General features: G+C 43.4%; 8 protein-coding genes and 1 long non-coding RNA gene across 26 annotated transcripts; 3 read left to right on the forward strand and 6 right to left on the reverse strand.

Annotated features, from left to right (window-relative positions):
• The first annotated feature begins 16,582 nt into the window (after positions 1-16,582).
• On the forward strand, positions 16,583-35,187 carry LOC148684875 (uncharacterized). Of its 2 annotated transcripts, none has more exons than XR_015951542.1 (4): positions 16,583-16,691; positions 17,367-17,498; positions 31,196-31,429; positions 33,042-35,187. It is a non-coding gene; the product is annotated as an uncharacterized LOC148684875 (long non-coding RNA). The 2 variants fall into 2 exon arrangements; XR_015951543.1 differs by having other exon boundaries at positions 17,371-17,498.
• A 9,049-nt stretch (positions 35,188-44,236) lies between these two features.
• On the reverse strand, positions 44,237-74,723 carry CDH17 (cadherin 17). Of its 3 annotated transcripts, XM_035125733.3 has the most exons (20): positions 74,626-74,723; positions 72,999-73,156; positions 71,663-71,748; positions 65,112-65,213; positions 64,876-65,013; positions 63,560-63,698; positions 62,263-62,421; positions 59,593-59,792; positions 59,148-59,282; positions 58,033-58,186; positions 56,734-56,949; positions 54,870-54,946; positions 54,065-54,256; positions 52,752-52,996; positions 51,629-51,759; positions 49,772-50,002; positions 48,269-48,385; positions 48,054-48,167; positions 46,385-46,490; positions 44,237-46,226 (listed from the first exon to the last, which is right to left on the reverse strand). In XM_035125733.3, the coding sequence occupies exons 3-20, from the start codon at positions 71,729-71,731 to the stop codon at positions 46,208-46,210; spliced, it is 2,544 nt and encodes an 847-aa protein (XP_034981624.3). In that variant the 5' UTR covers positions 71,732-71,748; positions 72,999-73,156; positions 74,626-74,723; the 3' UTR covers positions 44,237-46,207. The 3 variants fall into 3 exon arrangements, with proteins under 3 accessions (XP_034981624.3, XP_034981626.3, XP_088531823.1); XM_035125735.3 differs by lacking the exons at positions 72,999-73,156; positions 74,626-74,723 and adding an exon at positions 72,107-72,162; XM_088675697.1 differs by having other exon boundaries at positions 46,203-46,490.
• A 10,767-nt stretch (positions 74,724-85,490) lies between these two features.
• On the reverse strand, positions 85,491-101,196 carry GEM (GTP binding protein overexpressed in skeletal muscle). 2 transcript variants are annotated; one of them, XM_088675702.1, is made up of 5 exons: positions 101,010-101,196; positions 98,974-99,318; positions 92,632-92,705; positions 88,269-88,473; positions 85,491-87,024 (listed from the first exon to the last, which is right to left on the reverse strand). In XM_088675702.1, the coding sequence occupies exons 2-5, from the start codon at positions 99,302-99,304 to the stop codon at positions 86,747-86,749; spliced, it is 888 nt and encodes a 295-aa protein (XP_088531828.1). In that variant the 5' UTR covers positions 99,305-99,318; positions 101,010-101,196; the 3' UTR covers positions 85,491-86,746. The 2 variants fall into 2 exon arrangements, with proteins under 2 accessions (XP_088531828.1, XP_034982058.3); XM_035126167.3 differs by having other exon boundaries at positions 92,632-92,708.
• Positions 101,197-115,771: 14,575 nt separating this feature from the next.
• RAD54B (RAD54 homolog B) lies at positions 115,772-153,905 on the reverse strand. 3 transcript variants are annotated; one of them, XM_035126045.3, is made up of 14 exons: positions 153,773-153,905; positions 152,174-152,345; positions 132,393-132,584; positions 131,083-131,367; positions 129,569-129,731; positions 128,235-128,460; positions 125,629-125,836; positions 125,196-125,335; positions 123,483-123,773; positions 121,210-121,385; positions 120,013-120,274; positions 118,169-118,235; positions 117,807-118,007; positions 115,772-116,612 (listed from the first exon to the last, which is right to left on the reverse strand). In XM_035126045.3, the coding sequence occupies exons 1-14, from the start codon at positions 153,893-153,895 to the stop codon at positions 116,416-116,418; spliced, it is 2,703 nt and encodes a 900-aa protein (XP_034981936.3). In that variant the 5' UTR covers positions 153,896-153,905; the 3' UTR covers positions 115,772-116,415. The 3 variants fall into 3 exon arrangements, 2 of the variants coding, with proteins under 2 accessions (XP_034981936.3, XP_088531831.1); XM_088675705.1 differs by lacking the exon at positions 153,773-153,905 and adding an exon at positions 135,598-135,740 and having other exon boundaries at positions 152,174-152,302; XR_015951544.1 differs by lacking the exon at positions 118,169-118,235.
• On the reverse strand, positions 139,859-153,911 carry FSBP (fibrinogen silencer binding protein). Its single transcript, XM_088675706.1, has 4 exons — positions 153,773-153,911; positions 152,174-152,345; positions 147,734-148,168; positions 139,859-140,769 (listed from the first exon to the last, which is right to left on the reverse strand). The coding sequence occupies exons 3-4, from the start codon at positions 148,102-148,104 to the stop codon at positions 140,241-140,243; spliced, it is 900 nt and encodes a 299-aa protein (XP_088531832.1). The 5' UTR covers positions 148,105-148,168; positions 152,174-152,345; positions 153,773-153,911; the 3' UTR covers positions 139,859-140,240.
• Positions 153,912-155,410: 1,499 nt separating this feature from the next.
• Positions 155,411-166,651, forward strand: LOC118090563 (RING finger protein 151). Of its 6 annotated transcripts, XM_088675708.1 has the most exons (8): positions 155,518-155,644; positions 156,227-156,563; positions 158,261-158,316; positions 159,637-159,864; positions 161,916-162,055; positions 162,653-162,815; positions 164,092-164,212; positions 165,554-166,651. In XM_088675708.1, exons 4-8 carry the CDS (start codon positions 159,659-159,661, stop codon positions 165,758-165,760), a joined length of 837 nt encoding a protein of 278 aa, XP_088531834.1. In that variant the 5' UTR covers positions 155,518-155,644; positions 156,227-156,563; positions 158,261-158,316; positions 159,637-159,658; the 3' UTR covers positions 165,761-166,651. The 6 variants fall into 6 exon arrangements, with proteins under 6 accessions (XP_088531836.1, XP_060133690.1, XP_088531834.1 ...); XM_035126442.3 differs by lacking the exon at positions 155,518-155,644 and having other exon boundaries at positions 156,434-156,559; XM_088675710.1 differs by lacking the exons at positions 156,227-156,563; positions 158,261-158,316 and having other exon boundaries at positions 155,411-155,644; positions 159,640-159,864.
• Positions 166,652-167,159: 508 nt separating this feature from the next.
• Positions 167,160-195,446, reverse strand: VIRMA (vir like m6A methyltransferase associated). Of its 4 annotated transcripts, none has more exons than XM_035126438.3 (24): positions 195,356-195,446; positions 192,190-192,305; positions 191,719-191,805; positions 191,378-191,426; positions 190,032-190,200; positions 189,610-189,732; positions 188,882-189,178; positions 186,324-187,473; positions 185,276-185,767; positions 183,885-184,039; positions 181,883-181,965; positions 180,756-180,849; positions 179,232-179,776; positions 178,522-178,757; positions 177,176-177,428; positions 175,617-175,834; positions 174,804-174,936; positions 174,070-174,222; positions 172,967-173,127; positions 171,952-172,048; positions 171,537-171,703; positions 169,350-169,681; positions 168,564-168,707; positions 167,160-167,512 (listed from the first exon to the last, which is right to left on the reverse strand). In XM_035126438.3, exons 1-24 carry the CDS (start codon positions 195,416-195,418, stop codon positions 167,355-167,357), a joined length of 5,475 nt encoding a protein of 1,824 aa, XP_034982329.3. In that variant the 5' UTR covers positions 195,419-195,446; the 3' UTR covers positions 167,160-167,354. The 4 variants fall into 4 exon arrangements, with proteins under 4 accessions (XP_034982329.3, XP_034982328.3, XP_088531830.1 ...); XM_035126437.3 differs by having other exon boundaries at positions 183,885-184,054; XM_088675704.1 differs by lacking the exon at positions 195,356-195,446 and adding an exon at positions 194,506-194,693.
• Positions 195,447-201,649: 6,203 nt separating this feature from the next.
• Positions 201,650-243,023, forward strand: ESRP1 (epithelial splicing regulatory protein 1). Of its 4 annotated transcripts, none has more exons than XM_088675711.1 (15): positions 201,870-202,117; positions 203,046-203,174; positions 206,635-206,748; positions 210,274-210,388; positions 215,935-216,030; positions 217,096-217,150; positions 218,000-218,110; positions 219,836-219,968; positions 220,058-220,100; positions 226,387-226,688; positions 230,526-230,744; positions 232,668-232,854; positions 239,030-239,198; positions 241,178-241,283; positions 241,769-243,023. In XM_088675711.1, exons 1-14 carry the CDS (start codon positions 201,986-201,988, stop codon positions 241,266-241,268), a joined length of 1,896 nt encoding a protein of 631 aa, XP_088531837.1. In that variant the 5' UTR covers positions 201,870-201,985; the 3' UTR covers positions 241,269-241,283; positions 241,769-243,023. The 4 variants fall into 4 exon arrangements, with proteins under 4 accessions (XP_034982338.2, XP_034982336.2, XP_088531837.1 ...); XM_035126446.3 differs by having other exon boundaries at positions 232,668-232,866; positions 241,769-242,888; XM_035126447.3 differs by having other exon boundaries at positions 201,650-202,117; positions 241,178-243,023.
• Positions 243,024-256,416: 13,393 nt separating this feature from the next.
• On the reverse strand, positions 256,417-259,057 carry LOC118090471 (GSK-3-binding protein-like). Its single transcript, XM_035126236.3, has one exon. It carries the CDS (start codon positions 258,733-258,735, stop codon positions 258,031-258,033), a length of 705 nt encoding a protein of 234 aa, XP_034982127.1. The 5' UTR covers positions 258,736-259,057; the 3' UTR covers positions 256,417-258,030.
• Between the last annotated feature and the right edge of the window lie 10,055 nt (positions 259,058-269,112).

Below are 269,112 nucleotides of genomic sequence, written 5' to 3' on the forward strand. Positions count from 1 at the left end.
CTAGTTCCTTCTAAGCAATGCTAAAAAAATAAAGTTATGGAGAAAATGGTTTAACACCTTTGGGTGTATTTCTGTCTGAATGTACCATATTGATGGGAAGAACATTATGTTCAGAACAAAATAACTGTTGGCCAGAAAACTTTCCTGTGCCTTCTATTTATGCATTAAGAAAAGCTAGCTTACATAAAATTATTTTACTCTTTTACACATTAAAACATGGAGGGGTTGCTTTTTATTTACCCACAGTAGATCCCTAGAGATACTCACCATCCTTTGATCTAGTATAATTTCAGAAATGTGGGGGAAATTCTGAATTAAATTTCTAACCACTTGTGATCATATTTATAGAACAGAATTCTAATATCTGTATGGGAGGAAGGCTGTGTTGCAAGATTGTTCTAGCCCCTCAGAAATGTTTCAGCTGCTTACCACAGTCTTAATTTCCATGTTCCACTCAAAACAGACATGGCTCACACAGCAATTGGAATGTTGGATCAGACCAAGGGCCTGTTTAGTCCAGCATACTGTTTCTGAAGGTCTTTACTAGATATCTAAAAGTAGGAGAGCAATAGCCCTCTCCCACTGTTGTTCTCCAGCAAATGGCATTCAGGACATGATGATTCTCAAGAAGGCATATTTATCCACCATGACTAGTAGGCATTGAAAGCCTTACCCTCCATCACAAATTTCTTTAATCCTCTTTTTAGAGCAATCTAAGTTGGTGACTATCACCACACCTGGAGATAAATTGCTCAGCTATGTGCTGGGTGAAAAAGTACTTATGTCTACCCTGAATATCCCATGCAGATTTACTGGATGACCTCATAAAGCTAGATGAAGAACAACTATCAACTTTCTCCACACTATGTGATCATTTTATATTTCTGTTATCATGATCCCCTTACTTGCTGCTTTTCTAAACTTACAAGAACCCCAAATCTTCCCCTTAGGAGAATTGCTTCAGCCCCCAAACAGCAGCTTAACTAGAGGGTGTGAAGAATTAATCATAGAATTGTAGAGTTGGAAGGGGCCCCCAATGATCATCTAGTCCAACCCCCTGCAATGCAGGGTTACATTAAGAAGGCATTCTGCCCATGTGTGTGTCTATATAAAAAAATACTTAACACCCACATTGTTATGCTTTTCCTTCCATGCCAAAGTTAAAGTAGCTCTGAGTGGCCAGCTCCCTGGCAAATTCCCTATCTGGCAGAAGCAAAACTGTTGATTCCAGAATCTCAGAGATACTCTCTTCCATCTTCCTACTTTCTCAAAAAACAGCCTTTGCTTCTCAAAGGCTATTCAGGCAGTCTACACAAAAATGGATTTGCCAACACTTTTCAGCTTTAGATGGTTGGAGTTCTTGTCCTTTCCACTGCATTTTTCAGTTGCAGTTAAAAGAAGCAGAGCTACACTTCCTAGTGCTGACAATGTATTTGGTATTTTGCAATTTAAGTAACACTTAATTCGGTTTTGCTCTGCTTATTGTCATGTGACATGCTGGCTCACTGAATGCCAATAACGAGAGGATGATGGGCACACTGGTAACTAGCCAACGGAGTGCTTCTAAGTTTGGTGTCGGTGCCAAACTCTCTCAATAGCTCTATTTATGCCTTGGATGGGGATCTGGTATTGGCATCCCTGTGTTACTTCTGTATGTTTTGAGATCCACTCAAGTGACGGATTAATTGCTGCCAGTTCTTTTGTCTGCATTCAGCTGAACTTTATGCAGAAGAAGGCACTTGCTTATCTGGTGCCGGTTCATACTGTCCTCTGATTCGTGATGGGTACAAACCCATAATACGATAGTTGGTGACAGGTTGTAAAGCTCACCTTTCTGCATTTCTTGACTGCGTTCTCCAGTGTTTCTTTCAAAGTGCCCCCTCCCCCAATTTGACAGAATGGAGCCCTGCAGATCGAAGTAGGTTTTCCACATGGTGGACCTGCAAATCTTCAGCCTAAGCTAGGTGGGCTTCACACAGTTGTAAGGGATGGTGGGTTCTGACAGTTGGTGGATGGTATGTGCTAACCACTTTTCCAGATGCTGGGACTGGGCCCTCCATTCTCCCATGCAGCAGGGGTGAGGAACCTGCCGCCTTCCAGATGTTGCTGGATCACAACTCTCATCTTCCCTGGCCATTGGCCATGCTGGCCGGGATTGATAGGAGTTGGCCTGCTATTGTCTGCATAGCATCCATAGCTACCAAGTTCTTCCTTTTTTTAAGGGAAATTCCCTTATGCTGAATAGGCTTCCTCGTGAGAAAAGGGAAAACTTGGCAGCTATGATAGCATCATCTCTCTAATAATTGAGATCTGGACCCACATCCTACTGGCAAACACCCCCTGTATCTGCCCCTTCGCCTTACCATTGCAACCTGGTTGTCTGGAAAGCAACTACAAGCAATGATATGACAAAGTTGGAGCAACGGGTGATGTTGGTAGTAAAGGAGCTAGGCTTGCTGAGGGATGCCTTGTCCAAGGGCCCTGGAGTGACACACAGTTGACAGATGTTTTGAGGTTCTTCTCCCATCCCATCAGGTGCTCTTTTTCATGGATCCTGGCAGGAAGCTGACTGACACTTTCCTTTTTTTGTAGTTCCTCACTCCTAACACAACATCTCTGAATTGCCAGAGGCTCATCCCAGTCAATTCATAAAATTGCTCTGGCGGTTGTTTGTATTTGGTCTTTTGTGATCTGTGCCTTCGTATTTTTTTTTCTGCACATCTACAGCATTCATTATTTAATTCAAACCCTGAATTAAATTTGCATCAGTCTTAAAATCATGTCCATGCACAATCTTGCCAGTTCAGATGTAGGTAGTTACTGCCAATTATTCAATTTCTTTTCTTTTCTTTTAAAAAAGTGCTGTTTTTGGAAACAAGGATTTGGGACAAGAATAAACTAACCACCAGCAGCTTGGTAACTGTTGCCTTAGAAAGTAAAAGGTTCCTTTGATCTACAATGATATGATGATCCTGGTGGAACAGATCACCAGTAACAAGCAATCTGCCCACAGTTTTCCAGTTAAGAATGGAGTTATTAATGAGCAGATGAAACCCAGAGATTAAAGCTAACACTTTGTATTTCCAGAAGAATAGCTTTTATAGCAAATACAGCAGAGTCTTGTGACACCGTAAAAACCAGCAGATTTATGGTGGCATAAACGTTTATGGGTTGCAGTCCACTTCAACCGATGCCCTAAGTGTTATCTTCAGTTGCACATAGGCATACAGCTTGGGAGATTGTAAAAAGTGAGTGAAATGAAATGCTGAAGGGTTTAGTGAGTTTCCATTGTTAAGTATGTAATTATCACTCTGTTTTTCTGTATTTTGTTTCCCTATGACGACCTTTTTTTTTCAATTCCTCCCCATCCAACCATGTATATATCTTTCTGCAACTCAGGATAATGTTTTGTGTGCCTGATGTACTAGGATATAGTCCATGAAATAATAATAATAATAATAATAATAATAATAATAATAATAATAATAATTTATTATTTATACCCCGCCCATCTGGCTGGGTCTCCCCAGCCACTCTGGGCGGCTTCCAACAGAAAAATGAAATAAAATCTATTAAACATTAAAAGCCTCCCTAAACAGGGCTGCCTTCAGGTGTCTTCTAAAAATCTGGTAGCTGTTTTTCTCTTTGACATCTGATGGGAGGGCGTTCCACAGGGCGGGTGCCACTACCAAGAAGGCCCTCTGCCTGGTTCCCTGCAACTTGGCTTCTCGCAACGAGGGAACCGCCAGAAGGCCCTCGGCACTGGACCTCAGTGTCTTAAGGTAAAGGTAAAGGGACCCCTGACCGTTAGTGCAAGGTAGATCCATAGCTGCCAAGTTCTCCCTTTTTTTAAGGGAAATTCCCTTATGCTGAATAGGCTTCCTCGCGAGAAAAGGGAAAACTTGGCAGCTTATGGGTAGGTCCCAGAAGAAAGACGCCTGTCTGAAATCCTGGAGGAGCACTGGGCCGGCTTTCCCCAACCTGGTGCCCTCCAGATGTGTTGGACAGCAGCTTTCATCAGCCTCAGCCAACATGGCCAATGGTCAAGGATGATAGTCCAAAACATGTGAAGGGCACCAGGTTGGGAAAGGTTGGTATGCTCCATCTCAGTGCAAGGTAGGTCCCAGCATTCCTGTATAGCCCCAAAGGTCAGGTACAGAAAAGGTGATAGATGTTTTACAGATTGATTTCACACACATACAAAGTCTATGGGTGTTAATTGTGGGATGGATGCTCCTCATGCTTGTAGGTCCCCCCCCCCCACAGTATCCACACAATATTGTGGGCACCAACACCATTTGATCTTGTGGGGAAAATCTGAGAACTTTTCTCTGTTTTACCAAAGCCCCATCTGACAGTGTTAAGCCACCATCTGGAGGTTCCATATTTCAGCCTTAGAAGCATAACCTTTTCACCTGGTGGAGGCTTGATATTCAAGGTGGCTATCTTTCATCAAGCAACAAAATCAGAATAGCAAACAAGCACCACGTCCTAGTAATTTCCTGGGCAGTAAGTTTCCAGAATCTGGCAGAATGGACAACAGGTGTCGAATTCAGGGTATCTCAGCTTTACTAAAAGTAATTTTTTTAAAAAATGCAGGTAACTTCTATAGAGTGTTTCAGCATTTGAGGGGGGGGGAGTGTGTTTATTTTCTGTGTCTATAGCCCAGCTGCCATCAATAATGCCTTTCAGTCATTTCCCGCTTACACATAAAAGCTTTTTTTTTTGCTTGAAAGTTGTTCTTCCTATTCCTCCTGCAGTAACTTCAATTTAAGACATCTGAGATTTATGCATAAGACCAGGACAAAAGGGTTAGAGCTAGTGTTCTTCAGTCAGTAGCAATTTGGTGTAATTAAGGTTTCCCCTCTAGATCAGTTTTGATTTAAGTTTTAGTCATCAGATTAAAAGGTGACCTCTCTTTCCCGGCACAGAGGCACAAATATTTAATCCTGGCACTTATCTGACACAGGCAAGTTTTCATTATGTGGGAGAGTTTCCTTTTGGATCTGTTTGGCATATTAATATATATGTTTGTTCATCAGAGACACAGAGCACGGAGCCTCTGCTTGCGCTGATGATGTCATTGGAGGCCAAGGTTTGTGATGAACATGGCGTAGATTAACAGTGCAAGTAAACCAGATGGCCCTGGCTAACAAGTCTTGTTGCTGCCACAGTTAGGCAAGGCTATAATAAAGTGCTATGGTGTATCATGCGTTCTTATCTCTTCCCATGCGTTCTTATCTCATCCGACGGGTGGCCAGCTTCTTTCCCGTTTCACAGGAATGGTTTCCTCAAGGTGCACTTTATTGTCTGACTTTATTGCACTTTATACTGGACTTTTAAGACTTCGAGTATGAGACTTTGCACACATTTTTTAATCTCCTTGTATATGTGAAGGTTGTTTATACATTTAAATATTTGCACCTCACGGTGGTTTACCTTTTCATTGTGATCCAATGGTGGCACCAGAATACAGTAAATAAAAGACTTGTTTCTTTTGCCCTGGAGCAGCATGCATGTAAACAGGCTTGTTGCTTCTCTTTTCCTGTTGCCTTTGGCGGTTGTGTGACATTGTCAGTTGCCTGGAAGGGAGCCCATCTGCTTCCTTCCAGCTCCAGAGTTATCTCCTCGCCCCCAGCTCTGTTACCAACAAACAGAAGTGAGCCCCTGGGGAGCTCATGTACTTTGACTGATGATAATAAAAAAAGGCACTCCAAGGATGTGAAAACTGCCTGGCCGTCAACTCGCCACAGGGGTCTCGCAATGGCGGAACTGCTGCCGGGGTTCTTGTCTGGAAGAGGAGCTTGCCCCCGCACCCCCTGGCATTGCATAGGCTGTGCTCAGTCCAAAAATATTTGATGTACTAATTATAAAGAAGGGCTCCCCTGAGCATGTGCAATGCGCTCTTCCATCAATCAACTCAACCAGCTCACAATCTAGGATTAGATGTGGTGTATTCATTAAGGCTGGAACCAGAGAAATTCAAATTTAAAGCCCAACTAAGCCATGATGCTCACTGAGCAATTGGGCTAAATCAGGTCCTCCCTCACAAGAGGGCATGTGTTGCGGTGGGACCCGGGAATCAGGCCTAGGTGTTGGGGTGGGACCATTGGAGCAGCCACAACACCCTATTGGGTAGTCCCTCTAACGGGGAGGAATTGGGCTATGGGGCATGCCAATCAAAGAGTTAGAGGGACCACTATTTAACTGCTGCATGTGACTCTGAGCTTCTCTTTCAGGTCTCAGTGCACCGGAACACCTGCCCACCTCTCCCTATCTTTAGGGCTTGCGCTTGACCTTGCTATGCCGTTGTGTGTCACCTGTCTTTGGGACAGGGGCACGACTGGAATTTTCCCCATTTGGCTGATTGGCTGGTGCCACTTGGGTTTCGCCTGCCGCGTAGCGAATCGTCACAACTTGTAAGGTTGGTGGATAGGCTCTGGTTCTTGATAGGGGTGGCAGGACGCCTAGCCATCCCTATGTGTTGGGTATTCCTTTAAAAGGAATCCAAGGACTCATGGTTGGTCTTCCTCAAGCGGGGTTGTGCCCTGAGCCTGAGTTCAGGGCTCATCTGGGGGAGGCGCAGCTGGCACCCCGTCTGCCTCTGTCCCGGGTGTTCACCTAAGGCTGACTTATAGTTGCTGCCCAGAGTCAACACTGCCTTGCAACGCTGCAGGAAGCTAGTCGAACCAGAGCCCATGCAACCACTCACTTGATTTGTAATCAATAAAGTTCTAGCCTAAATTCTGCCAAAAACCCAACCAAAATTTGAGGCCCGTTTGAATTTATTTCTAGGCCGGGTTAAAGGGTCTCCACACGCAATTACTATCTCTCAAGCCTACCTTTTCTCACAGGGTGTTGTTGTAAGGGTAAAATGGAGACCCATGCACACTGCCCAGAGCTCCTTGGAGGAATTGAGGGTATAAAAAGAATACATGCATAAATCAGTTGGGGTTGGCTTCCATGGCACAGGAAGTGAAGGTGCTGAGCTGTTGTAGCCTTGACTGGCTCTTCACAGCCCTGATCAAGATGCATAAAAGAAAAAGGGGGAGGCCAACCAATGGTGTCAGCGCCAATGGGTCCTCTTGGCCTTGCCATTTACACAGCCCTGTTGGCAGGGCACTGATACTGGGCCTGCTGGCAAGCTCAAAGGACAGAACCTCTCCTTGACATTTGTTATTCGGATACAGACAGGAGTGCCTGGCGTGCTATGGTCCATGGGGTCACGAAGAGTCGGACACGACTAAGCGACTAAACAACAACACCATTCGGATACAGCACTTTACTGGGTGTGGTGTTGAGATGCCAAGGACTGCAGGGCTCCTTCACCTTTCATAGAGAACCAGTGCGGTGTAGTAGTTAGAGCAATGGTTCTGAAACGTGTTTTCTCTGGGTCACACTTTCAGAATAAAATTTGCTCACGCCACATCGAATGTTTTATTGATAAGAAATGCATTGGAAAGAAAAAATAAACAGCTCCGAGCAGTGCTTGATTTAGAACACAGAACACAACTGCTTTATAATATAATCATGGGACACCTAGAAAGTATTAAAAAAATGCAGCTACATACGAACATGAATCATAATATTATGATAAACAAGCCTCTTCCATATACAGTCATACCTCGGAAGTCAAACGCCTCGCGAGTCAAACATTTTGGCTCTCGAACGCCGCCAACCCAGAAGTGAGTGTTCCGGTTTGCAAATATTCTTTGGAACCTGGATGTCCGACGCAGCTTCCGAATCGCTGCAGGAGCTTCCTGCAGCGAATTGGAAGCCGTGCCTTGGTTTTCAAACATTTTCAGAAGTCGAACGGACTTTTGGAACGGATTCCGTTCGACTTCCAATGTACAACTGTATAGCTTAAAGCAGGCATAGGCAACCATGGCTCTCCAGATGTTTTGGAACTACAACTCACATGATACCTAGCTAACAGGGCTAGTGGTCAGGGATCATGGGAGTTGTAGTTCCAAAACATCTGGAGAGCCAAGGTTGCCTATGCCTGGCTTAAAGTATGTATACAAACTCAATGAGAGGGCCTCACTTGCTTTTGCCAAGTAATCTCATTTATTTTAAATCTGAGTCAAACTCTGGTCTCCTCATCAACACAAAGAAGCCTTTCTCTTTTCTGACCTTTCATATTTGTCAGAGGTGAAAATCCCTGTTCACAACAATATGTCATGGAGAACTGTAGAAGAATAGCCAATGCTCTTGAAGAAATGTGTGGGTACTGTTTCTGGTTGTATATCCAAAATAAATCATTTTCATATTATAGTATGCTACGCTGAAGGGTTTAAATGTTTCTTTGATTGTCCTTGAACATTCTCACCATATTTGTGATCCTCTCCTCCCACACCAATGTGACATGCCACACCCTTTGAGAACCACTGGGTTAGAGTGGTGGGCTAAGACTTGGGAGGCCATTGGTTCAAATCCCCTCTCAGCCATGAAGCTCACGGGGTGACCTTGGGCCAGTCACTGTCTCTCAGCCTAACCTATCTCACAGGAATGTTGGGTGGGGGGGTTGAATGCTCTTCATAGAAAAACAATAGCTCAAACTTAACAAGCTCTGAAAATGGCAGGGATTGGGAGAAAGTGCTTCTCTGACTTGCCAAACTGATAAGGATCAGCTAACTTTGGGGGAGATTACGATAATTGTACATTGCTGTACATACCAGAGAGGGCAAGTGGGTTCAGAAAACAAACCCCTCAGAGGAAGCAAAACCCGTTTTGTGACCAAATGTGAGCCCTCAAGGTGACAACAGTACTGTATAGGGAGCAAAACAAAAAGAGGCAAAACTTCTCTTAGCTGGCTGGCATGTTTGCAGGGCTCATTACAAAATGTCCACTGTTGAAATGTACTCGGAGTCGAGAGTGAATTTCATGCTCTTTATTCAGCTCATAGTCATCAAGGAGAAGAGGAGAAGAAGAATGGCTCTTTTCCCAAAACCATCTGCTTATATACATTATTTACACAATGGGCCTTGCGTGATTGGCTACTTCAGGGCTACACCTGTGGGCCAATTATATTGTGGATTGACTTCTGCCTGCAGCCTGATTGGCTGCTCCTACAGGCCAATCAGGTAGCAGATTCGCTTCTGCCAGCCGCCTGATTGGCTGCTCCAGCAGGCCAATCAGGTTGCGGATTCACTTCCACCTGGAGTTGGATTGGGTAGCTCCCGCTGATTCTGAATCCTATTGTTCTAGGATTCAGCTCAGTACATAACACCTGTGTTGGTGGGAAAAACAATCTTTGCTACACAGTGTTGTTGGGAAAACACCAGTGGTAATTACTTCCTGGGGAAATATTTCCTTCACTTTTACAAGGCAAATCAATCTAGACTGGCGAACGTAGTCATCTGCTGCTGACATATCTATCCAGGTTACCCTGAAGCAAATCCCTCTGGCAGAGAGGATGGTTGTGGCTGCCGACTTGCCGAAGTTTTGCTCTGAGGAAGTAACATAGCTTGATAAATGTCCTGTTCCATATGGAACTATCAGCACTTTCACACAGGTTTGGCCTAGCAAACTCTTCCAAATAAATAATGTCAACAGTTTATTCTGCATTCATCCTGCTTTCCTTCTACAAAGCCTACAAAACTATGGGTCCCCCTCCTGACGATACTGCTTGCAATACGTTTTGCACCTGCAAATGTTTTAGGGAGGATGTACTGCTTTGTTTTCAATCTGTGCATGTCCTGTAGACTCTGCTATGATGATGATGATGATGATGATGATGATGATGAGCATTCATCCCAATTTGCTTGCAGGGCATTTGTTAAGGGTTCTGAGAGTTGGTAAAGAGACTCCTTTTCCCCTCACAGAGCTACAGTACCCAGAGTTCCCCGAGAAGAGGGGCTGATGGTTAAACTGCTCTGAAAATTGTAGCTCTGTGAGGGGAGAAGGTGTCTCATAACAACTCTCAGTGCCCTGAAGGAACTACATTTCCCAGGATTCTCTGGGGGAAGCCACAACTATTTTAAGTGGTTTCATGCTGCTTTAAATGCATAGTGCAGGTGGGGCCTTATGCACATTTACTCAGAAGTAAATCCTGCTAAGTTCAATGGGGTTTACTCCTGAGTGAGCATGCCTAAGAGTGCAGTTGTGCAGTGCAGTGCAATGCTATGCTATGTATGTTTATTGGGAAGTAAACCCCACTTTGCTTAACAGAACTTAGTTCCAGGTAAGTGCGTGTGAAGGGCTGCAAAGCAAGTCTTGAAATTTAGAGGGAGAGGTATTGTGATGTATTTATACTAGGGCCGACTGCACGGAGGAAAGGGTGGTTAGTCTTTAAGGTTTTCTAACTGATCTCTGCTGGTTTCCTTCAGTGTTTATGCTGCAGCAACAAGAAGAGCCAAACACAGCTAATTTCATCTTGATTTCTGGCCAATGTCAGCAAATGTGATAGGCAAAACAGTTAATTGAGTTGAAGAGAAAGGCCAGGCAGGCAATATTATAATAATTGCCTTGCTTAATTTACTGGTTTCTTCATTTCATTTTGATTCTTGATCAAAGCTGGGTTGTCTTTGATGTCCCATTCTCCAATGTGCTTATTTCTACTCATACAACATCTGTTCTCTACGTAATTAGAAAATTGAGGTAAGGTAAGGAAGAAACACATCTTTTGAAAACAAAGGATTTAGCTGGTTTTAAAACAGCAACAACTCAGGCAGCACAATGGCAATTTATTCGTGTCCATTCTGATAAATACAAGTTGGATCTGCAACAGACTGTCACACTGTTCATAGTTTGAGCCAGCCAGCCAAACCCTTTTCCAGGATACTCCATTACATTACATTCCACTCCCCCTGCCTACTTTTCCATGCTTCCCTGCCTCAAAAAAAGTCAACATTCTGGGACCACTGAGCATGCTCAGTTCTCACTGAGTTGTTGGAGGTTTGGGGGGGAGGGGGGCCCACCCCTACTTTGAATGGATAGCACCACGCTTTGAGAATGTGTGTTCCAGACTGTTACTATTTTCAGGTGGAATTGAGGCAAGTATGGGCAAATTCAGGCTGCATGATTACGTGTGATTGGGAGGTCTTGCACAACAAACCTGCTTCCCCGAAAGACTGGACTTTTTGTGCTAAGTAAGGAAAGTGATGGGGAGATGCAGTGGGAAAGGTGGGGTGATGCTTGCTTTGATGCAACATCATCAAATGTATGCCCCGCGGAGGACCTTAAGGTCCACAAACAATAATATTCTGGAGATCCCGAGTCATAAGATGGCTAGATTGGCCTCTACTAGAGCCAGGGCCTTTTCAGTACTGGCCCCAACCTGGTGGAACGCTCTTTCCCAGGAGACCAGGGCCCTGCGGGATTTGTCATCTTTCCGCAGGGCCTGCAAGACAGAGCTGTTCCGCCTGGCCTTTGGGTTAGACTCAGCCTGACCCCTGTGTTTTTCTCCCTCATGGCTTGGATTTATGGCCTACTTGAAATGAGGCTGCACTTTAAATTTTAATACTGTATTTTAATCTGTATTTTAACTAATTGTTTTTATGTTTTATTGTGGTTCTGTTGGTGTCAGCCACTTATGGCCTACTTGAAATGAGGCTGCACTTTAAATTTTAATACTGTATTTTAATCTGTATTTTAATTAATTGTTTTTATGTTTTATTGTGGTTCTGTTGGTGTCAGCCGCCCTGAGCCCGGTTTTTGACTGGGGAGGGCGGGGTATAAATAAAAATTTATTATTATTATTATTATCTAACCTCCCCGAAAACAAATCAGACTGGATGCTCATTAAATAGACCACCTCATCTAATCTCCTTGCAAACAAATCAGGATGCATGCTCAGTGCACAGATCACCTGGAAGCATCCTAAATAGGACGGTACCATTGAAAACAATACAGTGGTACATTGGTTTACAAACACAATTGGTTCCGGAAGTCTGTACTTTACCTGAAGTGTACTTAACCTGAAGCGAACTTTCCCATTGAAAGTAATGGAAAGTGGATTAATCCGTTCCAGACAGGTCCGTGGAGTACTTAAACTGAAAATACTCAAACCGAGGCGTACTTAAACTGAGGTATGGCTGTACTGATTTCTTTATGCATTTTGCATATAAGGCTCCCTTTGGTGGAAAAAACATTGTTAGAGAAAGAGTATCAAGGGGGAAATGAGAGTGTAATGTTTAGGGCTAGTTTAAACTTGGATACTAGCTACCCCACTTTATGGTCTTTCATCTCCACTATTCCTCCCAGGCATGGAATTGTGTGGAGGAAGCACTGAGAGAGCCAGTTTGTTCACCATGTTTGTTGCAACCATGCGAGTGGCTTAAGCCTGTATTTCCTGCCAGAGGTTTCCACTCCAGCATAACATTTCTGCTGCTTCCCTGTTCATGAGGCACACAGAGCTCATCCCCCAGTCTGTAGCAGTGCCGCCATTTATCCCCTTTCCGCCACGGTGTTTCATATTTCTTTTGGGATGACTTCTTAAACTTCTTGCCTTTCGCTTTCATGACTCGGTGCTAAAGCATCTGCTTTGCAGGCAAAAGGTCCCAGGTTCTGTCCTGCAGCATCTCCGGGTACGACTGGGAGAGATGATTGTCTGAAATCCTGGGTGGCAGAGTTGGCAATACTGTTATGAAGGTTGCACGCCGCCCCCAATCTCTACCAAGCAATGCACAAACTTCCAGCGGGTTTCCAGGGTTGTATTTCCATTGGGAAGATCGAGTCTCTTTAAGAAATATGGTTTATTACAGCATATTTACACCTGGAAGTCTGTAATGGAGGGGGTGCAGAACATTATATCCCAAGAGTGTCTCTCGTTGCCCCTCCCATAGCTTCAGCAAACTTGGGGCCAAAGCAGCAGTCAGCTATGGCTCCCAGTCTCTCAGGGCAGCCTCCTCCAGCCAGTGCCAAAATGATGTTCTGCCCACCCTTTCCAAACCGTGTTTTTAAAATGCCACAATTTTTTCCTTCAGACCATGTCACCACCCATTGCCCACCAGGAACTCCCCCTCTCAGCTGACATCACTGAAGACTGAAATCCTAAACCTGGAGTTATACAAATCATCACAACTGAGTGCACACTAATGTTGGAAGAGACCAGTGCCGGATTTACGTATAAGCTAAACAAGCTATAGCTTAGGGCCCCACTCTCTTGGGGGCCCCTAAAAAATTGAAAGGAAAAAAACCCCCCTGCTTTACAAAATAAAATAAAACCTACATACAGCAACAGTGTTTTGTGTTGTGTAGGCTCCTATGATGTAAGTCAGGGGTGTCAAACTCAAATTCATCGGGGGCCGCATCAGCAGTTTGGTCACCCTCAAAGGGCCGGTTGTGTCTGTAGGACTATGTGTCCACTCTTTATTATCATAAATTATTGTCACTGCATTCAATTATTACTGTTTTTTGTAATAATGTAAGCTCATTCCCGCCCCTACGCGGATCACATTCCTGCGTCGTGGCGCGTGTGTGGGAGGGGATGTAAACGAGGGAAATTTGAACAAAAGGTGGGGATCGACGGCTTGGGCTCAACTAAACCTTCGGCAGGAAGGAGAAAGCCACTGCTGGGATTAAAAACCTTCAGATGGAAAGAGGGCTTCCCTCTCCCGCCCTGCGCACACCCAAACCCCGCTAGGCAGGATGCCACACGCTGCAACCCACCCCATGCTTTGGAGAGGGGCAGGAACATGCGGTGCAGCGCCAACTCCCTGCCTTGCTTTTGCATCCTTCCTCCTCAGCGCCAGAGTCCCTTCCCCTCGCGCTGAGGGAGGGCAGCGGATTTCCCGAGTAGGAAGGCGGCGGCAGCCCCAGCAGACGTGCATCTTCGCCTCAGAGCTGCTCTTCCCCCCAACCGCACTGTTGTAGTCTTCGCCGCCGCCTCTCCCTACCGGGACTGCAGGCAGAGGAGGCTTGAAAACCTCCCCCCCCCCCAAAAAATCCCCTCCCACCTACTCAAACCGCAAGGCGACTCCATCTGGAGCCCTACATCACGAGGGGCTGAGAGGAGGCGGCGGCAGAGCGGGAAGAGCAGGAACCCGTGCCGTCGTCATCGCCTCCCTCCCAGCCGCCCCCCGGGGAGCAGCCCCGCCGGAACTAAGAAGCCAAAGGGCGGCTCGGGGGTGGGGGGCAGAGCAAAAGCCAGGCACCCTCCCGAGTGTCTATTAGGAGAAAACGGGGGAAGAGGGAAGAGAAACCCGGCTCCATCAAGAGAGCGGCTGTTGCGCTTCGCCTACTTCCCCCTCAGGCTCACTCCGCGTCCCTTTCGCCCGCTCGCTCGCCCACCTCCCGGATGCAGCCAAGGAGAGGAAGGGAAGCGGCGGGCGGCGGCTCCCCAGTGCTGCCTCACTCGCTCTCGGAGACAACAGCAAAGCCCGCCAAAAAAAAAAATCCAGCGCTGCTCCATCCCGGCACCAACTTTGCCGGCGGCGCCTGTAGGGCTTTCCTACCTCCTCGGCGGGCTTCCTCCTCCTCCTCCTGCATCTCACTTCCCCGTCTGGCCGCTGTGCCACCGCCTCCCTCAGCCTCATTCGAAATTGAAATTCCCTGGCCAAGGCCGTCAGCGCGGCTCCAGCGCCCCGGCCTCCGCCTGCAGCCCCGCCCCCGGTTTTGACCCTCGGCCAATTGCAGGCTCCAGAACTACTGTTAGCGGTTATTGTCGTCGGCGGCTACGCGGGCCACATGACGAGGTCTGGCGGGCCGGATTAGGCCCCCGGGCCTTGTGTTTGACACCCGTGTAATGGGGCCCACCTGCTAGCCTGCTCCCTAAAATATCACTGGTTTGCTCATTTCTACATATAGGGTGCCTACATTCTGCATGGACTGGCTTCATGGCAATATTTGCAAATGGCTTTAGATACCTATTAGGTCCATAAATTACCATATAGCATATATTCAACACAAAAAAACAGTGACAATTTGTTGTTGACGAAGGACAGCTAAGGGCCCCATTACCTTCAGTACCTTAGGGCAGGCATCCCCAAACTTCGGCCCTCCAGATGTTTTGGCCTACAGCTCCCATGATCCCTAGCTAACAGGACCAGTGGTCGGGGAAGATGGGAATTGTAGTCCAAAACATCTGGAGGGCCGAAGTTTGGGGATGCCTGCCTTAGGGGCTCATCAAACCTAAACCTGGCCCTGGAAGAGACCCCATGCTAGAAGAAGCTGCACTTGCAGAAGCAGAGGGATTTCTGCAGCAGACGCTCAATGTAAAAAAAAAAAAAAGGATTCCGGTGATAAGACTGCAACATTTTATATTCTTCCAGATAAATTGGTCCCACCGGTGCAGGGGGCACCTACCATTTGACAGCAGTTGAAAAGAGAAGACGAGGGCAGCAAATTTCAAAGAGAGGCACTCTGGGGACATGCTCACACCTGTGTGTTTGATCTGTTGCTTTGTTTTGTTGATGATGTGCTTTTGCCTATACTGAAGGTTTGAAATGAAGCACACCTTGCTCTTGCGAACGGGTGTCTGGATACCACGTCACTGAAAAGCGCACTTGTGGGTTCTTACTGAAGCAAAGAGTGAAAATAAGCCCCTTAAGCGCGCATGTATGAACCACCTTCTTCCCCAGCAAGCCAGGAGTATGAGTGAGGTGTCTCAATGCTGCCTAGCAACATCACCATAGAAACAGACATGAGCTAAGAAACCTGTCGGTTTGGGGGATTATTGCTCTCCTTGCATTGGCATGAATGATATAAGACATGAATGATACAAGTGCCTAAAATAGTCATTCCAAATATTGTCAGTCTGTGGAGGAATGTGTTAATACATCAAACAAACACCCTTTGTGTCAGATTATGTATTGACAATGTTTAAAGAGCGGAGGAAAAAGAGGTGCTCTTGGTGGTTCCTCACACAGCTCTAGAATCCGCTTGAGCATTTGGAGATTCTGTGGAAACAACCCAGCCCTTAAATTGATTGTATTTAGGAGATAACAGAAATCACTGGGTTAAAGCTGACCAAAAGTCCAGAGGTGGAATTATTATCAATTAGCGGCGGGGTGGAAGGTTCACAGGCTATGAAGGACTTGTTCACAAATTTATTGACAGCTGCACAAATTATTATAGCTAGGAAGTGGAAGGGGCAAGCAGAATATAAAATGAAAAAATGGCATAAAGAGGTGTGGGATATAGCAATTAATGCTAAATGAACACGTGCCATTAAGGTAAGACGGAATATGCAGGAGAAATGATTTTGAGGAGATATGGAGGGTGTTTGTAGAATTTGTACTGTTAAAACGGAAAGGGGTCAAACCATTGCAAGAAGTGTTGAAATTTTGGGAGGTTGGATAGTTGCAATGGAATGGTATCGGTAGTGGGGTGCACATTTTTATTCTTATTTATGATAATTTGTGAGCTTTTTTTAAAAAAGAATGTATAAACTGTAAATAAATGTATAAGAATGAATAAAGGGGGGATATTGTATTTATTTATAACATTATTTTATGTTAGGATGGTGAACTTGTGGGCTTCCAGGTCCTGCTGAATTGTAACTCCCATCACTCCTGATTAACTGTAGGAGGCAGAAAACCTCTGGATGTCCGTTGCTGGAATCACAAATGCAACAGTACCAGCTTAACCACATCTTGTTTGTTAGTGAGCTGTTTCTAACATTTCAATTCATCCACTGGTCCCAGGGTGGTCATCCAAAAGAAGCTGACTGAAAACTATATCTAATAGATCACAAAGCGTTCTTAAAATACGCAAGGTCAACCAGCAACAGGGGACAGATTTGAACTGAGGTAATTATTACAGTTCTCAAACATACAAATCCCCCCCACCCCCCCAATGGCCTTGGGCAAAGAGATGCAAGTGACAAGAAGTCAACAAGGTTGGTATTAGATGCCCCTCCATCTACTTGGGTAGGTATAGCCTGGAAAAGAGGAGAGTGAGAGGAGATATGATAGCCATCTGCAAATATCTGAAGGACTGCCACATGGAAGATGCAGAAAGCTTGTTTTCTCCTGCTCCGGAGGCTAGGACCCGAACCAATGGCTTCAAGTTACACAAAAGGAGATTCCAATCAAACTTGAGGAAGAACTTTCTGGAAGTAAGAGCTCTTCAACAGTGGAACAGGACTCCCTCTGAATGTGGTGGACTCACCTTTCTTGGATGCATCACAGGGGGTTGGACTAGATTACCCTTGGGGGTACCTTCCATCTCTTCAGTTCTATGATTCTATTTATTATTCCCTTGTTAGGTATATAAATGTAAAGATAGATTATTTGCAACTCCAAAATGTTTGTAGACCTTAAATTTCATTTTCTGTCCAATTCCTCTTGTCTCTCATTCATCCAGTTTTCCATTTCCACCGTTCTGGATGTTCATAGTTTGTGACTTTCTGGATTGATTGATTTCTAGGACTGTATCATTGGAATAGCAGATTATAAACAACCGCTTGTCATTTATTCAATAAGCCAGCAGGTGGAGCTGAACTGCCAGGAAGCTCAACAAACCAAGCCATCACTTGCTTTGAAATGAGCTCTTGAACAAACTGAAGAAATGCGCAGAGATGCCAACGTCATCGGCAAAGAACAGTGAACGCTGATGTAAGGCCATTGGGTGACAGCACAAAGGGTAACCGTGGGATAGAGTGACTTTTTAATGTATCAGGGTTTTACGTGCTGGGGTGGGAGTCATAACTGTTCATTTTTTAAAAAAATTGTGGGAGGACAAAACCTATTTTAAAAAACAACTAAACAGCCACAAATTAGCAAGTGTTTGACAAAACTCTTCTGAACATTTAGCCTGAAGAAGAGTTTGGGTGAACACAAAAGCTTGCTCACTACTTGTGACTTTGCACTGATCATAAGAAAGCTTACTTGCTGCTTTTTTCTATTAAAAACAGATCAGCTAACTGCATTCTTCTGTGTAATTCAGGTATAGGCAAACTCTCCCCTCCAGATGTTTTGGGACTACAACTGTTAGCTAGGGATGCTGGGTGTTGTAGTGCCAAAACATCTGGAGGGCTGAGTTTGCCTATGCGCCTGGTGTAATTAGTTGCATATTGCAGCAAAATGCCTTTCCAAGGAACTTAATGGTGTTAAACCAACAGACATTGTAGGTTGCTGGTTCATTTCCAGAATTCTGTCTTTGGGAGAAATGGCTGAATTATTCACAGACCGGTGGAAGAGGCAACATTTTCATCCAATTGCTGGCTTTTTGCTTTTTGATCTAAAATAAGGGTCACACTTTACCTGTTCCATTTTAGCAGGAGGCATGAAATAATCATACGTGTGTATGTGTGTGTGTTTAAATGCATGTATTATGCATTTACACAGGCTGGGAGACCATGAAGAGCAGAGGTTTCCCCTATGTGTACACGACATCTGTTGTGAAATAATTCTACCAAACAGCAACAACAAAAGCACTGTGAATGAGGAGGGAAAAGACAGATAGAGGGCAGCATGTAACCAGCCAGAGAGAAGAAACTCAGCAGCTTTGTTATTGAGAAGATCCAGGCGAGAGGCATAATCTGATCAGCAAACAATTTCATTTGAAGTGCAGAACAATTAATAATGAGTTTGTCTGTGGCAGGACGTTTATTTATAACAGATAGGACGGCCCATTGAGCTCTGTAAACATGATTAGTTCCTTTCAGCTTGCTATGTCGAGCAATTAATAACCTAGCTAGCTGCTTGCAGCCCACCAAGCATGTCTAGTGGCCTCCTAGAAGACCAGTCAACCACTTTTTGCTTCCTGGAACTGTAAAGATAAGGGGGGGCCATCAAGCTACTGGCAGGCCACCCTCCCTGGCTGCTGGGCTACGTTTATCTTGGGGGTCACAAGCAGAGTAGGCCTGTCACAAAGGAAAATAAAATATCACGTAAGCCGGCAGAGGGCAAAAGCCAAACAAATGCATAAGCAGTATGACTAGTTCCACAGCGTTGGTTTCAACTTCAGATGCTCCGTAATCAATCATGTTATAAGGCCCGGAGACAGTTGTTTCGGAGAGCAGATGTTGGTATAAAACAGGCTTCCTCCACAGTGTATACACACTCATCCCACGGTCATCGGGGTTTCACGGACGAAAACAAGGCCCTCTGTTTTCATGCCACAGCTCACTGCCAGTCTACTGCACACACAACTGTCCCACTATTATGCATTAATTAACACTTTTCTCTGCCCGCTGTTCACTCTATTTAGTCCACACTTGTGTTACCTACCCTAATTTAAATGCAAAGAAGGTGCCTGGGTTAGAGACACACTAGAAAAACAGCATCGTCCTATCAACTGTTAACCAGCTCAAAATAGGAACATTGGAAGCTGCCTTAAACTACGTTGGACCAGACACTGACTGGCAGCAGCTCTCCCCTGTGAAGAGACGGGTCTTTCCCAGCCCTTACTGGAGATGATGGGGATTGAACCTGAGACCTTCTTTGTGCATAGCATGAAATTTGCTGCTCAGCTATAGCTCCTCCATATTAAAACTCACCGCAGTACAGTATATGAAAGGACTGCCTGGCTACTAAATGGCATGTACAGTAATGTTTATACGCATGCACTGACGTATATGTGTACTAGAGGCAAGATGTACCCACTTCTCCTCCATCCAGATTTTACTTCATGAGTCCCTTGTTTCAAAAAAAAAACCTAGACGCCCCTAGAAACACCTAGAAGCCACAGTTAAAGAATGACAACCCCAGCAACACACATCAGCAGTATTTTAAAAGGCATCTCCTTCTCCATCTAGAGATTTTAGGCCCAGGGCGGTTCATCTTACCAAATAATTTGAGTGCTGATCTGGTGTGATTGCTTTCAAACATAAAAAGGTAAAGGGAACGCTGACCATTCGGTCCAGTCGTGACCGACTCTGGAGTTGCGGCGCTCATCTCACGTTATTGGCCGAGGTAGCCGGCGTACAGCTTCTGGGTCATGTGGCCAGCGTGACAAAGCCGCTTCTGGCGAACCAGAGCAGCACACGGAAACACCGTTTACCTTCCCTACTTGCACTTTGACGTTCTTTCAAACTGCTAGGTTGGCAGGAGCTGGGACCAAGCAACGGGAGCTCACCCTGTCGCGGGGATTCGAACCGCCGACCTTCTGATCAGCAAGCCCTAGGCTCTCTGGTTTACCCCACAGCGCCACCCGCGTCCCGCTTTCAAACATAGCATGCCGTATTTCCTGCTTTGTCTCAATCACAATTTTTCTTTCTTTCTGGTTTTACTCTCCCTGCCTCTAGAAATTTGCTACCCTTCTTTTATATGGACCCTAACCCTTAATCTAATCAGAATTAAGGCCCTGAGTCTAACTTAAGTGAGACTCCCAGTAGAATGGTTGTTTGCCTGCAGGAGATACACATACTCATATCAACTCTTTCTGGATGGCTTGTTCAAAGTGTTGCTCAGTTGCTGGCCTGGAATGTAGCCAATCTAAGCATTTTTCTGCGGTGTAAGAAAAATCAAGGAACTGCCTCTGCCCCAGAGATTAATTTGTTCCATTTTATCCTGGCCTGCCATCTGTCTGGAGCTGTTACCCTGCTTACATTTGCCAAGCCTTCTTCCTGAATCTTTCCAAATTGAAAAATAATGATGGGGGGTGTTAGGGGGTCTTCTCTCTTTGTTCATTGATTAAGTCCATAGCAAAAAGTTATGAACAGAGAGTTGGATATATGGACTGGGGAAATGCCTGGTTCAAATCCAAACTTGGGCATGAAGCTCATTAGATAGCTTTGGAAAGTCACCAGGGGTGCTTCCATAGCAGCCCTTTTTTCTGGAATGGATATATTTTGCTCACTTTTCAAGGCATGTGCAGAAGATATTGTTCCATCATTGCAATTCGTCACTTTTTGGTTGGCCTGCACTGAGATGGAGACTATGAAGATATTATACACAAGACCCCCGTTGAAGGAATGGCAAAAATGGACAGTCAACGAGCACAATGAATGATTGTACAATAGAATATGAACAAGAATATCTACTTGGCTTCTGCTGAGTGGACAAGGGAAGGGGTGTTTACATTTCCTCTTTGTATGTTTTCATTTTGTGTTCACTTAATGTATATTATTGCAAAATCAATAAAAAGTATTACAGTGGTACCTTGGGTTACAAACACCTTGAGTTACAAATACTTCAGGAAGACTGCACTAACCCAGAAGTAGTACCTCAGGTTAAGAACTTTACCTCAGGATGAGAACAGAAATCGCGTGGCAGCGGCGGCGGGAGGCCCCATTAGCTAAAGTGGTTAAGAACGGTTTCAGGTTAAGAACGGACCTCCAAAATGAATTAAGTTCGTAACCAGAAGTACCACTGTATATTTTTTTTTAAAAAAGAAAGAAAGATCAGATTCCTCTGGCCATGTGAACCCTGCAATCTAGGCTGAATAAGAACAAAACAAAAACCAGCTGTGTGCTGAGCGGTGATGAGATTCAGCCCTAAGACAGGGGAACGGACTGCTTTCAAAGTAAACCCTCTTCTTCAAAGAATTTGTTGGCATCCACCATCGCACCCAGAGTGTTTGTGTGAAGTCCTGTCACAACATGTGTTTGGAGTCCCCCCCCCCCCCACTGCTTTTCTGCTTGGGGTCTAGCTTTGATTGGTGTATGCTCTATGTTTATAGCAGGGAAACTACCCTGGGTTAAAATAATAATAAATAATGACAACATTTTAAAAATCAGGAGAAAAGCGATTGCTAACTGGGGAACATGTCATCTCTTAGCAATGCAGCTTGGCTGAATGTATACATGAAGGCTTTGGGGGTCCTTGCTGGTCTGTAATATATAGGTTTCGGGGTTTTTTTTTATTGCAATGAGATCACCGCCTCCTAATACTTGACACGTAAACTTCAGAATAATGGATAATGGCACATATGGGGGCACACAAACTATCCCTGCCCCCCTCCCTCATTAATGACATAGGCCAAATAAACAGAAATGTTTATAAAGTTACCAAGGGTTATCAAAGAAAGTTACATTTCTTTCTTATATATTATTCTTATTCTTAATCTAATTACTCATCCCCTTCGCTATAAGATACCAGGACAGGTTACAACATGAAAACTGTTTTAAACTGTTTTAAACAACTTACAAATGGACTTTCTTTGCAGACACAGAAACAATTAATTGATATAAATAAATAAATGTTTCAGCTCTGGTAAGAAGCATGCAGCCTCTGATGTCAGAGCCCCTAAGGCTGCAATTCCAAGCCCATGTACCTAGGGATAAACTCCACAGGACTCAATGGGGCTTACTTCTGTTCCAAGTAAACGTGCTTAAGAGTGTAGCATTAAGGAAGTAAAAGTACCCATATCTAATAGAAGCAGGAGATTTTTTTGGCAAGGGAGGCATTGTTTAGACTCCACAGGATGTTGCGGATTGGTTTTTTAACTAGCTCATAACAGTTTTTAAGGTGGACAAGCTGTTAAATCAAAAGCGACTTACTTGCCAATGCCCTTTTAAGTAAGTGCCTTGGAGCTTGTTGCATGATGGACCTTCTGCCATTGGGTGTTATTATGAGAAACGATCAAATGCATAAACTCTGCGGAGCTGGGTTATTTGTTGCCTTATAGTAAAATCTACTCTGAAAAGCCAGCCTTTCTTTTTCCAAACCTGAAAGTTGCATTTATGAGCTGGTAGAGGCAGTGTGGCTCAGTGTTTAGAGCAGGGATGGGGAAAGCCTACTATAGTAACAGGTATAGACTCCCAATCTCGGGGGGGGGGGAGAGATACAGTATGTTTGTTTGGTTACAGGTAGGTAGCCGTGTTGGTCTGGGTCGAAGTAAAATAAAAAAATTCCTTCAGTAGCACCTTAAAGACCAACTAAGTTTTTATTTTGGTATGAGCTTTCGTGTGCATGCACACTTCTTCAGATACAGTGAAATAGAAGTATGTTTGTTTGTTTCTGTAATATGTTTGAAAGATAGATAAATAGATGATAGATAGATAATGATGATGATGATGAAGAAGATGATAATAATTTTATTATTTATACCCTGCCTATCTGCCTGGGTTTTCCCAGCCACTCTGGGTGGCTCACAGCATATGTCAGAACATATGAAAACGCCAAACATTTAAAAATAGAGATAGAGGATAGATAGACAAACATATAGACAGACAGACAGACAGACAAATAGCTTATCTCGCATGGTTGCCGTGAAGATGAAAATGGAGAAGAAGTATGTATGCCACCTTCAGCTCCCTGGAAGAAAGGTGGGGTGAAAATGTAAGAATTAATCAAATAAATTGTCTCTCTTCTGTATGTAGTCCCACCTGGAAACAGCACAAGATGCTTCTAAGAGTCATGTGTGAAAACTTCATTAATTTTCATTACACCCTTATATAAAAACCAATAAAATAAAACCCATCACCATCAACAAACATTTTTCTTTCTAATGCAGCTTGCACAACTTGTGATCTACTGAGCCAATTGCCTCCCAGCAACCACAGTTTATAGCCTGTGAGGCATTTGACAGCCCTCCTGTTTTTTCAGCCATCACAGGAAATCAGAGCATCCCGAAGATTTCTTTATCGCCTGACGGGCCACCATCTTGGTGGGGGAGCTCCACTTAGCTGGATGGGTTACAAGGCTGGAATTGACATGAGTCATCTTTGAAACATGTCACTTCACCAAAAGGTGATGTGGCTTTTGATCAACCAATTGCAAAACTCTTTGGCACCCTGGTGAGCAAACTCAATTGCTCCTTGCCTGCTTCCCCTCAGCAACTAAAGCAGAATTTTGTGCCTAGGCTGATAAATTTTTATAACAGGTTGCCTATTACTGGCTGGTGTTACCTCTAACCTATCATTTGTTCTCACGGTAGGTTTCGTAAATATTTTCAGTTTGCAGATAATGATACACAGCTTTTTCTACTTCCCCACCAACTAAGAGGCATTTAGGATTCTGCCTGAAGATTCTTCAGGTTTTTTGGAACAACAACAAAAAAAGTTCTTATTTTTTCCCCCAGCTTATTTTTTCCTCACTGTGTCAACAAAACTGTTACCAAGTCGGTGTTGTGCTTCCAGAAAATGCAAGAAATATACTTGGTGAGCCTTTGTGAATAAACAGGAAGACTGTGAGGGCTTTGGCTGTTTTGCTTTGGGTTCAAGCAAGGAGAGAAGCCTATGTGCTTAAAGCTGTACTAGGGTGTTCATGAGAAGAGAAGACTGCCTGGAAAAGACCCTGATGTTGGGAAAGATGGAGGGCACAAGGAGAAGGGGACGATAGAGGACGAGATGTTCTCGAAGCCACCAACATGAGTCTGGCCAAACTGCGGGAGGCAGTGGAAGACAGGAGTGCCTGGAGTGCTCTGGTCCATGGGGTCACGAAGAGTCAGACACGACTAAACGACTAAACAACAAGGGTGTGCAGATGTGTGTGTGCAAATTTAGAAAAGATTTCTATAATTTAAATAGAAATAAAACACATATCACCATATTGGGGGAAACGGGGGCTGTTGTACACACTGCTCTCAGGAGGGAAAGCCTTACATCTCACATGTAACCACAGTCTATGAAAGGCCATCAAAAAACTCTCTGTTACTAGTAAGAAATGCTTTTCTTGTAATCTCTTCAGAAAAATCCTGAATATCAGTGCCTTCCTAACAAGACTTCGGTGTGCCAGACAGATTCTAGGAATTTTACTAACATTGAAAGGAAGAGAATTCCCTCAGATACTGACTTCTCCAAGCAGTAACATATTTCACCTTCAAAAAGATAATGTGATTTAAACACTGAATTTAGCGCATTACCCATAAAGTTGATATATTACTGTCGCAAAAGTTAATAATATTCCGACAAGTTTTCCTGTTTTAATAGAATGGGGAAGTGGTAGGGGTAGAGTGGGGAGCAGTTATCTTCCTCAGTCTAAAATTGACCATAAATCTATTGTCAAAAATATCATGGGGGGAAATGTATTTTTTTACCATTACAGGTAAAAGCCTAGCAACTTGTGATTTTAACTATTCTAATCTTCTTCGAGTAATCCCCAAAGTGTTCTGTTCATTGCATCCTTATCTGAAACATATTGCTCTGAGGTCAATGCCCGAATTACAACTGCATTCCAGTGGTTCATATTTTCCATGGCAACTTATTGCCTTCTGAGGCTAAATTGAAAGCCAGTGCAAGATTACAGAAATCATTCATACCGTCTTGCTTTATATATATCAAGAGGTAGCTGGGTTTGGGTTTTGCATTTTTATTTTTATTTTAGCTATCTTATTTTGTTTGTACAGCATTGATTAAATTTCCCTATATAATTCCATTTTTGAGAGCGGCAAATGCTAACCATTTTGGCACAAAGGGAACATTAATTTATATGCATGAGTTGGAGTCAAATAACTATCTGTGATCAAGGCCCAGGGGCATAGTCATAGCTGCCAAGTTTTCCCTTTTCTCGCGAGGAAGCCTATTCAGCATAAGGGAAAATCCCTTTAAAAAAGGGATAACTTGGCAGCTATGCCGCATAGTAAAAGGGTATTTTGATCTTCTCCCCGTACCTTTTGTCTTAACACAAACTGCTTTTATTTATGTGTTTTATTTTTGCATTTATTTATTTATTACATTGCATATCGGAGCTGGTTTTTGTGTCCACAAACTGTTAGCTTATTACATATGATTGAGATGAAGAGATGCTACCTAATTAAATATGTCAGTGGAACATTGCAGTGGGCCAGGCCCACACATTTGGCGAGCCCATGTGCTAACCCCCCGGCCCGGGAGCCAGCCCATAAATAAGGAGACATGACAACGATGTATGGGATTAAAATAGGCCACAACTTTATTGATTTCGGATGTAGGAAACCTTGGCTTAGCCATTGGACGGCATCCCTCTCAGCCCCATTTTGGTCTGAGGATACGCAGGGCAGACAGGTGTTGTGGGGGAGATTGCAAAATGTGAATTTACACAGCAAGGCCCCCACTTCACCAATGTTGGGAGTTTGACCTTACGCCACCGCTCAGGGCCAGTGACTCCCACAATCAACCCTTTAACGGGCCCTGCAAATGCTGCCGCATAATAATGCTAACTCCCCCCCATTCCGAAGAGAGACTATAGGCCTAAAACCACCAAAGTTGTGACAATTGCTATGGGGAAGGCAAAACCTGCAGAGCAGGGGAAATTCCTTCCCGGCTCTGGGAAAAATCAACCATCGTGTGACCGTAGCAATGCCCGCAGACCTAGGAAGGAAAGGTTAGCCTTCAGGAAAACCACATTAAAGTTACAGGGAAGGATGGCTGGTGACACTCCAAAGACCGACTGGAGAGAGGTCAGCTGGAGCCTGCCCTACCTGGCCCTCGCTCTGCCCCCCCCCCCAGCCAGCAGCCAATTGGCTAGTTGGGGAGATGGTGGGGAGATGGCCAGCAAGCCAAAGGGGGTGTCACCCAGGCTTGGGAAGCCCGCACCTTCACTGGATGAGTGGTAATTGGTAGCTGTCATGTCTCCTGTGCACTAGCTGCCTGCAGGGGCAACATGGAAACTGAGAATAAATGTTAATTTAGTGCCAAGCCAAAACAAACCAACAAATCCTCAATAGATTATTTCTGCTGTTGGAAGGACCTGGGTGGTTAGAGAACTAAAGAAACCTAGCAGATGGAAGATAAAAATATATTAAAAAGTAGTAGTATAAGCTGAAAGGTCTAATGCTAAAAAGAAAAAGGAGCAGGGGAGAATGAGGGGACCAAGATGTCTCCAGTAATGAATCGTTGTCAGTTCTAGCAGAAAAGTAAGCCAACATATATTCACTGTTTTTGCTCATGTGAATATGAAACATACAGTGTTTGCAGAGTGAAGCGAAAAGCTGCAAAATAACACATGCTGAAAATATGATTGCAGTTGGATTTATAAATATAATTAGTCTTCAAACATGGATTGTGGACAATGGTTTTAGCATCTGAGGAATTTAATGGGTAGCATGACAGCATGCTTGCAGCTCCTACAGAAGTCATTGCCTAGAATCTCAGGATTTTTTTATTTATTTGCTCAACACACAACAAAAAAGAACAAAATAACCATAGTAAAAATACCATCAGATGTGCCATACATAGAGAATTAATATAAATTTCATAATGCTTAAACTGTAATGGTCTATTCTTTTCTAACCCAACTTCCCATCTACTCCATAATTCAAAACCATTCTTAACTGCCAATACATGTTATTACTGTCATCTCAAGTTACATTGAAATATGTTAAATCGTATAACTAATGAATTACTGGAATTATTGAAAAGCTGCTATGGATTTTAAGTCAGTATTATTAATTTTCAAATATGTTTTAAATACTTCCCATTTTGAAATGAATTCTTTCCTTGGTTTGTTCTTTCGTTTTTCGGATAGGCTATCTAATTCAGCATAATCAATCATTTTTTGGACCCACTCCTGTTTTGAGGGGACTTTTTCACTTTTCCACATTGTAGCTATAAGGACCCTCGCTGCCACCGTTGTGTAGGGAAAAATATCATTGAATTTTTAAGGAAAATCCATATTGATAACACCCAATAAATATGCCTCTGGCTTAATGTTAATGGAGATTCTTTTTTTTAAAAAAAAAGATTTTTATTGATTTTCAAACAAGACAGACACAAACAAAACCTATAATATAACACTGTCCCTTCTTTTTCCCTCCACACACCGGTCCACTTCTGCCACCAGTGGGACCCGTGCGCTTTAAGAATCAAAGGGGTCCAATTATGAATTGAGTTCTGCTTCCCCCCTCCCTCCTCCCCCCATATCCCCCCCTGCCACTGAGAGAACAGGGAGGAAGGAGTTATGGGGATTTGCATCCCCCAACTCTTTCATAATCATACTTGCAAACCTACAACACATAGAAAAAAAAGAGAGACAAAAAAAAACAAAAGAAAAATTGGGAAAAGTTCAAACTTCCCAGTTCTTATTATTTTAACATCTTAATTGCGACTCCCTCGGTAGTCTTCCTCATGGTTTTCCCAACATGTTCTAATTACTTGTGGCGAATTTTCCAACTCAGTTTCAAATCTTAATCTTATAATATTAACTCAATCCTCCTCCTTTTTCATGCTGCCCTCCCACAGGTCCCCTCCTGCCACAAGAGGAACCTGCAGGGCACAGCACTTCCAAGGTTCCATTTCCTCCTCACCCATCTGGGCACCCCCTGCCACTGAGTGCCTCAGAGTAGGGAGAGGGGGGTAGGCAGCTTTCTGCCTAAAACATCTCACCTAACTTACAAACATTTACAGTAACTTAAAAGTTCTTTCCCAAACCGTTCTTAAACTCCCTTAAGGAAACATAACTTTTTTTCCCCTTTCTTTTTTACATTCCATCTCCTCTCCCTAAGTCTTTTTCCCCCAATTGGTTCAGCATTTCCATTGTCAAGCCAAGATTTCGAAAACCGTCTTTCAGAAACCAAAACAATACCTTTTAACTAGAATTTTTACCCCACACCCATTCTTTCCCAAATCCATCTCCAGACCTTTGCCCCCCCCCTGCCCCTGTCCTTCCCATCCTTCAAAAACACCACTCCACATTTTAACCCCTCCAGGATCTTCAATTCCTGTAATCTTTAAGTCCCTTTGTCTCTCATCTTCTTGTTCTGCTTGTATTTCTTCCTTTTGGAAACCATATTTTGCTTCATCCCAAACAAATTTGTCATAGTCCAAGTCCTCTTCAGTACTTTCATCCAATTGTTTCTCCTCACACACAGTCTCAAAATCTGCAGTCTCCAAATTTAAGTTATCCTCTAAGTCCTGGACTTGGACTTCAATCTCGACTGGTGGTAAGTTGGGATGTTGCCGTTCCTTGTAAAAGTCTTCCCATGACAGCAAGTAGTTCAGCACAGTCTCCTGGAAGGCTCGAGAAAGCTTTGTTTTCATACTTCTCGTAACCGCAGATAAACAGGGGGTAGGGAACAATGGGTACTGGAAAATTCCTTTCTCAGACGATCGACTCCATTTTGACTATTCTTTTCCTTAGTTCTTAACTCAGTCCCAAATCCATTCTTACTTCCAATTTAAATAGTTCTATCACGTTTTCAAACAATTTTTACTGTTCACAGCAATGCAATTAATCCACCCGGTCTTTTGACAGTTTGACAGCTTTTGACAGCTAATGTTTTGAAGTCCTAATGTTAATGGAGATTCTTAACATCTTTTCGAGTTCTGAATGGATATCCTCCCAGAACATCTTGATTTTATTGCATTGCCTCCATACATGATAGAAGGATCCTGGTTGTACTCCACATCTCCAAGTGTTACTTTTTACACCTTTATACGTTTTGGCTAGTTTCTGATGTGTTAGATACCACCGGTGGTGCGTTTTTAGGAAGTTCTCCCTAATGGCATAACATGTAGTAAATTTCCAATTGTTCTTCCAGAGATTTTCCCATTGGGACATTGATATAGTGTATCCAAAGTCTTGTGACCACTTTATCATTGATGCAATGTCCTCCTCCTCCTTGACTTCCCAGTCAAGGAGGAGTTGGTATGCTTTGGAGAGGGTTTTAGATTTTGAATTTAATACCTCGGATTCAAATCTGGAGATTTCGCTGGAGAAGCCCTTTCGTTTATCTAATTTAAATTTCTCAAACACTTGATAATACTGGAACCAATCTGTAATCATCTATCTAATATTGTCAAAACTCTTGAGTTTTAATTGATTCTCTTCTTCTTTTAGGAGCATTTTGTATGTTGGCCAAAATTCCAACATATTTTTCTTCTTCACCTCAGAGACCTCTGATAGGGACGTCCACCATGGGATTTTGGGCTCCAAGAGGTTTTTGTATTTCTCCCATATTTTGAATAGTGATCTCCTGATAATATGGTTTGTAAAGTCTCTGTGAATTTTTGCCTTATCATAAATTAGATAAGCATGCTGTTCCCAGCGGTTGTCGAATCCTTCCAAATCTAAGAGGTCCATATCCTGTAAATTGCACCGCTCCTTCAGCCAAGTGAAACAGGCTGCCTCATAATATAATTTCAAATCAGGTAGTGTGAAGCCCCCTCTTTCCTTTATATCAATTAGAATTAGGTGCTTAATCCTAGAATCTCAGGATTTAATGGGCTCTCATTCTGCACTTGGGTTCCAAATCATATGAGTCTTATGCTGAAATTCACATTCTAAGTATTGTGAGTTGTGGGGGCGGGGGACAGGTTGAATGCCTGGGCCCCATTCTAATTCTTTAAATAGCCCAGCTAGCTTCTTTGTGAGGTGATGGGGCATTAAGGGGAACAAAGGAAGTGGGTCTGTGCGAGATGGCAAATGGGTGTCTCTCTCTCAGCTCTCAGGTAGTTAGAAAGATAAAAGGCCAGAATAAATAGTTATGTGAGCTAGATGCTGGAAGCAAAAGCTGCAGGCTGGAAAGACAGGGGGGGGAGAGAGAGAGAGAGAGAGGCCTAATTTCTGCTGGCATCAAGGGTTGTGGCTATGGGAGAAGTAAGACTGTCTTGTTAATGCTGTGACCCCCTCCATCGCTGGCTCAGGTTGTCTATGTTTGTGTAAATAAGCCATATATCACAAAGACACCACAGTTGCCACTGTGTCTCATTCCAAAAGGAAACACGAACCCTTGGTGAGCGCCTGGAACCCCTGGAATCTTGCACCGGTCAGAGATTGGGGTGGCCTGTGACATAATTTTGGCAGAAGCTGCCGATTTAGTAGATCAGTAGTAATGCGGAAATGAGCACACACATTTCACAGCCCATTCAAAGTCCATTTCAATCTCAGAATTTACTTCTGTTGTAGGTTTTTGTTTCGGATTAAACTGGAAAAAATACTTTATAGCCTGATCACCAGCTGCTCTGCTTTGCACGTAACAGAATCTCCTTCCACAACCAGCACACCCAATTATGCTTTATAGGATGGGAATAGGTCTATCCGAGAGGGCAAGTTATCCACACCATCATACTGTTCTTTGCCTTTGTCATGTCCCTAGATCCCTCCAGCTGTGAGGAGATCTCTTGGGTCTGACTGCACACGGCGACTTGCAAATGTATTTGTACATATAAAGCATCAACACTTGCTTTTAATGATGCTTGGGTCTTTGCCAGTGTGCAATAAAAAAGTGGTTAGGGAGGACAAGATGCCAAAGTGTTTGTGCCTTCAGCCTCAATTTAATGCCGCTGTCTACCAATGCTATGGTTTCCATCTAGGAATCCTGTCTCAACACTGGCGTGCATCTGGGGTTTTTAAGGTTTAATGTCAAATTAACTGGCCTGGTTGAAGCCAGACCCTTGCGGTTTCCAGGCAACAGTTCCAAAACAATGGTTAACAAGAGATTTCAGTGTGTGAAATTGTGTGCAGCAGAAGGCTACGATGCAACCAAAGACATGCTTTTATCTTCCCAGACCTGCCTCAGCAAGGTCATGCGTTCCTGTGCACCTTGAGAAACTTGTCTGCTCATCTTTTGAACTGCGGCTCATCGTACCACTCTGTGCTTTCTGTCTGCTGATTTATGCACAACCAGACAGCTATTGAGAGACCTAACATACATCAAGGCCAGAATCAGAAGCCAAGACGTTGTTGTCTTCTACCCAGCAGATGTTGTTTCCAAAGGGCCCAACAGCTTTCATCCAAAATAGGTGAGCACCTAGGTGCCAACTCTATGGGTCCCTTCAGCTCCCAATAAAATATTTAGGGGGGCAGGTCCCCCAATATTTTCTGTAAATTGGTGCCTGCCTCCCTCCCTCCTTCTCTTGGGCAGCCACCTCCCTGCCAACCGTCCACAGCCCTCTTTCAGTGCCATTTCTGAGCACCTCTGAGCCAGGGCAGCTGGGGAGAGGCAGAATTATTACTGCCATACAAATATGGAGGCAAAGCCTAGCTGTAATGGGTAGCAGTGACTGATACCTCTAACCTCCATGAATTTGTCCAGTTCTTAAAACCATCCAAGTTGCCGCTTCCTGTGGGAGCAAGTTCTATAGTTTAACTATGCGCTGCCCCCCAGGATCTCAGGCAGAGGGCTGCATCCAGTGCTAGCCCTACTCAGAGTAGACCCATTGAAATGACCAGACCTGCCCACCTTGGGCTGTTGTACATATTGCGGCACTTACTCTAGAGCAGCCCTGTCACTGGTGTTTGAGGCCTAGAATACCTGACAGAATTCTTTGAGGGAAAGAATGTGCTTTGAGTGTGCTTTAAAGGTATATAAACACAGCAAGTCTTTCCTTCTGGAGAATGGATACAGATTTTGCCTACACAGCTTGCGAAAACCAGGTACAGAAACACATTACAGAAGAGCGGTAATGATATTTAACGGTGTAATAGAAAACTGGCTCCAAAGGTTTGAGTGCCAGGACTTTTGTTTGCGTTCTGGAGAGAGAGTTGTCTTTGAGCCTGGCTGTGGAACTCAGACAATTGTTCGCTCAGAGGGCACCAGTCCTCCACGACGGTGCCAAAAGTTCTCCAAATCCAGCACTCCTTGCTCTCCTGAACTCTCAATTATGCTTCTTAATTCCCTTTTATAGGGCCCTGCTGTCACGAGCCACTTGGCTCCCTTTTCTTCATCCTACGTCTGTTTCTTCAGCTGACCCTTATTTTGGTAGGCAAGCAAGAGGAAGAGATTGTATGGGAGCATCCCCAGTTCACTGACAAAACCATTGCCCAGACTCTTCTAGCTGCAGACAACAGAGAGCAAATGGGAAATTTGATATGAACGTCCTTTAGAAATGCTGGCATTTATTCTAGTTTACGGCCTGGTTATCGTTCCCTGCTGTGACTTCTACGCCAGAAGTCGGGTTTCCAAAACAAGCAGCTCTGTCATTCGCACTTCATTAACAACCCACAGGACCGAATTTGCCTTCTGATAACTGTTTTCGTTGACGCAGGATACCTCTCTTTCTCCCTCATCCCTGCTTCCTCTCGTAAAAGTTATTGGCTAATAATTGACGGAGGTAGCAAAATGTTGGATCATACAACTTCAGGCTGAAACTGGGATGTCCTATTTTTGAAGATGTTTGCCATGTAAAAAGCTCCCTTTATGGACTACACTAGTTTATCAGGGAGATGGCTTTGCTAAATCTTTTCCCCAAAGTGCTCATTTACTAGCTGCAGGGAACTATCAATAATGTCTATTATTATATTAACATGAGGAGCATTCAGGTGCATAGCACCTCTCCCACAGTCTGAAGTGCAGGAAAGTATTACCGGTATTTTTATTTATGTTCTCTTCTTCTCTTTGTCGATCACTTATAGCTGAGTAAGATTGTCTTCCATGAACACGGTTTTAACAATGAGTCAGTAAGTGACTGGATTCTGGATTCACACGTCCTTCCATAGTGGGGACAAGAAGCAAAGATCACCAGTGTTGAAGCAATGATTCTTCAACATCAGCTTCGTTGGACTGGTCATGTTGTGCGGATGCCTGATGATCATCTTCCAAAGCAACTACTCTATTCCGAACATAAAAATGGAAAGCGTAATGCTGGTGGTCAACAAAAAGAGGTTTAAAGACTGTCTCAAGGCAAATTTTTAAAAATTTGGTATAAACACCAGCAATTGGGAAACACTTGCCTGCGAGTGCTCCAATTGTGAGGAGCATTCAAATACATGACACCTTTTCCGCTTACAGTCTAAAATGCTAGTTTTCTAGATGCAGGAATGGTGGTTGTTGTTTTTAATTAATTAAGAGGAGGAGAATTCAAATATATGACACCTCTCCCACAGTCTGGAGTGGTGCAATTCAACACTCAACTGCCTCAGTGCATGGCATTAATTCATTGGTATAGAGAGTACTCCTAAATTAGAAATTACCAAGCACGAAAAGTGGTAGAAAGTCTTCACTGAAGTCAGATGAGTAGTTTACATTTCTCACCATTTCACAGTGAAATCACAAATCTTACAAGGACTTAGTGGGAAAGTCATCTGATAATGGTGGCAGTATTGAAGCACTTCCCTGTGTCCCCACCCGAATACCATTCTGACATGGTTTGTAGCTGGGGATTGAATGAGCAGAGCCAATGATGCTTATCACCTTAGGGTTACCCAGTCAGGGTAAAGGACAACATTTAAGGGGCAAAGTGCTGCATTATTCTCCCCCTTGCAATGTTTCTAATTCTGGATCCCCAACATCTCCAAGTGGGACTGGAAAAGACCCACGTCTGAAAACCTCCAGCCAATGGCCATGAGATGGACCCATGGTTTGACTTGGTACACACCCATTTTCTTTGTTGCTATCCTGGATAGAAACATGAGCAGAGTGCAGCGTCAGCTCATGCGATGTGATTTGCTCCTACCAGCTAGTGAGCGCTCCTGAGCACCATTACATCTGGACAGAGATGGGTGCTTTTCCTGAAGGGTGTTGTGTGAGGCAATGGAGGTGGCATGGAGGCTGTCCATTCAGCACAGTGCAGGTGTGCCACTACTAGGAAGCTAGTAGCATCCAGCTTGGCCACGGACCATGATATCAATAACTTGTGCTGGACCATGCTAGCCCATTAATAGCCATGGTGCTGAGCCTTCATGTCTCCTCTGCCATCTAATCAGTGGCAGAGCAAGCCGTTTGGGTGCCTGGGGCTACACGCGTGCCCTGCACCCGGGGCAGGGCCAGCTGCCCACAGGGCAGGGCAAGCCAAGACAGGACGCTTCACAGGGCCTCCGAAGAGTCTGCCTGCTTCCTCCCACTCAGCCACCCTACAGCTGAGGGGGAGGTGGCGGGTGAACCATTGGGGGCAGTGTGGAGCCTGCGGGCGCCCAAGCCACCACGTCACTCCCAGGAGAGACACGTGGCTCGGGCGTGCTGCAGGCACCCCCTTCCATTGGGAAATCGGCACACAACCCATATGTATAATGGTGCTCAACAACAGATGCTAGCGGCCTCCACAAGATTGTCCCACGAGCCACTGCTGCCAGAGTGGCAGGGGAAGAAGTCACTATTAGTGAAAGATGAACGGCTCCTTTCATGTGATTCACATTACACCCGTACTTAGGGTGCATTGAGGCAAGCAGCTCAAAGCATTCCCCAGCCACTTTGTTGAGATAGTCCTTAAAGGTGACAGCATGATATCAAGAACGCATGTGACAGATGGAGACAGGATGTTGCTGCATCCACTCTGGGATCCCCTTTTATGTATCCCACAAAACATTATTAATTGCATGGGAGGAGGACAGATGATGTCCTGCGTTTTCATTGCCCGCTGCTGGATTCGGTCTGGAAACTTTACTGCTGACTCTTAATTATTTTGGTCTGGTTTGTTTTGCTTTTTTTCATTGGTTGGTTTTGAATGAATGCTTTATTATGTTGGTCATTAAGCTGTTTTTTATTATGGCTTTGTGAGCAGCACGTGAACCCTCCTGCGAGCTAAAAGATAGATCTAAAAACGGAATAAATGAATAGAATTCATTCAGATGAGGTCAGTGCAGTAATTCACACACCTCTGTGTAAGATCCAGAAATCTCTGGGGATGAGCTGTGACAGACACTCAGAGCCAGCCCAAGACATTATGTGGCCTGTGTTGAAGGGCAAAATGACTCCTCTCTCCATCCCATCTTTAAAAGCCAGCCAGACTGGAAGCTGAACCTTACTTATACACTGGGGGGAGCAGTGTATGTGTCCTCCACCCCACCTGAAGGCAACAGGCTAGCTTAGGGACCAGAGGACTAGTCATATGGCGCACACACCAGCCCCTCACCACCTGTGGCAGTTATCGTGTTGCCACCCTCCAGATCTCTCGTGGAGGAGGCACATGAAGAAGGGCCTCAGTGGATGTTCTCAGGGTCCAGGTAGGTTCATACGGAGAGAGGCGGTCTCTGAGGTATTGCGGTCCGGAGGTATTTAAAACTTTATAGGTCAAAGCCAGTACTTCTAATTGGAAACTAATTGGCAGCCAATGCAGTCTGACCAGGATAGGTGTAATATGCTCAAACTGCCTTGCCCCGGTAGAAGAAGAGGAGGAGGAGGAGGAGCAGCTTGGATTTGATATCCCGCTTTATCACTACCCGAAGGAGTCTCAAAGCGGCTAACATTCTCCTTTCCCTTCCTCCCCCACAACAAACACTCTGTGAGGTGAGTGAGGCTGAGAGACTTCAAAGAAGTGTGACTAGGCCAAGGTCACCCAGCAGCTGCATGTGGAGGAGCGGGGACGCGAACCCGGTTCACCAGATTATGAGACTACCACTCTTAACCACTACACCACACTGCCAAATTTTGCACCAGCTGAAGAACTGTCTTCAGAAGCAGCCCTAAAGTATAAGGTGTATGCCTTACACTTGCAGATCTCTCAATCCTCCATGAAGACAACCAAAAGGCATGTTCACAGTTCAAGGACATATGCCAGCCAGGCAAAAGTGCTTGAGTAGGGTGTGGAGCATGGCCAGTGAGGGTTGTGGTCTGGAGAAAAGGGAGGACAGCCATGGTGGTCCCAAGGTCTGGAAAAAGTGGTCTGAAGGACCCTGTTTGGTCTCCCGACCTGAGGCTCCCCACTTCTGCTTTAAGGCAATATTGACATGTTAACATTAATGCACCCCACCCCCATGGTACTTGGAAATCTTTCTCAAGGACTTTGCCTGACAGCATCCTGGCAAGACTCTTCCCTTGTCTGAAATATAAATCTTTGGTGAGCAGAACTTGTGCTCAGCATGCCCACATTCTAGGATATTAAATGGAGCTGGTAAATTTTGTCAGCAAGCTAAAACTTGGGATCATTCCCAGAATTATCTGAGATCAGAACAATGCTAATGAGAATGATCTTGTATGACCCAAGGGGGGGAGAGAATATGAATAAACCCACGAGGTAAGCAAACTTCCTCTTACTGGAATATAAAGTCTGAGGATATCATCTGTTCAAACAGTACAATATAACATTTTGAAAGGGCAGAACACCAGGGGGACAATATTATGCAAATGCCTCCGTATCTGCACTGGCTTCCTGCTGCCTTCTAGGTACAGTTTGAGGTGTTGTTTGTCGGCCTACATGAGTGGTCCCAGAGTATGTGGGGAAACTTGAGGGAGGACGAATGAGGTGGTACCTCAAACATCAGTTCCTCTCTACATCCCACCCCAATCTCCGAGGGCTTCTTCTGACAGAATGCCCAGAAGACGTTCGATGGTCTGGGTTTATTCTTAATAATAAGGCTAGCATTTATATCCTGCCCTTTCTCTCAAAAGAGCACAGGGTGGCAAACAACAAATGAAACAATAAAAAATCTTAAATACATTTCAAGTGTTGATGTAGACTTGGAAAGACCTCAGCTTGGGCTTGTCTTCAGGAGGCACCAAAAAGACAATAGAGATGGCACCTGACTAACGCTGACATTTTAACACACGTAAAAATACCTCTTCTTCCACAGATACCAGCAACTGTCTTCAAGCTAATCTGAAATGTCAGTGTTTGGTCAAACACAACTTGTATCTGGTAATGACAAAAATATGCAAATGATTTCATATATTGAATATGGCTTGGATCCAGACAGGACGTTAAATGAACCTAGTTCCCATTGAAACCAAAGGGAGATGAGTGTCATGACAAATTTGCCCCATTGATTTCCACGGGACCTCAGTTCAACAGGAGACTATATTTTGGACAAACTAGGGTTGTTGTTACTTTCCAAGTCAACATTTTGTTTTATTTTTTTGCCAGTAAGATCTCTTTCAGAACAGAAATGGTCCAGTCTTATTTCTTCCTGCTGTGCATAAAAGCAGACAATAGCTATCATTTTAATATGTTTTCAAGTATTCCAGAGATTATGTAAGAGACGAGAAACAGCACATTTCTGCAGAGTATGAACAACAATTCTAGATCAATGACCTTTTCAGCCACAATTGAAAGCTTTTTATTTGGCGGGGGAAATAGACCTGTTCTGGATTATACTATCTCTTTGTGATATATAATCCATTCAGACTGTAAATTATAATTTGGAAAGAAAAACATTCTGTGTAGGGTTTTGGAAATTATTTTTGCCTCTTATATAACTAGCACTTTGTCATATTTTTGTTAACATTTTGCTAGTGATGTTTCTTCCCCTCCCCCATCATGATAAATGGAAGGGGATTAATAAAATAAATGTGCTGTGACGTGAATGTACATTGTGCAGACATTTGTCTGACTGATAATATAAGGATCCCTTTATTACATTTTTAGTGAGCTCTATGCAAAAATATGGGTAGTTGCAAAACCACAATTTTCTATAAAGCAAAAAAGATTGACATGTTTCTAACCTCTTAGACCAGGCACCCCAAACTTCGGCCCTGCAGATGTTTTGGACTACAATTCTCATCTTCCCCAACCACTGGTCCTGCTAGCTAGGGATCATGGGAGTTGTGGGCCAAAACATCTGGAGGGCCGCAGTTTGGGGGTGCCTGTCTTAGACGATATGTAGAAAAATGTCCTCCAACTTCCAAGTCTGCTTTTTCAGTAGCTATTTCCGAACTAGCTAAACTTCCAACAAAAATGATCTCTTAGTTTTATTCCTGATGACACTCCTTCAAACCAGTTACTGGGAATTGTACCAGTAGGAAAACTCCAAAATATGGGGGGTTTGTTTAAGGACAGAAGCCATGAGGAGTACAGGTAGAACATTTGCTGGTTATGGAATTCCTGTGGAGAAATTCTTAAATTAAGGAGTCAAGTAGCTTAAAGACGTTTCCTTGATTCACTGTTCTTCTGTAGGGCAGAGAAAGGCAGTACTGTATATTATTTAGGGAGAGTTAAAGGTGGTATGAGAGATCAGTAGTTTTCAAGCTGTGCTCTGAGTTGACTAGGCATTCCTCAGGAACTCCGAAAGGGAGGAGTCATTTTGTCTGTTAGTCATGTTGCCAACCATCACTGCAGGTACAACTGCAGAAGTCCACTCATCCTCTTTGGTGGGTGCCGTTGCAAGCCACTTTTTTGCCACAATGCTTTCCCCACAAAAAACCAGGGGCATAATAATAATAATAATAATAATAATAATAATAATAATAATAATAATAATTTATTACTCTGGCCGGCTTCCAACAGAAAAATGAAATAAAATAATCTATTAAACATTAAAAGCCTCCCTAAACAGGGCTGCCTTCAGATGTCTTCTAAAAATCTGGAGCTGTTAGGGGCGCAATATTTCAACCCCTGATGCTGCCTCAATACACCTGTGTGCTTCCATTGCTGGGCTCCGTTGAAAACGGCTTCTCCATGCGAACCAGGAAGTGACCTCTCTGGACGATGGAATGACTCTTCTTTTCTTATCTCTGCAGCTGCAATCTCCTGGGTGACTCGGACACCTTTAGGCAGTTGAATGTGTCTGCATACTCCATCCATTTCCTGAGATGGTCTTGCTTCTCCCATAGCCACAGCCTTGGATTCAGACAGAAATCAAATATTGCTCTCTGACCGACCTGCTGCAAAGCTAGCATAGCTGCTGCATCCCACCTGGTGAGCCATTTCTGGTGGCTACTGGCTATGATAGTTATGTCCCATCTCCAGGGTCAGGGGGAGTATACTTCTGAATACCACTTGCTGTGATTCACAATTGGGGAGAGTGCTGTTAAGCTTCAAAGCTTCCCACAGGCCTCTGGCTGGCCACTGTGAGAGCAGAATGGACCAAATGGGTCACTTGGCTTGATCCAGCAGGAATCTTATTTTGTTCTTAAGTCTGGTCTTGTTTCACTGTCACACATCATGTGGTATGTATCCTTTTGACTGGACTGGCACAGCACATTTTGCTCTGTGTCCATAGCTGCTGCAGCTCCGGAGAGTGAATTTTCAGTTGCCAGGAAGAAAGAAAGCTGGCAAGGATATGCCCCTTGAAAATATGTCTGCTGTTATAATAAAAGTTTCATTCAGGAAAGGGGGAGAGGGGGGGGTCGGTGAAAATGCCCTTCATCATTTTGCATTGGTATTTACCAGCAATAACGATTATGAAGTCCAGAAGGTTTCTTTTACATTTCAGGGAGCACAAATGAATCACTGCTGTGCATCATCCAATTCAAAACTCTTCCTGTTGTATAAGTCCTGCATTCATTTCCTTAAGTAAATCCAGCCAGAAACAAAATATATTAAATTAGCATTCAAATGATTTCTCATTGGCTCTTGTGAGGCTCCTTTTGATGTTCCAAGAGTGACATCCAAAAGGAAGAGAAAAACAGATGTAAAGATAGAAGCATGAAGCTGTTCAAAATGTTTTTTGATGCCAAAACTTGTAAGCTCATATTGCCCTAGCCAGCTGGGCAGGATTGGTGCTTTGCCCATTATGTCAGCTTGCAGAATAGTGCAACAGACCACATCTGAAACGTAGCTGTTTAATATGTGCAGCAACCCTCTAGTCTGCTACTCTGACTGCTGATGATTGTCTAAGCTCTCAGGCCTGAGATCTTTTCCAGGGATGAGAATGATCACAGAGCCACAATTTTCAGAGTTCCATATGAAGAGGGCTTGATGATTAAGCCACTCTGAGAATTGTGGCCCCTGGGAGGGGAATAAGAACTCTCAGCCTTAACAAACTACAGCTCCCAGAATTCTTTGGGAGAAAGCAACGGCTTCTCCCAACTGTGAGAACAGGATGCCTTTGCCCTGATCTAGCGGGACTTTTCTTATGTGAGAACCCAGCCCTAAATACTTTATGTGTCATGGATTCCTCCCCACCAGCAAATTGCTAAGGATGCTTGCCACGCATTTGACAGTTTGTTTTAAAAAGCAACATTTCATCAGATTTTTGCAAGCAGAAGCGTTTACATTAGAAGAGATTTTGAAAAAGCAACAGTCTCCTGTTTCCTTTGGAGTTTACAGCTTTAGCCAAACTTCAGTTTCAAAAACGGAGCTAGATGTATAAACAAAGCAATCCTTCTTATCTGAGGGTGGAATGACAGAGAAGATGGGGCCGTGAAGGTCCTTAATTCCTCCTTATACAGTGGTACCTCGGTTTATGAACACAATTGGTTCCAGAGGTCTGTTCATAAACTGAAGCGTTCATAAACTGAAGCGAACTTTCCCATTGAAAGTAATGGAAAGTGAATTAATCCGTTCCAGATGGGTCCGCGGCGTTCGCAAACCGAAAATTCGTAAACCGAGGTGTTCATAAACCGAGGTTCCACTGTACCTCTCTCCATGAAGCCTTTATTCACGTTTTGCAGTTTGGCTTGCACACCCCAGTGACACACTGTAAATATTAACCCCAAACACACTGAATAGAATACTAGTCAATTCCCTATTAATAGGAACCAGCCAGCATTTTGAAAAATGCTTCAAGGTGCTTTTATCCATCCAGTTAGAGACCATGGTAACGGTTGTGGGTGGGTGGGCCTCAGGATTCACCTACATTATGAAATTAAAACAGGACTTATTGAACAGGTTAAACAATGTGGCATCTTCAGAGGAAGACTTAGAATTGTAGTTCCGTAATATAGTGGACCGTTCCTTGTTAGGGCTTATGAGCACAGAACAGAAGCCCCTTCTTCTTGAAGTCATGGCTTCCTCACAGATTTCAAGGAAGCTGGGCTTAGACTTCATTACTGTTTCAAAGACTTTCTATAGGCTGCCTGAACAAGACAGAGAGTACATCAGGAGCTGCTAGGGATGAAACCAAGAACTTCAATATTTGTGTGCCTTGAGAGATGATTGATCAGAACCGCAGCTTGGAGCATCTTCGTAAGAGTGAAATTCTCTCGGTTTGTGCACTGGTCCTGCCACCAAGGCTAGCCACTCATCCTCCCCCTGATCCTCACTTGGGCAGAAAGGGCTATATTTAAAGGCTTCCTATTAGGGTTGGGACCATGGCTTAAACAACAAGGTATTTCTGACTCTGCTTTTTTTCCTGTGACTCCAGTTCTGGGTTTTGTTCCCTGTCGTTTCTTGACACCTTGGCTCCTGACTCACTTCTGACAACTGCCTCTACCTCATCCCTGGCAGACTGTTCCTACACAAGAACAGAAAGTGGGTTATTCTAGTCCATCCACATCACTTTCTGCAGGGAAGAATTCCAAGGGAATGTCTGGGGATGCTCCTTGAGCCAGCAATAATGTTGTTGTTTAATTTATATACCCCATCCTTGCCAAGTTGACTTCGAAGCAGTTTACAAGTATAAAGTCAATTATAGAAACACAGCCAATACATAATTAAAATGCACAGTAAAACTATTTCATCAAACATTAAAATAATCCTCCGCAATTAAAACATACAATAAACCATTAAACCAATAAACCATTAAAACGTCCTAAGAATTAAAACAGCAGTTAAAACAGGAAGTTCAAGTCAGAGGAATATGTGTCTATGTTGGTAAATTTTGCTTGCAAGAAAAATAGATATGGTAAAATAAAAGGAGAATTCTTTGGGTGCCTAAATCCAGGTTTAGGGCAAGTACTCTTTGGTGAGAGAGCCCCAAATCACAAAATATGCAGTAAAATAAAGTGTGGTAGCTCTTAAGGTAAAGGTAAAAGGTAAAGGGACCCCTGACCATTTGGTCCAGTCGTGTCCGACTCTGGGGTTGCGGTGCTCATCTCGCTTTACTGGCCGAGGGAGCCAGCGTACAGCTTCCAGGTCATGTAGCCAGCATGACAAAGCTGCATCTGGCGAATCAGAGCAGCACACGGAAACGGCGTTTACCTTTCAGCTATAGTGTTACCTATTTATCTACTTGCACTTCGACGTGCTTTCAAACTGCTAGGTTGGCAGGAGCTGGGACCGAGCAACGGGCGCTCACCCCATCGTGGGGATTCAAACCGCCGACCTTCTGATCGGCAAGCCCTAGGCTCTGTGGTTTAACCCACAGCGCCACCCGCACCCCGCAGTAGCTCTTACCTGTAGACTATTAAAATATTCCCTTCTAAGTTGCTTCCAAAATTCCCCACTTCACTTTTCATAGAAAGGGAATACACATTTGGTAGGTTAAGAATGGTTTGGTTTCATGTGTTTTTCCATACAGCAGCAAGAAAAGACGGCAGTATAACTTAGGTTCCAAAATGGTAAATGTTTTTAAATTATTTTTGTACAAACACAAAAATGGCTTGCTTAAGCCATGTGGTCTAAGCTTAGAGTACCCAGCTTAGACCTCCTTACTGGTAGGGTTCATATGGTGGAACTGAGAGAACAATGAGTTTAGTAACCCTCATAGCTGCCAAGTTCTCCCTTTTTTTAAGGGAAATTCCCTTATGCTGAATAGGCTTCCTCGCGATAAAAGGGAAAACTTGGCAGCTATGGTAACCCTTCTTCCCAAGGTGAGGAGGAGTGACCTAGCTAAGCCTGGCAGCACAGCTTACTCTATGGTCTTAACCCTTTCATGCATTAATTAGACTTAAGCATGTTGGTTATATGAGGCTGATTTATCCCACGGTCTAAACATGCATGTCTTCAAAAGCCAGCAGAATGCCAATACTGATGGGACTTGTCATATTTCAGCAGGGAGAGCATCCCACAACACTGCAAGCCCAACTCCATGTTACCATAAGCTGATAATAATCATTTGAGGATCAGGTAATCTCGGTGACAAGGATTGCTATAACTTGTTCACAAGGTACAACCCATTCTGAATTGGGATAACCTATCAAGTTTACTCAGAAGTAAACCCATCTGTTTATTGGGCAAATCTCAACTCTTAAATAAAAGTGACTAGCCCCAGTCTTATAGCTTTTCAACTAGGCTTTAAATTTCCTAACTTTAATTTTCTCCCTTGTTTTAATTCTCTCTGAGACAACATTCTTTTGTATCTCTTTTGGAGTCTGCAATTCTTTGATAATATTTATATAAGGGACTTTCAGGCACTTGGAAAGAACTATGGGGTTTATTTAGGGGGTGGTTTGAGGATTTTCTGGTGCTGCTCATAATTGCTGATGTGAAACAATAATGACAGCTGTGGGAAATAAAAGATATCAGGCTAGACAACAAGACGGATCTGGCAATGAGTACAGGACAGAAAGCAGATAATTTTGTTAAGCTCCGTCTGTGACCGTGAAAATAACCGACACCTTCTGAATGGTTTAAAAAGCTAGCCAAGAGATGCATTGTCATAGACCGTGAATGGTTGCTAAAAAGAAAGGAGCTTTCAAATGAGTTAGTAGAGAAAATTGTAAGAATGGAAGTACAGTCCTCTAGAGCAGTACTTCTCCAACTATCTGATGTAAGAACATAGGAAAAGCCTGCTGGACCAGGTCAATGGCCTATCTAGCCCAGCATCCTGTTCTCACAGAGGACGATCAGATGGCTGTGGGAATCCAGCAAGCAGGATTCGAGCACAAGAGCACTCTCCCCTCCTGTAATGTGGTGGACAGGCATTTCTTTTCTCCAAGTGCCAGGGACTGGTACCATATTTAGGCCTTGAAACATCCCACCCAACCTGGGCTGTACTGGAGTTGTTGCGGACCAGCAGCCAGTGGCTCACAGATCAGCACCAGTCCGTGGGCCACCACTTTAAGTAGCAGTGCTCTAGAGCAGACTGGGCAACAAGCTGCCACGAATAAAGAAGACTATGTTAACCAATAGCAAACATATTTTTAAAAAAACATATTTTATTGATTTACATGAGAAAACAACAACATAGAAACAGAAGAAAACCTTTTGAGGATATCCAAAGTGGCAGAATCCACTCCAGGGTTCTAGAGCTCCAGGAAGACAGATGAAAGGTGAAGACCTTGTATGTATATGCCCCTTAACATATTACAAAACAATAACAATGATATATTTCCGTCACATGTTCACCAGTGGGGATGGGGGAGAAAGTTGGCTTTATTGTGAACCTACCAAATCTGCATTTACTGAAACATGATGTGAACCGAAGCACAGCTATCCGCCTAAGTTCACACTTCCCTAAATTTTCAGGTCCAGCCTCCAGACAAGCAATGCGTACAAGAATGTATATGTTAGGGGAAAGTGGGCATGAATGTGCACATTTGTGATGATAACATACAAAAAAAAATGCATTGTATTGGGCAGAACTGCATAAACTGTGTCTTAGGAAACAACTGCAACAACAAACTGTTGCAGAAATGTGCAAATTGAATTTGAAAAAAAACAGAACCTTAAGAGAAACCAAAAGTGACAATTTTGTCCATTGTATTTGCCAAATACTCAAAAAATACTTCGTATTGTATAGAAGATACTGTCAAATAATGCATGTATTTCTATTGCCAGGTTCTTCAGCTGGGGGAACAAATGGCAGTTATTTCTGCCCTACTTCAGAGGAATATTGGACATTTACAGTCCATTATTTTGATTAAGAACCTTTTTTAAAAAAACTCTCAGGCCCGTCTTAAGTTGTTTGTTCTTGCCATTAATGTTCTCTCTCTGAGAGAAGCTGCCTTCTCTCAGATGCTGCTTCCCAGGTACTTCATCCAACAGATTTCCAGGTCCAGATTTCTCTCCCAATAAAAGGACTAGAAACTTACTTTTTTAAAAGAGAGAGAGAGAGAGAGATTTCTCCCAAAGATGAATTCTGTGCTGGGCCATAAAGAATGAATGAACAAATCAATCTGTTTCTGGTCCATGTCACTTTTGCATGTGTCACTTCTAAATCTGGTCCATCCCAGTTCTTCCATTTTGGTGCAAAGTTTCTATGTTTGTTTTATTTCAGGGCAAAGTGCATACATCTCTGCTCAACTTGTTCCATCTGCGTAGGGGTGGCATGATTATTAATAGGTCACTTTTATGGTCAACATTCCACATTCTATGAATAGCAGAGATGTACTGTACTTTACGAAACCAAATACACTCATTCCCCCCCCCCCAACTTTAGCTACAGCTATGCGTTCCGCCGTCTTACAAAGTTCGATGCAAAAGCGCCTGTATATATTTACTTTAGATTTACAATGAAGACTAATTAGTAACAGGTTAATTTGTGCATAGTTTTAGTTCTAGAAGTCCTACCTAAAAGCTCAAAAGATAGGAATTGCGGGGGAATTGGAACAAAGATCCTGTGTTGACTTTGTGCTTAATAAAGGAACCTTACAAGGTTTTAAGAGGCAGAGTCATGGGACACATTCTCTGATGATTCCATCAGTGGGTCTGTTATGTTATAATATTGTCCTTGGCAGAAAGCTTGTAACTATGCTAAATACAGAAAATAGCTAAAATTACACTCCTTTTTTGTTTTAAAGACTCAGAAGCATAAATGTGGGCTCCTGGGGCATTAGTTCTTCCTATACTGCGACAAGATTTCTTAGACTTAAACCTTCCTATCACACAGCCTTGTATTTAAGCACTAGCCTGGTAGCCATTTAACATACTCATGGATTTAACCCTTTTCCAAGCCACAGCCACAAGAAAAATACACACACACCCCAAGCTGTAATTATCCTGGGGGGAGCATCCACAAACATTCTCCATTTCCTATGCACCATGCTCCTGGTCCTATTCACAGCTAATAGTCAAATAATGAAAAACATGCACACTAAACATTTAACAGACTTCTTGCATCATAGTTCAGTCTTCTGGCACCAAAATGACTTGGGGGCTCTGATAAGCTCAGTATAGGTCTGTATTTCTGGATGAAAGGGGAAGAGGGGAAGAAAGGTAACAATTGTATTTTTGGATTAGTAGAAAATATGGAATTAATGGGAGCAGATAATAACAACAAAACTAATATAAAAAAACAACAACAACACCCCACAATGGAATTGTTCCTTTTGGTAAAACAATTACGTCAAGTTCCGCAATTCAGATGGGCTCGCAGCATTTGCTGTCTGGGCCTTTAGCTCATACTCCTTTTTGCGTTTCAGTTTGAGAAAGACGATCCCCAAAATGATACCTGCGGGAACAAAATGGGAAAGGAGATACTTATCTCACACTTTAAGCAAAATTAGCTTTTGCAAACACTTTGCAGGCAAAACAGGCCCAGGTTTTTACAGTACAATCCAAAACATTTTTACTCTTAAGGCCCTCTGTGTTCGATGGGGCTTACTTCCTATTATGTGTGTTTAAAATAACAGCCCAACAATGTGATCTGATGAACACTTACAGCATCAGCAGTCAGCCAGGTTTGGCACTGGACAAAGTGCTCCAGAGGCTCAGAAAAGTCCTTCGCCAACTTTCACATGCCATCACTCACTGCCCTCTCGGTCAGATCTGCAGGTGATGTTGGTGGTGGGAAGGCAGCAGCGCCACTTTTTAATGGGAGCCAAGCTCGGTTGCTACCTGTCATCTTAATTTATCCAAAATGCAATGCCCTGACTTATAGATCTAGAAAACCTATAGATCTATAACTCTTATCTATAGATCTCTTAAAGTCTGTAGGCCAAGGCTTTGTATTGTCTATACATTGATAGCTCTATACTGCATAAATCAGTCTAGTTCGCTTTCAAAGCCATTCAAGTTGGTGGGGCTTGCACCCTAGAGATGTTGTGATAGAGCAAGCCCCTGCCTACATCCTTAAAGAAAGATGGTGAGTGGTGATTTCCTTCAATGTGAGAGAGTTGCAACTGTTCCTAGCTGTGCAATGGTGTTGGGTCTACAAATATTCCATGGTGACTGTTTCTTCCTGCCACTAAGTTGTGGACTGCAGCCTTCATTTCCAAGCTAGGTTTGCACGATATGTGATGGGAGGGGGTGTCTCATAGAGTTTGTCCCCCTTGCAGCAAAAGTTTTGCAAATTCAGCCTGCTTTATCCAATTCATGCTTTTGAATAGCCTTTCCCTATGAATCCAAATAACGGTTTATTCAATTTGCTTCCAACAGTTGACGGCTTCCAAAAACCACAAAGACCTGTGGGACCTCGGTTTAAGTACACAATTGGTTCTTAACCTGAAGTGAACTTTCCCACTGAAAGTAATGGAAAGTGGATTAATCCATTCCAGACGGGTCTGCAGAGTACTTAAACTGAAAGTACTCAAACTGAAGCGTACTTAAACTGAGGTATGACTGTATATATTTTGTTTTTGTTTGCATGTTTGAAAGCCAAATTCACCAATCAGTCATCTTGGCTCCTTCAGTGTTGAAATTTATTTTCAAAATTCCCCCAAGGGTTTTGCCTTGTTTTGGAAAGTTAAAAAAACAAAAAACAAAAACAGTCAAGATGTTTAAATTCAGTCAACTGCTGCTGTCCAGTTGAGTGCAATGAGGTCTAGCATCATCAGTATGCTTTGTTCAGAATAAAAAACAATCGAACTATGCAACATTCCATACAAAAATGTATATATTTGGGGAAATGAATATTCATGAGGGCTTTCGTTTAAAAAGAAATCACAAGCTGATGCAGAAATGTGGAGAGCTGAACTTAAAATTGGGGGGGGGGAGAATCTGAAATGGAGATCTTTGCCCATTCTTGCTGCCAGCCCTGCTCTCACCACTAGGCCCATTTAAAACAACCACTTACCAATGACTAGCAATACACCGGTCAGAATTCCAATTGCCATCCCAACTGTCGGAAGTGAACTTCCATCAAGTTCCAGGAAGCATTTCTTTGCCTCTGTACATTTGCACAGTATCACTGTGTGGACAAAACCACAAATTCCCAGGCATTAAGAGAAAATATAACTGTGAGCCAGAAGAAAAAACAAACAAAGAGCATAGACACAATTTTCACTGCACCTTTCAGAGTAACAACTCCTTCCATAGGAGGCCTTCCGTTGTCATTTATTTTCAATGGTACGTAATAGTCTTTCTCTTCAAGCTTCATGTTCCTTGGGGAAATGTAAGCAAGTAAGCCTGTAAATATAAACAGTGGGTGGTGAATTTTTAACAGAAAAGCAAGATGATGGTGATAACAATAATAAGGGCAAGTGTAACCTGTGGCGTGTGGCGTTTCACCCAGCCAGCCAGCCATGCGCTTGTCAATAGTACTCCATTCCTCCTCCCACACAGTTTTACACACAAACACACACACACCAATTGTCAGTCAGCATTCAGTATCCACTGAGGGCCATCAGTCCTCATTGGTCTGTTTCAGGAATCCTCACCCAACAAATCAGAGTTCCCCTCCCCTTAAATATTTTTTAGACTTCCGCAAAACCTAGGGTACCCTTAAGCTCACTTATATGTCTCTTTTGGGTACTGCCATTATGGCTACATAAGGACCAGCACTCAGAGAACTGAGAGTGTTATTTGTCTATCTGGTAATAAATAAGTAAAAAAGGAAGATCTGTAAAATGGAATTCAAGGGGGGGGGGGCAATCCAAGCAAATGATTGGATCCACATTGTCCCCTTGATTTAAATGGCAATTGTAAGCATGTGTTTAACTCAGTGGAAATCCATGGGACTTGGGCTCATAGCTGTCAAGTTTTCCCTTTTCTCACGAGGAAGCCTATTCAGCATAAAGGAATTTCCCTTATAAAAAAGGGAGAACTTGACAGCTATGCTTGGGCTGGGTCAAGCCTGTTACCTGAATCTCAGCTGCAGGTGCAGATTCATGCTCTGTTCCAGAGTTTCCCCGAAGTTTCCTTACCAGATAGCTTCTACATTTTATGTGATCTCTCATATGACATAAAAGCCACCTCCAGAAAACTAGCAGAATCTAGAGGAAGTTTAGTGCTCATTTCCATGTTACTGGCTTCCAGGGGGGGGGGGGGATTCTTACAACCCAGAAAATCATGGCAGTTTTGCATTGTGATATCACATGATGTTTAAAAATCTAGTATGGCATGGCAGTATACTGATCAAAAAACCACAGTTCCATAAAGGAACATTAGATTCCAGGATAGAAGTGGTAGCATTATAATCAGGAAAACTAAGACAAGAATCCTTGTGTCACGAATAAGAAATGTGACTGCATTTATCGTGTCTCTACAATAGGCAGGAATCCAAACCCAAACGCATCAATATTTAACAGTTTAAAAATAACAGATAACCTGTGAAGAAGAGATGCAGACCTGAAGCCCTCCAGATATTGTTGGACTCCAGCTCCCATAAGCCCCAGCTTGCATGGGCTAATGTTAGGGATGATGGGAGTTGGAGTTCAACAACCCCTGGAAGGTCAGAGTTTCCCCATCTCTGAAAATAAATATGTAATTAACTCCGAGTCCCATAAAAAGGCCAAAACGGATAGCTTGGTCGCATTGGGGCTGCATTTGCCATGGAACTGATCAAAAACTTACCATCAGGTTTAGAAATATTCCAGTTCTGTGTTGCATCTGCACCAACAAGGGAATAAGTGAATCTCTGAACATATGAATGTTCATCCGGATCGGAAACTTCGATCTTCTTTTTCTCGTTTCCTTGGAGAGGGTGGCAGAAGAACACAAAGTTCTTGTCTAGCCTCGGAGGGTTGTCGTTCACATCTTTCAGGTTCAGTTTCAGCTGTGCTGTGGAGCTTCGAGATGCTTTAGCTGTGGAGTTGAGCAGAGCGTGAAACAATATCCCACACTGGTGGGCAGGAGCTCTCCAAAGTTTCAGAGGCTCTCTGCCACTGAGTGGGAGGGGGTGTTCAGCATGCCAACACTTGTGAAATGCCAGCAGTGGCACTTGGGAGCATCATTTGTTAGGTTCTCCTGTGGATGCATGCAGGGCCGTCTTTAGCACATGCGCCGCCGGGGTGCAAAGATCCGCCCAGCACCCCCAAATTTACTTTTATTATGCTTATGTCAGGCACCACGCTTATGCCTTATCTCTTGTTTATGAAAGAAGGGAGGAAAAAGAAACCAAGTTTATTATTTGCTCATTTATTTACAATGGTGTGCTCTGTGGCGGCCGCTAAGAGGAGGATGTCGTGAGAAACCTGAAGCTGCTGCTGCTTCCCCCTCCTTCACACTACCCACCATCTCCCGCGCTCTGCCAGCCAGACAGCCGGGCCTTGCGCTCTCTCTGCAGCCACGTTGAGTTGTTGCTATGGCTATGAGCACCATTCTGGCACCAAGTGGGTGCCACGCGATGTGCCCAGCAATGGCTGCTTGGCAGGGAGTGGGGTGGTGATGGGCGGTGGCGGTGGCAGCGGCAACCCCACAGCACCTGTGCATGCTTTCCCACGCTACCACCTCGGGCGCACCACAGGCCGCTTTGTCCTCTTCTCGCTCGCTCGCTCCTCTGCCCTCTCGCACACCGCCTTTGCCAATGCAGCCCAAACTGTAAGTGATGGAAATAAAATGTGCCGTTGTGAATGAAAAGCACTGCCACTGGCGTGGCGCGTCTTTGGTAAATGTGCACAAAAGTCCTTTAGTGAAACAGTACAGTCGGTATACATTTCGGTAATACCTAGGTATATATGTATTTTGTTTTTCTAGCTTGATCAAAATTATTTATTATTTCATAACAGGTAGAAAGTTAAGAGCTTAGGCGGATTCAGCGACGGGTGCCTGGCACCCCCCCCCCCGAATTCAGCGCCCGAGTGCCCTGCACCCCTTGCACCCCCGGGTAAAGACGGCCCTGGATGCATGACTATAGTATGTGCCAGCCTCTCTGCATTTAAAATAATGGTGAACAGATTGCTAGTTCTAGTTACAGGTAGGTAGCCGTGTTGGTCTGAGTCGAAGCAAAATAAAAAAATTCCTTCAGTAGCACCTTAAAGACCAACTAAGTTTATATTTTGGTATGAGCTTTCGTGTGCATGCACACTTCTTCAGATTGCTAGTTGATACTGCAGAAGAAGAAGAAAATAAGTGAGGGAGATTTAGACTCCTCCATCTTCTCCATTCTATCCAACATGTTTTCTTGAGGGCATGAAACTTCTGCATTGGGGAATTATAAACACCTAAAAATCTATCCAGGCTTTGCATGTAGCCAACTGGCACCAACATCTGCCTTCTGTACCAGAGAGCTGTAAGCTATCCTTTTAAAAACCCCATAGTGCTTAACGTAACATCAGTCAAGGGAACTGTATGAAATACTTAATGGTGGTGCCATTGACACCCAATATGCAAGGGGAGGGGCACCAATGTAGGATGGGCCTGCCAGGGGGGCACTTTGTCCTGGGTCACCGCTAATTTGGGAGTCGCTTCCTTTCTCTTCTCTTTTCTTACTTTGCTCAGTTGCGACTATTTGCACCGTGTAGGTACGCTGAGCTTCCCGGTCCAGCGGGGCAGCAGTATATATTGTGCCATTGAGAGGGTCAATCCGCAGCCAGTTCCTGCCATCGCTTTGCAGTGTGTACCTTTGCAAGAAGAAGGTCAAGATATAAGAACCCAGCTTATTCATAAAGCCTGATGTGCTTTCACTGATAGCTGGTTACAGATGCAGGATTGTCCTATCAAAACAGTTGCATAGACACTATAGCGCTATTGACTCACTCCCCCTCCCTGTAATGCAAAGAAAGGAAGAGGAGCCACACCTATTGGTCACAACTCCCTGAGTAATTGACATAAAAACAGTATCACTAAAACGAAAATACAACATAAAATCAGTAGTATAGAAGCACATGAAAATAAAGACTGGGTTAAGCTCAAGGTGTCACTATTTGTATATTAAGCCGTTAACAGCTTGGGGCCAGTTTACTTACAGGATTGCCTTACCCAGTATGTGCCACATATTACTTGTTTCTGCTCTTTTAAGAAATTGATATTTTAGTGCGGCAGAAACTACACTTTAGAACTGCTGGTCTACTGACATCAACTGGGAGCCTTCACAGCACTATTTTCGATATCAACTTAAAACAGTTTTGTTTAGGCAAGCCAATCTGGATGGAATGTTGACATGAGTTTTAATCTCCTTTTTTTTAGCTTACTACTGATTTTAATTATCTTGTTAATGTCTTTAAAAACCTGTTTCTGTCTTTTGTTGATAATTTAAATGTAGCTTTTTTGAAACCCGCTTCAAGGTTGTATTATAATTCTGCGGGATATGAAACAATACAGAAAAAAATACGAATATGTATTAAGGGAATTCGAACAGATCAAAGCAGAGTCCGATCTTATGGGTCAGGGAAAGCCTGGGCAAAAAGATAATGTCTACACAGTTGCAAGCCCTGAGTGTCCATCTTCCAGAGAAATGTTTATCTTCTTTCCCCCTGAAATCCCCTCTTCTACACAACCTTTAAAGCTGCAGGAATCCCGCTCTCTGTTGCAGCTGGCCACCTTAATTCAACAATATGTTTAACGTAAAGTCTACTTTGACCATGATTAAGTTTAGAGAGAAAATCATCTTTACCTTATTGAGTCACCCTCTGGATCAAAGGCTGTCGCCGTTGTCAAAAAAGAACCTATAGTAGCATTTTCAACTATATCCACTGTATGAATGGTTTTGAGAAAAACTGGTGCTTCTTCCACATTAGTAACTATGACTCTCAAGTAAGCAACAGAGCTTAAATTGTACTGTACCCCAGTCACAAGAGGTTCAGGATTTGTGGCGTGGATGGTGAGGTTATACACATTAGTCGTTTCAAAGTCAAGAGCCTAGGGAAGCAGGGAGAGAATAGCCAGTTAGAATCATAGAATCATAGAGTTGGAAGAGACCACAAGGGCCATCCAGTCCAACCCCCTGCCAAGCAGGAAACACAATCAAAGCATTCTTGACATATGCCTGTCAAGCCTCTGCTTAAAGACCTCCAAAGGAGACTCCACCACACTCCTTGGCAGCAAATTCCACTGCCAAACAGCTCTTACTGTCAGGAAGTTCTTCCTAATGTTTAGGTGTATCAGGAAAAACTAGATGAACAAATAATGAATCTTGGTCACATTCACACCCTATGTTTAAAACACATGCCTGCCCCAAAGAACCTTGGGAAGTGTAGTTTGTTAAGGATGCTGGGTATTGTAACTCTGTGACGGGTTGCCTACAGTTCCCAGGAACCTTTGGGGGAAGCCCTGTGCTTTAAATGCACTTCAAATGTATGTTGCGGATGAGACCTGTGGCAAGAGACCACAAACTGTACTGATCTCCATTCCCTGAATATGCAGCAGTCTTTCATCATTGTAGGGCTTATTATTTTTTTTAAAAAAATAGAGTTGGGGGAGCAAACAAGCACTCTTGAAAGTCACACCTCTACCTTGAAAGCTGTTCTCTAATCCCTATGGCTGCTCAGTATGGAGGAAATTTAGCTCAGAACATCCTCAGTGGCATTATTACCAGTGTTGTATCAGTTTTTGGCATGTGGTATAGCAGGAATAGCCCTCCAACTGTTGTAGGACTCCAGCTCCCATTGGCTCCAATCGGCATGGCCAAAGGTCAGGGTGGTGGGAATCGTGGTCTTGCAACATTTGGAGAACAACAGGTTCATTCCCACCAATAGATTTTTTTAAAAAACGATGTCAGGTACACAACTCTGAGAAGAGCATTCCATGGTCTTGCTGCCAATACAGAGAAGGCCCAGCCCTTGGTCACAGCTTGCTTAATTTCCGTAGGTGGGGTAGCTAAGAAGAGTATCCTCCATTTATCTCAATGGATGACCAAGTTCTTAAGCCCACCTCACTTAAGCTTTCTTTACTCATGATCCATCAGGGAAAGAAACAAAATTTATTCACCTTATTAATTTTAACATATCCTCTGTTTGTTTTTGGATCTGTCACTATTATAAAAGTGTTGTTGGGGTCTCCCTTATTGATTGTGTACACAATCTGAGAGCTTCCAGTGAAGGGTTCATCAGCATCTGTGGCTTGGATTGCCTGTATTACTGTTCCTAGTGGTACGTCTTCCGGAAGCGTCAGAGAGCCATACTAAAGAGAAAAGAAGAAATAACAACAACCGGAACAGATTAAGAGAAACTTCCTAATGATAGAAATAGCTTGATAATGGAACCAGTTACAAAGGTGGACAGTGGGCTCTCCCTCATCTACAAGGGCCACATCCAACCAACGCCTGGTTTAGGGCCGTGGGGATGGGTTCCGAGCCAATGCAAAACTATGACGTAGTACACTTGCAACATGTGCATGGAAGGCAAGAGGGGAGAGGGTGCCAAATTATGTCCTCACTCAAGGCTCTGTATTACCACAGTCCGCCCAACACTATGGTTTTATATCTACCATAACTGAAACTACATATGCAAAAACCTGCTTCTACATCAATATCGTATTTTCTTTGTCAGGGGGGCAATTGGATCAAGGTGGAATCTACACACATATTAAAAAACGCTGTGAAAATGCTTTTTGTCAAAAAAAAGTTTTGAAAAATACATTGAATTTTGCATAGCTCACTGTTGCCCTCTAGTGTCACATTTGTACATTGTATTTTACAACACATCTGCCGCTCTGTAGAGTCCCAAGATCCCTGATTGAGTGAGAGGCATTTTCTAGCTACTACAAAAGCAAAACCAGTTAAAAGAATACTCACATCCGATTTTTCAAAGATTGGAATCTGATCGTTGGTATCGATGACATTGATCTGTACGTTGCACAGTGTTCGGAATACTGTTGGCAAAAGAACAGGACAGGATCATGCCCAAGGCTGCTCTATGTAGAACAAGGGTTCTCAAAAATTTCAATTGAATACTTCAAGCAGGCTGCCTCTGCTGTTACAGGCCAGCCAAATCATTCTTTGTGATCATCAGAGGAGACCCGACTAGCAATACAGCAGTCAGATGAATAGCCAGCTAGGAATCTCAGAGATGAGCTTTTCAAGCTGTAGCACTAAGTGGAACACACTCCCCAAAAGCCTCATCAGTTGGTTGTTTTGAGCACATTTAAGAACTCATTTATGGGTACTGGCCATGATGGCTATGGTCTACTTCCATTGCCAGGGGCAGTATACCTTTGAATGCCAGTGGAGCGACTGTTGCTGTGTTCAGGATTCCCATGGGAGAACTGGGAGCTGGGCTGGATGGGCCGTTGGCCTGATCCAATAGGTCTTTTTCTTTTTCTTTTCTTTTTTAATAAACATTTTTATTAAATTTTCCAATTTAAATATCTAATCCATTTTCAGATTATGCAAATATCAATTAAACAATTAATCCAAATCCTCTGCCAAATTATACAAATTTATCGACTTCCCATGCTTCAGACTCAGAAGACCTAGTCCTCTTATAGACACTGCAATTCTTTTCAATATAGTCCAGATCTTATTCCATAATCTATTATTATCTTTCTTCTTTTTTCAAGTCACTGAGTTCCAGTAGGTCTTTTTCTTATATTTTCACCTACTCAGGCCTATTTTGATATTCAAGAAGGTTATTCTATTATTCTATTTTGCTGCTGACTGTGTTGTTTTAATGATGGGAACTTTCTGGTTTGTTGTTGTTGTTGTTTTTAATCTTTGGAATGACAAATTCCATGTGAGGGATTATTAGGAAAGGAACTGAAAATAAAACTGCCAACATGATAATGCCGTTTTATTGGTGGTGTTTAAAAACCAATAAAAATGTGGTGAAGAAGAAGAAGAGGAGGAGGAGGGAGTCAGAGTGGAAATCTATGGGTGATGGACAAAAGTCAGCCACCATATTGTTGGGGCCGGGTAGGAATTTTTTCCACCTGGCAAATTGGCACCAACCATTTGGTTTTCACCTACGTACCTAGAAGCAATCGTCACAACTTTGTGAGGTTAGGCATTGGGTAAGCCTTTGTTTGGATGGAGGGGAAGTTGTAGCCTCCGCCTGCCCCTCCTCAATAAGGGTATCTTGTTAAAGGGATCTGGGTGAGTGGGTGGGTGTGGATTTTGTCCAATGCCCAGACATGGGCTAGGGCCATGCCACAACCCCAATGGGGACCCCTTGGGGTTCCCCTATTTGATGTACGTCACAGGACTCCCCCTAGTGGTGGTTTACCCTTAGATGGAATCCCTGCAGATAGGCAGGAGTCAAGATACAGTGGTACCTCTACTTACGAATTTAATGCGTTCCGAACACACATTTGTAAGTAGAAAAAAATTGTAAGTCGAATCCCATAGGAATGCATTGGGAGAAAAAATTCGTAAGCAGAAAAAATCCTATCTAAACATTCGTAAGTAGAAAAAATCTAAACTGCATCCAAGATGGCAGGCGGAGCTCCATTCGTAAGTAGAAACATTCGTAAGTAGAGTTATTCGTAAGTAGAGGTACCACTGTGTATAGACTGGCTTTACCCTGTGCCTAAGGCAAACTGCTCACATCTGTAACCCATAAAGTTGTGGCCTATTTGAACCCATAAACCTAAATACTCATGTCCGCGAGTTTATTACCCATTAGGGAACTGCGGGTGACAGGGCCTTGGCATGCAATACCAACCTGAATCTGTCACCTCCACCTTCAAAGAGTAGTTAGAGACTTGCTCCTTGTTTAAGGCAGAGGTAAGTAAGTTGATCGTCCCAGTTCCATGTTCGATGCGAAACATATTATCAGAAGGCACTTTGGGGCTCTGATCCACAATGTTGTAGTATAGGCGGGAGTTTAAAGTGTTTTCCTGGTCTCTGTCCGAAGCATGAAAAGTTCCTATGAAATTCCCTGGTGGTGGCAAAGAAAGTCAAAATTAGTCAAGCAGCAAAGGAACACAAGGCAAATGAAAACAAAACACGTTGTGGCGTGAGCCTGTGTCTACTCAGAAGTAAGCCCCATTGAGTTCAGTGGGGTTAACTCCCAAATAAAGGATGTGCAGGATTACAGACTTTGCAGTGCTCGTGAAAATATTTCAGGAACCAATCCCAAGCAATTGAAAGACAATATTTTAAATAATGTAGAACAAAGAGTCTGAAATGATCCCACTATTCGCACAGCTGCTAGTAAGTAGTACAGGCCTGCAGGCAAGGGACTGATGCACTGCAAAATATATCAGAGGCACAACTGTCCAAATTCAAAATGATTGTACCTTTGCTCACATTTAATTGGCACTGCGATTAAAGTTGGCGCTGGTTTCTTTCTTTCTTTTCCCCCCTTTATTGCTCACAATTATATCTTTACATCATAGCTTTATATCTTACAAATATACATATTCTTTGTTTTCAAGATGTATTCGTAATTATTGCCATCATTCTTAAGGCAACAAATATTATTGTACACAAGAAGAAAGAAAGAAAGAAAGAAAGAAAGAAAGAAAGAAAGAAAGAAAGAAAGAAAGAAAGAAAGAAAGAAAGGAAGGAAGGAAGGAAGGAAGGAAGGAAGGAAGGTGTAATTTAAAAATCATAATATTCTTCATAAATGACTTCCCCTCTCTTCCGTTTTATATTAATAAACTTATTGCCTTTATTATCTATTTTTCTTTTATTTACAACATTGTCTTTTCTATTGATTTTCCTTCTATATTCAGTGTCTACAGAAATTACTCAAAGGCTGTTACCGTTTTCAGATTGCAGCAATTACTCTTTAAATATTCCTTAAAACAAAGACAAACTCCTGTTCGGATTTATCTTTAATCTTTTTTGATAGGTAGTCTAGCTGCGCATATACTGTCAGTTTTAATATCCAGTCCGATCTAGTGGGTATATATTCACTTTTCCAATGTGTAGCTATTATAACCCTCGCACCCTCGTGGTGTGATTAAGGTTGACACTGGTTTCAGCTATCTGGTAAATTTCTGTCGTGTTTCCTTACCTACAGGTTCGTTGTCCTGAACTTCAAATATAGTCAAAGTTTTGTCACACGTGGGAGGGTTATCATTGATGTCTTCAACTGTGACGTTAATGGTCAGTGGATAGGACAGTGAGATGTCTTCATCTTTATCTTTTGCAAGCACGTAAAAGGAATACTAAAATGGGAATATTATGATTAGGAATTGCAACAACAGTGAGTGTTGATTTTAGTCCTGCAAAGGCAGATATGTAGTTCTGGATAGAAGGGGGGGGGGATTGGTTCCATTTGCATCTGAATGCAAATCTACCAAATTCGTACTCTCCAAATCAATATGTGAGTCCTTGAAAATTTGTGCTGCAGTTTCTCCATGCAAGAAAAAAAATGAGTACAGAAAAAGCACACGTTAGGGGAAATTGTGCACAAAAAGGCACAGTTTAAATGACAGTGAAAATAATGTGCAGCATATTAGGAAATGTATTATAAAAATGCACTATATTAGGAGAAATTGCTTGCAAAAATCTGTACGTTAGTGGAAATGCATACAAACATGTTTACACAATTTCATGGGGTTTTTTTCTTTTAAAAAGTGGTAAACTGATGCAGAAATGGATGCAATTTAAGGTTAGGGGGAATGAAAGAAACAAAAATTGTCAGATTTATTCATCCTAACCTTTGGCCCTCCAGATGTGACTGGACTACAATTCCTATCATTGCTACGTAACCATCGATTGTGGTGGCCAGTGGCAGATCCACACCTTGGATTCAGAGCACAAGTAAAGCATATGAATCTCCTGAAAGTATCCTGGGAACTGTAGTTTCCTTCACAGTGCTACAATTCCTAGCACCCATAATAAACTACAGTTCCCAGAATTCTTTAGGGGAAGTCATGTGCTGTAAATGTGCATCGGATGTGCTTTAAATGTGTGGCATGGATCTACCCAGAGGCTATTTGGAGTTGGAGTCCAAAAGTAGGTGCATGTCAACCAATTCTCCACCCCTGATTTCAGTGTGCAGCCAATGCAAACAGAAAAAAAGAAACCAGATCAACATTGGGAGTAGCAATAGTGACATGCCTACAATCATTTAGCTTCCTCCATCTTTAAAAGTATATTGACAGCCCTTATCCACATACTTACTGCATCTTTTACTTCTCTGTCTAGTGGTTCAGTTACATAGACAATCCCGTTCTGGTCAACCATAAATGGGAGTTTAGTGGGAGGGTTTTCCTTTTGCCGGATTTCATATTTTGCACCTGGATCATTCCACTGTACCTATCATTTCAAAGAAGAGTAAAACAGCAGGTTTTAATCCTCCATATATTCATGCCTAGCAACTTCAGTCCTCAGATGGGCACTGCTGAGAGTACCACATGCCCCAAAGGGGTGCTTAGCTTGTACTAGAAACTGGGCTTTTAGTGTTGCAACTCCGGCCCTCTGGAATCAAGGCTGGTGCCTAGTATCATGATAGCTAGGTGCCTACTGGAGGCATTTTTGTTTAAAAAGGTTTTCCCTGGGAAATTGAAAACCAGACTTTGGATGGTAGATTTGATTCCTGGGCTTGTTGGCGATTGCCATATCTTACCTGAGTGATTCTCATGGGGTGGGGCTCTGTGGAATTCTCCTTGAGCTTTACTAGTGGAGGAGACTTCCAGAGGTTTTCCAACACGGTGACAATCACGTCAGCATCGCTGGGGAAGGAATTCTCTGACTGTCCTGCCATATCTTTTACTCTTACAGCGATGGTGTAATTGATCCCATCTGCTGGATTCAAATACTTAGCTCCTGGAAATCAAACAGAGAATAAACGAAACAATTATTGAACTGGCACCAACATTCTCTCTTGACAAAAGCCCTCTGCAAATGTAACATTGCAAAGGTTGCAAATAATTACATGCATTTTTTCACCCAGAGAAAATTCCCCCTCCCTTCACTTGGAAGCAGTGCTTTTTTTCTTTAAAAAATGTTTAGGGGTACTCTCATTTTCCTACTCATATTGAAATACTGCCCCTCAATGAAGCCAAACTTCACCAAATGTTTAGGGGTATGCGCACCCCTGCGTCCCCCCAGAAAAAAGCACTGCTTGGCAGCCTTAATCATGGCTATCTTTTTGGCAGCTCACGTAAATGTCATAATCACATCACTACTGTTGACAGGTACTGAACCCATTACTCCTGGGGGAAAACACAAGTATTTTGTAGTGCTGGTTAACTGGGTTACATGCACATCAACAGCAGCTATCATAATGTCTCCTTTAGATTTCTTTCTCTATCTCCCCCTTTGCTTTCTAGCAAAACCATGATACTCATTCCTTGAAAACCATGGTTCACCTGTCACTAAAAATTCACATGCCTCCCCTTCTTTTCTTCTCTCTAGAATGAATTCCTCCCTCGTGCCCTTCATTGGTGTATACCAGGCATAGGCAAACTCGGTCCACCAGATGTTTTGGGACTACAACTCCCATCATCCCTAGCTAACAGGACCAGTGGTCAGGGATGATGGGAATTGTAGTCCCAAAACATCTGGATGGCCAAGTTTCCCTATGCCTGGTGTATAAAGGTAAAGGGACCCCTGACCATTAGGTCCAGTCGTGACCGACACTGGGGTTGCGGCGCTCATCTCACGTTACTGGCCGAGGGAGCCGACGTACAGCTCCCAGGTCATGTGGCCAGCATGACAAAGCCGCTTCTGGCGAACCAGAGCAGAACACGGAAACGCCGTTTACCTTCCCGCTATAGCGGTACGGTACCTATTTATCTACTTGCACTTTGCCGTGCTTTCTAACTGCTAGGTTGGCAGGAGCTGGGACCGAGCAACAGGGGCTCACCCCGTCAGGGGATTCGAACCGCCGACCTTCTGATCGGCAAGCCCTAGGCTCTGTGGTTTAACCCACAGCACCACCCGCATCCCATATATGCCTAGTGTATACGTTCCTCTAATTTAAAACAATTATATCATGCCTCTCCTACAAAATAGTCCAAGATGCTTCCTAGCATAAACGGAAAACAATAAGGTCCAAACTGACAGCACACTTCAGTTTGAAACAGTGAGATTATTATTATTATTTGGAGCAAAGAATATTCCGTAGAAACAGCAATAAAAGAATTGTCATAGGCGGCACAATCCAAACCCTCTGTTATGCCCACTGTGTCCCTCTGCCCTGCAATCCTGGTTCAGCTGGTGTCTTGCCAGCTGCCAAACCTGGCCACATGGCCATACTGCTCTGCAAAACCCCATCAGCAGGAGTACGGAGAAATTAGGATTGCGCCCTAAAACTAGGTTGGACATGTAGCCTTACTAAAACAAGAAAGATCTTAACATATGGCAGAAGATTGTAGGAGTTGAGGCAAGACCATCATTATTCAGGAGAGATGTCCAAAGCCTTGATACGACTTCTGATAAGATTTTCTTTCATTGATCCTGACAAGACAGACCACTGAGATAGCTGGAACATCTAAGAGAGCCTGTGTTTATGTCTTCAACAAGAAGTCAGGTTCATATACGAGGAATGGTAGTCTTGCAAGTAATCTAGTACCCAAACATAAAGGGTCTTAAATGTAATCGCCTACATTGCTGCACATGTAAGACTAAACCATAGCTAAAACTGGCAAAGGAAGGGAGGAGGAACTTAATTCAATAAAGGGAGGGAGGGAATGCATATTCCTAAATTTATGTCCAATTTTGCAAGCCATAGTTTACACACAGACTTAACAGTACAGTGGTACCTCGGTTTAAAAACTGTCCTGTTTACGAACGATTCGGTTTATGAACTCTGCAAAACTGGAAGTAGTGTCCCGGTTTGCGAACTTTACCTCAGTCTAAGAACAGAATTCAAATGGTGGGAGGCCTCATCAGGGAAAACGCACCTCAGTTTAAGAACAGTTTCAGTTTAAGAACCAACTTCCGGAACGGATCAAGTTCGAAATCCAAGGTACCACTGTATATTTATATGGAGCCAATGCCTGGGGGTCTATGTCTTGTTCTGGCTTCTACCCTTCATCTATGCTAACAAAAGTAGCATAGAACCTGATCTCACATTCACTAAGACATATAGGGTGTTTTGCTATTGGTTGTACTAGGCATTCACTCAGAAATTCAAGGCACTTTTGCAAAGCTGCTTCTTCCCCACAAATCTAAGTAGTTCAGAAATGGGGGGGGGGGGTTAGATGTGACCACCTTATATTATTAACAATGGTTGGTCCCATTTTTCAAGCTTAGTTGTTTGGAACTTGGTTCCACAAGTAGTCTTGCCTACCAGCAGCTGTTGTGGAAATTGCTCCAGTGACATTGTTAATCTGGAAAAGCATCGTTTGATAAGGGTCAGGGAAATGTTTGCTAATGCTGTAGCTCAGTTGCGCATGAGGAGTGGTGGGGTCATCGCGATCAGTAGCAGTGACGTATGTGAAAGGCTTTCCTGTATGGGTGTAAAAAGAAAAAGAAAGACATATCAAAAAGACGGACAGAAGGTACCATTCTCCACTGAAGAAGAACCGCTGGCAGTACTGTAATCCACAATTTCTTAGTTTAAAGGAACCAGGCAATGTTTTCAGAACAATAAACAGCAAAGTTCCTGGTTTATAAAATAGAAAGATCAATAGATCTTCTTGGCATTCTAGCACTCCAGGTAAAAATATGATAGTGACCTTTCACATTGGGATTTTTAACTTTCTGGGCTTATTTATTTGGAAATTTATTTTTTTTATTACCTCAGCATGGAATAAGCATATCTAACAATAAATAAACATATACCACGAACAAAGACAAAAGTGGCTGATTTTTATTCTATTAAGAGAATGGCAATAGGCAATCTGGTATCTGCATATCAGGCAGGCACAATAATAACTTGAGTCCTTAATCCGGTAGATCTCTCCATAGGTTTCTGTGAATTTAAAGTAGCTTTCTCATTTGGTCTTCATGGCACATAAAACAAATAAATGGTTGCCATGCTGCATAAAAAGATAAAGGGTTTGATTTACCTCTGGCTGATTTTACTTGACAAAAATTAAAAACCTTTCTAGGCTTCATGACTACTGTGTATTTATTTATTTTATGTCATTTGAAACTCCATTTTGTCAGCTTTCAGGTTCACGTTCCCAGCTGTGATACCCAGAGGGGGAGAAATGTGGAAGTGGGGTGGTTTGGCCAGACTCAACCATATCCACTCGAAAAGAAGTGGGATAATATACTACTCAGCCCACAATGAGCACAGCTTCCCAGCTGAGTTACCAAACACACAACTGAAACACATATGTACACATTGCAGGCGAACTGGAGAGTCATGAGATCAGGGATCCCCTGCAACTGTGTGTTTAGTGATGGTGCAGGTTGTACTTGAGAAGTGATAACCTCTTCAGCAATGAAAAAGTAGCATTGGAAATGTCTATGAAATTATTAGCTCCTCTGCTTTCCCTCCTTTCTTCCTGTGGTGTCCTAGGCCACTTGGCAAAATACACCTCGGACGCAGCTTGACAATTACAGTTTTAAGTTAATCTTAATGTCATATTTGTCTATCATTACAAGCCCCAAATAATGTAAATGTGCGGAAAAAATACCTGCGCGGGAGTTTTGTCTCACTGCTGCAAAGTACTCTCTCTGCGAAAATTGTGGAGGGTTGTCATTGACATCGATAACATTTATTGTGATAGAATATGGGCCTTTCACTTTCTGCCCATTTTCATTCAGACCTTCCACCTAATTTGAGGCAGAAAGAAGCAATATCAAAACAAGGTCATTCAATAAGTATATCTAACAAGATTTAGGTACCACTTTGTTGTAACAAAACCTTTAAGCAGTTTACAGTAAGTCACAAAGTTTTGTTGTTCCATGTTTGAGTTTAATTGGCCAGGATGAAACGGCATGTTAGGAGTGATATGGAAATACCATTGTGGTTTCCCCTCCTCTGCTTCATAGCATCCTTCTCTGGATAATGATAATTCATTAGGTGACCAAAGCTCATTTGGTCCTGGATGCAGGACTGAACCTAAATTGGAAGGGGTCCAAATAATCAGTATACCCAGTGCTATTTTTCTAGAAAAAGAGGAGCCAGAACTCACCATGAATGTCTCCCTTGTTCTCTTATAATGGCAATGGTGCCAACCTTAGAGGTGCCAGAACTGAGTTCCTGTGAGTTCCAGCTGGAAAAAAGCCCTGAGTATACCCTAAGAGTCCAGTAACGCCTGCAGCTGAGTCATAGGAGCCAATTCCTAGGGCCAAGCAGTTTGAAAGCATGCCCATGCAAGTAGATAAATAGGTACCACTGCAGTGGGAAGGTAAATGGTGTTTCCGTGAGCTCTGGTTTCTGTCACGGTGTTCCATTGTGCCAGAAGCAGTTTAGTCATGCTGGCCACATGACCCAGAAAGCTGTCTGTGGACAAATGCCAGCTCCCTCAGCCTGAAAGCGAGATGAGCACTGCAATCCCATAGTCGCCTTTGACTGGACTTAACCGTCCAGGTGTCCTTTACCTTTTAACTTTACCTATACCTATTGGTTCTAAGGGAAATGGCCATAGGTCAGTGGTAGAGTTTCTGTCTTGCATGCAAAGGCTCCCAGGTTCAATCTCTAGCATTTCCAGGTAGGAGTGGCAAAGATTTCTGGTCTGAAACCCTGGAGAGCCACTGCCAGCCAGTGCAGGCAGTACTGGGTAAGATGGATCAGTGATGTAACTTAGTGTCTAAGGCAGCTTCCTACGTCCCCATGGTCATTGTGATGGGTTAGTACTTTTTGAGATGGATGTTGCTTTTATGACTGGTTTTTATTCATTTTTATGGCTGTATTTAGTTATAGGGTACTTGGAAGCCAACTTGAGAGGGCTTCTAATATTTTAATAAAATATTAGAAATAAACAAAAATGTCACATCTTTCTTTTACCTGTAGATTGTAGACGTTTTTGGTTTCCCAGTCCAGAGACTCATTAACATACAGAGACCAATCTTTCGGGTAAATATATATTTTGCCGTCTGTCTCACCAGTCAGTCTCAGCTTGACAGTTGGAGGTTGCAATGTAAACTAGTACATGAGGAAAAGAAACAAATCAGCAGAACTCCAGTTTCCCATTCTCAAATATCAAACACTTTTGAAAGTGAAGACTTTAGACATCAGTTTACCCGGTAGATATAGGTGACTCCTGTCCTCCCCTCTTGAACAGAAAAAGTCTTGTCCTCCAGAGGCCCACTTATATGTGGGTCATCTGTACCTTGGCAAATGACCTGCAGGAAAAAATGAGAAAGGGTTCTAGATTATTAATATTGTCCATATTAATTAATTGCAATAAAACTTTGGTCCTCCTACCAGGGCGATATAATTGAAATTCTCTGTCATTGTTGCAGCAGTGGTGACACTGCATTGGCTGAAAAAGGAAATTTCTCCTTACAACATTTGATAGATACTGTGTGATACAATAATATAGATGAATAGATAGATATTTAGCTGTAACATAGCTTTCTAAGTTTTTATGTGTGAAGTTTGCAAAAGTCTAAGATTCCCACAGGAGAATTTGACTTTCAGATTTTAGAGTTCGAAAATAATCAGATATAGAATGTGAATTGGTTCGTTCCTTTGCAGTTCCCCACTAGAAAATGTGAATGGTGAAAATGGAAGATTTAGCATACTGTGAATATTTGGCAAACTCATTCATGCTGCTTAGAACAATGACGCCTGGGTAAGTAAATATGCAATCCTACACACACTTGAAAGTTGGTCCCACTGAGCTCATGAAATGCAAGTAGCTGCCTTCCGGAGCCAAACATGCATTTCTTAACAGATGCATAGTTCTTATATGCTGTTTCCACAATAGGATCAGGGTATATTGCCTTTTGTCATAAATGCTAGGGTGACTACAGAGCATTCATGGGTGGGTGGAATGACTCAAGTTCAACAGTCCATTAAAGTGTTGCATGTGCACATGTTGTTCGAAGGTTGATTCCCCACCTAGTATCTTGCAAGAGCTCCTGTAGAGATAATACATGCTGTAAAGCAAAGCTTTTTCCAACGCATATGCTCTATTGCCCTTCTAAACTAAAGGCACATGGGCCATTTCTTTCAGACTTTCATTTGACTGATACTGCAAATGCTAAGGTGGTCTTTTTTTGCCAAACACAAACATTTGACGTGGTCAATTTTCTAGAGATCCTACACCTCCTACCCCTTAATATATTTTGCTTGTACATGGAACAGCCCACAACTAACTCTGTGTTCTGAGGAAATTTTTGTTCTAGTTCCATTTAATAATAATAATAATAATAATAATAATAATAATAATAATAATAATTTATTTATACCCTGCCCTCCCCAGTCAAAACCGGGCTCAGGGCGGCTAACACCAATAAAATTACAATAAAGCATAAAAAAGCAATTAATTAAAATACAGATTAAAATACAATATTAAAATTTAAAATGCAGCCTCATTTTAGGTAGTCCATAAATCCAAACCATGAGGGAGGAAAACACAGGGGTCAGACTAAGTCCAGCCCAAAGGCCAGGCGCAACAGCTCTGTCTTGCAAGCCCTGTGGAAAGATGACAAATCCCGCAGGGCCCTGGTCTCCTGTGAAAGAGCATTCCACCAAGTTGGGGCCAATACTGAAAAGGCCCTGGCCCTAGTAGAGGCCAATCTAGCTACCTTATGGCTCGGGATCTCCAGAATATTGTTGTTTATGGACCTTAAGGTCCTCCGCGGGGCATACCAGGAGAGGCGGTCCCGTAGGTACAAGGGTCCAAAGCCGCATTCCCCCCCCCCAAGAATGAATACTTGAAAAGGAGTATCATTCTCTGTCCTTTAATCAACTGTTTTAACTTTTCTTCTTTGCCTTTATCAGGGATTTTCATCTCTTTGCTTTCATTATAAATACATATACAATCACCTGTTTTACAGTTCTTACAGCTGGGGAACCTTTGTTTTAATTTCAGAGCAATCCAAAGTTGGGGTGGGAATGGGTAGAGCAGAGTGGTAGATACATTGCTGCTTCTCAAGGTCTTCCAGTTCACATGTGCCAGAGCAGAAGATGAGGCCTTTTTTTGCTCTCTCACTACACCAGCTCAGGCTTATGTGCTCCTGCCTCATATTCCCCTTCCATCTCACCATCTCAAGCTCTAGCTTCTTCCTTCACTTCCTGGTTTGGCCAAACCATAGTTTACTATGATGCCCAGTTCTGATAAACTAGAGGTTGCTTCTAAACCAGACCTGGAACCAATGATCTGAAGTGATTTTCAGATTCTGTTTAGAGACAACCTGTTGGTTGCTTGATTTGCGGGACTAAGTTACAGAATCAGAACATGTGAGGAGAAACGGGAATAAGCATGCCCTTGATGGCCAAGCCATGGTTTAGCAATTATGCATGAATATCCCTCCATTTTATATTGTGTGTGTGCTCCTATCCTAATTTAGGTGCTCTAGTTTATCTGTTCCACTGGCTTACATTGTGCCAAAGGCCCCAATGATGTTCATAGCATTTCCTTTTTTTCAAAATGGGTGAAAGGAATACATTGAGCTCTGTATAACTAAACAATATCTTTTATTGGGTGAAGTGTTTATAGACGTCTGCTTTTGTCATATTTTATAGGGAAATATGTCTGTTTGGAAAGAGCAAAGTCTAATTCTCTAACCGAAATCCAGGGTTCAAAGTTTAGTTCTTATATCAGTGTATAGATCCTTCCCTGTCAATTAGAAATGTTTTATGTGAACTGTAAAATGTTGGGCTGCCTGGTGAATCATTATTTAATGAAACAGTGAGGAGGGGCACTTCCTTCTATTTCCTCGTTCCATTTACTGCTTGGCAGCTGCTCCAACGCCTGCATGAAATGGCTGCAAGCAAAGGACAGTTTCAACTGTCAGTAAAATCCCTGGCAAGAAATATTTAAAATGCAGCATGATGATTCATAGGATCTCACGTCAGGTCAGAAGCAGCAGCCATAGTACAAAAATCCATGGTTCCATGTCTACAACAAGGTTTCCTGTTCTCTTGCAGCAGAAAAGAAAGCACATACATTTGCTTCCCTTAGAATATACAGGAAGCGTGGCTCATCCTTATCGTCTGTTCGGGAGGGGACTGACCATACTGGCGCTGTGGTCTAAACCAATGAGCCTCTTGGGCTTGCTGATCAGAAGGTCCGTGGTTCAAATCCACACAACGGAGTGAGCTCCTGTTCTCTGACCGTGCTCATGCCAACCTAGCAGTTCAAAAGCATGCCAGTGCAAGTAGAGAAATAGGTACCACTGTGGCAGGAAGGTAAACAGTGTTTCCGTGCGCTCTGGTTTCTGTTCAGTGGTGTCCCGTTGTGCCAGAAGCGGTTTAGTCATTCTGGCCGCATGACCCAGAAAGCTGTCTGCGGACAAACGTCGGCTCCCTTGGCCTGAAAGCGAGATGAGCGCCACAACGCCATAGTCGCCTTTGACTGGACTTAAGCGTCCAGGGGTCCTTCACCCTTTATACTGCCAGGGCCAGCTATACCATTAGAGATAGCTGCCTCAGGCGGCAATGATGGGTGGGCAGGTGTTGGAGGACAGAACTGTGTGCGCCAAATGGCTTGTGTTGTGCGGTCTGAGCTAGCTTGCTGCCCCCTACTGCCAATGAGGATACTGTTACAGGATAGCTATTGAAGTAAGATACAACTGCCAGTCTTGTTGGCTTCTGGACATGGATTTGGGAAGGTGCAAAATGTCTTGGCCCACTCCTGCCTACGGCTTATCAGATTTGCAGTGGGAGCAGACAATCCAGATCTGGGGAAAAGGATACCCCGAATCAGACACACAAAAGTCATGGGGGCTTCAAGGAGATGAGGATGTAGTTTGTGGGCGTAATGTAGTGTGGGTCACTGATACTGGACTGTGCTGCGTATGTCTGATGACAACAAACCAGTTAATTTGGTGCTGAAAAACCGAATTAGGTTAAATCCAATCATGCCATATATCAAGTCAGAGGTGTGAGGAAGTGTTGTTGGGTGCCTGTTTCACAATATAATTATGAAATATATCTGCTTTTTAAAATGCAAGTGGACATTTGGTTCTCAGAGACAAACAGGTATTGTGCCATTGACAAGTGGGATCTGCAACAAATTTTTGCAGAGTGGAGTATTGTTCTTTAACCAGCCACACCCTTCTCAAAAATACTCCATTCCATTCCCACTCGCTTCCCCAGCAATATGTCAGCATTCCATGGCCACTGAGTCTGCTTCAGTCTTCATGGGGCTATTTTGGGGGTTTTCTTCCAAAGGATTTTTGTATTTCTGCCAACCTCAAGGTTCCCATAAGCTTGGTGATATATTCCTCTCTGGCTACATAAGGATCCACATTCCCCTCTGAGCTTTAGAAATAGAGGGAATAATTTAACTTATTTTGATATATATTTTAAATATTGTATTTCTTTCCATAGATATCCCACTCAAGGATGACAGCATACAGCTCAATTGTATGGGAGCTTCCGGGCAGAGGGTTTACTTAAGTGTCAACATGATAAAGTATTGCTTCTAATACCTCTACCCCAAAGACACACTGATTTCTACTAGTCCTAACAGACTGCAACCCTATGCAAAGTTAATTGGAAATCCCATTAAATAGAATGGGGTAAACATGTGTAGGTTTGCTTCCTGTGGTGTGTCAAGAGCTAACTAAGCCAGGACTAACTTGAGGCGGGTGGTGCTGTGGGTTAAACCACAGAACCTAGGGCTTGCCGATCAAAAGATCGGTGGTTCGAATCCCCGCAACAGGGTGAGCTCCCATTGCTCGGTCCCATCTCCTGCCAACCTAGCAGTTCAAAAGCACATCAAAGTGCAAGTAGATAAATAGGGGAGGTAAACGGCGTTTCCGTGTGCTGCTTTGGATCACCAGAAGCGGCTTTGTCATGCTGGCCACATGACCTGGAAGCTGTACGCCGGCTCCCTCGGCCAATAATGCGAGATGAGCGCACAACCCCAGAGTCGGTCACGACTGGACCTAATCGTCATTGGTCCCTTTACCTTTTTTAATTTGAGGCAGTAGTCTGGGGGTGTAATGAATGATCAGGATGACAAAAGATCAAGGGTAAATCTCATTGGCAAATGAGTGGGCTCCCTCCCTCAACTGAAAGTTAGTTTTAAAAGCCAGTGCCAGTGTTTTCAGGGTGGGGGTGTTAGGATTGCAGTTCGGAGTTGCACTGGAGGGCTGCACTCCAGGGTTGCACTGGAGATAGTAAGCAGCAGGATGGAGGGAGAGTCAGGGAGCAATATTTGAGAGCAATGGCTGTGGTCTGCTTAAGTCCAAGGCTGTTGTGACTATGGGAAAAGCAAGAACATCTTGGAGCCTCAGTGCGGTCAGCACCTCCATCGTGGTCTTGGGTTTTATGTATGTGTAAACAGTGCTTTTTTTCTTTTAACAAAATGTTTAGGCAGACTCTCATTTTCCTACTCATATTGAAATACTGCACTCAATGAGGCCAAACTTAGATTCACAAAATGTTTAGGGGTATGCGTCCCCCCAGAAAAAAGCACAGTGTGTAAATAAACCATATATCATAAAGACACCACAGTCTCTGTTGTGCCTCATTGTCCAAAAGGAAACACAGACCATGGCTAAATGTAGTTGAAACTCCTGAAATCTCACACTGCTATGCAGATTTGGGTGGCCGGTAACAATATGCTATTCTCAGGAGTATATGCATTTTTATTCACACTTTCCCCTAAAATACAAATCTTAAAACTTTTCTTCTTTTTCTTGGGAACTGCATTACACATTCTAGAGAATGGCTTTCTTTTGGTTTGTGTACTGTTTCAGGAAGTGAAAATTAGGTTGGTTTGTCTAAAAATGTAAAGTGAAACAAATTTCTCCCCCATCCCTAGGTGGGACTCAAGAAGCACGTCCCAATTTTTTCTCTCCAAAAATTTAAAACAAAAGGTTTACAAATGGGTGATGCATTGCTCTGCTATGTTAGTCTTAATGCTGTTTGCTGCTTTAAAAAGCAGGGCACTCCTGTGCTGGTATTGTATAGTTAAGAAGTAAACAGCTTCCAAACTTTCTTGAACATTAATTTTTAAAATGAAAGTATTTTTTTTTAAAAAAAAAAAGTTTCCCAAAATTGTGCAGGTGTGGGAATGACATCACTTATTGCTAGGAATGGGGAAGATATTTGACTCCTTAATTCTCACTTCCTAAAGCAATGCACAAACCAGACAGCAATTATCTTTCTCACACTTCTCTAAATTTTGCGATTGGGTTCTCCAGTTGTACAAAAATGTGTCTGTTAGGGGAAAGAGTGCATAAAAATACACATATTCATGAAAATTACAAAAAATGAAATAAACACCGCATTACATATGGAGAAATTGCTTGCGAAAATGTATATATTGCCCAAAGAAAGCATACAAAAACTTTACATCAGGAGAAATTCACTCTATAATGCTGATAAATTTTCACAAGCGATTTCTCCGCATTCATTAACTCAAACAAGGGACAATCCCTGTCTCCTATCTATCTGTTACTGCTGTGGGAAAAGGACATTGATTTTCCTGGCATGATCCTGTGGATTAGCGCAAATTAGAAAATGTATAAATAAATAGATTAACAAACAAAGCACACAACAAAAGAATCTTCCCATCGTGATCTCTGGAATTGCCATGGCATATGGCCAGAATAAAGTGTTTCTTCCCAAATAGTTATTTAGAGAGTTCCTATGGCGTTTCTTGACTTACCAGATGAAGTATGAGGAGACACCCAAAGTGATGCAGATATATTTTAAGCATATTGGTGAGAACTTCCATTCCAATTATTCCAATTCCTATAAAACATTCACAGAAAAGATCTTGAGTAGCTGTTATGAGCAGGTTTAAATGTTCAGGCAAGCAAGTAACTCCATTCAACTGTACTATCACTGCCACACCAAACTCAGTCTCCCCTCAGCAGGGAGGAGGACAGGAATAAAACCAGAATTAGCTGGTTCAGCCCCTCTGGCGCCATCTATTGTTGGCCTCCCTGCCTGTCAGAATGGGCAGCAACCACCTCTGCGAACCACCAGGGGCCTCCCCAGACAGAAAAACCCTTTCCCACAAGGATAGGACTCCCCTTTGTTCATGGGGAGGTAGTAGGTATCAGATTTTCTTTTTAAATAAAAGGAAAACTCAGACAAAGCAAATCACCAGTTGAGCAAGGGGAGTGTCTGGCAGGAAGGAAAGACAGGCACAGATTATGGAGTTTAGGCTCTCCTTTGCAACAAGTCCTTTCTTCTACCCCACAGCAAGCAGGTGGATTGGATCCAAAGGTTTCCCTCCACAGTCAGAAGAAGGCTTCCTCCACCTGAGAAAGCTCTTTGCACCTGTGGAAAATAACCTTTGGACCCCAAACCATATCCTTTCCTAACTGCCCTATAATGTAAGGGAGTGTGACGTCTCTTGGTTCTTTATAACCAAAGAAGCATAGGAAATAGATTCCAAGAGGGACGAATTAAGGCACAAACTAAAGAACTCTTTTCCCCCCAGAAACTGTGAGGGCTTTCAAAGTAGCAGGGAACCAAGGGACTTATGGAACACCCAGCACTATTGAGAGTGCAATAATAGGGGCTCACTACTGTTATCATACAGTCCACTTTCTGCACTCTTCCTCTGTGAATGATGCTTAGTCCAAGCTCCCCTTTTCTCCCTCTAGGTCCCTCCAGTTCTACCTGCAGAAATATGAAATATAGATTGCGTCACCTGACACGGACAGGGACATAAGAGCATAAGAAGGCTGGAAGCAGGATCAGGGTGCAACAGTGCTCTCCTCACTTGTGACTCCCAGGTACTAGCATTCAGAGAAACACTGCCACCAGCAGTGCAGGCAGAACATAGCCATTGTGGCTAATAGCCACTGACAGCCTCGTCCTCCACAAAAGAACACACTTGGATTTTGTAACAAACAAAAGAAACTCCTAACAGAGACTTGCTTGTCACAGCAAACAGCCCTCACAAATTCTCACTGACAAGAACGATCCAAAGAATCTCGTACGGTATGAAAACCTCCCAAATAAATCTTGTTTAAAAGATCACCTCTTACCTGGTGCACAAAAACCTCGATCTGTTCTGAAGTGTGTATTTTCACACCTTCCCAAGATGGTGGTGCCTGCCTGTGTCTCTCAGAACCCTTTGCAGTTTCTAAGCGTCTCGGGGAGGGTTTTGATCAAACATTAACTTCCTTCATTGACAAGTCCCGATCTTGAACGGAAAGGTGTGGCTTGAAACGGCAACCATGGTAAATAAAACGCAAAGGGAGCAGTTTGGAGCAGAGGAAATCCCTCTCTCACACACTCAAACACACCACCAGGTCACATATCTTTCACCCCCTCAACTTTCATGTGACTTTCTTAGTTTTTATTTATTGAATCGTAGAAACTGGTTGAAAAACATACCGAGAATGAGGTTGCTTCAATACATGTAATCTTTGAGCAACAATGATCAAGAATGTAAAGAAGGGATAACCCTCCACAGTCCATAGTTACAATCATATCATTATTTTGGTTATAATGTCTATCAGCCAAGCTCAAAAAATCAGGAATTGGTGCACCATCGTAACTTATCTATGATGCTAATCAGTTAATCAGTCACATCCAAACCATACAGTTAAAGAACTATGATATGAAATTACAGGTACACAGCTGTGTTGGTCTGACATAGTCGAAACAAAAAATAAAAAAATTCCTTCCAGTAGCACCTTAGAGACCAACTAAGTTTGTCATAGGTATGAGCTTTCGTGTGCATGCACACTTCTTCAGATGATATGAAATGTTGTTTTGTGGTTTCTCCTGGCTCCTTAGAGGTGATGGGGTGGGGGCACACAGGGGGAGGTGAAAGGGGTAAAAGCCCTGTTGTGCTGACTCCTGCTAGCATGTCTATTTTGTTGAATCCGGTTCAATAAGTCTAAAAAGGTAAAGGTAAAGGGACCCCTGACCATTAGGTCCAGTCGTGACCAACTCTGGGGTTGCGGCGCTCATCTCGCTCTATTGGCCGAGGGAGCCGGCGTACAGCTTCCAGGTCATGTGGCCAGCATGACAAAGCCGCTTCTGGCGAACCAGAGCAGCACACGGAATCGCCGTTTACCTTCCCGCCAGAGTGCTACCTATTTATCTACTTGCACTTTGACGTGCTTTCGAACTGCTAGGTGGGCAGGAGCTGGGACCAAACAACAGGAGCTCACCCCGTCATGGGGATTCGAACCACCAACCTTCTGATCGGCAACCCACAGTGCCACTCGCGTCCCACCTCCAATAGAGTAAAACTTAGCTGAGTACCATTCCATTCATTCAAAGCATTATTATACTCCTTTAATTGTCATGGTTCCCTCCCCAAAGAATCCTGGGAACTTAATTTGTTGAGGGCAATGAAGCTTCAGTTCTCAGAATTCCCTGGGAAGAAGGATTGACTGACAAAACACTCTAGAAATTGTAGCTCTGTGAAGAGAAAAGGGGTCTCCTAACAACTATCAGTGCCCTCAACAAATTGCACTTCACAGGATTTTGAACCACCAGCCAAAGCTGATGGAAGGCACTCTTTACCATGAAGGGCACCTGAGCCTCAAGCAACAGTACTTCCAAGCTACGTTGCCACTCCTTCAGAGGGAGTATAACCCCATCATGAGCAGGCAACCTCTCATCCACCTGGTCTAGAGAACCACCCACTAACAGTACCTCAGTTTTATCTGGATTTAGCTTCAGTTTGTTGGCTGTCATCCAGTCCATTAACGAGGAAAGACAACAGTCCAGCTCCAGCACACCACTGCCTCACCTGCAGATGTAAAGGAGAAGTAGGGCTTGACAGCGTACTCCAAACCTCTGTATAACCCCACTTAGTGGTTTCTTGTAGATGTTAAACAGCATAGAGTATAAAATCAAACTGTGAGGAACCTCAAGGAAGGATCCACAGGACCAAAAAAAGACTCCCCAAGCATCAGCTTCTGGAAACATCCATCCAAGTAGGACTAGAACCACCAAAAGTAGTGCCATCCACCCCCAACCTAGACAGCTGCTCCATAAATATGTATACCATGGTTGGTGGCATCAAATGCTACTGAGAGGTTGAGGAGAATTAACAGGGACACATTTCTTCTGTATCTCTCGTGACAGAGGTCATCATACAGGGTGACCAAAGCAATTTCTGTGCCCAAACCGGGTGTAAACCCCGATTGAAATGGATCTAGAAATTTAGTTTCCTCCAAGAACACCTGGATCTGCTTTGCGACCACCCGCTCAAGAACCTTGCCCAAGAAGGAGAGATTAGCAGCTGGCTGGAAGTTACAAGCAGGAAGGCACCATCCCCTCTCACAAGGAAGCATTAATCACCTCCCTGGCCCAGCCAACTGTCTCCTCCCTGCTAGTTTTTATCAGCCAGGTGGGGGAAGGGTCCAGAGCACTTGCCAAAGCACCTTGTCTGCATCCTTGTCCCTTACTAACTGAAACTCATCCAACACACACAAGACTAAATGGTGCTCTAGACACCCCTTGAGATTTATCTTCTACTGCAATGGAGTCAAGATCCTAGTGTATGTAAGCAGTTTTGTCCTCGAAATGCTTTGCAAACAAGTCATAGCAAGCTACCGTCGGTTCTACCAAATCCTTCAGGCCAGATTGAAAGAAGAGGCCCCGCACTACCCAGAAAAGTTCTCCAATGGTTGCGATGGTGACAACAAAGTATGCCTCCTTTGCTGCCTTCACTGCCACTAGGTAGGCTCAGTCTTGAGCCCTCACCAGTGTTTGATTGCATTCGACCGAATCTTTTCTCCACTCGCATTCCAGCTGTCTCCCAGCTTGTTTCATTGTCCTAGGCTCCTTTCCTCTCTTACCCTCTTAGAAGTGCTCCTTTCTGCTCCACTGTCCAGACGCACGACAATCTGAGCCTTGGAAAGCTTTGTGTGCTCTTTAAGGCTCTGGTCGGCAGCTTGCGTGCTGAACTGAGCTCACACATAGAACTGAAAGAGGATGTGGTAAGGACCAGCTCTTCCTCTGGCCTTTCATAGTACATGCATTTCAGGGCTCAGGTCAGCAGCCCAGGTTCCAATCATTGTATAAGAATGAGTGCAGCCTGAAAAATTTTCTTTGGCTGGAATACACCCCTTTACACACTGTTGAGAAGCCCATAAGAAATATGTCCTCGAACATCATTCCCTTAGCTCAGCAGATACATTCCCTCTGATCCAGACTTTTTGTTATGGAGGTGACAGCTTTGATGTGCAAATGGAGCTCTCCCACTTGAAAAACCTATTCATTCCAGTGGACAAAACAGAGCTGGGTTAAAATTAGGGCTGTACACAGCCCACCCAATCTGATTTGAGGCATGATCTGGTGCTTCAGAACAAACCTGATCCCTCCCAGGATAACCTGGGACCAACCCAACCCCATAGCTGCCAAGTTTTCCCTTTTCTCGCGAGGAAGCCTATTCAGCATAAGGGAAAATCCCTTTAAAAAAGGGATAACTTGGCAGCTATGCCCAACCCAGATCTAGGCCCATAACTGAATTGGGGGGCTTGCACAGTATTTAATTGTGCTTTCAAACCTTAATTAAGCATGCAGTGGAGGGAGGCAGGAATGCACACAGGCCAGCTTCCTCCCTGCATCTCCTCCCCACCCTCAGTTCTCATCAGCTGAGTGACCCCTTCCTTTGCCAGCCCTAGACTGCCACAGATGGACCTGAGCTGAGCCCAGTTGATCTGGGGCTACCTCAGCCCACTCCAGCCAAACCTCGGGTTGGCCTGAATTGGCCCGATTTAGTTTTGGAGCTGGGATTCAGCTGGAGCCAACAAATAGCCCTAGTACGCTATACATGGCTTCATCTTCCCAAATCTGCTCCCTCTGTTAATGGTGCAGCTTATATTTGCAAGGCTTTCATGTGTGCAGCAGAATGGATCCAAACAACTGGGTCCTATCACGGCCAGCCCTACCATCAGACAGCTTGTCTTTGCTACAGCAAAAATTCAAGTTATTATTGTTCTGTGTGTGTTTACTTGAACTGTGAGGGAATGATTTGCTGCTCCACTTCAGGCTGTAAAATGTCTTAGGCTGGCCCTGTATGAAGTGTGTGTGTGTGTCCACCGCCCAGGACATACATGTGACTGAGGCAGGATGGGGGTAAGATCAAAGTGTCTCAAAAATATTTCAACTGAAGTAGCTTTTAATGGAAGTAAATCAGCAGCAAAATGTCTCTCTCTGGCAGTTTCTTTGAGTGCAAATGATGAAAAGGAACCCAAGATGTTTAATACTTGAGTCAGTTTTTCCATATACAGCTTTCCTCCCTGCTTATAATTTCCTCCACCTACCCATTTCTTGAATATTGACGTGCCTTTCCCTTGTATTCTTGCCTCATCTGATATCCCATTATCCGTTAATTTCATTCATTAAGGCTCCTAGGATGACATCACAGCTGTGCCACCCTTTACACAGAGCTTAAAAGATCTCCAAAGCAGCAGCTTCTTTCTCCAAAAAACAAACCCAAAACAAAACAAAAAATTATTCATGTTCTTTCAGAACTATCTTGTAAAACTTCGTCAGGCCCCCACCCTTGTAAAAACAAAAAAACAACAACCTTATGCTTCAATGTTTGTAAAGGGGGGGGTATGTATGTATGTATGTATGTATGTACGTACGTACATTTTTTTAAACTTACAAAGACCGCTTACAAAATTCGTTGATAGGGCAGGATCCTGGTGTTGCAAGAGTAGACCTGCACTACTGCAATGGAGCTTTCACTTTTCTCCTTCCACCCAGAGGTGGGTTTATTGGGAGAAAATCACACTAAAACGCTAGTGAATTTTCATGAAGGCTTTTTCTGTTTAAAATAATAATAATCACAAATTGATTGGTGAACTGAATTTAAGATTGGGGAAATGAGAAATTGACAGAGCCGAAATAGCATAATTTTATCTCTCATGTTGACTCTGACTTGCCTTTTTTTTTCTAAACTAAAAAGCCCCCAACGCTGCAATGTTTCTTCCTAAGGGAGTCACCCACCCTTTGATTATTTTGGTTGCCCTTTTCCAACTGTACAATATCCTTTTTAAGGTAAGGCGACCAGAACTGTACATGTGATCACACACTGGGTTTGTTTCCAATAGTATTTGGATGCTTCGTATTCCGTAACATGTGCTTATAATTCTATACCTAAGGCAAATCCTAATCCTATCCTTTATCCTCTGCTCCTCAGCACCCAAACCAGCCACCCTTCTGCTTCTCCCTCCCAAACTCACCTGCCTCTTTCCTACACACACACACACACACACCTGTCCTAACTCCACATCCAGCCCATCATCACATGACCCCAACATCCCATCCCTCTCTCACTTTCCCCCTTGCACTCACACCTTATAGCTAGCAAACATCTCTCTACAAAACATTTACCGCTTATCGCTTTTACAAGTCAGTTACACCACAGTCTCCAACTCTCTGCCTCACCAGCTCCACAGGGTCGTTGTAAGAATAAGATGAAAGGTTTGAATGCCAGGTATGTCACCTTGAGCTCCCTGGAGGAAATGGGTGGGGTTTCAATGTATTCATGAATTAATTGTTTGGGTGTAAAATGTACTTTGGCTCTCAGTTTGAACTATTTTAACCCGTAAGAGAACAACTCAGCAGGGAGTGGGGGAAACAAGTCGAATCTTGCAGGATCCATGCTAACACCCCCCCCTTTTATACCTTGCTTGTAAGAGTTTGTGTTTTGAAATTCTGGGGTTGGATGCCAGTTGGCCCATCCTAAGGTAAACGTGGGAGGTGGCAAATGAGGCACTGAATTACTGAAATCCCCAGTTCATTCCAAAGTCATGTAGCAGCCAACCCACACGCTGTATATAAAAGTCTATCCCAGTTGTTTAGATAGTGAATGAGTCAGCGAAGGGCTAAGAGCCACCAGTCATAGGGAGTGTTTGGAGTCTCATACTTCACTTTTCACTCAGTGGGTTCCTGCTTCAGCCTGGACATCCTATTGTGAGTATAACTGTCCATTTGGCATTTTCTGCACGTATGCTAAGTGCAGTATGCTTGTGAGCATCACCCTCCCAGTATCTGTGCCGGAAAGACAGATATGGTTTGGGCAGGCCGATAGCTCAGTGGGAGCACCCATTATTTGTAAGCAAGAGGTTCCTGGCTCCTCCAGGTAGGACCAGAAAATATCATTTCCGAGCACAATTCAAAGTGTTGGTGCTGACCTTTAAAGCCCTAAACGGCCTCGGTCCTATATACCTGAAGGAGCGTCTCCACCCCCATTGTTCAGCCCGGACACTGAGATCCAGCGCCGAGGGAACCAGGCAGAGGGCAAAGCTACAGGGAACCAGGCAGAGGGCCTTCTCGGTAGTGGCGCCCACCCTGTCAGGGCCGGCTCTAGGGGTGGTCTGGGTGGTGCGGGGCGCCAGGGTGCCGGCCTGGTAGGGGGGCGGCGCGTGGGAACCGTGCTGTGCGCTGCGCCTGCCCACCAGCCGTGGCAAAAAACGGAGCAGGGCAGGGGCGCCGGAGCGATCTCCGCACCACGGCGCCAGGGCGCCCGACGTGCTTGAGATGGCCCTGCGCCCTGTGGAACGCCCTCCCATCGGAGGTCAAGGAGATAAACCAGTGTAAATTGATGCACATTGGGGCAAAACAAAAAAAGATTTTCACATATATGTTAATGGAGACTGAACTGGTGGCGATTGACCAGGAATGAGACCTTGTGGTCATAGAGAATAGCTCAGTGAAGATGTTGACCCATTGTGTGGCGGCTGTGAAAGTGGCAAGTTCCATGCTAGGGATCATCAGTAAAGGAATCAAAAACAAAACTGCCAATATAATAATCACAGAATCACAGAGTTGGAAGGGACCCTGAGGATCATCTAGTCCAACCCCCTGCAATGCAGGAATATGCAGCTGTCCGATATGGGGATCAAACCTGCAACCTTGGCGTTATCAGCACTCTTACAAGCAAGGTATACTGCCGTTATGCAAATAAAAGAATAAGGCATGGGTTCTGCAAGATTACAAATCTATGGTACGGCGGCATTTGGAATACTGTACAGTGTACAGTTCTGGTTGTCACATCTGAGAAAGGATATTCTCTTCTCTGTTCCTGAAGCAGAGAAACGCATGTGGCCTATCTTCCCTAAGGTATGAAGATAGCATGAGGACAGGGCAAGTTCTTTATGAAAGCCATGATGCTGGCAGGGCAAACAAAGGTGTGTGTGTGTATTTATCCATATCCAGTTCTGTATGTTTGCCTATGACCTGATTTGCACCATGGGGCCAAACTAGACATTATTTTAGTTGGTTTATTAAAGGTATAGCCTGCCCTTCCTCCTAAAGGTGTGCAAGGCATCAAACATGCAAGCGATAAAACAGTTAAAAGATCTTCAAAACAATTCCAATACAGCTGCAGGCCTGTAGGAAGAGGGAGGAATTCAGTAGGCGCCAAAAATGAGTGGCGCCTGTCTAATCTCCAGTCGGAGGGCATTTCAAGGGGTGGGTGCCACAACACTAAAGGCCCAATTCCTTTGCTGAATGGAATGAAACTCCTAATACAATGGTATCTTCAGGAGGTCCTCACTTACAGAGCACAGCAATCAATTTGGTATTTAAGTGGGCGATGAGCACCTAAACCTGTGATTTTATTTTATTACAGGCATAGGTGACAGGGTGCTGTCAGTGGCTCCCGGCTGGGTGCCCAGGAAAGTATAAAGACAAGGAAAAGTTTCTTACAATCCTTTTTTATTTCAAACTTTACAGAGAAAGGCTATAGAACCCAGCCTCTTGGATAATGGCGTTGTCCCGAGTGACTCTCCACCCCCCTTCTCTCCCACTTCCTCATTCATCATTTCTTTGCTCTCCTACTTTTAAGGCTTGCCGGGTTCTGGGAGATGGTGGGTCTGGAATGCTTCTAGTTACAACGTGTCAGCCAGCTGCTGCTCCTGCTCTGCCTGCTCCTTATCTCCCATTATTTCCCGACTTTCCCCCTCATCTGCATCTGAGCTGTGACCTCCTGCAAACCCCTGTTGTAAATCTATACTGTCTTCCTCTTCCTCCTCCCTGGAAGGGTCAGGATGGGGAGGTGGTCTCCACCACTCCTCCTCCTCTGCCCAGCCCCTGACAATAAGGGGCAGAGTTTGAGTGGAACTGCAGTGTATGGAGAAGAGAAGGTTAAGGGGTGATATGATAGCCATGTTCAAATATATGAAAGGATATCATATGGAGGAGGGAGAAAGATTGTTTTCTGCTGCTCCAGAGAAGCGGACATGGAGCAATGGATTCAAACTTCAAGAAAGAAGATTCCACCTAAACATTAGGAAGAACTTCCTGACAGTAAGAGCTGTTCGGCAGTGGAATTTGCTACCAAGGAGTGTGGTGGAGTCTCCTTTTTTGGAGGTCTTTAAGCAGAGGCTTGACAGGCATATGTCAAGAATGCTTTGATGGTGTTTCCTGCTTGGCAGGGGGTTGGACTGGATGGCCCTTGTGGTCTCTTCCAACTCTATGATTCTATGGGACAGGGAGTGTTTACTACATCCCAGTGGTGACTTTGACAACAAATGTTCCCTCTTTCACAGCTATAAGGCTTAGGGGGGAAACCTCCCATTGGCGCTAATAGGAGCTTTCTCCCCCAAACCAAACCTTTCTCCCTCCAACGCCTTGAAGCCAAAATCCAGGACACCATATTGCCAGATGCCCTCTTCGCAAGAGCACAGTGGCCATTTCAGTTGCTGTGATCACAATTTTGCACCATGGGTTCCCCTCCCCCCCATAAAAAGCACTTTGGGGGGGCACACCACACTTTGGGTGGGGAGGGGAATCCCACCGCGAAATTGTGTGAGATCTCGGCAACCAACATGTCTGTCATTCTCTTGCAATAAACAACAGGGTGTCTCAGTTTTTCCGGGACACTTGCAGTGTATGCTAAAGCCACAGACTCTTTCCTGTAGGATGGTTTCCACAGACATTTCAGCCTTGCATTAAAGCATGTGTGCCAATGAAAACGAAACAATGGTTTGTTTTCATTGGATTCAAAGGAATCCGTCTGAGAACGGAAGGAGATTTTTTTGCTCACAGAATGGTAGCTCCTTTTGTTCACAGAGTGACAGTCTCGGGTCACACCTGTTGGACCAAAGTGTGGGTGCACAAATAAGGAGCTGCGTATACTCATCACACATTCCCCCTCAGGCAGGGACTCAAGAAAGCTTACACAAATTAAAACAGCACAGATATCCCAATGACCCAGCTCAATCAGTTCAAGTGTGGCGCTGATAACACTAAGGTTGCAGGTTCAATCCCCATATGGGATAGCTGCATGTTCCTACATTGCAGGGGGTTGGACTAGATTGTCCTCAGGGTCCCTTCCAACATTATGATTCTATGACCCCACCTGGAGCCACCCAGTATTATTTCCAATGGACTTTTAGGAGCATAAGAAGCTGCTTTAAACTGCATCAGACCATCTGTCTATTCAGCTCAGCTTATTTTATACTAACTGTCCAGCGTGACATCCAGGTGAGATCCCCAGCCTTCCCTGCAGGTGCCGGAGGTTGAACCTGGGGACCATCTACATGCAAAGCAGATGCTCTAATACTGAGTTGCAGCCCTTCCCAAGAATTAATATATTCTAACCATTCTTATTTCATGTTATTAGCCTAATGGACCGTAAGTCGCTTTGGGTTGCCTTGGCCAAGATAAAACATCTGACAAGTTTAATAAATAATAATCTCTTATCCAAAGAGAGTTATTACGGCAGCTCTTCTTTTCACATGATCATGGGTTTATATGCTCCAGTTTCCTTCCTTATACAGAGGCTGCATATATTTCAGTATCACTGCCGTCATCCATTCAGGACTATGACTCACAGATTCCACAGTCACTGCCAGATCTCTATAGATGACATTGCAATTATCTTATTAGTTTCTGTCCCAGAAACTTGATGTTTATGTCTCTTGAAGCACGTTAGGCTGAGTCACTGGATCATCTGACCCAAACCAGGTTCTGCTCCTTTCCTTTTCAAATCCATTGGCTGCTTAATAAATCTCCGATCTACTTCTCCAATCTCTTTGTAGAAAACCCTTCAGGAGGGTTAAATCCCACCCCCAATGCTATCAGAATGATTCTTTAAGAAACGAGGCCAAACAGATACATGGCTGGGCTTTTGAACAAAACCTTGATGTTTAAGGAAAATTCTAATATTGAGAGGATTTCCTTTGTAAAAGGTTCTTTGGAAATGGACTGCAGCAACAGGTTTTAGAGAGAGACCAGCTGCAACAGGGATAAAGGTAAAGGGAACCCTGACCATTAGGTCTAGCTACGGATGACTCTGGGGTTGCGGCGCTCATCTCGCTTTATTGGCCGAGGGAGCCGGCGTACAGCTTCCGGGTCATGAGGCCAGCATGACTAAGCCGCTTCTGGTGAACCAGAGCAGCGCACGGAAACACCGTTTGCCTTCCCGCCGGAGCACTACCTATTTATCTACTTGTACTTCATGCTTTCAAACTGCTAGGTTGGCAGGAGCAGGGACCAAACAACGGGAGCTCACCCTGTCGTGGGGATTCGAACTGCCGACCTTCTGATCGGCAAGCCCTAGGCTCTGTGGTTTAACCCACAGCGCCACCTGCGTCCCTACAGCACCACCTGCCTTTTTTCCAGCCTGAGGGGCACATTCTCTTCTGGGAAAGTTTCTGGGGGCCACATGCAAGTGGTTGCTGGGCCAGAGGGCAGAGCAATGAATCTGATTATTTTTTGTACAGTAGGCTAATTTCTACACACCAAACATCCTCCCTCTTCCATCCATGCAAGCCAGAAGCCTATCAGAGTTCAAAGACACATTCCAGCCTGCCAGGGTTTGTGAGGAGTGTGGCCTGGTACGAGTTCCACAGGCCAGACAGAGAGGCCTGGAAACTCTGTTTGACTCCTGGACCTGAAGTTCCCCATCTCTGAACTACAACCTAGATTTCGTACAGCCATTGTTTTGGCATTGAAACAGCTTTAATTGCAATGGGGAGGGCTTTCACCCGAAAGGCAGCATATACATATTAAAATGAATAATAACATTAGATAAATAGAGCCACTCCTGGTGGCAGTTTTTCACCTCGGCAAGGGCATTTCTGGTCTCCAAAGTGTGTTATTAGAAAAGTGGCAGGGGGGGGGGGTTGGTAAGGAAAGTTCTGCAGCTCAGTGGTAGATCAACTGCTTTGCATGCAGGAGCCAGGAGGTTGCAGCTTGAATCACATGCATTTCCAGCCAGGGCTGAGCGAGATTCATATCTGAAATCCTGCTGCCAGTCAGTACTGGCTAGATAGGACAGCTCTGTATATTCCCATACAAGAAGTAGTGGAACGGCCTCTGAACCACTTCTTACCTGCAACCTGATCAACACCGGTCGCATCCTGCTACAGCAGTTTGGTGTGGCCTGTGTTGAAAATACGGGTCTTCCCACAACCAGCACACATCGCCCCTTCCTTTAAGATATCACCTTCCTTAAGATATTCATGGAAGTCCGTTATCATGAGCACTTTCTTAAAATTGCATTCCAAAGCAAAATCTAAATGCTGCCTAGCAAAGTAAATCATGATATCTCACAACCTCAATATTTACTCATTGATTAAGGTGCAAATTCAAGAGGCAGCTGTCATTTTCCTAATGTTGATACGAGCACTGGTTTCTCTCAATGACTTTCCTATTTTGTAATGCTGCAAAACTTTATTGCCTCTGGATCCTGATGTAGCTTTGCTACATGGAGGTGGGGAGGAGAGTAAGTTCCAAAAGCAATGGGGAAAATAAAGATGGCAGTGGCTGCAACCATCCAGTCTAGCATGCCTCCTAGCTGTGGGACGCTAGTGGCGCTGTGGTCTAAACCACCGAGCCTCTTGGGCTTGCCAATCAGGTTAGCGGTTCGAATCCCCGCGACGGGGTGAGCTCTCGTTGCTCTGTCCCAGCTCCTGCCAACCTAGCCGTTCGAAAGCACACCAGTGCAAGTAGATAAATAGGTACCACTGCAGCGGGAAGTTAAACGGTGTTTCTGTGTGGTCTGGTACTCATCACGGTGTTCCATTGTGCCAGAAGTGGTTTAGTCATGCTGTCTGTCTGTGAACAAACTCGGCCTGAAAGCAAGATGATCACCATAACCCCATTGTCGCCTTTGACTGGACTTAACTGTCCAGGATTCGTTTACCTTTACCTTGCCTCATAGCTGTGCTAGTGGGGGGAGTTTAAGGGGAAACGAAAAGTAACACAAAAGCAATGGGAGCCAATTTCAGTCCCAAATAAAATGCAATTTTATAATGCATTTCCTAACATGCTCATGTTATTTTCACTAATATATACATTTTTGCATGCCCCTTTCCCCATTGTGCACTTTTTAAATGCATTTTTTTTCATTGGGAAGCAGCATTGCAAAATCTGAAGTGTGACTTTTACAGGATAACTATTTTTCAATTCATGCATTGATTTGTAAATGAAGCTGTTTCGCATCAAAATGTGAACCTATCAAATTTCTCTCCCATTCTCACAAGTAACACCAAATCAGCAACTTTTCTTGTATGAGCTAAGCTTCAATCAAGTTTGAGATTTCTTGCTAGGTTCAAAGGCAGTGAAACCTTTTTATTGATTTATTACAAGGCATGTAAATAGTCCAAAAGACATCATATAGAAAACAGTAATAAAATTGTTTTTCTTAAGAAATCACTTAATAAATACATTTCAACCCCAAGTCTCCCCCTTCCCTCCCACTCCTAACAGTTCACCCATTAAAAATGCAAATAGTTGAAAGACAATAAATATAAAGTTACAATGGCATAATACAAATGTGAGATTTCAGCACAAAATCTCTGTGTGGTTTATTAGAAAAGGAGATTTTCTTTCCCAAAACTTGGCATTTTGCACTTGATTTTATGTTTTATGTTTCCTACTTATTCTAGCAATATAAACAATTTTGAGTTACAACACAACAGAAAGTTGTATTACAGTTTTCTCCTATACCTATATTTTTTAAGAGAATCAAATGGCTCCACATGCATCAAGGAAACACTTCAACACTTATTATACAGTTACCGTGCAACCCTGCACATGCCTACAAAATAGTAAGCCTTGCTGAGCTCACTGGGACTCCTCACTCCTAGGTAAGTGGTTTTTAGGGCTACAGCCATTAGTAGTTAATATCTCCAATATTCTAACTACAAGTATCCATTTAGTGAAATTCACATTCATCTCCCATAGTGTTCTGTGGCAATGTAACCCACTGTAAATAATGCTCCCATTTAACCAAACACTTGAATATCTGACTGCAGTTGATATCTTTCTATTCATTGGGATAAATGATATCAAACCAACAAAGATTTTCAGCTGCGGGCACTTAAGAAAGTCAACTGGTTGATTAGGGAGAAGGCATATCTCGTGGGAACCCTTTTTCATTGGCTTACAGAATTAGTAAGAAATAATAACAAAAAGATAGCATCCGTTTTATAAACGATGCTTTCCGATTTCTTATACTATTATCTAAAAGGCAACAAGGGAAAGAGTTTTCTTCCCCCCTTGGAAACGTCTCATTGTAAGTTTGGAATGTTATTGTTTATAAGACAAAAGTTCTGTCCCGCCCCAACCCAAACACACTCACACACTTAAACTATAAACTGGAAAGTATAAATGGCATTTCTTCATCCTGGCATGCATTAGGCTGTCCTTATTGCTGGCACATTTCATCAGAATAATCACAACTGTGAGTCCAAGTCAGATTTGCGTTTCTTGTTGACCAATCTAATATAGATTGATTTATTGTTCAGAAGAGAGTTGAAGAAGGTCCAGGAAAGAGAATGCTCGGGATGATCCAATGTTCCTAAAGGACAGAGAGATCGTGGCAAGACTTGGACTTAAGTTTGAAGGCCATGTTCTTGTTCTTCTTGGCTACGATTTTGCCCCAGAATCGCCTGGCTTTCTTGGGGATGCTCTCCCTCCGCTTCTGATATGCCAGCCTCCTTTCGTTCTTCTCTTTGCTGTCTCTCCTGAGCCGCACTTGACGCACAATGCCTTCAAACAGCTCCTTCACATTGTGCTGGACGGCCGCCGAGGTCTCGATGAACTTGCAGTCAAACACAACAGCACAGGCCCTGCCCTCTGCAAAATATTTGAAGGGTATTTGTCATTGTACTAGCTGGAGAACTCAGGTAGCTGCACATTCTTTTAAACAATGGACAAAGAGCCAATGAGCTGGGGTAGATTCATAAAAACAAGAGCTGGTGGTGACAACAAGCCAGAGAATCACCCACTCCAATCCTTTGCCTTAAGATGGCATATCATATAATCAGGGCTACATTGGTTGCTGTGCTAAAAGTTATCAAAGTTCTACCCCAACATACTCATATTCTGTGACAGGAAAAGCTGAATTCAGAGCCAAGCATAAATTATGCAAATATAGGAAATTTAAATAGTTTTTCTTGTCTGCTTCCACCATCCATGGTGGCACTGAATTCCACCATCTAAATCATGGAACTCCTTTTCAGCCACCACACTTTGGGCTTCTGAGATTTCAATTTTTGCTAGAAATTTTGCAAGAGATTTGCCTTTTGCCCTTGAAGAAGAGAGCTGAATGCACAACAGAAAATCCCAGGCACCCAGCCTGTCTCCACCACTTTTGGGAAAGCTTCCAAGCATGGGGATTCTACAACTGCCTTAGACAGCCGATTCCATGGCTAATCTTTGGTAATAGTTATATTCCAAGCCCTGCTTCAGTGTTTACTCATTGTCCAACCCCAAGAGCATTTATGTTGTACCTATGGACAGGGCTTATCTCAATTCAGTTAGCTGCCATGAAATTTCCTCAAGAAACCTTTAGGGCAAGGATTGGGAACCTGTGGCCCTCCCAACGTTCCTGGACTACAACTCCCATTATCCTTGACTATGCTGGCTGGAGCTGATGGGCATTGGAGTCCATCAATATCTGAAGGGCCACAGGTTCCCATCCCTGCCTTATGGCTATAGGTTTTGGGAGACCGTGGACATTTGAGAAGATCCACACCATACATTTAAAGCCCCTCCAACACACATTGAAAGCAGGTGACTTCCCCCAAAGAATCCTGCGAACTATCATGTCTTAAGGGTACTGCAAATTGTAGCTCTGTGGTTCCCAGAATCCATGAGGTTTTAAGTGTGTGTGTGTTGGGTGTGTTATAAACATATGGTGTGGATCTGCCCTCGTCCTATCTCCCATACAGAATGAAAATTTCCAGGGTTTCTCAGGAGACAGAAAGACACAGGTGAAGATGTTGTTATTTGTAGCGTAGACATATCTAAGATTACAAACCCTCCGAGCAGGGTTAGTGTCAAAAGAGTAGAAGCAGTTGACATCTAGTAGCTCTTACCTGAAACAGAGACTTCCCGGCACCTAACGAGATCACTTTTGTTGCCCACTAAAATAATGGGAATGTCTTCTGTCTGGCGTGCCCTGCGGAGCTGTATCCTGAGCTCAGATGCTCTCTCAAAGCTTGCACGGTCCGTGATGGAATAGACAATCAAATATGCATCCCCAACCTGCATGCAGTGATCTTGGAGCCATCCATTTTCACCCTGTTTAAATAATAATAAAAACTTATATTCCAGTGTCTTAATTGGAAGACCTGCGTCTACAGGAAACAAACAAAATATTGCCGCAACATGCTTTCATTACTTTTGGTATGTAGTTCAGGGTTACAGAATGAGTGCTGCATTATGTGGTCATTGGTTAACTTGTGGCTGAAGCCTGCATCTAAATTCTGCGTTTGACCTTCAGTATATCCTTTGAGAGATGGAGGAGGGATCTATTTCAAACCATCAGACTGTCTCTTGCAGCACCAAGTGCCACTTAGGTCTGAGCTGCTTGCGCATTTGTTAATATACAATTCACTAATTAGATGCAAAATTAGATGCAAACCCTCCATATATTTATACACTGAATATGTATAAAAAAGTAAAAACCCCTTTGCTACTATATTGTTGCAGCGTAAGTTTATAAGTATTAATACATAAGTACAGTATTTTATATGTTATATGCATTGTTGATGTGCTGTTCATGTGCTGTTACTTTGGGAAACGTGGGGTGCATATAATATTATATGCATACGTGTAATGTGTGAAAATGCTTTGCATTTATAAAGGAACTGGTAAAAAATACTGATTTGTTTTTCTTTGAGAACAAGGAGAGAGAAGGGAACTAGCAAAAATGGAATCTCAACATCAAGGCTTTTTTTAAAATCAATTTCTTCTCCCTTTTCTCTGCTTCCAAACATACAGTAGCTGGATGTGTTTATGCAGAGATATAGCAAAAAATACTTTGCACCTCATGGGGAGACCAGATGCAAAGGAAAGCCTGACACCTGGGTTGGGTAGAAGGAGAAATTCAGAATGTACATCTTCTCTGCAATCTTCTTGGTTTATTTTATTTAATAATAATAATAATAATAATAATAATAATAATAATAATAATAATAATTTATTATTTATACCCCGCCCATCTGGCTGGGTTTCCCCAGCCACTCTGGGCGGCTTCCAACAGAAAAATAAAACACAGTAATCTATTAAACATTAAAAGCCTCCCTGAACAGGTATTTATACTCCACTCGTCTCCCAAAGCAGTTTACAACGGTAATCCTTCAGAAGATGCAACAGGAGCAAATGGGTGTCCATGGGGTACGTTTGCAAAAGGCCATTGCTCGGTGGTTGAGCGCTTCTGCCTTACATGCAGAAAATCTCATGTGCAATCCCTGGCATCTCCAGGCAAGACTGGTTAAGATGTTTGGCTGACACCCTGGAGAGTCACTGCTAATACTGAGCTAATGGTTATCATGTGGTTTATCATATGACTCAGTATAAAGCAGGTTCTGGCGGTGTGCATGTGTAGTAATGTCTGCTTCTTCTACACGATGAAAGAATATTCACCAAATAGTGCTACATCAGTCAGGGCCCGAGAAACTGGTGCTGCCTGTTTATGGAGATGGTTGGGGGGGGGGGGGAGAGCAGCATAGATGTTTTATCCACAGCTCATACCACCAACTTTTCAGCTGCTGATGGCTACATCTACCAATCATGGCTGGGTAGACCAGTGGTCCAACTAATTCAGTACAAATGTAGTTCCTACTTTGCTGACTCAAGATGCTCCATTTTAAAAATTAACATTGCCCCGTTAACTTTCATTCCAGGATGACAGGCCATTTATTTTGGTCCATAAACTTACTTGGAACTAGGCCTGATTACAAAAGGGCTAAAATGTTTTAAACTGTTCTAATTTTGGTTCCTCTGTTTTGCTTCTGTCAGGTTGATGCTGGTTAAATATTTAGTTGGGGGTTGGCGGTTATTTTAATTTGGGTATAACTGTAAACTCTTTATTATTGCTATTATTGTTATTATTGGTTTCTATTGGTTTATTGGTTTGTTTGTTGCTCGTATAGGATATTTTGTTTTTTAATGTTTGATACTTTGTTGTGTTTTTATATATGTTGTAAGCTGCCCAGAGTGGCTGTGGAAACCCAGCAAGATGGGCAGGATATAAATTAAAGAATTATTATTATTATTATTCTCTTTCCTCCACCACTGCCACCATTTCCATATGTGCACCGTTAACAACGCCTATTAAATTCTAGCAATGCATGGCAACCAGTAAAAACAGTGCATTATTTCTTCATTGAGATTTAAGTTACAGCTCACAGACCCATTAAGAGAGTCCTTAGATTTAAGTAAATTTAGGGCCAGTTCAGGCAACCATTAGGGATGTGCCACCCCCTTTAAAAAACCCTACAAGTGCCGGCTGGTGGTGTGGAACTGCCACCCTATACAAGATTATATGTTTGAAAGACCAGATTTGCAGAAGTGGACAAAATATGTAACACTTCAGTTGTGGTTAGTTCAAATGCCTATGAACAGTGGCCCCGTGGAACTCAACCTTTAGTTGAATTGTTTATTAGTTATATACCATTTTTCTATTAAAACAGAAATAACCGCATTGCAATAAAACAAATAATAACAAAGCAATGCTCCACAAAACTGCAATATAATAAAAGAAAAGTAAAAAGTTGCTCAATTTAAAGAAAACAACAGTAAAGCAGAGAATAAGTGGGAGCCATTCAACAGGTGTGCACTCGGAATGACTTACTTAGATATCAATGGTACTAAAATGTAATAAAGAACATCATTAAATGCAGGTTACTGAAAGCTACCCTTAAACAACATCAGTTTACTGTTAAATATAAGAAGAGAGGGAGCCTGGCTAATCTCCCCTGAGAGAAAGTCCCATAGTCCTGATACCACCACCAAAAAGGCCCTGTCTCTTTTCCACCATCCTTCCTGATCTCATATATGGATGGAACAGACTGATGGGACTCTGAGGCTGATCCCAAAGGCAGGCTATGTTCGCATGGGAGCACCAGGCAAATATGATTGATCCAGCCCACCAGTTGCTGTTATTCAACCTTTCCCTGCACAAAGTAAGAGCTCATCTCAGAGACTTCTAATCATCACAAAGTCCCCTTGAAACTTTAAGTTTTGCTTCTCAATATTGGATAACATCTTAGCTATGAGTCTTGGAAGACCTACTCCTTGCTTTGCAGGCCTTTTCCCACCTGGCCTGGGAGGGTGGGTCGCTGACTGACTCCAGCTACTGGTACAAAAGCTGAGGCTGCTGAAGAGGACAGAGATCATCTTGGCTGATCATTGGGCCTGAGCTGCCGCTACCTGCCATAAAGCACCATTGGCAGGATTGGTAGCAACAGCAGCAGAGATGGTCTATGCTTATGGAAATATTTAAGTTTCTTGCTAATGATATGTGCATTATATGTGACTTCCTTTAGTAATGTTTTCTTTTGAAAAGTTTCAAATCGGTTTGGGTTTGTTTGTTTTTTGCTGCATTAAATGTTCGTTCTGTAATTGACCTCCTTTATAATGTTTTGTTTTGAAATCTTTCAGAGAATGTTTTAGTTTTAGATTATATTTTAATTTTGAAACCTTTAAGAGAATGTTTTAGTTTCCTGTTACATATGCTGCTTTGAATGTATACTTTATAGTTGACTTTCTTCTGTAATGTTTTATTCTGGATTGTGTTACAGTATTTGAAATAATATTTATTTATTTATTATTTATTTATTTATTTTAGCCTGCCCATCTGACTGGGTTTCCCCAGCCACTCTGGGCGGCTCCTAACAGAATATTAAAAACACAATAAAACATGAAACATTAAAAACTTCCGTAAACAGGCTGCCTTCAGATGTCTTCTAAAAGTCAGATAGTTGTTTATTTCCTAGACATCTGATGGGAGGGCATTCCACAGGGTGGGTGCCACTACCGAGAAGGCCCTCTGCCTGGTTCCCTGTAACTTCACTTCTCCCAGTGAGGGAACCGCCAGAAGGCCCTCGGAGCTGGACCTCAGTGAGCTGAGCGATAGGGGTGGAGATTTTCACGTAGGCTGTAAATTGCTTTGAGATTATTATTTTCTTAAAGAATTAAAGCAGCATAGAAATGATGATGATGATGATGATGATAGTAATAGTAATATATTCTCAGGCATAGAAGCTGTTGACTTTATAAGCTTAAAAATGAAATAAAGATGGAGAACAAACCTATTGAATCTGATTCTTCTCTTTGCCTTACAATTTAACAACGCTTAACATTTGTTGTTGTTGTATTTAAGATCCCTTAGAGTCAAATTTCCAAAGCAATGTTTGAAAAATTCAGCATGGCAAAATGAATATTTCATCCTACCTTGTTCTCCCACATGTCAATTAGTATAATAGTTGCACTTTCACCATCTACCAGCAAGGTTCGTTCATAGGTATCTTCTAGAAGAAAAACAAACACAGTGTCACTTTAAAAAAAAATTGTTCTTGAAAGCTGGAGAGAAAGCTGTTGGAAATGTCATAGGCTGGTATATACAAGATTCCTATTTAGGATCTCCCAGCAATCCTACAACTGTATGATAGTTGATAGCAGTTATCATATTGATCCCAAAACAAAGGCATCATTCATTATTAATAAAACAAATTAAACTGGTGTAAGAGTGTGCAGGCTTTGGGGTTGCAGAGAACTCTTCATCAGACAAACCATACCTGTTCACATAACCTAATGAAAAGCATTCTCTGAAACTCAACAACGGAAATATTTTTGAACCAACATAATTTTGCTCTGACAGAAAGTTATTATGTTGGATCTCCTGTGATTCTATCTATCGCAATGACAAAAAATATATCAAGATTTGTTTGTTTCCTTTTTTTGGAAAAATATTTTTATTGATTTAAAATTATAAGACACACAAATACAAACACACAACTACATAAAACAAACATATAAGTCATAAACAAGCCTAAATTGTTCTTTCTTCTGACCATTCATACATATTAAACAATAAACATAAAACAAACTAAAATTTCATTTCAAATTTCTAATCTAATCTTTACACTTTCAGCTGACCTCCAATTAAACTTGCTGTATTTTTTCTGCTGTTTGAGTAATTTCGCACGATTTATATACATATTACCTTTTTTCCCTTCCTTATCTCTTACTTATCTGTTTCACATTTGTAATATAAGTTGATATTATACCAGGTTCAGTCTAATTCTGCCAGAGGGGTTTCTTTTATGTTATTGTTTTTTAAATATTCTTCAAATATTTCCCCATTCCTCGTTGACTTCTTGTTTCATCTGCCCTCTCATTCTACCTGTCATTTTTTATTTGGTTGTTTCCAATTGGGAACCAAATTCAGCCTTCGTATAAGGTCAGATAAAAATCCATTGCTTTGTAGCTTCTGTGTGGATAGCAACCTATCAGGGGTGCTGTAGCAGTAGATTTCCTGCTGCAGCAGAAGTCTGGACCAGACCTTTAAGGGTTTTTTACCAAATCTGTGATTCTATTTATACCAACAGTACTGCTGACCAAAAAAGTTTTTATTAACTTGGTTCTTTTCACTGCATCTTCTAAGCTTTGCAAATAGCTGTGTGTTGGTGTGTGTGTGTGTGTGTGTGTGTGTGTGTGTGTGTGTGTGTGTGTGTAGTTCTTTCAGTTCTGATGCAAATCTTCCAACAATTTGTCATTGAAATAACAGTTTCTGGCAAAGATCTTATAGTTTCCATGAGCTACATGGATGTATATGTCCTTGGTGGATGAAGCTGGTAAGACAAACAATTACATTCACTCTGCTGAAGTTATCTTTACCCTAAGGAGAGTAATAAGAGCAGGAAGAAGAAGACCCTCTGGAAGATATAAGCCAAATACTGAACGTTTGACCCCATGGGAGCTTCAGACAGACGCAAAGGCTCCAGCTAGGCTTAGTAATGGAAAATATTTGTTTTCACTCAGTTTATGGGTGAACAGGCATTGCCACTGCGAGCAGCTTTCGCCTGGGGCAAAAGTGTGTGGAAAGCAAAGGGATGCTGGCCTTTTTTTTCAGAAAGAGACTAGCAGTTCCCATGTAAGATGTTCAATCAGCAATAACTCTTCCTTACATTAGTGCTTCTTGCTAAATATGATGAATGTGCAAAAACGCCAGACACGACAATGTATTTCCTGCAAGTTTCTTTCATCTGTGATCCATGCCCGACTATCTTTAGGGGAAGGATTATGCACTAAAGCCAACCTATAATTCAGAGAATTTTAGAGGCCCCAGGGTCGGTCTATATAAGCTCCCCGGACAATATGATAAATTGATTCCCTGCCCCCATCACTGCAATCTTAATTCCTTTCTCTTCGTTTTTTTCCCCTTGTGAAAGCTAGGGACCCCATCTGCACTATATATTTAAAACAGCATCATGCCACTTTAAACAGCCATGGCTTCCCCAAAGAATCCTGGAGACTGCAGTTTGCTAAGGGTGCTGATTCCAAGTCCCCTTAACAAACTACAGTTCCCAGGATACTTTGGGGTAAGTCATGGATTTTAAATGCATGGTGTGTACGCAACCAGTGTTGGTACTCGGTGGCCGCTGAGCATTAGACTGTGTTCATGTTCCACTCACCCCCTAGGAGTCCATCACAATTCCCCCCCCCACTTGTGTCCACCTTCCTTCAAGCCTGTTGATGAGACCCTCCTGAGTTTTGGTTGTGTGTCCTTGTTTCTCAATTTGATCATTTTACATGGGTTAGAATATTCGGTGGTATTTTATGCATTGCGATTTGCTGTTATTTTTTAAATTGATTGTAGATTGGTAATTTTTAAAATTGCGGTTGATAAATGTAAACTGTTTAATTATTATTTGCCAGTGTTTAATTTTGCTGTTTGCTATTAGACTCTGATGGATTGTCGAATGTTTCTTTGTTTGATATAAGCTGTTTGTTTTAAAGTTATTGTTACTTTTTATAGTGGATCAGATTGTTACTATTTAAAGGTCTGGAAACCACCTAGAGTGGCTGGAGCAGGGTATAAATAAATAAATAAAATAGTATTATTATATTATGGTCCATCTTGCTCCATAACTGGAGATGCTGGGGATTGAACTTGTGACCCTCTGCATGGAAGGCAGATGCTGTACCACTGAGCTAGAGCCTTCTCCCACTGAAGACTGGGATTAGTATATATGAGGACTACAGAATGCACCCAGTAAATCCTTCACAATACCACCGCAACATGGAGAATCACCTTCACATAGAGGATCCTGGTGTGTTGTGCATGTATATCTCCATCTTCCCCTTTCAGTCTCCCCTCCTGCCTCATAGTAAACAAAAGGAGCCCAATGCCTATTAGCTCAAGGAATAACTAATATCCGAGGCTCTCCATTTAATCACACTGTAAGACCTGCTGGGGAAAGCCTCTGGCAAGGAGCAACCAGCTCTCTCGCCGTGGTGTGACTCGTACAAGAGGATTTCCAGCCTTTATCTCCTGTTAGCTTGCCAGTGAAAGAAGCAGCAAACCCTGCCAGTGCACTTCATGGAAACAGTCCGCTTGCTGGAGCCGATGTGTTTGTAATGTTCTCTTGTTTCTTTATTATGTATATAAATATGATGCCACACAAGCCTTGTTGAAAGGCAGAATCTCAAGGGCAATTAATTGAAACAAGTCCAGCAGGCAATAAATAAATAAATTTATTTAAGCAAGTATTTGGTCACTAATGTGGCTCATCTGCCTCTTGCAGACGGTGCAATGAATGTAAATGTCACCCTTGTGCTGTGGGCTACATTTTACACCAGGCATCCCCAAACTTCGGCCCTCCAGATCTTTTGGACTACAATTCCCATCTTCCTCGACCACTGGTCCTGTTAGCTAGGGATCGTGGGAGTTGTAGGCTAAAACATTTGGAGGGCCGCAGTTTGGGGGTGCCTGTTTTTCACACACACACACAGCCCCCTCTATCTTCCTTCTGGGTATGCAATAGTGAGGGCGTTGTTAAGAGTTCAGGGACCAATTCCAGCCAGGCAAAAACGCTCAAAGAGAATGAGAAGAACAGCCAGTTCAGAACGCATTTGGGGGTGGTGGGCAAATGGAGAGGCTTGGAGAACCACGTCTGAGGTTCCCCCACCACGCTCCTCTAAGAAAGGCAACAGCATCAAGTGAAATAAAGTAGAAGAGGGGAAGGGGAACGAAAGGCCTGAAAGAGGACTGAGGGGGTGAAGGGAAGGTGGGGAGAAGAGTGAGCAGAGAGGAAAAGGCAGCAGGAAGACAAGTGGCGATAGAGAGGGATGTGAAAGAAGGCAAGGTAAGAGAAAGTGGCCACAAAGCCCACAGCACCACCCTGGCCATCGCTGCTGAGTAATAGAAAGACGATAAAAAGAAACTCCCTATGAGTTCATAGCAATACTATATTATTGCTCGCCCAAATGCCTGCTACTACGAATATCATTACTACTAAATGCTCTTTGAATTCAACCTTTTGGGATTAATCATGTGTGTTATTAGCACTATAATAAAGGGCGGGGCTGACCTAGCACCTGCCCCATCAGCAGAACCCCTGTGCAAGGACTGCTGCTTGCACAATGGCTGTTTTTTGCCTCCACTCCTCCCCCTGTAATATTGGCCGGGGGGGTGTTCAGAGAGCCCCCAGAACAATGTGAAGGAAGGAGGATAGTGGGGAATCGTTACACGTAGCAAGCTGTGATGCTTGTGCTGGCAAAACGTTCATCCTAGTGCAACATTTAATTCCACCCCGAAGAGCAGTGCTGTAGTCAAGTTTTGCAGACCCAGTGAAAGTAATGAACACGACTAAGTTAGGTGTATTCGTTTCAGTGGGTCTACTCTGAATAATATCTAGTTGAAAGCCATTCAGAAAATGAAAATGTGAGAGTGGGCTCCATGTTGCAACCTGGGAATCAGAGATGAAAGCTATAGGATTCCGTTGTTAGTCTCTTGAACTGCAAACTTCTCTTCATGCAACCTCTTTATTTTGCTAATTTTCTAACTCTGTTGTCGTATCGTTAGGAATATTGCAACAGGGTTGTTAATTTAGATCAAGACTAATCTTGTCAAGCTATGTTTATTTTCTCATTTCCTCCATAGCTGCCAAGTTCTCCCTTTTTTTAAGGGAAATTCCCTTATGCTGAATAGGCTTCCTCGCGAGAAAAGGGAAAACTTGGCAGCTATGATTTCCTCTTTCCTCCTTATTTCTTGTCACATCAACTGTGACTTATAGGAACTTTACTTCTGCCCCAAGAAGACATTTCTTAAGCCTGTAGTGGTGGGTTTCTGTATGTGACGATCCTACTTTGCATCTCAGTCTAATCTGTACTGTAGCTTGCAAACTTGTAAACTTTGTTAAAGTCAATGGTCACTTAAGTCACCCTGGTTTGTAATTGAGAATATTTGAGAAGAAGTCACACACTGATTTGAAGCAGGGAGCACTCGCACACCAAAGACCCAGTAATAAATGGACTCCACAGCCACCACTATTGGGCGAAGCTGTCCTGAGTTTCTTGTGGAAATGACAGGATTTATTTTTTTAAATTTTAATTTAACAAGGATACTGACAAGCTGTAACGTGTCCAGAAGAAGGCAGCCAAAATGGTCAAAGGCCTGGAAACGATGCCTTATGAGGAACGGTTTAGGGAGCTGGGTATGTTTAGCCTGGAGAAGAGAAGGTTAAGGGGTGATATGATAGCCATGTTCAAATATATAAAAGGATGTCATATAGAGGAGGGAGAAAGGTTGTTTTCTGCTGCTCCAGAGAAGCAGACACGGAGCAATGGTTTCAAACTACAAGAAAGAAGATTCCACCTGAACATTAGTTCTTACTTCCTGACAGTAAGAGCTGTTCGGCAGTGGAATTTGCCACCAAGGAGTGTGGCGGAGTCTCCTTCTTTGGAGGTCTTTAAGCAGAGGCTTGACAGGCATATGTAAAGAATGCTTTGATGGTGTTTCCTGCTTGGCAGGGGAGGGGATTGGACTGGATGGCCCTTGTGGTCTCTTCCAACTCTCTGATTCTATGATTCTATGTGGAAGATTTAATTTCTGGTGCAGTGTAAGAAACCCTATCTCCTTCATTTATGTGGGCAGTGGGGAACCTCAGGAACAGGGGCCAACAAAGTCCTTCAAACTTTTCTATCTGACCCTTCAAACTCTCCCCGCCCCACCCCACCCCATCCTTCCAGGCCACCCCTCTCAAAACCTACTTTTTCCTGTCTCTTTGAATTCTGATTGAGGCTTGCTTCTTGCCTGGATGGAGGACAGACATAGCTGTCAAGTTCTCCCTTTTTTCAGGGAAATTCCCTTATGCTGAATAGGCTTCCTCGCGAGAAAAGGGAAAACTTGACAGCTATGGACAGAGGGCTGTGTGCAGTGTTCCTCCTCCCATTTTTGTCTCTGGTGCCCCACCCACCAGTGCCATTGCAGCCCAAGGGAAGCTGCCCAGAAGCAGAAGCAGCCCTTCCATTGGGAAAAGGTTCCCCACTCTGCTTCATGTGCACTTGGCCAGATTTAAAGCACTGACAACAGAGAATCTCCTTCCACCACCTCCACCGTAATCCCCACCCTACATCACTGGGCTCCCAACATGCCAAAAAATCGTCTTGGAGGCTAAGAGCCAAGGGAATCACGGCCTCAATATCAGGAGCGCCAAGTTCTCAGGGCTAATCGCCGCTTACACAAGAGGCTTTAAATAAACCTCCGCAGCGTGGAATGTAATGACCTACCTCCAAGCACCTCGCAGTCACTGTCCAGGCTGTCGTGCACGCCTGCAAAGATGTTGGCAATGGTTGTCTTGCCAACTCCTTGCTCCCCAATGAGTACCACTCGGTAGTAGGTGTTTCCTGACTCGGAGGAGATGACAGAGTCAGAAGACTCCGACGACCAGCTTCTTCGGTAATACTCTTCGGGGTTGGCGGTGTACCTTTTGTGTCGGTTGCACTCGTGGGGGTCTTTCTGGACCACAAGGTTTCTCCCGTCCGCTGGGATGCTCCAGCGTTGCTGCTGCGATTGTAAGGTGTTGCTGCTGTGACGCATCGTGACATTGTTCAGAGTCATGGCTTTTCCCAGACCTGGTTAAAAAACAACAGTAAAATCACAAGTGTTATATGTACCGTTGAATTTCTGCGTACCATATCTGAACAGGTGAGTTCTCGAGATCTGCAAATACTTGACACCTGGAAGTATCAATGGTGCTGCTAGGAGTGATGATAATAGGAAGTATCTCTTGAGGTTATTTCTTATTCTGATATCTTTTTGCTTTTTGCACATGACAACAGCACTCTTCCCCTTTGCAAACCTTGCACATTCATATGGACTAGCAGCAATCTAAAAAGTGGACATGTGGTTCATGTGTGATTGATGTTCTGAATCAGTGTATTGGTCACCTCTCATGGTACTACAGCATCTGGGGGGGGGACATCCAAAACAACCAATAAACTTGGTTTTACACCATACAAAAGAACGACTTCAGGGTATTTTTTCATAGATGTGTCAGTCAGAAGGCATAGGCAACCTTGGCTCTCCAGATGTTTTTGAACTACAACTCCCATGATCCCTGACCACTGGCCCTGTTAGCTAGGGGTCATTGGAGTTGTAGTTCCAAAACATCTGGAGAGCCAAGGTTGCCTATGTCTGGGCTAGGGTGTTAGTTACATCACTGGGTCTCCCCCCGCTTTGGTTTTCCTAAATACCTAAATTCCTTTTTTCTGCCCCTTAAAGGATCAGTTGTGAGGAGGAAACACTACAAATAAGCAACCATAGTTTACTGCCCAAGAAGTCCAGTCAAACTGGGGAGCCCCTAATTCATCTCTGGAGCAGTGAGCTGGGTGCTCCCCTTGTCTAAAGATGGCTTTTAATAACACTTTGCAGGAAGGACTGTTGAGTATTGGTGGGCAGTACAATGCAGCGAGTTAATTCCTGATGGCCACTCTCATTTGCAGCTACCATTTTTAGGAAAGTTGCTTTGATGCTCTCCAGTTCCCAGCATGACAGGTAGTTAGACATTTTGCTTATTCAAGCTTATGCTTGAGTTTTCTCAGTTCACATCACTTCTCTCCAGCTAACAAACAGAGCACTTGCCCAAAAGATTGTTGAAGGCCATTTTCAAAACTCAGATGCATTCACAAGTTCAACTCTTTTTCAAGCAATGCACTTGTTTTGCCATTCAGACAAGCTCCCCGAGAACTTCCTCGTGAGGCTTCCAAACAATTTTAAAACAAAAATATGCAGCAAAGAAGGAAACTCCACTCCATGACATTTCAGATGCACACATTTTCATGCATTTTGCAGCAACCTGCGAAGCTATTATATTTGGCCTTGCCTGTTGTTTGGGTTGAGAGATGCAAAGGAATGCTGGTCAGAGAGAGGTACAGCATCCAATGCAAATTTAGGCTATTCCTTTTCTCCCTTACTGACTAGTCACTTCAACTTTTCCAACCAAAGATGATAGAGAACAGATATCAAGCTCATCTCTGTATATGTGACATATGAACACATTTACTACTATTTTGTAGCTCTAGTTAACACTGTGCTCTCTAAAAAGGGATAGAATAAGATGCCTTTCCTTTGATGCGTTTAGAGCAGTCTCGTTGCAAAGTGCAGCTAACTATGCTGTTACTTTAATAGTCTAACAAAGAAAGAAAGTTTGGTCTGACGCAAATTTTCAACACTCTTTCAACTTGCACATCTTTGTCTATCTACTCACATGCCAGCAGTGCTAAAGCAATGCATTCAAATCCATGCTCATTAAAGTTAACACTACCTTGTTGCTGTTTTTACTCTCTGTTCCAACCACAGGCGTCTCCGTTAATCTCACTCCCTAGTTCTCAGGAGAGTGTTGAACACCGATCCACTCTCCCACTGGAAATCCTTCTTCTGTCCAAGGGCTGCCTCTCTAATTCTTTCTCAGCAAACCTGGTTTATATTAAGCCCATCTGATCAGAGACAGGGCTTTTCCGTGACGTCGTTGGCCTGACAGCCAGCCCCCAGCTGGACGGAAGCAGGCATGCGGAAGAGAGAGAGAAAGAGAGTGACTATCACTAACAAAACAATTTATTATTCTGCATGTGCAGATCATGCCGGTGGTGTAAGTACAGAACCTTTTTCACAAAAGCAAAGCAAAAAGAAAGTGGGGGGATGACATCCATAAGTTCCTTCTTGCTCTGCTCTAAAATGCTGGTGATACCACCGATTCTTAAAAATCACTTTGGACGCATTAACACAGGAATGCCGCAAGCGTCTTAACTGACCTAAAGGCCATGCTAGACTGAAAATTACTCTTTTTCTACAATGTTATTTTAGTCTTTCCCCCTTAGATGAATAGAATAATGCAACCTCCTCCTTCAAAAAGAGAATAAATTGTGCAGAATATCCCATTTTTTACCAACATTGCTACCCGCAAGTTACAAAGGAAAACGCTACCAAGGTGGCTTCCTGACAACCTGTTTAATAAGCATTGATCCTGATTTGTTTGCACAAAGTTTGCGGGGAGATTTGACAGTAGCGGCTCTTTCATCAGCCTGCATTCTGATTTGTTGACAGGTAGGCCCCACAATGTCAAGCAGTTGTGATCCCAAACTTTCCAAAGCATTTCCCCCATCACTTCCTTTATAGCAAAAACTCCAATTTGGGGTGAGGGTGGGTGGGAGTGGGTTTGTTGGGCAAGAACACCCAACCAACTTTAATTCCACAACCTTCATTTGCCAGTATGTATTTGTCACTATTTCTGGGTGGGAATCAGTCTGGAAGGTCCTTAATTGAGGGTATATGTACACCATGGGTTTAAACCATTCCCTGTTACTTTATGAGCAGGGCTTGGGATCTCTAGTCAGGTAATCCTAGCACCCTCATCAAACTACAGTTCCCAGGATTCCTTGGGGGAAGCCGTAACAGTTAATCTGACATGAAACTTATGTAACTTTGTCATGCCGATTTACTGAGAGTTAAAAGCAACTAAGGCTGCAATCCTATAAACACCACCTTAGTGGGGCTTACTTCTGAGAACACATGCATGGGATTGCATTGTTAAGCACCTAGCCCAAATGCCATTGGGGAGAAAAGACAGTGTTTTCACCTGCCACCTGAGGATCACCTAAAGCAATTCAAACCACAAAGAACAGATGTGCTGGAGAAAACTGCTTGCAGACAGCAAGGCAAAGTTAAATCTGAACATCACTTTCCTAGTTCCGCATCCCAAATGGTCTCCACAGCTGCATATTGGAAGGCACAACAAACAGGCTACAACTCTATCACCCAGATTTTGTAATGTTCGTTTGATTAAAATGGCATCATTTTACTTATTGCAAATATAGGTGTGCTGCAAACCCCCTTGCTTTGTTTAAACAGTGCTGTTCATTTGCTTTCGAAAATCCCTCTGCAGCTGATTTGTCTCTGCCGTGCTTAGAGACAGTGCTAAGATAGGATGTTACTGAAAGTACACTGGGTTCTTTGGCCGACTGTGCAGTCGGCGTCACTTCCAGCTTTGCAGGCGGTTGGTTGCTCCATTGCCTGCAGATCACATGGCTGACTGGGTGGTTGGAATACCTTGATCTGGAGTTTGTGTTTCTTTGGCTATCATTTAAGTGTACAGTACCCAGTTTCTAGTCTTCAGAAGGAGTGCAACCTGCTCTTTTCATCAGAAGAGCCAAGACGATCACGCATGTTGCATCTGCGCATTGAAAGCACTCTTATACTACTTTAACAGTCATGGCTTCCCTCGAAGAAGCCTGGGAACTGGGAACTGTTTTGTTAAGGGTGCCGGGAATTGTAGGTATGTGACAAAATACAGCTCCTAGGATTCTTTGGAGGAAGCCATGACTGTTAAAGTGGGAGTTGTAGCTCAGCAGCACAGTGTCTGCTTTACATGTAGACAGAATCTCCAAGTAAATTTTCATTATGGAAGGCTCACTAGCTGATGTGCAGGTACGGAGGGCAATGGATGGGGGGCCAACTCCCATCTCTTGCGGGGGCTCAGTTAGTGACAGCGCCTTCTGTCAAGAGTTTGGGTGTGACCTTCGACACCTCCCTTTCCATGGAGATGCAGGTTGCAGCCACAGCTAAGGTAGCATTTTTCCAACTCCACCGTATTAAGCAGTTGGTCCCTTACCTTTCTCGCCCTGATCTGGCCACAGTGAGCCATGCGACGGTCACCCCCAGGCTTGATTATTGCAACTCGCTTTACGCGGGGCTGCCCTTGAAGCTGACCCAGAAACTCCAGCGGGTGCAGAACACCGCGGCGAGGCTCCTTACGGGGTCGCTGCCGTGGGACCAGATTCATCCAGTGCTTTACCAGCTGCACTGGCTCCCAGTGGAGTACAGGATCAGATTTAAGGTGCTGGTTTTGACCTTTAAAGCCCTTTGCGGCTTAGGACCCTCGTACCTACGGGACCACCTTTCCTGGTATGCCCCGTGGAGGACCTTAAGGTCCACACCTAACAACATTTTGGAGATCCCGAGCCATAAGGTGGTTAGACTGGTCTCAACTAGGGCCAGGGCCTTTTCAGTACTGGCGCCAACTTGGTGGAACGCTCTCTCACAGGAGACCAGGGCCCTGCGGGATTTGCCATCTTTCCGCAGGGCCTGCAAGACGGAGCTATTCTGCCTGGCCTTTGGGCTGGACTCAGTCTGACCCCTATGTTTTCCTCCCTTATGGTTTTGATTTGGGCTACTTTAAAATGAGGCAGCTTTTTAAAATTTTAAATTTAAACTGTATTTTAATTAATTGTTTTTCTTTCTTTTATGTCTTATTGTAATTTTACTGGTGTCAGCCGCCCTGAGCCCGTTTTTGACTGGGGAGGGCGGGGTATAAATAAAAAATTATTATTATTATTATTATTATTATTATTATTATTATTATTATATTTTAAAACTAAGTAGAATGGAATGGAATAGAATGAAATATCCTGGAAGAATACATGACTGATTGGCTGGAACACTTACGGTAACAGGAGCGCTTCATGCTGCAACATTTTGTTGCAAGCCCCACTGTAGAACACAAACGTTCTAAAGAATGGTTCCAGAATGTTGATTGCTGGCTGGCAGACTATTGGGTGCCTTTATTTAAAATGTTATTTTGTCCATTGGTAGAATTCACAAGGACCTTGCTAGAATCCCACGTATACAGCATGTGCAGAAATCCTGGAACCTCTTTTCCCGAACAAGGGGTGAACACAGCCAGTACTTTAATGAAGGGCACGATCAATAAATGCCAGAAGCTACAGCTCTCTTGGCTTCATTCCCACTCAGTTACGCCAAAGGAGCCAGGAATGAGTGGCACAGCAAAGAAGAGCGAGAGCAACAATTGTGCATAGCAAGAGACGCACACACAGCCCACTCTATTGAGTAATGAGTCAATTGATCTCAGAAATGCATGCAAAAGAAACAGACCCCCAAGACTCGGGCCTCGTGAATAATAATAAAGTTCCCCTATAGAGTTCTCCTAGTGCCATCTCAGATGGGGGAACCAAAGGTTTTATTAGCTTATTAAAAATGATTCACAAGAGTAAAAGTTCACATTGTATGTCAGCCTCCTGTCTGGCTCAGAGAGTGTGTAGTACAGTATTTTATCTTGCATAAGAAAGAGGACACCGAAAGGGAGGTGGGCTGGCTGTGCTGTGCTGAGCTATCAATTCCACATGGCCAGGGTATTAATGTGTGAAGGAGACCAAAGGCAATGTTAAGCTTTCTAACATAACCACTTGATATATTTTGCAATTTTTCTAAAGCAGAGGAGCTCAGAACAGATCTGATTTTGACGCAAATCTCAGGCTTTAAGCTTTGGGCAATCTTGTTAGTTTAAAGCAAAAGTTGGAGAAGATAACATCACTCCCATAACGGCAAACGCTTTGGAAACACCGCCTGATTCATTTTAAACGACTCTTGTCAAGATCACCGAAATAAAAAAAAACAAGCTTACCGCAGACATGGCCCAGAGAGGGTGATCTACCCTTGCAATCAAACTGGAGATAATGCCCTCAAAACCGCCACCATTTGTAGACTGACCCTGTTTCAGACAGGAAAGAAAATATTTTGGTCTCCTAGTTACAACCACACGCCCATAACTTCTGACACCAGACTGCTACTATCCGTAACACCAAACTATATTATTCTCTTCCTGCCAGATCACAAGTAGCTGTTTCCTCAGAGTCATTTTCTAATCAGGCATTTTTTTAAAGAAATACATCAATGAATATACCTAGTACGTACGTTTCCGAGCGCAATTCAAAGTGTTGGTGCTGACCTTTAAAGGCCTAAACAGCCTCGGTCCAGTATACCTGAAGGAGCATCTCCACCCCCATCGTTCTGCCCGGACACTGAGGTCCAGCACCGAGGGCCTTCTGACAGTTCCCTCACTGCGAGAAGCAAAGCTACAGGGAACCAGACAGAGGGCTTTCTCGGTAGTGGCCCCCGCCCTGTGAAACACCCTCCCATCAGAGGTCAGAGAGATAAACAACTACCTGACATTTAGAAAATAGCTAAAGGCAGCCCTGTTTAGGGAAGTTTTTAATCTGTGATATTTGATGTATTTTAATGTTTGTTGGAAGCCGCCCAGAGTGGCAGGGGAAGCCCAGCCAGATGGGCGGAGTATAAATAATAAATTATTATTATTATTATACATATTCCAAGGAGCTCCCAGTGGCTTATAAGAGCTGATAAGGATTTGCCTCTGCCAGTGAGCCCTGGCAAGCATATATGGCAATGGTGTCTAGAAGCAAGAATAACCATGTTCCAGACAGAGCCAGACCGCTGTGTTTAGCTCTTCTCATTTGAAAATTGTATCTTTCAAACTTCTCATTTCTTTTTTCCCTTCATTACAGTGGTACATCAGGTTACAAACGCTTCAGGTTACAAACTCCGCTAACCCAGAAATAGTACCTTGGATTAAGAACTTTGCTTCAGGATGAGAACAGAAATCGTGCTCCGGCAGCGCGGTGGCAGCAGAAGGCCCCATTAGCTAAAGTGGTGCTTCAGGTTAAGAATAGTTTCAGGTTAAGAACGGACCTCCAGAAAGAATTAAGTTCTTAACCAGAGGTACCACTGTATTTAATATAGCAGCCTTCAGACTTATTCACTGTTATTATCACTATCTTCCTGTCCTATTCCTGAGAGCAGCAAAGGGGGAGACTGCGACGTATTCAGCAGTCTGTGTTTGCCTGAGCTTGAAGAAGAAGAATAATAATTTGGATTTGATATTCCACTTTATCACTACCCTAAGGAGTCTCAAAGCGGCTAACAATCTCCTTTTCCTTCCTCTCCCACAACAAACACTCTGTGAGATGAGTGGGGCTGAGAGACTTCAAAGAAGTGTGACTAGCCCAAGGTCACCCAGCAGCTGCATGTGGAGGAGCGGAGACGCAAACCCAGTTCCCCAAATTACGAGTCTACCGCTCTTAACCACTACACCACACTGGCTCCTCCTGGACTGAGGATTCTGATTCGATACACGATATCCAATCACGTAGCATTATCAGGATTTGGGCTACTGGCATCGATTCCTAAGCTCTGATTTGAAGCTCGGGGTTTTAGACAGCCAATCACGTTGAGAGTGGGCGTGGCCCAGACCTTCAGAAATGTATATAAGTAGTTGCTTTGACTGGTTGTCCTGTTCTCTGTTAGTTCAATAAAGTCTCGTGCTGTTAACGCTTCCTGTTGCCTCGTAGACCCACGTATACTTCAGAGACCTTCTCTGGTCTCTCTGCCCAGTCCCACTTCTTTGAAGTCTAATTGTTATGGAGGGGGCATTTTCAGTGGGGACGGTCCTGACAGGAAGGGAGAATTAATTTTTTCCTCCCCAGTTATGACTACACTCCCCACAGCTGTTTGGTTTTGGATAATAAAGCCACCACAACTGGCTTTTAAACTCCTGCACACTGTAGCTTGAAGGAAGCCCACTATATACAGATATTTTATTCTTACTCAATTTTTATTTATTTTTATTAGCATCACCTGCGTACAAACTAGACTCAGTCCTTCTGGCTAGTGGCTGAAAAGAAACACCCCCCAGCTATTTATAATCAGGGACATCCCCAAGTAAGCTGAGAAAATACCTTGACCTAGATGAGCAATTGAGTAATGGCTGTAATTCAGTGTCATGATGCATTGCCACAAAATCCAATCATCACGAGGAATTGGCGAACTTTGCACACTGCACAATGTACAGCATTATTTTTTTTAAAAAAAAATGCTTTGTAATTCCATTTAGTGATCAAGTACAGCCTGTATTAAATAGTTTGTCGTGCACTCCACCACTGTCTGTTCCCTTGGAAAAAAGCTGCTATATCATTTGTGGCATGATGTGAACAAGAGGGGGAAAGATACATGTCACTGGAGATACATGTCACTGGGAAAACTGAGTTGCCTCAAACACAAAACTATGATGCAGATTTACTTCAACCAATTGTAAAAACACACACACAAAAAACCACATATACAAAGATTCCTATACAGGTACAGTTTTACTGTGAAGGGCCTTATTTCTGAAGAATTACTCTCGATATTTGTAGATTCAGGTAGGTAGCCGTGTTGGTCTGAGGCAAAATAAAAAAATAAAAATAAAAATTGTCCAGTAGCACCTTACAGACCAATTAAGTTTGTTCTGGGTATAAGCTTTCGTGTGCATGCACACTTCTTCAGATACACTGAAACATTAGTCACTAGATCCTTATATAAAGTGAGTGGGAAGGTGGGGTGGGGTTTTTCTCAGAAGGGTAGTGGGAGATGGGTGATTGACTCAATGGGTATGGTAAAGTTTTTGTTTTTATTTTTTAACATGTAAAGCTATTTATATAGGTAAATGTAACGTTTTAGCTGTCTGTAAACTATTGCGAATTCCTGCTCAAAGCTGTGGAGGTACAGCAGGAGAGGCAGAGGTGGAGGAAGGGGGGAGTGGTGGGGGCAGTCCGCCCCAGGTGTCTTCGCTGAGGGGGGTGACATTTGGCTCCAGTGAGGTATAAGCAGGCTTGCACTGTGCTTTAAATGGGTGGACACCTTTCGTCTTATTGCTTTAGCTCACACCAGGCTCAAAAACTCCAAAGGAAGCAAAGGTATTTTGACAGCAGCAATTCACCTTCCTTTTCTGGAAGTGTATGGGGGAAATCCAGCTCCAGATTTACTGTAGCTACAGAATAGGGTCACTTTGGCTGCTATCTTGCAGGAGTGTTTATTTCACTAATCCTGCAAGCCGTAAATATTGGACGGTTGGCATCATAGGCTGGAAAAACAACATGAAACATGAGCCTTGATTTAAGATTTTAATGCTCCTCCTGAACCACTAACAATTTTGGGAAGATCTGATGTGTCCCTGAGCAGACAACACTGAATTGCAGGAGCTTCTTCTTTCTCCCACGTTCTGCCCAGCCAGCTTTGCCCTCTTCTCATGCTTAAATGCTCAAGAATGGAGGGATATATAAGAGCCCAGCTAGAACAAAGGTTTATCTAGTTCCCACAGTGGGCAAGCAGAGCTTCAAGGCAATCACTCTTTTTCCGTGTTGATCCCCAGCACTGGATGTTCAATGGCAGACTAGAATGGAGATTCCATATCGCTATCATGACTCATGACAAATAGCAAGTGGTAAAGCTATACTTGGGATGCAGGTGGCGCTGTGGGTTAAACCACAGAGCCTAGGGCTTGCTGATCAGAAGGTCGGCGGTTCAAATCCCCGCGACGGGGTGAGCTTCCATTGTTCAGTCCCAGCTCCTGCCAACCTAGCAGTTCGAAAGCACGTCAAAGTGCAAGTAGATAAATAGGTACCGCTACAGCGGGAAGGTAAAAGGCGTTTCCGTGTGCTGCTCTGGTTCACCAGAAGCGGCTTTGTCATGCCGACCACATGACCTGGAAGCTGTACGCCAGCTCCCTCGGTCAATAAAGCGAGATGAGCGCCACAACCCCAGAGCCGGTCACGACTGGACCTAATGGTCAGGGGTCCCTTTACCTTTACCTAAAGCTACCCTCAGTGACTTTGTCTACTAATCCTCTTGCTTCTTCCAACAAAGCATTTTCCATATTCTTTATATCATTGAAATTCCACTCAATATTGATCCAGAGCAGATTCCAATGTATAGTTAGCAGAGTAAAAACTTAAACACGTTGCAGGATTCTCCCCCCAAAAAACAGACCAGAGGCAATTGTATTTCATCCAGCAGAGCTTTACTGCTACTGAAGGCAAATGAGCATAATGGTCACAAATCCAATACATTCAGGATTGGCACTGTCCATAAGAAATCAAGTTGCAGCAGACTTAACTTAAACTTACAAACTTATAATAAGACTAAACCTTAACACTAGATACAGAACACCACACCTGAAAGAAAAAGAGACAGAAAGAGCGAGCGAGCCCAGGCTCCTTCTGGCCTCACTATTATAGTCAGCATGACCTTGACTGAAAGAGATAAAGATAACAGAACCAGTTTAAACCAGCTGTACTCACCTTCTATGAAGGAATAACCCAAACATCATGAATTTTATTTTGCACAGAGAAGCTTCCAGAACCCCCTTGAATTAATCAGAATAGGAAAGATCTCTACACATCAGATCAATACTTTCTGTACCAAGAAATGCAAACTGACACTTTACTGAATATTCCAGCAGACTGAATAGAGTTTTGCAGTTTTAACAACCCAAAGTAATGGCACACATAAGCCCTAACAAATGGCAATGGAATGTTCATGTCTCCTGTGGTTAACTCAGTGATACTATTCATCAGAGACTATTCATCACACATTCTGATGAGAGTTAGCTAGTCCTAAATCATGAAATGAATTTGCTTGTGTGATTCCGCCCTGTTAATCATACTTCCACATACTAAATTTGTAGCCCAACCTTCCTCCAATGAGCTCAAGATGGCAAACATAGTACCCCCCCCCATTTTTTATTCCCCACCACCACCCCACATACCAATGCTGTAAAGTGAATTAGGCCAGTGTTCCAGAAAAACTGGGAGATTGCGTTTTTTATCGCAAGAGAACCATTTTGGTTGCCACTATTTCGGAGCACAATTCCCCCTCCCAAAAAAAGCAATTTTGTGGGGCTGCAATCTCTCACACACACCCCGAAAAAAACGTGCTTTTGAGCGCTGTGCCTGGAAATCGAGCAAAATCACAAAGTGGCCGCCATTGCTCTCACCATAAAAAACGGGAAGATGGCATCCAAGAAGTTGGCGTTCCAGATTTTGGCTTCAAAATTTTGGAGGGCATACAGGAGTTAGTGGCTGGTCCATGGTCACCCAGTGAGCTTTGTGGATGAATAGGATTTTAAGCGCACATCCGCCCACTCGAAGTCTAATCTAACCATTCCATCACACTAGATCTCATACAGGTAAATTGCTGTTTAGGTGAAAGCGCTATACACTGGCATTTTTATACTTATTTTATTGTGGGGTCTTAAAAAACAGCCCCAAGTGTGTTCTGCAACGGTAACAAGGTTTCTGCTTGGAATTCCCCGCATTGTACCGGCAGCTAGCAGAGAACATCACAGCCTCATTTACTACCTAACAAATGGGTTGTTTTGGGGGGGGGGTAGGGAAGCTTTTAATGTTTAATAGATTGTTGTATTTTAATAATCTGTTGAAACCCAGCCAAATGGGTGGGGTATAAATAAAAAATTATTATTATATTATTATTGTTTGGGGGTACCTCTCAGGGAGTCAAATGAATGTACATATTGATTACATCTAGCAACACAGTCATAATAACCCTGCTTTTAAGAGCACAGGTGGTTTGAAAGGAAACATTATTCACCCAGATGCACTGCCATGACTGTTCTTCTGAAGCAGCAATATTAAGCAGCCTCCTGACTGCTTACTAGCCATGTGTAGATGCCTTGGAATGAATTGACCATCTCTGGTGGTGGAAAAACACTCTTGTTACCAGGCCCTCCAGTTCTTCCCGAAAGGCTGCATCCTTGGTCAATACCTTAACAGCAAAGAGCAACGACATTATTTGCAATTACTTGCTTTGAAGCAAGTAAAATTGTGTTTATCTAGTGGCGACTATTGGTAAGCGAATGGGGCCTATGTACACAGTTTAGATTTAAGTATGCACAGTCTCTCGTCTCTCCATTAGACAGGGAAGGTTTTCTAAACAAAAGTGAACTATTAATGCGCAAAGTTTCATGTTCCCAGCCTGCATGGAAATTATTAGAACTTAGATACAGTATGTAATTTGTCAGGAGCAATGGATATACAATTAGGAAAGGAGCTCTGTTGAAACAAATAGGTTTAGGAGAAACGTTCTATTTGGGGAAACAGAGGTGGCCATATTGGGTGCCATACCACACACACACACATACATATAATTTTATTAGAAGTTTTTAACATATTAAGCATTAAAATCCAAATTCTTCTATAGAAAGATAATAAAAGGCAATGTATCAAAAGAAATAATATAGTAAAAATATAGAATACAATATTCACGATCCTCATAAAACACAATTATATATAAGTCGGGGGTCGTCTTATACGCCGGGTCGTATTTCTTATATGGCAAGTATATTCCAAACTCTATATTTTAACTGGAAAAGTTGGGGGTCGTCTTATACGCCCAGTCGTCTTATACGCCGGAATATACGGTATAGCCCTTTATCACCATTCTATCTCAATCTCCCATCTGCTTACTGAGAGCTGAATCTCCCCCATCTACCACCTGGGAGGTCTCCCCCCCCCCAATTCCTCAGCTTCACAGCCTAAGAAAAACCACTCTGATCTGTCTCCCACAAAGATGTTAGGTGCTGTGAACTCACAGCGCCCAGAAACATGTGGTTGGGGGGACGGGGACGTCCAGGTTCGCAGCCCTGGGGGGGGGGGAATCGTCATCCCCGAGGGAAATTGCATTGCAAATTGCGCAAGTTCAGGGCGCCCAAAATGGCTTTCACTTGGATATTCAGCAGCCGGTTTCAAGTTTAAAACACACAGTGGGAATCAGCTAGGAACACAGGAAGCTGCCTTATGCGAAGTTAGAGTGGTCCATATGGCTCACCAGGGACTAGGGCTGGCCTATGTCCAGGATCTCCTGGACATTACTGGAATTTCAAAGGCGGAAACGATGTTTGGGGCAGAGGTTTGTTCTGGATCCTCGGCATGCAATCTGAGAAATTGCGGGTTTGGGGGGGGGGGCATTTTCAGATTTTTGCTTCTTGAAATATGGCAACCCTAACACTGACTGGCAGTGCCTTGCCAGTATTTCAGATATAGGAACATTCCCGGCCCTACCTAGAGATGCCAAGGATTGAACCTGTGTCCTTCTGCATGCAAAGCTACCACTGAGCCACAGCCCTTCTCAAAAAATTCAGAGGTACCGGTATATTCATTGCATTAGAAAGGCAAGGCATGCTTTGATTTGCAGAACAATTTTAAAAATTAAATGGCCACCGGGAGGCCTGGCAATTTTTTAAAGTGGTCCAAGATGGCAGGAAGAGGTTGAGAACTTCTGAAGTAGACAATGCAACATTGAATATAAATTTAACTCAGAGTAAAACCTGAAAGGTTTTGTATTTCTGTTTATGCAGTCTTTAGTAAGCCCATATGATATACTATGATCTTCTGCTGCCACCATCAGGTCACTTGGAGGGCAGCGGAATAAAACTGTTTCATCCTTTTGAGAATTAGGTCTGGAAATGAATATACAAAAGGCACCTCAACTGGCAGCAACCTCATTTTACATATTGCCAATGATGTGCCAAAGATTATTTGATTGCACAATCCATGCATGTTTATCCGTAAGTAAAATCCCACTGTGTTCAGAAGGGACTGATCTCAAGTATGGTTAGGGTTGCAGCTTCACTTTTAAGCGTTTTCACAAAGAAATAGCTAAAGCTGATAAAAACTAGGCAGATTTAAATATCTGCACATGAAACACATTCCCATTTTTATCTTTTGTGGCAGAACCATAGAATGGTAGAGATGGAAGGGACAACAAGGGTCATCTACTCCAGCCTCCTGTAATACAGGAATCTTTTGCCCGACCCTGAGATTAAGAGTCTCATGCTGTGACTGAAGCAGTGATTCTTTCCAGGTAGACCCATTAGGTTTAGATTATATGTGCAATGACTTGAGCATGTACTTTTAATGTTGTAGCACCAGTTCTCTGGAATTCTCATCCATTGGAAGAAGTTTGTTGAAAACATTTTTTTCTCTCTGCAGTTTTTAATTCCTGTTTTTTTTATTTCTTAATACTGTTTTTATCATCTGTTTTAAGTTTATGTTCTGTTTCTGTAGTCTACTGTTTATGCTAGTTTACTGTTCTTTTCTGCACCATAGTTTAAAGACAAAAAATGAATAAAAGCTAACGTGGTTGCACTGATATATATCTTTGTTTACATAAGAGCATATGACATACAACAATTACATAAAAATAAAAATAGAACAACAAACACTCAGATAATTTTTTCCAGATATATTAACAAAGTTGTGCCGAGCTGGTTTATTGTTCTCATGATGCATTTTTACTTTGTTGCCAGGAAGAGTTGGTTTTTACTGGAGTTTGTTGTCCTCTTTGTGGAGGAAATTCCTCCAACAGCAGGCTATACATTTCAAAATAAATTAAGAAGTGTGCATGTGTGGAGTAATATGTCCTTTAATTTACAGTATTCATTCTGCTTGCATTTATCACTGGGTTATAGGATATAATTGAATAAAACCAATAAGGTTAGATAAACATGCACAGCATTATTGTTGGAAATTGGTCAGCTGTTACATGAAATAGTATGAAATCGGACTACAAAAGTCCTTCTGGGCGGTTTTATGTTTCAATACAAACACTGGCTAGTGTAACGGATTGACACGGTTTTGAAATATTTATTCCTACCTGGCTGGAAAAGAGTTAATCCACCTCCAGCCTGACTGACATAACATTCTGGTGGGGGCGGGACTGTTCCCAGTTTAAAAGGAGGGAGCAGCGGTTATGTCAGTTGAGGAGAGGGAGAGGGAGTGGGTAGGTGTGAAGAAGAAAGTTGAGAGGCCAGCAGAGTGGGGATCTATATGAGGTTCAGGAAGGCTCGATGTTAAATGTTTGACAGAGATTATCTACAACCGAAACGTAGCTTATAAACACATGAAACGTTAAAGCAGTGGTTCCCAACAGGTGGTCCGAGGACCCCCAGGGGTCCGCGAGCTATGCCAGAGGGGTCCGCAAGATGCTATTAGAATAAAAAATATATTAAATATATTTATTTTGATAACAGATTTTTTGTTTTGGCCGCTTCCTGCATGAGCACAGTCTAGCGCAAAACTAGAATTAGATAGAGGCAGTAGTTCTGCTGTATGCCGTTAGGTGGCGCTTTACAAACACTACTGTTTTGCAAAGAGGCAGCGCGCGCATTCTATTAACGCTCACCTCCCCAAGATGCTTTGCGCGCGTCGGCTTCATTTGTGCGCTACTGCGCAGGTACCCTGTCTTCTCCATTCCGCTCCCTCCTCCCTGGCGCGCGCTGCCTCTTTAACTCATCTCATTAAGAACTGAAAATTAAAACTAACTGTATACTGATGGAGTACTCTGTTGTAACTGTAAAAAACATATAAATATAAAATATAAAAAGACTCTTAATTTGGCTCTCAAATTAATGGGGGTCCTTGTCACAATAGTGGCTCGATGAGGGGTCCTCGAGAAAATTTTGTTGGGAACCCCTGCGTTAAAGAAACAACTATGTTCTAAGGTTAATAAAATTCTTCTCTTTTGTGCCAAGAAGTATCGTCCTTATTTTTCCAGCAAGATATCGGGACTCACAGAAGTGGTAACTCATTAGAGGAAAAACTTACCTCAGGAAAAGAGGCGAAAGTTTGTGTCTTAGCATAACACTGAGGAGGCTTAGAAAGATAACCTGGGGTGTCAACAAGTTGCCAGCGTGGAAAGGGCAAACTTTTGCAGTAGGGGGAATCAAGCCGAGTGAGACCCTTTACTGGTGGCAGGAGGTTATTCTATCAAACAGCCTAGAGGGTTTTTTTTATACCAGGCCACGTGAGCTGGAAGGAGAGTCTCTTTACTTATAAACCCACAAGAATAAAGGGGTTTATTTGGAGCCGGCGGGAGAAGAGGGTGGGTGGCTTCACCTCTGGATTCCTGTGTCGCATTTTAGTAATAGAGAGGGGGACATTTGTAGCACCTAGCATTTGGTGAAAAGCATTGTGCTTGGTAGATATGTCTGCTCACTGTATCGAAGTGATACCACAGAACGTCCTGGGATGGAAAATATTATTAGAGGACATTCTTCATCTTGCTGATGCAACGTACCTGAGGCCTCAGAAATTATGGCAGGTCCATCTCATCCATCACTGTCTGCTAACGTCAGTGACTTGCCAAAGTCCTTCCCACCCCTGCTTCTTACTGGGAATTGAACCTAGAACCTTCTGCATGCAAAGCAGAGGCTTTTCCACTAAGCTATGGTCTTCTCCTTTAAACATTTTTTTAAAAAAAAATACAAGTAACAGTCAGGGAAGAAGGTGGGATTACAGCCCCAAGGACACAAGCTGAGGGGAAATGACCATGACTAATAACTACACCCCAGGAGTGGGGCCAATGAATGCAAATGGTAGATCATTTGACAGTAACTCACTAAGTGCTGTAGAAAAGCACACTTTAATAACAACAACAACAACAACATTTCTCCCCGCCCCCCCCACCAAGTCCTCGCACAGCTGGTGTTATGTCGTTTGTCAATAACTGCATCAAAGGGACTATCCAAAAGAGGCTCACGACATGTATAGAACATTCCTATGGTGATTCCATTAGTAGTAAGTAATAAGAGGAGTAGTATTTGCCCAACTACAAAAGAGTGTGCTCAGCCCTTGGAATATGCAACGTGAAGACTTGGAAACTGTGAGCAACAAGTGAAGGCTTACTGCTATGGAAATAATAGCTATGATTATAAGAAAGTCTCTTCTGCGTATGATATAAAGGAAACTTGGGCTGGTTTAGCTCCAAGTAAGATATTACAAAATAATTTTGTTTACGACACCAAATCAGAAAAAGTAATAGTAAACGAGATTTCTTCCCCAACCATAATTTATTCTGAGGATTAATTCTCCCCGCCCGCCCGCCCCCCCACTATTGACCTTATTAACATGCTCTTTATAATTCCCCAACAATCCCATTACAGTAGTTTGTTTTGCTTGTAAAAGATAAGGCACAAACGCCCATTGTGACTAGGGGAGAAACTAACATCCCTGTTTAGATGGCATCATTTAGTTGGTCATATTTTGGAAAATGAATGTAATGTTTTCTTTTATTCTTCTAAGAAAGGGATCGGGAAGATTTTCATGATTCCCAGAATAGTGTTTCCATTGCATCAACTGTGACATAGAGAGAGGCTTTTTTGAGTCAGGTTTCACGTTGCCTTGGCCAAGCTGGCAATCTTGTAGAGAAAGGTTTTCTGAGGGACCTGAAAGAAATGGCATTTTTTTAGAGACGCAGGGAAGAACATCAAATGCCAAATCAGTTATTTTTGACAAAGAACAGTGTGAAAATTATGAAATGGATACAAGATTATGGGAACGAGTCCTTAATTTGTCCCCGTTTGTTTAAGGTGTGTGAGTGTGTGTGTGAGTGTGACTGAAAGAGCAAAGGCCTATCTAGCCCAGGATACTCTTTCCCACAGGGATCAAACAGATTTTATGTACCTAGGAAGCGCACAAGAGGTTCAAGAAAGCACTATGTGTCCTCTGCTGTTTCTCCTCAGCAAGTGGTAATTGAGAGGCAGGCTGTCTCCGATCTTGGGAGATAATACGTACACAGCCATCCTAATAGCCAGTGATAACATTATTCTCCATGAACTTGTGTAATCTCCTTTTAAAAGATATCTAAGATAGTGGCTATCACCAGATCTTGTGGCAGTGGATTTCGTAGGTTAACTCTGCACTGTGAGAAGTCCTCCCTTCCATCTCTCCCCAATCTACCACCTATGATTATGATGAAACATGGGTTTATTGCACAAAAGGCATAGTTTGGATCACGAACTATGATTATTCACGAACTGGGAAACTTGCCCACCCACAATCTGCTGTTGGCCTGGATAGCTCAGTTGGTTAGAGCGTGGTGCTGGTAACACCAAGGTTGCAGGTTTGATCCCTGTATGGGAGAGCTGCAAAGCCGGGGGTTGGGCTAGAATTCAGGCTTCCTCAACCTCAGCCCTCCAGATGTTTTGAGACTACTACAATTCCCACCATCCCTGACCACTGGTCCTGCTAGCTAGGGATCATGGGAGTTGTAGGCCAAAAACATCTGGAGGGCCGAGGTTGAGGAAGCCTGGGCTAGATGATCCTCAGGGTCCCTTCAAAGCCCACAATTCTATTCATCTATTCTATTACATCTCCCATCACCTCTAACTATTGGCCATTGGCCATGATGGATGTTAGTCATCAGGAGGGGCAACAGCAGGTTCTCCATCCCTGACTTAGAGGTTCCACAAAGAGGCAATTTGTTATTCACATAAAAGCAATTACCACTGAAAGCTACTAATTCCTATTTTTGCAATTTATAAATACATTAAGGGAATGCTGGGAACCAAATTGTATACTGAGTTGGAGAGGAGCCAGTGGCCAATGGAGAGGAGGAACAAAAGCAAAACAAAACTCACCTAGGTCACCTTCCCTTTCCGTACATTTACACTCCAGCAAATCGTGGGTAAGGCAACTAGACTCTTCATGCAGGGTGAACAGATTTCTAAGTTCTTCAACAGAAAAACGGATGTGTTCGGATCCCTTGGAAAAGTCGACAACTGCCCCAGAGAGCCCTTGCTTACTGATCTGTCTCTGATAGATTTTCTCTTCTATTGTGCCTGCATTGAAGAAAGCAGAGACACTGGTTTTATTTCTGGAAATGAGGGCCTGAAATAAAATCCAACAGAAAATGCTGTATAATTCTTAAGAGCGGATACATCTAGAGATATTTCCTGCAAACCAAACTCAAACAAGAGTTTGCAAATATCATACGGCGGACCTGTAGTAAGCAGTCTGTAAATATGCACTGTATGTCTCTGCCCATCTCTCCAAACTCTGGCCATTGCCTAAAAGGGAAGGAGAAGGGAAATATGACTGAGCACACTATTCTGTATTATGTGGCTGGCAAGCGTATTTCACCTTATTTAAATTTACCCGCTTCTCTAACTTTGGGTTGTCACAGGTAGGTAGCCGTGTTCGTCTGACGTAGTCGAAACAAAAAAAAAATCCTTCCAGTAGCACCTTAGAGACCAACTAAGTTTGTCATAGGTATGAGCTTTCGTGTGCATGCACACTTTTTCTGAAGTATCTGAAGAAGTGTGCATGCACACGAAAGCTCATACCTATGACAAACTTAGTTGGTCTCTAAGGTGCTACTGGAAGGGAATTTTTTTTTATTTTTTTGGTTGTCAGTTCTTTTTTGGACCCAAACTATCAGGTCCCGGAATTTGTAAGAAAAACCAAGTGCAACATAAACCTGTATATGTTTATTAAAAAAGGTGGACCCCACTGGCCAAAAGTACATGTGAAGGAGAACCGTAACTGGGGTTGCCAACATCTCTTCCCTGTCTTATAAACAGCTGTGGTTGGTGCAGTATTTGGACTGAGGCATGGCAGGAGGGGAGTGCAAGCCTGAACCTCCACCTGCCAATTGCCTAATAAAAAACACCACCCCTCCCTGTAGCTGCTATTAGCTACAGAGAGGAAAAAGCACACAGGCCTTCCACAGCTAATAGAAGCTTCTGGCATGAGGGGTTATCTATCAGAGAATCAGCACCATGGCAAAGGGTTAAAACCCCATTCCCTTGCTCTGCAGTAAAACCATGACCCACTCCAAATGAGGCCTCCCTGAGGCGTGGCGCCACCAGTCACAGAACATCTTAAGAGGACTCCATTAAAACTAATAGAACGCGTATCATCAGTTTCAAGAGCAAAGCACCCAGCGACCACCATCAACAGACTAAATTGTCAAAACTACACAGGCTCCTCCCCCCCCCTTTGTTATGATTACAGCATCTCTACCATCCCTAACCCTTTCCCAACAAATTAAGGTAATGTACAACTCCACTGGATGAAAGCCCGTTTCCGCCATACACATCTAATTTTAAAAGTAATTTAGCATTAAAAACAGCAGCCATCTCTACAATTTTTTTACCCTGTGTGTGCCTGTGCACATGTGCAAAACAATGATTAAGATCCAAAGAACAACTTTAGGTGTGCAAGGTCTTTGACAAGCCCAATGACTTAAAAAAAAAACTTCTTTGAGCAACAGGCCTCCGTCAGATCACAAATTTTCTTTTTAACCTTCCTTGGTTTCAAGATCAGTGAGCTACATAGCATGGACGTGAAGAACTAGTGCTTTTGGGGGGGGGGTTATTGGGTTACTGCTTTTGGTTTGATTTTTTATATGTTGTGGTCTTATTGTGAACCACCTTGAGACCTCCAGGAATAGGGCAGTGTATAACTTGAATAAATTAATAATAATAATAATAGCAATGACTTATTTCAAAGTAACTACCATATAACCCTCGGAAGGGAGAAGTTTGCCTATTTGAATTGGGCTTTGAGCATCCTGTTTGAAATTTCCTGTGAGAAAGTAAGTTAATGGAATGGAAAATATTAATTCCAATGGAATGGAATTAATATTTGCAATGGAAAATATTAATTCCACCAGCATCCATCCTTAGTAAATATGCTCAGCAACCCCAGGGCATAGACCTGCATACAAAATGGTATCAATCTGAATGATTCTTTGAACAAAAATGTGTGCCATTAAACAGCTGCTGCTAATGATGCCTGGTGTAAAAGGCTTTTCAGTCCTGGTATTAAACATTCACAACAAACCTGAATATCCGTGGCTGGATTCCAATCGATATCGTATAAGATTAAATGGGACGCCCCAACAAGGTTCAGACCCACGCCACCAGCCTTTGAACTCAGCAGGAAGATAAAAGATGGGCAGAATTTACTATTAAAACCATCAACAATCTGCTGTCTCTGGGAGACGGGAGTGTTGCCATCAAGCCTTGCATAGGAATATCCATGGCGTTTGCACACCTCTTGCAATATGTTCAGGGTCTGTGTGTAATTGGATACCACGACAACTCTGTCAATCCAGAATACAGTAGATCTGTTACTGGCTAATACAGTTCCTTCACGTTCATTGCATTTAAATCTCCAAAATGTATATATCGTTAGTGTGTGTACCAAGGGCAGGGTACATAATATGCATGCAAAAAGGCCCAGGGTTCAAATCCTTGGAATCTCTAGGTACAGAGTCAGGAAAGGCTCCTTTTAGCATAGAACAAGGCCAGGTACCGTAAGTGCCAGGCCACAAGCCACATCTGGCCTGCAGCCTCCCCTCCTCAGCACTGCCCCCCCCCCACAAGGAAAGTTTCCATTCACACAAATGGGAGATATTTTCTTAATTCCTGCCCGGGTTGTGGCAGGGCGAATTAGAGGCAGGCAGCTGGGAAGGGGAGGGTAACACTCCCCTGTGATAAATAGTTTTTTAAAAAGGTCCCATATGCAATGTGCAAGAGGTTATTTTGTTGGGGGGGGGTGTCATCATAGCAGCTGAGGGCTGTAGACAATATTGAGCTAGACTGGACCAATCGTCTGTCTCAATACTACCGGTAGCCTGCTTCCCAGGCTACAAGTTTGCTAAAACTCAGTGAACGCCAGGTAAACAGATGAACAACATTATGGAGACCTAGCCATCTTCCTTCAAAGAGCACAGGGTGAGCACAGGGTGGGGCAGAGGTTGAATATGAGTGTCTTAGCCAGATGCCACCTGCATGGTTCTAAGAAGTACACTGTTGTGGTTCAGGAGGGAGGGGGTTTGCCTTGTTTTTACTCCTGCCCATGCAAAATGAACATTGATTATTAGGATCATCTGTTCTAGGTGTATGTCAGCTGAGAGAAATCAGATTAAAACAAAAGATTCAACTACGCTGAGAGAGAGAGAGAGAGAGAGAGAGAGAGAGAGAGAGAGAGAGAGAGAGAGAGAGAGAGAAGCAGCGGACCAAACCAATTTCCTACCTTTCTGCAGGACTCAGTTCCTGAATTGCTGCCAGCAACTGCGTCAGCACCTTCAACTTCCCCGAGTCAGTCTCAGAGAAAGAGGCTGGGGTATGCTCTTGAGAAACAATATCAAGCAGAGCCTCAGAGAGGTTCTGTTTCTCTTGTACATCACAATTGGGATTGCATTCTTTGTCCTAGAAAAAGAAGAGTTTATTAAAAGGTTGGGTGGCTTTTATTGTTAACATGACATATTATTTTTAAAGCATCAAGCACCACACTTCAGACAAGCTTATTCTGGATCCTGGAAGGGTGCAGTTAATCACTAAAGCCGTTGTTTTTTCTTCCCTGCGGCGACAAACAAAAGTTATTAAAGCCTTACAGCAAAACATTTCTGCTTCTTCCTTCTTCCGCTGCTCTGACGTGAATAAAAGGATGCTATAGCCAAAGTGGGTGCTTTAAAACAGAATATCCCAAAGTGTTGAATATGCAGATAATACTGCAAGTATTAATTCTTACTTTTCCTTTGACAGAGCTCCTACTTCATGCCAGCAGTTTAAATGACAACACTTCTTCGTAGGATTGTGTGTGTGTTTCTAATTAAAGGCAAATGGTTGCATGGCTGAAAAAATCAATTAAGCTCAGTAAGGTTTACAAGTCTAAACTATGCAATCAGCACCACTTAGCTCCATGGAGCTTACTTCCGTGAAACTATATATAGGACTGCAATTATTCCAATAGTAATAAATTGGGTATCACGCTATGTACCGTGGCTCTTTTGCACACACACAGCATCATGATGGAACAAGAGAGCTGCCTGTAAAATTTACTATGACACATCCTGCCTCCGCCTGTGGGCCTGATTCAGTTTGTGTGCGTGTGTTGGGGAAGGCAGAGGAAATGACTACATTTTGTAAAGTAACAAAAAGGCAGGGGATGCTTGGCAGGCCGTTGGCAGGAAAATCAGCATGGAAAAGATTCCATAAAGGTAGCATCATAGATTTGTAGGGATTTGGAAGGGACCTCGAGGGTCATCTAGTCCAACCCCCTGCAATGCAGGAACCTCAAGTAGATCACACATTTTTAAAAGATTGCCCTGAAGGAATCATGGCTGCTACTGGCAATACATTACAACATAAGCAATAGGCATTGCTTTGTAAAAGGATAAGATAAAATACGCTGACATCTCTTGACATCTTTTATTAACTAGTTTGAGAGGGAGTTGGGGGGAGACAGGATAAGAAAAGCCCAATTAATGAGTGCAGAAGCCAGCTAAGAGAATCATGTCTGTAAGAAATGGAACTGATAAAGGTTAGCATTTCATTTTCACACTTTCCAGGTTTGTGGTTTTTGAAGAAATCAAAAGGTGCAGCTACTTTCTGAAGTATGTAATTTCTCAGGAGATTTTTGCTGATCTGCTGGTAGCAGCAGCAGCTGGCACTGCTGTAGTACGTGAGTAACAAACAGGGCAGCCTCGAGGCAAAGGGAAAGGGAGACAAAGAAAATTCATTTGTCCTGTAACAGCAGCCAGAACATCTGAAGGGCTGGAAAAGAATTTGATCATTGCCTTCAATGCCTTCAACTGTAGCTGTCACCGTTGATACTAAAGACCATCAAGAGCTGTTCCATGGGCTCAGGTGAGAAAATAGAAACCAAGAGGGGAGATATATACTGTATACTGAGGCATATATCTGCAGCAGTTTCTGGGAGGGAAGCATCTTTCCCATAGCTGCCATGGGCAGGTCACTCCCAAAGGGCAAACATCAAAGGGCATTAGGGGTGTGTTAGAGGGAGTAATGATCTGAACCCCAGGTGAGAGATGGGGATGGGGCTACAAGGGAAGCTCAGATAAGAGCTGGGAGATGGGCTGCCTCAAATAAGAGATGTGTCTGGCACACAATGTATGCATGTAATTTGTTTCTTCCTCTCATTGCCCACTTAGATCTGTTGGCTCTGCAAGCACCATAGTTATTCTCAACTTTCAAGGTTTGCTCTTACTCCCAGATGGTTCATTAGAAAGTACAGAAGCAGCACCTTTCTTAACAAGAATATTATCATGTTGCTGAATCAGGTTTTTTAGGTGAATTAATATAATTGGGAATAATTTCATTGTGTTTTTGTGATATACTCATTTTGAATTACTGTAATTTGTGAAATTATTGATATGCTTATGTGGTTTTTGATACATGCTGGTCCTTATGTTGACTGAAATGCTGTCCATTGTGTTTTTCATGGCACCAATAATGTGAGTTGCTTTGTATACAATGTGTTTAAACAAAGCACAATATACAAACCTTTATTGTTTTGAAGAGAAGGCAGGGGTGGTTGCAAAGTTTTTTCAGAGCTCCAATGCATATTAAATGGGAGCTGTTTTCCAGACTACCTTGAAGACAAGATCTAACAAACGGAGAGCTCAGCAGACATCGATAGAGATCCAGCTGCAGTGCTGTTGGGCGGCAGAAAAGTATGCTCTCCAATTTAGGAGGGAGGAATTTGTTTATGACATCTTGGGTTCTTCTCAGAATGAAGAGTCCAGTGAGGCGAGTCAGTTCTGCTGCTCTTCTCTCTCCCAGTTCAATTTCTTCCTAAGTAAATGAAATGGACAGTCAAACTGGCTCATACAAGCAAGCTCAGCTGAATAGTAATGATCTATACATGGGTGGCCAACTCCCAAGAGACTGTGATCTACTCACAGAGTTAAAAACTGGCAGTGATCTACCCCCTTTTTTGGGTTCAGGTCAAAGTTGTATGGCTTTTTTTTAGGAAGGAGGAAAGTCCATTTGGGGGGGGGGGTCAGGTCAATGTTGTTGAGTTTTTTTCAGGGAGGAGGTAAAATGTTGAGCTTTTTTAGGGGAGCCACAGTTGTTCAGCTTCTTTGAGGGGAGCCAATGATCTACCAGCGATCTACCACAGACGTCCAGTAGACGTCCAGTGATCTACCGGTTGGACATGTTGGACATGCCTGATCTATAGATATAGAGACCTACAATGTTGTATTGAGGAGTGTTCCTCTTCAAATCAAGCAGCCACATCTCCCCCCCCCCCCAGGATACTCCATTCCATCCCCTCCCTACCCAAATAGTCAGTACAGAGCATGTGCAGTTCTGATACACCCCCCAACTGTGGGTGGGTGGTGACATTTTGTCTACACAAAGCAATGGCACCCACACCTGAATTTCAGAAATAGAGGGAATGATAAATCCAGTTCTCAAGTTCGCATGCCACTCTAGCTTGGCTAAGAAATGCAATCTGGAGCAGAGTTAAGACAATAGGTTTTGCCGTGAGGAAGAAGCAGACTTAGCCACTGTTAACATGCACCCCTTAACTTTCTCTTGCATGTTAATAGTTGTCATTTCACTCCTATAGGGAAGAGTAAAGTACTGTGCCTGAGGGCAGCTGTTGCAATGAACCAAACTTGCCACCCACCCCTGATACTGGGTGACTCATCCAATACCAGTAGGGATCCTGAAAATATGAGCATATTATGAGCATATGAAGTTCATTTGTAACAGATCAGACTACTAATCCAGCTACTGCTGTACAGTGACTGGCTGCAGCTCTCTAAGATTTCAAGCAACGATCTTTTCCAACCCCTTTTGAACTAGAGACAGTCTGCTTGCAAAACATGGGCTCTGCTTCTAGGTTATGGCCCCTTCCCACTCATCGTGCCTAATATGCGGTGCCTCTGCATACTAATGTGCTCTGTGCACACTCCACTCAGCAAAGGTTATGAGCATTTTGCCAGTTTTCAATAGTATTCAGCAATGGAAGTCACTATGGAGAGCTAAGACCAAACGAAGCCATTTGTGTTGTACAAAAAAGTCTGAAAATCCTACTCAGGTTTTGGAAGTATGAACACATGTAACACTGCAAGGGCAAAGTTAAATAATGCCTTTATGTACAATCTCATCCAAAAGAACTGTTCATTACTCATATTGTCAAGAAGCACCATGTGCCCCTTAATTTTAAATCACACTGTTCAATTCCAGATTTTGATGATAATGTACCTTTGTAGCTGAAGGCTCTCGGGATCTGAGAATAGGTTCCTCATATACTTTTTTGTATGCCGACAAAGGGCCAAGTATTCCAGGATTTACATACTCTATTAATGCATAAAATTCTTGCAGATCATTTTGTACTGGAGTACCTTGGAAGAGAAAAGGAATGCATTTACACCTTCAGAAGGGCTCCCCCCCCCAAGAGCTGATTACGTTTTATTCATCTTTTGCATTACAATGTAAATTTATCTTTTTTTACTGTATGGCAAACAGTGCTTCCAGCTAGAAGGGTCTGATCTCAACATCTTGTTTGGACACAAATAACTCTTCATGTAGAATCCTGAGAAGTGTTCCCTCTCCAGCTACATTCATAAATGTAACAAACATTTATTCTATCCCCATGCTAGACCGTTTGCTGGCAACGGGATGATTAAGTACTCACCGGTCAGAATAATTCTCCTCTCACAAGACAGACTGGCAAGTGCAGTCGTCGTCTTAATAGCAGCATTTTTCAAGCGATGTCCCTCATCACAAATGACAAGGCCAAACTGCACCTTCTGTAATTGGTCCAAGGAGCGTAGAAACATCTCATAACTAATGATCAGGACTGAATAAAGCGGGGAATTGATGAACTCTTCTACTTTGTGATCCTGCAGATCGTAGAGAGAATTATAAGGCTTTGTGGGTCGGGCAAGTTGGCAGTTTAAAGAAACAAAAATGCCTGTGTGTTTACTTCCTCACACAGCGGTTGGTTAATCTGTGGGTGTCACTGCCATAAGACATGGGCACAGTTGCTAGTTTAGATGGTTCTCAAAGTTGATTACTCCAATTCACAGGGGAGAAAGCTACCTGTGGCCAATAGTCATGATGGCTGTACGCTACCTGCAGGAAGAGAGGCACCATGCCTCTGAACACCTGCCACTAGAGAAGAAGAGCAAGAGAGAGCTATTGCTTTCATGTGGGAAGCCCTGTGAGATGAGGGCAATGGTTCGTCAAGCCCAGCATCTTGTTTCTCATAGTGGCCATGATGTGGGCTTCCTATGCATGCATGTGCATATAAACATCCGAATTCACATGCACACTCTCCAGTCAAAAAATGTTGCACCTTCTGTTAATTGTAAAGCAAAATAATGGCTCCGGTGAGGGGGAGGCACTCTAGTGTTCTGTGTTGTTGTTGTGGTTTTGCCCTTTTTCCTATCAATTGTTACATTTGTTTTAACAGCAGAGGAGAAAGGTAGAATGACAGATCATGGTAGGCCCATAACAGGAAATGCTATCCTCCTCCTGGCAATGCTGATAGGAGAGAGAGAGAGAGAGAGAGAGAGAGAGAGAGAGAGAGAGAGAGAGAGAGAGAGAGAGAGACTGAAAAGCTCCTCGTTATTCACAAATGGTGAGGTGCTTCTACTCATTATTCACAAATGGTGAGGTGCTTCTACTCATTTTTTTCAACTGTTTTTTATAATAGGAATACAAATGTTAACAAAGTGCAGTGTAAACGTTCTCAAACCAGCTAGCGGGCTCTGCAACAGTAAAAATAGAACTGAGGTCCATCCAAACACCAAGGAGGTCCATCCAAACACCTAGCATTGTTATGGGTGGCAGGTGAACATTGTTCCTTGTTCGCACATCATGTTAAACAATGGTTTAAAGAAATCTTAGTTAATAAGCCATGGCTTAGCATTACGTACTAACCCAGCAAAATGCCTTAACTATGCCTTGTTTGTGAAAACAACCATGGTTTGTTGTTGCTTTACTGACTTTGACCCGACTCCAAGTTCACGGGGGGTTTCCCCTTGTTAAATCACAGTCTTTTGCAGAGATTCATACACACTTTATCTTTTTCCCTTACTCTGCATCAGGAAAAAGTTTTTTTAAAAAAATTTCTGAGCTTTCCATAGCTTTACTGCATCGTCCGTTACTCAAGTGGGGGGGCTGACTTCCCTTTTAAGCCTCCTCCCAGCGCCAATTACTCAGTCCAATTCACAAATTTTTGACTTACTTGATCCAAATCTCTTCTTTTTAAAGGAAAGAATCCGCCGCTTGCAGGCTACAGGCACGGAGCTTCGCTTCGTGGAGGTAACGATGGCGCCCAAAATGGCTCCTGCGACTACCACTCCGCTGGCTCTCGGGGCTCTAACAAGCTTACCGGGCAGCGGAGGAGTCGCCCTGGGGCTCTGCTGGGCTATTTCGCCCCCGGGACGCCCTACCCCGGGTTCTTACGGGGATCCGCGTCGCCCCCGCTGAATCCCCCCCCCTCCGCGGAGCCAGAAACCTCGGAGCTCGAGGTTTCTGAGCCTCTCCGCCAGTGCGGAAGACCGGAGTATGGGCATTTCTTTTTGGGGAGAATGTAAGGAGAACGCTGCAGCTTGATTAAAGTTGCTAAAGACTGCTAAGATTCCCACACACTCGCTCTTGGAGCTCACCAATGGAAAGGGAAATAGTGACATGATGAGACAATGCTAGCAGCTGAGCACTGCAAAGCCTTAAGGGAAGTCAGGAAGAGGGGCAGCTCAGGGCGAGAAGTAGGCCACTTGGAAAGAAGGCAGTGTATGACAAAAACAGTTAGAGTGTGGTGCTGATAATGCCAAGTTTGCAGGTTCAATCCCCATAAAGGACAGCTGCATATTCCTGCATTGCAGGGGGTTGGACTGGATGATCCGCAGGGTTCCTTCCAGCTCTAGATTCTATCTGCAGTTCGGCATTTTTCTTCTTTGGCATATTTCAATTAATAGTGGTTTAAGAATGGTTGCTCGGTCCCAGCTCCTGCCAACCTAGCAGTTCGAAAGCACATCAAAATGCAAGTAGATAAATAGGAACCGCTATAGCGGGAAGGTAAACGGCGTTTCTGTGTGCTGCTCTGGTTCGCCAGAAGTGGCTTTGTCATGCTGGCCACATGATCTGGAAACTATACGCCGGCTCCCTCGGCCAATAATGCGAGATGAGCGCGCAACCCCAGAGTCGGTCACGACTGGACCTAATGGTCAGGGGTCCCTTTACCTTTACCTAAGAATGGTTTAACATGATGTACAAACCAGACTATTATCTCACCTGATCCACTAAGAACACCTTGATTCTCTCACTTCCCAGCCATTTTTGAAATTCTTTCCCCCAATTCTTCACGAGACTGCCAGGAGTGACTATCAGTGCCTGTTTTATTACAGGCTTGCATCCATATGGCCCTTGACGCAGGAGAGTCCAGAGGACTGAAATGCACTGCAGAGTTTTTCCTAAACCCATTTCATCTGCAAGAATGGCTCCAAATCTACAGCTTACTCTGAAAAAAGACAATTGCATGGTTGATATTATTATTATTATTATTATTATTATTATTATTATTATTATTATTTTAAAGCTTGGCAATTCTCAACAAACCAGTCTTAGGAAAATCCATATTGTTAAGCTATGTATGTAAGTCCTTTTTTTCTTTTTCTTTTTTTACAAAAATATGTATTGAGGCCTGGCCTTATTTCATTTACTTACTATTTGTATGTGTTTGGTTCAGTCACACACCTTCAATAATATAACGATGTTGTTACAAGGTGCATATAAAATAATTCATTTTAGTGCAAAACCAGAAAGATCCCCACAAAACCCACAAGGGTAAAAACATTAATATACAGAAAAGGCTACAAAAATGAAAAACAAAAACGTTTATGTTTATTTGCTTAGAATACACTTTCTAAGTTTCTGAGGCTGTTTTCTTATACAACCTGAATCAAATTTGTAGAAAGCTCCTAATTTTGGCAAAAGCTCTCTCAACTTACTCTGATAAGGGAATGAGATTGGAACAGTTTTACTGAATGAACAGGAATCAATATCCCTACTTTCTCCTTTCATTGTGGTCTTCCCCTTTGTTGTTATTCAGAAGTCCAATGAGCTTACACTCAGGTAAATCAGGTAGGATTGCAGTTTAAAATCCCTGCTTCAAATTACAGAGTTTACATTAAGCAAATGGCATAGCAATTTCAACAATGAGCTTTTTCACTAACTTCCCTGTTAATATGTAATGTGTCAAGTGTATCTCAAATGAGTGCCCTGCTTCTCCGAGGGTGGAATTTGCTAGGAGAGAATCAATTGCATTATTCATTAATAGAAACCACCTGCTGCAGCTGGTCCGAATGCAATTCAAAAGAATTAAGTACCAGGGCTATGCCATTTCCTACCACTACAGCATACCCATGACATGTAGGCCAATTCTCAATAAGCTTCAGAGATACCAGCCTGCGTCCCACCCCATGCCAAGGTTCTAAAAAGACCGATGAAATCAGAAAGCAAGAAGAAAGTTTGCCCACCTGTGTGATTTGCTGCAGATGACTGAAAGACCATACTTCAGCTTTTGTTCACGCAATTTAAAAATAAGTACAAAATGATTATCCTCTTACCTCATTCCCATCATACATTCATAAAGAAATGTTATCCCTTCCCGTTGGTGCGGTCGAAGATGGTTTACAATGTGGGGGTCCACAACAACATCCACCACAGGCAAGCCCGACTTGTTGAACAACCGCTGGTGATTTGGGGATGGGCGCAGCATAACTAAGCAATCTTAAATTTGAAACACAGGAATCATGAATGCAGCATTACTGTTTATTCAGCAAAATATACTTTTTGGGGGGAAATGACAGCTGACAAACACTGTTATGTTTTTAATTATCAGATTAAGTAAAGCAACAGAACAGCAAGTGGTCGTCAATTTTACCTAAATAGATTTTACACTTGTTTTGATTTAAATGCATGGTGTGGATCTGCCCTCAAGGTATGGAGGAATATTTGACTGGCCACTGCTGCCTCCCCCAACATGGTACACTCCAGCTGCTGTTGGACTCCAACCCCCATCAGCACCAGCCAGCAAGCCTAACAGTTAGCGCTGATGTGAATTATAATGTTATAAGAATTTTAAGGTGTGTGTGTGTGTGTGTGTGTGTGTGTGTGTATGTATATATATATATATATATATTCATAAATGTACCAAGCAAGCACATAATGTACATAAATGTTTAAACCACATGTCTGAAACCCCACAGAAAAAAAGTCCTGAAACCATTTTGTCTCTCCCAAATGACCTCAAATATTTCTCTGCAAGGTCGAAAGAAATTGGGAGCCTCCCCATTTTCTCTCTGCTCACAAATCCTCTCTCAAGGGCACATTTAAGAAATGAATAGGGTGAGCATGTGACCTGGATTCAGGAATTGAGTAGTTATCATAACAAAAGAGTGGCTAGGATGCCCAGGTAATCCAATCAGGTAACTTGGCAGACAGGATAAAAACAATGCACTCAGATTTCTGTTATAGTCCACCCCTTCTCTGATGTATGTATGATGTATGAAGTCTTGGGCTCCAGGGTGGGCAGTTCAAAAGTCTATATAAGGGCTTTCACGCATGGTTTGGGGTCCCTCCTGTCTCTTGCATGTGGCAGTGAGCACCCTGTTGCAACAGTTAGTAAACATCAGGCTTACCAGCTGCTTTGCTTTTCAATACAGTATTCTCTGGTTGGCCTCTGTTATTTTCTCCTACCGATAGTGAACCTACAAAAGGACTCTATATGGGCTCTTGGGTACCCCATAAGGAAAAAGGAGCAGTTTTTTCTTATAACAATCGGAAGAAACAATTGGAGGGCCCCAGGCTGGGAAAGGTTAAGCTACTGCAGAAAAGAAAGCATCCTCTCCAAATTAATCAGATAGGTGGGCATTAGTTGCAGATTTCCCATTTAAAAGTATTTATTGCCTATTACTAGCAACCCCCTGCACATTTCCTCATGTAGATTCAAGATTTATTTTTAAAATTCACCCCAATATATTGGAGCAGAGGAGGCCAAGAAAACAGAGTCTAAATCCTGCCTGTCTATTCAAATTCAGAAGAGGATAAAACAGAGGTTAAAAACCATAAAAATCCTCACTTGGTCCGCATGGATCATGACGTGGGTTATAGTTCTGGGAGCCTTGGGGAGAATTTCCTTTAGTGTTAGTTTTGGATACATTTTTGAAAGGGTTGCAGAATGGTTTCGCAGCAGCTTGCGAGACGTTCCAAATCTCCTCAGCAGTCTTCACACCAGACTGAAAACACTTGCCGCTTTTGAAGTCCTCTTCTGCAATTATGCCCATCACTTCAATTTCTTTGCCTCCAACCATCAGAGTTTGGCCTTGGTCAAAATTCTCCAGGTCTTTGGTTTTGTATCCAGCACCTAAGAAAGGCCGCAACATGTTTAGCTGAGATGAACAGAATATTAAAATAATAGTAATAATAAATCTGTCAGGTAAAAGTTAGACAAAGTCTTTGGCCACATTAGGTTGGATCCAGAGTGCCCTGTCCATGAACGGAAAGGCTCCAAGATCCAATGGAGACTCCTTGCTGGAAGAAGGGAATCGATGAGAAGGCAATTCTCATCGATTCCACTAGAGCCCTGCAGCCTCCCTCCTTCTCATGCTTATCCAGAGGGTTCCCCCAACCAGCTCCATTGATGTCTGTTTGAGAACCCCTGAATTAAAGGGGTGTGTAGTATTACTATATGCTTGCCCAAAAGCTTTTGTTTTTCGTTTTACTTTGAATGCTTTTGAACTATCAGAACAAAGTAAATAATTTGTTGGATTTATCAGTTAGAGTTTAAATAAATAAATAAATAAATAAATAAATAAATAAATAAATAATAAATACCATAAATAAGCAAAATGGCAGGGTGCATTAAACATGAGCAGGGGCCTTCAGCCTGACATTTGGCTGCTTATTTCAAATCAGGTGCAGGTCCCTGCCTCGTCACATGCATCTTTTCCTAACTGCCCTCTTCTCTCTCTCAGTTCTCGTCTCAGGCTCCTCCCTGTCCTGTCCTTCCCCACATTCCTCCAGATCTTTCTCAAGCACCAATACTCATTCCCTAAGTCCCTCTGTTCCTTCTGACCTACTTCCTTCTCAGGCCCCTCTGCCTCTTTTACTCTTCATTTCCCAAGCCCCTGCACCTGCCTGGCCTCTATCTCTTGGATCTGAGCCCATAACCAATAGCAAGCAGCCAGAGACCATTCTGGCTTTCCTACTTCGCTGTGACACAATAACAGTTCAGCCAATCACTGACGAAGACTGCACCACCGCCAAATTTCCTACTCCATTTGTAATGCCAACCATACAAGCAACTGTTTTCATTTTATTCAAGCACACATTCCTTTGGGGGCAGTGCTGAACTTCTACACATCAGAGTTGCACTCTAATTGGCATTACCTCTTCCAATGTCTCTGCCTTCTGTATCTTTCAGGGTCACCGACTTCCCTTTCACAATAAGAATGGCATCACCTTCCCACTTCTTGTGTTTTTTCTTGGAGGCCTTGCACCACACTACACTGAAGTATTTTGTGAGGCAGCCAGGCTCCTCCTGGTGCCTGGCTGTTGCTGTTGTCACTGGGCACGCTGGACCTGTAGAGGCGAAGACACACAAAAAAGGGGGACGAGAGAGAGCGCTTGCAACAGGTCCCTCAGGTTGAGCCCAGGGAGGCAAATGAAATGACAGCTGTGAGTTCCTAGCCCTGGCTGGAAATGCCTGGGATTGAAGCCAGAACCATTTGCATGCGAAGTGTGTGCTCTACCACGGAGCCAGAGACATTCCAAAACAAGACACCCTTCAGCTGTTTTTCAGCTATGACTCTCATCATCCCTGACCAGTGGCCGTGCCAACAATATCTGGAGGGAACTATGCTGGGGAAGTTTGCCCCAGGTGAATAGTTTTGAAACATAACAAAGAGGCATTTCCAGATGCAGTGTGTGTAATAGATGGCACTGAACGGGAACAGCTCATGGATCAAAAATGTATGCAGAGAATGGAGACAAGAATTACATGGCAAACTGGCAGATACACAGAGGTAATAATGTACACAGACAATGTATAGTTCAGGCATCCCCAAACTGTGGCCCTCCAGATGTTTTGGACTACAATTCCCATCATCCCTGACCACTGGTCCTGTTAGCTAGGGATCATGGGAGTTGTAGGCCAAAACATGTGGAGGGCCACAGTTTGGGGATGCCTGGTATAGTTTATCTTACAATTGTAGCTAAATGTGCTCAGGGCAGTCAACTGAAAAAAGTTTGAAATCATGCCTCAATGATTTTACTACAGTATACAACCTGGAAAAATACCAAATTGTTTACTAGAACAAATGCTGACCCTATTTATATATAACCCAAACAGGTACTTTATACCATCTAGTAGCTCTTGTCCATATTGTAGCATAATTCTTTTTATTTTTAATATTTTTTTTATTATTTTTTAAAAATGACCATACTGTATACTGAAAAATGCAATTCAAGCAATAAAATTTCAAGTACACTGGTTTCAGTAGGTCTACTCTGATAATAATCATGCTTTCTACAGTGGAGCAGAAACCTGGTTTATTCTAGTACTCACTATCTACATACAGTAATTTGAACATCCTTGCCTGTGCAGAATGTGTGGGATTACCTTGGAAGAAGTCAGAAATATTATTCATTTTTTAAGCATTTTAATATGCTATGCAGAAGCAATTACATATAGACAAGCCAAAGACATTCTTGGAAGTGGAAGACATAATCTTTCCAAGCCACATTACATAAACCCGATTTACATAAATGTAATTCATTCAATAATTAAAACAGGAAACTAATAGTAGAGTCCAATTTTAAGAAGGGTTATTCAAAGGTAGTCATGTGTATCTAAATATTCACGTTCTGCCCATCCTGTCTACCAACAGCGGCCTTGCTTTAGTGTAAATTAAAAAAGCAAAATTTCCAGAATTTAGTAATCTGGAGTCTAACTAAGCACACAAATGTTCCTTGAGTTCCTAAAATCCCATTAACCTTATCATTTTGCACTAAAGTAGTTAGTAAGATGCCTGAGCCAAGGGCTGTCCATATCAGTATTTTATTTTATTCTAACTCCAAAATAGTTCAATATATTTTGCAGCACGGGGAAGGGAGGAAAGAATGGGATACTGGTGAACTTTTTGTCTTATTCTACTAGTCCTGAGGTGCCGCCCACAGAGCAAGGCAGGTTGATTGCTCCAGCACCATGGAGAGCTCCTAATGAGCAACGTGCTTGAGAAGGGCTGGAGGTGAGCTGAGTGCCTTTGAGCCTTTGCCTCCAAGTCCATCTTTCTGATCCTCCACCTCTTTTACTGGAGCACTAGAGGCTCTTAAAGGGCCAGCCCTCTGAACGGAAGAGAGGCACTTCTCCTTTGCTCTAGGTGTCCCGTGCACTGTCAGACTGGTGAGGTAGCATAGGAGGCACTCAGTTTCTCAGGCCAGAACTAGCCGCTTGTGAGGGTCTCAGTTCTAGTTCTATGGCCCTGGTGCATGGGATCCAGTTTAGTGACTTCCTGCCAGTCAGCCTCATGGTTAGTGAACCCCCTAATCCCGAACATGAGACTCAGAGCTAGGAATCTGGTCTAGCTTCTCAGACAGTGGAAGTATAGTCTTTAACTCGTCCTGGTCACTGCTGGACTTCAGGATTATGACAAGATTTGTTTTCCAGTCACCTCTCTAGGCACATTGTGTTCCAGAGACAAATATTTGCATTATTCAGGCAGCATAAAATGTTGGGAAAGAGCTGAAGTCCATTGCTCTTACTGTTGTAGGATCTACCGGGCTTTTATTTTCTCCAGCCCTATCTTCCAGTTGGTCGAGACCCTTATAATGGTGCCAATTAAAATCAAACAGTCTTTGATAGATTTGCTGAGAATATCTTTACCTTGCCTGACATTTTTCCTGATTTTCAATCCCTGTCCTCTCTTGCCTACTCATGAACCTCTGCTTTCACGTGAATGACTATTGAACAAACACTCAACATCAAAAAAGATTCCACCCACGCAACCTGTCAGCCTCTTCACCAGTTGTCCAGGCTTTCAACACCAGTGTTTCTCAACCGCTGTTCCGCGGCACACTAGTGTGCCGCGAGACGCTGGCTGGTGTGCCACGACGTGCGGTGACGAGAAGGGTGATTTGCATTGTCACGTGCCTGGCGGCCGCCAATACTCTACACTGACCCGCCGGAAAGCAATATTTCTCCTCCTCTTTCCCAAAGCTCAGTTCAAACGAGCCTGGCGGCCTCCAATACACAACACTGACCCGCCGGAAAGCAATATTTGGCAAGTGTTTCTTACAGTCATAATTATAATATAGGGCGGCACAGAGTTAAATTTTTTAACTTTTTTAATGGTGGTGTGCCTCGTGATTTTTTTCACGGAACAAGTGTGCTGTGGCCCAAAAAAGGTTGAGAAACACTGTTCAACACAACCACTGTTGAGGGTATGTGTAAAATAATGGATTTTGGAGGCAGGCTTCTGGAGATGCCATTACCATTTATTCATTGTCATCTCTGGTCAGTCCAATTCCACAAACTATTTTGTTAAAAAACCTCTTCAGAAATTGTTCTTGGGGGAAAGTGAACATTGGTACTTACTGTAATAGGTTCCTTCTCTGTAGGAAGGGAGGGTGGTTGTCGCTACCCACCTCTCCACTGGCAGGAAGTCAAGCTTTTGATAGGGTACACCTGGTGGGCAGGGCAACCCCCTCATCAGTTCAATTTGTGCTTAAGCAGGTAACCTTACATCCAAAAAATAAACAACAGAACAGGAAGTAAAAGGAACACAACTTGTTAGGAGAAAAGAACTCAGTGGTCCCATAGTGAGACATACCATTCTGTTCCCTGGGGGGCAGTCCTGAGAGGCCCAAATGGCCCCTGTAAGGTAGCCCAGGTATGAGAAGAGAAGACGCCCCTGGTATGGGCTAAACAGTAAGAGGAGAACAGGGGTGGGGAAGAGACAGGTGGAGGAACAGAGCAGGAACGGAAAGAGGAGGCAGGAAAAACAAGTCAAAGAAGAACAAAGGGAAGTCCGGAACCATAGCTAGTCCAAGTAATATAAACACTGAAGCTCCTAATCAAATTCAACATGCTTTAAAGCATGTTATCAAACGGAAGGCAACCAAGCCAAGAACAGGTCCAAGTAAAAGGACTAAGGGCCATAATTCCAGCCATGCATCTGAAAGTCTGGGGTTTCTGTTTCAAAGATTGCCTGAAGTTCCATTTACACTTGCTAAGAAGGCTGATTGCCAAATAATTGGTGCTTTTGAATTATGGTGCCGGAGGAGACTCTTGAGAGTCCCATGGACTGCAAGAAGATCAAACCTATCCATTCTGAAGGAAATCAGGCCTGAGTGCTCACTGGAAGGACAGATCCTGAAGCTTAGGCTCCAATACTTTGGTCACCTCATGAGAAGACTCTACTCCCTGGAAAAGACCCTGATGTTGGGAAAGATGTTGGGAGAAGGGGATGACAGAGGACGAGATGGTTGGACAATGTTCTCGAAGCTACCAACATGAGTCTGACCAAACTGTGGGAGGCAGTGTAAGGCAGGAGTGCCTGGCGTGCTCTGGTCCATGGGGTCACAAAGAGTTGGACACGACTAAACGACTAAACAAACAACAACAACAAAAAATTGTCCTAGCAGCTAAGAAACAGCTGGAGCTCAGGTGTTAAAACAATGAGGCTGGGTAAGATCCAGGCAATGGTCATTAACTCCCTGCCCCCGCCTCTTACCCCACACCCTCCCCAAATTTGCTGCAGAGGGTTGAGGGAAACCCCAGAACAGATTTAGGGGGCACATCATTGTTTTTCCCCAGGGGGTACTCGAGTACACAGTACCAGCACCTTTTTTTGGTTGTTAAAAAGTGTAGCACTTGCTGTAACAACTTCATGGTAAGTACCCGCACCTATTTTTCTAGGGGGGGGCACTGGGCAAAGGGATACCAAGGGAGTGGGAAGGGAAGTTCCTGTGCTCATTTTAATAATGGTTATTTGTTCATTTATTATGTCAGCTATGTATATATTGCTTAACACCAGAGTTCTAAACAATGAAGTTACATAAGAGATACAAAAGATAAAATCAGTTAAAATTAAGCATAAAATCAGAAAAGTTCTGATCTATAAAGATGTTAATTGCCGTAAGTAAGGGGAGGTGAAACACAATAATCTTTTAAATACATATTTGCACTCCAAAGGGTTTTGAAGTTTATGGGAATGGGGGGTACATATTTTGTCACCAGGTAGCTAGACTTATATATGCTACTGATCAAGATAATGGTGTCTTCTCCAAAATATTTAATCAGTGATCTCTACACTCCTAAACTGTTTACAAGCTTTATTAAGGCCAATTTATTTCCAGGAATAAAGAGCTCATGAAAACAAAACAAAACCCAGAAACTCAGATTGGGGGTGGCGGCAGGGAGATTGAGAGTATTCAAGCAATGCTCCCTAAATGTAGGTAAAGAAGGATAAAGGATGAAAGGACTAAACCAAACAAGATTACGTGGAAGTAATCTCTTTCCCTGCCTCTTATTTTACAGGGCGATATCCTTTGCACATATCAGATATAGCAGAAGCTTTATCTAGGTGGTGGAGGGCCCCCTGAACGGAAGCCAAATTTCAAGAGTCTATGTGCGGGAAACTGGTTCAACTGGAATAGTTACGCAAGTACAAGCTAGCAGCTTCAGAAACAGACAAATAATCATTTCGCACCTAAAACTCAGAAACATTTAAAAAAGCAGAGGAAGCTGCCTTCTATTGAGCTCTACCATTGGGCTATTGTACTTCCCCTTCAAAAGCCTACTCTCACTACAGTGGAACCTCGGTTTATGAACACCTCGGTTTATGAATTTTCGGTTTACGAACGCCACATACCCATCTGGAACAGATTCACTTTCCATTACTTTCAATGGGAAAGTTCGCTTCAGTTTATGAACGCTTCAGTTTATGAACAGACTTCTGGAACCAATTACACCCATGCTTCGGGTTAAGTACCCTTCAGGTTGAGTACTCCGCAGACCCGTCTGGAACGGATTAATCCACTTTCCATAACTTTCAATGGGAAAGTTCGCTTCAGTTTATATACGTTTCAGTTTAAGTACTCCGCGGACCGTCTGGAACAGATTAATCCACTTTCCATTACTTTCCATGGGAAAGTTTGCTTCAGTTTATGAACGCTTCAGTTTATGAACAGACTTCCGGAACCAATTGTGTTCATAAACCGAGGTACTACTGTATTGTACTTTTATAGTTACACTAGCTGGCCCGGCCAAGCGTTGCTGTGGCTCAGTCTGTTAAATGGACCCTCAGAGTCCCCCTTAAGACTCCACTCACCTTCAGAGTCCCCCTTCATTTTGTTGAAATGTTTTACGTGTGTTGTTTACACAGGGTCATCCCTGTGACTCTCCCCACCCTGTCCCAACCCATGACCTATCCCGGACCCTCCTCTCCCCACCCCCGGCTCATCCCTGTGATTGGCCCCACCCTGTCCCGACCCATGACCTATCCCACCCCCTCCTCCCACCAACCAAGTGAGCCCCCACCTCCACTCGGCCCAGTCAGGAAAGCTGAGCCGAGATGCTGTGGAGAGGGAAACTTTCCTAGGTGTAGTACCAGTGTAGTCATCACTAGACGGTGCTGTTTTGCAACATCTCCTGTGCTCCCAGCATGCACTTGAGGGTGATTTGTGAGTTCTGGAACACGGGGCTGTTGGGGTTTTACGTGGCCCAGGTGTGACATCTGTCTACACAACCTGTATATGGTCACTCTCAAATTCGCTTTGGACGTTATGTCAAAATTTGAACGTAATCAGTCAAGCGGTTTCGAAGAAAAGTGGACAGCCACCCACATGCCCTTATATATATATATATATGTTCTGTCCCAGTTTGCATGTCCTAAGTAAGAGCTTGTCCACACTTACCTTTCCTCCGCTCATTCCAGACACATTCTGCAATTTAAAACTCAGTGTCTGAGCACCTTTCCCCTGCCCCCTAGAGCTTTCCCTGCAAAAACCTGCTCTTCAAAGCTCAGTCAAAGGAACCGTCAATTCGTGGAAAACCCAAATCGATTTTTGCTCCAATTCAACTTTAAAGAGCAGGTTTCCATGAGGAAAGCTTGGGGCAAAAACCCTAAAACCGCTTGGACACGGAGCATTAAAGTGCAAACCTCTGATTGGAAGAGCAGGGCAACAGACAAGTATGGATAAGGCCTAAACCAGTGACAAGGAACTTCTGGACTGGAAGCCCAATTAGGACTGCTAGGACTTCCCATTTGGCCCTTGTGGCTATTTTAGCTAAGCCATGCTCAACTGCCCTTACGCTTGACATCCTATGTGACTCTGGTAGGGGAGGCAGGATAGGTAAAGATGCATCTAGGCCAAAAGGCTTTGCTGCAATAAACCATAGTTACCATGAATATTGTGCATGCTTCACTTCTCCTTTATACCCAGTAGGAGCAACTAATTGCGATCCCTGGCAAAGCATTATATGCAAACCTGGAATCATAGCTTCTTTTGCTCAAAACAAACCACAGTAGGTAAGCCAAGAACAAAACTTGCTTTAACAGTGTGGTGTGTCTGGAATGAAGATCCCTACTTCAGATGTAACACTGATCCAGAGATCATGATTTCTTGCTTCTGCAGTCTAGAGGAGAGGAGTGAAGGAGGAGCCCTCTGCAGTGCACACTCAAAAGTATTCTGTTACCTGTGGTTTATTGTGATGTACGAATGCCACCATTATATTCACCCTTGTTCAGGTCAACATGAAAATATCTCACCAGCAATTCCTTTCTATGACAAACACTTCATTTGAACTACAGCCATTTCCACAAGTTTTATGTAAGGAGGAAACAAAGATAGTATTTTTCTCCATTTTGCATATGTTTATTGACTCACAAATAGATGAGTATAGATAAGAACTGATTCACCAAAAAAATGAAACAGAATAAGATCAGCATATTTTACAACAGCTGTATAAGTTATCATTTGCTTTTGCTAACAGTCAGGTGGTCATAAGATTTCAAAGGGTGTTTTTTTTAAAGTCTTAGATCTGGTTCTACTTTAAATCAGAAAACCTGGGAAGACCAGTGAAAAATGGCTTTAATTTTTTTTTGCAAATTTGCATGAGAAACAAAATGGGGAAAACATGCATACCCCTACCCCCAAAACGTGGGTAAATACTTCTTTTCTAGATCAAAAAGAATTGTGAAATAACCCTGGTTTTTATGCAGAATTGCTAAATATTCAAAGATTGTTGAATTCAGGAAGATCCCGACGTAGTCTCATCGCTTTTAACTTTTCTACTTTAATTTTTGCTCTCAATAGCTCTTCTTCCAGCTGCTGCCTTCTTTTCAAGCCATCCCTTTTTTCTTGGATATAGAGCCCAATTTTCCTTTGATTTTCCAAAATGATGTGATGCTCTTCTTTCAACATTTGCAACATCTGGGGATCATATCCCCCACATGCAGGTCTAAATCGTTCTCCAGTTTCCAGCCTGAAAAATTCATCTCTTCTGTGGATGGGAGATGGAGACAACATTCTTATATCCACAGAAGACAGGGAAGTTGAAGGAGATCTCTCCATTGCATGGACCAAATGTTCTTCTTCTCTTTGCTCTAAGCTCTCCTGTGTTTGTAACTCTACAATCAATGATGCGGGTGGCTTCACATCCTCCTCGTCTTCATCCAGCTCCAATGTGATAGCAGCAGGTTGGTGCTCTAACAATGACTGTGGTGAGCTGGTAGTAGCAACTATTTTTTTATCCGGTGTAGCACTGAAAACAGACAAATAATATTTTCATCATTAACAGAAAAGAAAAAGGATCTTCTTAGTCCATGAAAAAGGCAAAACCTCAACTTCTAAGGCAGGCTTCCCCAACCTGGTGACCTCTAGATGTTTTGGATTACAACTTTCATCAGCCCCAACCAGTCCCAACCACTTGTGAATTAGCATTTGATAAAAGACACTACCATTGTTCACATGTAGATTTGTCACAGAGGGGTACACAAAGCATATGGCTACCTGACTTTGTCATATGATGAATAATAAAATCTAATTGAAAAAGTGAAGAAAGAAATACAGAGAAAATGAGGAGTGTAGATTATTTATTGATTGAAAGGACCAATAAAATCTCAAACCATTCCTGCCAGTTTAGCTCTAAGGGCTTTGTATGGCTTCCTTTTTCGAGGGTCTGAATAACATTTTATCTCAAAGCATTTCTTTCTCTGCATATATTCCACACATCCTGCAAAATTCCCTATTCAAAGTATCTCAGCACTTAAGTTCTGGGGGTCACAAGTGCTACCTGGCTTTAGTAGTCAGTGATTATTTGTGGCTATTCAAACTCTTCCCTTCTAGGGGGGTCTTCCCTGTCTAGGGGGTGGGGAGGGCCAGAGTAACCTGGTTACTTGGCACTGGGCTGGGAAGAACTTGGAAGTGGTGAAAGAATTTCTAGCTGCTTCCAAATGTTCCCCAGTACAGTGCAAGGTCAGTGAATGATCCTGCCCTTCAGAGGACCTGTGAGGTGGGCTCAAGGTCAGCTTCTCACCTTTCTCCAGATTAGGTGAAATCCTGAAAGAGCAACTGTGGCGTTTGCCTATTCCTGGGGAAATAAGACTGTGCAGGAGGGGGGGGGAGGGTTAACAGGCTGACCAATAGGAAGCTGGAAACGGAGCTTATGGGCTTTAAGACACAGCCCAAGGGAACAGTTTGGCAGTTGAGAGTTGGCAGTTGGGAGTGGGAGTTGGTGGTTGGGAGGGTTGGTGAGTGGGAGTTGGTGGTGGTGAGGTAGAGAAGTTAGAGATAAAGACAGGGTTGAGATTGAGAGGATAACGTGTAACAGTGCATCTAATATCAAAAGCTTGTTGCTGTTTGAAATAAACTCTCGATTATTTGTTTAACTTAAATCCTGACTGAGACTCAGTAATTTACCAGGGGATTCTGGTTGGTGGCAGCAGAGCAGTGGTGGCACAGGGTCAATAGTCCGTGAAACGACCGGGGTCCCTGTGTGAACGCCACAGCAACATTCTCTCACTTTCGCCTTTCCAGGGGGCCTTGAAAGTATGGAGGGAGGTATGGGAGAGACTACTGAAGATCATAGGATCATCGAACTGTGGAGCTGGAAGGGTCATTGGAGCTGGAAGGGTCATTGGAGCTGGAAGGGTCCAAGGGTCATTTAGTCCAACCCTCTACAATGCGGGGATCTCCGCTAAAGCATCTATGACTAATGGCCATCCAACCTCTGCTTAAAAACCTCCAATAAAGGAGAGGACTTCCTCTTTCCTTCTCCCTTCCGCCAAATTACGTATCTTTCCCCCGCGCCCAAGAAGTAGTGTGGATTGGAGAGCCTAGCCTCACCAGAACCAGAGAAGAGAGAAACTGTTGTGACTCAAGCCTGGAGATGGGGATTCTGTGAGTGTCCATATGTTGTAGGACTCCCCTCATCAGACACAGCCAGCATGGCCAATGGTAAGGAAAGATGGGAGCTGTAGTCTAACATCTGGAGGCTTCCTGTCCATGCTAAAGTCCTTTAACAGGACAGCAAGCTGCTAAGCAGCTATAAAAGACATTGGACAGCCTGGTAAAGCACCAGGACCAACTTACCTATTTATTGTTTTTAAAATATTTTTAAAACAGCTATGAAAAACAAGATACAATACAATACAGAGTAATGTTGGGGTGGGTGGATGAACAGTCCGACCAAAATTCTGAAAGCTGAAAATATAATTTACTACATTAATGGAGATGAAGATCAGGCTGGAAATCTGCATTAATGTTCTCACAAAATGCCTTCAGTGTGTGCTAACTGGCTATCTTACAAAAAACTAGCTTAAATCAAAAAAATCACATTTATATTATAAACTTAGGAAAGAAGAATGCAAGTTTTCATCTACTAGTGTGGGGACACCTCTATTCAAAATTAGGAGACACAGTTATCATGGCGGAATTGATATTCAGAATCCGTCCAGCATCTGTTTAGTATGAGTCAGTTATGTCAGTTTTAATAGAGCTTGGAATTGGTCATCAAATGCCAAATTAGATTCCTAACTGCACTGCCTCCAAAAAAATCATATGCTGATCCACCCAGACTAAATCTGCTGTTACTAGTTTCATATGGAAGTGACCGTCTTCGACAAGGGTGTTGGGTAACAGCAGCATACAATGGTGTGTTTCACTAGGGTGGCCCAACCCTGTTTTATTAGTCAGCTACATGCATAGCATGGGTGTTCCGTAAAAACAGAGCGTAGGTACTTGATTACTGTGCAAGTCCAGGAACGGAGCTGAAATCTGCTTTGATAGGGGCAATGCAAGGAGTCTTAAGTATTAAAAGCATAAGAACCCTACTAGTCCAGGACCAAAGGTCTATCTAAACCAGCATCCTCTTTCCCACAGTGGCAAACCAGGTGCCTACAGGAAGCCCGCAAGAAGGATGTGAGCACAAGCATGCTGGGTCACAAACATGCTGCCTCTGATTCTGGGGGTAATATACAGTCATGTGTCTAGAGTTCCCTTTAAAGTCATCTAAGTTGGTGGCTGCCACCACATCTTGTGCAAACCAATAAATTCCATAGTTTAATTATGCACTGTGTGAAGGAGTACTGTATTCTGTTTACTCTGTCTTGGTTCTCCCACCTTCCAGTTCACTGGATGTCCCCTTCCCTAGTATTCAGAGAGAGAAAATTCTCCCTATCCACCTTCCCTACACCATGTGTAACTTTATACACCTCCTTAATGTCTCCCTTTTGTTAAACGAAATAGCTCCAAATAATGGAACCTTTCTTCATAGTAGGTTTACTCTCCAAGGCCTGCATACTTGCTTACCTTTTGGGAGAGAACCATTGATACCCACTCGGGTTTTTTTAGGGGCTAACTGCATATTGCAGGCAGTTAGAAATTAGCCAGGAGCATTTTTGACTGGCCCAGGTCCAATTGCAGCCATGTGAAGATTCCTGGATGCAAGGTTGGCAACTGGGAAAAGCAAAATATCACTTAGAGAAGGCTCTGGAGTATTTTCCTCAAAGCTTGAATTCTTTTTATTCTGGATTGTTTTGTTTGATGTTTTATGTGTTGTAAACTGCTTTGAGATTTGCCATTTAAAATATAAAAAGTATAAAAATGTAAGTAATAAATATAATAAACCCTATTGCAAAAGAAGGTGCCTGGACAGACCACTGTGATGACTGTGATAAGGTGCCATTTGGTAATTAGATTGTTTATCAGTAGCCAAGAGTTAGAAACTCAGATATATAAAGGCCTGATGCTGGACTATGAAAGAAAAACAGCTGGGCTGGGGTTTGAGAGACGTTGCACTAGGAAGGTGCCTACCGCATTCCTCAACTGCCAGTTTAGGGCACCAAAGTGAATCGCCCCATGGTTTCCCTGGACCACAGGGTTCACATCATTAATAAACATGCATTTTAAAGCATGTTTAAAGCGGATGGAGATTAGGAGCATAGAAACAATGAACAAGTGAAGGTTTGCACACACCCTTCTGTCTTTCAGCCAAATCTTAGAGAGCACAAAGCCCAATACTTTTTGCCCCATAAGCTAACTGGCCTCATAAAGGCTGCCCCGAGCTTTCTAACTACTTGGCAAGAGGTAACAAAACAATTCTAATAAAATTTCCAACACCTTTCAACTGAATTAAGCTATGATTTACCGGTAATTGAAACTGCAGTTCAGGATACACAAAATGGGGGGGGGGACCCAAAAGCACTGCTCAGGGTCATAACAGGCAACAGAGAATGGCAATGTCAGTCAAATGACACTGCACGACAGGCTAGCCCGTGGATAAAGGAAATATATGAGTCATTGGTTGCTTACGAACTGAACTCTTGTTATAAGCAATGTGAGCTTGGGGAGGGGGGGGTAAAATATTAATCAGTAATACTAAGTTGTGAATCTCCTTTTGCATGTGCCTCAAGGCAATTTACAAACAGCTCAAATTAGTTTTAAAAACAGTAAAAGGAACACCTAAGGCCGCTTACCTTTTCATCCTGCTGGAAAAACAAAAAAATGTATTCCATTATTTCTGGAAAGTAGAGGTACTGGGTGGGCACCTCTGGTATCTCAACAAGGATACTTATTCCACAAAACAGTGGCAGCCGCACTGAAGGCCCTGCTTCAAGTTGCTGTGAAGCAGGCTTTTGATATTTGGGGACTTTGAGGAGAAAGTCTCCTGTAGGATGCAGGGAGTTACCAGGTACATAAGGATTATGAAGGTCTTGCAAGCAACCTGGTCCTGAGCCAAATAGGGCTCTATATGTTAGTACCAGAACTTGGCTTGGTAACAGACTAGCAGCCAGTGAAAATGCAGTGGACAAGGTGTTAAACACTGGCAGTTGTCTGCTCTCACATGCAACTGAGTTGCCACGTCCTACACTGGTTGAAGCCTCCAACACAACCTCAAATGTGCAGAGCACATTGCAGTACCCCAACCCTGAGGTTACCAATGCATGAGTGGTCATAACTGTTAAAAGGTCCTCCTAGCCACTGAGGACATCTGCACCTCCAGTGACACCCTGGATGGCGCACCTGCTCCTTCAAAGAGTCCAATTTCCTGGACTCACACACAGAGCCTCCATCATGCTATGATTTCAGACTCAGTTTATTACTCTCATTCATCCCACCACCTCATCCAGCCACTGGAGCATTTTATAGAGATGAGGTAGAGCAGATTGTGTTTCTGCTTCTCAATGGTGACTTTTGACTGGGAACTGGAAATTTGGAGCTATGCATCACTATTCTTCTCTATCCCTGTTGGCCAACCCCATTCCATGACTCAATGGTCCTACGTACCAGGTTTCTCTTAATCAAATGGGAGGAAGAAATTAATGGTTTCCAGACAGCAGAGACTGACACGGAAACAATATTAATGGGAAGAGGTGGGAAGATGAAGAGGCAGAATCTCAGTTGGTTGGGAGGATGGCCAATTTGGTCCACAAGTTCTCTATTGAGAAAAAGGAATATATTATGTACAAAAAGGATTTAGAAAAGCTTTTCACTTAGATCCCAAACAACTACAGGGAAGTCAGTTTCATTCAGATTAATGAAGCTTACTCCAACATAATATCGTCAGGATCAGGAGATTGTTTCTCCAACTGTTAGTGAACTGATTTTTTGGGAAACGTTTGTTATTGAATAAAATAACAAACAAATCTTTCAGATTTCAATAGTCTTTAAGGTGCACACTATTAATATTTTCAAAACATTTGTGTGCCACATTTGTGCTGCTCACACAGCACCCATAATGGCTTACAATACAAAAATAAAATACAACTGTAATTACAAATCCACCCATTTCCACAACTACAAAATTATTAAGCTACAAAAGAAACCTGCTGTATTGGCTAAGGGGTTAAATGAAGAGTATATGACCACCCAAAAAGTGACCCCATACTTCTGGCTTATGCTGACCATTTCAATCTACATCAGTATTGTAGAAATTATATACACACACCCTTCTAACATGCTATTACATATCTATACATACAGTAATTAGATGGGAGTACACCTGAGTGAACTCAACAGGGGCTTACTTCTGAGTAGAAAGATAAAGGATTGTGCTGTAAAAGTCCATTTTGATTATACCTTATTTACCCTAGGCAATACAGAATTATTTCACCAAAAGGCCCACCACCACATGTTATTTTTACAGCATCTGCCATGGTGGGATTTAGACGACTGTTACCATCCAGAGGCAGTACAAATCAAGGACTGGCCAGTGTGCACAAACATGCCAGTTTTCCCGGAAACTCAGATTAACATATTTGTTTTGCACAGTAAGTGACATGAATTTAAATGGCTTGTGACAGGAGTAAGGAAGAGAGCTGCTCCATTCCCCCTGGTTTTTAAAATGTCTGCATCCAGGCACAGGACAAATCTGGTCTGAGAAGCTTTTGAGCAGCCGTGTTTTGTAGAGGGGGAGGGCAGCATAAGCAAAGGCCCTGCAAGAAAGCTTGAAGACAGCCTGCCTGCTCTACCTCTGGCTCAAATCTAGAGAGGCTCCGATTTGATTATACACTAAAAGGCTGATGGAAAATATGAAGACTTTTGTGTGACTGCAGTGTTCCGATCTGTCTGCGCACAACCCCTGTAAATGTGCTCCATGCCCTCTTTTTTGCAGTTTAAATTAGAGCATTAATTTGCATACTGGCCTCCGAGAATGTGATTGTTTAAAACAATCCATCTGCATTGTTTAAAAAGGCATGGTAGCATACCAAGTAAAATCATTTAAAAGGTCTAAATTCAGTCAAAATGTATTCCACCCTGAGAGATTAACATAATCCTTGACTGGGCACACTGTACTGAGAGAGGCTCCTTTGTTCTCCTGCTCGACTTCATGTAGATAGATATTATCCAAAACAGGCGTCAGTTTCCGTATGCAGAGGCAAGTTGACCGTAGTACTACCTTAAATGTAGAACAGCCTTTTGCTTGGTCAGTGTTTGAATGCTATGCCTATTAAAAGGGGAGGGGTAAAAGTTGGAGCTCCTATTTCACTTGGATTCTTTCTTAACCCTCACTTGCCAAGGGTCCGACAATAAGATCTTTTGAAATGCGGCTGGAAGTTGAACAGAAAAGTCAGTCACTGTTTAAAAATTAAAGAAGTAAATAATAACAATGATCACAAGGTTTTAACTTTTCCCAAAGGCTAAGGCATGTAGCTCAAAAGGGGATGGCCAGAGAAGACAGGAGGCGCTGTAGCAGCCATCCAGGAGCAATGTAAAAGGCAACTTACCATGGCAGATTGCTCCTCTCCCTCAAGCACACGCTGGAAATCTGGGGGATCATCTCCACAACTTTCTTGGTCGGTTCAGAGATGTAGCTTTTGTAATCAGAAAGGCTCTCTTTTTGCTGCAGTAGCTCCTGCTTGGCGTATTCCTTGAGCCTCTTGTACAAGGTGCGCAGGCCCTGCGCGGTGCGAGGAGGGCGGTCTGCTCCAATGGCATTGTAGTTATCGGCTATGATGTCCCAGCATTTGTTTTTCTCCACTATGACTGAGTGCTTGTTGGTGTGCTCTTCGAGAATCTTAACATACGGCTTGACAAGTTTCAGCAAATCGAGCTTTTCAGACAAGGTAAAATTCGAGGACCTGGCCTTCCCAACCATCGTTCTCTCCAGCTTGAAGAAACAGTTCCTGAAACCACCACGCAGATCCTAGCTCTGCTCGGCTCTTTTTCACAAACAGAAAAAGATCAGGCTTAACTAGGCTTGTCTCATTTAGGCCCACGCCTACAAGGGAGGGTTTATTAAAATTCCTTCAGCTTAAGCTGACGCAGGTTCAGGAAATCTGCTTAAGCCAAGCCTGACCTACATAAGGCTTCAGATTGAAGGAGACGAGAAGCAGGCAAAACACACACTTTTGTGTCAAGAGACCCATACATACACCGGATTGAAAACATAAAAGGTTTAAAGATTAGCACATTACCCTGCTAAATATTACCCAATTCATCCTGAGTTAACAAGCTCACGCACATCTCTTTGAGCTGACAAGAAACTGAAACTGCACAGAGGATTGGATTTATTCATGCCCAAGAAAGCAACAACTTTTTTTTTTGGTCATTTATTGATTGTTAAGACGAACCACCACAGCAAAAGGAGAAATGAAAACAACAAACAGGGGGATTTAGGAGCGGGCGTGTGTAGAGAGATCCCTAACAGAGCCCCTGATCACGGCTCCCTAGCTGCTGTTCTCTCTGGCAGTATTTGCATAATGCTAGTCCTGCTGTCAATCAGGAATTGCATATCGCCTAGCTAGTTAGGTTTCACTCAGGCTCAGGCTTCACAGTAAAGCTAAGCTTCCTCAGCACTTTGCAGCTTGCCTTGGCTTCCCACGCACGCACACACTTTTTAAAGAGGCAGTCACTCAAAAGGAGTGCCGTGAACAAAAGAGCTGGGGGCGGACGGCAGACGTTAACATCAAGTTCTTTTCATATTCCACCACCCCTTGCAGCTGTGCCCTTCGGTAATCTACCCATCTCACAGCATCCATGATCACCATTCAGCAGGACTGTGGCTAAAAAATAGCTCTCGGGAGTCAAGTAATAAACACAACATTCAATCAGGGTTCTGGATTCATTGTACTGTGTGGGCTTTTCATAACTTCCACCAAGAAGCTATTATTATGTTAAGAAATCCAACCATTGCACAAATGGAAAACATCAATTTCTAACTATTGTTTGCCCAAATCACACAGGAATTCTCACACAGTATTTTCTCTCTCCTTCTCTCAGAAAATGTATACTAAAAGGAAGTAGGAGAGGCTGTTGGATTTGGACTTGGAAAACCCACTCCATGAAGGTCACTAAAGCAGCACATCTTGGCCTGGCCTCCTCCCTTCACTGGGTTGTTGTGAGGATAAAGTATGACATCCTTTAAGACGGCCATTCAGAATTCTTTCCTGCCCAAGGCAATATTTTAAGCCAAGGAAACTGAAAGAGACATACATCTAACAAATGAAAAGATCCCTATTTTAAAGCATCTTTATTCCTGTTCACTATCTAACAAGTGTGTTTTGCTTAAGACTTGAGACAGATTTGGGAGACATCTGGCATTTACATTTTCAAAAACAGGAGATCAGCCATTGCGGCAGTTCTTTGTCCCAGCAGTCCTTGATGCAACCTGAAACCAGCATAGCACCTCCTAGCCTAATCCAATTAAGTTTGCCATCTCCTCCTGCACTTTCATCTTAAAGCAATGACCAAATCCAGACTGTCTGGCTACAACATCCCTCCATCCCCCCACCCCTTTTTGCTTTATGTCCAGCCTGATGAAGATTTCTTGAAAGTTTGCTAACTAATAGACATTTTGCCCAAGTGTAAATTCTGAAATATTTCATATGGATCAGAACGGAACTTTAATGATTTATAAAATGCAAATTCCCGCAGAAGTGCGGAGAACTGAACAGAAGATTGGAAGAAGAAAAAACTCCTAAGAGAATCAAAATGGACAGATCATTCCATTTGTAATTAGGATTTGGAAATCTTTACCTTGTATCAAGTCTGAGAAGATCTGAGGGAAGATTTAATCCAATAGCTACTTTAGCCCTAATAATTATGTAGAGGGAAGCCAAATAATAAACAATTTTTAAAGAGTTAGCTATTTGGCGTGGGCAACTTCAAGCAAGGTTCACCCACAATTTGCCTGTTAATTATGCTTATACCTACATTCATTGGTAATTTTATTAACTCATAGCTCAGGTAGAGCACCATGACCTCAGCTCTGAGCCCCCCGGAAGGGCAATATTAAAAATATAATGAGAGCAAATAAAACAATCTGTATGAGTAAGGTGAATGTTCCATCCCCCCTTTCATATATTATAGAATAGGGCAAAGGTAAAGAATGAGAGCTGGACCATAAAGAAGGCTGATCGCCAAAGAATTGATGCTTTTGAATTATGGTGCTGGAGGAGACTATTGAGAGTCCCATGGACTGCAAGAAGATCGGACCTATCCATTCTGAAGGAAATCAGCCCTGAGTCCTCACTGGAAGGTCAGATCCTGAAGCAGAGGACAAGATGCTTGGACAGTGTTCTCGAAGCTGCCAACATGAGTCTGACCAAACTGCGGGAGGCAGTAGAAGACAGGAGTGCTGGCGTGCTCTGGTCCGTGGGGTCACAAAGAGTCGGCGGACATGACTAAACTACTAAACAACAACAAAGAATCTCAGGCCGGGGGCCAATCCAGATTTCCCCTGCCCCCCAGGTCATACACCCTCTCCCAGACTACACCTCTTACTAACCCTGTTTCACATCCTCCTGAAATGTTTTTGCCTGGCTAAAGAGTCCCTGAAGTCTGTAATTCCTGGCTGGAGGACAGAAAGGGTGGTATGAATGCAGAAGCAAGCCAATTGTATCCATTGATATGGCCCTGCCCACCAACGGCATGTGTTCTCTGAAAGGTTGCCCAATAGTTAATGTAGCCCTTGGGCTGGAAAAAAACGTTTCTACCTCTGAAATAGAGAAGCCTCCTGTAGACTAGGAAGATACAATGATGTTTCATACTCGTCTCTTCTGAGGTCAGTCCTATTCAATCGGGTGGAACTTCTAACCAGGTAAGTGGGAGTACAACTGTGTCACAAACCATTCAAAGCAGCCAATATTGAAATTTAAAAACAGGGTCAGAAAAACAAATTTAACAATCCAACAAAAAGAGTGCCAGAGAGGCTATTAACAGAACCACAAAACCAAATGGAACCAGCAAACCAGAACCAAGCATCATGCAGGTCAGAAATGTGCCTCAACAACAACAAAAAGGATCCTTCAAACAAAGTACAATTTACCAAATGCAGCACTAACACCAAGCATCATAAAATAGGGCAAGTGGATAAACAAATCTGAAAGGTAAGTGTGGGATCTGACAGGTTTTATATTTATTCAAAGATACACATACCAGCCTACTATGATAAAATACAGAAATTATTATGTCACAGCCTAGAGCTAGTAGATATAGCTTTATTTTTTGATGGATTTACTTAACCTTCATTTATTGTTTACAGTTCTCAGAACTCATACTCCTAAGTACAGTGGTACCTCCGGTTACGAACTTAATTCGTTCCGGAGGTCCGTTCTTAACCTGAAACCCATTAATATGAGGCGCGCTTTCTCTAATGGGGCCTCCTGCTCATGAGACTTCCACTCACATCCCAGAGCACAGTTCGCAACCAGGAGCATCTACTACCTGAAGCGTTCATAGGTTCCACTGTATAGGGACCCCTGACCATTAGGTCCAGTCGTGACCAACTCTGGGGTTGCGGCGCTCATCAGTTGATAAAACAACTGACAATTGCCAGCTTTACTTCATTTCATATATGTTGCAACAGGCACTGTGATTCTCTAATGGTTTGACTTCACCCCCAGAGGTGCACTCCATTGTCTCTTGAGAAAGATAAGTGCCAATATTATCATATAAACACCTATACACTGTGTCCCTCTTCAAATGCCTGTCAGACTCTTTGGTCCTTTGAAAGTCACTGCTATTTGTTTTCGTCTATTCATTTTTGCTCTTTCCTCATTCTGAGAACCTAAAACACTGACAGTATCATTGTTGAGAAAAAACTCATCCTTAGCCAGATGCTCCCAAGCTCCTGACAGCTTTCCTTCATAAGCAATTTTTTAAACTGCTATGCTTTATATCAAACCAGTCTACCAGGATAACATTCAAATGTTTTGTTTTCTTACCTATTTTAGTTCTATATGGTGATTTCACTCTGGTTTCAAAATGGCAGTCATTATTATTATTTTTAGAGCAAAATTCTCCTTGATCAGATTTCACAGCCAGCGTAGAACTTAAGTCACAAGTTGTAGAACAGATGTTTCCAGAGGTTGAGCCATTCAATTGTCCCTCATCCACCTACAATACATCAAAACAGTTTGGATTCTACATGACTTTGCATGCAACAGTATCAAAATAAGAGTGTAGCTTTTTCTTATTTAAATACAAGTTGAAGCCTGAAAGAAGTAGAAGTGCATATGATTAAGGAGACAGCTCCAAGGAGGGAAGGAGGCACTGTGAGAAGCCTAGCTTGAACTACTGTATGCTCTCTCTACAATTTCCAAGCCAGTAGATAGGTTTGTGTGCATTCCCTGGCCTTACCATTCTAATAGAAAGTCAAAACATAAGGATGGGGCTATCCTAAAAGTGCCCAATGGAGAACCTCTGGGACTGGGGTGGGGTTACTGAGAGCAGATATATCACTCTAGCCTTCCTTAAGAGAACTTTGGTGAAAGAACACAAATGAAAACTGAAGAAGTGGGAGAAAGACTTTTCTAGAACAGGAAGGCTAACATTTACCTTCTGCACATATGTACTTTGAAATAATGTATGAATCTAGTATTTGTGGCTCTATTCGGTACCAAGCATTGTGCTCACACAGCATCCCTAAGTTCCACATTAATATAAAAATACTGTACAAACCATGGCACAATCTTAATACACATCCAAAAGAACCAAGGCCTGGTCTGTGTGTTCTTGTATGCCAAAGTTAACGGTTTACCATGCACAAAGTAATCACTTCCGCCTTGCTCATCCCCCGGTGAGTGTGGGTGCAGTAAACCACAATCCCTGGCTTGCCAATACATCCAAACTGGGAGTCATGGTTTATTTCGCTTCAAACAAAATCCAACTGGTAAACCTAGAAACTTTGGCTTCACGTAGTGGTTTTCTTTGAGTGAAACAAATCACAATCCCTAGTTTGAATGTAACAGTAAGCTGGGAATTGTGTTGTTTTCTTTTATTGGCTAGAAGGGAGGAATGAAGTGGGAGGCTTCTGCACGTTGACAGTAAACCATCAACTGTATAGAGACATGCAAATGCTGCCATCGCGTGAACCAGTTTCCACTGATGCCACTGATGTTTAGCTGTGGAGTCATTTTCCAGACGATTTGTCTATAGTTTTGCTTTCAGGACCCTTCTACATACAGATTGACAGAGCAGAATGCAAACTTGCAGGTAAACATGCACCTGGGCTGAACAGCTTCAGGTTGCAGGTGGCAGCATACATGACTGAATACTCCCCCACCAAAAAATAAATAAATCCCTGCATACAGAAAATTAAATATCAAGAGTGAAAGTGATACTGGCACTCACTGACAGCTTGTCTTCTATACGGAATGAATTTGTGTATGAAATGTAAGCTCCTTGTAGCCTAGGTCAGAAACAAATATATTACCCCAGTGAATTAAGATTCCATGGATTTCTGACATAGATTCTTCAAGTACAGTTTTCATTCAGTAATAATACTGTATTACAATTGCTTTTTTCCTCCCTTTTAATATTACCTCAAAGCCTGAGTGTTCAGATTCTTTTTTCAGAGACAACATATGGGTTTTTCCTGGAGGCATAAACCTCGGCTTTTTGACTGAATTTCCCATCAGTTGACTAGGAGCTGCTGATCGTCTCATGTTCAGTTCTGTTGGTCTGAAAAACAGCAAAAAAATTGTTTTAAAAAGCCAGCCCTAGAGAAAGAAACTTTTCAATACTTCCCATAATATATCCTAGTCCTGTTCTCACACTAGTGAGAAAATACCCCCAAAATCTAGGAAGTATGGTTCCTCTTGTTTCTCCTCCAGGTGTACCAGCCTTATTAGGTGAGTAGTAAGAAGTGGGACGCGGGTGGCGCTGTGGGTTAAACCACAGAGCCTAGGGCTTGCCGAAGGTCGCCAATTCGAATCCCTGTGACAGAGTGAGCTCCCGTTACTCGGTCCCAGCTCCTGCCAACCTAGCAGGTCGAAAGCACGTCAAAGTGCAAGTAGATAAATACCTCCAAGCGGGAAGGTAAACGGCGTTTCCGTGTGCTGCTCTGGTTCGCCAGAAGCGGCTTTGTCATGCTGGCCACATGACCTGGACGCTGTACGCCAGCTCCCTTGGCCAATAGAGCGAGATGAGCGAGATGAGCGCCACAACCCCAGAATCGGTCACGACTTGACCTAATGGTCAGGGGTCCCTTTACCCTTACCTTTTAAGAAGGGGGCAGCTGTGATCAAGCCTTTCTCAGTTCTCTTTGGAGTCCTGACGGAGGCTTACCTTGTGCCCACCACTATTTTGGAGCCAGGTGAAGATTTTTATGTTCTCAGGTTACAAGTTTTAATCATGATTTCTTAAGCACTAGACTACACATGAGGGCATCTCCCCCCCTTTTTTTGTATCAACTACACTCATCCCATCACTACATTCCATCCCATAAGCCCCTCCTGACTCTGCCACAGTCCAAAGAGATTCATTTCATAGCAACTTTTCATTTCTGGTGGCAACCCTCTCCTCACCTCCGCTGTGAGCCAAGCCAAATGCCGGCAATGATGTTGTCCTGGTCCTTGCTTTTTTAAAAAAGCCATAAAGCCCTCTTTTTCCTTAGGCCTCTGCTGGCCATTTGTGTCAGCTGCTTATATTTATTAATTTCATATATGCAGGAACAAAACTCCTCTTCGGGTTCTTACAGCGAGCACCAGAAGCATATATTTGTCCACCGAAGGAAAGAAAACACGGCCTTGTTAAAACTGAACCGAGGGAGCAAGAGCTTCTGAGCATGTACAGAGTATCTTTCGTGTTTGTGGAAACGGAAACCTGAAAAGCAGAAGCGCCCTGGGTACAGCCAGCCCAGTTATTGAATCCCCCACCCTAAGCCTCAGAGGAAGGACGGCTCCAGCCCCCTCCCAATCTTAACACGACGCTGCACTTACTTTGCAATTTAACTGTCCCGCCAAGACATCGCCGTCGCCCTATCATTCGCCAAACGGCGCATGCGCAGCTGACCGCCCCAGGCCGCTCTCAATTTATCGCTTCCCTCCATTCGCCCCACTGCGCATGACCAGCACTTATTGCGCGGCGGTCGCCTCCGCCTCGCCTCTGTTAAGGGCTGGCAGGAGGTACGAAGGAAACCCTACTGCGCATGCCCCGTTGATGCTTTTGCCGCGCTCGATATGGCGGGCCGCCGGCTACGCTTACGCTCTACGACACACGGCCATCTAGCGTATTTGTCGCAAAGCGCCCTCCTCTCCTTCCCCCGTTACCTAGGTTACTCGTTTTCACAGGAAAATACGGCGCTGGCAGAGGAGGGCGTTAACCAATTCGCGAGGCTGAAGAGGATGAATTGCCGAGTCATAGAGATAAAAAATTAGAACAACTCGCTCCAACACAGATTTGGAACTTACAGGGTATATTTTTCTCCTTTTCTTCCCCGCTCAGAGCTACCCATAGAAGATAACGGGCAGAGCCAGTATATTGGTAGCGTAAGTTGTGATGGGGTGCGGGGAGTGCCTTAGGCCCGCCCTGCAGTGTAGCCCATCGTCCAAACTGCTGATTAGATGGTGGCGCTGAGGTTTAATGTGAATTTACAGGCAACGCCTTTCCCTGCCAAACGCCCCTTTATTAGCCTAGCCTCTCCCAACCTGCGCCCTCCCGGGTTCTTTTTGGACTACAAGTTCTAGGGTTGCCACCTTTGTTCTGCCAAAATCCAGGATAGGGCGGCGGGCGTGTGGGGGGGAGAGGCGCTGTGGCGATTTCCTTTTCCACCCGGTGCTGAAAATGACTTCAAAAGCAATCCACTGCAATCCATTGTCGCCTCCTCTGAAATTTGTCACATTCCCCCCCCCACACACACACACTGCAATAAATAAGATCTGAGTTGGAAAGAGGGAGGGCTCCTGCTTCCTTTTTGCTTTAGCAGAACGCGCCCAGCCTGGGGGGGGAAAGCTGCTCTAAAATCCTGTATTTCCTCCGTTGCTTTCTATGAGCAGCTCAAAAAAAAAAAGCACCACGAAAAACTCGGAAGTTACAAAGCACGTGCGGTTCTACATATTCCAAGTCTTCTCCGAAGAAAGGGGCCAGCTGAGCGGCCGCGTGCGAAGAAGAAGGCGGGGCCAGCCCAGCGGCCCCTTATTCCTCTGATTGGCGGTGGTGGAGGCGCGTAGTGGCTGGACTGTGGTCTCCGGGGAGCATTGACGTTGCGGAAGCGCTCTTTCGCGAAGCGGGTGAAGCGAAGAAGAGCCGTTTCTGGGCTTTCGCTTGCAGGGCAGGAAGGAGGAGAGGAATCGCCACTCTGAAACCTGCCTTGGGAGGGAAGCTTTGAGGCAGGTGGCTACCCTTGTTTTCTGATAGCGCTTTTGCCTGTATGCTTTTAAAAAGTAACCCTCTTCCCCGCCCCAAAAGGAAAAAGACTAAAATTAATTTGCAAGGGTGCTCAGCTTTTATTGTTTTTTTTAAAAAGACTTACCAAAGACTTACCAATAGGTTGTAGTGTGAAGGCAGTGAAGGTCTTGTGTGAGTGCCTGGAGGCGGTTGGGGGATGGATGGCAGCTAACAGATTGAGGTTGAATCCTGACAAGACAGAAGTACTGTTTGTGGGGGACAGGAGGCGGGCAGGTGTGGAGGACTCCCTGGTCCTGAATGGGGTAACTGTGCCCCTGAAGGACCAGGTGCGCAGCCTGGGAGTCATTCTTGACTCACAGCTGTCCATGGAGGCACAGGTCAATTCTGTGTCCAGGGCAGCTGTCTATCAGCTCCATCTGGTACGCAGGCTGAGACCCTACCTGCCTGCAGATTGTCTCGCCAGAGTGGTGCATGCTCTGGTTATCTCCCGCTTGGACTACTGCAATGTGCTCTACGTGGGGCTACCTTTGAAGGTGACCCGGAAACTACAACTAATCCAGAATGCGGCAGCTAGACTGGTGACTGGGAGCGGCCGCCGAGACCACATAACACCGGTCTTGAAAGATCTACATTGGCTTCCAGTACGTTTCCGAGCACAATTCAAAGTGTTGGTGCTGACCTTTAAAGCCCTAAATGGCCTCGGTCCAGTATACCTGAAGGAGCGTCTCCACCCCCATCGTTCTGCCCGGACACTGAGTTCCAGCTCCGAGGGCCTTCTGGTGGTTCCCTCATTGTGAGAAGCCAAGTTGCAGGGAACCAGGCAGAGGGCCTTCTCGGTGGTGGCGCCTGCCCTGTGGAACGCCCTCCCATCAGATGTCAAAAAGGAAAACAGCTACCAGATTTTTAGAAGACATCTGAAGGCAGCCCTGTTTAGGGAGGCTTTTAATGTTTAACAAATTAGTGTATTTCAATGTTTCTGTTGGAAGCCGCCCAGAGTGGCTGGGGAAACCCGGCCAGATGGGCGGGGTATAAATAATAAATTATTATTATTATTATTATTATTATTATATTATTATTATTATTATTATTATTATTATTATGATTTGGGGAACCAACAGCCCGCTTTTGTCAAAAGCGCCTTGGGTACCATTCTGTGATTCTATGCCAGTGGTTCCCAAACTTTTTTTGGCCATGCCCCACCTAAGCATCTTTAAAATCCTAATGCACCCCACCCTCGCTCGTGACATATAATTCTTATTATTCAAAAAGTGAGCTATTCATGTGGAGGAAGCCTAAAAGACCATGAACTGTTAATAACTCATTCTCAAATTGCCCCCCTTAAAAATCAAATTGCCTCCCTAAGTTGCTGACATCCTGAATCTGGAGCAGCTGCCATAGTCTGTTTTTGCTGATAGTTGCTATAGCATGAGATGGATGAGTCGTGGCTTTCTGTGAAACTGCTTTCGGGAGGGTTCTACTCTCAAGCGGCCTATAAATTCTGTGAAATAAAAATAAAATATGGCTCTCCAGTAGCGTAGCTCAGTGGTAAGAGCATCTGCTTGCCTGCAGAAGGCCCCGGGTTCAGTCACCAGCATCTCCAGGTAGCATGTCCCCCAGCCTAGTTCCCAACCCCAGCTGTACCTATTATTCTCATTTTATTTATGTCCCACCTTTCCTCCAAGGAGCTCAAGGTGGCATACAGAGTTCTCTCCTATTCTCCACACAAGAACCCTGTGAGGTAAGTTAGAATGGGTGAATGGCCCAAGGATACCCAGTGAGCTTCATGAGGATTCCAGGTCCTAGTCCAACACTCTAACCACTACACCACACCGGCTCATTTGCCCTCCAAATGTTTTGGCCAACTGTGCTTGCTTGAACTTTTGAGCGTAGATATGCAAAATGGGGTTGGAAAGGCTGGCCCTAAGCCCCTGTGACCAAAACAGTCGCATGCTGCTTCTCATCTGCTGTCTTCCCCTTTCCTCTGTTGTTTCCTGCTGTCAAAATTTAGAGAATGTTTTCTGTAGCTGTGTGAAAAGTAGGGGTGGCAGCTCATTGCAACCAGTGGGTTGAGTGCAGGGATCATTTACTTAGGAAGCTTAACAAATAAAAGTGTTCTTGGAGAGAGGCACGATGAAGCAAACAGAGTGAGACAATTAAAAACCACAGTTTGTGCAGAACCATTTTTATAACACAGAAATCTTTACAGGGAACACAGCAGGCTACTTATATGAAAATGTAAGAATTTGCTTACTTTATGTTCTGTAACATTATGCTTTACAAAAAGAATTATATTTTCCAGCAGAAACTTTAGGAATATTCCACATTAAAAAATAAAAATAACCCCACCATTAAAATACGAAACAGTATTATTACGGTACAGAGTGAGTACATTCCATTCAACAGTTTCTTAGCATCTCAAAACACATGCACAGTTCACATTATAAACACTTTGTAAGCTCAGAGTTTAGAACCCATTCCATATGCCACTTAATCCAAAGAATCTTTCTAGAGTGACACCTGAGAAAGAAGCAGGTGGCTCTTAGTTGCTTTGATCAGGTGCTCTGGCTGCTTTACATACTTAATGGGGAAAGAAGCATTAATCCTCCTAAATCTAATTAGGGTTTCTCTGAGAAGAAACTGAACACTGAACATGCAATGTATTATTTTTTGAGGGGCTGTGACACGTTGCAAAGAAGCTTGAAAACAATGCCTGCATGTGTTTTGCTCTATAAAAAAGGGCTCTCTTGCAGGTTGAGATGCAACTAAATGAACAAAAATGTGTAAGTTTGCTCTTGTCTATGCTATGGCTTTGCATGCTTGGGGAAAGGTTGCAAATTGGAATTGCATCCAAATTCTGACAGTCCCTAGTGATTACTCTGCATAAGCAGCCTCTGGGCTACTTGGGAATGGCATAAAACTCACAAGCCACTTCACTCCCTCTGCATCATATCTCTTCAGATCTTAAGGTGCAAGGGTGATAATGTGCTCACTTGACTTTCAAAGGTAATGTGGCCGCAGTTCTCAATCTGTTACTAATTCTGTGCTTTCATTTCCATAGCAGGCTAGAGGTCATTGAGAAAATGGGATATGATATTGAACGCTTTGTCGGTTACGTGAATGAAGGGCTCCTGTGCTGCATCTGTCGAGATGTGTTGGAAGATCCCTTGCAGGCTCCTTGCGAACATGCTTTCTGCACTTCCTGCATACATGGGTGGCTTGTTCATCACAGCAACTGCCCAGAAGATCGTCAGCCGCTTGATCTGTCTGTCCTTCGACCGCTTTACAGGTGCGTAATTATTTCTGAGTCCAACTTGCAGCTGTCACAAAATCTAATCCTACACTATGATATAAGCAAAAATCTGCCCTTATTCCCTTATGGGGTACACAAGAGCCCTATTTGGGTTCTCCATCGGTCGGAGATATAACAGAGGCCAACCAGAGAATTTTGAGAAACAAAGCCTTTTTTGTTGTTGTTGTTGCAACAGGGTCCTTCCCCTCATGCAGGAGAACAAGGAAGGAACCCAGAACAAAAGAGAACCTCCACTTTTATCAGTTTTAGTAGTTTGAGCAAATATGCAAATGTAAGGCTGAGGGATGGAGCATCCTTTTTGATTGGTTTTCCATACTAAAGTTACTACCCCATATGTCATGCAAATTAATGAAATTAACTAGTCTTAGTAAGCCTAGATTTGGTCTATTTCACTCTGAAGAGAAAATGTTCCTGCAAGGAAAGAGATGTATAGGAAAAGAGTGAGGCAGAAGGATGTGCTGCAGACACGTTACCTCTTTGGGAGTTTACTGTGTAGCCATTTCCGAATTTGAATAAAGAGGGAACTGCTTTTATAGAAACACAGGATAGTTAAGAATGTTCTGTCCCACAGGATCCAGTGCCAAGTTCCAGTTATCAAAAATATCTCTATACATACAGTGGTACCTCGGGTTACGAACTTAATTCGTTCTGGAGGCCCGTTCTTAACCTGAAACTGTTCTTAACCTGAGGTGCGCTTTCGCAAATGCCTGCCGCTGCGCCACTGGCGTGCGATTTCTGTTCTCACCCTGGGGCAAAGTTCTCAACCCGAGGTTACCACTGTATTGTCCTCTTTTCGTACGTGGAAACATAATCCCATTACATAGGTGCAGAGTAAGTAGCAAAGTCCAGATTGCTTGCATCACAAAGTTTCGGCTTGATCTGAATTCACACCTCAGATTGAACCCCTTTTAACCTTGCTGCTTTGCACAGAATAACCATTCACACACACACACACACACACACACACACACACACAGAGAGAGAGAGAGAGAGAGAGAGAGAGAGAGAGAGAGAGAGAGAGAGAGAGAGAGAATATTTCTGCTAGGATATCTGTGCAGTCGCTAGGAAAATTCTTGACTTCACCAAATTCCTTTTCTCAAGGTTGGAACAAACTGCTTAAAGCTTCATTAACCTACTAACAGGTAAGGTTTTAAAAGCACAACTTTTGAAAAACAAAAGGATAGGACAGCATAAGTGGCAATACCCACAATACATGTTTTTGAAGTATTTCATGTAATAAAGAATGAATACATCTTAAACATAAACATCACAAACAAGTGTTGACTTACTGTGTTGCCAAATAACACAAGTTGGTCATGGTGCTTCTGCTTCATTAGGGTTGCCAGCTTTCTGCAAGCGTGCATTTTAATTGTGACAAGGGGGTGTTACCTTCCAGGGGCAACGTGTCAGTGGTGAGCAGGGCCAGTGAGGGGTATAGCAGGGAAGAAATCATGACAGCCAGGTAGGTCTGAAGAGTCACATTCGGTGATCAGACCTGTGATCCCCCACCCCTGCCTTAAATCAATGGCTGATCATAGTCTTAAGTTTTGAGGAAAGGATGTTATGGTTAATGGCTCACAGTGTCTTTCTATGGGATCTAATTGTTAGAAGATAGCTTCTTGATACAGATATTTCTCCAGAATGTTAGGAGTAAGGAGGGTGACACCACAGCCCAGCTGAGGAGGGTGGCTGGTGTAATGTATGGAAGTTAGTGCAGCAGTTTAAGGGGATGGACAGGCAGAAGGTAGAGTGCGGAAGCTCTTAACATCAAGGCTAGAAATGCCTTGTAGTGCAAGTTGCCTTTCTGGGGATCTGCTGTTTACTTTCGCCTGTGCTCTGCCTGTATACTTGCAAAGAAACCAAATACCACGCAGTCATGGTTAATCTGCCATGTGGCCTCATCCAAAGAAAACTGAATCAGTTAGCACTGACTCTGGAATGCCTTACCACTCAGAGAACTGGGGAGCACGTGAAGCCATTTTGCAGTACATATTGCAAGAATAAAAATAATTAACTTCTGTACCCAGATACATGAAGAATGATCTCAATCGACTCCAGATTCACTGCAGGAACAGAGAGTGTGGCTGTGAAATGGTGTGTTCACTGGAATCCATTGACCGACATGAACGCGAGTGTGAATGCAGCCGGGTCCCCTGTTCAAATAGCGGTAGGTAGAACGCAGAGATGGTTATCTTGCAAACAGATGGTAGATCTCCGTTTTCTACTGAACTCAAGTCCCACGGTTCTGGAATCTCGACTGAAGGTAATTCCCAGAGTTAGTGGCTGTTGCAGAGTGGGCCTTCTCTGTTTCTTTTCCTGTGTGAACACCCCTTCCTGTTCCATTTCTACCTGTTGCCAACACTAGCCAAAGCAAAGTATGGATTCAGTGTTGGTGTTTGGGGAACTGAAAGGCAGCTGATGTGCTAGTGCCACTTTGGAGAATCCTTGCACCTACGCACATTAGGAAACACTAACCTAGATTCCTCAAGAGTGGTGGTGCTGTTGTTAGCATCCTTCTGTCTTGAGAGACAATGGAGTGTGCCTCTAGGGGGGTAAGTCAAACTGCTGGACAATCACAGAGAATCAGAAACCAGTAGCTTGTCACTGCTGCCTTCCACATTGTTTTTGCTGCATTAGCAGCTCTGAAGTGACCTCTCTGGGGTGCAATCTATCGTTGTCTCCAAGTCAGAAGATGGTGGGGGAAATGAAGTAATTCTCTGTCTCTCTCTGGTGCACTTCCTCCAATCTTCTGCTTTCCAATCAGGTTGCCCAGCTCGGGTTGAAAGACGTAACCTAGACAGCCACTTGGCAGTGTGCGAATACAGGAGCCGCGAGTGCCCCAAAGGTTGTGGGTATGCCATGCTCAGTGCTGATGATGCACAACATAACTGTGTGGCAGAGCTGAGAACGGAACTAGAACTGCTCAGGTAAAGCTACCTGTATTCTTCCCCTTACCTTGGGTGATCATAAAGCATGAACTGACACCTAAATATTTTGTCCATCTCTCTAAAACAGGGGTGAGCAATGCTTTTCAGCCGTGGGTCAGTCCACCGTCCCTCAGACCATGTGGTGGGCTGGACTATATTTTGAAAAAAAATATATGAATGAATTCCTACGCCCCACAAATAACCCAGAGATGCATTTTAAATAAAAGGACACATTCTACTCATGTAAAAACAGCAGGCAGGCCCCACAAATAACCCAGAGATGCATTTTAAATAAAAGGACACATTCTACGGTACTCATGTAAAAACACGCCGATTCCCAGATCGTCTGCGGGCCGGATTGAGAAGGCGATTGGGCTGCATCCATCCCACGGGCCTTAGGTTGCCTACCCCTGCTCTATAACATGCACAAGGGGACCGTTCTTTGATACTGCTGCAATTTCCTGGGTGCTCAGGAATCCAGTTTGGTAGCTTGGCAAATTGCTTCTATTGCCATCACCACCCCTTCCTCCTATTTTCCCACTCAAATTACACTGGTATTCTATCATCCTGATTTGATTGAAATAAAAGATTTGTTGACATCTTTTTTGTGTAACATAAGCTTGTGCCCTGCTTGGTGGTAACCTCAAACCTACCTTAGTCATAAATGAAAAGCTTCTTTGGCAGTACTAGCTTATGAGAAATGCCTATGTGAGTGAAGCTGGGGCTGTTAAAATGAGATGTTTATCTTGGGCCGAAGGAAGATGCAGATATTGCATAAAACAGATGGAAGATAAAAAAAAGATATTGTTTGTGACTTACAGAATTATTAGTGCAAAACTGATGGATTAAACACTACTTCCTGTTTTGGTCATTAGTGGCCCTGTTCACATATAATGGTAAGTCCTGGTCTAAAACAAACCATCGCTTTTTGTGAATGATCAATTTGCTGGTGCACATTCTTCCGCTGCACCTGCTGCCCTCCTCCCAAGAGGATACAAACCAGAGTATTGGCTTAGCGTACGTGTGAACAAGTGAATATTGTTTGTTTCAGTCCAAGCGATCCTTCTCAAAATTAAAGCAGAATGAACAGGACAGGACAAGGGCGGGAGGGAGGGATTGCCAAAGTCTTTTTTTCCAGATATTCACCCTCTTTTAAAAAAATTCTTGCCAAGCACATAAAACTGAATGTGCATAATTTTTGAGTTTCCTGTATATTCAGATTAAAGACAGATAGGCTGAGTAACGGAAAGTGCTCTCTTTTCCTTTTTTTTTTAAGGTCAGAGATGATCTGCCGGATGGAAGAGGCAAAACATGAGATGGAATCTCGACTAGATTCTCAAAGGAAGCATATGGTGCAAAAAGAGAGTCTTTTGCAAAATCAGATTGAAGAGCTAAAGGTAAACAAATTGTATTGCCATTAGCTATGAGGTCATCTCCCTCCCTTAAAATGTTACCTCTGGTGAATTGGTTTTCCTGACAGCTTTATTCCCTGCTGTACTCTTTTTCAGTTTCCAGGGGGTAGACACATTTGGACTACAATTCCCATCATCCTTGCTCATTGACCAGGCCAGCTGGGGCTGATGGGAGTTGAAGTCCAACAACAGCTGGGAAGCATCAAATTGGGGAAGTCTCACCTACAGCATTTATTTTAGAACCAATGGTTTCAGCAGCAGGTATTTTAACTACAATTCACATAAGCAAGGAAGCATTGCTATTGGTGACTGGCAAACTTCCTCCAGTCCCATTAATATATTAATTTGGAGATGGACCATTAATAAAAATCAGACTACTTCCAAGTTGGCTTAGAAGAGTCTTCCCTACCACACATCCCCCACCTGCTGAGAGTTCTCTTTTCCCAAATTTACAGTGGTACCTCGGTTTAAGTACACAATTGGTTCCAGAAGTCTGTACTTAACCTGAAGCGAACTTTCCCATTGAAAGTAATGGAAGGTGGATTAATCCATTCCAGACAAGTCCGCGGAGTACTTAAACTGAAAGTACTCAAACCGAAACGTACTTAAACCGAGGTATGACTGTACTGGGATAACAGGGAGAGCACAATCATTGCAATAGCCCTCAGAATGCCCATGCACATTTAGTTTTACCTTAAATTCTGGGTACAGAAGCATTTGGGCCTGGGCCCAAGTCATTCCAGGACGATGCAGCCTCTCTCTTGCCTTGGAAAGTGGGCAGAAACAGATCTGTTTTGCAGCAGTCTGGATACCTGAAAAGGGGCAGATCCATGAAATCTAGGCTCTGTTATCTGTATGCTACTCTGAGGTCCTTGGAGGAAGGGGAAGAAACAAATGTGATAGGAAATTGTGAGCATCTAACTGTTAATAGGGGACACGGGTGGCGCTGTGGTCTAAACCACAGAGCCTAGAGCTTGCCGATCAGAAGGTCATGGTTTGAATCCCCGCAATGGGGTGAGTTTCCGTTGCTCAGTCCCTGCTCCTGCCAACCTAGCAGCTCAAAAGCACATCAAGTGCAAGTAGATAAGGTAAAGGCGGGAAGGTAAACGGCGTTTCTGTGTGCTGCTCTGGTTCGCCAGAAGCGGCTTAGTCATGCTGGCCACATGACCCGGAAGCTGTCTGCAAACAAACGCCGGCTCCCTTGGCCAGTAAAGTGAGATGAGCGCTGCGTCCGAGACTGGACCTAACAGTCAGGGGTCCCTTTACCTTTAACTGTTAACAGGCAGTCCCAGTGCAACACTTGAAAAACTCTCTTACACTTTTCAGAGCCAGGTGTCCAGGATGATGTCTGACATACGTACTCTGCTGGCAAGAGAGAGGCAGCATCACCAAGAACTGGAGCAGGCACAGCTTGAAAAGCTAGAATTACTGGAGTTAGTGAAGACTCTCCAGGAAGACTGTCGGTTGACTAGGGATGGAAGCAGGAAAGCAACACACGTTCGACCTCTGCCCCAACTGGAAAGCAAGAAGTGAAAGCCAGAGGCGACTGTTATTTAAGATTGGATCACTGCAGTCTGCTTTATGTGGTGCTTCCTTTTGCTGGATCTGGCAGCTGACAATTAGTACCGAATGCTGCAGTCCACCTGTTGACAGCAATGAGATTCTGTCGGCAGACAACACCGCCCAGAAATCTGCACTGCTTACAGGTTTGTTACCGAACCAACTTCAAGCTGTTAGCATTAGTATATAAAGCCCTTAACACTTAGGAACAGTTTACTTCAGGAATTGCCTTACCCCCGTATATTTCTATTCAGTCAGTTCAATCTGCAGCACTGGCACTATTACAGGTGCACCACACTTGTAAAAAATAGATATTTTTTGCATGGCAGCACCCACACTTGGAACTCCATGCCTATTGACATCAGGCAAGCACCTTCACTGCACTTTTTCCAGTGTCTGCTAAAACATTTTTGTTCAGGCAAGTTTATCCAGACATGAAGAAGTTAATATTTTGATCTGTTTTTAGCTTAGTTGTTTATTTCAATTATTTTTTGAGTCATTAAATTCCTGTCTTGTGGTTTTACTATTTTTTAGTTTTACTCTTAGGAATAATAATAATAATAATAATAATAATAATAATAATAATAATAATAATATCTGAAGGGGGGAGAGAGAACAAAGTTATGTGTACTCAGGAAAAGAAACAAAAAAGAAGCAAATAGAAAAATGAAGGAATCTAATGAAACTTGGCTTAAGCCAGGAGAGCCAAGGAGGAACGTACTGCTGCATCAGGCAGGAAAAAAACCTGAGGGAAATGGACCAACTTCCCACAAACCTTTGCTCCTGCTTGTGTCAGCTGACCCATACCATTGGCTATGGTGTCCTACGACATGAATTGACCTAATAAAGCTAATATAACATGTGCGTGTTGCGTGTGGGTTTATGTATATATAGAAGTGAAAGCTTAGATTATGTATTATTGAAGTTAAGGACTCAGATATTTTGTAAAAGTGCACACTATACTCAGAGATGGAAATGTGAGCTATCAAATTATTTCAAATTCATGCAAAGGAAAACAACTGCTACTCAGGCAGCTACATGCATGGCTCCACTATTAAACATTTTCATAGAAGCAAGTAGAAGTCACATGTGACGTATCCCTCTTCAGTGACTGTTGATTTTAATCATTTTTTAACAAATGCTTTTTAAATACCTGTTTTACTTTATATTTTTGTCAACAGCTTAGAGGTGGTTGTTTTATGATCAAGTGGTATATAAACTGTTAAATAAAACACTGTTGCCTTGGAATGGCTGTTGCTACTTACCCTAAATGAAAGCTACCGGGTATGTTGCAAGACTGTTAAAACCCAATCTAAACTTGTACTTCTGGCATAAGTGCCATAAAAGCATAGGCAACTGTAAACACACACAATAACACAAAAAAACAGTTTTATTGAAATCTCAGATCTTGTATCAAACAAAATGGGATTTTTTCCAAACCAAAAAAAAGTCTTTCTGCCCCCCCCCCCCGATACCAGTAAGTCTAGCATTGGTCCTCAAGCACTTAAGCAATTTGCCATCTTGAAATGTTCACAGTCATAATGTTCTCAATGGTGCAATGGTGTGTTTATCGAGTAAAAGAGCGGACATGACGCCCTCTTCCGCTGCCTCCGCCAACAAACTTTCCTCTTGAGCCACCACTACTGCCGCTATTTGTGCTTGCCCAAGATGGCCCAATTCCACCACGGCCTCTGGAAGCACGATCACGAGGACTTGGCCGGTAGCCTTAAAAAAAGAGAGATAAGTGGTAACAGTACAGTGATGATTGCTACTGGGATATAAATAAGGGCTGAATTATGCATTGCAACTTTACTGCGGCCTCTAAAAACAGCCTCCAACCTATGATTTATACAGCACAACTTAATATACATTTAACCAGCACTGTATAGAAATCTGTGCCATCATAACAACCAGGTTTTTTGCCTATTATACAACAGACACCGAGGCAAACTTATTAATGCTAGAATCCTAAGCACACCTAGTTTCATTTAAGCTTCACTAATTGAGGCTTACTACTGAGCAAGCCCCATTATGGTTGGATGACCATCTGTCATGGACACTTTAGCTGAGATTCCTGCATAAATGACCCTCAGGTTCCCTTCCATCTCTGGTTCTATAATAAAATCAGGCTGAAAATATGTGATATATTTAATATTGCTAGGAATGCAGATCATAGATCAAAATGAACAACACAACCTTCCTTTTTGTATTCTTCATGTACACTTATTTATGATGCATTAGTTTCAACTATCGGCAAGTACGGTAAGACATGAAAATTGTCCTTCAGTGGATCAACCCCAGAATCAAAAGAAGCTCATGCAAAGGAGATCGGGTCATTAGCTCATGAAGGGACATCAGCAGCCTGAAACTCTTCCCCCCCCCCCAAAAAAAATCTGTATTTTGAACTGTTTATTTTGCTTTCATTTTAGTGTTTTAAATTGTAAACCATGCTAGATGCCTTGGCAAACAGAAAGTATATAAATGCAATAAAGCAGGAACAGGGAACCTGTGACCCTCTAAATATTGCTACAACTCCCATCATTGTTGACCAACTTTTTAAAGTGACATTTTTGTCTGAGGATCCAGTCTCTTGAGTTTGCATTTAGCCATGCTATTATTTTCTACTTATTTTATAAGGTGTCTTTTGGTGCTTTATGTAAAGCAGAAAGGAAGGAGATAAGTGCCATAAATCAAAACTGAAGAAAAATACCACTGGTTGAACTGATTGTGCATTTAATTTCAACAAAAGTATTGTGAAGGGAGGGAAACCACAAACCTGCTGAACTTAACGGCCTTAGAGGTGGAAGTGGGCCCCTGTTGAAGTTGCTTTGGCCGCCTCTGCTTTCATTGTAGGTGCCTCGCGGAGAACTCTGTGCACTCCAGCTTGATCCTCTAGCTCCTTCACGGCGACTGTAATTTCCTAAAGAAAAAGCACAACAACTAAGCCATTTGTGAATTGCCTTTGTTTCTAAATATTCAACTCCACAATCTGAGTTGAAAGGCTTCATGCATGCTGGATGGAAGGTAGCACCTGGCTTGGCCAGGCAGCCAAAATGCTGGGCTCTAATTTGGGAGGCCCAAGTTCTAAATTTATCATGGACACGCTGAGCAGTCTTGAACAAGCCATTCCTTCTACCTCTCAATTCCCCATCTGTAAAATGGGGACAGCAACAGGTTTGTTTGGAGAATCAAAGAACATCAAACTTTTTATATATATATACAACATCTCAGTTTGTAGGGGGCTGCAGCTAGAAGGCCAAAGCCTGAGATAGCTCAACTGGTTAGCATGGTGCTGATAACGCCAAGGTTGCACATTCAATCCCTGTAAAGGACAGCTGCATATTCCTGCATTGCAAGGGGTTGGACTAGATGATCCTCAAGATCCTTTCCAACTCTACAATTCCATGACTCTAAACCCCAAAAAAGATAGCTGCAATGGTGAATAGTAGCAGAAGTGCTACAACTAACTTTGCTTTAAGGAACACGCTGAACGAATGGAACCTGAAATCTCTACTCCAGAAGGCATAAAGCTCATATATTTCAGGTGGACCAGAAAACCTACCTTTTGAAGCAGGTGGCGTGAAGAATCTATTTGGACTGTGAAAGGCTCCTCGCCCTCCTCGATTCCCTGAGAACCCGCCTCGTGAAGAGATCTTCTGTGAAACTTTAGGCGGTCTCTTGGGAGGCTGTATCCCATCTGGTGGAACCACTTCCTTGCTCTCGGCAGCCACAAAGTCGTCAACGTGCATAGAGGGCGGTCTGCTTGTGTTCTGCTTCCTCTGGCGGAAGATATCGTGGGGCCGAATGCCTTGGCCAAATGCTCCCCTGCCTCTTCCTCTCGGAGGAGGCACAATATGGGCCCTCTTGGCAGGTTCGATGTATTCAGACTTCCCACTGTTAAGGCCCAGAAGTTTCGCATGGTAAATTCATTAACAAGAGGTATTTTGTTTAGCAGGACACAGGTATCAACATATACAGGAGAATGTGAACCTTTACCAATTCTTCACAAGCCAGAAGAACCATAAGGATGTGCCATTTGCAAATACGTCTCTTTCTCCTATCCTTTCTAAGCCCTTATCCTGTCTGTCACTATTCATCTGCATTAGTGTGTGTTGTTCAGTCAAAATTTTTAGTGGCAATTAATCCAAACAGCATGGTGGTTGCTGGAGCTTAAACCAATGATAGGCACAGCCAAAGACAAAAACGTTCTGGATTAAATAATTTGGAATAAAGACATCCCTGCTTCAATTTTCAATTTTTGAATTTTCAGATTCAAGGTAGCCAGATTAGATTTGACAGAGTTACTCGCATATTAGTATATAGAGGGTGGTTTTTTTAGTACAGCATGACTCTTCTGGAAATTAAAAGTAATTCCTTTGTGAATAGCCTCTCTTTCTGATCTGGTTTACCCGTAAGGTTAGCCGAACTATGGCTTAGTGCAGGTATCTTCAACCTTTTCAAACCCAGGATGCATTTTGCATCCAAACATGCACTTGAGGACACATTTCTTAATTATTCACCATGTATTTATCTGCATGGTGGCAATGCACCTGTTGCAATCCACCTTGGAACAGGTCATATGACCTACTAGTGGGTTCTGACCCACCAGCTGAAGACCAGTGGCTTAGTACAATCGCACAAGTGTCAGACTTGAGAAAGAAAAGATCACAGCCAATATGCACCTCCCCTTGTCCTGCTGCAAGCAAAGCCACAGTCAGGCTAGTTTCTTCTCCAAACCCAGGTTTGTGGTTTGTCTGGAGCTAGACAAACCAAGAAACCAGGTTCAGACAATCTGCTGAGCCAAATCATGTCACAGCAGCAGAAAAAAGAGGACCTCAGAGGCCATAACCTCCTCACTGGAAAACCAACATCAAGCTAAGGTATAGTTTGGCATAGTGTTCGATACCAAACCATTCTCTCCATATACATATATGGCAGAAACCTAACAGTTTGTTCTCAGGCAGCTGGGAGGGAAACTTTTCTTTTCCCCAAGCCATACCAACCATGAAAGAAGTCAAAAACAAATTTTTATCAAATACAATTCTGCCCCTTCCAATTGCACTGAAACTACATAGGAATAAGGCTAGACCACTTAAAAATACATGGGTAAAAAGAAGAAAATGAAAGGAAGTAACTGGGGTGGGATGGGAAAAGGGGGCAATTTCAAGAGGTTCAAGGACCCCATGTGGCACCTGAGCTGAAGGTTGCCCATTTGTGACTTAAGAATTTAGTTTTAACGCCCTCATCCCTTGGCTCCAGGAATTAAGTTACTTAAGTCTCTTTCTAGGATGATGGCAGACTTCTGATGTGTACCACCTTATTATATGGCAAAATATGCAAAAAGGTGTTGCCTTCTAAGGTTCCTATCACAGTCAATTTTCTTGTTTTTGCTCTGGCACACCTGTTTGCAGCATTTTAGAGGATGTAAGATGCTTTTTTCCAACCCAGGCTCTTGTAAATTTCTTCTGGGTAGAACAAGATTCTACCTTTTATAACCCATGTTGGTTCTATCATTCACAGGAACCATTCCTCCTCCACTCCCTTCCCTTGCACCAGCAAAATCTGTTCATGTAAAATCTTTTTTTTTCAAAGGGAGTGCTGCAGCAGAATGACTCGTGGGAAGGACCCTTTCAAGTGACTCAAATCAACTTGGATCCCACTATGCCGTGATTACAAATACATCACCAGTGCAGTGGCAAAATCGAAATCCACCTTTAGGCACACAGTCACAATCAAACCCACTAGTTACCTGGAAGTTATAAACGTCTCGTGCTTGTGTTTTCCAAGTTTAAAGCCTTTTGTGGTTTTTGTCCGACCCGGAGAAGTAGGCTCTGTCAAAAACGACCTCTCCAGCTCTGCTTGCAGGTCGAAGTCGCTGCATCCTTTTTCCGACAGTTCAATTAAGTCAACCTTTACCTGTAAGAGTGAGAAATTCATTCCACTTTAATCATTCCCCCAGACAACTGTCAGCATCCCCAAACAGGAAACACTTTTGGAAGGCTGCTGCTAAATGAGTAGCCCATTTTTATCCATCTACATTCCTAACAGCCTAACTCTTTGTTGCTTATTACACTATGAATGGGGTCTCAAAAATATTGCTGACAATTAAGCTATAAATGCTCCAGTCCCCACCCATTCAAGTATTAAAAACTCCAGACTTTTACCATGTCAGGGTCAGTTTCAATTTCTTCAGCCTGGAATGGTGAGAACCACATAGATTTCAGCTGGTCATCCATGACATCTGCCAAGATGTATGCAGTCCTGTAATATTAAATGTAATTTTTTAAAAATAGGGGTCAGTGTTAGCTGTCTGTATATGAAATAAATGTTACCCACTGGTATTCATCATCCACTCCTGCAATAAAACGTTTCCTAAAGGACCATGGCTTCACCACTTCCTTCCTCAAGCAGTAGGAAGAGCACAATCCCACTTGGAGCATCCTAATGCCCAATGGAGAACATGACTTGCACCTCTGCTATGACCAGGTGCTCTTGTCTCCTATTCTTTGCAATGTCTATCAAACACTTTCCTATGCCATCAAATACAGCCTGACAGCCTTCTAGGACAGGGACCGTATCACGTCTGTATTTTGTTTAGCAATTGGTACACTATTTATTTCGTTATTTTAAAAACATACACCCCGTCCTTCTATCTGTCCAGGAACACTGTTCACAATCAACACTGTGATAAACCAATACTGTGATAAGTAATGGTGCACAATTTTATGTATGTTAAAAAAAAGACAACTGAAAAGGACACTTTGAGTCTACGTTTTGTTCAAGAAAGACACTGATCAATGATAAAAAGAAAGCTGGACTACTCAACGCCTATTCTTTCCAAATGAAGGGCCAGAAGAGAAGAGACATTTAGCAATGTTGACAAAAAGAAAGGGAGAGATCACAATTGACAAAGAAGCACATCCATCATACTTGTGCAATACTTGTCACAAGATCTTGAAAGAATTGGGCAACTCTCAGAACCTCAACCTATCATTTGCGTGTGGGAGGGGGAGGTATGTGATGGACTGAGACAAGAGAACTGGGTAATCTCTGTTGTAATGCATAGAGCTTATAAAGATAAATGCATGAAGTTAAACACGGTCCCAAATATACCACCCCACCCCTGGTTTTCAGAGATTCTAGTTCTTCACAGACACAGGTGCACATTCTGCACTTTACCTATTATTAAAAAGATGCTGGAGAGATTCTGGTCCAGGAAGGATTGGCTCTACATCTTGGTCACTCAGTGGACAAGGATCACCAGCAGATTCCAGCATCTGCCGAAGTCCAACAACATTGTCCAATAAAGATTCCAGACTGTCATCTTCTTTTGAGCGCTCCTGTGTAAGGAACACTGCAATCACTGACAGCTCAGGCAAAATTTAAGCATTTTTGCCATCTGATCAGATGCAGCAAACTAGCAGCAACTCTTTCAATAAATACATGTTCAATATACATCATGGACATATGGCACAGTAATTAGACCACTGTGGCAAAAACATAGGGTTGTATGCAGCTAAATCATGTGCAGAGTAGACATTAATCAACCTTAGTCATGTCCATCAATTTCAATGGGTCTACCAAGGGCTTAACTTGTACTGGATACAACCCAGAGAATCTTGTGGCACCTTAAAGAATGTGAGTGATATCCAAAGTCAGTCATACTGAAATCAATGGACTGATTTCAATAGGTCTACTCAGATTTATTATAGTGTACACTTTTGTGGACGAGGCCCCAGCCGATCAGGTGCCTGAAGTGTTATCAGGTATATGTACAGGGCTACTGAGAAACAAATTGTACGTGGTGGAGCCAGTTGGCCATGGGAGGAAAGGCAGGAAAAATGTAATAAATAAGTTCAAGAGGTATAGCCGGATAATTTTATGTAAAGCTAAGCTTAATATGGTCCATGGGGTCACGAAGAGTCGGACACGACTAAATGACTAAGCAACAACAAGCTTAATATGCATAACCAATAAACACAGTGATCATTCCTAACAGTACTAAACAGTGGCAACACAATCATCCTAGTTTTATCACTCATTACAAATCATAATTATTAATATTTGTAGCCTGACCGTCATCGAGTTAAGATACACGGGTTAAGATACAGTTAAGATACAGTGTTCAAAAACATTGCATAAAAATGAATACATACACAAATGTTTAAAAAGACATAGAAAATGCATTATAATCAAATCAGAACAGTAGCAATGAGAAACTAACAGACTCCCAACTCTCAAACATCTGGCACTGACACCAAAAAATTTGAACATTACATTACCAAAACTAGCTTTTCCAGCTCGAGGAGCAGATTTTCAGGAGTTTCTTCTTTGTTTTGTAATTGGTATTTTAATTCTGCAGTAGTAAGACCCAAAGTTCTGGCAGGGTGGGCTCCATCTACTTCGGCAAGACTTCCGTCATCCCCACAACATCCCTAAGGAAGATTAAGTACACCACGTGAGTACACAAACAATAACACCACAGCACCATAATGCGGTTAACTGATGACATTTTTTTTTTTACATCTCCCTGTAAAACCAGCTTGAAACGTTTCTTTCTAGAACTCTCTCTCTGTCTCTCTCATGGCTTTTCACTACTCTACTAAGGAATTTTTATCCCTGCCAACACATAACCTACCAGGATGAATGGTTTTCATCTTTCCTTTGTTTTCACCTGCTGCAAACTATATTCTGTTTTTACTGATTTAATGTTTACTTATTTGTTGTTTCGTGTGTGTGTGTGTGTGTGTGTGTGTGTACATTTTTAAACTGATGTAAGCCACCTTGGGTATTATTATTGTAATAGAAAAGTAGGAAATAAATCCTCTCGAATAATTAATAAATAAATAAAATTGGCCCTTTGGGATTCTGTTAGAGAACCATAATTTCTATCATCTGATGGAAGTATTGCAGCTGTACACTTTAAAGAAAACTGCAGCTACTTTTCCTGAGCTGAAACGCAACAGAATGCAACAAAGGCAAAGCTTCAGTAAGTCCTCTGTACACATTTACTCACCAGTGTATCAGAATTCAGTATCTGCCTCATGAAATCCAGAAAAGAAGACGCAAGTTCTCCAGGGTCCTTATTAAAGCTGCTCACTACTCGCTTCAATCCTGTGTGCAGAGCACCACAGTGTTTTCTTAGAGAGCTGTTTTCGTTTCAAAGAAAAAGGTTGTTAACAATCCAGTTTTTGACACAGCATATGAAAAAATATGACTAATAGATCTAAAGCATTTAAAACATAGGCAGTTTCAGAAACACAACTGAATGAATTTATATGTATTTTAATGTTTCAGTTAATTAAAAGGATGTATTTGATTGATTAATTAAACAACATTTTAAAAATGTTTAAAATCCAAAACATATAGGAGGGAATACATCTTCTAAGATAATACCTTTTACGTCATATCAGACACTACCTGAAATAAAGCAATGATGCTTTGTTCAGAACTGTAGCTCAATCACATGCACATTAAAGCAAATCTGATGACTTAATGAAACCCATGTGATGAATTGACTAAGGTTTCTTTAATCAGCCAGCAGCCCTAATTAACATCTTCACAAAAGAACACTGCCAGATCAATTTTTTTTAAGGACTTTGCAAATTGAGTGTTTTATTATACAGTTAGCTTTGAACAATTCTTTCCAAGAGAAAGAGAAAATTAACAGCACCAAAAAATGCCACACTGGTATGTTCTTGCTGTTACCATTGCCTGTGAAATTTGACATTACATTAAGCACAATCTTCTGCTTTGTAAGCCCCATGGGGGGGGGGGGAGTGAGCTGAACTAAACATTTTTGCGGTGTGAGTATGTTTGTGGAATGTACCTCTTCAGGTGATAGAATCCATAATCATGCTCGGTAAGGAACATCATTGTCCTGATACAAGTCAGCAAACAGTTATAGCTGCTTTCAGCATTAGAAAACGTCTCCATCAGGCAGTCACAGATGGAAGCCATGAGTTCCTTGCTTGGCAACGAATTTGAAAGCTGCTCCAATTCAGAGAGTGTGCTCTCCGTGGAACTGGGCAAGACCAATGCAATGTCCTGCAAAGAGAAATCACAGCATTACAAAAGGCAGAAAGGCACACAGGCATCCCTCTAAAGCCACTTTAGAGCTTGGACCAACCGAGTGGGGTTTTTAAAAAAGCAAAGCTCTACTATCACACACCACAGGACTTTACAGTTACAAGACTGTCCACAGCTGCAATGTCTGCCATGCAGCATAGGGAGTGCTGTTCACACCCTGTTAAGCCATGGGTAGGCAAACTAAGGCCCGGGGGCCGGGTGTGGCCCAATCACCCTCTCAATCCGGCCCGTGGACGGTCCAGGAATCGGCGTGTTTTTACATGAGTAGAATGCGTCCTTTTATTTAAAATGCATCTCTGGGTTATTTGTGGGGCATAGAAATTTGTTCATTATTTTTTTCAAAAATATAGTCCGGCCCCCCACAAGGTCTGAGGGACAGTGGACTGGCCCCCTCCTGAAAAAGTTTCCTGACCTGCAAAAGATCTCTTGGGCACTAATTTCTGATTCCTGCCCAACCTTCTTTAAAAGGATTTAGCAAAGAAACATGAAGTGTCACTCAACAGCCATTTCATTAAGCTCTATAAAGCAGAACTTGAAACGACCTGCTCTTGAGTGCAGCTACTAAAAGAACTGGGAATCTGAGGCCCTTTGGTGACAATGAACTCCCACCAGCCTCAGTGAGGATAGGGATGATACTATATAGCTGTGCAAAGATAGCCTATATGCAATTAGTTTGAAAAAGGAGAGGTAGGTTTATGGTAGGAGATGATGGCAGCAACAATCCCTCTCTGCCAGAAACCAAACTGTTTCAAGGTTCTTCTTCCTGGCTTGGTAATAAATAGTTATGGCATAGTTTTATAAGACTTAGGAATGCAATTAAAGGAAGAGGGACACAATCTTGGTGCAACTCATGCATTCCTGAAAGAAGATTCAGCCTTGGTGCAATTTGTGAATTAATGGTGAACAGGTTTTTATTGAATACAGTTGTTCAGGGGTGTGACCAGAGAGAACCAACTGGAATGTGTCTTGAAATTTGATATGAGCGGAGATTTATATCTGGAAAACAAACCAAGTGTTTATACACACATACACACATCTTTTAGCTTACATTGGTTTTCCTCCATGTATATTTTTCTCCTTCCTTGGAGGCATGCTGGCTAGGTGTTCTGGGGAGATGGAGAGTAGGGACATCCTTTTCATATTTTATTGGACAAGCCTGTCTTGTTTGCTAAGGGGAGACTTGCACTCCTTCCAGGACAGCCCCCCCCCCACTGCCCATGGGTGCATATGCATGACAACATGTGCACAATCAATACAGAATGAAATTAAAGGGTTCTTTAGATTTCCATTTTTAATTACCTGATCGCAGAGAGACTGCAAAATAGAAGCCAAGAACTCAGCACACTGCTGGTGAATAATGTTGTCCCCTGCAGCTCGCATTAAAGACAAAAGCTCTGGGAAAACTTCAGCATACTTCTCATCCCCTTTCACAGCTCCATTAATCAAGTGCAAAATAGCCAGTTTACAAGCTTTGTGTGAAGCCAGGGCATCGAGTAACGCAAGCAAGCGGGCAGTCTGGCCAGTGTATTGCTTCTCTTTGTCTTCTGGGTTGCTGAAGTGACACCAATGCTCTTATTAGAAAAGACAAATATACTGCATGCATGTTTATGACAAAACAAACTTCAGATCTGAAATTTCCATTAAAAGATTCATATACGTGTGTGTGTATTAATATAATATAATAATATAATATAATATAATATAATATAATATAATATAATATAATATAATATAATATAATATAATATAATATAAATCTATATCCCTATATATCTATATCTATATCTATATCTATATCTATATCTATATATCTATCTATCTATCTGCAAGTTTTCCACTGTAGTGGCGCTGACTTTGTCACAAATGAGCTTATTACCATTACAGTGCTACCTCGGGTTACAGACACTTCGGATTACAGACGCTTCAGGTTACAAACTCCACTAACCAGGAAGTGGTTGCTCCAGGTTAAGAACTTTTTCCCAGGATAAGAACGGAAATCGCGCGCCAGCAGCGCAGTGGCAACAGGAAGCCCCATTAGCGAAAGCACACCTCAGGTTAAGAACCGTTTCAGGTTAAGAACGGAACTCTGGAATGAATTAAGTTCTTAACCCGAGGTACCACTGTAATTTGATAGTTTTCAGGTTGTGGTCATTAATTAACTGTGTACCTAGTTGCCAGCAAAGATGATATAACCACTACAGGTTTGACTTTGGGATCCAAAGTCAGTAAGCCTAACAAAGTGTTGAAAAGAAATGCTGTGTGGAGGCATCTCTTATCACCAACTGCATGATGCCTACCTCTCCATGCCACATTCATGCCATACATGCAGCAATTTACTGCAGCCCTCAGGATTTCCCAGCTGGAGGAGCCATCACAGAGCTCCATCCTTCAAGACCCATCACCATGCATGGAAAGAAACAGAAGGCCTAAATCCAAGGCAGCCACTGCCTATTCATGAATGAGATAGGAGAGGCATAGCCCATTTTCCAGCCTCAACATGCAAAGGTTCGACAGAAGCCTTCAACAAAACTCCCATCATTCTTAGCCTGCACAACTATGGTGAGAGTCGTATGTCAAAACTTCTGAAGGGGAACCAGCTTAGCACTGCTACTTAAAGACCCTTAGGACAAAGTATAAAATCGTACCTTTGCAAATCTTCTACAAGCAGATCCAAAACAGTCCTCATAATAAGGAGAGCAGTTGGCGAAGCCAAGTCACACAACTGAACACAGATGCGTCTCAGCATGTGCTGAATAGGCAGGCAGGTGGAGCCAGAGAAGGACCGTACTATTTCTTGCAGCAATTTCGCTTGAACGTGAAGATGCATGCTCCACAGTTTCCTAGTGTTGAGAGCCACCGATATGTCATGCGGTTCAATGACCTGTCAGAAAAGCAAAATAACTCTATGAGAGTGCCAAAACGTAGAGTTCTTCTCCAACACCGCATGCAAGGCACACTACCTGGTGCTCTTTTGGCAATCATGAAAACCCTTGTAGCCAATATATGTGCTCCAATATATGGAGTTATTGCCTCCCAGCTAAGGAGAAATATCCCCACTCATCATCCAGCATCAAAAGGACAAATCCCCTCTATCAGCCCTTTAAATGAGAGATGGGGAACTCTCATCTCTCCACATGTGGCTGGACTATGATTCCCATCATCCCACTATGCTGGCTGGGGCTGATGGGAGTCTAATTACACTGGAGGGCACCAGGTTGAGGGAGGTTGGTATACAATCTGTCAAACAGACAGATCCACTGCACAAATCTTTATCAGTCATTTCTTACCTACCCATCCTCTTCATCAGTCTTTTAATTTCCCTGTCTTTTACAAATAATTGGTAGCTTTTACATACCTGGGTGGTCTGCATAGGAAGCGGCAGAGGCAGCAACTCAGAAAGCAGTATAAGACCAGAGAAAAACCCTTCAGGAATTCTCAGAACAGAAGTGAGGACCTCTTTTAGCATGAGCGACCAAGTGTTATTGGCCAGCGTTTCCTCCGAAATGGTTAGCTTCTCATTAACCCCCTGGGTAAAAGTCAACAAAATGTCAACAATGTCATTCTGGATTTTTTGTTCATCGCTGTCTAAACGTCCCGAGAGGGGAATAGAACACAGGAGCATGTGTAAAGAAATAAGTGCGGAAGGAATACGCATATCTTTGAACTCAAAGGACCCTCCACGCAGCAGTTCGGTCAACATGGTCTTCAAGAGGGTGAGGGTGCAGCGGGCCATGGAAATCGTAGTGACTCTGTGAAGGGTAGTCCCCATGTTGACATGGAGTCTCCAGGGCTGAATAAGGATGCTGTTTAGCTTTTGCAGAACACGAATAAAAGTGTCCATTCCTTCAGAAGAGAACATCTGTATGACTGCAAGGTTCCATTTCAGGTCCTTCTGCTGACCTTTGGGAGTAAATGGGGGATGGAGGGGAGGAAAGAGAAAAACCATGTTGTGCCTTCATCTCAGTCATTAGGAAAATACAGATCTGATGCAATGATTCCTTTTTATGAGACTTCTGTCCATGACCAAGCACATAACATTTTTACGTAACACCAAATTTATCATGGGGCCCAGAATCCTTACATTTTACTCTTACCTTTCCCATCAAGCAGCTCCAAAAATTCTACACGCTCTTTCAGCAACAGAAAATGGTCCAAAGAAACAATTTACTTCAATATGGCTATAGGAGGTGGTGATTAAATCTGATGTACTCTTATAAAGGAAACTGGCTAGCCCTGCCACGCGTTGCTGTGGCTCATCCCTGTGATTTCCCGCACCCTGTGCCGATCCATGGTGTATCCCGCCCCCTCCCCCCCACCCCTGGGTTATCTCTGTGATTCCCCTCTCTCTGTCCCAACCCATGACGTATCATGCCCCCTTCTCCCCCCACCCTCGACTCATCCCTGTGACTGGTCCCACCGTGTCCTGACCTATCCCATCCCCTCCTCCCCCCACCCCCCCACCCTGGCGACTCAGTACCTCCATTAGGGCTAGTCTGTAAAGGCTTCGGCCTAGTATGTAAACGGGAGCCAAGGTGCTGTTGAAGAGGGAAGGTTTTATAGGTGTAGTACCAGTGTAGCCGCCGCTAGAGGGCACTGGTTTGTAACCTGGTTCTTTTCCCAGGATGCACTTTTGGCTGAGTGGTGCATTCTGGAACAGGGGTTTGGGGGGGGGGGGTTACCTGGTGGAGATGTGACATCTGTCTTAGCAAACTTTCCTATATCCTTTGGACATTCGTATGTGATGTTGTGTCAAAAGTTCACCTCAATCAGTCAAGCAGTTTTGGTGAAATGTGGAAACACACCCACATGTCCTTTTTACGTGTGTGTGTGTGTGTGTGTGTGTGTGTGTATGGAACAATGTTAAAAGCAAGTATTATACCTTCAACAGGAGGTGGAGGGCATGCAATATGGCACAGGACACGAAGTGCAGTAGGAAGACCAACTCCTTCCTGGGTCATCAAGCTATCAATATTCTTTAAAATAAAATTTGAAAAATAAGACTCATGTTATTAAAGATCAATATTCAACAAAAATGGGTGCAATAGAGAACTTTATCTTGCTTCTGAGCAACAAATGGTAGGCTGACTTCAAACTTGAGTGTTAGTGCCATTAGGTTTTTTTTACTAAAATGCCTTTAATCTATTGACTTATTCAACACAGAACTTTTTTTAAAAAAACAGCTAAGGAATAACTAATCTAGGCTAAGTTATTCTGATTGTGCATTCTTTTGCTTAGGAATGTTAAGTATCATCTTGTTGCATCAAACCAATGTCCGTCTTTGATCCAATCTACTTGCCAGTATTTCGGTGGTCCATCAAAGTGGGGCAGTGGTCTACAAAACTTCTTCCCACCCTTTCTATATAAGGCATCCAAGTAAAAGTAACACAAGGACTGAAAATTCTAATGGAAGGTTACCACAAAACACCTTAGAGCTAAACTAGATAATTACAAAAATGTTTTAAGTAAATAGCTCCCCATAGCTACTATTTACATTTTAAAAACTGCATTGAATTAGCAGTTCTATTAATAAAGTCACATCTAGTTTTGCTCTTCAAAAAGGACACTATTAGAAACAGAGAACCAACAATTCCTTCTTGAAAAACATCGACTACTTTTTTAAAAATGTTATTATGAGGATTATACTAAAAACACCACACAAAATGGTCCAATATAGAATGTACTTGTAACTAAACATTTCTTGATAAAGGAGTACCAAACAAACTTTATGATAACCCTATGCCAGGCATAGGCAAACTTGGCCCTCCAGATGTTTTGAGACTACAATTCCCATCATCCCTGACCACTGGTCCTGTTAGCTAGGGATGATGCGAGTTGTGGTACCAAAACATCTGGGGAGCCGAGTTTGCCTATGCCTTCCTTATGCCATTGGAACTGTGAAAACACAGAATTTTTCCTCCTTTATATACAATGCAAAAGATCAACCAATGAAATAGCTAGGATTTGATTTTTAAGAAAATGCAGGCATTGAGAATGGTTTTTACTAACCTGTTTAATGTATTCAATGAGATTTGGGATGCAATTAATTTCAAACCGAAGTGTTTTCAAGGGTTCCAGCCATTTACCAAGTTCTAAAACAAACAAGGCAACTTGAAGAATGTTGCATTATGTAAAATTGTGCATTCCAGAAATATGGTGACAAACATTAAAGCTACAGGCCTTTGTATATAAATCAAGTTAACTTTTAATACAACATTAAAACTGCTTTAATTCAAAGAATCAAGACCAATGCATAATATGAGCCCATTTTTTATTTTGTTTCAGTCTGAAATTATTCATTATTATACCACATTTCAGCTGATTTCTTCAGCTGAGAGCACCAAGAACACTGCTGAAGATCTTTTTCTATAGGTCCAGGGATGTCTTTATCAAAAGTTAGCTTATTTCCATTAAAACAATCAAAAAGGTTCACTTCTATTCAGCAGTGGAAAAAAATCAGTATGACTTGGGCTGCTATCCTATGTATATTTACATGGGAAGAAATCCCTATGATTTCAATTCAACTTACTGCAACATATGTGGTTGCAGCTTTAGTATGAGTCTTAGAAGGATTTTGAAAAGGTTTTAATATTGGATTTCAATGCCATAAAAAGTATCTGAACCATGACCATCTGTTTGTCCCAAAAGGCAATTTTGCCCAGCATAATTCAAACATTTAATCTCTTGAATATTCAATATTAAACCCCATCTTAGCTACAAAGGCCTCCTGTGTCCATATTCTAAAATGAAAGTTTTTTTTCCTCAGCTCAGAATAACTTGAATTTCTTATTAATTGTATACAAGCCAAGGCTATCTTGTCTCTCAAAAACAAAAACAGACTGAAAATTCAATGGAAGTACTGGCAGGTGGAAAACCAAAACAGAGCTTTAAAAACACAGAATCAGCACAGCATTTTAAAACAGCACAATTCATGATAAAAATCAAAATTCTAATAAAGGTACACTTTTGTAATGTTGCCTTTATCACCAGCCTAAAAGCAGGTCATGAAGGAGTCAGGCACACCTATTGAGATGTCTTTACAAATCTTCAGCACTATAAGTCAAAAAGGCTCTCTCTCCTACCTCCTATTTGCCTTGTTTCGGATGCAGGACTGAAGGAGATCCTTGAAGTGGAATGAAGGTCCCCGGCAGGCTAACATGGGCAGGTGGGGTTCCCTAGATATTCTGACCTAAGGCTGCTTGGGACTTTTAAAAGCCATGAATAGTAAAAGAATCCATGTAATGTAAAAGCCTGCACACAAAGGGGTCTCCTTTCATCGTCATTGTCTTGAAGTGGGCATGACAAGATTACAACAACTCCAATTTGAGAAACGAACATGAGTTTGACCAAACTGCGGGAGACAGTGGAAGACAGGAGTGCCTGGCGTGCTATGGTCCATGGGGTCACGAAGAGTCGGACACGACTAAACGACTAAACAACAAATTTGAGAAACACATTTACAATGGAAGCTCTCTGGTCATCATCAATGTCTAGTGACTTTTTTTAGTATTCCACTGTATAAGATGACTGGGCGTATAAGACGACCCCCAACTTTTCCAGTTAAAATATAGAGTTTGGTATATACTCGCCGTATAAGAAATTTGGCCTGGCGTATAAGATGACCCCCGACTTTTGAGAAGATTTTCCTGGGTTAAAAAGTAGGAATATACGCAGGAATAAACAGTAGTTTGTTCTTTGAACAGGAGCCCCCTACGTTGCTTCCTTAGAAGATTTCAAACACTGAACATTTTTCTGCAGCTACTGAATGACTCCCACCAATGAACAGTACACTTCACAAACAAGAGAACTTTCTGTGTTTCAAAGCTTCTTTGAAACTAGGAAAAAAGCTGCAGAGTTTTTCAATGAGCCTTTCTAGTAATCTGTATTTACCAAAGGAATCTCATTACTCGCATTATCAAAAACCAGAAGGTCAGGAGAGCCTTAGCAGACACCAAAAAGATTTCTCCTAAACTGCTTCCAGCAACTGCCCCATTAACAACACATACTGTACCTTGTAGTTTGGTGTTATTTTCATCAGCTTTGCAAAGCTTCAACAGCGGTGCTGAATACTGCTCAAGCATTTGGACATCACTGGAGGACTGAACCACCAGCAGAATAAGGATGCAAGCATAATTATAGGCAACTGACTTCTTTGACTTGGAATCGCTGAAACAGATTTTTCTGAAAATTATGACACACTTCACATTTGAATCCGTACATATATACTTACAGAATACTATTCAGATTTTCATTTACAAAACGATTATTTTGTATGGAGAAGAAAAAAGTTCATACTACAAGTGGGAGTTTGCAAATGATTGGCATGTGATTGATTGACTCAGCCTTTTCTCCTAACTTCTCCACTTAGTTTCTCATAATCTTTTCAGAACTCAAAACAGAAAAGTCAATTATATTGATCAGAATCAGTAACCTACAGGAGGGATAAAGAATAGAACGGCTCTGATTTCAAACGCATATAAGCCATGCCACAGGCAAACATTCACCTCCTTAGCACAAGCTAAAGTTGTGTATGCCACTTTGATCTGAAAACCCCACTCTTTCGATTGTGAATTTAACTACAGTATATTATCCTGGATAATAAAATATGTTTATCTAAATTATGCTCTTGATCTGTGTAGCCAGTCTCAAGCAAGCATGAAATGCTCTCATAACAACATGAAGGAATCAGAAAATAGCCATGCAGCTTACACTTCCTGTTACATTTCTGTCACATGCAACATAGAACTTCTGCGCAGATAACTTGCAAATCTCCACACTGGTGGTGTGATATGCAAAAGATCAATCTTACAGGATATTAACATGAGGAGGAAGCACAACATGCTCACTTCTCCCCTCGTTCCTTGGTTTTAAAATGTTTGGTTTTGCTTTTAGCTATTCTTTCATGTCATCCATGGTGTTTTTGCGGGGGGTTTTTTCAGAGGAAGTAGCACAGCTTCATATGCTACAGAGCTAATATTTTCAAACCTAGTTATCCTGAGCCCACCCATTTAAAAGCAGGGATTGGAGAGGGGGGGGTTGAGAAATCTGTTTAAACATCTCAAGGATTTCCTTTCTGCCCAGCAGCAATCAGAGCCAAATCGCCAAGCATTGACTGGGATGAAGAGGTTACTAACTCATGGGCCAGCCCATACATATCCTCATACTATGCTGAGGAATGAGCATGTACCACCCCAGAACCAGGAAAGTCTGGTTCACTTCTTTAAAGGGAATGCTTTGTAAAAGGAGAAAAGTGAGGAGGGTAAGAAGTTGGATTCTGTACTGCAGCAAAGTTCCGTAACGAGGAACAATCCCAAATTAAAAGTTTGTGAAACCTACATCAACCTGCAAACATCCATTTAAAAGCATAAAACCTGAAGCAATGTTTAAAAATATTATAATTACCCTAAAGCCTCTTTGGAATAGAACTCCATTAAAGTAATAAGACTCTGGAGATTCTTCTCAAGGCTGAAGACATGGGCAACAGCAGCTCTTCCCACGGGGTTAAAAGTGATCAGGTAAAGGTTATGAAGCGTTCCCAGGAGATCTGAATGGTCAGTTTCATCAGTGGCTGTGAAGCGCTGGAAATGGCAGAATAGTTCTGAAATGCACTGCAGCGTCTGTGTTGAATGAAGAAGCCATGGGGGAAAGGCTTCATCGCTTGCCCCATCGGTCTGGAGACCTTCCTCTTGATCAGGGTCAGAGAAATGGCAAAAGGCTCGAACCAGCAGGTTTGTGGCTTCGTACTCGGAGAGGAAGAAAAGAAGGCCCTTCTGGGACTGTGCCAAAAACCTCAGTATATCCCTGGTGGTCTGCAGCACTCCAGGGTGCACATTCGTTATTGGATTGGATAATAGCAACGTGACAGATTCCAAGAAATTGTGGTTATGAAGGTACCTGGAAATAATGTAAGAAGCAGCATGCTGAATTCCATTAAAAAATATAGTACATCGGCAGAATTTTTTTATTACTACTTTCAATGCAATGGTATGTGAAATAGCTGCAGAAGCGTACAACTCTGGGTGGGATTCAATAAAGTTTTACTCAGAACGGAACCAGTGGAAATAAGGAACACTGCATTAGAACCTGAGAAATTGTGATGTGCCCACAAGCATTCACTAATCTTCAAATGTGAGCAGGAATTTGAATCCAGATCTTCTCAGTTCAAGTCTGGCACTGTTCACCACCACCTCACTGACTTAAAGGATTAGAGTAAAGAGACTTGATGAAGACAGTGAAGGAGTTTTGTTTAGTTATGAGATGGCATGACAGAAGACACAGAGTGGGAAAGGGAAAGGGGGAAAAGAGACAACAATCTAGGCTGAAACATCTCCCAACATTGAAAGACCCTTATTAGGTAGCACACATAACATGCATTGCAAGTACTTGTGTCAACAACCAAGTGGCAGAAAGCAAACAAATTGGAACATATAAAAAAAGTAAGGCCACTCACCTGAAGAGCACTGGGAAAGGGTCGTCCCTTTCTGGTGGCCCCGTAATACGTGCTGTTGTTGGAAAAGATTTCACTGGTGGCTGGATCATAGTGTGAGGGGCAGTCTCCATCAAATGCAAGATCTCATCCAAAAGGTTAATGAGTTTCTCCACTTCTCCTTCACTCATACTGGAGGACTCCAAAAGATTGTCCATATCCATTGGAGTGTCCACATCATTTTCATATTCCTGGCTACCCCTTTCAAGTCCAGTGTCCGTATCCTGCTCAGGCTCAGTGTGATTAGGAAGAGATGGAGGATATTCCGCTAAGTGGTCAGCAAACTTTTTGACCTCGGACAAAACCTCGTAGAAGTGGCATTTCTGTAAAATTGCAGAGCAGGCAGTGACGACCCTTACGGTCTGATCCAGCAGGATGAGCTCCAGTAGTCTCTGGTAACCACTTTTTTCATGCACCTCTGAGCCGCTCCTCAAAAATGCCTCCATTCCTTCAGTCATGCTAACAACACTATCCAAAGCTTTGAAAGCATTGAGTTTAAGAGAAGAAGAGACGTGATCCGCAAAGAGCAGTTCAAATAGAGAATTAATTACTCCTGCTTGCAACAGGCCCGTTATCCCTCGAGTTCCACATTCTGCCAGCGAGGAGACAAGTTTTGTCCCAGCTTTAAGCTGACGGACATTCAAAGCAATCGGCTGTCTCAGGGCTACCTGTAGGTTTAATGACTGCATTGTCCAGTCAACCAACTGGCTTATATAATCTTGTTTTGGGTCCTTTAACTGCAAGTAGCTAAGCCCTTTGACTATTAAACTTGGAATTTCTTCCAGAGCAGTGACCCACTTTGCACCCCTCTCCTCCTGATATAATTCTAGGAGTTCAGTCAATTTAGTAGAGGTCTCAACTGCCCCTGAATTTTCCTTGTCTGGATCTTGATCTTTCATCTTAGCAACTTCTGTTTCAAAAGTAGTCTTGTAGGGACAGCTAAAGTACAGAAGAGGCCCAAGTTCCCTATCAAAAGGATCATAGGTCACAGGTGGCACTCTGGCTAGATCCTCAGCAGTGTACTCAATGTCAAAGCTTGGGTACTTAAACGTCTCACGTTCCAAGTCAGCAATTCCATCTTCATCACTTGAAATCTGCTCATAACCATCATCCCCTGAAAAGAAAAGTTTTAAAATTATCTTGTTGAATCCATTGAACCAAAATAAGCAACAAATTACACACATCCATTAATTACAGCTTTGAAAAATAAACCATCTACTCCCCTTTTGCTCATAAACATGGGAGCCCCAGCAGTAAAACATTTGCAGGATGCCTTGCCAACCCATCAGCTAAGCACTCACACACAAGACCAAAAGGTATCAACTAACAATAGAAATATATAATTGTACCATATAATTAGATTATCTCCACAAGGAAAATTCTTAAGCTTGGTTTTTATTTATTTTAAGACCACCCTCTATCTCGTAGGATCTTGAAGTGGTGAATACCACAATACAGTCAGACTAAAATATAAGGAAACCACTCAATCCATTCCCCAGTAACATTCAAACCACCATATCCAGCTAACAGTCCTCACCCAAAGGATTGTATGAAAAGATTATTTGTAGTATTTGTTAGTCACTTTCTACAAAAAAGTATTAAAGCAACAAGATAAAATACGAATAATTTAAATGAATTAAAAGTCAAACTGAAAAACAATGTACAATACAAAACACTTAAAATGCTCATCTGAGGATTAGCCCTGCTGTGCCCCACTAAAAGATAAGCAGCACAACAGAGACTAACTGAAGCACCAAAAGTCTAGCAAACAGAAGCATCTATCACCCAAAAGCTGATGATACCAGGAAAGTTTCTCTAGGGAGAGTATTTCGAAAAGGGGGCCCACCACTGAAAAACTCTCCTTTTGTGTAACCACCCTTTGCACCTCCCTCATATGGAGAAGTGTTTAAATTGATGTCTAAAACTCATGAGTAAGGGAGGCAGTCATATCTCCTAATGAAGGGAGTTCCACAATCTCTCGTGTTACTGTATGTCAGACCATGCCCATCAACAAGGACCACAAACATGAAATGACAATGACTCGCAACTGCAGTTATAGCACAAATAATATTTTGATAGAAAAGGTAGAAAACCTATACGCCACAAAACCTTCCCTAGTGTCCTCTGAAGTGCTTGGCTTCCCCCCCCCCAAAAAAATACTACATATATTCCACTGTCTCAGGACCAGATCACACACACAGAACACTTATCATTATTAGCTTCTAGTGACAACTGGCGTAAACTGACTGACACAGGTTAAGTAACTCAGAACGTTTGCATACCCCGGTCAAATCAAACAATCGGTGATTTTACTCAAGGTAAACCAAATGAAATTAATGAACATGACATTAGGTGCATTAACTTCAATAGACCTATTATCAGTAAAGCTTGAACACTACTCAATATTTTTCAATAGGGACAGTTCACACATTCAGCTGAAAATCAACTGTTCTGTGATGAAGTGATGAAAGAACACGTATGCACGTGCAACTCAGTCCTCAGCAGTTTCTGTATTTGCCTACCTTCACCCTCCTCCTCTTCTTCAACATCCTCTTCTTCATCCTCCTCCTCCTCCTCCTCTTCATCCTCTTCTTCATCTTCTGGAATGCTCTCTACTGTTTGACCATCGTCATCCTCTTCATCTTCCTCCTCCTCCTCAACATCCACCCCCTCTTCATCATCCACTTCTTCGGGCTGGTCTTCTTCCACTTCTGCTTCATCAGAATATGGACCCTCCTGGTGAACGGATGTTCGATCAGGAGATATGGGCTCAAAGTAATCCTCTCTGTGATCAACGACGTCATCTTTCTCCCCAACCACTGGAAATAATGTAATCCACAGCAAAATTAATTTAAACAACTGTCTTTTTCAAAGAGAAAGCAGACAACAACAAAAGCTAAACAAATAATACCCATGGTATAATTTAATGTTCTGCTAAGAGAATTCTGTGTATTTTCCATACAATTTAAATCTTCAAGCTAGGACACTAATAAACTGCTGCTTTGGTTTTGTAGTTTTAAGGCAAGGTTAGCCTCCATGGACCAATACTGCACAGATGTTTGCCAATTCTCCCGTATGGAGCAGCCTAATAGATGCACCTGTCACAACTGCTACTTCCCAGTGGTGAATTCAGTTGCAGCTGGAAAATATACTTACTAGAAAAACAGCAACACTTTCTCCTCACTTAAATTATGCATGCATCTGGACACAAGTGAGAAAGAAATGGAAAGAAAGTTAAGTTCCAAAATACCTGATACGGGCATTGGCTCATCTTCATCATCATCAGGAGGAGGGGGGCCAGGTGGAGTTCTTGGGCCTCTAGGCTGTGGTCGTGGAGGACTGCCATTAAACTGATCCTCTTTCTCTCCATCAGCTGTAAAAAAAAAGCATATAAATGAGCTTATAAATAAAGATAAATAAATTCGTGGGAAGCCTGTGGCATCACTTGGGAAGTTGCTGAAAATGAACCACTCAGTAAAAAACTGTAGTGGTGCATGCATTAACTTACAGATCACAGACAAAAACTTCAGCTGAAAGAAGTAATGAGACACAAACGTTTTAGACGTAGATTATTTAACTTCTATGCGGGTGGGGGGGAATCACTTCCTTCTATTTGCATTTCTTTTAAAAGAAAAAAAAGAATTTCAATTGGATTCATTTTGGAATGCTTACCAGGTTTCGGAGTTCTTTTCAAAGCTGCTTGTTGCTGAGGAGGGGGTGGCGGCGGCGGCGGCGGAGGGGGAGAGTCCCTATCATGGCTTATTACTCTGTCAACAGAGCCATATATTGCAAGTGTCAAGCAGTTGTACCAGCCTCTCAGAACTAATCCGTCAGTGTTGACCTGTTTTTTAAATGAGGAGAGAGAACATAAAAGAAACAAAGATAAACCTTTAACTTGCTGCACCTACCCTACAAGAACAGGACCAGTATACATTTGCAATGTAATATAGTTCCAGCTATGTCATTGTTATATTTCACTTACATGTTACAGTAGTTCTAGTTACAGGTAGGTAGCCGTGTTGGTCTGACATAGTCGAAACAAAATAAAAAAATTCCTTCCAGCAGCATCTTAGAGACCAACTAAGTTTGTCATTTATTATGTTACAGTAGATATAAATGCACTTTGCAAACACATGAGGCACAGACTCCTGTAATAGTTTTGAAAGCCTCAGCTTTTTTTAAAAAAAGACAGACAGTGAGCTGTGATGTGAGGGGCATGGGCTGGGCAGAGGAATGTGACTTGATGAGAGTCCCATGGGTCAGATAGAGAGGACTTAAAGGTCACCTTCTGCTTGTGAGCCAGAGGTTCCCCATGGCTGGCCTACATGCACAGGTTCTCTAACACACACACACACACACACACACACACACACACACACACACACACACGTGAGACAGCATCTGGCTACATAAATGCTGGTCCCCCTACCATGTGCACTTGGCCCACTCAGACCAAATGTTTCTAATGGGCTTCAGATGGCCTGCACTGCATCGCACAATGGACTAAAGCTAATCATACCTCTCCCTAGAGCATTTCTTAGATGGCACTTTGTTTTTAATAGAGAGTGGGAACCAGGTGAGCACCTCTGGGGAAGGGCATTCCAAATGTGATCCTCCAAGACTGAGAAGGCACTTGCTCTGCTCACCACCTCCTTATTTCAAATGATTGTGGGACTCTGATGAGGAGACTCTGATGAAGATCAAAGGACTGAGGCAGATTCATGAGGTAGATGGCAGTCCTTCAGATAGGTAACAACCAGCACTCTAAACTGCTCTTGGAAACAGACTAGCCACTGGTATGCATGTTTGAGAACTGTTGAGAGATGCTCTCTATAGTTGGCCCTAGTGAAAAACCTAGCAACTACCGTATGTTTTGCACTAATGAAGCTTTCTGAGAAGTCTTCAAAAGTACCCCAAGAACATCCCATCACAACACAGCCCAGTGTAGAGGTTACCAGGCTCTCGCTGTACAGTTGTCACTAGAAGGGTCAATCTCAGAATTTACAAGTGATCGTTACCTTGGCATTAGGTCTGAAAATTATTGAAGAGTTCTCATCATACTCCAGGCTGTTAAAATAGACATATGTGTTAAGGTTCAAAGAAACTGCACCAACATATTTTACAACCAGATTCACAATGGTACTTTTTTCAAGCAGTATCTAATGAGAATGACAATTATCTATTTTTATATTTAGTAGCAGAATAGAGAAACTCAGAGCCTACATTTTCATTTACTTCAACTGTTTTCTTCATAAGCAAGACACAAGGAAACTAGTAGCCAGGCTTACACGGCTTGCCTTAGCCCTGGTTAAGTCTTACAATAGCACCAAGATTATGAAAGAATTATATAAATGCTTACCTTCCCAGCCTGTCAAATACAGGGGCACTTGGTTTGCTGACATTGTTGAAAAACAGGTCTAACTGAAATGTGTGAGGAGATGTTTCACTGAGAAGAAAGCCAAAGTGTAAAAAATTATTTTACAGGACCACAATAAACAAGATAATCAAGCCTTAAATTATCATATAGCCACAATCTGCAAAAAGTAAAGAAGTGGGGAGTTTTCTAATAGTATTTGACTATAAAATTAATAAGCCACAACTCAAGGGGAGGTGAAGAAGGGTAATGAGGAAACACACAGCTCATTCTCAATCCAATAGTTTATCATGACATCTCCTCAGGCCATTATCTAATAAACCTAGCATTGTTGAATCCAAAGGTAAATCATACATTGTTATACTTCCTCCCACACACACTATCTTAACCATCACATTTGTAATTTCACATTTGTAATTTCTAAATAAAGAACTCAATTAATCAACTTGCACTTACCCATATGCTCTGTTTTCAGGTAAGTTAGAATGAGCTCTTACTCCTGGAGGGATGACACGTACTTCATTGATGTAAACCACGCATGGAAAGCGAACCACATCTACATTACTACTTTGCTATCAAAAACAAAAACAAAGTGAACAAAATTCATGAAGGTTAAAATACATGGCACAGCACCCATAAATTGTCTAAAAGGCCAGCAATGATATGACAGCTGTATCCACCCACTTTTCCTGACAAGTGCCACCCACACCATGCTGCTTACCATTTGCGACAGGCAAGGACATAAAAAAATAAAATTCAGAGGTGACATTCAGCCACTGAGTGCAGCTTTTGAAGAATAAAAATTAATTTTGCTTTTGTTATATTAATAGTTGCCTACCTTTTAAATGAGTATTTTAACAGCATGCATCCCATACTGAGATGCATTGCAATATTATTTTTATATACAATAAGTCTCTAAACTCTTTCACTCACTTCACAAAACCACAGCCTAAGGCATTATCTGGGCTGCTGGGATGTCATGGAATATTCACAAATACTATGGGATTGGGCCAATCAAACATTGCTGTTAAAAAATGAATGTTCAATGTTATCAAAAAGACAGAAAGCTATATTCTGACATCAGGTAACTGAGGTGCAGGAAGAGATGATGAGCCAAGGGTTTGATTGGATGAACAGAAAGACAGAATAGGCAATGATCCAACAGGAACTGAGGAATACAGAAAAAGTTTGCAATGTGCTACAGGAAAGAGGGGAAAGCAAGACAGAAGGTGTATATGCAGAAAACCTGGTACTTGGCCATAACAAAAGGAAAGCTGCATGATATTAGTATGAAACACGGTAGTAAAAGAACAAGAAAAGCATGAAGATTTAAAGCTTCACACAATGACTCAGTCACCTATCAGTATTTAAATGCACATTCAATGGCCATAGCATGCCTTTATAAAGCTACATCTGGCTACAGATGATCCAGGTAAAAAAGTAACCATTAAATGTTACCAGAGGAAGCCTTTCACCAATTCCTGAGGCTGCCATCCTAAAAAGTACTTACATCTGAGTAAATATGCTCAGGATTGTATTGTTCATGCAAACGGAGCTCAGGCTGGAAATATCACTATTTTACAGGACTGAAATGTGCCCATCTTATTTTATGCTCAGTAAAGCATTTCAGTTCAAATGGCTATTAGGCAAATTGTTTTAATATTTATTAAAGATAAGTCATTTTAAGAAGGGAATAAAAAAGTCTACAACTTCTGCTGGTTTTTTTGTTTGTTTTGCTCTTCTATTACTGTATTGTACACCACACTGAGGAATTTTATTGAAGGGAAGCACAGAATATTTTTTTCTAAATTAATACATTTGTGGCCTATGAAGTCAAACACAACCCACTAGTGACTCCCTAACCTTCTTGTTTCCTACTTGCCCCAAAAATGGCATATTTTTGGTGCCTTGAGCACCATTTGGTGGGAAGGCATAATACAAATGATAGATACATGTACTGTACCTGATAAGATACATGGCAAGCTGTATTCAGCTTGGAGGGTGAAAAGGAATGCAGGCCTCTGCTATATGTAAGCATACCGTATATATACCCCAGCCTTCCCCAAGCCCAGATGTTGCTTGGCTTCAGCTCCCATTAGCTCCAGTCAGCATTTTCACAAGCATCTTCCATCTGGTCTTCAAAAGTTTAAGAACACTACAGTCCATCTAATGAATATTTCACTTTAAGCACAAGTAGCAACTTCACATGCTCCACATTTGTTGAGTGAGCAAGTGTCTTAGTGGGTAAAGGTCAAGAGGCAAAATATAATACAGTATAAACAATTGCAGCATACATCTGGTTATACTTGCATGATGAAATGTACTGAAATCCAAATAAATGTTCCTAACCCAACATATGGGTCATTTGGCATGCATAGACTCCCCTTACTCCAAAAAAAAGAGGCATGCATAAGTGTACCGGATATGTATGAGAAAATATTTGAAAATGGTTTCCAGCAGTTCACAGGTAACTAAATTTGACAAATTAATGCTAGTGTTTGTGTAGTTAGGTGCAACAGCACAAACCATAATTCAGAATTCAGCCCACCTCACCTGTATTACCATTTTCACAGACACAAATGATATCACACACAGGGAATAGAAGGGACTCTACCTGCTCCCTATCTCTCACCAAGCCATATAGTCTACTGCATTGCATACTTATGCTTTCGGCAGGTTTGAGTAGAGAAAGACAAAGACAGAAGATGCATTCTACTTTTCACAGTATCTCACAACTTAAGAGACTTAAAAGATTTGTTTTACCCAACCTACTAGCGCAGGAGAAAAAAGTGCTGGGCCAGATTCCCATGTCAAGGCAGGAGGCATCAGAAGCACAGCTACAACAACATGCAGATAATTCAGCTGCTTGGAAAGCACGTAGTACTGGACTTTGATGGCTCTATACATTAAGGGTTTTTAACCTCATCAATAATCTCCTCTACATAATAACATACAAACAGGGCAATACAAATTGTCAGTAAGGCTGCACATACTTAAGATCTCCAATTAGCCCATGATTGTTTCGACTTAAACTATTGCTGTTACTCCCACTTCTACTGGCTTTTTCTATCCCAGGGGTGGGGAACTATGGCCCTCCTGATGCTACCGAACTGCAACTCCCATTTCCTCCCACTACTGGCTACATCGGTTGGGCTGGCATAACTTGGAATCCAACAATATTCAGAGTGTGTTATCATGGGTTATAATCGATGTTAGTAATTGCCACAGAGTAGCAGGTATTTAAGATTAAACAACACCTAGACAACTGACAGGCTTTTTATTTTTACTAAAGGTAAGGCATCCCATTCCTATAGTCGAACCCCCCCCCAAAAAAAGAAAAATGTTTACATCTGTACATGCGTGTGAACTTCTTTACGAAGACGCAGGTGCACCTACTAAAGAACGAAACGGGTCAGAGCTGTCACTACTCTCGATGCACGATGACCAGTTTCCTTTGTGGGGCCAGAGAGAGGAAAGGGGCTCTAGCCCCGCCCCAAGGGTCCGACCCCTCCGCATAAAATCAACCCTCGTCCCTGGAGCAAAAAAGACTAAAACTCCACTATGCCCGTCCTCTTTGGGCGCCCGTCAAACAGAAGGAATCGGCCCTCGCCTCCCCCGTTACCTCTGTGCTCTGGTGCTTGAAAGTGTCTAAAAACAGAAGCTCCGTTGTTGTGTCCGCCGCCATTTTCCTTCGGCGGAAGCACCTCGCCTGACACGAGAAGCACTTCCGGAGACAAGGAGGAATGGCATACAGCGGAGCAGGGGGCGCATGCGCACTAAGCTTCTTTCCAGCCGTTCAGAAAATAGATGCTTCTCAGCTGCACAACGTGCTTTTTGGAGAAGCAAAGGCCATGTAGTTGTGTGTGGGGGGGTGCGGTTAAGGCGTGCTATGCAATGTGCCCTTACTTGGGAATGATCCCCATTAATCAAGTGCGTTGTTTCTGAGTAATCTTTCTACGTGGGATCGGGGTTTAGACCTCTGCAGCCTTACTTGGGAGTAAGAAGCATTTGGTACAGGGAGAGTGCCTTCCGAGTAAACAGGGTGTCCAGCTGCGGAAGTTGGGTGAAGAGGAACAAAACTCCTGCACCTTTAATAATTGTGTGTTAGAGGGGATTTCAGTAGGTGTGGCTTGTTATGCTGCTACACCTGCTGAAATTCCCTCTTTCACACATTTATTAAAGGCGCAACAGCTCTACCCTACAAATTTGTTCGTTTGTTTCATAAAATGTATATGCCACTTAATTGCGGGGGGTGGGTCTCAAAATGAAGTTGCATTGAATCCGTTCCTGGGAGTAAGCTCCTTTAAACAGTGAGAATTGCTTCAACTGATACTGCATAGGATCAAACTACGCTCCTGTGCATACTTGTGTCTGAGTAAACAGCGATACCTGCTTCTGAATGTGCGTAGACTTGCTGAAAGTAATTCTATAATCCTCAAATCATTGAACGTTGACAATAAAGAGCGCCACATCGCAGGCAAACTATGATGTGATAAACATTTATTTACAACCATACAGTACTGCTTATAAGCCAGCCTGTACTTGTTAGAGGATCTGGTAGAAGTCACATCCAGGATTTTAAAAATGTGTCCTCTCGAATTCACATAATAATTATTTACAAAATATACCATCCACCCCCACCCCCAAAAACCTACCATTAGATCACAGACCACATCTGTCTCGGAGGACTGAACGGTATAAATCACATATCTTGTGCTTTGGGGGCAGAAACATGGATCCACCAAGACCATACTCCGTCATGCCTGACCTTGGCCATGCCGGCGGACGCTGATGGGAGTTAGGGGCCCTATAACATAGGAATGGCTACCCTTGCCTTGAAGGAAGAAATGTCAATGCCATAAATATTGCTACATCGGGATTCTCCCTAACTCCCAGAGGCCCAACAGAGATACCTGTGTGACTCACTTCTGAGTAGATAAGATTGCTCTGTGTCTCTCTTCCCCGCAGCCACCCCCTTTTGGCACGGCTACTCTGGCCAGAGGCTAAGAAGGAGCTCTTCGAATCCGAAGCAACCTCCCACACGCAACCTCGCAGGCGAGGGAACTGCAGTGCAGTGCGCAGACTCAAAATGTTCCATTGAGAAGAGATGTTGGTAAAAAAATTTATGAATGGCAGCCGGTGCAGAGACAGTTCGCCCGCAGCCGCTGCGTGCAGACGGCCAAGAATTGCCAGGAATGACTGATGATATTTCCCCCGTGTGTGTGTGTGTGTCCCCGATTGTTGCTTACGGTGAGAAATCATTTGCCCTGAAAAAGAGGGCGGGGAGTACTGGTAACGCCGAGCATGTTAATTCCGAGCGCGGCGGCTCCCTCCTCCCAAACCTGATCGCCCAGTCCGGCGGCGCCACAAAGCTCCTGCTCGGGCACTGCTTCCTGCAGGCAGGCAGCTGCCCGCCCGGAACTGCGCGCACGACTTTGCAGCAGCTGCTTCCCCAACCTTTTTTTTTTTTTTGCAGAGAGCGGGAGGGCGGCAGGATGGAGCTGAGCTGATAAAAGGCTAAAAAGTGGAATCGGACTAGGATGGTATGCGCATGGAAGGCGGGTCGTCTCGACTCGCGGCTCCTTTCTTCTGGAAATCGCATCAGCAAGTAGGAGAGCCACCGAAGAGCTCCAATATAAAGAGCACACTGTGAGAGTCTATGAAAATGGCATCTGTCTGAAATCAGTCGCCAAAGCACGCACCGCCACCACCCCTTAAAAGAAAAAAGGGGACAGTGTGCTCCCGCTCCGTATTAACTTGAAAAGGAAATACTGTATATATAAGCCAGCAACCCTGTCTTGAAACAGACCACAGGGGGCAAGACTATTCCCACGCAAAATACTCTCTTCCTCCGCCCTCGCCTTTTCCTGGTTTTGTTTTGCGCTCTGCTGTGGTGAGTCTGCAGCGCGCAAATCTCAGGCACTCCGCAAAAAAAACAAAAAACAAAAAACTCTTGCGCCATCATCAAGTGGAAAGAGACCTACCGCGCCAAGTTGTTTGTCTAACTTGTCTCCGCCTTGCCATTCCCTATAAACAAACAAAAAAAAACAACCTGCCTTATTCCGAGTCAGAGCAATGGATCGATCTAGAGATGCGCCCAGACTGGCAGGGTTTCTCCGGGGTTTCTGCAGATCTACTTGGGGATGTTGGGAATTGAACCTGGAAAACCTGCTGCATGTAACCCTTCTCCATTGTTTCCGAATAAGCGGCTGGAACTATTAATAATATTACAGTACATTTATTAGTCGCTTTTTTGCCAGGGCGACTCAAAGCGACTTTTGAGCAAACAAACACACACAATGGGATGGGACTGTAAACCCGCATTCAGTTCAATAGTGGGTATTCTAAGGCTGAAATCCTATGCCCACTTTATTGGGAGTAAACCCTGTTAAACTCAAAGGGACTTAACCTTTGAGTAGGATTGCACTGCAAGTTCTCAGGATTTGGGGTTGTTTTTACAGAAGCAAAGAATAGGAGAGTTGGAAGGGACCCCTAAGGGTCCTTTAGTCCAACCCCCTGCGATGCAGGAATCGCAAGTGGATCATACATGATAGACGGCCGTCGGCCAGCCATCTGTTTTAGGGCACTGTGTGTTCTCAATTTATGTTTTGTCATTTTATGCTTCATTAAGCCGCCCAGAGAACAGTGCTACTATCCAGCCTTCTATAAAAATAAGAAACCACGCTTAATTCGGAAGTGGCTCCCAAGGTGTGAACATAAGGCTCTTGTAGTGGGGTCGAAGAATTGGAACCTTGGAGACCAGGATTCAAATCTGCACTTGGCCATTAATCTCAATGTGTGATTTGGGAATAGTTGTGCTAATCTACCTTCTCAGCGTTGTGGAAGAATATCATACGCCACCTTGAGCTTTTTGGAGGAAATAGGGATTTAACTGTAACAACTTCCTTGCTCAGAAGTCAGTCCCGCTGTGATAAATGGAGTTTCCTTCCTCTAGGAAATGTGCAAAGAAATGCTTCCCAATTCCACACGTGTTCCTGAAAAATCAGTCACAGGGACGCACTCTTAATGAAGAGAGCAGCTTATTGAGACTTACTTCCTGGTAAGTATGCTATAGATTTGCTCAGTGACCAGGCACCCCCAAACTGCGGCCCTCCATATGTTTTGGCCTACAACTCCCATTATCCCAAGCTAACAGGACCAGTGGTCGGGGAAGATGGGAATTGTAGTCTAAAACATCTGGAGGGCCGAAGTTTGGGGATGTCCATCTGTCCCAGTCCATTCGGTTTCTCAACCCCATGGTCACCATTCTCACTGTCTAGCAGATTCGGAATTAAATGTCTCGGCAACAGTTGTTTTGAATTATTTTCTTTTGACCTCAAGCACTTGGGAAAAAACTGTCAAAATCTTTCTATCATTTCTAGTTTTAGTTAAGTATTCTTGTTTATCTACTTGATTTGGGAAGGCAGCTGCGCCCATGGCGGACTCTTCAAACTGCTTGCAGCCTGTCAAATCGCAGGAAACCAACGCTACCCACGGGACAGCTGTTATTAATCTCCAGTCTTTTATTTCGGCAGCTTCGGGCCCAGTGGGCGTTTTCTTGGGCTGCAAAAGCTGCCACAGAGGAACTATTTCCAGCTTATTGAAAATCATTCTATAAAGCCGGATGGCTTCTTGGAGGTCCTTTTGGGTCCCCTGCTGTTGTTGGACGGCTCCTATCAAGCCTGCCCGCTGGTACTGCTAGCTAGGGAGTGTGGGAGTTGCAGCCCAACACTAGCCAGGGACTCCAGGTTAAGAAACACTAGGGCGGCAGCGGGGTGTAGTGTCCACCGAACGAGGGAGCGCGCGATCCAAATTCTAGAGATCTTGGGCGCACCGAGCCAGGTGATCCTGAAAGGAGCTGCTGGTTTCCCCGCTGCACCCAGGAATTGACCCTTTCCCCACCGCTGATGAACCGGTCTTTCCATAACCTGGAGTGCAGGGCATCTCAAGGGCAGAGTTAAAAGAACCATAGAATTCCCAGAGTTGTAAGGAACCCCGAAGGTAATCTCGCCCAACCCCCTGCAATGCAATATTCCCCTCCCCATAGACTTTTTTTTAAGGGGGGGAGTAGTAGCAGTTGGGAGGGGGACAGATCATATCCTTCAAGGTTATGAAAACCAAGCCTTACGAGGAGCGCTGAGAGGGGAGATGATAGCCATTTGCAAATACTGTATCTTAAGGAGTGTAGGACTGGAACCCATGGGTTCAAGTTACAAGAAAGGAGATTCCGACTAAACATACGGGAGGGAAAACACTTTCTGAAAGTAAGAGCTGTTCAACAGCGCGGAACAGTCTCCCTCGGGAGGTTGTAGACTCTCCTACTTTGGAGGTTTTAAAGCAGAGGTTGGATAAGCCAGCTGTCATGGATGCTCTAGCTGAGATTTATGTATTGCAAGGGGTTGGACTAGATGACCCTCGGGTCCCTTCCAACTCTACGATCCTATGAAGATGAAACTTGGTCAGACCAATGGGTCTAATCGTCGGAAGGAGGAATATTTATCTCTAACAGATAGATCCGTACATATAGCCTATTGTTGTTGTTGGGGTGGGCTGGGGGGGAAACCATAGCCGCAGAGGACACAGAGCACATTCTTTGTGTGCAGAAGGTCCCAGATTCAACAGGGAACTAGCCTATTCTCCAACTTTTTTTGCACAACAGCCCTTCATATATTTGGAGGCAGTTGTTGCTTCTCCCCTTCATATTTTTCAGCTAAACATGCCCAGGTCCTTTAACGTTACTTGACTATATTGTTTTCCCGATCCTCACCAACCTGGGCGTGTCGCCTCTTCTCTGTTTGTCCGATCTCTGCCATCCTTTCAGATTCCATTTTCTGACACCACTCGGTATGTTCCCTTGTACATGTCCTTCCGTTATCCTTGGCACCCAAACAAGAAGCCTGACCTTGTGCCTGTTTACTTGGAAGTAGGCCTCACTGGGCTCCTTCCCAAATAAATGAACAAGGCACTGCAGCCAAATAACCTTTATTAGTAGGCTAGTCATAGACAGCTAGTGGCTGGTGTATATGTTACTTCTGCCATGAATCACCGGGTGGGTCCTAAACAACCCCACCCCAGCCTTCAAACACTCATCCTCTATATGAGGAAGAACGCTGACCTACCTGTTGTTGGAAGGCTCACAACCAGGTAACGCACGTGAAATGCTTTGAACAATGCCCGTGATGGCTTATTGTTGTTATTAATGTTTTGCTAATTACTACTACTACTACTTGCATTTATATCCCACCATTCCTCCAAGGAGCTCAAGGTGGCATAGTTCTCCCCAATTTATTTTCACAACAACCCTCCGAGGTCGGTTAGGCAGGCTGAGAGTGACTGGTCCCAGACAACCCAGTGAGTTTCATGCCCTTTTTGTCTCCCAGGTCCTATTAATAATATTTTTTTTATTTATCTTCAGAAAAGCCCAGGCCGGTTCACAAAAGGAAAACACAAAATGAGAATGTGAATACACAATAAAGCAAAGCAAACCAGTATCCCCTCTAGTCCTTGCCCAACACTCTTACCACTACACCACACTCTCAGCTTTGTAAAATACATAAAACCAACATAGCACTTTATTTCTTTATTTTGCAGCTCTATACAAAGAAATAAAGAAAAAAGGCTATGCCTTGGAGGTGAGCCGGCCAGCCTTTTCCGGGACTTCCAGACTCACGATCCCGTGCGCCTTCGTCTCAAGCAGGTGTCCCCTGGCGCCTCACCTCGGCGCAATCTCCGTCCCTAGGTTAAAGCCCCTCGGCCTGCTCCCCTGACCCGCCCTCGCCTCCTCCCCCGCCCGGTTGCCACGTCCCTTGCGGGGAGAGAAGCCAATGGGCGGCCTTCCTCAGGTGTGTCTCTCTCACCTGCACCACGTGGGGCGGAGGAGGGGGCAGGTACAGCCACATCCCCAAACAGCCCCGGCCCGCAGCCATTTGCGCGCCTCGCAGGGGTGTTGCCCGCCCTGCGCTGTGGAATTGGCTCCTGTTGCAATTAAGCTACAAAAAGAGGCCGCGTGGGGCAGGCGCCTCCCCCCACGCCCCCGCTCTCCTAAATGCAGGTGTGGGGCAGGGACTGAGGGAGAGCTGAGGTGGCTGGAGGTGTAGGGTTGGAAAGGGGGTAGTATTGCTTCCCTGCACAGGACAGGAGGAGGGCGGCTTGGGGGGTGGCTGGGTTGGGGGCTGGCTGGGCTGGTTTTGCCAAAAGTTTGGTGAAGGTCCTTCTTCCCGCCCCTCCCTCTGTGGGGCTCATCCCCGTCGGCATGACGACGTCTCCGGGCTACCTGGTCATCCTGTTCGGGACCACCGCCGGAGCCAACGGGGCTCGGCTGGGCTCGGATGAGAGAGAGTTGATCCAGCTGCTGTGGAAGGTGGTGGATCTGGCCAATAAGAAGGTACTCCGCTTTCTTTCTTTTTTGTTTTCTGCGCTAAGAAGTGTGGGCAGGAACTTTTGTGTCCCCGGCAAAACCGAGGTGGGTTGGAAGGAAATAAGGTTGTGTGTACACCATCTATTTAATACCCTCTCCCCCCCCCAAAAAAAACCCATTGGGAACTGCAGTTCACCTCTCACCGAGCTCCCCAACATCCTTAAACTTCTGTTCCCAGGATTCCTTTATTTGCGTGGGGGGGGGATGCTTTAAATGTGTGGACGCAGCCCAGCTCCCATCCATTGCACGCTTATTTGGGAGTAAATCCAATTGGATTCCGTGGGATTTACCTCTTGAGTTGTTAGTGGGGTGGTGGGTTTTTTTTAAATAAAAAAATATGTGCATGGATTTTGACCGTAAAGGTGTTTGAAAAGAAACTAGACTGCCCCCAATAAACCCTTCCGGCTTAAGCAGTGTGCTCGAGGGGTTGTTCAGGCCCGGCGCGGCGCTGCTGGAGCCAGCCTGGCGTTAGAACGCTGCGAACCCCGACTTCGAATCTCGGCCGGGCCGCGTGTAAACTCTCCGCGTGCTCCCCATGACTGCCAAGGAGCTTGAAAGCAAGTCTCGATTTGTGCCCTGCGCTCCCTGGGGGACTCAGAAACCCGACGGAACCGGCCTGCACGTGTCTACTCGGAAGCAAACCCTTCCTTACTCTCCCAGATAAGCGGCCGCAGTGTAAACAAACGCTTGAAGAAACGAGGGCCTTCACTTCCAGAGGCTGGGCCTACATGGGTTAAAGAGCCCGGCGTTGGCCCAGGTTAGATCCGGTTTACCAGCAACCAGCTAGGTCTGTCTTATCTGGGAATGCCTGCAGGGGAGACCTTGGGTTGGAAGGATTTATCTCTTCCTTTTGCCTTCCCTTCTTCTCCCCGACCCCTCCCTTAATTCCATGGAGTTGGGAAATCTGCATGAGGAGTTGATCGGGCCCGATCACTTGGAGCTGACGGACGAGTGCAAAGAGGAAACCGGCCTCACCGAGGACCACCTGACGCTCGCCCCGCAGCTGGAGCAAGCTCTGAGACAGGTAAGCCGGGCTGTCGCCACGAGGCGTTTGCCCAGGGCCTTCTTTCTGCAAGGTGGATCCAGGCTGGGTCGTGGGAATCGGGTGCATGCAGGTTACAAGGGGGAGAAGTGCTAAGAAGACGCTCCATTTCTCTTCAGGGCTGGGCTGGGCTTGTTTTGGGAGGGGAGGGAAAGCTGAGTCACCGCAGAAGGAGCATGAAAAAGTCTACTTCTTCACCCACGTGTGCCTAAGGAAGATAGGAGATGGCTTCAGACTGCTTTTCTGCTGTTTCAAAGCTCCATGGCCATGACATTTGTGTGTGTGCGTGCAAGTAAAGCCATCAGAGTGGGTGTTGCTGCTGTAGAGGAATCACTTCAACAAAACAAGAACACAGAAATCTGCCTTGCTCTGAGCCAAACCATGTGTCTACTTAGTATTGTCTACTCTGACTGGCAGATTTTCAGGTAGCAGCTTTTCTCCAGCCCTGCCTAGGGGTATCAGGGATTGAACCTGGGGCTTCCTGCATCCAAAGCAAATGCTCTATCACTGAGCTATGGTCCACCCCCAACTGCCCCACAGTGACACTTACTCCCAGATAAGTGTGGCTAGAAATGGCAGCCTTGAAAGGAAGGTGGGCCCTATGATTTCCCTACTGCTGTCCCAGAAAAAAACCCAATTCAGAGTTGGCACACTTCCTTTCCACCTTGTTTAATCAATTCCGTCATTCCACAATTCTGTGGTTTGTTTTTTTGGAGTTGACTAGAGGAAAGACCTGAAGAATGGGTGCAGTAAGTTAGGTCTCTCTAAAGTTGCTGGTCACTACTAGTCACTTCCACACAAGCTGGTGGAGCCCACAACTGACTAGCAAATATATTAAACATGCCCCCCCCCCTCAAGCTAGCTAACCGATAATTGAGCAATTGCACCTTTCTTTAATACGGAAGGAACTGCAAGCATACAACTGCCTGCAAGGTCTTTCCAAAACTCAAGTTACTAAAATAAAAAAATTCCTTCAGTAGCACCTTAAAGACCAACTAAGTTTTTATTTTGGTATGAGCTTTCGTGTGCATTTTAAGGTGCTACTGAAGGAATTTTTTTTTATTTTGCTTCGACTCAGACCAACACGGCTACCTACCTGTATCAAGTTACTAAACAAATTGATATGCCCTCATGCGGAACAATGGCCACATTTTCCCTTATTGGTGGATTTTAAGAGTTTGGATCTGTAGTGAATCAAAGAATAAATGATGTGCAAGTATTGTAAGGAAATAAGTAGCTGTGGAGCCCAAGCCCTTAGCTTACCATGTTAGGGGCAATATTGTGCTGCTTGCACAAAAAGTTAGATGATGAACCTTTTTAAAATTGTGTTGAGTTAAAGAGTTATGAAACCCTACTACCATGAGGCAGAGTGAGGCAGTTACCTCGAAACAAGTGCTGGGGATGCGGGGAGTAGCCATTCTTCTTGAGCCAGCTGGGATCGCTCAGTTGGTAGAGCATTGGGACTCTTTAAGAATCATGGGTTTGAAGCTCACATTGCGAATAAGATTCCTACATTGCAGGGGGTTGGACTAGATTACACTTGTGGGTCCTTCCAATTCTATGATTTTATGATTAAGCAGCTACAGTGGTACCTCTACTTACGAATTTAATGCGTTCCGAATGCACATTCGTAAGTCGAAAAAATTGTAAGTCGAATCCCATAGGAATGCATTGGGAGAAAAAAAATTTAAGTCGAAGCAACCCTATCTAAAAATTCGTAAGTAGAAAAAATCCTATCTAAACCACATCCAAGATGGCGGACGGAGTTCCATTCGTAAGTAGAGTTATTCGTAAGTAGAGGTACCACTGTATTTGCAACCTTCTGAGCTGGCAGCAATAGCTGTATTCTCCTCCCACTGTTGGAGGCAATATGTCTCTGAATACCGGTTGTTGGGAACTGCAGGTGGGCAGAGTGCTGTTGTGCTCATGTTCTGCTTGCAGGCCTTCCACAGAGATGCAGTTGGCCACTGTGACGACAGGATGCTGGAGTAGATGGGCCATTGGCCTGATCCAGTGGTGGTGGTTCTTAGGTTCAGTGCTTGCGTGTTATTGATCGGATCTGGCTGTCTCACTTAATTGCCTTCTTCCAATATGTCACAGAAATGCTGATTTTCCTTTGGGGAAAATCCCTGACCAAGCAAGCAGGACGAAAGGCCACCTGCCTAGCCCCCACACCTTGCAGCTTTCTTCATGTGATGCATATGTGTGCCGTTGCACTGATGCATTGCATTACATCAGCTGTCTTGAATAAGCACCCCACTGGTGTCAATCGGACAGTGAGTGAGGGGCACTGAGGTGTTGGAGGACTGAGTGTGTGTGTGTGTGTGTGTGTGTGTGTGTGTGTGTAGCATGTGGTCTACCGTGTACTGGGTCATCTTAGTCCAGCCCCCTGCAATATAGTGGAGCATTTTGTCCAAATGCCAGATTGAACCAAGATCCAATGGTTAAGCTGGTCAGATTCTGTTTTGGGGATGAGGAGAGGTTCATATTCACCTCAGGAAGCAAAGTAACTTGGGCCAACCCTGTGTAAAGATTTGCTGAAGGTTGCTCATGTTTAATTGTGTATGATCAAGATCAGGCATCCCCAAACTGCGGTCCTCCAGATGTTTTGGCCTACAACTCCCATGATCCCTAGCTAACAGGACCAGTGGTCGGGGAAGATGGGAATTGTAGTCCAAAACATCTGGAGGGCCGAAGTTTGGGGATGCCTGATCAAGATGCTATAAAAAAAAATCCTGCCTCTCCAGTAGAAATTGTGTGTGTGGTTTGTATTAATGGAGTCATTAGCCATTCAGACATAAAGCTCACTGCTTGACTTTGGCCAGTCACGTTCTCTTGCCTATCCTACATCATAGGCTATTATGAGGGTGAAAAGGAGCAATGCTGTGTTCTGCTCAGAGTTCCTTGGAGGAAGGGCAGGATAGAAATTCAACTAAATCCACAGTGCAAAAAAAAATCTGCAACCTTGAAATACACCTAAATCTGCTGAAGTTCAAATATTTTTTATTAATTTTGATGTACCTACACTATCTCTTGAATGGTTGGTTGCTGTTGTGCCTTTTAGTGATTCCTCTTGCATTCGTTAACATGATTTTAACATGTTAAAATATTTGGCATTAAGTGGTATAAAAATTAATATGTAATAATGTTTTGTTGATAATTTTACTGCTTCATGTAAACCGTTTAGCAGTTTTAATGCAATCAAGTGGTATATACATTTTGTTAAATAAATAAAAAACAATATTTTGGTTCGAAAGCCACTTCTGGGACTTTGTGCTTGAAAAGCCAGGATACAAAGTAACGTAAGCAGCACTCTAATTTGGGCAGGTAGTGAATCCTACTGAAAGCATAACTGATAAAAAATATTTATCTAGTATTGCAAAATGTACTTTCAGGTTGTAAGTGGATCTTTCTTTCTCTTTTTGTGTCTTGTAACTTTTAGTTTAACCAGTCTGTGAGCAATGAACTAAATATTGGTGTAGGTACTTCATTCTGTCTCTGCACAGATGGGCAGCTTCATCTCAGGCAAGTTCTTCATCCTGAAGCTTCCAAAAAGGTAAGAAGACTTAAAATTTAATTAATTCTTACCCCTCCCCGACAATCAGGATATGCACGAATCTATTGCACATAGTTTTGCTTAAAATGAAGTATTCCTCTTCACTTTTCCTGTTTTCTGAAATCACTGATGTACGGGGATGTGTAAAAGAAGAGAATGGTTTGTTTTTCGCAGTACAATCTTGTTTTTGTTTTTTTTAAAGGAGGTGGCCTTTTTTTGGTACCCCAGTTGGTACCTTTCCAGGGGGGTATGTCTGGTCCCAATCTTGTTTTCTTAGGTGCGAGAGAAAAACATTTGATTTCTGATGGCTTAAATATTTTAAAACTTGACAACTACTGCCTGCCTATATCTACTGCTTGTTTCCTTATATTGTCTATTTTGTTTTGCTTTGTGTCTTACTTTTTGTAAATTACCTTGAAATCCATTGAGATAAAACGTGTACTGTATAAATATTACCAATAATGCAGTGGTCGATCTTCCTTTCTAAGCAATGCTTGTTTGGAATTTATGCTGCTTCTGTGTAAGAAATCTACGTATACAGCGTTGCGTATGCACTACATCGCGGGTACACTGCATGCAGATTTCCAGCACATGTGAGAGCAATGCCAGTAAAAATCACATGTGAAGCAATTTTTACTTTGGCTGTAGCTGATGCGTTTTGCTGCTTAATCTATCAGCCATCTTGTTAGAGATTAAATCTGTGCTCCGCACCTTTCAGATCACGTTGTTGTAGATCTTGAAATTCTGGTCATGAACAATCTGTGTTTTCCAAGGGTTCCTATTTCCACTAATGTTACAGTAGTAAAAATACATGTGCCTTTTGGATCTTGTTGGGTTTTTCATTGTTGCTTTCAAAAATAAGGAAGAACACCAGTAAACTGATCTTTCTTTTCTTTTCTTTTTTTTGTATGAAGAAGTACTTTTGTCTGGTCTGAGGCTTCCTTTTTTAAAAAATTAAATTTATATTCAGTTTTCTTTTTCTATTACATACATCTCATATCAATAACATATTACATCACCTCATCCCTCCCCTCCTGGGCTTCCCCCAACTTCCACTTCTGGTTTGTTTCCTTTTTATTACATACTGCTGTTTCTTAAAAAACCGCTACAGTGGTACGTCGGTTTACAAACACAATTGGTTCCGGAAGTCTGTACTTAACCTGAAGCGTACTTGACCTGAAGTGAACTTTCCCATTTAAAGTAATGGAAAGTGGATTAATCCGTTCCAGACGGGTCCGCGGAGTACTCAACCTGAAGAGTATTTAACCCAAAGTGTACACAATTGGTACACTTTGACCATGAAACTATAGCTGATGAAGAATAAACGAAACAGGGCCTTGTCCTGGATTTGAAAATCATTTCAACTGGAATTTGTCTCATTACCTTAAGCAAAAAACAGTTTGAAGAATTCATAATTAATTTTCTTCCTATTCCAGACAAATATTGAAATCTCTCTTTGCCATTCTTTGAAGCGTGCATTTCCCGTTATTACTGGGATAGTTTGGAAAAGAAATAACATCATTGGAAGTACATTCATTTTTATAGTTGCCATTCTTCCCAATAAAGAGAGGTTCATCCTATTCCATATTTCCAAATTGATCCACCCCCCATCGTTCTGCCCGGAAACTGAGGTCCAGTGCCGAGGGCCTTCTGGCGGTTCCCTCGTTGCGAGAAGCCAAGTTGCAGGGAACCAGACAGAGGGCCTTCTCAGGGGTGGCGCCCACCCTGTGGAACGCCCTCCCATCAGATGTCAAAGAGAAAAACAGCGACCAGATTTTTAGAAGACATCTGAAGGCAGCCCTGTTTAGGGAGGCTTTTAATGTTTAATTGATTATTTTATTTTTCTGTTGGAAGCCGCCCAGAGTGGCTGGGGAAACCCAGCTAGATGGACGGGGTATAAATAATAAATTATTATTCTTATTATTATTATATTATTATTATTATATTATTATTATAATATTATTATTATTGTTAAGAGAATATATATTCTCAATAGTTGGGTGGGCAGTCTGGCGTTCAGCACCACCTGGAGAGTCCCACAGTTTTCATCAGCTGTGAAGCTTGAAGCAGAGGCTTGTCAAAAACATAGCAAAACAGAAATCAATCTGCCACAGAAATATGCGCCTCTCTTTTTTTACTTTTCACTTCAGCCCACCCTCCGCTATGTAAATCAGTGCCTGAGGTGTATTGTCCTATAATAGGATCACATTGCACTAGTGATGCGCCAACAAGGGGGGGGAGAGGGAATGAAGCTTTTTAGCCATGCTCAAGGTTCTAAACCATGTCAATTGCAGCTAAAATAATAACCCCTTTCATAAATATAAAGTGGTGCAATGCAATTGTCCTTTCTCAAAAAGCCTTTGGGGTTGAGTTGATATGAAGCATAGCAATATACGATACATACGTGTGTGTGTGTGAGAGAGAGAGAGAGAGAGAGACGCTACTATTCATTTGATCCTTAGAGCAATCTTTAAACTTCTATAAAATAACAGAACAATGGGTGCATGCGAAATCTGGCGTTCATTTGGGATGAGCTGCGTAGCTTCTCCATAGTTCTTTTTGTGAGCATTGCAGGCTCTTCCAGTCTTGCATCTTCCAAAATATGCACAGGTACAAAAAATGCTGTGTGCAAGAGACTTAGCTACGTCTCTCTGCTATACATCCAGGCCAAGCTAGGGTTCAGGGAGCTCAACCCTGCATATAAATGAGAGAGAAGGTTTTAAGTTGGGAGGTTCTGTATGGAAATGTTTTCCCTAGTAAGAGAGCTTATTGGAAAAGATGGGGAGTTTCTTGCAAGAATGGGCATCCTGTGATCCTCCAGATCTTGCTGGCCTCTAACTTCAGCATGATCAGGTGTTGAGGCTAATGGGAAAATGGCAACATCTGGAAAGCCACAGGTTCCTCATACCTGGCTTATAATAATGAAGGAATGTGTGGGTGGTTTTTTTTTTTCATTTTTTCTTTTGCACTTTGGACTATAAATGTGGCCTGGAAGGACTATGGGAGGAATCCAGCACGATGCAATGGCAATTGTTCCATCAGTGTGCAAGCTTTTCAGCTTGCCAGGTGGAACGATACCCCTTTCCCCCCCCTCCGCATGCTAGCCTGGGGGTTCTCCTAACTCCCCCATCATTTTGGGGATTGTTAGGTGTGTACAGAGGGAGGCAAGAAGCCCCACTCTTTTAGCAGGGACCCCTTGCACTGGCTTCTGCTAGTGGGGCTTGTTAGTTGAATCCTGCTCTTGGTCTGAGATGATGTGTTTCCCTTTTCAAATGGGTTCTGCAAAACCTTTCTTGGCTCTGTTAGTCTTCATTTTGTGAGTAATTGTGAATGGGACACAATTTCTTGTTAAAGGACACTGAGGGTGAGCTCTCATGAGGGGAAACTTAGATACTGGTAAGTGATAAAAAGTTGACTTGCAGCTTATAAAATGGTTTCCTGTAAGGCTAACTGAGCATGGTTTCAACTTGATAGTGCACAAGCTACACACCTTGACTTACTAGAACTAACATGTCATTTTTGCAGAACATCTTGTTGTCTGAATGTTTCTACTCATTTTTTGATCTGCGGAAGGAATTCAAGAAATGTTGTCCTGGCTCACCTGAAATCGAGAAATTGGATGCTAAAGCCATGGCGGAATGTATCCTTTTAAAATAAACGAAGTGTTAAGAGCAAGTTTAATCTTTAGACCGTCTGGAAGAATTGTGATTCAGTTCAGCTTGCCTCTGAAGCTCCTTTCTTCAAGGTTCTCCCCTTTAAAACCAGTCAGAGTGTCCTTGGAGGCAGAAACACTCTCTGGTTCTTGGAATGTTGCAATTTCTGATGTTAGATTTTTTGCTACAAGACCATGTCGTGTTTGCTTGGCACAGGTACCCCTCTCTACTCTATCATTTCCAAGGTTTGCCCTTGGAAGTCAGATCAGATTCTCTCTCCTGGCTTTTTTGTTATTTGCACACAATTCTGCCTGGCAGGGTGTATTGTGATTAGTTGCAGAGCTAAATCAGACCCCTGTCAACCATTGGGGCTGGGGCTGAGGGGAAGAAGGGTGACTGTTCTTGGGTTTCTCCACAGTAGTGTTCTTAATTACACCACTATTGCAAGCACAACGTTATGCTGCTTGGTTGCTCTGTGGACTTCTCTACCTGAGTTAGAGTCCAGCAACATCTAGAGGGCCACAGCTTGACTACCCCTGCCCTGTGCAGATTGGTTCTTTAGGTTCCACTGCCCTGGGGATTTGGAAACGCTGAATTTCATCCCCAGCCAGCATGAGTTGGGGATAAGGGATCATGCTATTGCTAAATCTTCTTTGGTTACCTCACTGAAATTTTGACTATAAAGGGGGGGAAGCAAATGAGGAGAGCACATTTTGAGCTGGAAAAAAAATCAGAGGGGGAAGGGTTAAGCGGACTCTTCTTGCTGTTTTTCAGTTTCTGATTGAGCCACCTGCAGCTGCTTTTCATTTTTTCTTTTAAAATAGGAAAGGTTGGGAAATAGTTAACATGCGTCAGCCATGGGACATCTAATCCGACCCTCCAAGGTCTCTCTTGCTTTGCCATCTGCTGCTTCTTTTGAGTAGGAGGCATAACTAGCCTTTCTGTCAGACTCATGCAGAGGTTTGGCATCATGCGCACCACACAAACCAAACTGAAGCTTTTTAATTATTTGTAAAAGTACCTTAACAAAGGGGCCAGTAGCAGGTGGCGGTTTGGGGAGGCAGTGCTCACCTGCTGCTGCTGCGTACCAAGAGGTGAGGTGAGGGGTGAGGTGGTGGGAAGGTCAGTGTGGTGTACTGTATATGCTGTGGCAGAGCCAGTGAGCTGGTGGGAGGCCAGGTAAACACTGCTGCTGCACTGCCACTGCCAGGACATCTTCTGCTGAATAAGGCCCATGTATCCAAACCACTGCAGTGTAGTAGTTAGAGTGCTGGACTAGGACTTGGGCGATCAGGGTTCAAATCCCCACTCAGCCAAGAAGCCCACTTGGTTGACTTTGGACCAGTTACTATCTCCTTGCCTCTTATCTCGCCTCGAGCTCCATTGAGAAAAGGTGGGATATAAATTTAATAAATATTAGTCTTAAATGTTATTTGATGATAGTTGCTACAGGCACCTTGCTGTGCTGTGTCTGAAGGCATGGCTTTCTCACCTTATGGCGGTCTTCTCTGAAGCCTTCCATAACTTGTTCACTTTTATTTATTAACTTTATACAGTATCCTGGCCTTCCTCCCAAAGAAGCCTAAATACAGGATTTCAAACAGGATCTAACTAACACCGAGTTCTTTTCCTTTCTAATGTATTGGCAGCTATGCTCCTGTTAAGATAGGACATTGGCTTTTTGTGCTGCAGCATCACCTTGCTGACTCAAGTTCCCTTGGTCCACTACAACTCGTGTGCCAGCCTTAGTTGCCCATCATGTTATATAGCCATAAATGATAAGGCACTGACTTGTGGGTTTATCAGCCTAGTTCTTTGGTGTGAGATCTTCCCAGCATGCTGACCAACGAGCTAGGGAATCGGCTGTTCCAACTTGGATCCTAAAGTGGCCCTGTGTTTTACAGCTATCTGCATTCCCTTTCCCCTGCAGCAATTCATCACCATTCTCCACTTGCAGAGCTCGCTCAGCTTGTTTCTGGTTGCAGATGCCTCAAGGGTGGAGTGAATCAAGTTTGCATAGCTGCCCATATATCGTGTGCCTTCGGAGGATACATTCTGCTGTTCCCTTAACAGTCAGACATGCAGAAATCATTACATGGCCAATATAAGTATACTTGCCACTAGAAATGCCCACATGACTTGCTTTTGAAATTCTATTCAAATGTTTGAAGGAAATACAGTTTTGTCCTCCTAGCACTGTGCCACAGGATACAGGCTGGGGCAGTAGCCTTTAGTTGCAATGTGAAATTACACAAAAATGATGGTGATAATTTTATTATTCGTACCCCACCCACCCGACTGGGTTGCATCGGCCACTCTGGGCAGCTTCCAACAGATATAAAAACTTCCTTATACAGCGGTACCTTGGTTTACAACCATAATCCGTTCAGGAGGTCTGTTTGTAAACCAAAACAGGTTGTAACCCGAGGCGCGCTTTCGCCGATGGGGCCTTCAAAAAAAAATTGTTCGTAATCCAGGAAAAAAAGGGTTTTAATCCCCCCCCAAACGGTTGCAAACTTCCAGGTTTGACGTGTTTGTAATCCAAAACGTATGCAAACCAAGGTTCCACTGTACAGGAAAATTATTTGATTATTTATTTATTGCATTTATATCTCACTGTTTTTCCAAGGAGCTCAAGGTAGCATAGATGGTTCTTCCCCCTCATCTACCATCATAATCTTCCCTTCATAATCCCCACAACAACCTCTGTGAGGCAAATAAGGCTGAGAGGCAGTGACTGAGCCAAGGCCACCCAGTGAGCCTCATCGTTTGGCAAGATCCTAAGTACTATACCATGATGGCGCTCAAGTTATCGGAACGGTGTTCTGAAAAGCAATGTGAAGTAGCTACGGGAGGTGAACCAGCACTTGTACTACATGATGTGTAGGCTTGAACACAGGAGGGCAGAAGTGTAGAGAGACTGGGGGAATGTGCATCACACCGAATCCTAATTTTGCCAAGTGCATCTCGCATGCTCCTAACCTTTGCATATTTAGTCTTACAAAGGCTCCCAATTGCAAGGAAGGCAGGAGGTGCAGCACACCCCACCACTGCTGGGAGTGGGACTGACAAACACACCCCTCTTCCTCTAGTCATTTTTGCCTCTGCTATTAAGCAGTAGGCTGCTCTGCAGTACAAACATCTTGTGCATGAGTAGCTAGTGCATCAGGTAAAAGCCCAGGTAGAAGTCTCTCTCTCTCGAGATGCTTCTCTTCCATTTGCAAAGACGCTCTCTCTCATGGCGAGTATTCAGGGAGATGCCTCCTTCTGCCTTCTGAAGTGGTACAGCCCTAGGAAGGCAGTGTTGGAAACAGACATGAAATCTAGGAGCTAAATGTCACCTTAAACCTAGTTTATGGGCGCAGCAATGGAATGTCTAGGCACACTTTTTTATAAGAAGAATACAAAGCTGAAAAGGAATGAGCTGCCCCTAAAGTATTATGTTCATTTTCCACATGGTTGTAGTCCTTCCCCTGCCCAGCTCCCTAATACACTGGACCCTCCGGTTACGTACCACTCTGGATACGTAACTTTCAGGAAGTATATTCTTCTGGGTTTCGCCGCATGCACAGAAGCGGCGCCTCTGGTTACGGATTTTTCGGGGTGTGCACGGAATGAATTAAATCCATAACCAGAGGGTCCACTATATTCTTAAGAGGGTCTCTTCTCCAGTCTTCAGAGAATAGCTGGAAATGGGGAGGGAGAAAAAGGTTCTCCTTTCCTTCCACTCTGCAGTTTTAATGTGAAATCTTAGGTGCAGTACTGCGCCTAGAGCTCAGAAACGGCTCGCGCTAATGAAATTCTGTTGCCAAATGCACCTAGTTGCCAAATGCACCTAGAACAATGGGAGTTTTGAACACTGCAAGGAGGACTGTGTTGGGTTCTCCCCCCCACCCCCGAACATTTTTTCATTGGCTTTGAGATGTTAATGGTTTGTGGGAAAGGATAAATGCTAGTCGTAGATATGCTAAGAGTCTAGACTCTGACTTCATCAAGCACGTCTGATTCAATTTCAACCAATGTTACACTGACAATTTGAGGAATCGTATAAAATGGAAGAAATGCTGTGGTTGGTAATCTACGGGAGCAGGAGGGGGCTCCTTTAAAAACAAAATGCTAATCTGTCAGAGTATCAAAGAGGAAAAAGTCTAATAACGATGTGCAGATCAATGGCCAGAACTAATAATGCAGCATGACAATGGCAGAGCCATTAATTGTGAGTAACTGGAAACGAAACCATTTTATGTAGGAAAAGAAATATTTCTCATGCAAATGCTTTCATGCAGAGGTTTGCAGTGCCGCAGAAGCAAAGAGTCTCATTTTGTGTTTGACAACCTGTTTTATAAAAATAAATCTGAAGCATGAGGTGTGTAATGGATGTACTTAGTTCCAATATATATGATCATATACAGAAATTACTGTTCATATTTTTGTGTGTGTGATATATAAATAGGGATACAGTATATATTGATTACAATAACTAATGAAGTAGTAGGGACGCGGGTGGTGCTGTGGTGTAAACCACTGAGCCTCTTGGGCTTGCTGATCGGAAGGTCTGCAGTTCAATTCCCTGCGATTCCCAGCTCCTGCCAACCTAGCAGTTCGAAAGCATGCCAGTGCAAGTAGATAAATAGGTACCGCTGCAGCGGGAAGGTAAGCGGTGCTTCCGGGCGCTTTGGTTTCTGTCACAGTGTTCTGTTGCGCCAGAATTGGTTTAGTCATTCTGGCCACATGACCTGGAAAGCTGTCTGTGGACAAACGCCAGCTCCCTCGGCCTGAAAGCAAGATGAGCGCCGCAACCTCATAGTCGCCATTGACTGGACGTAACCATCCAGGGGTCCTTTACCTTTTACCTTTAATGTAGTAGTTCTTCACACAGCACATAGTCAAACTATGGAACTCGTTCCCCCAGGCAGCCACCGACTTGAATGACTTCAAAAGAGGATTAGACAGATTTGTGGAGCATAGGGCACTCAATGGCTACTAGCCAAGACAGCTGTGCTCTAACCTCCACAGCTGGAGACAGAAGTGCTTCCAAATACCAGTTGCTGGAAACCAGGTGAGGGGAAAGTGCTTTTGTGCTCACGTTCTGCTCACTGGTTTCCCACACACATTTGGTTGGCCACTGAGAACAGGATGCTGGAGTAGATGAGCCATTAGCCTGACCTAGCAGGCATTTTCTTAACGTTAAGCAAAATACCTGTTTCGTTACTGTAATAGATTCATGGCTTTAGTGCTTAACTTCATCATTCCAAGATCAGAGGAAACATGTTTGATGCTTTAAAAAGTTATATCGCGTGTCAGATCTCATCAAGATTGCGAATATTTTCCTTTTGTACATTTCCAGCTCTTAATGTTTCTAATTACTCCTTTAATAGTATGGTGGGTGGGCAGATACCTAGATGTGGAGGATATGAGAGAACAGGCCTAGGGACAAACACCGCAGTGAATCGATACAGGTTGATTACTGGCCCTGAAGCATAATCTGTTTAAATTGCTGCTTTAAGATTCTTGACTTAACACCAATGCTCAGATCTGAATCTTAAGAGCAGTTTGCCACAGAATTTTGGAATGTCTCAGGTGGAAGACATGGGAAACGTCATTTTAACACTAATCTCAGAACCATACAGTAAGCTGTTTGTTTTTCCGGATGCCTGTTCCTGGTAAATCTGTCGTCGCTTTGTCTTTGGGGTCTGATTGACAGGGATAACTTGTTTTTTTAAAAGAAATATAGGATATGCAGGTGTGCCATAATTTCCTCCCTTCCCCGCTGACTATCCAGGTACTAAAGGCTGGTGAGCCAGTTCTGTTGCAAGATTAAATGTTTCGAACTAGACTACCAGAAAGCCAGCTAATGAACTTAGAAATCAGCAGAATGAAAAGGAAATTGTGGTGCAGTGGCAGGAAAATCTGTGGCTCTCAAGATGCTGGTGGGCTCTAGCTCCCATTAGCCCCAGCCGCTAGAGTCCAGCAACATCTGGAGGACCATACAGCTCCCAGATTCTGCTATAGCCCTCTTTCCTCACATGAAAGTACAACATAGATGCAAAGAGGCTGTGGGGATCACATGCTCAGCCTGAGAGTTCTAAATCACATGAGGAACCTACACAGAAATAATAAAACTTCCTGCCATTGTCATCCATGATGGGTGGACCATAATCTCCAGTTTCTCAGCTTCCTTTCTTTTTAAAATAGGGGCAAGTTTCTAGCATGTTGTGGAATCTAACCGATAAGACAAAATATGCAGACACCGTTCCCATATTTGTGAGAATGAGTCTGCTCATCGTATTTTAGTGTTTTACTCCTCACCCCAGAGAAAAATTCCTGCGGGTACACATGCTCCCTGCTTTAAATATTCTCATGTGAGGGACTGAGAGGAGCTGCACAACTTTGGAGGCAGAGACTAAACATAGAGCCCTGTAACCCTGTTGTTGCCTTTTTGCACAAGTGACACTCCATTTACTTAAAAATACACCAGCTTCAGAAGCAGCTCCAGGCTTAGTATGGTTGGCAGAGAAGAGGCCCCATCGATGTGTAATTGTTGGGTTGATTTGAGGAATCACGCAGCAATTCTTGATACAAGAAGTGCTTTTTCGAGGTGTACAATTGTCCCCTTCTTTGGCTACATGGTGGAAGGTATATATTACTCTGGGTCACTAACATGTCGCTAACTTCATGCTGCTGTGTTTTGTAGATCACACATTTTCGGATCCAGAAAGGGTGAACTACAAATTTGAAAGTGGGACCTGGTAAGTGCATGCTCTTTATGTAACATGGGAAAGCAACAGTTTTTTTCCATTTTGAATCTGGCCTGCTGTTTTCCTTAGAATACAGTACTGTAACTTAGGGGCAGGGAAATGGATCCATACCTCCACTGCCCAGGCATCTTGCTTGTGAACTGACCTGTGGTGTCTGGGTGACTATCGTTAAGAGCTAAAAAGTTGTGCTAGGTGGACTAATGTTCTGACCCAGTATATATATATATTTTAAAAAATATCATTACAATTAAACTCAACCCTCCTTCCAAGGAGCTCAGGATAGCATACTTTGTTCTATTCCTATATTATCTTTGCAACCACCCTGTGAGGTAGATTAAGACTTAAGCGATAGTGACTGGCTAAGCAGGTCAGTTGAAATTAAGGGACATAAATGAGGCATGGTCGCTAACTTTAGTGGGACTACTCTGAGTAAATGTTAGTTTACTACAACCTATAGCCTTAAATACATTTCACTACCTGCAAGGAGCTTACAATATAAAAATGATAAGGTAGGAAAGAGGGTAGGAAAGAGACAAAGAAGCAAGACTGCCACAGATAGCCTATTCAAAACATCTGCAGCCTAGTGGTGACAACATTGGCTCTTGGTTTTTTCTCTACTTCAATTTTTGAAGATTACAGCCTATTGGAAGACAGGCCCATAATTTCAAAACTGGTTGAGATTCTCTTTTTGGGGGGTGGGGGGATAAGTCTCTCCCTGACTTCTTGCGATGGCATTTTGAAGAACGTTGGATGTGAGCCTATAGAAGATATCCTTGGCTCTAGTCATGGTTCATGGTGATAGGCAAGTTTTAAGTTTATATCCTTCTGCTTGATCTACAGCAGCAAGATGGAACTTGTAGATGATAACACCATAATCCGAGCAAGAGGCTTACCATGGCAGTCATCGGACCAGGACATTGCTAGGTTCTTCAAAGGCCTTAATATTGCCAAGTTAGTTCTCTCATTTAGTAACGTTTGTTATTTTAAGCCATGTTCTCAAACTGTTTCCTGGAGTTGGCGTATTGGCTGCCCTTGGCGACCAACTGAAATTTGTATTTGACATGACCCTGCTAAATACAAAATTAAAAAATTCCTTCAGTAGCACCTTAAAGACCAACTAAGTTTTTATTTTGGTATGCGTTTTTGTGTGCATGCACACTTCATCAGATACTGCTAAATACAGTGAAGGCTAAATGCAACTATTGTAGGGTTGAGCCCCTGCTCCCCAGCTCATAGCTAAGAAAGAGGGCTGGAAATTTGCCTCCCTTGCACTAAGCCTTAGGCCAAGTGTGGGGCCTAGACTTGCTTGCTGAGGTTAATGGGAGTTGTAGTTCAGCAACATCTGGTGGGCAAAAGCTTCTGCACACCTGCCTTTGGCACGCAGGAAGCAGTGGGGAAACTCATGGCTTTTGAAATGTCTCCAAGGCTCAGTAAAGGAACAAAGCCTCCCTGGGCCTAGGTGAAAGCCAGGGGCTCTCCTTCATCCCGTGTTCTTGCCAGAAGAAAATATGCACTTGCCAGTGACAAGCTAGTGAGTGCATTTGTGCATCTTTTATCTTACTTTTTTCATTTCCTGAGTTGCCCAGCAGCTGAGTTAAAAATCAGGCAAAATACAATCACAATGCAGCAAAGCCACAGCTAGAATAGTTTATTTTTTGTTTGAAAAAAATGGACTTTAATGTCTTTTCCTGGACTTTCTGAAATTGGCATGTGTGCAAAAGTGGTCAACTTATGGCCCTCCAGATGTTGGTGGACTATTACTCCCACTGAACCTGTGGCCCAACTGTTGTCAGTCACCTGATTCTGTGAAATGAAATGAAATGAAACCTTTATTACGGCCAAAGGCCCACAAGACCTGATTCTGTCATAACAACAGATGACAACTTCAGATGGGCTTGCTCCTTGCTGTCATCTGATTGGCACGGACAGCAAGCCCTGCTTTGCCTTTTTGCAAGTGCGGTTTGCATTCAGACCACAGCTGTGAGGAGAGCATTTTGCTCTGCCAACAAGCAAAGCTGTGCAGAGAGGGAAAATGTCTGTTGCAGAGCCAGTTTGAATGAACAGCTCTGAAGGGGCTTGCAGACGGCACTTTAGCCTCCTGTTTGTTCCTTTGCAAAGACCTCTTTACCTGCCCCACACCTGATGTCACACATGACATCTGGTGTGGGGCTGGCAGGAATGTTTGGCGGACCCTTCTCAGACATCCTCTTTTCATATTCTCATATTTCATATGCATGAATAAGAAATATCCTTGTCTGTACTTCCTTGAATTAATTATTTTTTAAAACTCTGCAGTAAGAGAACCCCTATTCTATAGCAGGAGTCAGTAGCTCAATTCTCAGTCTGTATACAGTTATGTAACCTTCTTGCTTTTCAGGGTAGGTTTTTTTTTTAAGCGCACACTATTGATTAAAAAGGTGCTTTTTGTTTTTTTAAAAAATACCGACTATTTTTAAAATGCCAGTAGTGGGAACATTTCAGAAGTGAAGGACTTTGCTGCTGAGGTTCACATGCAAGTAGCTACTCCTGTTTTCAAAAGAGGTGTGTGAATGCACCTAAGAACATCCAGTGCTACTTGCCTTTGATTTATGCAAATGCTGGTTTTGCAAGGTAAGACATACCGGTAATGCTTTGTGTGGCTCACGGCTGCCTCTGTTTGCTGCCTTAACTCTTTAGAGGAGGGGCCGCACTTTGCCTCAATGCACAAGGCAGGAGGAACGGAGAAGCTCTTGTCAGGTTTGTCAGTGAGGAGCACCGAGATCTGGCGTTGCAAAGGCACAAGCATCACATGGGGAACCGGTACATTGAGGTATGTTGCTCAAGTTCCAAAATCGGTGTTTGGATTAAATGGTGGGGAGGGCTTCTCCAAGCATGATAATTTCCCTTTCCCTTTCTCAGGTGTACAAAGCGACTGGGGAGGACTTCTTAAAAATTGCTGGAGGTAATTGTTCTTTAATCCGGTGGTGGGTTATTATTTTTTTATGGTAGGGTTTTAATGTATGAATTTACTATTCTGTACACCACTTTTATAAATGTTTTTTGCTTTGCTTATTTGTTGCATTTATATCCCACCTTTTCCTCCAAGGAGCTCCAGGTGGCAGACATGGTTGTCGTAATCACACCGACCCTGTGAGGTCTGTTAGGCTGAGAGGCTGTGACTGGCTCAAGTTGTGAGCTGCATGGCTGAGTAGGGATTTGAACCCTGGTCTCCTTGGTCTTACACTCCCAACTGCTGCTATGTCACACGGGGTATCTAGCATGTTAATTACATGGTCAAATGAAACTGTCCTATGGAGTTGAACATTTTGTCTGTCCAGCCAAATCCCTGGGCCAGATCTCTCTCTGCCATTAAGCTTCCAGAGTGGTCTGAGGTACAGCCTCCCTGCCCCCTCAGCTCAGGTACTCTCTCTTTGAAGGTGCAAGGAGGTGCATTTTATATAACTTGGCACTGATCCTGAGGGCACCAGTCATATTTTGAGAATGAGCAGTAAGGTAATGTTCCAGGGACATGGTGGCGCTGTGGTCTAAACCACTGAGCCTCTTGGGCTTGCCGATCGTAAGGTTGACGGTTCGAATCCGCATGACGAGGTGCGCTCCCATTGCTCTGTCCCAGCTCCTGCCAATCTAGGAGTTCGAAAGCATACCAGCGTGAGTAGATAAATAGGTACCACTGTGGCAGGAAGGTAAATGGAGTTTCCATGTGCTCTGGTTTCCATCAAGGTGTTCCATTGTGTCAGAAGTGGTTTAGTCATGCTGGCCACATGACCCGGAAAGCTGTCTGTGGACTAACGTCGGCTCCCTCGGCCTGAAAGCAATATGAGCACCGCAACCCCATAGTTGCCATTGACTGGACTTAACCATCCAGGGGCCCTTTACCATTTTACCTATAGTAATGTGGCTTCAAAAAGAATGGGGCACTTTTGGCACACTGGCCAACATATTTCAGTGGTACCTCGGGTTACAAACGCTTTGGGTTACAAACACGTTGGGTTACAAACTCTGCTAACCCGGAAGTAGTACCTTGGGTTACGAACTTTGCCCCAGGATGAGAATGGAAATCACGCACCGGCGGCGGCAGGAGGCCCCATTAGCGAAAGCGCACCTCAGGTTAAGAAAGGTTGCAGGTTAAGAATGGACCTCCGGAACGAATTAAGTTCGTAACCCGAGGTACCACTATCTGTGTGGGTTTATTGGGGTGGGTTGTTGTGGGCAATTATTGCTTGCTTGTTGTTTTGTTAAGTATTTTCTGCTTACATGCTGTAAACCACTCTTTGATCTTCAGATGAAGGGCGGGTATATTATTATTAAAAATAATAATAATAATAGACTGGCATAAAATTGGATGTGGAGAGAGCAGCTACGAAGGTCTCAGCTATTCAGACCCCACCAATGCACTGTAGATGGGACTTGCATTGTACAACTTTAATGTATGAACTGGGCTTTAATGCAGAACTATTCAGTTGAAAGTATGGAGCGGCTGTGCCTCAAGCTCTCCTTGCCCTGCCATTGTCATGCAACTCTGACTGTACTTTGTCTAGGCTCCCTGCGTATTTTGGAACCCCATCTCCCAGGGAGCGAACATGGGTGCAGCAGGTTCCCCACTGCAGATGCCTTTTCTGAATGTTGAAACCAGAAGGAGCCACATGAGAATAGGGAGGCAGTGAAAAGTGTGGCCCTGCAGACCCTCACGTGGCAGGCCTGTATTTGCCATGACCTTGCAGCTGTTTGGATACTGGGGGAAGGCAAAAGGTTACAGAAATTGCTTCACTATGGAGTTAGGTGCAATAAGCTTTTAGGTGCCACTGTGCAGTAGCGTGATTCACGAGAAAGAGGTCTGCTTCCTGCTGCTGAGAGAAAGTTTTGGTGCAGGCCCAGTTTTGCAAGATTTTATCTGGGTGTGATCATGCTATTATAGCCTTTGATCATGCCACTATAGCCTTCTGTCTTTGTAGATGAAGGGCTGTACCAAGACAGGCTGTTGGCTCATCTGTTGCGTAGAGCTGCACTAGGTGTCCTTGTAACTCGGGAATGTGGAGCCTGTGGCCCTGCAGATGTTGCTGGACTATAGCTCCCCTCATCTTTGACCTTTGTCCATACTGGGAGTTGTGTTGTACCTAGAGATTTGACTGAGGACCTTCTGTCTGCAGGTCTTGTGCTCTGCCTCTGAGCTATGGTGCATTCTCAAAGCTCCTCGGCAGGAATAGTTAGCATTTTTAAAAGTAATAAGACTTCCACCACACACACACACACCACTGTTGGGGGAAGCAGGAGGGACTAGCTGCCATTCCCACAAAGTCCTTTCAGAATGCTAATTATTAAAAAAATGTACCGTAACTACAACAATCCTTATGGAAAACTCCCTACCTGCTGATCTGCTGCATATTTCAAAAAGTTGCTTGTTTGAATTTGGAAACCTTTGAAGATATCACAACCAAATTTTGTGGGGTGGTTCCTGAGATCAAGGAGCAGGTTTTCATCCACACTTAGATGAAACTGGAAACCGTTTCACGTTGCAGTGGCTGACCGAACCTTTCAAATCTGCACTGATTCTAGCCACCTGATTTCAAAACGGCACTGGGTTTCTTTTCCTTCTTCGAATTCCCAAGCAGCCTTGTATTTGGCATTGTTAATAGGGCAAAAAAAAAATTTGATTGTAGACTCTTTGGGGCAAAGGCCAGTCCCCTTGCATTTATAAGGCACTTCGTACACTTAAAGGGCAATAAAAATAGCTTCTTGATTTGCAAGCTTAGCATTTCAAAAGCACTAGTTGCGTGCAGGCTCCGAAAAACTAAACAAATCCCACACGTTGCCTCAGGTAAGGGTGGACCTCGCAAACAGCTAAAGGAATTTCATTGCCAGACTTGTCGGGGTGTGTCCCGTGCGGTGGTATTTCTGGCTCTTGTATAGAAGTAAAGAAACTTCCATCCACCGCATACAGGTGAAACTCGGGAAATTAGAATATCGTCGAAAAGTGCAATTATTTCAGTAACGCAACTTAAAAGGTCAAACCAATATATGAGATAGATGCATGACAATGCAAAGCAAGATATGTCAAGCCTTTATTTGTTGTAATTGTAATCATTTGTCGTTAGGTGGGTCAGTTATAAACGGAATGTAATTAATGAAATGTAATAGTGATGTTTATTTTTGTTATTGTATTATTGTAACACTTTGTTTTATTACTGTGGAATTTCCAAAAGAAAGCATTTGTAAAAATTAAAAGAAAAATTAAAAATAAGTTGCATTACTGAAATAAATGCACTTTTTGACGATATTCTAATTTTCCGAGTTTCACCTGTACATTGAAGAGCACCCTTCTCTCAGTCGTAAAGATTTGCTGGGAACTGTTCCCTCACAGAGCTACAGTTCCCAGCACCTTTACAAACTACAGTTCCCATGATTCTCCCTGACAGGTAAAGTGGCACTGGAGTGCTTTAAATGTACAGTGTAGATGTGAGTCTTCTTAAAATGAGCACAGGCCACACAGGGAGAGGGGTTGCTGCATTACATTACATTACATTACATTACATTACATTACATTACATTACATTATAGATTGATTAAATTTAGATACTGCCCTGTACCCAGAAGTCTCAGGGCGGTTCACAGAAAGGATAATAGAATCATAGAGTTGGAAGAGACCACAAGGGCCATCCAGTCCAACCCCCTGCCAAGCAGGAAACACCATCAAAGCATTCTTGACATATGCCTGTCAAGCCTCTGCTTAAAGACCTCCAAAGAAGGAGACTCCACCACACTTCTTGGCAGCAAATTCCACTGTCGAACAGCTCTTACTGTCAGGAAGTTCTTCCTAATGTTTAGGTTGAATCTTCTTTCTTGTAGTTTGAATCCATTGCTCCGTGTCCGCTTCTCTGGAGCAGCAGAAAACAACCTTTCTCCCTCCTCTATATGACATCCTTTTATATATGGCTATCATATCACCCCTTAAACTTCTCTTCTCCAGGCTAAACATACCCAGCTCCCTAAGCCGTTCCTCATAAGGCATTGTTTCCAGGCCTTTGGCCATTTTGGTTGCCCTCCTCTGGACACGTTCCAGCTTGTCAATATCTTTCTTGAACTGTGGTGCCCAGAACTGGACACAGTACTCCAGGTGAGGTCTGACCAGAGCAGAATACAGTGGTACTATTACTTCCCTTGATCTAGATGCTATACTCCTATTGATGCAGCCCAGAATTGCATTGGCTTTTTTAGCTGCTGCATCAGACTGTTGACTCATGTTAAGTTTGTGGTCTACCAGGACTCATAGATCCTTTTCACACGTACTGCTCTCAAGCCAGGTGTCTCCCATCCTGTATTTGTGCCTTTCATTTTTTTTGCCCAAGTGTAGTACTTTACATTTCTCCTTGTTAAAATTCATCTTGTTTTCTTTGGCCCAGTTGTCTAATCTGTTAAGGTCATTTTGAAGTGTGATTCTGTCCTCTGGGGTATTAGCCACCGCTCCCAATTTGGTGTCGTCTGCAAACTTGCTCAGGATGCCCTCAAGCCCATCATCCAAGTCATTGATAAAGATGTTGAATAAGACTGGGCCCAAGACAGAACCCTGTGGCACCCCACTAGTCACTACTCTCCAGGATGAAGAGGAGCCATTGATGAGAACCCTTTGGGTTCGTTCAGTCAGCCAGTTAGAAATCCACTGAATGGTAGCATTGTCTAGCTTTTTTACAAGAATATCATGGGGCACCTTGTCAAAGGCCTTGCTGAAATCAAGATAGGCTAAATCCACAGCATTCCCTTCATCTACCAGGCTTGTAATTCTGTCAAAAAATGAGATCAGATTAGTTTGACATGACTTATTTTTCAGAAACCCATGCTAACTTTTAGTGATCACAGCGTTCCTTTCTAGGTGCTCACAGACCGTTTGCTTAATGATCTGCTCTAGAATCTTTCCTGGTATTGATGTCAGGCTGACTGGGCGGTAATTGTTTGGGTCCTTTCTTTTTCCCTTTTTGAAAATAGGGACAACATTTGCCCTCCTCCAGTCTGCTGGAACTTCGCCTGTTCTCCAGGAATTTTCAAGTATTATTGCCAGTGGTTCTGAAATCACCTCTGCCAGTTCTTTTAATACTCTTGGATGTAGTTCATCTGGCCCTGGAGACTTGAATACATCTAAACTAGCCAAGTATTCTTGTACTACCTCCTTACTTATTCTGGGTTGTGTTTCCCCTGCTGAATGATCAGCTCCATATTCTTCAGGTCGGGCATTGTTTTCTTTTTTGGAGAAGACTGAGGCAAAGAAGCTATTGAGGAGTTCTGCCCTTTCTCTGTCCCCTGTTCGCATTTCACCATCTTCTCCCCTAAGTGACCCCACTGCTTCCTTGTTCACAATATATAAAATCAAAATAGAATCAATAACCCAAATAACACCCCCCCCAAAGAGCCACATTTTTAAAGGGTATAGGATGTCCAAAGGCCTGGTTAAAAAGGAATATTTTTGCCTGGCGCCTAAAGGTGTATAATGAAGGCGCCAGGCGAACCTCCCTGGGGCATAGCTGCCAACTCTCCCGTTTTTCGCAGGAAACCCCCGGATTTTAATCCGTTTCCTGTTGTTATCCCGAATAGAAAAAAATCCTGTAAATCCCCGATTTCCCAACTGCCAGGGAGACTCTGTCTGCACATGTCTGGACATGCGCAGAACCGATTTCGGGTGCCGCTCTGCCCATGTCTGGGCACCGGAAATCGGGCAGCGCCAGCACTGGAAGCTGCTTCTACGCATGTTCAGAAGCGACTTCCGGTGCCGCGCCGCTGCTGATCCCAGATTTTTCAACCGGAGACTAGGCAGCTTCAGGGCCGTCTCAAGCACGTCGGGCGCCCTGGCACCGTGGTGCAGAGATCGCTCCGGCGCCCCCACTCCGTTTCTTGCTGTGGCTGGTGGGCGGGTGCAGCACGGTTTCCGTGCGGCGCCCTGGCGCTCTGCGCCACCCAGACTACCCCTAGAGCCGGCCCTGGGCAGCTATGCCCTGGGGAGAGCATTCCACAGACAAGGAGCCACTGCAGAAAAGGCCCGTTCTTGTGTTACCACACTCCAGACCTCTCGAGGAAAAGGCACACAAAGGAGGGCCTCAGAAGATGATCTCAGGGTCCGGGTAGGACAGGTTCATATGGAACAAGGCGGTCCTTGAGGCATTGCGGTCCTGAGCCATTTTACTATGTCATAACTGGGGGAAACGAACAACTATCTCAACTTCTAACTTCCTTGGTTCTTCAAGGCACATCGAATGAAGTGGCTCAGTTCCTTTCAAAAGAGAACCAAGTTATCCTTCGTATGCGCGGCCTCCCGTTCAGCGTAACCACCGACGAAGTGTTGGCGTTCTTTGGTCAGCACTGTCCCGTGACAGGTGGGAAAGAAGGGATCCTTTTCGTGACGTATCCTGACAGTAGGCCGACAGGGGATGCGTTTGTGTTGTTTGCCTGTGAGGAATATGCACAGAATGCGCTAAAGAAACACAAGGACTTGTTGGGGAAAAGGTACATAGAGCTCTTCAGGAGTACAGCTGCTGAGGTCCAGCAGGTGAGTTAAGGACTTGGATTTAATGTCATAAAAGGAATCTGTTGTGAAACTGAAGTTTTGTGGGACAGAGGCAGTTCTAGCAGGAGTCCATTCAGTGTTGGGTCCAGGGCCAATAAAAGATTATTTACTGTTTTATTTCATAAAATTTCTATATTGCTTGATTGTGTTACAACTTGGGTGTTTCTGAGCTTCAACTGTCAAGAAGTGTTCAGGAGATGAGTAACTGCCCCTCCCCTGTTTTTAAGGCCTCATTCATAGTGTCTTTCAAAAGGTTCACAAGCTGGTCACTCAGATTTTTATAATATTTAGCTGTTATTCCATCTGGCCCTGGAGACTTCCCTACCTTTGTTTGATTTATTGCTTCAATTACTTCTTGGGACAATGTTTCTGTGTTTAATATACTCATTTGCTCCTCTGTTATCTTTGGTACCTTACTGTTTTTGATATAATCTATCATCGTCAATTTCTCTGGTCCCTTTTTGTAAAAATCAGTAAAATATTTTAGAAAGGCTTCCCTTATTTCCTTTGTTTTCTCAGTTATTTTACCGTTAAGCTTTATCCTATTTACATAGTTATTTTGTTCACTTTTTCTCAATTGCCATGCCAGGAGTTTTCCTGGTTTATTGGTGTTTTCAAAAAATTTCTGTTCCCTTAATTTTCCATGCTATCTCTTCATTAACTACCATAGAATATTGTGATTGAAGTAATTTTATCGCCTGCTTTGTTGTTTCTCTATTTGGTGCTCTTATTAATTCTTTTTCTTTTTCTGCTATTTTATTTAAAATTTCCTTCCTTTTCTTCTCTCTTGTCTTTTTTTTTAATTGAATTTTTCTGAATAAATAGGCCTCTCATGACCGCCTTAGTAGCGTCCCAGACTATTTGAAGTTTGGTTTCATTATTCAAGTTTTGTTCAAAATATTCTCTTATTATCTTTTTTGGTCTTTTTCAAGAAAGTTTTTATCATCCAATATTTCTTCATCCAGTCTCCACCAAAAGTTGGACTGAGTATCTTTTTGTATTTCCATACTTACAAAATTATGATCTGACAGTATTCTTGGATCCATTTCAATTTTTTAAATTATTGATTCCAATACCAAACTGCATCCAGTCTGGCACTACTTCCATGAACATGAGAGAAAAAAGTTCAAACGGGTGCTTAACTCCCCAGATGTCTACCAATTTTATTGTTTCTGTCATTTCAAAAAAGGTTTTTGGAAGCCTACTTTTTCGTGTCTTTTTTCCTGATCGTTCTATCCTTCTCTAGTGATAGGACTCCATTAAGATCCCCCATCACTATTATTTTCTCATCTGCTAAATCTAATAATTCTGTTTCTAAATCTTGGAAGAATTTTGATTTATTTTCACTTGGTGCATATATCCCTACCAAAAAAAATTTTTCTCCTTGAAATTTAATTTGAACCATCAGTTTTCTCCCTTTCTCATCTTTTTGAATTAATTGTGGTTCAAGTGCAGGTTTAATATAGAAAACCACTCCACCTTTTTTTGGAAATACGTGCTGCAATAAATTCAATCCCTAATCTCTTATTGATCAAAATTTTCTCATGTTTCCTCGCAACATGAGTCTCTTGAAGGCAAATTATGTCCAGATTTCGTTTTAAAATCTCATGTTTCACCCTGTTCCTTTTTATTTTGTTATTTAAACTATTTGCATTCCAGGTTAATACTTTAAGGTTTGCCATTGTTTTGCTTAAAAACATTTTAACTATACAATATAAGCTTCAGAAGACACCTGAAGGCAGCCCTGTATAGGAAAACTTTTTAATGTTAAATTTCTGTTATGTTTATATATAACATGTTGGAAGCTGCCCAGAGTGGCTGGGGCAAGCCAGTTAGATGGACAGGGTACAAATAATAAATGACGATGTCAGCTTTTAAGTCTTGCTCAGAATTGCGCATTCAGATCCCAGCTGCAACATCTCTGTGCAATGGGCTGTAGCTTGAGAGAAGACGCATGATACCAGAATGTAGAATTCCAAAAGTGGTGATTGGAAAGTGTGTTTGTAGCGTACCAGTAACTCATTGAGTAATCCCTTTCTGTTTTCAATCTAACAAATGGGAGCAGGAATGTTACAGTTGGAGTGCAGTGGATCACAGCAGAGGGTTTTTCAGAGCCCAATTCCACTACCATCCCTGCAAACTTTTTTAATTGCGAGGGAGGCATTCCTCTTTTACAGTTTAAAACCTTTAAAAGGTCTGGTGGTGTTGGGGAGCTTGGAGAATGCATGGTTCACCAAGCCCAGCCCCTCCTTGCCACCCTTCCTTGGTCCCCTTTGGGACCCACCACCCTCACAAGCACCCTTGGTAGGGACGCAGGAGAGGGCCTTCTTGGTGGCTACTCCTCGACTTTGGAACTCCCTCCCTAGAGAAGTTAGGCTGGCTCCTTCCTTGTTGCCCTTCAGCCAGCAGGTGAGGACCGTCTTATTCCTAAGGCTTTGGGGAACAGACTGCTTTTTAATGAAAGGGCTGGTGCTGTGCAGCTTCTATTGTTATTATCTGTATTTTTTTTAAAATAGATTTTAAAAATATGGTTTTAATTATATTAATGTTTACCGCAATTGATTTTTATTTATTCCCCCCCCCCTCTAATTTTTTTTAGCTCTTCTTCTTTTATCTGTGAGCCACCTTGAGTTGCTGTCAGGGGGGAAAGGCAGGGTACAAACAAACAAACAAACAAACAGCCAGCCAGATGGGTAGGGTATAAATAATAAAATGGTTGTTGTTATTCTTATATGGGCCTCATGCTGGAAGGATGAGGCAGATCATTATTGCGTGCAAATGTATAGTTTGCCCTTCTGCCCTAAAGGGAGCCTAGGGCGGTTCACACCAATAAAATCACATGAACACAAATTAAAATGCTCATCTACTTGTACTACAGTCGGCTGTTAAGAAGCAGCAGTATAAAACCTTTGCCAGGCTACCGTCTCAAATGGTAGGCCTAACTCGGGTGGGTCGAGAGTTTGATGCCTCTCTGCTGTCAGCATTTGGGGATGCAGCATGAGACAAGTGCAATACACAGCCTTTACCTCCTGCTGGTTCACAAATGGAAGAGTCATTTCATAACCATAATTTATTATTTACACCCTGCCCATCTGGCTGGGTTTCCCCAGCCACTCTGGACGGCTCCCAACAGAATATTAAAAACACAATAAAACACCACAATCATTTCAAAATTTCCTAAACAGGGCTGCCTTCTGATGCCTTCTAAAAGTCAGATAGTTGTTGAATTCCTTGACATCTGATGGGAGGGCGTTCCACAGGGCGGGCGCCACTACCGAGAAAGCGGTCTGCCTGGTTCCTTGTAAGCTCACTTCTCGCAGGGAGGGAACCGCCAGAAGGCCCTCGGTGCTGGACTTCAGTGTCCGGGCTGAACGATGGGGGTGAAGATGCTCCTTCAAGTATGTATACCAGGCCAAGGCCATTTAGGGCTTTAAAGGTCAGTGCCAACACTTTGAATTGTGCTCGGAAACGTACTGGGAGCCCAATGTAGGTCTTTCAGGACCGGTGTTGTATTTTCTCAGCGGCCATTCCCAGTCACCAGTCTAGCTGCTGCATTCAAAAGTGCAGGATCTTCCGGTGTGCCTTGGGATTCCTCCTGCCAGTAAGAAGCCACCCCTTCTTTTTTCTCTTGGTCTCTCTGTACCCCATACACCAGCTGCCTACATAGAGGAGTGATCAGGCATGAGCTGTCTTACTTTGCTTTTAGTTAAATGGGAACTTGACAATGCTAACAAAATACGATGTGACGGTGCAGGCTATAGTCCGAAATACAGGGAAGCCACTCGGCTGTTAACGTATTTTTATTTTATTTTATTGCAGGTACTGAACAGATACTCATCTGTGCCTCTCATTCCTATCCCTGCTCCGCCCATCCTGCCCGTACTACCTCAGCAATTTGTACCTCCTACCAACGTCAGAGACTGCATACGGCTGCGGGGGCTTCCGTATGCCGCCACTATAGAAGACATTCTGGGATTCTTGGGAGAGTTCTCTGGAGATATCAGGACTCATGGGGTTCACATGGTATTAAATCACCAGGTAAGTGGAGAGGACAATCTCATTTTTCTCACAAGGGCACAGTATCAGTGGGGAGCCTCTAGCCTAATCAGGCCCGCCAGGCCTCTCCACTTGGTGCTCTTTGAAGCCATTTCAGCCAAGCCACTCCTACCTCCCTACACCTATAAGTTTGGAAGATGTGTGACCGAGCCAAATAGGGGGTTTGCAGATGCTGATGAGCAGCTGATGCGGGGAGGGGGGGCTTGCAAAGCACTGTGCACTGAGGCTCCCAGTTCCCCACTGCTACTGTATAGAACCCCCTTCCTGTGTGTTCTTGGCTTTTATAAAGGGCTGTCCTCAGAGAACTAAATAGTGGTAAACTCTGCCGTGGCCTGCAGCTTCTATCTATCTATTATTATTTCTTTATTGAACTAAAATGGAACATTTTTGCCTGGCGCTTAAAGGTGTATAATGAAGGCGCCAGGCAAACTTCCCTGGGAAGAGCATTCCACAGATAGGGAGCCACTGCAGAGAAGGCCCGTTCTTGTGTTGCCACCCTCTGAACCTCTTGAGGAGGGGGCACACGAAGGAGGGCCTCAGAAGATGGTCTGAGGGTCCAGGTAGGTTCATATGGAACAAGGCGGCCCTTGAGGCAGGATTCACAGCACATCAAAATTTGTACCTCCCACCTTGTTATGATGCTAACTGGGCACTACTACTGGTTGTTCCACAGCTGTTCTTCACTGGTAGCATGATTATGGGATGGAGTTGTACAGTTCTTGGGTGCCTAGCAACGGCCGGCAGTGTTTCCCGGCTACTGCTTGTTGGTGTAGAAATGGGTTTCGGTACCACATTGACTACAGGCCTGGCTCGGAAAGATGTTCTGCAATTATTTATCCTAGGTTGTAACATGAACTGTTTTAAGCTGTGCTCTTCAAATAACTTCCTGGTACATAGGAACTCTGTTGGACTGTTGCCCGACAGGCGTATTGCGGGTTTACAGCAAGGAATAAAAGTTATACCTTTCCCCCACTATTGAAACATAAAGGCTGCTAGATGAAACTTAGAAGAGCTATCATCACTGATGTTTTTTCTTTAAAAAAAAATTGAGTACCGTCTTTTTCACTCCATAAGATGCACTTATGGAGACGCACTCCATTTTTCCTCCCAAAAAGTAAGAGGAACTGTCTGTGCGTCTTATGGAGCGAATGCGTGGTCCCTGGAACTGAATTGCCCAGGGGTGAAAGGCACATCATGCTTTTTTATTTTTTAGAAAGAGCTAAAGGCTAACAAGAGGGAAAGAGAGTGTTGAAAGGAACCCGCTCAGCAGCTGATTGCAAGAGATTGGGGAGGGAGATAAGGGAGCTAGCTCCCTTCCCGGCCTGCCCAGGCCCCTTGCCCAGGCCTCAATTGTTGTCTGCAGAGGGAGGCTGTTTGTTTCCCCAGTGACATGTGACTGGCTGATTAGATTATCTGTCTGGAAACTGTAGAAATGGGTCCCTTTCCTAGAGAAGCTGCAGATCTGTGAGTTGAACCCCATAAAAACAGGATTTTCCCCCTTTGCAAGGTAAGCTAAACTACTTTGAGCTGATCCTAAAAAATGGACCTTTCCCCCTTTGCAAAAAAGATGCACAACTGTGAGCTGACACCCCAGAAAAACGGGGCTTTTTCCATTTGCAAAAAAAAAAACTGCACAACTTTGAGCTGATCCTCAAAAAAAATGGAGCATTCCCCCTTTGCAAAAGAAGCTTCCTCAAATATTTAATGGGGGGGCATAGGCACCTAGGCCTCTAGGAGTTGGTTGCTATGCCTAGGACTATTCAAGAAAGCAATTTTTTTCTTGTTTTCCTCCTCTTAAAAACTAGGTGCGTCCTATGGTTAGGTGCGTCCTATGGAGCGAAAAATATGGTAAATCATTTTGTCTTGATGCTGCAGCCTCTCACCTTTCTGCTTTTCCCCTCTTAGGGTCGTCCCTCTGGAGACGCTTTTATCCAAATGAAATCTTCAGACCGAGCATTTATGGCTGCTCAGAAGTGCCATAAGAAAACCATGAAGGACAGATACGTCGAAGTCTTTCAGTGTTCTGCAGAGGAGATGAACTTTGTATTAATGGGGGGCACTTTAAATCGAAATGGCTTATCCCCACCACCATGTAAGTTACCATGTAAGTTTAGCTTGGGTCTTGGCGCTACTTTCTGCTGTACGCTGGTAGGTGTCGGAGCTTCTTTCATCCATTCTGTTTTTGTGTTCCTCTCTTGGGAAGGGATCAGTGTGTCTGTGGGGTCTGGAATGCAAAGCTTTTCCCATCTGAAATCGGTAGCAGCCTTTGATTTTTGTTCTCCTTTTTGGCTGTGGACTACTGTGATTTGGAGAGGAATTTGCTTCTTTACTCTTGCTTTTCTGCTGACCCACACCTTTCCTACCCCCCACACCCTCTGGAGTTTAATTTGCACTGGGCAAGTGTTGATTTTGAGCACTTCAGCTCGGAATTGCAGGATCATGTTTTAAACTGACTGGCAGCAGGCGCCAATGTCAAATGTGGGTGCCTGGAAATGCAGAGGAGCATGTACAGGGCATTTCGTTACACCAAAGTCAGCCAAAATTCATGATGGGTTGTTGGGGAACAAAGAGCTTTTAGCTCAGATGGGCGAGACCTATGTATTCTGGCTGACATAGTAAAATACTATAAATATGTATATTTCAGTATATTTACACTTAAGAACCTCAGAAGGTATAGGTGACTATTTTCAATAGTCACAGCCTGGGTGAGAGAGGTGCTTAATTTAACATGGAGTCCAGGAGTGCTTCCTAATGACACGGGTGATTTGCCGTTAGTCACATCTGATCATAACTGTTCTACGTCAGGCTGAAAGTGGAATAGTGTCTTAGCTTCCAGAATCCAAATGGTACCCAAATGGACAGTTCCTCAGTCCCAAATGATTTTCAAGTGTGGTGACTTTCATTGGGACCATTGAGTACAGGTGGCAGGGAGAGAGAAATCATCCCTTCCCTCTGCCCTCCTGATCAAGATTGCTAGGTAATGCTATTTTGGCAAGGGAAGGGTTAAAGTGATGGGGTTGATTCCTAGAGAGGAGAGATGGATCACCAAGAAGGAAAAGGCTAAGAGGCCATTAACAACCTGTATGGGGTAAACGGCTGTGCAATGGGTCATCTGCACCCGAGGAAATTATATATCTATTCCGTTGTGTAGAAAAGGATGGACTTTCTGAGCTCTGGGAGGCAAAAGGGAAGCTGAAGAGGGAAAACATAAGAATGAAGTTTCTAATCCATGGGTAGGCAAACTAAGGCCCGGGGGCCAGATCCGGCCCAATCGCCTTCTAAATCTGGCCCGTGGTCAGTCCGGGAATCAGCGTGTTTTAACATGAGTAGAATGTGTGCTTTTATTTAAAATGCATCTCTGGGTTATTTGTGGGGCATGGGAATTCATGGTTTTTTTTCTTCAAAATATAGTCATACCCCCCCCCCCCACAAGGTCTGAGGGACAGTGGACCGGCCCCCTGCTGATAAAGTTTGCTGACACCTGTCACTTTGTTGATTAGATGCCCCATTTAAAAATGAGTGAACAAAGCCTGGCTATTCCACTATCAACGGCCAGTGAGAAGCTTCCAAGTTGAGTTTAGTCCAATATTTCTCCCTCTGTTCACATTCACAGAGTAGTTGCACCTGGTAAAAGTCTCCCAGGTGTATTGATCGGTTGATCTTGGACTAGCTTCTGTTTGCTCTGCAAAGTAAAACATAAAGCGAAAAAGCTGTGTCAAAAGGAATCCAGATTTGGAACCTGGCTAAATCCAGCAATGATGGGTCTATTTGCTTGTTTTGCTTAATTCCCATTTGACCAGCTCATGATCGTCACTAGGGAGTTACTTGGGGAGGGGGTGGACTCCACGTGCCCTGGGTCTGATCCAGCCCTCAGTAGATCTGTTGCCCCTGCAGGCTTCTTTCCTTCCTGTTTGATTTTATTACCTGAAAGCCTTCTGTACCCTTAACTCCTAACCATCAGTAGTGAGAGGAAGAAGCTGAGTGGGATGCTGGGAAGCAGGAAGGGACCCTTCCTCCTTGTGCAGTGTCCCCTCCACCCCTTCTCCACTGAGGATGCAAACGGCCAAGAGAGCAAGGGCGCAGGTGTCAGCACAAAAACTGATGCCAGAAAGATATGCCACAGATCCTCCAGGGATTCGGGGAGTGGTCTGGGCAGGGGGAGAAATTTGCACAGGACAAACTATGTTCTCAGCTAGCGAGGAAATGCCAGTTAAGTTGAATTAAAACTAGTATTTACAGCAGGGTTGGCAAACCTGGTGTCTTCCGGATGTTGATGGACTACAACTCCCATTGCCCCAGGCAATCTGACCAATGTTCAGGAAATGATGGGAGTTGTATTTCAGCAACATCTGGAGGGGGTACCATGTTTGCTACCCCTGCTGTACAGTATACAGTCGTGCCTTGAAGTCGAACGGAATCTGTTTGACTTCCAAAACGTTCGGAAACCAAAGTGCAGCTTCTGATTGGCTGCAGGAAGCTCCTGCAGCCCAGTTGGATGTTCGGCTTCCAAAAATAGTTCACAAACCGGAATACTTCTGGATTTGCGACGTTTGGGACCCAAAACGTCCGAGAACTAAGCTGTTCGAAAACCAAGGTACGGCTGTATTGTTATACCTGCCTGCTCAGATGTAAGCCCTACTGAGCTCAATGAGGCTTACTCTCGCCAGTAAGGTAGCGTCTGCAGGGTGAAGTATGTCCAGCTTCTTTCTTTCTTTGTTCCCCCCCTCTCCCCCCCCCGCTTTGGCCAGAGTGAAGTTGAGCGTCACCTGCTTGTGGAGGGGGGGAGGCTCTGCGCTGCAACTGAGAGTGTAGAATGTATTTAAGGCAGGAAAGAAGCTTGCACAGGTCAAGTGTGTGTGGATTGTGAAATGATTTGTCAGGTGATTTCAGTGGGTGACTAGGATTACCTGGTGGTTCTGGGAGGAAGACTAGCCAAATTTGTAATGGCCTAAGCTTTTGTGGACTCAAGCCCACTTCATCAGATGCATCTTTGATTTGTTTTTGCTGCAAGAAGCTAACACAGCTACAGCTCTGTTGTGACGTGGGGTTCATGATTTCGGCTCTCTAGACATAATATGCTGGAGACAGTTCTCTAGTAACACTTATTTATTAAAGCAAACAAGACTGGGCTCTGAGGAGAGGAAAGCTACATTTATAGGGACGGGGGACTAGCTAGAAAGGGACACATTTTGGGGGGAACAATATCAGGCAATCACAGTGCTGCCTTTTGGAGGAAACCAATAAGACAGAGGATCCAAATACAGCAGCTTAAATGAACCAATAGTAGCTGTACGTTCTGGAACCAAAAGGCAGTTACTTTACCCTAATGCAAATACAGACAATAGTAATACAGATATAAAATCCTTTGACTCAATACACAACAAGCTCCGCAAATTATTTTGCGTTTCAAAAGCCATCTTGAGGGCAGCATTCTCTTTTCTGGACTCTTGTCCAAAGGAAGCTGAATCAGCTTGTGCTCTCTTAGCTTTCAGGAGGTCAGTTAAGACTTGGCTCTTTTATAAAGTAATTGGAGTAGCTGGTTGTGTTGACATGCAAAGGTTGTAGCTCAGTGGTAGAGCACCTGCTTGCTGTGCAGAAGGCCTTAGGTTCAATCCCTGGCACATCCAGGTAGCCCTGGGAGAGACATCTGCCTGAAACCTTGGAAAGTTGCTGGCTGTCGGTATTGACAGCCAGTACTCAGCTAGATGTAGCTAATGGTCTGACTCAATATATAAGACAGCTTCCTATGTTTGTTGGATACTGGTGAATTGTGCAGTACTTCCACTTTTATTGGGTTGTATTGGTTTGGCTTTATTATTATTATTATTATGGGTTTTAATGTTACATATGGAATTTTAATTTCTATAAGCTGCCTTGGGGGTTCTGCCAGGGCCGTAAAGCAGAGTGTAAATGTTAATAGCAGGGCGGAGAGCTTTGAAAACACATTCTTTCTAGACAGGTTTTGATCCTGACTTCCTCCTTTTAGAAGTTAAACACTCCATACTTGAGTATTTGCAGTCTCAAAAACAAGGAAGGCATTAAGTCTGGAAGAGGATGGAGGAACACATTTTTCATTCTCGTTGTTCAGAATAGGACAATAGAATAGAATAGAATAGAATAGTAATTTATTCGCCAAGTACTTACATACTTGGAATTTGCTTTGGCTAATTTTACAATGTAAACGTATTTTATACAAAGTATCTGTTAAATATCTGTGTGAGGATTGGAGTGTGCAGAACACTATTTCAAGCAAAGAGGAGCCATTCTGACTGTGCCTGGAGCTTTTGCCTTCTGTCCCTGTAGTGACTTCAGAACAGGTTGAGGTGGTTGTTGGTGCCTCTGGCGCCGAGTGAATTGCTCTAGTTGATAATGCTTTACTTTGCTATAAAACTGATTCAGGTCATTTGCCAATTTTTGACGCTCCAGAGCAGAAGAATATGTTCTCTTATATTCAGTAAAAGAAGATGTTCTCTTATATTCAGAAATGTTCTGTAAATTCTTCCAAAGAGTGGCCGAGACATGTTTGAGAATTGAGTCAGAGCTCCATTTTCTGTATTGTGTATCCTCTACTAATCCTGCAGCTTGACATGAGATAAAATCCACTTCAAATGAGCGTAGTTTGGGTCAGTGTTTCGTCCCAAATTCCCAACATGGCAGCTTCTTAGGTTTGAGTCTGATTTAGGAATAGCCCAAAGTAAACTTGCAATAAGATCTTGGAGGCAGACCAGTATTTAGACAAAAGGACTCTTTGAGTAATCTTTCTTTATGTATAAAGTTGGCATTAACAGGGGCTAGTTTGGTTGTAATGCTAAACCATGGTTCAGCACTATGAGAATAGGCCTAGCACTCCTTGGGCTTGCAAGCTTCCCCCTCTGCTTGCATAGCCACAGGGTAGTTCGGAAGAAATTGCTTCCATTTTACCAACCACAGCCTGCCTTGCCATCTGAACTCAAACAAACCCTGGCTAAACTTAACTGGTTAGTGGAAATAAATCTCCAAACCATAATTTGTGAAATTTTTTGCTAACCAAAAATCAGTCACAGTTTAGGGTTCATGCGGCATACTAAACCAATCTAATCTAAAATAGCCCCAACCACCATGCCTACTAGTGGTCAGATGATGGGAGTTTATAATCCAAACATTTGGAAGGAAACCTGCACTAAATGATCAGGCAGGATTCTCCCTAAGCCACACCTCTCACCACCGCTGCACTCTCTTTGAGTGTGTGATTGGCTTAATTGTTTTTTTTAAAAAAATTTGGATCTGAATACTTCTTTCCAACGAAGGCCGCAATGTGACTCAACAGATTAAGAACAACGGTCAGCAAGAAGCATGGCCTTTTTGTGTATGTGTCAATTAGTGTAGCTTTTCCTAGAAGTGTTGCGGGATGTAGGTGGCGCTGTTGTCTAAACCACTGAGCCTCTTGGGCTTGCCAATCAGAAGGTCGGCGGTTTGAATTCCCACAACGGAGTGAGCTCCCATTGCTCTGTCCCAGTTTCTGCCAGCCTAGCAGTTCGAAAGCATGCCAGTGCAATACCGCTGCGGCAGGAAGGTAAACAGCGTTTCTGTGCAGTCTGGTTTCCGTCACGGTGTCCTGTTGCAACAGAAGTGGTTCAGCCATGCCGGCCACATGACCTGGAAAGCTGTCTGTGGACAAACGCTGGCTCCCTTGGCCTGAAAGCGAGATGAGCACCGCAATCCCATAGTCTCCTTTGACTGGACTTAACCATCTAGGGGTCCTTCACCTTTACCTCCTAGAAGTGTGAGGGCAAAATATAGCTTGTAGTATACAGGTGAAACTCGGAAAATTAGAATATCGTAGAAAAGTGCATTTATTTAAGTAATGCAACTTAAAAGGTGAAACCAATATATGGGATAGATGCATGACATGCAAAGCAAGATATGTCAAGCCTTTATTTGTTGTAATTGTAATTATTTGTTGTTAGGCGGGTCAATTATAAATGAAATGCAATTAATGAAATGTAATAGCGATGTTTATTTTTGTATTATTGTAAGTAATTGTTTTATTCCTGTGGAATTTCCAGAAGAAAGCATTTTTAAAAATTAAAATTAAAATAAATTTGCATTACTGAAATAAATGCACTTTTCGACAATATTCTAATTTTCTGCGTTTCACCTGTAATTGCATCTTTCTGCTGTGCAGTGACCACCTGGATTGGGAGTGTAGCCTGGCCTGAATCATGCTTTGTGCTTTTAAAAAAGGTTGCGCACAGAAGCACTGACCTTCTTCATCATCTGTCGTTTAGGCATGTCTCCTCCTTCCTACTCCTTCTCTGCTCCTGCGGCAGTTATCCCGACGGATGCAGCACTCTACCAACCCTCCATGCTCCTCAACCCACGGACGCTTCAACCTTCTACAGCATACTATCCAGCGGGCACTCAGCTCTTTATGAATTACACAGCATATTACCCTAGGTAAGCAAAACGCCAAAAAAAGAGAGAGTGAGGGGCAGGCTCCTTTTGTAGCGGAATATAGCAAGCTATGAACATACTATGTTGCAGCAAAACAAGCTGCTGCTTATCACTAATCAGGATACATTATGGATTACTGCTGTTGTGTTACGGGTAGGGAGAGTGAGTTTGGGCTTGTGACCTGTGTGAAATGTTTTGCCGGTTGGAAAGGATGTTGACCTGTCTTAAAATAATGCTGGCTTGGATCCTAAGTGGCTTTCTTGTTTGTGCAAGGAAAGGGTTTGTGTGTGTGTGTGTACGATTTCTGCCAACTCCCTTCTCGACCCGCAGCATCTCCTCCATACAATGCCCTCGCACTACTCTAAAGGCTGCTTAATCCTCGAGAGCAGGATTTCAGGGGGCTATAAAAGGAAGCAGGGAAGAATTCTGCTCCATGGGCTCTCTTCGTTCATGGAAGGGAAGTTGGGAACCAAGCTAATGAGATCGGTCCCTGGTTTATAGGAGCCACTGCTGGAAGCGAGTCTCTTTCAATGAGGCAAAGTTAGTAAATGAGCTCCAGAAATTAGTTGACACTTTTTTTGGGGGGGGGAGACTAAGGTTGCAATTGTGTGCACTGGCATTTCCTAAAACTATGGGTCTCCAGATGTTGTTGACCCTACATCATAACAACCAGCCGCAGCCCTGTGGTCAAGGATGAGGGAAGCTATAGTCCCTTAACATCTGGGAACCCAAGTTTGGAGAAAGATTTCTGTACACACACACTTTCCTGGGCGTATGTCCCAGATAACTCAATCAGACATATATAAGAGTACAGTGCACCTGTAATTGGTCAGAAATCATGTACAAGGGTGCATTGCACTAAAGCAAAGGTAGGCAGTATGGTCCTCCAGATGTTCTGTAACTCCCATCAACCCCAACCACTTGACCATGCTGAGTAAAGCTGATGCAGTGGATTGGCTACCCCACTGTTTCCCAAGCTTGCGTCTCCAGCTGGTTTTGGACTACAGCTCCCATCATCCCTAGCTAGCAAGGACCACTGGTCAGGGATGATGGAAATTGTAGTCCAAAAACAGCTGGAGGCCTGAGTTTGGGAAACATTGGGCTACCCCCATACTATTTAGTAAAAGGTCTTTGGAACCACCTAGTGGGGAATATCTGAATATTTTCTCTGTGTTGGCAGCCAGTCTAGCAGTGACAAGGGGGTGCATGTGCCGCGGGCATTCGCCTTCGAAATTTAATGGAGCCTAGTAGGGTTAGAGGGGATGAGCCCCAGAGAGCAGCATACAGGAAAAGGAAGTCCAGAAGCTCAGCATATTGGAGGAATGGAGGCTCACATGATGGTAGAGCTGTAGTAGTTCTTGAGCACTGGGAAAGGAGCTGGTTTGTGATCCTGGAAAATGTTCTGGCTGAGACCAGGATGAGGACAGAAGAAGGTATTGAAATGGAAGCCAAACCAAACCCGAAGTCTTTTGGGGAATATTCCAGTACCCAGTTAGGGTGCGACTCCAGAGGTCCATGAACTTCCTTATGGAGTTGTATTTTTAAGTTCAAATTCGGTACAGGCTGTTCACTAAAACTCTGCTGGCTTTTCTTGCACCAAGTGCATATCCTGAGAGCCTGACCCGAGTAACCAAGCACATCTGGAAAATATTGCTATCTAATCAGTCTTCTCTACAATAATCATGCTTAATAGAAATCCATGTGTACCTTGGGATCTTTATTCAAGCTCACCGGATGCAGGAGGGTGAAACAGTGAACATTTGATAGCAATTGCCATTTTGTGATTGCTGAAAGCCTTCTCTGGAATCCAACTTTTTCTTAACTGTAAATGTTAAACAGGCACTTGGAATCAAGTAATAGTGCTAGCAGACAATAGACACACCTTATGCTCTTTATGGAATGTGCCTGGGATGATGATACAAGCTATGCTTTGTGTTAACAACTGTTCCCTTTGCAACACATGTTAATTGTATTTTTTATAGTATGCAGCAGAGAATGGATCTGTACACGCAGATGAATCGGCCAGGTCAGTGCCCAAAGAACGGATTTGTCTTCAAAGGTCCAAGCAGTTAGATTTTCCTAACAAAGGTACGGTTCAGCAACATCTTCTCCCAAATGCACAATGTACGCACTGAACTTTGGGAGTAGCTATTTGCGGAGTGGGAGCTTACAATTACCCCCATATCTTTTTCCATCCTCCTTCCCTTCATTCCCTTCCTCCATGTCCTTCCAAGCCTTTTGAAGCCGTGATTGACAGCTAAAATAGCCCTATGTTGCCATTTCCAAATGTTGAGGGGGTGGCACAGTGCTTTAGTAGCTTACTGCCCTTGTGTGCATGCCCAGCTTGTGGTTGCATGCTTGGCATATTGTGTTTAAGGCTGCATCTGTGTTCACGCTCAGCTCATTGTGTTTAAGGGCAGCTGTTGCCTGAATCCATCTATTGAGGAACAGCCCTCACATGGTAATGAACTGGTAGATTGGGGCTGGCGGGGTGGAGTCTGTTTAAGACTATAAGCAAAATGAATTTCAGCGCCAGTTTACAGACCTCTCAGATATATGCATGTTTCTTTTAGGCTCCACTTAAACTTCCTGCACATCTTCAGCCAACCAAATGCAGGTCCCTCTGACTCCTAATTCTACAGTGGCTGAACCCTCCTAGCACATGGGAAGTTTCCACTGTCTTGGATATCTACCTGTCATTTTGTGTTTTTGTGGGGTATTATTTTTATTTTTATTTGGAAACAAAAACTTGGCATATGCACAGTTGGCCATAGGGTTGCTTCTCTCTCCGCACGCCCCAGGTGCAAGCTTGCCATTTAAAGTTTCTGGGACATTCACTACTTTGATAGCACAGTTGCCAAATTCACAAGGGAGGGATATTGCTGGGTGTTTTCTTTACCCTTGCCTTCAAAGTGTTAAATTCAGCTATCACACAAAGGGTCCTCCTCGAGATTAAATCACTACAAAACCAAAACAAAAAAACCCCGAAAACCCAAATTGTTAGAAAAACATATCATGACCAAACCAACCTTTCATTTTTATTTGCACACAAAATTATTATTTTTATATATACGTAAAAATAAAGGCTTCTTAAGACCTTGGGATTGTGCCTTATGGGTTTTTTATATATATAAAGAATTGTTTGCTTTGTGTTTGTATATATTTATTTGTTTAAAAAAACTGGATTCTAGCCAGGCTTACTTGACAGTCTAGGTATGGTTAAGAATGTGAAATGCAATACTTTGAGGGACAAAATGCTGTAACATTTTTGTAAAATAGATTATATATTATTATATGCATATAAAGTATAAAATGTAATGTTCTAAACTTGTATATTGCACATTTGGACTACTGTATATTTAAGTTACTGTCCCATGATTTTTTTAATGTGGGGGAATTGAGGGTATTGTAACAATACACAAACCCTTCAATTCTTCACTTATAAGATACAGAACTTAGAATTACTGGTATGATAATAAAATCTGACACTTGGAAATAATGGGAACACAATATTTGCTCACAGTGGTCTTGACTACGGAGGCAGTAATTAAATTGGATGGTGTTGGAGATTTATCAGAGATTATTGGGAGAATTGTAACCCAGAAACTCTCCTTTTAACTTGTAGTACCTGCCCCTTCTGCTGAGTTAAAAGAATGGTTACCGAAAGCATTAAAAAAATTAAAACAAACCATATCACTGTTGTAGAAGTGCGGTTTTTTTTTGAGCTCCTCTACATGGATTTTGTACCACCCTGCTATGTGGATATTTTGCTCCTTGACTTAAATTGCATTTGCATCTTCCACAAGTATTAAAACTGTTTTAAATCCATTTGTGGACCCCTCGAGTTCCATTCTGTACACACATCATTATTGCTTGATTGTTTGTTACTGAATGTTGGTCATCTGCTCTCCCAGCAGAATTGGCATCTTTCAGTGGGGCTGGTTCTTGTAAACATCTGCAATGCCGAGCTGTGTGGAAATAGTTTCCCAAATATCACTGTACAATCTGGACCTTTTCCGCAAGATTTCCTGGCTGGCAGATGCCATCTTCAAAACATATGCGTCAGGTCCTTCGAATGCAACGTTCTGTATAATCGGTATTATGCTAAAGTGCCGAGGGTTTCCTGCATGTCCATTTATCAAGAAAATGTCACTTCAAAACATACAGCCTCCTGCCACCACCCCTCCCTTCTGGGAGGAAGAGAGAACACAACTGCCACGAACGAGACCAAATCACTTCTTCATAAACCTCTGGCTGAGGATGGAGGGAATGAAGGTGGGATAAAATTGCAAGTTGGCTCTCTCCTACCCAATCTATGATCAAAACCTGACCAGAGTGACACCTGACACTTACTACAACACTAGCAGTTGGTACAGCGTCCTCCCCTCCACCTGAGAACAGCAGGCTGGTTTAGGGAATGAGATGGAGCAGCATTTGCACAGCTCTGTCCTCCAACAACAATGGCCAGCCCTGTTAGCAGCAGCAGTAGCCTCAGCTGCTGTAAGGTAACAATACTGTATTCCAAATTGCAACTGAAGATTCCCCCCCCCTCCTTTCAGTTGTTGGTTTTAAAAAAGATGTGTTTAAGTTTTCAAAAAACCTGCAGACAAGACAAAGAAATGAAGACAGGTCTCTGTGGAGCACAATATTGCAGTTGGGGGGGGGGGGATAAAACAGAAGGTTCAGTATACTTTTGCAGGTAATACAGTAGGGGCATTTTGGAAGTAAGAGTCCCATATTGATATGGGGTAGCCTTGCCATAAAGGGCCTGTGCAATGCACTATCTTTATAAAGCATGTAATTGGAGACCATACAATATCAAAATGGTCTTGTTTTGTAACCCCTCTTAATGACCTCTTCTGATTGGCTAAATGCATAGACACGGCAATACCCCACACCTCCCTGGACCCTTCCTTTCTAGAGGGATCTGATGCAGACTCCAAATGTCCATATAGAGGAGGGAGAAAGGTTGTTTTCTGCTGCTCCAGAGAAGCGGACATGGAGCAATGGATTCAAACTACAAGAAAGAAGATTCCACCTAAACTTTAGGAAGAACTTCCGGACAGTAAGAGCTGTTCGGCAGTGGAATTTGCTACCAAGGAGTGTGGTGGAGTCTCCTTCTGTGGAGGTCTTTAAGCAGAGGCTTGACAGGCATATGTGAAGAATGCTTTGATGGTGTTTCCTACTTGGCGGGGGGGGGGGGGGTTGGACTGGATGGCCCTTGTGATCTCTTCCAACTCTATGATTCTATGTCTGTCAAGTTCAAGTCTGGCATAGAGCATTCTACTGTGTACAGAAGATATGCCAGAGGGAACAAGAAAGCTGGCCTCACCACCCTCTTTAGTGCTGGAGGGCACATGTACCCCATGTTTAGGGGGGGGGGGGTATTGGTGAACAGGAAGTACAGTGATTTCCCCCTTGCAGTAAGTCTGCCATTGTTCCCTACCCATGGGGTTGCAATAGGAATTTATTTCTGGGTTGTGGCTAGTATAATACATATGGTAGGTGGGTGGGAGGGGAGGGAGACCTGGCTCTTTCAAAACATCTGGTGGAAGGCGCTTTTGAAAAACTGTTTGAAATAGGAAACATCTGCATTCAAAACATGAAGTACGATATTTCCACCTTGATTTGTTCAACCCTGCAACCTAGTAATAGTGGGGAAAGCCACTTCAAAAGCACCATCTGCATTAGATTCTCCAACGTTTTCTTAAAAGCTCATGTTACAGGTAGGTAGCTGTCATAGCTGCCAAGTTTTCCCTTTTCTCGTGAGGAAGCCTATTCAGCATAAGGGAAAATCCCTTAAAAAAAGGGATAACTTGGCAGCTATGGTAGCTGTGTTGGTCTGCCGTAGTCAAAAAATAAATTCCTTCCAGTAGCACCATAGAGGCCAACTATGTTTGTTATTGGTATGAGCTTTTGTGTGCATGCACAATGAAGTAGTGTGCATGCACACAAAAGCTCATACCAATAACAAACATGAAAGTTCATACCAATAACAAACTTAGTTTGTCTCTAAGGTGCTACTGGAAGGATTTTTGTCTGTTTGTTTTAAAGCTCATGTGGTGCAAAGGTGTATAAGTAGCTTTTGCTTTCATCTGGCTAGGCTGCTTCATGGTACCATTTCATCTCATTAGCAAATAGTGTGCTTTACTGGCCCAGCTTGGTGGTTTAAAATTTGCTGCTAGTAGTTAAAAGTACAGAGGGATTTCTACACACCTTCATCTAAGAAAAGGTGCTCTCAGCAAAAGAGTGAAATGGTTGCCCAGGTGGCCATGTGTCCAGCTTTATAGAAGACAGCTCTCTGTTGAAGGGCAGTCTAGTTCAAGTCCATTTTAAAGATAAAGAACCATAAGAAGGCAGAACGGGTACCTTGAAGTCCTGAGCATCTGGGCATAGATGATCGATCACCTGATCAGGCACACAGGTCACCTGATCAGTCTTGCCCACTATGGTGAGATGAATTCTGCAAACCATCATTTTTGGTGATACTGTTAGGCCACCCTTACAGTCGCATGCATAACTTACATAAGTCATCTGTCTGCTCTAGTTCTGTTTCCCTTTATAAAAAGGTAAAGGGATCCCTGACCATTAAGTCCAGTCGTGACCAACTCTGGGGTTGCGGCGCTCATCTTGCATTATTGGCTTAGGGAGCCGGCGTACAGCTTCCAGGTCATGTAGCCAGCATGACAAAGCCGCCTCTGGCGAACCAGAGCAGCACACGGAAACGCCGTTTACCTTCCCGCTGTAGCGGTACCTATTTATTTGCACTTTCACGTGCTTTAGAACTTCTAGATTGGCAAGAGCTGGGACCACCCAGCAACGGGAGCTCACCCCGTCCCAGGGATTCGAACCGCCGACCTTCTGATCGGCAAGCCCTAGGCTCTGTGGTTTAACCCACAGCGCCACCCGCGTCCCTTATATTTGGAGATAATTTAGATTTGAGTATTCTCTCTCTCTCTCTCTGCATCAGATGTACATTAGCACTTACCAAAACTGCCATGCAGATTTGCCCATACTTTCTAAGCAAACACATCACTGAGCATCAAGCTCCACAAAACAAATTACTAATTTTCTCGGCAATATAGTACACGCTGCTGTTCTGAGCCATTCCAGAAGAGGGAGCAGGAAATCAAACTGCTAACCTGCTATTTCTTCCTTCCATATCTGCATAACCATAAACTTTCCAATAGCAACAACTGCAGACAGTGGAACAGACAGCCCTGGAGGTAGTGATGTCTCCTTCATGGGCAGTATTTAAGCATAGGCTAAATGGTCATCTGTCAGGGGTGCTACAAATTTGTGCATTGAGCATGGAATTTACACCAGATTGTCTTCCACATCCTGTGATTCTCTGATTCTACAGCCAGCATGAAAATGCAAGCTGATAGCCTCTTGGGAGGCTTGAGCTTAACATGACTTCTATCCAGAGAATTGGTGGAACAGGGGCAGGTTTCCCTCTTCCTCTGTGGCCATCACAGAAACCAAGTAGACTAGTGGAGGCTGGAGAATATTTGTTCCCTCCCCTACCCAACTGTATTGGAGTTCCTTGCTGCCAATGGATGCTAGCTGGGTTGTTAAATACAAGGCTGATTAAAATGGTTTGGGCTTGCTGGGTGGAAGTTAAAGGCACAGAGAAGTTCTCTTGCACAAGCTTTATTGAAATGGAAGGAAGTTGATCTACCCTGACAAGGGTGTCCCTTAGGGAAAAAAAACCCTCTTGATTGCTTTCTTCCCTATTTGTCAGTATGGGGGGGGGGACTTCCAAACAGGCTAACAAGAACAACCTACTGAAACATGTAACAGAAATGCAACGCCAATGTAAAGGACAATAATAAAACGATAAACAATTTAAAAATACCATAATAAAGGAATAAGAGCAACATGAAAATATTGCCCGTTAAGCCACAGTGCCAGAGCAGGGCTCGGCTCGGCTTGGCCAGTTTGAGTCAGAGGCAAATGATATGGTCCAGACGGGACTGGTTGGGTTCTGAGTCAGGCAAATGTTGATCCAATATGTGCCAGAAGTGAAGGAACAAGGACCTATAGATACACTCTGGCCAAGAGTTGCCCTAATGGTGCCTCTGCCCTGCACAATTTGAGATCCCTGGTGCCTTATACAATATAGGCTATAGTGAGTGTTTTCTCTTAAGATCATTCCACAGGGCCTTCTCTGTGGTGGCCCCCCCAATCCCCAGCTGCCAGTCACCTAGCCTCCAAAGTCTTCTGATACAGCTCTTACGGTATGGACAGGTTCTTATGCGAGTCCTGTTAATTAGAAAGGAGGAGAGCATTTGGACTTCCTCAGGTTTGTAATATCTTCAGACAGATCTGATTTCTCTGTGTGCTTCTAAGCAAGCACTATTTGAAAACACCAAGGGGACAAAGAACAATGTGCCATGGGGGGTGGGGGTGGAGAGAGATGGATTTGAATCTAATTCTGCAACAGTCTTTTCCCAGCCGTGTCTAAGTGTCGTATCTTTGGGGAGCAAACATTGGCAATGCTCGTGGAGCGCAAAAGCACCAAGTTATGTCTATCCTTTCCTCCCTCCTCTCCCTTTATCAAATGCCATGCTGAGACTCCATCACTCCACCACACACATCAAATTGTTAGAACTTAGCATGAAAGCAAGCAAGGAGCTCAAGAGCTGGTGCCGTCTGATAAATATTAATGATCTGAAACGGGGAATACAGGAAAATGAAGTACCCTTAAAAAGCTCTGGAGTTGAAAATTGTCAGCACTATTATGGCTTTCTCCTTCAAATAATAAATGATTCAACAACTGTACGGTTGCCATGGGGACAGCTTCTCATTGAGCCTAAAATTACCAAGCTGCTGACAAGCCCCTATTTTTAGTACCACCAGATGTGCCTCTTTAAAAACAGCGGAGGAGTTTTGTGGGGGGGGGGGTTGCACACTGTGTGTATACAAATAAGTGAGTGAGTAGTCGGAGTTGTGTTGTTGTTATCCATGTAAACATGAGCCAAAAAAGAAGAAGAGAAGAGAAAGAGTGGGGAGAAAAACATGACCAAAAAAATGACATGTCCCTGCCCTTGAGGAATTCGTAATTGAATTTCAACACAAGGGAGATCACAGTGGAAGGGACGGGGGGGGGGGGGATATTGGTAAGGAAACCAATGCAGAATATGTCCCATTGCCATCTTCAGCAAGGGCCAAAAACAGCATGCTGTGGGAGATCTCTGTTCAGGCACCCCAACTTTTTTATTTAAGTACAAAGTAGTCACAGGGAGGCTCCTGCTCTGATAGGAGCATCATCATAGTGGGATGAAGGACGATGCTTAACCCTTTCCCCCTGCAGTTTTCTCAATCTTAAATTGCGTCTTTGTGCTTTCCTCAGGTGCTATTAACCTTACTTTTTTGCTGGGGGAGAGTGGAAATAGTGCAGGCCACAAATACCTCCATGTAAACTGAGATTCATCGATCAAATAATTATTGGAGAAATATTGATTTTTTTAAAAAAATAGAGAAGCAAATGAAGGGGCAGAATTTACCAGAATGAAGCTGAACAAGGCAGAAGATTGTCTATGATTAGAACTAGATGATTTGCTGTAGTAATAAGAGCATCGCATTGTCAGTATATATTACGTCAGCTGCTGGGTTTTCTGTTGCAAGCGTCGCATGTACTCGTTGGAGATATCCTGACTTGACACACCTTTTGGTCTGTCAAGTCCCGTGGCATGTAATTTGCACAAAAATGGAGCTAAAGCTATTATTGATTCTGGCCATTATTTCACAGACCAGCCCTACCTTTTCTTTCAGCGGGTTATCAGTCCAAGATCTCTCTGGGGCAGGCAAGGAAACCCATGCATTAAGACTATGGAAGGCATTCTAAGAGTATTTAACTGGCGGGTGTGTTTGTTTATTTTATGTCTTTATTAGAGTTATGCTCTGCACCTTCCTCCAAAGGAACCCAGGGAGGTTTCATTAAACATACGGAAAAATAAACATATCGGGTTGGTGTCACATGTACCTTTATTCCTTGGTTGTGCATACAAATTGTACATTAGGCCTGACATTCAACCAAGTCTGTGGGCATCGTGTTTTTGTGGCCTGATCCAGGAGGGCTTTTCTTATGTTCTTAAGCTGAATTGGTTTGGGGTTTTCTGAATGGAAGTTGAATGTCTGGAGATGAAATTATTTCCAAGGTAAACCGATGTTAGGGCTTCAAATTCCACAACTACCTTGTATTTAATTTTGTGGCTGCTGCTTGTCTTCAACTGCACTCCTAGAAAAGTAGTGAAGCAGCATCCAAGAGTCTCTCTCCCTGATATGCTGATATTGTCAGCAGGAAGGAAGCGTCTCCTCTGCCCCCAGCCGTGGGGGAGTTTTTCAAATACACAGCTGAAAATAATAGAGCCTGGCCAGAACTGTAACTCTTGATCCCTCTGTCCATTATGTGCTTAAGATTGGTTAGCAAGAAACCCATACTTAAGAAAGCTTGTGCCACGCTAGCCGTTGGGGAGTCGATGATGTAACATTTTGCAATACCAGGCTAACAACAGCTGCTCTGGAATTCATTTCTGTGGTCTCTTTGAAAAACAACAACTCCAAAGCACTTTACAGTTCTGATCACCTGGATCAGATTGATTCCAGGGTAGCTGTTTTAGCTGCTGAGTCTTGCAGAAAGGGAAAACGGTGGCATTGCATCATATAGACCAATAGCTGTTGCAATTCAGAGGGAAGTAAACTGCGATGCCAAAATGTTAACTCCATGCCTCATTCAAAAATTACTCAAGAGGAGAAAGGGAGGGAAGGTTAGGAGAGATAACTGGCAAAATATACTGAAGCCCTGTGTGGATTTCAACCTCCTCCAGAAAGAGCAAGGCTTCATCTTTTGCTTCTCCTGTTCGCACTAACAGTCCAAAGGCTCTCAAACAGTTTTGCATTCAAAACACATCTGTATGGGCATCATCTACCCGCTAAACTTCTGCGGGTAGTGATATACACCCTTGAATTAATTACTTTAATTAAAAAACAAAACCCTAGTCATCAAGCAAGATATTCAAGATGCAAGGTGTTTTCTTCAGGTGGTTGTTTACTAAGAATATTTATATGCTGCCCAATGGCAAAGCTATTGTACTACCAACCTTACTATATGCTTGTGAAACATGGACCACTTATAAATACCATCTCCAACTCCTCGAAAGATTACATCAACGGTGTCTCCAAAAATTTTTACACATCACTTGGGAAGACAGGTGAACTAATATCAGTGTACTGGAAGAAGCAAAGATCACCAGTGTTGAAGCAATTATTCTTCAACATCAACTTCGTTGGAATAGTCATGTTGTGCGGATGCCTGATGATTGTCTTCCAAAGCAACTACTCTATTCCGAACTTAAAAATGGAAAGTGTAATGCTGGTGTTCAACAAAAGAGGTTTAAAGACTCTCAAGGCAAATCTTTAAAACGTAGTATAAACACTGACAACTGGGAAACACTGGCCTGCGAGCGCTCCAGTTGGAGAACAGCCTTTACCAAAGGTGTCATGGGCTTTGAAGAAACTCGATCTCAGGACGCAAGGGAGAAACATGCTAAGAGGAAGGCATGCTTGGCAAATCCACACCGTGATCAACTCCCGCCTGGAAACCAATGTCCCCACCGTGGAAGGACGTGTGGATCCAGAATTGGCCTGGCGCACAGTCACTTACGGACCCATTGTTTATGGAAGAGAATCTTACTCGGCTACGAGTGATTGCCGAAGAAGAAGAAGATAACAGAGAGGCCACAATAAACAGTAGTAAACTATTGGCTATTGTGGGAAGTAGTAAGTGGATCATTCTAAGTCAGGGGTAGGCAACCTAAGGCCTGGGGACCAGATGCAGCCCAATCACCTTCTCAATCTGGCCCGTGGACAGTCTGGGAATCAGTGTGTTTTTACGCAAGTAGAATGTGTCCTTTTATTTAAAATGCACCTCTGGGTTATTTGTGGGGCATAGGAATTCGGTCATGTTTCCCCCCTCCCTAAAATATAGTCCGGCCTCCCACAAGGTCTGAGGGACAGTGGACCGGCCCCCTGATAAAAAAGGTTGTTGACCCCTGTTCTAAGTGGAGCTTTGGCCTGATCCAACAGGGCTTTCTTGCTTCCTCGCTCTCTTTCTTTCTTTCTTGATTTCTCTCCCAGCTTTGATTATGCCTACAGTTCTAAATGAGTAGAATGCTTTAACTGAGTAATGCTTTAACAGTTAATCTGGTTTCTCTATCAGTTATTTCAGTCTGAGTCATAGAAGCCCAGTACATAAGAAACCACATACATTTTTCACAATCCAGCACAGAGTAAGGCACATGTAAGCCTGTTGATATCAGAGTAACTTGTATGTAGTTACAGGTAGGTAGCCGTGTTGGTCTGAGTCGAAGCAAAATAAAAAAATTCCTTCAGTAGCACCTTAAAGACCAAATAAGTTTTTATTTTGGAATGAGCTTTCTGTCTGAAGAAGTGTGCATGCACACGAAAGCTCATACCAAAATAAAAACTTAGTTGGTCTTTAAGGTGCTACTGAAGGAATTTATTTTATTTTGCTTTAACTTGTATGTGTTAAACAATTACATTTGTTAACATTTTCTGAGAAGGATCTCACTGTTTCATTTATAATACTATTTCATTTGTTTCATCCTGCTCTCTGTCCTTCCCATATAGGATGTCAGGCATAGCAATACAAGACACAGGGTGCACTGATTGTGGAATTCCTTCCCGGTAGAAATTCACTCAGGTTGCCCTAATCCCCCTAATAGTAAAGACATTTAAAAATCAAGCCAGCTTCTAAATCAGTGACCTGCTATGTGTCTTAATAAAGTGTTGCCTCTCATTGTTTTAATTCTTGCAGGCAGTGTGCATTTATTTATTTATGAAATCATTTATATATTGGTTTGCAGCCCTCAAGGCAGTTTACAACGTGGTTGCATTTATATTTTAATTTTTGAATCCACAATTTTCTGCCTATGACTTGGATCTCAAGCAAAAGGGGAAGGAGGCACAAGGGGAAGCAGGCACTGTTTTAGAAGCTTCCTCACCTCTTAAAGCAGATATTCAGGGGCAAGAAAGGGATGCAGGGGGAGAAGGAGACTTACGGTGGTTAAAGTTGTCTCCATCCTCTTCTGCTGGTGGGAGCCTTCTGTGAGCAAACCTCTGCTCGGGCAACATTCCTTCCAATGGGCATAAACTCAGGGTCCCAGCTATTACCCTGTTGTTCTGAATTTTATTTATTGTAAATTGATTTGGCTATCATCTTAATTGATAAGTAGTGTACAAACATTATAAAAAGACTAATCCAAGTAGACTAACAAAGAAAAGACAAGCTGCCTTCCTGGTCTGCCTGTGGGCTTTGCAGAAGTGTCTAGTTGACCACTTTGCAAAACAGTATGTTGGGCTTGATAGACTCCTGGCTCTGGTGCAGTGGGTCAGTCTCTCCACTGAAACTATTTATGCAAGTAGATAAATAGGTACCACTGTAGCACTAAGGTAAACGGATTTCCATGCACTCTGGCACTCGTCAAAGTGTCCCGTTGCGACAGAAGCGGCTTAGTCATGCTGTCTGACTGTAGACAAACGCCAGCTCCCTCGGCCTGAAAGCAAGATGAGTGCCACACCCCAGTTGCCTTTGACTGTCCAGGGGTACTGTCCAGGGGTATTTTACCTTTACCTATTTTAGAATGAAGAATTGATCCGCTACACTAGTTCTTCCTTTTTTGCCAACTTTTTTTTTGAGGGGGGGGGGCTATTTTTGTAACTGTTGGGAAAGGCCTCATCACCCTGAGCCAGCCAACATGCTATTTTAATTAGTAAATAAGGTTGCAATTTGCAAAACAAACAGGACAAACCTATGCAACGTTTGCTTAGAAGCAAGTTTCACTGTGCCTATTGAGTTAACTCCCTATTTACTCGTGTGCTTGGGTTTATAGCCCAAGTTGAAAGAATTTTTAAAAAAATAAGGCTTAAATTGAAAGGCATATAATTCTCAGTGACACGGAGGACTGGTTACGAAAGCAAGTATTTGTAGCTAGGCTTCTTTGTATCTGAAAAATACAACATCTTTACATTTTAATAAATTTTTATTAATGTGCAGTGAACATCCACATTTTTATTTTATCTGATGAAGAGGTCTGAGCCTCTCACATATCTACCGTATATATTCCTTTAGTGAGCAAATATTGTAAAAAGACAAAAGGTTTCTGGGAAGTGGGAAGGACAAGTGACTGAATTAAGCTTAGATTTTCAAATTTGGAAAATCTTCACTATACGGGGGTGGGAGGGAAATAAGCTTGTTACATGATTGTGTTGATTTTGGAAACACCTAAGCTTTCTGTTTGTTTTACCTTTGCTATTCTTGGCTTGAACAATCACTGAATAACATTTACTCTCATGTTGTTATAGAGCAGGGGTTGGGGCTAAATGCAGCCCTCCCCCTAATGGCTGAAGGAGGTTCCCCACCCATGCTATACAGAATACAAGCAGGAAACAAACAAACAAACAAGGTTTTTACCACAAAAGCTTGTTCAATAGATGCTGTATATCGCAACAGCTTCCCTTCCACATTCGCCCCCAAAGGCAGTTGTGAACCAAACTTGTCCATTAGCGTAAAGAGTTATGAAACTCTATTTCAAGATCAATTTGCCTAGAGCACATGTAAGGAATACATAATTACTCAGTGATACAATTTCAAACATCTGCTTCATATGAAGCAACGACAAAATGAGTTACGTAAGTGCTGAGCTAGATGGGACTGCAACAGATTTAAGTATTTAAACACTAATCTGCCCAAGTCATGCAAGTTCCGTGATTCCATTCATTGTCAAAAAAGGGGTGGGAGCCTATGCAAAAGAGAAAGAGGGGCACAGGACCCCCGTGTTCCATTTCTCTAGGTACTTTTCTCCTTAAAGGTAAAGGTAAAGGGACCCCTGACCATTAAGTCCAGTCGTGGATGACTCTGGGGTTGCGGTGCTCATCTCGCTTTACTGGATGAGTGGCCAGCATGACTAAGCCGCTTCTGGCAAACCAGAGCAGAGCATGGAAACGCCATTGACCTTCTTATCTGCTTGCACTTTGATGTGTGCTCCGTCTCAGGGATTCAAATCGCTGACCTTCCAATCGTCAAGCCCCAGGCTCTGTGGTTTAACCCACAGCGCCACCTGCATCCCTACTTTTCTCCTTAAAGGTAAAGGTACCCCTGACCATTAGGTCCAGTTGTGGACGACGCTGGGGTTGCGTGCTCATCTCGCCCTATAGGCCAAGGGAGCCGGCATTTGTCCACAGACAGCTTCCAGGTCATGTGGCCAGCATGACTAAACCGCTTCTGGCGAACCAGAGCAGCGTACAGAAACACCTTTTACCTTCCCGCCAGAGCAGTACCTATTTATCTACTTGCACTTTGGGCGTGCTTTCGAACTGCTAGGTTGGCAGGAGCTGGGACCGAACAATGTAAGCTCACCCTGTCGCGGGGATTTGAACCGCCGACCTTCTGATTGGCAAGCCCTAGGCTCTGTGGTTTAGACTTTTCTCCTTAGCCAAGCCTTAATATTGAAAGTGTGCTTGGTTGGAAGAAACACACTTGGGGTAGGGGGAAGGTGCAGCAAAGTGAAGTGGTCCACTCGCCTTACTTCTTGGTAGGTAGTAATAGACAGACCCTTACTCTCCAATTCTGGTGTGATTAGAGCATACCAAATTGGTGTTTGCAATTATATCTGTGTTCACATCCATCTGACCACCATGTTTAGTTTAGTTTGACCCCAAGTCTATACAACTAATTCCTTTACCATACCAAGCTGCATCATTTCCTTAAAATGCCACAGAATTTGTACGTAGGTTTAAAGAAGAGCCACTCCAAGTGTGCTGAAGCAGAACCACCACCACCCTGCCACACACGTAGGTGATCAGTTTTGCAATTAAAACTTAACTGAACATTTTATCAAGCTTTGCCAGTCCTTAAAAAAAGTATTTGCTGGCACCTTTTGTAAAGAGAGAGTAAATTACACAAGGATGCATTTTTATTTTTATTTAATTTACCCATTACCCATATTGACAAGGTACCCATCAAAGTCAGATGTGTCCAGAATTGTAGTGGTAAAGGCCTGGCAATCCTGTTGAACCATCAAATCTACATTTGCTACTGGAATTTTAGTATCATTAAGGCCAGAAGCAAATAAGTAATGGGATCACATTACTAGTTTACTACCTGGCTGGCTAAAAAATAAAATTAAAAAATGGCAGAAATAGTGAGGTAAATATAAATAATGTGTCCTATGTTTAACACTCTCTTTATTTAGTAGTAGCAGCCATTACATATACAAAAAGTCATAATTATTACCTCATCTTCTGCAAACGGAAGGGCTATCACATTCTTGCAGCATCTACCAATCATTTGTGTGCACAGATAGTTTTAGCAGCAAGTAAGCTATTCCTCTCTCATTGCTTCCATTTTCTTTTCTAAAACTCTAATAGTAGTAGTAATCTTTACATATCCCTTATTTTATTGCAAAGCATTAGAGCACGAGGCAAGTACATTCTCATAGCTTTACCGCCTTCCATTTTCTTCTCGACACAATCACAGTCTACTACAAAGAAGCAGATTTTGGTTGCAATTGTGACACAGGCAAAAGGTGGAATAGCATGCTTCAATTGCACCTTGATGCAGAGTAATCCATTACAAATGTCTTAATGTGAGAAGTGTTCCAAGGACATTTGGTTTAATTGGCATCTCGGGAAGACCATTCTCGTCTCACTAACATCAATGAGCAGCCTTCTCCTGATAGCCGTGGATCTGGATTGCGTCCAAGATTCCTGCATCTCAATATTAATCAAAGGAACTGCTGCAATGAGATCTACATCATCCTTTCTCTTCTTACCACAAAAGTGGGCAGGGGAGGGAGATGGGGTGAGAATAAAGGGTTGCAAACGCACACACCCTGTATAGTATTCTAAAATTTCAGTGGTTGCATAAAATAAACTAGAATGTGCTCATCCCAAGAACAAAACTACAAAATGCAGAAGAGGATTTCTGAGCCTGAATGTTGCTGGCAAACAAAGGGACTGAGTTGCATTCAGAGACTTTGTAACCAGCTCTTTGCATCCCACAGCCCAGGTTAGCACCCCCTCTCCCCAATACTCCCTCGCCCACCTCATGAGGGCTTCACAGAAGAGGAAACAATTGATCATATACAGCAAGTAGGAACACTAAACCCCTCTAGTGCAAAGATGACAAAACACAGAATTTTTTTCATATAAAAGTCTACCACGTTTATTCAATACAGACATATTAAAGACACGTCCTGAAAACCAGGAACACAACTCCAACACTCCGTTACGAAGTGTATATATATATATTTATATTTTGTCAACAGCTTCTTCTGCTGATTGAGCCATTGAGGTTCTGTGTGTATTTATTCATTTTTATTTTTTTTGCTTTTAATGTTAAAAAGCTCGTTTTTAGCTACCTTCTGTGAACAATGTGCGTCTTCGCCCTCAGCCTTTCACTGCATGTTAGCCAACCACTTTCCAGCATGAATATTCACATTTTTAAACGGCTACATACAGCCGCAAAACAGATTTATGTAAAAGATAAAAATAGTGAAAGCCCCAAGAGTCTCCAGAAAGAGAATTTACACATAATGCAAATGGTTCCAGTTGAGACAATCCAAAACAAGAGGCAACGTTTATTTTCCCTCTTTTGTGTGTAAGAGGACAGACTCACAAGGGAAATTTGGGGATCATAGGCGGTGTAAAAGAGGCAACCCAAATACCCTTGGCTAGGCAGAGCCCCAGAGATTTGCTTATGACTGGCGGGGAAGGGGGGGAGATTTCTTAGAAAGACGGCTGTAACATGACCTCCTTTCTCAGAATCCTGTTTGTAGGGAGAGGAGGAGCTTTTAGAAAAAAAAGGGGGGGGGGAAGCACAACAACTCGGATGGCAACGTGTGCGTCCTCAGGAGACTCCCAGCCGTTACAAAACACACAGGGTTCGCCCACAGCCCAGTCAAAACAAGCTCGGATAGGATTACGATCTCCAACTGCCTGGGGAACGCAACATGAACAAACAGAGCCTGGACGGGAAAGGCAGAAAGGGGTGACCTTGGCAGAAAGGGTGGGGGGCGCAGCTCTTCAAACCAATTCATATTTGCATTCAATAGTGTACTGGCTCCACCCTCCTTTTCCAATAGAAAACATCTGACATGCCTTTACTGTTCAGCACCCCCCGCCCGACCCCTCTCAAGCAACACACCGGCGTGTGCGTAAGAATGATTCCACACTAGAAAATGCCATGCGGGGTGGTACCCCCCCCTTTTTTTTGCTCGCTCTCCCCCCTCCACCTCCAAAAAAAGAACATGCTACTGCGGCGGTGGAGCAGTAGCGTTCAGACGGAAAGCACAAATCCTGGCGCAGGAGGCAGATTCGGGTCATCTTGGCTGGCTCTTAGCTGCTCGACGGGAAAGGCTGCGAGGGCAACCGTCCAGGGCTGCATAGCACCACAATTTTCTTAATAAAGAGAGAACAGTGAGTCAGTAATAGCCGGGCTCATGGCTCCGTCCGTAACGACGAGCTACAAAGAATAATAATCGTTCAGTGTCTCGTAGCAAATAGACAAGTCTGCTTCAAGTATATACGGCGCTGCCTCGATAATCCGCGTCTGGGGATTTGCAGTCGCACCTCGTCGCCGTCGCGTTTGCTCCCCCCCACCCGCCATAAATCCCTAACTGTGTGTGTAGCAGAGAGGGAAAAGGTGCAAAGCCTCTTCCCATACTCTGCCCCCCATGGTTTCGTGAAAGAGAGGGGGGCTATCGGCGATCGGGAGGGCACGGCTGCATCCCGGACGGGTAGGGTGGGGGCGTCAGGGTCGGGGCTGCAAAGCGGAGACGCCGTACGCCGAGGCTGCCGTCGAGTCTCCTTCGCTGCTGCTGTGGCAGCAACAGCTGCCGGTGGACGAAGTCGAGCCGGGGGATGCCGTGGCGGAGGAGGCCTCGGCCGGCGCCGTCGAGGGCGTCGTGGCCGCCAGCTGCAGCCGCCGGACGGCTTCTTTGATGAGGTTGCCGGACAGGATGAGTTCTTGCAGGAGCCGGTGCGGGTCGTCGTCCTCGTCCTCGTCGTCCTCGTCGCCCGCCGACAGTCTAGAGTGCTGCTGGCGTTGCTTCTTCCCGGCGCTCCTCAGCCAGCCCCGTCCGCACAGCTGCTTGGCCACCCGAGGGCTGCCCTGGCGGTCGGCGGCGCTGGGCGGGGACGGAGGCAGCAGCAGCAGCGACGCCGGGGACAGCGCGTGGGGCGGCGGGTGCCGGTGATGGTGGTGCAGCGAGGCTAAGAAGCCGAGCCCCCTCGGAGACGAGTAGGGGGCCGCCCGGTCGCGGCCTTGGCGCTTGGGGGGCAGACGAGGGGCGGGTGGCGCACGGCGCTGGGCGCTCAGCTGCAGCACCTCGCCCAGCTTGGCCACCAGCGCGTCTACTTCCTTGGAGCCGCTGCTCGCCCCGACGGCGCCGCCCGGCAACGACACGGCGTGCTCCAGCAGCAGGAAGCGCTCTGCGCCCGGTCGTCGGCAGGGCATGGCAGCCGGCTCCGCTTTCCTTTCCTCCGCTTGGCGCGCACGCTGCCGCCTCCGCTGCTCGTTCCGCAGCTACCAATGAGGCGCCCTCTCCGCTCGCTCGCTCGCTCTCAAAACGCTGTTGTTGCTGCTGCGGTTGGTTTGTAAACAATGGGTGACGCGGCCGCGGGCGCGTCCAACTGCTCCAGAAGCGAGGGGGGAAGCTCCGGCCCTGATTGCCCACCTCGACGGCCGTCGCTTTGCAGCCCGGACGGCACACAGGGAGGCCAGGCTAGTAGCGGCAAGGGCAGGCACGAAGATGTCAGTGAGCGGGAGCGTGTGTTTCCCCCCACCTCACACACACCCCTGTACTGAGTATTTGTGCGCTCAGGTGGACTCGTCCGCTTTTTCAAACGCTGGCCTGTAGGGAGGCAGGGAGGAGGCGGGGCTGGCGTGACCGCCGCGGAGTCAGTGAGGTCAGAGCTCGACATGGCAACAAACCAGACGGCGCGCGCACGCGCACGCGCAGAGCGGGCCACGCGCTCGAGACCGGCAGCAGCAGCAGCGGCGGCGGGGTGGGGGGAATAGCGCCGTGTCCATGCCGTTGGGTGAGAGTGGCCCCGCTCGCCCAGCACCCTGGTCTCGCCATGGCCAGCCAAATGCCTGTGAGAAGCCCACAAAGCAGAGCATGAGCGCATGGGTCTCCCAGCAGGGGAGGTTAGAGCATAGCTGGGTAATAATAATAATAATAATTGGGTAATAATAATAATATTAATAATAATAATAATAATAATAATTTATTTGTACCCCGCCCATCCGGCTGGGTTTACCCAGCCACTCTAGGCAGCTTCCAACAAAGATTAAAATACAGTACATTAAAATATCACACATTTAAAACTTCCCTAAACAGGGCTGCCTTCAGATGTTTTCTAAATGTCAGGTAGTTGTTTATCTCTTTGACATCTGATGGGAGGGCGTTCCATAGGGTGGGTGCCACTACCAAGAAGGCCCTCTGTCTGGTTCCCTGTAGCTTTGCTTCTCGCAGTGAGGGAACCGCCAGAAGGCCCTCGGTGCTGGACCTCAGTGTCCGGGCAGAATGATGGGTGGAGACGCTCCGTAAGGTATACTGGGCCGAAGCTGTTTAGGGCTTTAAAGGTCAGCACCAACACTTTGAATTGTGCTCAGAAACGTACTGGGAGCCAATGTAGGTCTTTCAGGACCGGTGTTATATGGTCTTGGCGGCGGCTCCCAGTTACCAGTCTAGCTGCCGCATTCTGGATTAGTTGCAGTTTCCGAGTCGCCTTCAAAGGTAGCCCCACATAGAGCGCATTGCAGTAGTCCAAGCGGGAGATAACTAGAGCATGCACCACTCTGGCGAGACAGTCTACGGGCAGGTAGGGTCTCAGCCTGTGTACCAGATGGAGCTGGTAGACAACTGCCCTGGACACAGAACTGACCTGCGCCTCCATGGACAGCTGTGGGTCCAAAATGACTCCCAGGCTGTGCACCTGGTCCTTCCGTAGCCACTGAGGTGGTGGCGGCCGTCATTGCCTTCCCGGGAGAGCGAGTCCTGTAACTCAGGGCTGTCTCTACACTGACTGGCAGCGGCTGGTCAGAATTGCAGGTCAGGGGTCTCTCCTAGCCGGACCTGGATTGGACCCTGTGAATAGTTCAGTTGGTAGAGACTCTTAATCTCAGGGTTGTGGGTTCGAGCCCCACGATGGGCAAAAGATTCCTGCAGTGCAGGGGGTTGAGCTAGATGACCCGTTGTGCCCCTTCCAAATCTACAGTTCTGCTATTCTGCAGCCCTTCCTAATCCACGCAAGGCATTATTTTGGGGGGCGGGAATTCTGAGTACAGTACATGTAAAGCACATTTGATTCATATTCCACCCACCACACGAAGAATCCTGGAACTGTGTAGTTCATGAGGGGTGCTGGAGATTGTAGCTCTGTGAGGTGTCCCCATAACTTTAAAGCACATGACAACCCCTCCTCCCACAAGAATCCTGGGAACTGTAGTTTCCCCTCTCAGAGCTACAATTTCCAGCACCCTTCAACTCTCAGAAGTCTTGGGCGTGTGGGTGGCATGTGCTTTAAAATTATGGTGTGTACTCAACCTAGATCAGATGACATGGTCCTTAAGCCAAGTAATTTGCTGCATGTGGTTTAGGCCTTCCTTATCACCCTCTGCCATTTAGTGAAGACTTTTCTGTTCCGGGCAGCTTTTGTCAGACTGATAATGTTTTTATGTGGCAAACTTTTTTATTTTTTTACTGTTTGTGGGCCATGTTTCCATTTTATGTTTGTGTGTTTTAGATGACTGTTTTATTATGAGATCATGGTGATATTTCCCATTATTGGAAGCCACCCAGAGTAAATGCTTATGAATTAAAGGGCATGATATAAATTCTTGAATTTTAAAAATATAACTGATATAACTGAACGAAGCTGGTGGTTTCTGATTGATGTGCTGTCAGTCCTAGGAAGGAGGAGAGAAACCTCAGGAAACACATGAGTGTGGCAGCAATTTCCCCTCCTGTTTGCAAAGAGGATATTGGCTGGGTCAAAATGCTTCTTGCAGTCCTTAACAGAGTAGTTGTGGTTGACCATAAGTGATTGTTGGTAGACCTGGATAGAATTGAAATATTCTTCTTAGTTGTCCAGGACATTTATCCTGGGTATAGGAAGTATATAATCTTATGCTTTTCAGGCTTGTTGAATACTTTCTGTGTGAGGACATCCCAACATCTCTGCTCTGCATTCTAGAGTGCAGCTGACTCTTAGGACGTGAGTTTTCACATGCAATATGTTGCTTCAACAGATAGATTGGGACCAACTACTGTACTGGGCTGCAGGCTGACCTAAGATGGGTTGGGTTGCAACAACAGCCTCATTAATATACAAATGTATGGTTTAAAAAAGTGGTGGATTTCCAACTGCATGTTTTGAGTAAACACTTATCCAGGGTATGAAAATGTTTTATGAGACACATGAAGTTGTCTGAAAAAGTGGGAGGTATCGACAGCCATAAGTGGATGTGGAGGGGGAAGAGCATGTGTGAAGCCCTATTTGTCTCTCATATTACTTTCCAATAAACAAATATTGTGAACAAGTTCCTTCCTGCTTGGAATGGGTGCCATAGTTGGACAAGTCCCCCAAATGAGCTTGCTTGTGGCTCTGTAATACCTGCTGTGTTCCTAACTTCTATACGTTATACAACCCAGTGATATAGGCAGATGTGACTGTCTATCACATCAGGATTATGGTGATATTTATTGCCAGTCCTTCACTAGTAGTTTCCAGAGTGGGTTACAACAAATTGAAATTAAAAACAAAGCAGATTTCAATCACACGACTAGGGTGGGCCTTGCAATCACTCATCTCAGGTGTTAAAGGCCAAGGAAAGAGGTACATCTTGGGGATTTGCCAAAAGCTGCATAGCGAAGAAGCCAAATGCACCTCTGTGGGGAGGGAATTCCACAACTTAGGGGAGAATTTCCCCTCCCTTTTGACACTTTTTCTCTACAACTTTTGGATCAAAGGAAAGTAGAAATGCCATAGCGATAGCCAGTGAAGGGCCCGTCTGTCTTCCTACAAAACATACTGTTCCACGCCACCCCAATCTCTGATTCCATGGGTTCCAGGCACTTACTCAGGGTTCATGTTTCCTTTTGGAAATGAGGCACATCGGAGACTGGTGTTTTTATCATATATGGTTTATTCAACCTTAGCCTACAATTGGGGTAGGAGGGAGGTTCACAACACTAACTCCCTAAAAGGATTTGTTTCTCCCATAGCCACAACCTTGGATTCAGGAAGAGATTCAGCATGATTCTCTCTCTGTCTGTTTGCTGCTTTGCTTCTAGGTCGTTGTTGTTGTTGTTTAGTCGTTTAGTCGTGTCCGACTCTTCGTGCCCCATGGACCATAGCACGCCAGGCACTCCTGTCTTCCACTGCCTCCCGCAGTTTGGTCAAACTCATGTTCGTAGCTTCGAGAACACTGTCCAACCATCTTGTCCTCTGTCGTCCCCTTCTCCTAGTGCCCTCAATCTTTCCCAACATCAGGGTCTTTTCCAAGGATTCTTCTCTTCTCATGAGGTGGCCAAAGTATTGGAGCCTCAGCTTCACGATCTGTCCTTCCAGGGAGCACTCAGGGCTGATTTCCTTAAGAATGGATAGGTTTGATCTTCTTGCAGTCCATGGGACTCTCAAGAGTCTCCTCCAGCACCATAATTCAAAAGCATCAATTCTTCGGAGATCAGCCTTCTAGGTCACATCACTGCAAACTCCTCTCTTTCAGGCTTTGTCCTTCTAACTACCGGTACTGGTAACCACAAGCTGGGAGAAGGGCCCCACTCATTTGCTATCTCTCACATGAAATTGGACTCAGACCCCACACAAGCATACAAAAAAGCACTGAACAAGATTATTAAGGAGCTACCCCTACACATCCAAGAACAGATCCTCACAAACACACCAGCGGAACCTCGGCCAGGAACTTTCTATCTTCTACCCAAAATACACAAACCAGGAAACCCAGGACGCCCCATCATCTCAGGTATTGGCACCATTACAGTGGGTGTTTCCGGCTATATGGACTCTGTTCTGAAACCATATGCTATCAGTGCTCCCAGCTACGTACGTGACACCACAGATTTTCTGAGGAAAATACAATATTTGAACAATCTTCCTAACAATACTATACTAGCCACTATGGATGTGGAATCTCTATATACCAACATCCCACACAATGATGGTTTACAAGCCATAAGGAACACCATTTCAGATAAAACCACAGCGGACTTTGCTACCAAACTCTGCCACTTTGTCCTTACCCACAACCACTTCAAATTTGGTGATGACCTGTTCCTCCAGATCAGCGGCACAGCCATGGGCACCCGCATGGCCCCACAGTATGCCAACATCTTCATGGCAGATTTAGAACAACGTTTCCTTAACTCCTACCCACTCAAACCTCTCCTGTACCTGCGATACATTGACGATATTTTTATTATCTGGACACATGGACAACAGACCCTGGAAACCTTCCACCAGACATTCAATGACTTTCACCCCACCATCAACCTAACAATGAACCAATCTATGCAAGAAATACATTTTTTGGACACTACTATAAAAATACAGGATGGACGTATAGACACCACCTTATACAGAAAACCAACTGACCGACAAACATATCTACATGCTTCTAGCTACCATCCCAAACATACCAAACAATCCATCGTATACAGCCAGGCCTTACGTTACAACCGCATCTGTTCCAACTCTACAGACAGAGAATCTCACCTAAGAGATCTACAGCAAACCTTTTTAGAACTAAAATATCCACCTGATGAAGTTAAACAACAGATCAACAGAGCCAGACAGATACCTAGAGAGAACCTGCTGCAAGACAGACCCAAAAAAGAAAATAACAGAACACCACTAGTCATCACATACAGCTCCCAAGCTAAAACAGTACAACGCATCATCAGAGATCTACAGCCTCTCCTGGACAATGACCGCTCCCTTTCTCAAGCTCTGGGAGGAAGACCTTTCATTGCCTACAGACAGCCACCCAATCTTAAACAACTCCTCACCCACAATAATACAACCACCAGACTTAACATGGACACTGGTACCAGAGCCTGCAATAAACCCAGATGCCAACTTTGCTGCCACATACACCCAGACAACACCATTACTGGCCCCAACAACATCCAACATACCATCTCAGGACTATTTAATTGCTCATCCTCTAACATTGTGTATGCCATCAAATGCCAACAGTGCCCTTCAGCTCTCTATATTGCCAACAGTGCCCTTCAGCTCTCTATATTGGACAAACAGGCCAAACCCTACGCCAAAGGATAAATGGACATAAATCTGACATCAGGAACCAGAAGACAGAAAAACCAGTAGGAGAACACTTCAATCTCCCAGGACATTCTATACAAGATCTCAAAGTAGCTGTCTTACTACAAAAGAATTTCAGAAATAGACTGGAAAGAGAAGTTGCTGAATTGCAACTTATCACCAAGCTCAAAACCATGGAGGGACCTGGTTTGAACAGAGATATCGGGTTCTTATCTCATTATACATGATAAGCGATCTTCAGCCATCTCAACCCTTGCTTTTTCATGCAAAACCATTTGCAGTCGTTTGCGGTCATCAACAGCTATCAGTCAGTCAATCACCCATTTCCACCACCCTTCTGAGTGATCCCCCCTCCCCATCCCCACCCCTCCCCACCCCTTCTCTACATAAGTGCCTGGAAACTTCCATTTCACTGTATCTGAAGAAGTGTGCATGCACACGAAAGCTCATACCAAAATAAAAACTTAGTTGGTCTTTAAGGTGCTACTGAAGGAATTTTTTTATTTTACTTCGATCCAGACCAACACGGCTACCTACCTGTAACCACAGCCTCTTTCCTTTGTTTCCTTTAATGGCCTATCACCCAGGCTATCATCTCAACACAGGAAACTGGTGTGGCTTATATTTTAACACTTTCTGGATCCAGGGGTTTAGAAGATCTTGCATGCAGCCTACTCCCTCCCTCCTGAAACTCATAACAATACAAAAGGAACAGTTCCTGCAGATATAGTCAATGGGATTATATAAGCAAATCCATATAATCTATGCATAGATTACAAGCCATACACAGAGTTGGTCACAGCTCTCTGTTAGTTCATTCTGGAAGAATCTGGGCAATTATCCCATGGTGCCCCTACTAATGGTGTGAGAGGAAAATAAGACAAGCCTGTTTTTCATAGCCTGCCACGGCCTTTGGAGTGTATCAGAGATGTGGGAAGTACGATGAGGCAATCTGTTTACAAAGGCCTGGAGTCTAGTCGTCAGATGTTTCAGTGCTCTGTTCAATACTGTAAATTTAGAGGGAATGTTTACATTTTTTTCTGCATATATGCTCTAGTGAAGTCTTGCCTTCAAGAGTGCCCTGACATCTTTGCAGTTCCCTTTATGGCAATCTTCTGCAGGCTTCAATCTCCATTTTATTTATATTTCTGTTGCCAGATAATTCATAGTTTTCAATTCCATGGTGATTATTTCTTGTCTTCTGTATGCACAAACTGTCTTTCCATCCAGCAGTGCATTGATTTACAATTTCCCCCTCCTTTGAGAACATAGCCTGCATTATCAGAATTAGCAAAAGTGACTCAACCAGACAAGTTCACTGCCTGTACAGATTCTTTTTGAGAAGTCTGTAATAGAGGGCAAGAAAGATGAGGGGCGGAGTGGTATAATTGGAATGGCATCTCTTCAGGACACAAATACAAAACCAAGTAAACAAAAAAAAATTGAATTAACAACAACAACAACAACAACCAAAAGCTGATTAAATTCGAGCAGTGTATGATGAATTCATAAAATCAATTTAGTGGTATGAGATAGGCACATTGGGCATATTTTAAACTGTCTTGTTTATTTATCTTTCAATAATAGGTAAAAAACTTTCAGAATAATATATGTTAAAGTTATGTTATTTAAGGATTGGTTATCATTTGTCTAGCTGTCTATGTGTGGCTGCAATTAGAGCCTCTGATCAATATTGCATTCAATTTTTAAAAAAGCATATTCTCTATTGTCCCCTATGCATAAAATGTTAAATTCTGGGATCACGCAGGGATAGAGAGCAAGAAGGTTATTGTATAGGGTAGCTGTTAGTTACCTGTGTGCAGAATAATGGCTTAATAAGGGGGTGACCCCTAATGAAAATCACTTTCTGTTCTTCCAGCCTTGTGATTCTACAATATCACAGTCTGAGAAGAAAAAGGGAAAGGAATGTGGCAGAATGCAAAATGAAACAGAAGCTTGCAACAATTTGTTCTGTAACCATCAACTTTGCCAAAGCACTTAAGGTTGCTAAGTGATAATAAAGCACTCTCCAATCACATAGGTGCAGAATCCAAGCACACCATGATAAGAAACTTGTTTTTAACCTTATTTTCCTCACTAAACAATTATGTGGGTGTTCAGTGGTATGCATCTGTTTGGGTGCTTTGCTTGAGAAATTTTAGGGAGGGACTGGCTTCATGGCTTGCTAAACACCTTCATTAGACCATCTAGAAACAGAAATACTTGGTTGTTTTGTCCCTGCATATGCCTGAATTTGCAAGTTAATACTGGGTGCTGCCTGCCAATCACCCCTTTCATTTCAGCACAGCCTCGTGCAAAATCCTTGCACAAACCTTGTGCAGAATCAGAGCTGGCAGATTGGGAATGGTTAGGGCACAGGACAGGCACTCAGGAATTGTTTCCTCTCCCGCTGGATTGCCAACTGACTGGGATAGGGGCAAAGCTGGTCTGGCTTGGCATTGTGCCTTTAACAACAGCTTGGGAGGGCTTTTCATGGCATGGAGCAGGCAACCCCAAACTTCGGCCCTCCAGATGTTTTGGACTGCAATTCCCATCTTCCCCGACCACTGGTCCTGTTAGCTAGGGATCATGGGAGTTGTAGGCCAAAACATCTGGAGGGCCGCAGTTTGGGGATCCCTGGCATGGAGTAAAGCACTGCCACCTAATCAAGGTCAGCTCATCAGGTTCCTGTTAAAGGCAGTAAGGCACTAGAGCAGATGCTGACAGAATAGTTGGCAACCCTGCTTGGAACATATCTGTGTATCTGTCTGCTCACATGGTGTGAAGAAGAGAAAAATAGAGAAGGAACAAGAAATACTTTTGCTTCTTCCCTCCCAGGAGAGGAGGGGAAAGGACATCACACAGAGCCTTCTGTACCAATTACATTTCTATGGCCTCAGTCAGCCTATCAGCAATACGGCTCTGTGGTCTTAACCCTTACACATTCTAACTACCGGTAGGAAGAATATGCATTGTTAGATTTGACTGTATTTATCCCACAAATGTCTCTATTTTTCACATCCAGCTTGTGAAATATTGGTGTGTGTGAGAGAAATTAGATATACAACCAAAAGAGGAAAATAAAACACTGTTTTAATACAATATAAACCTACAGGTTTCAGATTTATGTACTGTATATCACTTAGTTTTTTACCCCCCTTTTTTAAAAAAACAAAAGACCCACCACTAAATCTAACTTCAGTGGAGAAATTACCATGTGAAGGTGTGGAGGCAAGTGGGAATGAGTATACTAAGCTTGCCCAATCCACCCCTGTTTTCATCACCTTCCGCAGGTTGGAAGGCAACTGTTTGCAGTGGGGGAGGAGGCTCTGTGGAGGCTCCTTGTACATTTTGGAATCCCTTTCTCCGGTAGCTACTTGCCCCTCATTGCCAAAATATGAAATATGCATCAACTAAAAGAGAGACGGATTTACATATTCTAAAGTAAACAGGCAACTCCATACCCCTGTGCATTTGAGTCACATATGACTACGCACATGCTCACATTGAAATAGGACCTGGGAGACCAGGGTTCAAATCCCCACTCAGCCACAAGTCTCAGTGGGTGACCTTGGGCCAGTCACTTGCTCTCAGCTTAATCTACCTCACAGGGTTGTTGTGGGGATTAATTGATGAGCAGGAGAACCATATAACTCATTGTGGGGAGGGGGAAAGGTGGGATATAAATGCAAATAAATAATCTGACTTAGCCCTTCAGATAAAAGAGTTCTTCAAATATACTACTGTTCTCTGACACCTCTTCAAAATAGAGGACTGTCCTCTGTAAAGTGGAAGGCTATGCAGATAGAAAGATGACATCTGTAGGCACTTAAGATTCACACAGTGGGACTTTAATACTAAATGGTGTTAAGCCTTTCTCTGTTGGGTCAGGCCCTTACAGGTATGTATGTCTCTTTAATGTTTTATCATTACAGTTCCCCCCCCCTTCACATGCTGAGATAAAAAATCAGTTAGTGCTTCTTCTTTTCTTTTCTTTTTAAAACCAGTTAGTGCTTCTCAGATGTTTCCCTTGATGATCTGTTAAGCAACCTGAATTATAATAAATCCTTAAAGTCGGCAATCAATAAACAAGTTCATAATGATGAATCACAGTATGTTGCTTTTGTGGTATTTAGGTTACAAGCTTAGAGATGAAAGAGACTTGCTTTGCATGTGTTTCAAGACAGTTGTGTACATTGAAGCACTCATTCCGCACAATAATGTATCTGTTACCTTGGCTCTTAAACTTTGTAAACACAAACTTGCATAAATTAATAAAAAACTACATTCACCTAATTCATTCTGTGAGTAAACAGAAGCCCAGGGAGTGGGGGAGAAGACATGCATTGTTGACTTTCATTCTCTTATGTACACTTTAAAAAATTTAATTTTATAAAAGCAGCAAGTACAATCACTTCACTAAGGTTGTCATCTCCCCTCTCCCGCAACTGGGCTCATATGTGTTTAACAATTAAATTCAGTAGCTGAAGCCTTCCTAAGAAGAATATTCCCCTTGGAAAAA

Source organism: Zootoca vivipara, chromosome 8, assembly GCF_965207765.1.
Source record: "Zootoca vivipara chromosome 8, rZooViv2.hap1.1, whole genome shotgun sequence".
Classification (NCBI taxonomy): Eukaryota; Metazoa; Chordata; class Lepidosauria; order Squamata; family Lacertidae; genus Zootoca; species Zootoca vivipara.

Excerpts from the sequence above, each read along its gene's own strand:
- ESRP1 (XM_035126445.3), top strand. The coding sequence starts at position 201,986 with ATGACGACGTCTCCGGGCTACCTGGTCATCCTGTTCGGGACCACCGCC. Across the intron at positions 203,175-206,634 it reads TGGAGCAAGCTCTGAGACAG|TTTAACCAGTCTGTGAGCAA; the intron begins GTAAGCCGGGCT and ends TGTAACTTTTAG. Across the intron at positions 239,199-241,177 it reads TACACAGCATATTACCCTAG|TATGCAGCAGAGAATGGATC; the intron begins GTAAGCAAAACG and ends TATTTTTTATAG.
- GEM (XM_035126167.3), bottom strand. The coding sequence starts at position 99,304 with ATGACTCTGAACAATGTCACGATGCGTCACAGCAGCAACACCTTACAA. Across the intron at positions 88,474-92,631 it reads TTGACATGTGGGAGAACAAG|GGTGAAAATGGATGGCTCCA; the intron begins GTAGGATGAAAT and ends TTATTTAAACAG. Across the intron at positions 87,025-88,268 it reads CCGGGAAGTCTCTGTTTCAG|AGGGCAGGGCCTGTGCTGTT; the intron begins GTAAGAGCTACT and ends AATATTTTGCAG.
- LOC118090471 (XM_035126236.3), bottom strand. The coding sequence starts at position 258,735 with ATGCCCTGCCGACGACCGGGCGCAGAGCGCTTCCTGCTGCTGGAGCAC.
- LOC118090563 (XM_088675707.1), top strand. Across the intron at positions 162,816-164,091 it reads ACGGAACTAGAACTGCTCAG|GTCAGAGATGATCTGCCGGA; the intron begins GTAAAGCTACCT and ends TTTTTTTTTAAG. Across the intron at positions 164,213-165,553 it reads ATCAGATTGAAGAGCTAAAG|AGCCAGGTGTCCAGGATGAT; the intron begins GTAAACAAATTG and ends TACACTTTTCAG.
- FSBP (XM_088675706.1), bottom strand. The coding sequence starts at position 148,104 with ATGGTTGGGAAGGCCAGGTCCTCGAATTTTACCTTGTCTGAAAAGCTC. Across the intron at positions 140,770-147,733 it reads GAGAGGAGCAATCTGCCATG|TGCTACACCGGATAAAAAAA; the intron begins GTAAGTTGCCTT and ends GTCTGTTTTCAG.
- CDH17 (XM_035125733.3), bottom strand. The coding sequence starts at position 71,731 with ATGGAAGTTCTCACCAATATGCTTAAAATATATCTGCATCACTTTGGG. Across the intron at positions 59,793-62,262 it reads AATTTCCACAACAGCTGCTG|GAGCTAAGTATTTGAATCCA; the intron begins GTAGGCAAGACT and ends TTTGATTTCCAG. Across the intron at positions 51,760-52,751 it reads CCAGAGGGTGACTCAATAAG|GTACACACTGCAAAGCGATG; the intron begins GTAAAGATGATT and ends CTTCTTGCAAAG.
- VIRMA (XM_088675703.1), bottom strand. The coding sequence starts at position 194,640 with ATGTATAGAGCCATCAAAGTCCAGTACTACGTGCTTTCCAAGCAGCTG. Across the intron at positions 175,835-177,175 it reads TGCAGTCTCTCTGCGATCAG|GACATTGCATTGGTCTTGCC; the intron begins GTAATTAAAAAT and ends TTCTCTTTGCAG. Across the intron at positions 173,128-174,069 it reads AGCTGGAAAAGCTAGTTTTG|GAGCGCTCAAAAGAAGATGA; the intron begins GTAATGTAATGT and ends TTCCTTACACAG.
- RAD54B (XM_035126045.3), bottom strand. The coding sequence starts at position 153,895 with ATGAGACGATCAGCAGCTCCTAGTCAACTGATGGGAAATTCAGTCAAA. Across the intron at positions 152,346-153,772 it reads CTGAACACTCAGGCTTTGAG|GTGGATGAGGGACAATTGAA; the intron begins GTAATATTAAAA and ends GATGTATTGTAG. Across the intron at positions 121,386-123,482 it reads TTCTCTTCAAAACAATAAAG|GACAAAGAATGCAATCCCAA; the intron begins GTTTGTATATTG and ends TTCTTTTTCTAG.